Here is a 243,793-nt window from a genome sequence, read left to right on the forward strand (position 1 = left end):
GTTATACTCTCATTACCGTCAGGATTAGGAGAATATTCTTGGAATGCCTGCTGTTTGACAGCGTCCATCCTAACTTTCGTGTTCCCGAGAACAGCTGGACAGCACTGGCCCAACGCCGCCTGCTCTGTGCCTGTTTCAGAGCTGCTGCCATGTTCTCCTCTATCTCCCTGAGAATGGGGCAGAGCCTTTTGCCAGAATCTTCTTAGGCCTCCCAGGGGAGATCAATTCCAGAGTGAGACTAGCCTTTGTGCTTTTCCTTTTTTCTTTGAAACAAGGAAAGTGTTGCAAGGGATCAGCTGTTCTTCCCAACAGGTCGGGGAGCAGATTGTCCAGGAGGCGGCTATGACGCCCCCTGTGCTCAGTCAACAACATGGTGAACTGCCAAGGGAGGCCCCATGGTGCGATAAGGCAGGGACAGTGTTGAAGGAACAGTTCCAGGGAATTGTATGGCCCGAGGAAAGGGCCACGTGCGATGTTCATGTCCCCTGGGAGCAGCGCCTATCTTTCCCTAATGCTGCCACACCAGCCAACCAGCCCCGCCAACCAGCCCCTGACCCAGCAGCCCCCAGGGTTGGGCTGGACCCCTGGGCCACATACAAATATGCTCTCAGATCCCTTTTGGAGTAATTCATTTAGTAAATTTTTATTGAGCACCTACTATTGTGCTCCCATTCTAGGAGCTGGGGTGTCCTCAGTAAACAGAACCCCCTGCTGCTGCACAGCTCCCTCTAAAGGGCTGGAGCCCCATGTTGAAGCCACATTGGGATCCAGTGGCTTAGGCCCTACCGCTGGCCCAAAGCCCACAGCCGGCCACTTGCCCCTACCCAGGACGCCTGTTCCATCAGAGACTTCCCAAACCACAGCCTGGACTGCTGGTTTGCACTGGTGCCATTTCTTCAGCTCAGTCACTGGTGTGGAATATCATAGAAAGACTTTCTAGAATATTCTGGAATCCTAGCTTCTGTAGGAGGTGGCTCTTATTGAGAATTTCTTTTCTTTTTTTCTTCCACCCCAACATGATTTCATGAGTATTTTAATGGGAAACAGAAACTGGGCCTAGAGGGACGTCTCTAATATTTTTGCCCCCCTCCTTTGTCATCTACTTGGATGCCTCTCTCCCGTGCTCTTTTACACTCTCAGTGTTCAGTAAATTTAAGGTTGTCCCACTCAGCACCATGTGTCCTTTTAATGACATGTTTTGCTGGATTGTGTACGCAACCTTTTTTTTATATAAGAGGTGTTCCTTTGAGATGCTGCCAACCTGGTCTCATTGGAGGTTTATGAGAAAACCCAATATGCTCCGGTCCTACTGCCGGTGGCGCGAGCCAGCGAGCCAGATTTACCCACAGCTCCAGCGCAAACACGCCTGAGCATCTTCCAGCTCTGTCCTGTGCTGACTGGCTCCAGAGTGGTCTCTGGGGCTCCTCGTTCCTGCCAGAATGTTCATGACATCACTCATATTATTAATAATTACAGGTTATTCACAGATGGACGGGCAGATGGACACACGGCGACAGAGATTTGTTTAATCTCAGCAAGGCCATTTCCCTACATATTTCCCTTTGCCCACTCTTGCTGCCTCCCTGGAGGAAAAAATTAATGAAAAAACAAAATGTCTATGAAAGAAAAATGAAAATCCTGTCGGAGGTTTTGCTGCATTCTCCCCCTTCAGGAAGGAAGAAGGACCCGCCTCCCTTCCTTTTCTCGGCATGGTCTGTGCAACGTGCTCCTTTGTGAGTGTGTGAGCGGTAACCAGCCCGGAATGAAGACACATCCGTGTCCCTCATCCGATGTTCAGATCGCTGCAGGCTTGACCTCCAATCCAAAATTCACAGAGGTGGATGGGGTAAGAGCTGATTTTATACGTATCACTGCCTGGTCCCCAGTTACTTCCGGGTTTTCTGAAAGAAAATTGGAGTTTCGTCCTGCCTCTGGAGCTGGACCACTGGACACTTCTCCCTGGTGAACTTTAGAGGTGACCCCCCCGCCATGTGCTCGAGATTTGAGGTCCTTCAGCTAGACCAAGGCTGTCTTTGGCACAGACACAAAGGGGGCTTGGGTGGGGAGAGCTGCCAGCCAGCTGACCTGAAGACTGCTGAAGGGAAGAACTTTGTGGACCACGTGATGGTGTGGTCTGCGACATGGCACGTGGCTCACTTCATTACTAGCTGCTCTCGCTTTTTTTGTCGTTGTTTTTTTTTGGTATTTATTTATTTATTTATTTATTTATTTATTTTTGGCTGTGTTGGGTCTTCATTTCTGTGCGAGGGCTTTCTCTAGTTGTGGCAAGCGGGGGCCACTCTTCATCGCGGTGCACGGGCCTCTCACTGTCACGGCCTCTCTTGTTGTGGAGCACAGGCTCCAGATGCGCAGGCTCAGTAATTGTGGCTCACGGGCCCAGTTGCTCCGCGGCATGTGGGATCTTCCCAGACCAGGGCTCGAACCCATGTCCCCTGCATTGGCAGGCGGGTTCTTAACCACTGCACCACCAGGGAAGCCCTGCCCTCGGTTTTTAAATTGAACTTATGGTCCATATGCCACACTTACTCAGACGCTGTCTAAAGCAGTGTTGTCCTTTGTCCTTCCGTCTCCTCACTCTTCCCTGCTCCTACATCTCATCCCACAGCTCCAAAAAAGGGGCGTCACCCCCCAACACTGCCCAATAGTGAGCCACGATGTAGTAGAAATGTGATAAGCTCCTCTCCCTGTGCCAGAGAACACGATGTCTCTTCTGCTCAGTTCTGGTTCATCTCTTCACCTCAGTATGAAATGTCTACACAGTCTGTTCCAGGATCTGAGAACTTCGCATAATCTTTGAGCCAGGCCAACCCGATCCTTAGATGTCCCATTAATACCTATTACTCCTAAAGACGCTAGTCTACTCGTATACGTGGCTGCGGATTAAGAAACACGTCTGGTGTATTTGCAGCTAGAGCAAGCAAGACATAATCATAGCATTATTCAATTGAAAAAAATTTTTCAGAAAACAGTTCACCTTATAAGTATCTCTCCACACAAAATGTGTTAGGGCAAAAGAGTTACTGATCATTTCTTAAACACCCAGGTATTTGATTATGTCACCTGCCTTGCACTGTTTTCCTGCCAAGGCTCTCTGTGTGTGCAAACACCACCTGGCCATCAGAGACTTGGCCACTGGGCTTTGATACAACTCGTGTAAACCTGGGCTAAAACTGCCAAACAGCTCTCTATTGCCCAAACTCAGAAATATTGTGTCTTCCACGGGCTCATCACAAGCCCATGATTATCAACTGAACCTATATTTTTTTCTGATAAAACCCAATCCACATAAAACACTGGAAAAGTAGCCAAAGTAGCTATTCTTCAGAGTGTGGCAGTTCTCAACGGTGAGGTCTTCATTCACATCAAATGCCTGCTGCATAGTAACTGCTTAAAAAATATATTCGTCAATAAAAAGCTGCATAAATATAAAAATGTGGACTCCATTCCCCAAGTAAAATCTCCTGCACCCCAGTGCAAAGGGCTGGGTCATTTTGAAATAAGTTAATGGCAGAGAGAGAAAGCAATCAGGCTGTCCTGTTGATACACGCCGCACACAGCGTATTAAATATTGAAACTCTTTAGAAAGGTCTACTGACCACAGAATCCAAATCATCTCTGGTGACTGAAAATACCTGATTTCTACAAATCACATGTAACCACACCTACCTGACCAACTGAGGCGCCAGCCACCAGCATCGGGTCATTTTTCCGACAGCACAAACAGATTTATGCCAATGCCTTCCCACTATTCTCAACCAGCAGAAACTCACATACAGACCAGTCAGCCAGGCTGGGGCTCTCGTCTGAGACCAGCCACTGCCGCCCAGCTAACTGGCCCACCTGGGGCTCCTACCTTTGGCCTGAGCTTCATTAACACAGCTCTTTTACCCCCTGAGCCAACTAGACTACTGAAATATAAATCAACTGCCTTCTCCCAACTCCCCATTCCGCTAGCAGAGGTGCTAATGAACAGGGCAGTGGCCAAAGAGAGCAGTGGGAGAAGAAATAGATTTGGGAAAGCCACAAATGGGATAGTCTACCTCTGGACAACGGCGAAGTGGATCGTGACGCTGTCTATGCAAAACTCATCCACCTAACAGGCCCCTCTGATCCCGCTCCACCAGGGTATCCCAGCTTCTCCTTCTGCAGGGCCCTTCCTTCATCCCTCCGTGCTCACCCCCGTGCACACCCCCGGCCGTTACCCCTTGAAAACAAGATAGTGTTCCTCCAATTTCAGATACCCTGTATGTTTAAAAAAGAAAAAATAGAACTGAAAAGTGTGCTGAAATTAAAAAGCTTCCACGTTTCCTAACTCTAAAATGATGCATGAGCTCATCAGGGCTAGAGTTTGTCTGCTGTTGGGTCCCAGCTCTGCGGATACCCTGCACCTGGACAGGTCTGCCCGGGGGTCCCAGCACCACAACCCCTGTCCCTGCCCCACTGGAGAGCTTGCAGGGCCCATGCTGACCACCTGCTCCCATCCCCCCCGGTCACACTGTCCCCTTGGCCTGGTCTCTTCCAACCCCAGAGAAGTCTGGTTCCTCTTCATAAACCAACATTCCATTCTTTTCTGAAACCCGCAGGCATTTTGGACTTGTGACCTTGATCATCCTTCTTGGAGGGGATATTTTCCACATCATCACGCTGCCATTCTACTAGCCTCATCTACGTAGTGATGCCGAGGCTGGCATGGCAATTCCATTTTTCTTAGCAGTATTCAGCCATCATCATTTATCTTAAAAATTGGCACATTCCTCCAAACACATTCATGAGAAGTTTGGGTGTCTACTCCAATGAGAGTCCGAATCTTAAAGAAAGCATCTCCACCTCCTTTCCCACGTCCTAAAGCTCATACGCGCAAAAAAAAAAAAAAAATAGGGATGATGTGTTCCATAGAGGCAGAGATTTGGGGAAAATAGAAACTGAAATGCATGAGGTGAAATGTATCTGAAAATATAAGCTCAAAATTTCATTCCGTAATGAAACAAATACCAAGCAGAGGGAAAAATTCTAATCGCATACATAGAGATCAAGAACATATTGCATTTCTATGTAAAACAAACTGATTTCTCACAACTCAGAAAGAAATTAGAATTATTCATTCAGAACTTCATAGATGAGGTTTTGCCTCTAACATCTCACTAATCCCTATTTTCATCACAACTGGAGAGGAAGAAGTAGTCAAGCTTTTTACTTTGGGGACACCTGAACTCCTCAGAGGGAGGAAAGAGATGGCTTCAGCGTATTTTTTTTTAAGTGTGTCATCAATAATTCTGGGCCGAGGCCACGTGCCCTAGTCCCTCTCAGAGAAGCAGTGGAATGGAGACCCCTGCACTCCCATAGCCCACGGCACGGGGCACACTGGACCCCACTCAGGAGTGGAAAGACCAGCACCAGCCAGCGGTCAAGGGCGCAAACATCCAGACCTCAGAAGTTGACTTCTTGGCTCCAGCCAGTAGATGTTTTCTCCACGATGAGTAGAGCCAAACTATATTAGCTGATGGCTCCTGGCTTAGAGGAACACGGTCTCTTCTTCAAATGGTGAAGGTCTGTTTACCATCCCTGCCAAAATAAACCCCACCATCTTCAGGTAGCACTGGCTGTGAGAAGGCACTTCCCACTTGTGAGGCTATCAGAGGTCTCTATGTCTAGTGAAAACTATCAGGGAGCCCCTACCTGGAACGGCCAGTCCCCCTAAGTGGGCCAAGGAGACATCACTCCCCCGTGCCAAGAAAACACTGTCAACAGAGGCCGGATATCCTGGCACAATAGCAAACGTGGCTTGCCAAGACATTCTTACAGCTTCCCTTAGGCTCCTGATTCAAGTTTAGATCAGCAGAGACAGTGTGTGCGTGTCTGTGTGTGTGCGTGCGTGCATGCCTGCACATGTGCGCATACATGTGCCTTTGTGTGCACATATTCCAGCAGGGAGGAGGCGGTTGAAGACAGCTTTAACTGGCCCGGGATCTTTGTCTGGACTCCCACCGCCTGGAGTGAGGGAGGGGAAGCTGCAGTATTCTGAGAGCAGGTGGCTTGTTTCTGAGGTCTCTGCTTCTTTTTCAAATCTCCTCTAAAATCAACTAGCAAGGCAGGTTTCCACCATCCCTTGGACGAAATACACAAATGGCTGTAAGTCTAGGGCTGTGTGTTACTGGGTTACAGAGACCAGTTTCCTAGAACTTGAGGCCACACTGAAAGCAACCGCCCTGTGTCTGCTGCTCTTGGTAAAGACCCTGAAGACCTCCATGCCTCCTAGCTCAGTGGTCCTCACGATTCACGGCTGTGACCGGTTCTCACAGTCATTCACAAATCGCTCCAAATGGAGGGAGGGATGATCCCCACCTAACTCTTATTGGTGAAAAGTTTCAAATTGTTCCGATGAAGTCTGCTGGCTTAAAACTGAGTGTCATTTGTAGATACAAAATTTATTTTATAATACTAAGCACAAGAACTGACTTTTCAAAAAAATGCCAGGCTCCAACTAGACGGAAGTTCCTTCAGGTGTGTTATGGGTGAACTGCGTCCCTTGAAAGATGCTGAAGCCCTAACCCCCAGTCCCAGTTCCTCGTTTGGGAACAGGGTCTGTGAGGATGACCAAATGAAGATGAGGTCACACGGGGCCCCTAATCCAATGTGACTCATGTCCTTATGAAAAGGAGAAATTTGGACACAGAGGCAGACACGCAGAAGGAAGACGACGTGAAGACACAGGGAGAAGACGGCCATCTCCAGGCCAGGGAGCGCCTGAGCCACCAGAAGCCAGGGAGAGGCCTGGGGCAGGTTCTCCCTCACAGCCTCGGAAGGAACCCTCCCCGCCCACCCCTGGATCTCAGACTTCTGGCATCCAGACTGTGAGATGATACATTTCTGCTGTGTCTGTGGTATTTGTTACGGCAGCTGAGCTGACTCATAAAACGTGTTTGAATGGTCTACCCATTGTCACAGCTATGCCTTTGGCAGATTACGTTGGCTCTGTCCTGTGTGTAGGGACCCCTTTTCCTGGCTCCTCAAGTCCCCTGAACTTCTGTGGGGTAATGATTAGGTGACTGGTCTTGGGAGACTGAATATACAGACAATGGCCAGACGACAGATGACAGTGGAACTCTGATCCACGACGTCAGAAGTGACCAGCCCAGGAAGCCAAACCACAGCCTCTGCCATAATCAGCCCAGAACAGTCAGGATGGGTCAGCAACTGCCAACTTCTCTCATCTTTGCTCCCGCTTCCAATGCAGGACCAACCAGAGAAAATCAAATACGCTCCGCAAACACATCACACGCGATGCTCAACTTCCAGGGAGCTGCCTCTGGCTTCCCGGGGCCAACAGCCTCCAATCGGGGCACACCTGGAGCCCCCCTCCTTTTTCCACCATAAAGCTCTCCCGCTCCTCCGCCTCATTTGAGTCTCTGCCAAACACAAGTGATGGTGGCCGAGTCCCTTGCTAGAGCCACCTCTGAACAAATAGCCTCTATTTGTTCTCTTTTGGGTGGTCTTCATTTCTTTCTGCAGCCTGACTCGCGTATTATGTCACATGTTCTGAAAGGGGGGAAGAACATTATAGGTCTTAGAAAATAATTTTTGAATGGTAAAAATAAAAAATGAATGTACATTGTCATAACAACAAATAAATATTTGTTGAATGACTGAATGGGTTTGCCCAACTTGATATCTGGGAGAAAAAACAATTATTGAAGAATATGAAACACCACCAGGAAATGTATTACTGAGGTTTGATTGCATTCAGTAGCTCTAGGCTTTGGTCAAACTGGGGGAAATGGCCAGATTGTGAGTTTCCTGTTTCCAATATAACATGCATTATTCTTTCAGCCTTATTTATTGTGGTATTTTTCAAATTATAATAAATTTGCTTTCTTCTGAATATTCAGATGCTTCAAAAGGTACCCAAAGGATGCAATTAGCCCCTGGGGAAATATGCTATTATGTGCACATATCATGTTTTGCATAGGCTTTCCATCATCTACATAATTTATGTGCTTCTGCATAATTTTGCCCCTTTTTATGTTTTCTATGTGTTTGTGAGATAATCTAGAAGTCAGTTCCCTACCATCACACACACAGAAAGAACTCAAGTCAGTTCCTTCACCCAATCTGCTTTGCTTCCAATGAACCCCTTACAGAAACCTCAGGAGACAGCTGCCTTTCATAGACACCAAACATCAAGGCAGGAAAAAAAGTAGAAGGTTCAGGGAGTTTTCAGGAATGAAACGGAACCTTGTCCATTTTCATATTCTTCTGGGTATTCACTGGGGTCTCTGATGGATGGTGCTAGAATTTTAAAGCTCTTTAAAGTGTTTATAATCCTCACTTTGGTTTTGAAACAGAAAAATAATGCCAAAATTAATGGCTTTTTAAAGCTTCCGATGTGAGTTGGTTGCATACAAAATTCCCTAAAACTGAGAAAGTCCCTCATCTAGGGAACAGGTAAGTTGTGTACAACTCTGGTTGGACTTTAATTGATTCTCCCCTCTCAGCAGTCTTTTCTGTTTTCCACAGTTTTCATTTCTGTCTCTCGGGCTTTCTTTACTGCTCAAATCTCCTTACAGCGCGGTGGTTGTGCACAGACTACAGGTGCCTGCTGAGCGGTGACTCAAAGTGGAAAGCGGGCTTTGTCTACAGGTCGGCCCTACAACCAGCCTTGCCAAACAGACCAAAATTTTCCTAGGCCTCCTTTGTCATGAAGAAGCAGTGATATAAATTTAATACTGCTCCTGACTCCCTTCTGGGCCAAAACATGGAGGGAAGGCAAATCACATTTTCAGAAATTACCCTACCACTTGCTTTATTCTTATAGATGAAGAAATGGAGACCAGGGGAGGTATGGGAGGCCCTCCCCCAAGGCCGAGCAGTGGAGGAGGGTGTCAGGGTCTGCATGAGTTCCTGCACTTTCTGACTCTCTATCTAGACCTATTTGGGAGAAAAGCCTGGGGAGGGTGGGTTTCACTAATCCACACACATCGGGGGCCAGGCCAGAGCACACAATTCAAGAAAGCAGCCAGCCACAAAAGATGGCACTGCCCCCCTCCGGGACTAGAGCAAAACCCACTGACCACAGGGGTCCAGGGCTCTTCCAAGTGCCCATGAACATGATACATCTGCTCACTGCTCCCCAGTCTGGGTCATGAGACCCTGAGCAGTCAGACATGGCTGGAGAGACCACCAAGGCCATACACTGAACCACCGCACCCTCTCTATCTGGATAATCATTGCAAAACTACACCCAGTAGCCCCCAAAGACAGGTCAAACAGACGGTACAAGAAAAATATCAGATAGACTCTAGAACAAGTTTTTTTTTTTCCCAAACATTCTTAACAAACAAAAAGATTTCCTATTAGAGCACAATGAATAATTATCACACTGAACGTGGAGCTCATTAGGTTAAAAGGAAGGTTGGTTCAAAATTTATAATTTCTACAGAATAAATATCAACATCTGTGAGAGCCAGGACAAACGCTCATAGAACTGACAAGAGTGAGGCATCCAAATGAAAACTATACCTTCCTCATCCCAGCACAAAGCACTGCAAAAGAATTGAGCAAGGGAGGAAAAAACATTCACTTACATTGGCATTGTTAATATCATGGCATCTGGAAATCGTGCCAGAAACAAGAACCGAGGGTCCAAAGCAATCCATCTTTAGAACCGTAGACTTTGAAGTCTTTGCTCTATGTTCCATGTGGAACCAGCACAGATGTGTGAGCTGAAGGGCTGCTATTTCCTTTGGGAGCCCTTCTGTGTGGTGCTGACCCTGGACCACGGTTCACCGCTCTCTCCTTCCTGGCATTGCCTTTGGCTCCTGCTCTCCTTCGCTCTGTCTCCTCTCACGTTTCTGCCTTCTCTGATCTCTTTCTCTCTGGCTCTCCCAGCACAGCACCTTCATCCTGATAGAGGCTCATTCTCATGTAAGTTGCAGAATGTCCAAGACCCTTTCTCGCTTTAATACCCAGATCAACTCTCCTCGTTGTATGAATGAGAAAACTGAGACCCAGGGAGAAGGGAGAAGGGGCTGGTTGAGGAAAGGAAGGGGGAACCGCAGTCCAGAGAGATCTCCTCTATGCAATGCCTAGAAACCTTCCAAGTAAAGAGTCATTGTCCTTTAGTAAGAGTGGAGAAAGTGGCTGCATGCCCCCAAGTTTTAAAAAATTAACAAAGCTTTTGAGTCAAGTGCTGATCTCAGCACAGGTGTCCAACTACTCATCTCACCAAAACCCTGCCAAAAGTACAAAAGGAGACTAAAAATAATAAAGAAAACCCTGGGTGTGTGTGTTCCCCTTTCATACCACCTGCATTTTGGCCAGGAGCCCGGGGAGCTGTGAGTGACATGGCACACACAGGGAGCATCCCATCTGGGCGGCATCTCTCCCCTGCAGGTCAAAATTTAGAAAATGCCCTCCACTGAAAGGACCCACTGTTTATTCAACTACTTCACCAAGCAAAATTCAACAGAGGACACGACTTCTACCTGAAGCAACAGGTAAAATATAAGTGGCACCAAGATGTTACTGAAGGAATTCCGTTTCCATTAAGATTTCACACATTGTCTAGGAGCAGAAGCTGGCAGAGAGCAGAGATGCTGGTATTAAAGGCTACCCTGTGCTATAGTAGCTGTCATGAACTATTGAACTATAAAACTGAATGATGTAATTAGTTATTTTTTATTTGTTTCTTCTACTGTAGTATAAGCTCCACACAGGCAGGAGCTGTAACTGTCTTATTTCCAAGCTCAGCACCAGGTGGGGTGCACCATCCAGAGAAGGTGCAGGGTCAATGTTAGATGAGGGACCAATAAATGCATGAGTCGAGTGAAGAATCTGCAAGGAAGGAGCTGTCTGCTGGGACTGCCCAGGGTTCCCTCTCCACCCTGCAGGGTGGGGCTCCTGATCTCTTAGGACACGGTTGTGTCTGCTAACCTTCTGGCCCAGTAGATGAGGTGAGCATTATAGTAGCGCAGTGGAGGTGGAATCCACCCCATCTCTTTATGGCCATTCACCAGACCTGGAGAGACCCTTCTGCATTCAATAATCAGTGAAGAGTAAGACAAAACCTAGAGATTCCATGACATTCAAAAAGTAGCAAAACTCACCATATAGAAAAAGAGCACTTTTGAAAAATATGTAAAAAAATAAAAACTTACACAAATAAACTTCAGTAAAGTTGAATAGCATCTATTGGAGCTCTCAAAAATATCTTTAAAAAATAGAAGCATTTTCAGAAACAAGAGATGAAGGATGAACAAATAATCAACAGGATGAAAGGCAGTGAATAATTCAAAGGGAGTCAATAAAGAACAAATAAAAGAAAAGAAATGATGTTGACACTGAATAAAATAGGACCGGAGGCTCTAAATGAGGCAAGTGATCCTGCAATAAAACATCAGATCAAGAAAGGATTTATGACCTTCCAAGGAGTGAGAGAAGAAGAACAAAACAATTAACATCGTAAGAGAGAATATGACAGATGAGAAGGGCAAAGAATGGAGATGGGATATGTAGATGGTTACTCTTCATGAAGAAGAGCCCAGGATAAATGGAACAGAAGCAAAATAAATCTTCCTAAAGATGGAGGGAAAAAAAGCTTGAACCTAAAGTCTGAAATGGTTTCTCACTAGCAAAAACCGGATTTGCACTAAATAAAACCTCATAGACATACACTGATTAAAGCCTCGAGTTTTAAGGATAAATAAAAAATGTGACAAGTATCCATGCAGGAAACAAAAGCAAAAATGAAAAGAAGTTGCTTACAAAAAGGTGAGTCAGGTTGGCTTCAGATTCCTCCTGAACATCAACAGGGAAGATTCTGTTACCAGTAATGGTGGCTGGATTACTGGGATTAACTCTCATTGAAAAAATAAAAAATGCTTCACAAAACAGACATCCCCTTAAAAGCAGAAAAGAATTGAAATGGTAATAGGGAGCCCCAGGCCATATTCTGGAATTACTCGGAGAGGTCGGAATCACAAACTCTGAGGACCTTTGTAGAGCCCACGCTTTTGGGGGTGGGCTGCTTTGAGGGTGTGAGGTAAACACCAACATGCCCTTCCCTCCGCATCTTGGAGGACCATAGGAGAGACCTTATGGGGACAGGAAAAGCATCCTGTCCCTCAGAGGGTGTGATCCCAGAGCAGCCATGGTACGTAGCTGTGTCCCAGGCCTGGGTGGGACAAGGAAGCTCAGACAAGGACGCAGGCCCCAGCTGGTCCCTCTCCGAGGAGGGCACAGTCACACAAAGTGCAGACTAAATGTTCGCAGGGCCACACAAGGAAATAAGCAAGATGAGCAAGAAAGAACAGAAATCGCTGAGAGCAGGACCAACACTTACAAACTTCGGTGCTGGAATTTTTGGGCAGGCACCATAACTTTCCTGTGCTTCCTGTGGTTAAAGAAACAAAGGACAAGGGCTTCCCTGGTGGTGCAGTGGTTGGGAATCTGCCTGCAATGCAGGGGACACGGGTTCGAGCCCTGGTCCGGGAAGATCCCACATGCCGCAGAGCAACTAAGCCCATGTGCCACAGCTACTGAGCCTGTGCTCTAGAGCCCGCGAGCCACAACTACTGAAGCCCACGTGCCACAACTACTGAAGCCCGTGCACCTAGAGCCCATGCTCTGCAACAAGAGAAGCCACCGCAATGAGAAGCCCGCGCACCGCAAGGAAGAGTAGCCCCCGCTCGCCACAACTAGAGAAGGCCCACACTCAGCAACGAAGACCCAATGCAGCCAAAAATAAAATTAAAAAAAAAGAAATAAAGGGCAAGCTGGAAATCTGCAGGGAATCAAAAATAATAAAAGGTGACATGGCAGATGTGAAAAAGGACCAAAGAGCTTCTAGAAATGAAAGACACAGTGACTGAACATTTAACAAAACCAACAGATACACTTGACAGCAGAATGGATGATGGACAAAGAGAATTAGTGAGCAAGTGGAAAAACAAAAAAAATCCAGAATTCAGCACAGACCAAAAAATGGCACACACCTCAGGAGGGAGGGTCAGGAGCATGGGAAACATAGTTAGACAGGCACATGCATGTATGACCAGAGCCCCAGAAGGACAGGGGAAAATGCAGAGCAGGAAATACTTGACAAGATCATGAGTGAGAATTTTCCAAAACCAGTGGAATACCCTAATCCACAGATTCAAGAGGTCAAGATAATCCCAAACAGGAAAAATAAAAAGAAATATCTAGAAAAGCCAACTGAGACTGTAGAAAACAAAAGACAATGAAAATATTTTAAAAGAAACTAAAGAAAGATGACTTTCCCCTTTGAAAGGCCTTCAGTACAAGAATGAGTTTCTGGTCAAATACAAATGACATGGTAACAATAATTATATCTAGTGGGGTTAATAAAGGAAGAGAGAACGAAAATTCCAACCAGGAGCTAGTAAATAGTTAAAATATACTAGATTGTTTGTATTATCTGGGAGAAGGAAAAAGATTTCAGATAACTTTAAACTCAAATAAGTTAAGTCTGCATGTTGTGATTTCCAGAGTAACCCCTAAAAAATAGAATCTGAGAAAATTTCTACTTGAAAGATCAAAAACAATGAAATGATTTTTTTAAAAATCCAATCCAATCCAAGACAAGGCAAGCAAGAAGATAAAAAGAAAGATAGGATCGGTGGGAAAAAGGAAAAGCACAGAAGAAAGTGGTAGATTTAAACTCAAATACATCAGAGAACATGAACTTCGTTAAACTTGCCCTTCCTCCCTGGAATTCTAGGACTTGCAGGTTCTTAGACACAGCCTTACACTAAGCAAAATCTCAGCTGTTTCCAAGAGGACACATTTCTTTCTCTCAGGTCCTCCTTCCAAACTCCAGGAATCTTAAGCAAGTAGGGAAGCCACGAATCCAGTCTTGAGGCTGTGCTGGTGAAAGGGATGCTGGCGAGAGGAAGAGGCAGAGAAGAAACAAGGGAATCACTTGCAAAGGTTTAAAGATGGAGAAGAAGATGGGGTTTGGGTTGGGGCTATGGAGGCAGGTGTGTTAGGTTCTGCCCTGGAACCCTGAGCGTGGCAGGCAGGGGTGACCAGACAGAGCCTGGGAAACAGCCCACGTGGAGCCCAGAAGTGGGAGGTGTGCTGAGATGAGGCTGCAGAAGACCCCACGAGGCACTTGGGGCTAGGATGGCCCCCCAAGGTGGTGGGATCCAGGCCAGGGGTCAGGCCCTTGCAGCCCTGCAGTGACCAGCTGCCAGATATGCGCTGCCCTCACGAGGGGCCTGACCTTGGGCCAGGCAGCATCCCCTCTTCAAGGGCAATTTCTGGGGAGGGCTTCTGTCACGGGCCTTCACCAGGAGCCAACATTTCCCCCAGCTGAGGAATGAGAGCCTCCGTCCCGAAGGGGGACCTGGGCACCTGAGCGGCCACCAGTGTCCAGGTCAACACACCCTGGCCACCTCCAGAGAGTTTTGACTCTGACCCTGAGCCGTGAGCCTGCCTTCCTTCCCCACCTGTCCTCTTCTCTTTCCCTTCACCCGCGGCCAAAGCCCAGGTGGTGAATGGGTCCTGGTTCAGCTTCCATCTTCCTTCCTAGGCCCCTGCAGGGCGTCACAGTGCTCCCTTCCAGAAGGTACCGTGCACAGCGCTGTCTGCACCTGGGAGCCCCTGAGTTGTGCAGCACACAGGCCGGACCAGGTGACCCAAACACAGTCCATGGGGAGAGCTTCCTGTTCTCAGCTGGAGTTCCATGAACTTCCCCAGCTTGGTTTCCCAGAGGCTCCACAAGGTCTTCAAAGGCACCACACGGAGGCTTTCCCTCCAACAGGCCCTCAAAACGGGCTCTCCAGGAGGCTCTAAATGCAAACAAGTATTTAAGATGCTCTTTGCTTAGCCAACTCCCTCAGTTTTGTTTACATTGGTTCTTTTAAGTCTAAATGCAAAGTTTTTGGAAGGGAAGGGATCAGACGCTCTGAAGTCAGAGAATGTGGGATTGTTAGCGTGAGAAGGAAGGAAGTTTAGGGTCCTCCACCTCCACCGCAAGCGCCCGGTGGAGCAGAGGTGGTGCCCTGGGCGCAGGGACTTCAGCCCAGCCTCCTGCTGCCCCTCCGCCCTGGGCTGGACCGGCGGGGTAACTTGTCTCCTCCAGACAAGCAAACTCTCTTCCCAAATATGTCCCTTTCCCTCGAGCTCAAAGTTGCCTGGAAATTTGTCTGGGTACCAGCTGCCCACAGAGTAGCAGGGACACCCCCACCTCCCTAAACTTCCTGGGACAAATCACCACGTACTGGGGGGAATTTTTAGAGACAACACCCAGGAAGGTTCCGTGTGCAGATCCCAGTGACTGGCCCAGCAGGAACCAAAAAACTGGAACAAGTTAAAGAATTGAATTATTTGTGGATCATGGAAGGGAATACTTGCTGCTTCTCTTATCTTTTATTATATAAATATTATAATAATAATAATAAATATTATTATTTATTTATTATAATTAATATGTTTAACTCATGCATCTGTAAGATGCATGAAACAAATAACTGAGAAAATAATGAATATGTTTTATTAAAAAGTTCAGATGAAGTTGGAAAAAATTAGAAGGTCAATTAATTACCCTAGTATCTAGTTACATAAAAGCATATAGACAGATGCTTTAAATTCAGTTTTAAAACAACTAGCAAAATATCTAGTTACTATCTAAAATTCTTCCCATAGTCTTCTTGCAGTAACAGTTGTAGTATTTCGGATATATCATGTTCAACCTGGACCATGTTATAAGCCAAAAATCAACTTGTTCGTGATTCTTTTTACATATCCTAAAACATGAATGTTATGATCTCTATAAATCTGCCATTATTACAATTGTGTACAATGAGATTAATGGTTTGAAATAATATTTCTCATAATATTGTCCAAGGCCAGAGGTCCACAGATATATCTCAGGGAGTTTTGTAAGTTACTTGAGAATTTTTCATTTTTTTTCTCTTGTCATTGGGCTGAAAAGCTAAAAACAAAATTACTTTTTTAATATAAAAACCTCTCTTTTACCATAATTTCCCATCAAAAGCCATGTCTATAGAATAAAATTTCAGTTTCTGAAGTGACTGTTTCTCTTACTGAGGCCAGTGGAATCCCCAGCGGTGTCTCAAATATACTTTTGGGATTTTCCCATGGCTCTTTTTCTTAGAGAATCGTAATTGGATTCTGATGCCACAACTTAAGGAAATAATATACTTCAAATCAACAGGCCCTGCATGCAAGTGAATCCTTATTAGCCTCTTTTTTTTTTTTTTTTAAGAAAAAAGAGAGAACATTTACACACATACACATAAAAGATTATATTGGGTAATTATTTGATTTTTTAAAATGAAAACACTTGACATGTGTGTCTTGGGACCTGCAGTGGACAGACTCCAAGGGGGCCAGTGGTGCCCTTCCTGGTGTTATCACCCTTGTGTAGCACCCTTCCCCAGCCTTGGAATGTGGGGAAACCTGTGACTTACTTCTAGCCAACAGAATATGGTGAAATGACAGGATGCATGGATTACATACACACAATCACAGGATCACGCTGCACACCAGTGTAACATTGGCCTTGCTAGGACACACTCCCCTTTGCTGGCTTTGTGAGATGGCCTATGGAGCGGCCCACATGGCCAGGCTCTGAGAGTGGTCTCTAGCCAACAGCCAGCAAGAAACGTAGGCTCCAAGTCCCTCCACTGCAAGAGTATGGATTCTACCAACAAACACATAGTTTTAGAAGCAGAACCATCCCCATCTGAGCCTTCAGATGAGAACACAGTCCTGCCACAAACACCTTGATTAAAGCCCAGCTAAGCTGTGTCCTTACTCTTGATGGACAGAAACTGTGAGACTTAATCATCTGTCATTTTGAGCTTTCAAGACTGTGCTAATATGTCACCCAGCACTAGGGAACTAAAACAAAACCCATCCACTACTAACCTCTCTGCATTGACACGTGAAACAATTGACCCCTATAACCACTTCAAGCCCCTTCACTCTGTTCTTCTTACCACTGGCAGAGGCCGAGCCCCCATCTCTTGCTGCTCAAGCTCTGCAATGGCTCCCTTTGCTACAAGGCAGAGTGTGAACCCTGAGGCACAGCACCTGCTGCCCTTGATCAGGAGAGCCGGCCCCCTTCTTCCCTCTCCTGTCACACCTGCCCTGTTCCTGCACCACACCGCACACTGCCTCACGCCCCGCAGTTCTGCCTCTGCTTGGTCCTCTCAGCACTGCCCTCCATACTCCTCACATTTCTGATCTGCCCTGAGCCCCACAGAAAACTTGGGGAGTGATTTCCGTTTTACACATGAGAAAATAGGGGTCACGAGAATTGCCCAGGCTCACTGCTGGTGAGCGACCCTCCCGCGACTATAACCCCGACCCTCTTCTCGTTCAGCTCTCCCTTCCCTGAGGACAGTCCTGGCTCTGTCTTCCTGGTTTAGGGCCTGCAGGCGAGCCCTGCAGTGAGAACCCCTCTGTCCCGAGAGGTCAGAGGCCGCGGCTGTGCTGCACCCCTGCTCTGTGCCTTCACATCCACCCTCCCCCCGCTCTGTGCCGGGTGGCACACCAGCCCTGGACGCATCACGGGTTTCTTCAGCATTAACCCACAAGTGGTACCGCAGGAGACCCAGAGGGTGCAGGGGGAGTGAGGGCTCGCCAGATGCGGAGACGCCTCCCTCCACATTCAGCCACAGCTTCCGTCAGGCAGCCTTCTCCGTGCCACTCTCTCTCCAGTAGAGTTGACCACTCTCCCTGGCACCCCGGCCTAAGGCTGGCAATGCTCCTGGGGACCGGCTCAGGGACACCCCCCTTCTCTCTTAAGTTTCCCCCAATCCTGCCCAAAATGGGCAAACAGTCCCTTTATTAAACGCTGCTCAACTTCCCCAAATTGAATGTGTCCCCTCTTTCCACCAAGCCTACTACAGGGTCCCTGCTGGGCTGAGCCTGGGACCCCCCTCTTGTCTAGAAGGGTGGCCTGGGTTCCTCAGTGTCTGCCCAGAGGAGCAGCAGCCCCTCCTCCTGGAGCCCTTCCCTCCGCCGTGCTCTCCAGGAGCCACCCAGCCACGGAGCTGCATGACTTGGTGCCACCTGCCCCCAGGGCCACTGCATCTTCTCCAGAGCACCGCTGACTGCTTCCCAGTGTCACGGGACGGCTGTGAGCATGGCCGGGTGCCTGTGTGTGCGTGCAGGGCCAGAGGCCTCCTCCTCTTTACCCTACAAGCGCCGTGTACTCCTCCTGGATTATAAAAGAGTTGTTTCGTTCATTATTATCTGCCAAAGTATCTTTAACATAACTCCAACGGATCCCAGGAAATGTGATCTGGAAGAAGAGCTTGTACAGTAATTAAATGTAGTATTGAGAACATTGTTAAAGTCAATGACCCAGTCCATTAGCAGTTTAAACGCATTTTACCTTAACGTGATTATATTCGATGAAATTCCGATGATGTTAGACAAGTGAGAACGTAGATAAAATCAAGTCATGCTATCACATGTACCATCTCCCCCATAATCAGACGGCTGGGACGTGTCACACACGTGGCCATATGGCAGAACTCCAGTGGCAAGCCACAGCAACACAACCCCAAGCCCAGTTGCATTCCCATATATACAACAAGTACTTTTAAATAAACCCAAGTGAATTCAACAAATACAGTGGCTCCTGTTGCTCTGTAAAGACACCTCCTCACTGAATCCCTAGATAGAAAGTTGAGCGCTGACTCTCAGCTAGTGTGGTCAGGGATTTGTACTGGATGAAGTGGATTTATGGTCAAGCAGCTCCTCTGAGAGGCCGGATGCACTCTGGTGTGGACCACAGGGATGGCCATCGTTGGTTATGTGGTGCTGAGTCCCCACGGATCCCAGGAGCGCTGCACCAGCCCTGCACGCTCAATCGGCAGGGATGACCACAAAATCGAGGAAGCATGCCCCCCACTTGCCCAGATAGAGGTGAGTCACCCCAGATGGCAGGGACTTTCTAAGCCTCAAGGGGTGGATCTGTTCTCTGGAAGTGACGACCTCTCTCTGAGGAACCTGGCATTCAGGAGCCAGCACATGGTCTGGCTTTAAGGGGAACCACGCCCCTCCTAATGCAGGCAACAGTCTTGATGAGTCTATGGTCTACCCCTCTGCAGTAAATGGTCCAGCTCACTGTTTTCCTAGGCAAGCAGGGAAGAAAGAAATGGGTTCCAGAATAGCCTGTGACTTTGATTAAGCCCTTTCAATCCGAGTGTCCCTCTCTTCCAAAGGCTCCAAGTATTGCCCCTGCTTGGGGCACATTCTAGACGGCATTTCTCAGCCTCTCTTACGCCCAGGTGCAGCCATGTGACTACGTCTCTGCCGTGGAACATGAGCCCAGTGGGCGACACCTGGGCTTGGCACATAAACCCGTGTTCTTCTGAGCTTGGTTCCTTCTGGTGGGCTGTGACGTCCCTGCCTGGCCGTGGAGAAGCCTGGACACAGCCCTCGCCCAGAGACCACAGCCGGCTGACCCGGGCACTCTTTGGGTCTGTTCCACGGGCAAGAAATCAACTTCTGCCGTCATAACCTACTCAATTTTCGCTCTTGGTCACTCCAGACTAGTTCACTGGAACCAATGCAGCTTCTTTCACTCGAGGCTGAGATTCAGAAGCTCAAATAATTTAATTGACCCTGTCTTTGGGTGGGGGCAGGTCTTCACGGTCAGCCCTCTGTCCTGGCAGCCTGCCCTCTCACCCACAGAGCTCTGTGAGCGCACGCTAGCCTTGGGGTCTGCGAACCTCCCGAAAGTCTAACAGGACTGGGGACTCGAGCACACATAAGGCCAGCTCGGACCCTCGAGGACCCCCCCATTTGAAAGTGCGTTGTGATCGGGGGTTATTTTTCCTCCCCACTCATTATTTTCTTCTGTATCTGCTCTCAGTATCTGGTGCCCTGCAGGCACTCAGGCGAAGAGGTTCTGATAAGACATCATGTTACAAGCAAACACATCCACCATTCCTAAGTAACTGTTCTCTTGGATCCAACATACCTCAGCAGGGCAAGCCTCCTTCCGTTTTCCATCAGATGCACAAATAACCTTTACAGTCGAGCCTCTGAGGTTTGGGGTGGCTGTTTCTGCAGCACAACCCGGCCCATCCGAGCCTGGCTCCTCCCCTTCAGAGACCGTTTACCCCGACTCTGAACAGCCCTTCCAGAGTCAATTTGCTTCCCTGTCTATTTCCAGAGCATCTTTACATACATTTACAAATTGCACACTAAATATTTATTTGTTTGTCTCTCTTGCTTTTATGCATCTTTTTGTCCCCAGGCCCTGGTACTGAGGATGGGAGGTGATAGGCACTTGCTGAATCCATCTCTATTCCCAGACGTAGTGGGCCCTCCGGCGCAGCAGAGGCCACCTGTTAAAACACATCCGAACGGGCTGTCTCGCTCCCTGGCGTAAGCCTCGGGGACATTCTCATTCTGGAACAAAATGTCAAGGTGTTTGTGATTCAAGTTATGGGTCTTCCGTGCTTCTGTCTGTGCCATGAGCACAACGGAAAATGGAGACCCAGGGAAAATAACATCCTACCTGGAGGGAAGGGATGGGAAGGGTGAGAGCCGGGCTTTAACGCGCTCAGGGAGGAGCCTGAGCCATCACACGCCCTCCTCCCGCCACCGCAGCTGCGCGTGGGCTCCTCGGGTCCGTCTCGGCGCCAAGCACTTGCGCAGTGTGCTGTGGCGTGACATTATTGCCTGTGACAGGGACACTGAGGGAGGAGGAATGTCTCCCGCATGGATGCCTGTGTGAGTGGCAAAAGTTACGAGCAGCTGTGAGCATCGGGTAAAGGTGCCAGTGAGACTGCAGCCCTGTCCTCAGAAAACCGCAGCCTGAATGCAGAAGCCACGTGTGTGCAGGACCCTGGTCTCCTCCCAGCCCTGCGGGAACCACGCGCAGCCAGCGTGGACACTGCAACCACGCATCCGTGCCCCGGGAGGTCTAACAAGGTTTGGGGCCCAGACTCAGCCCCGTGCCTACCCCGGGCAGCCCCAGGCAAAATTGAGCTTGTGCCACTGCTCGCTTTGCTGAGCTCCACGGGGTCACGGCTGGTTCCGCAGGGCTCACGGCTTCAAGTCCCAGACCTCTGCAATGCCCAGGTGACAACTGCGAATTCACACTTTTTTTTTTCTTTTTGGTCAGGGGTGAAGTGTCACGGCTAATTCCTTGCTAATAGGAGTGTGCCAGGGTGAGATCTGTACGATCACGGGCACTGGGAGGTGTCGGTGAGTTCTTGTGGGAAAGGTGAGACCCCTCAGGGCAGGAGTTGGGGGCTCGGGGGAGGCTGGGTGGAGAGAGAGAGAGCAGAGATGAGGGGGAGAGAGGGTGCAGATGGGAGACAGCTGTGTGCAGGACCGTGGCACGGTCCAAACTGGAACGACTCAGGGAAAGCAGAAGAGAGAAGCGGGAGAGATGGCCAGCAGAGCCAGAGCTCCGAGCCCCAGCCTGGAATCCGCTGTCCTCCCGGAGGGTTCAGGCTTCCACCGGGCGTGGATGTGTGTTTGGGCCAGTAATGCTGATACCCCTTTGGGTTCCAGCGATTCTCCTGCTGATTCTAGATCCCAATAGTTAATGTTGGAAGACATTGTGTCACTTCTATCATTTAAATCAGGTAGAAATGGGTCCAGTTTCAGCTCACTCCTCAGTGGAGGAGTCTGGCTGATGAAATCCGGTGGAGGTGGTAGGTGTGTCTGGTGGGGGTGAGTTAACACACTACTGGCAGAAGTTAACCTTCCAGGTATGTGGATGGATTGCTCCCCCTGCGTGAGTGGTTTTGTGCCCAGAGCCTGGATCAGATCTCCAACAGGACGAAATATCAGTTTCTCTAAAATGTGAGGGCCCCTCAGACAGACTTGAGAAAAAAAGGCAAAGAGGCTGGGTACCTAACTGATACTTTTTTTTGGCCAGGAACATTAAAAGAAAAAAGTCATCACCATAAAAGAAAAAAAGGTCAAAAGCGAAAAAGATCTTAGTATCAGTTAAACGTCTGCCCTTTAGATGGAGCCCATTCGTTCTTTGTAAAAGACTCACAGAAAGTTCTTGTCTTCTGGGTTTTCTGGCTTTCTTCTATCGGAACCAGCACAGGTCTGAGGACAGGTGTCTGCTACCTCCCAGCTTACCTTTGGATTCACAGGTGGGTTTGTTGCATGTGGCCAGAGACACAGGGACATCTGACAGGGGCTTTCTAGAGAGAAACTTCAAACTAAGGGGATGAGGTCTCCACTCACTACTGATCAATGGGCACACAAAACACATTGGACACATTTTGTCAGTTTCTTTCTTTAGAAAAAAATACAAAGATGAGCCAGTGTCATCATTCTGAGGTTAGCAGGGCTGCCAACAAATTTCAGGGGCACTGCCCTCTGAGGGGCTCACCTTCGCAGCCTGGGTTCTGGGGCCACACACCCCTAAAAGGGATTTTCAGGATTGTGTGGCAGCCCACCAGGTCCCCCCACCCCAGACTCCACCTTCACTTCTTCACGACCGACTCAATGAGCTCTGATTCAGACATCATCCCAATAGGCTTGATGCAGGTTACACATCCTTATTGAAGTTGATTTCCTGCCACCTACAGAAAATCAATCACCATGACCACCAATTCCCCTTCTCAAAAAAAAGGGGGCTGTGGACACCCTCCCCAGGGTTGCAAGCCCTGCCATCAGCTCTCCCAAGTCACCTTCTCCAGTAGCATTTTTCAACCTGGAACGTACCCAGGACTCCCCTGGGGATCTTACTGACGGCAGCTTCGGTTGCAGTAGGTCAGGGTAGGACCTGATATTTAGCGTTTCTAAGAAGCTTCCAGGCAATGTTCAGCATCTAAGATGTACAGCACACCTCACCCTAAGTCAGAGATACCCTCAATCCCAAGTTTATCTTATGCCAAAGGCTTCTTTGAATAGCTTTGCTGCACCAATCTGACCGGCGCATGAAGGTGACCCCATGCTGTACCATTAAGATACCCAGCACAACTGGACAAGGTTTTGATCCTATTTCGTATTTGCCTTACATGTACCTAGGACTGAGTGTACACCACAAGGACCATCAGATATGGTGCCTACCTTCTGTCTAAGAAAGACTCTAAAGAAAAATCTAGCATCTGCTAATAAGGGTAGACCTGAAAACAATAGAGGACTTGGTATTTTTTTATACTGCCTAGGATAATAAGACCTTTTTGAAGAGTATTTTAATTTCTGCATGCATATTTTAAATGTTATGTTATTACACATACACACACAAACACAAACCTATATACTGTGTGTTCATTGTGGAAATTTTTAAAAATACAGAGTGGTATAAAAAACAAATTAAAAATCATCCTTCTCTTTTCCATGCATGTATATCTTGAGCTTATAGTATATATAGTTTTATATTATTCTCCTTTTTTAGCTTAACATTTTATCAGTATCATTGGAAAATCTGTAAACCCCGTTAAAAACTCAGTACACCTTATTTTTAATGGTTGCATAATATTCCATTATTACGTAATGATTTCCCTTTTGCTGAACATTTAGGTTACTTCCTTTGGCAGGGGTTAATGCTGATATATATATAGTGATATATATATAGTGTGTATATATGTATACACATACACACTATATTATATATATAATCATTATATTATATTATATATATATGTATATATATATAATATAATTCTTTACATTTTCATTCAGTTCACCAACTTTGAGCTTCTAGAAGATGTTAGGTGCTGATCATTTTCTTAGGATGCCTTTCTACAACAGGAAATACTGAGTTCAACAGTAAGGAGATGCATATACCAAATTGCTCTCCAGAAAGTCTGTGACAATTTAACAGAAGCTCAGAGAGATCCTGGCTCAAGCCCAAACCTTCAGAAGCATTGAGTTTTATGAGGTTTTACATTTTAAAACCATTTTCAACACAGATATGCACATACTTTTTCAATGGCTGTGTTCATCCTTAGCACAGCTAATAATGATTCACAAATCGTTCCCCTGTCCTCCGAAGCAGAAAGCTCTCGTGCTCTCACTCTGGCACTACTGGAAGCAAGGTCTTGAGCCAGTAATAAATGAGTGAGGGGAGAAAAACCCAGAATCTTGTAATTGATTATTTAGTGCAAAAGAGGAAGAAAATGATCACAGGTGGTGATGGCAGATGTGACAGCCCAGGATACTTGGCAATGTGTGTCGCACATTTGATTACCAGTACGATGGCTTCTAGGGTGTTGGATGTCCAAGTGAAAGTCTTTTGTCCCTCCGTAGCAATGAGGTACACATATTTTTATTTTCTCCACTTACTTTCCTTGCTCTTTTCTAAACACTTAAATCAGTGACATAAATCACAGATGCTGTGTGAAATTAGATGCCTAAGTGAGGCTATAAAATCTCCTCAATAAATGTCAACAATTAATGTTTCAAAACAGAGCACCACAGTCATATCTCAAAATGGATGTGTGACAACTTGAAAGACAGCAGCCATAGATACCAAGTTTGGCAAGGGGCCCAAATCAACTCTTGTTCTAGGCACCAATTCAAAATGGTATTATTATTATTCTTAATTAGTGCATACTAATTGCTTTCTAACTTTCTCTCTGCTTAAAAAACATTCTTTCTTTTCTGTCCTGGAGTTTCAAGGATACTCACTGACAGTCTAATTTGGTAATGAATGCGCCCTCATAGAAAAGGCATCCTGCTCACCAGCCAGGCTCCTGCATGATCCACACCACTGTTAACATCATCTCCCTGGTGCTGAGGTTTGGGAAGAACTTGGCTCCAGGAAAGAAAGTCAGAAATTGCTATTAGGCCTCTAATACATCAAAGACGACTTCATTTGCATTTCGCCACCACAATGAGGATTAATAGGCAAATGTTGCATTGTCTGCAGCCCAGCTGAGTTGAAAGTCAGATAAACATTCCACACTGAAGCAAGAAGATGAATTGGGCTCTTCTAGCTAGGCTGCCAGACCACCTACACCTGGGCAATGCTGATAGAATAGCAATAACGACTGTACACTGAAAGTCCCAGCCAGTCCCACCGTTACTCATATTGTTAAGACATTTCTAATGACAAAATTTCTGAAAAAGAAATAAACTGATTCCATTGGCAGAAGCATCAAAAACAATGAAATACTTAGGAATAAGTTTAAGTAAGAAGGTGAAAGTTCTCTCCACTGAAAACTACAAGACATTGATGAAAGAAATCAAAGAAGATACAAATAAATGCAAAGGTATCATGTGTTCATGAACTGGAAGAATTAATGTTGTTAAAATATCAATACCATCAAAAGCCATCTATAGATTTGATGCAATCCCTATCAAGATCCCAATGGCATTTTACAGAAATAGAAAAAACACCCCTATAATTTGTGTGGAACCACGAAAGACCCTGAATAGCCAAAGAAATCCTGAGAAAGAAAAACAAAGCAGAAGACATCACACTTCCTGATTTCAGACTATATTATAAAGCTACAGTCACCAAAACAGTATGGAATTGGCATAAAACAGACAAATAGACCAATGGAGAGCCCAAAAATAAAGCTAAGCATACATGGTCAACCAATATTAGACAAGGGAGCCAAGAATACTCAATGGAGAAAAGACAGTCTCTTCAATAAATGGTGCTGGACTAACTGGATATTCACATGTAAAATAATGAAACTGGACCCATATTGTACATCACTCACAAAAATTAACTTGAATTGGATTAAAGACTTAAATGTAAGACCCCAAACCATGAAACTCCTAGAAGAAAACATATGAGCAAAACTCCTTGACATAGGTTTTGGTAATGACTTTCTGGATATGACACCTGAAATACAAGCAACAAAATCAAAAATAAACAAGTGGGACTACATCAAACTAAAATGCTTCTGCACAGCAAAAGAAACCATCAACAAAGTGAAAAGACAACCTAGAGAATGGGAAAAAAATATTTTTAGACTATATATCTAATAAGGGGTTAATATCCACAACATTTAAAGAACTCATATAACTCAAAAGCAAAAAAATTAAAAATTAAAAATTGGACAAAGAACCTGAATAGACATTTCTCCACAGAGGATGTACCAAGGGCCAACATGTACATGAAAAGGTGCTCAGCATCACTAGTCATTAGGGAAATGGAAATCAAAACGAGATGCCACTTCACACATGTCAGAATGGCTACTATCAAAAAGGTAAGAGATAAGTGCTGTCAAGGGTGTGGAGTAAAGGGAACCCTTGGGTGCACTGTTGGTGGGAATGTAAATTGGTGCAGCCACTATGGAGAACAGTATGGAGGCTCCTCAAAAAATTAAAAGTAGAGCTACAATATGATCCAACATCTTCAGTTCTGGGAATATATCCAAATGTAACGAAAACACAAACTTGAAAAGATATCTGCATCCCTACGCTCACTGTAGCATTATTTACAAGAGCCAGGACATGGAAAAAACCTAAGTGTCCATCAGTGAGTGAATGGATAAAGAAGTTATGGTATCTATATACAATAGAACATCATTCAGCCATAAAAAAATGAGGAAATCCTACCATTTGCAACAACATGATGGACCTCGAAGGCATTATGCTAAGTGAAATAAGTCAGACAGAGAAAGACAAATACTTTATGATCCTACTTATAAGTGGAGTCTTAAAAAAAAACTCATAGAAAAAGAGATCATACTTGTGGTTACTAGAGGCAGGGCATGAGGGTGAGGGGGAATTGGAGGAAAGTGGTCCAAAGGTACAAATTTCTATTTAAAAGGTGAATAAGTAATAGGGATATAATAATGTGCAACAGGATGACTATAGTTAACGCTGCCATGTGATACATAGGAAAACTATTGAGAGTAAATCCTAAGTGTTCTCATTTCAAGGAGAAAATTTTTTCCTTTATTCTTTTCCTTTTTCTTTTTATTTTATCTGTGTGAGAAGATGGATGTGAGCTGAACCTATTGTGGTCATAATTTCCCAGTATATGTAAATCAAGCCATCATGCTGTACACCTTAAACTTATACAGTGATGGATGCCAGTAAATTCTCAATAAAACTGGAAAAAGCCTTTTCTCTCACCCAGAAAGCCTGTGCCTCCCCATGGAGATATCCTTATCCCCAGCAAATTCTTAAGGATATAAGAAGTGGTGGGGAGGGGGATGAAACTGTATTAGCCCCTCCAGCAAATAGGAGAGAGAGAGAAATTCAGAACAATAATAAAAATACAAACAAAATAAAACAGGCACACACAGCAGAGAGGTGGCACAAGAGGGTCCCCTTGGAAACTGTTCTGTGGGATGGGAGGAATTCCTTCTTTCCCTTTACCTGCTTTGTGCCCATGGCTTACATAGATCATATTTAACTTGAATTCTCACAATTCTCAAACCCTTAAGCGAAGGTCATTATTGTTCATTTTCTGTTGAAAGAAGTGAGTGAGGTCTGGGGAGCTCACAGGACTGGGAAGAATCCGAGCCTTTCACTTTCTGGTTTAAATACGTAGACTTGTTTAACTGGACCATACCCTGCCTCCTTGTATGTTTGACCTTCACCTCTCACATGCTGCTCTGGCTCTATCTGACCTCATGTTCAGTGTAAGTTGTATTATTCAAAGCCAGCCTCCATTATGAGAGTTTGGTGGTTCTGGGTGGTTAGGATGTCATGTGACTGAAGCCTTGGTTTCCCTTGAGTGGTCTTTATTCTCCTCTGTGACCACAGCCAAGCTCCTATGCGAGTGTGTCACCACTGACCTATGAGTCGAGGAGTGGGTACGGACAAAAAGTGCTATCCTCCATCACTAGGGCGACCCCACCCACTGGTAGGATGTGAGGAGTATAACTTTTGTACCCAGTGTTTAATTAAGGTCATGAAACATGAGAAATGGAAGATACAGTGATCAACCACAGACCATCCAGCTTCCAACTATATCTGTCTTAGTGACAACTCTTCTGATTGCGAACAATAGAACACAAAATTAGAATTGGTTTAAGCTAAACAGAGGAATAATTGTGTCATGTAACAGAGGGTGCAGAGGTCCATTTTGCTGGCCTAGGACTTAGCTGATGCCACCAGGATGCCTCACTCAGTCCTGCTTCCCTGGGTTGGCTTGATTCTCAGCTTCCCCACAGGCTCCCTGTCAGCTCCAGGACCACGTCCTCAGACCACAGGACACCCTGGTGTCTATCAATACCTCAACCCAGGTCCCAGGAGTAAGTCCTGCTGGTCCTCACCAACCTGATCGTGTCATAAGACTATTCCTAAACTAATGCCTGCATCCAGGGAGATGAGATGTGCTGCCTGGCTTAGCCTAAAGAAGACATTTCACTCAAATATATTGGCTGAGCATTTTGGTGGGTGTAGACACCCAGAGGAGAGTTTGAGGTATGGCAACTAGAGAGAGGATAAAGGTTTGCTGGGAGGCAAAAGTGACAGGACTAGCCAAGTGTGTTTGTGATTACCAGTCACACAGAGCTGGAGCGAAAGCAGGAATTCAAATTATAACAATAACAAATCATGACAAGCCATGGCCATGCCTTCACGCTTCACACACAGAGACAGTGGTGAGCATGTGTGTTGCACAAAACCAAGATCACCAGAAATTTGTGTTGTGGCTCACACGGCCAATTTAGGAGGCACTCTAGAGGCATCTGGCAGCCGTAAGGCTAGGGCTGCTGGCTTTGAAGAGCCATCATAAAATAAATAAACCACTGTCTGAGCAGTAATCATGCCAGCGGCCTTTCTCTGCTCCACAAAGGCATCAAAGCTAAACTTGCAAAGCCTTGCATGTTTCACAGATCATTTCTAATCGATTCATTTTATAAATTTCTGAAGAACTACGTGAACTATCTTGACATTTTTGTTACAGTTTGTCATCTCCAAAGGCACATTAGTCCTGCATGTATTTCCTGATTATGTGTTTATCGTTCAAGACCTGTGTCCTCCAGTCATCATTCTTCCATCTCCATTCAGCAGATATTCCCTTTGTACCTGCTACATGCCAGGCACTGTGCTAAGACCAGGGGATCCAGAAAGGAGGAAGAACCAGCACCAAATTTCAAGGAAGTCTTGCTGTGGTGCAGGAGTTCCTTGTCAGCTGCTAAATGATTTGAGACATGGGGGAACACCTGTTTGTCCTTTGCAATCCTAAATGACACTCTATGAGTGGGTAGAAATCAACTAATAATTTTTAGAAAAGCAAATAGAAACAAAAATACTCCATACTCCGTGCTATGATACAGGAACATGACTTACAGTGTTGGTTGGTCACAGTGTTTTACAACATGCTCTAATGAAAAATGGGTAACTGTGCAAACCCAGTGTGCTGAGAATCCTCCTTTTGCCTTTCCAGATGCTGTCCGCTCTCCAGCCTTCTCCACCCGAGCTCTGCCCGAGGAGACGGACTTAGATTGGCCTGCATAAATGGGCATCCTTACCCTTTGGCTTCTAGTGGGGTTCATTCATGAGGTCACTGGAAGGAGATCAGAGGAACTGCATAAAGAGAGTGAAGTTAGGACCTGTTTTGCCGCACCTCCCTCCTGCCAGGTCTGACGGGTTGGCTGACCTCCACTGAAGACCACACTTTCTGTTACGAGGTACTTGCCACACAATTGTCTGGGTGCTTTCAGACCCAGAGTGGTAATACATTAGCCTCTATGATTTCCCTCTACTTTCCTCACATCTCTGCAAATACTCACTTTATTATGTTTTCCTTAAATTACTCAATTTGAATGTGCAATCTATTTTCTACCAGGATCCTGACTGATAAATCCAGTTTAGCCAAAATTTCTTCAGATATCTTCTGGCATATTTGGTTATCTTCTGAAGGTTTCCAAAATGGTGCATGAAAATTCCTTGCTTCATTATCCTCTGGGATTGCCTCATACCCTTGGTCTTACTCTCCCAATGAGCTGTGAGCACTCAGCCAACTCTGCCTTCCAGACTGATCTCAGCCCTCAACTCTGATTGTTTTTCCTGAGACACAGGTCCAAAGAGTCAGGGCACCAAGTATAGTCTCAACACTTACTGTCTTATTCCCCCTGGTTGCCCTGGAAATACACACACACACACACACACACACACACACACACACACACACACATATATACCAGAATTAAATTAAATGTGAGATAAAGCCAAGTGTTGGCAAAGATGCAGAACAGCTGATATCAATACACCGCTCATGGGAGTGAAAATCAGTGCAGCCTCTTTTAGAAAAGGGTTTGGCAGGATCTACTCAAACTAAAACACATCTACCCTATGACATGGCAATTCTACTTCTAGGTATATCCAAGAAAAATGAGTGCATACGTCCAGAAGTGACATGTACAAGAATATCCAGAGCAGTTCTGCATGTAATATCCCTAAACTGAGAACAATCCCAGTGTCCATCAACAGGCCTATAAATAAACAAATAATGGGACTTAACAAAGAACAACTTGCAACAACAAGGCCAAATCTCAGTTACTATATTTAGAGGAAAAAAAGCCAAGCACAAAAAAGTACACATTGCATGATTCTATTTATATAAATGTCAAGAACAAGAAAGGCTAATTGATAGTGAAAGATTTCAGGGTGGTGATTCTTTTGAATTTCTACTCAATACATTCCTTTGAGGGATGTATTGAGTAGGAATGGGAATGAAGAAAGACTCTGTGAGCTGGAAATGTCTTATATCTTGATATGTGTAGACATGTGAAAATTCATCAGACTGTATTTTAAAGATTAGTAGTACATCTTAGTAGTATATCTTATACATTCTGTTGCATATATGTTATACCTCTATAAAAATTAAAATTCAAAATGAGATTTGAGGATTATAGTAATAGTAAATATAAATGTTTATTGAAATCAGATGTCTGAGTGATTCTAAATATGGTTGTTTATCAATGTGTTTATCCAAAACCAAAATAACAAATACGTAGTATTTCTTCACAGAAGAAGCATTGGCAGGTGGCAGGTAACAAAGGAAGGCTCAGTGAGATGGTTATAATAACTTGCAATTCATTTGCTGCATTTTTATTTCTAGCCTTGGCTCTTTCTCAGGGTAACTCCTAGAACTGTACAGGATTATAAATACAACTCATGGGGAAATGAGTCATTTTTGCAGACCCCTGGGCAGAAGTGATATGGCACAATTATCAGAAAGGTACAATGGCCTTCTTTAATTAAAGAAGTTTAGTTTAGATGTGGATACACAGATTTGAGTTAAAAAAACAGTAAGAGATCACATTAAGTGAGCTTTCCTGGGAGAAGGAATGTTTTTAAGTCTGGAGAAAGTTTCTCTAGGTGTCTTTGGTCTAACTACGTTATTTTGACAAAGAGGTGACCCAGGCAAAGTCATGTGACTTCTGTTTCTACAAAAGCACTCTAAATTGTTTTGCACTGTCACACCTAAAGCAAGAGATTGCTGGGGTCATTTGGGAGGCATTTTGAGTTTGCCTACAGCGTGGTGTGAAGGGTTTGAAGGTGACGGTGCCCTAGCAATGCAACCCCAGGATCCCAAGTGGAAAACCATCCTTGAGGTCTGGGGCCTCTGAGCTGCTCAAGTTCCTCCCCCAGAGGGCCACCCTTGCACCTCCCGAGTGGGTTGAGGGAACTCATTTTGGGTCAAGATATAAACCACACGAACCTGTGCTCTGGTGAGAATGGTGCTTTCCACCACACTCCCAGCACAACCCAACCTCACAGTCATGCTCTGGCCCCTGCCACCTGCTCCACCCTTGCCTGGTCTCTCTCCCCCTGCCCTCCACACTCCACAGGGCCCCTTCCCCACCTCCTGGCCCTCATGCCTCCCTCCCCCTCTGCAGGAAAGCACTTCCTCTCACGTCTTCAGGTGCCTCTTCACCATCAGGCCTCAGCCTAACCCTTCTTTCCTCAGAGGACCCGTCTCTGAAATCCCATCCAGAGCGCGTCCGCCTTGGTATTCCCTCATGTGACATGGATTTTTCTTTGTGGAGCCCATCATAACTCATGGTTGTGTAATTATTTACGCCCTTACCTTTCCACTCTCTGACTCTTCTTTCAGACTGGACCCAGGAAGGAAAGAAGCTCATCTGTTTTTCCCACCTAAGTACACCCAAAGCTGAGTACAGCACAGGTACTGAGCTAACAGAAACAGGTAGTTAGGGACTAGGGAGATTAAACAGGAGGGATTCCAAACATATGGGTTAGCCCTCCGGTCAGCTACCTAGCAAGGAAGTGCTCCTTGAAATGATAGGCATAAAAACCAAATAGAAAATAAGTTTTAATCCTAAAATCCAATGCTGGTGAGGCTGTAGGAAAAGAGAAGTTCATCTATCGCTATTGGCCGAAAGCAGCAGGAGAACACATCTCAGCCAGTAACAATTATTTGGCATCAGGAAATAAATCAAAATGTGCGAAACTACTTTTACAAAGATACACATTCCCCACATTTTCATAATAATTAAAGATTAGAAATAACCCAAAATATATTCCAAAGAGGGAACTGTTAAATATAGCATGTCAAATGGATTTTTGCAGAATATTTGCAGCTATCTGAAATTATATATGTATATTAGCATCATAACAATTATTTTATCATTGTCTCACGTTCAATAAGAAAATATAATAAACATTGTCTACAAAACATTTATGCTACCATGCAAAGAGATAAATAGAGAATAGAAGGAAACACCCCAAATTAACATCTTTGTATGAAAGAACAGAAAAATATGTTTTTTTAATTATCCCTGAGTGTTATTGTGAAAATAAATAAAGTTAAACTACAATGACCATTCTACCTGCATCTCAGTATCCAACGGTGTTTATCATTAATGGTTACAGACAACCACAGCCCCAAATTCAACCCCCTCCTCCTGCCCCTCAGGGTCTCCCTCCTTCGCTCAGCTCCTTCTCTCTTCCACGCCCACCATCCACCCTCCTGCTCCAGCAGACAGAAGCCCTGCTTCAGGAGGGAGGCGGCCATTGATGCGACCCTTTACATGCTTCATCCTAGGAAGTAGAGGAGGGCTTCTTTCCCCTGCTGTAAGGCCTGCCTGAGCCAATGGTCCCCCCATCAGAGACCCACATTAGACTCCACGCAGCTTGCACAGAGGGAGTTTTACAGAGGTCTTTTGAGAATGCCTGGAAAGAGAGCTCTTGCTCCATCCTCCGGCCAGACTCCCCAGGGCCCCAGCTGAGGTCGAGGTGTGCTGGCTATTCCCTCTGACGCAGAGACGCAGACCCTTGGCTTTGGCTCTGAGGCTGGCCCCATGTTTAACAACCAAGAACAGTTCTTTTTTTGCTCTCCACCTAACCTATCAATTGACCCCACAAAGTGGGCCAGGAGAAGACATGAAGTTTCATGTTTGACCTACATACCAAAGAGTTCAGTGGTTCTTCAAGCTGTTCACATGAAGAAGATTTTGGTGGTTAAGAGATGGACACAAAGGAAGTGAAGAAAACGTATCAACATACATGCAAGAGACGATAACCGGATTTTTTATGTGTTGTGTCACTGAGGATCTTTTTACAAAGAGCTAAGTAGGTTAACCAGGTAATTAGGAAGAGTCAAGGTTGTCATTTGTCTTTATTGTTAAGTCCTTAAAGTTTGATCAGGAACTTGATCAATCAGGTTTCCATGTGTATCCGTGGGCTACAGGAGTGGGACGGCTCTGTGTGGACAGGGCCTCCCCGAGCTGCACAATCCACGCCCTCCCAACACGCTGTTGTTCCTGGGGCCATGCATCACTCCTGCTGGGAGCCAACGCTCATCACTCTGAGGCTTCCTGAAGGCTCATTTAGGCCTTGGCAGGATGGCGGGTACAGAGCAGCTGTTCACTATGACTCTTTCCCATCATTTGACCGGTTTTCAATCTGCAACAGCACTTCCAAAATTGAATACGGAACCAGGATGGATCCCCGACCAGGGCTGACCAAGTGCAGGGCTGGCTGGGCACATCACGGCAGGTGCCAGAATGAAGATGAATCTCCATGACCGCCTGGATTCCTGGCAAGACAGAAGCTCGGTGGCCAGGCGCCCTCTGTGAGCAGGAGCGAGGCCACCAGCCAGCACAGAGCACCTTCCTGGGCAAGGCCCGGGACACATTGTCCTGACAAATCCAGACGTCCCATGACCCTCGCCAAGATCTCCTTGGTTTTCTCTCCATCATGAACAGACTCTCTGGGAGATTTCATTAATAACCGACATAGAAGACAAATTTTCATCCAGATGCAGCAACGGTCTGCCATTCTCAAATTCATCCTAATTCATATTCATTTAAAATATTTCTGGGCTTCCCTGGTGGCGCAGTGGTTGAGAATCTGCCTGTCAATGCAGGGGACACGGGTTCGAGCCCTGGTCTGGGAAGATCCCACATGCCGCGGAGCAACTGGGCCCGTGAGCCACAACTACTGAGCCTGCACGTGTGGAGCCTCTGCTCCGCAACAAGAGAGGCCGCGATAGTGAGAGGCCCGCGCACCGCGATGAAGAGTGGCCCCCGCTCGCCACAACTAGAGAAAGCCCTCGCACAGAAATGAAGACCCAACACAGCCAAAAATAAATAAATAAATAAATAAATAAATAAATAAATAAATAAACCCAAAGGTTTTTTTTAAAAAAAAGCAGAATTCGTAAAAAATAAAATAAAAATAAAATATTTCTTGTGAGGATTTCTTCCAGGCACTCAGGTGCCTTTTCTTTTTAATTGTGGCAAAATACAATAACATAAAGTTTTCCCTTAACCGTTTTTAAGTGCACAGTTCAGTGGCGTTGAGTCCATTATAGGGCGACCGTCTCCTCCTCCATCTCCAAAACGCTTTTCATTTGGCAAAACTGAAACTCTGTGACTGGTAAACAATAACTCCCTAGTCTACTCCTCCACAGCCCTCGGCAACTACCCTTCTCCTTTCCGTCTCTATGAATCTGATTACTCTAAGGGCCTCCTATCAGTGGGATCACACAGTATTCGTCCTTTTATAACTGGCTTACTTCACTTAGCATAATGTCCTCAAGTTTCATCCACATTGTAGCATTGGTAGAATTTCTTTCCTTTTTAAGTCTGAATAACATCCCATTGTACGTATAGACTACACTATCTTTATTCATTCATCCTCTGTTGGACACTTGGGTTGCTTCCATCTTCTGGCTAATGTGAACAATGCTATTGTGGAAATAGTTGTACAGATATCTATTCAAGTTCCTGCTTTCAGTTCTTTCGGGTACATACCCGGAAGTTCCACTGCTGGTTCAATATGGTAATTCTATTTTTAATTTCTTCAGGAGCTGCCACATAATTTTCCACGGCAGCTATACCATCTTACATTCCCATCAACAGTGCACAAGTGTTCCAGTTAACACTTACTATTTTCTTTTGTTGATAGCAGCCATCGTAATGTGAGGTGGTATATCATTATGGTCAAACTTGTTTTTAAGGATCCAAAAAGAGTGGTTTCATATTTATAAGATTCCCATAGGTGAGTTCCATTGGTCTAGTGAGAATGTAACCCACACAGCACCCTCAATAACACTATTACTCTCCCCACCACGTCTTTGGGTCAGGCACTAGAGTGAGCATTTTCTATGGATGACTTGGTGTCCAAAGAGTGAGTGACGACTTGGTGACAGATGGAAACCTCGGCCGTGATGCGGTTAGAAGGTGAGTGAGTTAGTGAACCAGGTGGGAAGAAAAGGCGATCTCTCAGTAAGGCACAGGAAAAGAAGAAATGAAAGAGGCCTTGGAAAGAGAAGCCGTCCTTTGGAGAGAAGCACTGAAACTTTGATGGCTCCCTGTGTGAACCTGTGGAGGTGTTCCTCACTAATTAGCATCCGTGTGCATATGGAAGTCGGGGAGGACCGCTCACCAGCCCAGCCAAGACTGCTAACTCAGCAAGTCATCTGGAACAGAAACCAGCACTGCAAAGGCTCACGCTGGGAGTGGGTCATGGATCATCTTCTGCTAAATAAGAACCGAAGAAAGCGTCCTATTAATGAGATGCCGCCCTGTGGCAGACATTGTGCAATTAAACCAGAAGAGGCCAAAACACGGTAATTAAAGAGAACAGAGGAAAATGGGAGACGGAGGGAGAGAGAGAACCAGAATACCAAATACCTGAAAGATTGAGAACATGCTTAGGATGGCTAAAAGGGTTAAAGGCCATGCCCACTCCAAATGATCTCTCTGCAATTTTCTTTGACTTGATTTTTTTCCTCTCCCAGGAGCCATGAATCCCCCCCCCCTGCCCCCTGCAGATGGGTTTGTACCACTTTCCCGTACTCCCTGCACTTTCCTATCCTTTCTTGCATCCCTGGTGTTTGGATTGCCAGGTGCACACAATACCTTGCTCTGTCTCCTTCCTTCCCCTAAGTGGGTGTGGCAGTGAGCACAGGCCCCCCTCCCGCCCCCCCGCCAGGAGCTGTGGCTCTGGCCCTGACAAGCCGTCCAGCCTTGACCAGCACAACCTCCACTTTGTTACCAGCCAGGAGGGGCCACTTCTCCATCAAGCAGCTTTCGGCTCCCTCCCTTCCCATAAGTCAGGATAATGAATAGAACCTATCCCACCATCGGTGGCAGTTCCTTACCAGGCACACTCTGACTCCCACGACACGCAGCATCCAGCTCTCACCCCTGCACTCTCAGCTAAAGGATGGATGCCCTTTGACCTCCAATCCCCTCACCAGAAATGAGGGTCGTCGTTCAGGATCCTGTCACTTAGAAAAGCCCCGACCTTAGTCTGATGCTCTCCTGTCGCTGTCTTGAAATTGTTAATAATTATTTAACAAGGACCCAGCAAATAATGTAGAGCTCTTGCCAAGATTTATGACATTTTCCAAAACTAACTGAGCTCTAGGAAAGTACAATTTCATCAGCTCTTGAACGTTACCTTTCCACTGGTCCTCATTGTTTTCTGTCTTCTTACACAGCCCCTGGGTCTCAAGGTGTAGACAACTAGACAATACAAAACTAGATGAAGTAGATATTCCCCCTCTCTTTATTTCTCAGTTATCTCTATTTTTGGACCAGAATTTCCATGTGGAAGGGAAGAGAAGATCCTGTTAGTTAAGTATACAGCAAAAAAATAAAATTTTGTCTCTAATAAAATGTCCACCCAAGGGGGCAGAAATAGCTTCCATATAAGACACATTTTGTAGCCCAAGCCCATGATAAGGTAGACTTGGGAGAATTACCTGGTTCTGAAGTCAGAAAGAGGCCACGCTCACATCCCTCTCCCACCGGCTCTCAGACTGACCCCATTCTTCAATCTATTTTTAAAAGCGACTTTCATTTTCTCATGTTCATTGTGAAAAATAAATAAAATATATACCCCAAAAATGAAAAGAACTTACACAATCTTTCTACCAAGACATAAGCACTGCTGGCACATTGCATTCACTGCATGAATCCTTCCTGAGACCGCTCTGGGTGCTGTCACCACACACGCTGCAGGGACACCATAAAGCAGCCATGCCGTGTCTCAGGCAGCTCACGTGCTAGGGTGGGAACTGGATGGTCACGGGCTCTGGGTCTAACCACAGTACCCTCCAAATTTGCTGCAGAGCTAGAGAGTCAAGAGAGAGATGAAGGCAGCACTCTTAGGCTGGGGCTTGGGGAAGGTGTCTCTGATAAGGTGACCCTGAGCAGAGAACTGAGGTGACAAGCAAGGTTCAGCCGAAGCAGCACGTGCAAAGGGCCTGAGGCGGGACACACCAGGATGTCGGAGGATAAGTCGGAGCCAGAGGGTCCAGAGCAGAGTGAGCAACGTAGGAAGGTGGCAAGAGGTGGGGTCTGAGAGGCAGGAGGGCCAGATCACAGAGCACCTCCGGGGCTGTGGGAGGGGCTGCCTTTATTCTGGGGGAGACGGGGAAGCACAGCAGGAGGCTGAGTAGAGGAAGGACAGAGTCTGACGTAAAAAAGTAAAGGAACAATAACAGTAATAGTTAACATACAGAGTGCTTGCTATGTGCCAGGTCCCGTAGCGCAGGATTAAGCGGATATATATTAAAAGAGCTCACGAAATCCTCCCCAGAGATAAGCACAGGTAGCACACTTTACTCGTTACACTGATCTGTATGTTCACAAACACACATATATACATACATACATAAATATATTTAATACATACATCAAACTATCCATGATTTTGTATGTATTTTATATATATCTAATCATAGATTTTTATGCAATATATAAAACTGTATCTGTATATTTACATGTAATTATTATTTATATATTTATAGGTATAAGCCTATCTACATACGATTAAATGAGTTTATATAAATATGTATATAATGAGCATTATAAATCTATAACAAATACACATGTGTGCTTAGAATGTATAGTAATGAGTATATACAAATAGATACACAAGTAATTAGCATTACACACATGCACACATACACACCGTTAATATCTATGGCCTTAGCTGAGTTTACTCTCATTTAATACTCACAGCTCCCTCATGAAATAGGAGCTATTATCAGCCTAATTTACAGATGAGGAAACTGAGGCACAGAGGAGCTTGCTGAGTTGCACACACAGTCAGTGGAGCTGGGTTCCAGCCTCAGGCTGCCTGGCTGGGAGCCGTGGCTGCGAGCCCCACACCGTGCGGCCGCCAGCGGCAGCACTAGGGGTGTGTGCTGGGGGTGGGGGTGTCAGAACGCGGCGGGGAGGCCTGTCCAGAGGGAGCATCCTGTGCTGGTCCTGGTCGGATAGCAGGAAGGTGTCAGCTTAAGGATCTGCACTGCAGCACTTACAGATGCTCTGACAATGGGTGGTGCAATGGTGCAATCTCACAAACAGTCGAAAGCATAACTGCATCTGGACAACGTTCCAGGCGACTAATCATCTCTCTACAACTGTGGATTTAAACCTTTCACATTAGTAAAAACAAATCAGGAAGATAGCCCCACAGCTGCTCTCCTGTGGTCCTTGAAGGGGTTCACCAGGGAACCCCCAAAAGTTGCCAGGAACACGAATTGAGAATCACTGATGGGGCAATAGGATACTTGCTTTAACATGAACATAACGATATTTATGTAACTAACGGTCTGTTTCTGGACAACTGAGTGGTTTCCAGTGCTTCACTATCAAACATTGAAATAAATACCTCTCTCCGTGTTTAATGATGATCTTCATGCAGTTCCCAGAGCAAATCCTTTGTCCATTATTACATTATTACACATGGAATTACAGACCAAGTGATGTCCATTTTAAGGTTTTTGTAACATATTGTCAAAATCATCCCCCAGAAATGTTATAATGTTATATGAATCAAAATTTTTACCAGCCCTTTCAAACTAGCAATTTCTTTGAACTAATGCCCTCCCCCAGAACACACAACCTTTATTCATTTTAAAGATGTAATATCTTGCTATAATGTAACATTTAATTGTAAGTAAAGTAAATTTTTTCCCATGTACTGGTCATCTGTGGTTTTTATTGTCTCTGTTCAATGAGCACCTATTTTTTTTAAGAGCATCTGTATACTTTTCTTTTTAATTTGCCAATTTTTAAAGATATTTGTTAAGTATATTAAATTTCCAGTGTTTCTATAGATGGCTTGTATTTTCCCAAGTTCTTATTTGTTCTGCAGCCTTGGTGTTTAAGATGGTGTAGGGTGGAGGAAGTTTAATATTTAGTCAAGTTTATGGGGTGTTTTAGGACATCTGCCTTTGCTGTATCGCATACAAATCTTTCCATCATTCCCAGATTGTATAAAACACTTTCCTGAGATAGCCTCATCCACCAGAGAGCAGAGAGCAGAAGCAAGAAGACCTATAATTCTGCAGACTGTGGAAGGAAAACCACATTCACAGAAACATAGACAAAATGAAAAGGCAGAGGACTTTGTACCAGATGAAGGAACAAGATAAAACCCCAGAAAACAACTAAATGAAGTGGAGATAGGCAACCTTCCAGAAAAAGAATTCAGAATAACGATAGCGAAGATGATCCAGGACCTCGGAAAAAGAATGGAGGCAAAGATCAAGAAGATGCAAGAAGTGTCTAACAAAGACCTAGAAGAATTAAAGAACAAACACCTAGAAGAATTAAAGAACAAACAAACACGGATGAACAACACAATAACTGAAATGAAAAATACACTAGAAGGAATCAATAGCAGAATAACTGAGGCAGAAGAATAGATAAGTGACCTGGAAGACAGAATGGTGAAATTCACTGCCACAGAGCAGAATAAAGAAAAAAGAATGAAAAAAAATGAAGACAGTCACTGTTTGCAGATGACATGATACTATACATAGAGAATCCTAAAAATGTTACCAAAAAACTACTCGAACTAATCAATGAATTTGGTAAAGTAGCAGGATACAAAATTAATGCACAGAAATATCTTGCATTCCTATACACTAATGATGAAAAATCTGAAAGAGAAATGAAGGAAACACTCCCATTTACCACTGCAACAAAAAGAATAAAATACCCAGGAATAAACCTACCTAAGGAGGTAAAAGACCTGTACTCAGAAAACTATAAGACACTGATGAAAGAAATCAAAGGTGACACAGATGGAGAGATATACCATGTTCTTGGATTGCAAGAATCAATATTGTGAAAATGACTATACTACCCAAAGCAATCTACAGATTCAATGCAATCCCTATCAAATTACCAGTGGCATTTTTTACAGAACTAGAACAAAAAATCTTAAAATTTGTATGGAGACACAAAAGACCCTGAATAGCTGAAGCAGTCTTGAGGGGAAAAAAACGGAGCTGGAAGAACAAGACTCCCTGACTTCAGACTATACTACAAAGCTACAGTAATCAAGACAATATGGTACTGGCACAAAAAAAGAAATATAGATCAATGGAACAGGATAGAAAGCCCAGAGATAAACCCACACACCTATGGTCAACTAATCTATGACAAAGGAGGCAAAGATATACAATGAAAAAAGACAGCCTCTTCAATAAGTGGTGCTGGGAAAACTGGACAGCCACATGTAAAAGAATGAAATTAGAACACTCCCTAATACTATACACAAAAATAAACTCAAAATGGATTAGAGACCTAAACGTAAGACCAGACACTATAAAACTCTTAGAGGAAAACATAGGAAGAACACTCTTTGACACAAATCACAGCAAGATCTTTTTTGGTCCACCTCCTAGAGTAATGGAAATAAAAACAAAAATAAACAAAGGGGACCTAATGAAACTTAAAAGCTTTTGCAAAGCAAAGGAAACTACAAACAAGATGAAAAGACAACCCTCAGAATGGGAGAAAATATTTGCAAACAAATCAATGGACAAAGGATTAATCTCCAAAATATATAAACAGCTCATGCAGCTCAATATTAAAAAAACAAGCAACCCAATCAAAAAAATGGGCAGAAGATCTAAATAGACATTTCTCCAAAGAAGACATACAGATGGCCAAGAAGCACATGAAAAGCTGCTCAACATCACTCAAGAAATTATTAGAGAAATGCAAATCAAAACTACAATGAGGTATCACCTCACACCAGTTAGAATGGGCATCAACAGAAAATCTACAAACAACAAATGCTGGAGAGGGTGTGGAGAAAAGGGAACCTTCTTGCACTGTTGGTGGGAATGTAAATTGATACAGCCACTATGGAGAACAGTATGGAGGTTCCTTAAAAAACTAAAAATAGAATTACCATATGACCCAGCAATCCCACTACTGGGCATATACCCAGAGAAAACCATAATTCAAAAAGACACATGCACCCCAGTGTTCATTGCAGCACTTTTTACAATAGCCAGGTTATGGAAGCAACCTAAATGCCCATCGACAGACAAATGGATAAAGAAGTTGTGGTACATATATACAATGGAATATTACTCAGCCATAAAAAGGAATGAAATTGGGTCATTTGTAGAGATGTGGATGGATCTAGAGACCGTCATACAGAGTGAAGTAAGTCAGAAAGAGAAAAACAAATATCGTATATTAATGCATATATGTGGAACCTAGAAAAATGATACAGATGAACCAGTTTGCAGGGCAGAAATAGAGATACAGAAGTAGAGAACAAATGTATGGACACCAAGGGGGGAAAGTGGCGGGGAGTGAGGGGGTGGGATGAATTGGGAGATTGGGATTGACATATATACACTAATATGTATAAAATAGATAACTAATAAGAACCTGCTGTAAAAAAAATAGATAAAATAAAACTCAAAAATGCAAAAAAAAAACTTTCCTTTTTTTCTTCTAGTGTCTTTTGGGGTTTAAGTTTTTACATGAAATCTTTAAACCTCATCTTTAGTTGATTTTCAAGTGTGCTTGGACATGGGGGCAGAGGGTCCCTGAGAGATTCCATGACTTCTCTGCATTTCTGATCTTTCACCATTGAGTATGACGTGTGCTGTGCAGTTTTCCTATATGGCTTTTATCATGTTGATGTAGTTTCCTTCTATTCCTATTTTGTAGAATGTTCAACATGAAAGTGTTGAATTTCATCAAATGCCTTTTCTGCATTGATTGAGATGATCATGTAGGGGTTTTTTTTCTTCATTCTGTTAATGTGGCATATCGCATTGATTGATTTCCATATGTTGAACCATCCTTGAATTCCAGAAATAAATATCATTTGGTCACTGTGTATAATCCTTTTATTATGCTGCTGAGTTCCATTTGCCAGTTCCATTTTGCCATTTTGTTGAGTGTTTTTGCATCAGTGTTCATAGGGATATTGGTCTGTAGTTTTCTTTTCTTGTAGAGTCTGTCTGGCTTTGGTAACAGAGCGATGCTGGCCTCAAAGAATGAGTTTGGAAATGTTCCCTTCTCTTCAATTTTTGGGAAAGTTTTAGAAGAACTGGTATTAGCTCTTCTTTAATGTTTGGTAAAATTCACCAACGAAGGCGCCAGGTCCAGGGCTTTTCTTTGTTGGAGATTTTCAATTACTGATTTAATCTCTTTACTAGTTATAGGTCTGTTCAAATTTTCTATTCCTTTATGATTTAGTCTTGGTAGGTTTTGTGATTCCAAGGATTTGTCCATTTCATCTATGTTATCCAATTTGTTAGTGCACTGTTTTTCATAGTACTGTCTTATAATCCTTTTTATCTCTGTAGAATCAGTAGTAATGCCTCCATTTTCATTTCTGATTTCAATATTTTGAGTATTCTCTCACTGTTTCTTAGTCCATCTAACTAAAGGTTTGTCAATTTTGATTATCTTTTCAAAGAATCAATGTTTCATTTTATTAATTTCTCTTTTTTTATTCTCTATTTTCTCTCTGCTCTAATCTTTACTATTTCCTTTCTTCTGCTAGCTATGATTTTACTACACTTTTTTAAATCATGTGAATTCTTCTGGCAGATACTTGTAAAGCTTTCTGCAAAACTGCCTTGCAAATATTTTATTTTACTGCCCTGGAGTAACACAAAGCCTCATTGTCAAATTCACCTCCCTCCTAAGCTGCAAATACATTCTCTTCTCTTATAAATGCAAACTTAAAAGACTCTGTTGTCTCCACTTTGCATCAAATTACTTCATTTGAAGAACATTTTCAAAGCAAACAAAGCACCTGGCTCATTTTGAGTTTTGTCCTTTCTTTCCCAGTCCCTTCATTTAAGTGAATAGACGCCAGCAAGCTTATTCTTAGGACCCTCACCTCCCCTTGACTCTCACCACAAGTGTCTATGGGTTTTGCCTCCACCAGTGGGATTTGGGGTACCATCTTCACTCTGCAGATTCAGTCCCACTTGACAGGCAAACATTTTGAGACAGAATGTGTGGGATTTGGGACCATTTTAGGCCACCAGGTATGGGCTTGCCTCCAGGGGTGCATGCCTTGATCAGAAGTGTTCAGGTGACAGGCTGTTGCAGCTCCCAATATCTGGACATTATACATAATTATCCTGGAGTGGAAACAGGGCTTTATCTGGCTCCATGTCAGCTTCATCCCCTTGGTGACAGAAAGGATAAAATGAGTCCAAAGGGCAGACTTCTCAGCCCCCAGCCTGCCCTACTTAGCCGCACACCTTCTACAAACCGGCGGCCCAAGATGCTGTAACTGACATTGCATGTCTGAGTGCGGTCCAGCGGCTGAAGCCCAGCAGCACTGCCTATTTTAGTGACTTGCCCTTTCACTGCTTCCAGCTTGTCCACCAGCTCCCCAGAGCACACACTTCTCAGCATGCCTGCTGCTCTACGGACCTATTTCAAACAGGCGACCAGGCCAGGTCAAACCCGTTTAGTAATAAGGTAAAAATCATTGCTCTCTATTAAGGCGCTATGCCTTCTTTCTGTCACCGACATCGGGTGGAGGGAGGAGAGTGGGAGCAAATAAGACAACTTGTTTATTTCTACAAGCCAGACTTACAAGCTGCTGTTTCTGCCCAAGCCTCTCTTCTGCAGGGTGAGCCCCTTGCCTGGGGAGTTTTGCGGGGAGGGCAGCAAGCCCTACACCCTGCCGATTGGCCGCTGAGCTCCCGCCCTATCCAGACACCTGTAAGAGGACATTGAAAGGCTGTGATGTGTTTGCACGGGGCCTGTGAGGGCTGCCACTTCCCAGCACAAATGTGTGTTTAATTTATTATGTGACCACTTCAAATGGATTGCAGATATCGCCTGAATGGCTGGCTGTATTTGCATACCTTATATTTACAACTGGCAGATAAAAAACAAAAAAAAACTCCTCTGAGGTAGGGACTGCAGGCACATCTATTAATAAATCACTAGCAGGAGAAGGAAAAATCAGAAAGAGTTTCAAGCCTCATATTAGAAATAATTATGGTCAGAGATATAAAAGCCTGGTTATACAGGGAGATAAGCGCACAGAAGGAGGTCCTAGTTCTCCTCTCTGTGTGAGGGTGAGGGGGCCTGCCCAGCCCTCCCTCCTCAAGGGAATGATGGTTGGGCAGAGTGTGCCCTGTGGGGTGCTGTGGGAAGGACACATTCAGAGGACAGCTCCGAAGACGTGCTTTGTCTCACCCAACAGGCTGCTGGGCACCCAGTGGGCGGTGTCCTGTAATGCCCATGGCACCCGCGGGCCTGGCCCTTCTCGGTGGCCCCAGAATGACTTCAAGGGGACGGGCAAGGGGAAGAAGTGCTTGTGGCTTAGAAGGTCACTCATAGCCCTGCAATAATGCCGTGAAATAGTCAGTCCGGTACCATAGTAAAGCCACTTTTTCCTGTGGTCTTCATCCCTCGACTTGAGGTCAGGAGGCAGCTGGCTGTGGAAATTACAGTCCAAGTGTCCTTTTGATGGCCTGGTGCACCCGTGCCCGTTCTCAGTCAGACAGCCCCCTTCCCTTTGAGAAGTTTGGGGAGAGGCATTGGCAACAGGTGGAACAATAAAGAGCCTCCATCCCTCACGTCCCCTGTCCTTCAGGATGAGTCTTTGTGGCCCCATGTGCCCTGAAGTTTTGGGACTAAAGGTCAGAGTTGGAAGTAGAGAGATGACCTCAGTGCCTGGCCTCAGTCACTGCCCCCAGGCTGGGGGGGACCAGCTCAGCAGTGCTTCCAGCCCTTCTTAGGTTTGTTGGGTTTTTTTTCCTCTATAGGTCCAGACTGTCTCTACTAAATTGTTTGGGTTGAATTGGATGAGGAAAAATGACCTGGGAAAATGATACCCAAACTACAAACATTCATTAAGAGCCCCGTGGAGTCCATTCCAACTCTTGGGGCCAAGGGTTTATCTGCTTCTTGTATGGACATTTGTATCTGTTAAGTAAGACATCCTCTAATCCAAGTATACAGAGTTGACTGATCCATCCAATAACATGACGGAACCTTGAAAACACTGCACTCAGTGAAAGAAGCCGGTTACAAAAAAACCACATATTATAGGATTCCATTCCTATGAAAGCTCAGAATAGAGAAATTTATAGAGAAAGAAAGTAGATTAGTGGTTGCTTAGGGCTGGGGTTGGGATGGGAGGGATGGGAGGAAGGTAGATGAGAGCTAAAGAGTATGGGTTCGCTTGGGTTTTCTTAGGTGAAGAAGATTTTCTGACATTGACTGTGGTGACGGTTGTGCCTGTCTGGAATGAACCAAAAGCCACTGAACTACACACTTGAAACGGGTGAATTGAACACCGTGTGGAATTATATCTCCGCGGAGCTGTTTGGGAAAAAAAGAGTGTGTCCCATGCAACATTTGGCATATACTTACACTAAAACTTTATTTTCCCTTCATCTGAAATTCACATTTCACTGGGTTTTCTGTGTTTTATCAGGTGACCCTACTTACAGCAGAAATCAGATCATGTGACTCTCTCGCTTAGATTATTTCCATGACCTGCCTTTGCAGTGGATAAGAATCCATACTCCTTGAAAACCTTCAAGCCCAGGAATTATCTGGTCCCACCCTCCCGCCAGCATCCTCTCCGACCAGCATCCTCCTCGCTCACTGTATTTCCAGCACTGCCCAGCTCAGCTCTGCCAGCATGACATGCTCTTCCCGCCTCTGGGTCTCCTTCGCAAGGCCGTTCCCTCCCTGCCAGGCTCCCCTCCCCCCAACCCCCCACGGCTGAAGACCCCAGTTACAAGTTAATGGTAATGGTTCTGGCGAACCGCTGGGCCAAAGGCACTTGAAGGAAATCAATGGAACGTCAAGGATGGATTATCCAGCCTAAAAAAAAAAAACCTGAAATGGTAATTGTTTAGTTCTAATATCAAGGGTTTTTTTTCCCCTCATATTGTTTTTATTAGGCATCTTCCAAATGGATTTGACATTAACCATGAATTCCTGTCTCCTCTTGTTGGGGGGAGGGGGAGGGGGACTCTTCTATAGCGGGTAGGTCACTGTCCCAGCCCCCTCCCGACCCTGCTGTCACATTTTCCATCCCAGCACCCTGCTCCGCACCTCAGGGCACCTCCCAGTGGTGCCTGTTCCCTTGGTCTTGCCTCCTGTGCGGGCCCGCAGGGCGTGTGCTTGCAGACCGCACCCTCGCCTTGGCCCTGTGCGTGGCAGGCAGGACACACCCGGTGAGCGTCTGCTATCAGGAGGAGGAACAAATGCTCGTGGGAAGCAGAGGGAATGTTGGGGTGGCTCCCGCTGCTGACGCTGGGAAGCAGAATAGGGGAATAGATGCGAGAGAGGGAGAAAGAGCCTCTGCCGGAGGACCTTCCTGGACCCACGCTCTGAAAGCAGGCAGTCAAGGGACTCTCCATCGCCAGCACTGTGGCACCAAGGCACTGGCTGGGTCCTAACAGCGTCTGCACCACACGCCACGTCTCCGGAGACTTGCCCCGCTCAGCCAAGGATGACGGGCCCCCTGCCCACTCTCGCCGCTTTCACCGCATACAGGAGTCAGAGGAGAGGAGACGGACCCAGCCTCTGAGCCCCTCTGGATGCACATGCTTACCTCCCCACAGCGGCATTTATTTTCTTCCAGACTGTTCTACTTCACACCGTGAACTGGTGGACCACTCCAGTTTGCATGTTCAATAAATCCAAGGTTACAAGGCCAAGTTAAAGCTTTCACATCATCAAAAGGCCCAAAAGAACGTTTATTCTCAGATTCCCTATATGAAAATTGCAAGGGTATCTCTTTACATCTCTGTTTAAAACATTCACATACTTGTGAGAGAGAGAGAGAGAACTTTTGCACAACGGAAAATCAATAGGATTTTTTTTCTTTAAAGGTGACAACATACAAAAAGGAAACCATCGGCAAGTAATTTGCAAGCAGGATGCACTCAGTGTTCCTGTGTACCAAACCCTCTCCCCAGGTTCATCACACCCGCTCATCTAACCCCACCAGGCTGCCACCAGCCCCGCAAGAAGGAGAGAAGACGGGAATTGACATCAAGTCTGTGTGGGAGCTAACTATTTTAAAATATACTTTAAAAAAACCCTCAACATTAGAAATAAACAGATTATTTCAAGTTTGTTTTTTTTTCCAGGCCAGAAATTCACCCTTGAGGTTCCATTTATTTTTCTCTCAAGCACTTTTGAGATGTTAGATCACTGGAATTATTAGACGTTAAAAAAAAAAAAAAAAAAAAAAAGCCTCCTATGTGCAAGAATGTCTCCTCTCAGAAAAGGTTTAAGATGTCCCTGCCATCATTGAAGCCCACAGAAACGGCCAGAAAGAAAACATGGCCCAGTGGGGAAAGCAGAGCCGCCCACAGTAGGGGAAGCTAACAGTCCTTCTATTTTCCACAAGGGATTGTTCAAATAGTATTTCCATTGCATGGCCTTCTTGGGTTGACAGGTGGAGCCGACATTCAGCATTTTATGGGGCCTATTAGAGAGAAGCAAAGCGTCCTTTGAAATCCATACATAAGTAAAAACTGTGAATCCTTGATCACAAACAGCAGCAAAAGATTTGAAGCAAGAGGTAAACATCGCAGGGCAAGTTCCTCGTATGAGACAGTCTCGGTGTGGTACCCAGGAAGGAGAATGCGGAAGAACCCCTGGACAGAGGAAACCTGAGCGGAAGGAATAACTCTCCCGGGGGCACCAGCTTCTGAGTGAGGAGGAACTGGAGATCAGCATCTTCTGCGCAGCTCTCGTAATTCATTGCTGATGAGAATTTAGAATAAACTGCTGTGGTTCTCCAAGAAAGCAAAACACTTCTTCCTCAAAGGTAGATAGAGGATAATAATCACTTTTTACTTTGCATTTTTGTTTCTTCCAAGCCAACTTTTTAACCACGAATGCCAAACTTCCTGAAGTAGCAGAGCGCCTGACCCAGGGGAGCAGGGGCGGCTGATGGGAGGATTTCCAAAGCTGTCTGCCCAAGGGGTCCTTGACCGGGAACTGCAAGCCAGAGGGCTCTGGCCACCACCCATCACCAGTGACCTGCAGAGAGAGGCCGCCGTGTGGGCACAGGCCGAGCACTGCGACATCGGGGCGACAGTGTCCTGATCACACGGTCCTGCGTCAAGCAGGATGTGCTCAGCAGGTATCCCTCCCGCCCCTGGTCTAAACAGAATACTTAATTTTCTTTTCTAATCATCAGTTTTGAGCTGGAGGTGGGCACGTTTCCGAGCACTCGGTTTTCAAAATGAAGTCTTTTCGTTTTCCTCCGTCATCCTTACCTGGGGTTTCCTGTCACTGTTGATCCACGGGAACCTGGGAAGTTGTTGGAGCAGATGAAACACCCCAAACGCCCATTCATTATCCTGAAAAACGTGCCGGAGCAGCATCGGCCAGCGAAGGGACTCCTGTAATCTTCGGAGTGGCCAGTGGTAGGAAATCTGGGGATAAATCCATTTTTTAAAGAAGTCTCTTCCTTTAACGAGTTGGAAATATCGAATCTGCAAGCTGAGGGAATATTGATCATAACGAAGCAGAGGATGGATGGTGACGCGGGCGTCCCTGCAAATAGCTGCCCTCACATCCGTTCTCTCTGCCCCTCCAGACCCATCCCCTACCTCCACACCGGGCCGGCCAGCACGCGGCTCTTCATTTGTTGCAACTTAAAAGTCCCCTTAATATTTTTTATCATTCCAAATCACAGGCACGTAAAAACACCCCCAGGAGCAGCCTGCCCACCTGGGTATGTTTTTAGCATTGCTGGCATCTTCTGCAATTTTGTGAAGCTTGAAATGAGCCTTCAAGGTGCTGGGGAGAAGTGACAAAGCACTGACTTCAGAGCCAGCTGGTTTCACGCCAGCGGGCCCCAGCGGGCCCGAGAGCTTGCCGTGGCTCGGCCTCTGCAATGGGGTCAGGCCCTACCTGAGGCCCTGGCTGGCACCTTCCCATCACAGGCACAGGGCTGAGCGCCAGCCTGGGGGTCTCTGTGGTCTACCTCCCTCCACCCATAAGTTTTCCAAGTAGGGGGTCTTCCAAAGAATTGCATCCTACCAAAATGGGCCATAGGCCACTCCTCCTGGGAAAATACTAAAATAAAACCCAGATTTCCAGTCATTTTCATAGATCCCCTGCAAAGGAGCTGTGTTGTCTCTTTTTTTTTAAGCCTATTTTGCTTAAGGTAATGAAAACGCTGTGCTCTCCTGGGATTTGGACGCCAAGTGACTTTGCAACGTTGCTGCAGACTCTCTGAGCATCTTGTCAGCCAGTGTGTCTGGGTCACGTAAAGTGAGTCGCAAATGATGCTCTTTGACACCTGTCACCTTGAGACGAGCCAGCGCCCGCTTATCTCCTGCTATAATTTTCCGTAAGCGCTGGACGCCGCCTGCTTCTCAGGCCACGGGACACGCAGCCTCCAGGTCACCAAAGCGGTTCTCCGCACTGGCGCTTCTCCGGTCCTCTGGTTCCCATGTGGGCAAAGAATTTCACCAGGGCTATGGCCCCTTACATCCGCAGATCAATCTTTCCACATCAAGGGCTCCTATCCCTGCTGACCCCTTCCCTGCCCTCCACCACCCCCGCCTGCCTGCTTGTCTGATGTGAGCGTCAGGTGCCGCCCACCCATGGCTTTGCTCCAGGGATACATACACCAAGGGTGGCCTCCAATTCAGCCGTTGGTGAAGAAGAGGACGGACCCATGCACTTTTCCTAGGAAAATCAGGAGAAAAGCGAATAGCACGCAGGAATGGGACAAATCAAGACTCCTGCGTCCTGAAGACAACAATTACTGAGCACAGAGAAAAAGAAATGACTCATTACTGCTACAGAAATGCTGCCCGGAGCCAGGTGTCAACCCGAAAGAAAATTACTAAATAGCAGGGTAAATAAAGGGGAAAAAAATAAAGAGAAAGAGAGAGAAAGAAAAGTGTCACAATCGACCAAACAGCTTAGGAACAGCTTGGTTTTCTTCCACCCTTTGCCATGCCCTCCCACTCAAGAACTTCCTGAACTTGCTATTGAAAAGGGGTGAAAAAGCAGGAAAAGAATGACAGAACCCAGATACGGAGAAACACATAAAGCATACAAGATCGCAAGCACATAAAACACATCCAGATAAATCTGTCATATTACTATATTTACTTCTTTGTCCCTCTTCTGCCGGCTGGCCGCATCATAAATCTCCCGCGGAGGAAGGGAAGGTGGCGGGCGCAGGTAACATATCCTGAGATTTCAAACATAAATATGGAGTTGGGGTGGATGGCAAGCTGCCTATAACGCGTCCACTCCTTTGATAAGTTAATACGTCCTCATAGCATAAGGCACAGGCGACTTTGACATTTGAATCATTTATGGCTGGGGGGGGAAGTGGCAGCAGCCTTATTTTTTTCTGGAAGAGAACCCACATGACTTTATAGGCAGTGAGAGTGTCATTGATGGCGCTCGGGAGCTTTTCCATTTCGGCCATAAACCATGTGTTTGGGACCCGGGCCATTTCTGTCCAGGAGTTATTATTCCACAGTTCCAACTGGAGAGTACCCACCCCCCACCCCCGGCATGGCCCACAGCCGTGGGCCTCTCCGCCCGTGGCCCTGAGCAGGTTTCAGCCCAGCACGGGCGTTGGAAGGCTCAGTGGCACATGTGCTATCAAAACACCTTTCCTTCTGTCAGCTGGGCGCAGTCTTGGCCAGGCAGGAAAATCACAGGGACGCCTGGGAGGTACATGCAATGGGAATAGCTTGTGATCGGAACAAAACTCACTCTGCACTGATTTCCTGCATGGTCTCCCAGTTCAGGTGGGTTAATTCCAGCCATAAAAGTTTGAAATGGGCCCCGGCTCTGGATCTAAACTGTGTATTTGAGATGTGGCCAACCTTCCCGTATTGCAGCGCAAACTACCTGAACACACGTGCCTGAGCTGTTCCCGCCTCACGCCCACAACCCCGACAGATTTACTCACCCCCTCCTGCCGACATTTATCAGACACTTGGTCTGAGCCCTGACTGAGGACCCTGCCCTCAGGAAGCCTGCCGTTTCTCTGCACAGCCCACGCCTGAAGTGTCTAAATGCAACAGCACGAACAGTGCGATTATTGTAGGCGTCGGGTTGGCGAGGGCACAGGAGATGGAGAGGAGGGGGGAGCAATGCATGAGGCTAGGGCCGGATCCTCTTGGCCCTGAATTGCTTCCCCAGGGTCAGAATTAGGCCTGGCCCCAGGTTGCCTGACCCCTGAGCCCAAGCCATCTGCTACTTTAGACACAAAAGGGTTGCAAGTGAGGAAAAGACCAGAGTGGGGCTCACCCCAACTCTCACCTGGGATCTTTTTCTGCTCCTGAATCTTTGACCCTGTGTCCACCTGCTTCTCCAGGAGCAGGGGGAGCCCATCATTTTCCTCTGTGTCCTCCTAAGACTTCACCTCGTTGGTCACCCCATGTGTGTCCCCAAGTCTCCAGGTCCCTCCTCCCCAGCGTACGCAGGTGCGGTCACCCAGTCTACGGAGCTGCGCTTCCAGCCGTCTTGGGAAGCCATCTCCCCTCCTCCTTGGCTCTTCGCCCTGAGCTTCACCAAATGCCTCGGTGTCGATTGTGTTCCTCCATCTAAGGTGTCCTGGACCTGTGGCCACATGGCTTTTTCACTCCGGCTTCTCTGGCTGTTTCTAGGCTGCACAACATGCCTCTCCGGCCTTCTCAGCCAAGCTTCTTTCAGAGCGAGAGAGCCCAGGCAACCTGTGAAGTCTGGCCCGTCTCTCGTCCCCTGAGCGCTGACAACCTGCCTGCCACGCTCAGGGACACTGCCGAGCCCTCGCTCTCCCGCTCCCTCCACATTCTTGCTGTGCCTTCTCCTTTGGCTTCAAGACAGGGCTGTCCTGGTGGGACTTCTCTGGCTTCTCCAGCTTGGTCTCTTCGTAACTGGACCAGCCCTTTGAGGCCTTGCTTCTCCGAGCCTGTCCAGGCACCAGCTGGGAGGTGTAGGAAATGCAGAATCTCAGGCCCCACCCGGGACACACCAAGCTTGTGTCTGCGTTTCAGCAGGATCCCCAGGTGACCTGCACACACATTAGATTGTATGAAGGGCTATCCTAGAGCAGCACCTCCACTCTTAGTTAATTGCAGAAATCACCTGGCCCTGCGAGAAGTTTCCCCTCTGCAGAGGGAAGTGGTGGTCCCTCTGGCAGGTGCCATCAGGGTTTCTTACCCTGTTCTCCCCACACAGCCCCCAAGGTCTCACCAGCACCTCTGCTGATGACTCTCAGACCTGTATCTCCACCTCAGATTTCTCTCCCCAGTTCCTTGTATCCACCGGTATTAGCGTCCTGGAGCTGCTGTAACAAAGGACCACAGACTGGATGGCTGAAAACAATGAAACTTGTCTCACAGTCCTGAAGGCTTCAAGTAAGAAATCAGGGTGTTGGTAAGCTTGGTTCCTTCTCTCGCAGCTTCTGGCTGCTGCTGACAACACTTGACATCTCTCCAATCTCTGCCTCTGGGATCACCTGGTATCCCCCCTTGTCTCTGGGTCTCTGTGTCCAGGTGCCCCTCTCTTTTCTCTTGTAAAGACACCCGTCACTAGATTACCCCACCCCCAACCCAGTAGGATCTCATTTTAACTTGCTTGCATCTGCAAAGACCCGATTTGCAAATAGGATCATAGAGGCACCAGGGATTAGGATTTGAACATATCATCTGGGGGGAAACAATTCAACACACAACACCATCCACCTCCCTGTGTTGAGTGGTTCCATGAACCCCTTAAATTCAGCATGTCCAGAGCTGAAATCATCACTCCTTCCCTGGTAGCTGCTCCGGTTTCTGTCTTCCCATCCCAGCAACAGGACCCGCCGTCCACCAAGACCTGGGCGTCATTTCCGATCCCCACGTCCCTCACCGCACAGCAGCTGCCAGGGCATTTTATGCCTCTTGCTCTCTCGGTTTTGCTGCCCCACCTTGGGTTAGATCCCCATCACCTCCGGCCTGAGCCACTGTGTCAACTTCCCCTCTGGTCTCTTCACCTCCAGGCCAGCTCCCTCCTCTCCACTGCAGACAGAGTTCTCTTGCTAGACATAAGTTTGACCTGGTCACTTCCCTGAAAACTGTCTCCTGTGACTCTGACAGAAGATCAAACTCCTCTGTGGGGTCATCAGAGCCCAGGGTGCCCTGCCCAGCCGCCATCTGCCCCAGACTTCTCTCTCACCGCTTCACCTCCTCATATTCTATTCCTTCCCCAGCTGTATACGGTGTCAGCTCCCCAGACAGGCACTGCCTTCTCAGGGGCGGCAGGGCCTTAGCTGCGAGGTTTCCGCTTAAATAACTCCTCCTCTGGGAATCACTCTCTGAGACTCCAGAGCAGCCTGGGAATCTTTGCTTCCAAAGAGCCAAGTGTTCACTCCCAACACAAGACCTAACCCGCCATATTGGAGTTGCCTGCTCACTGTCTGAGTATCTCATCACCTTGCAAGCCACATAACCATGCTCACTGACCACAGGACACGCTGTGCCTGGACAATGCCTGACATGAGAGGTGCTCAGGAGGTGCTTGTAAACTGAATCAAAAAGAAGGGAACAGGGGCTTCCCTGGTGGCGCGGTGGTTAAGAATCCACCTACCAATGCAAGGGGCACAGGTTCAAGCCCTGGTCCGGGAAGATCCCACATGCCAAGGAACAACTAAGCCCGTGCGCCACAACTACTGAGCCTGCGCTCTGGAGCCCATGAGCCACAATTACTGAAGCCCGTGTGCCTAGAGCCCATGCTCCCCAACAAGAGAAGCCACTGGAGCTTCCCTGGTGGTGCAGTGGTTGAGAATCTGCCTGCCAATGCAGGGGATGCGGGTTCGAGCCCTGGTCTGGGAAGATCCCACATGCCGTGGAGCAACTGGGCCCGTGAGCCACAGCTACTGAGCCTGCACGTCTGGAGGCTGTGCTCCCAACAAGAGAGGCCGCGACAGTGAGAGGCCCACGCACCGCGATGAAGAGTGGCCCCCGCTTGCCGCAGCTAGAGAAAGCCCTCGCACAGAAACGAAGACCCAACACAGCCAAAAATAAATTAATTAATTAATTAAGAAAAAAAAAAAAAAGAGCTAGGAAGGGGAGGTGGTGGTGGAAATTTAAAAAAAAAAAAAAAAAGAGAAGCCACTGCGATGAGAAGCTCGCACACCACAAAGAAGAGTAGCCCTCGCTTGCCATAACTAGAGAAAGCCTGTGCGCAGCAATGAAGACCCAATGCAGCCAAAAATAAATAAATTAAATAAAATTTTAAAAAATAATTTAAAAAAAGAAAAAAAAAAGGAAACAAAGAACGTCTCTCCCCTCATTCACAGTCAAGTCTCAGACTCAACAGACTTTCCAGGACAATGAGCCTTCTCAGGGAATATGGACTTTCTGGCTGAAATCAGTGGCTCCAGAGTTAATTGCCTTGTAAACTGTTTTCTGAAGTTTGTAGCTTGGGAAATGGGCTTAACTACCCTGTTCATCATTAACCCATCAATCCCAGTGGAAAGGTGATAAAGGACTGCCACAGTAAACAGCCCTGGAAAACTGGATGGTCCTGAAATGTGTTTTTTTATTTTTTCACAAAGCAAACTATTTTATCTAGTCTTTGGCCTTACAATTTGAAGAGATAAACCAGCCAGTCTGTCATATGTTCTTCTTCGAATTATTTAAGAGAAAGCAAAGAACATGTTTTTGCTTTGGCTCTACCCCTAAGGAGCCCTTTACCTAATTAATTCCCATAAAACCACTGTGAGTTAGGTGAAATGAGTTAAAAGTCAGACCTAATTCCCTGGAAGCCAGGAGACCACATCTCAAAAATCACCCTCCCAAATGGAATCAAATCAGGGTCTCCATAGAGAGCTTCATTGCTGAATGGGCCATGGAGGCGTAATTACTCCCCATCCTCCCCTGGCCCTCCATGGCACCACCATCACAGTTGCTGTTCTGGTTTGTCTTCATGTCTGTCTCCCCCTGGCCCACCATCTTGGTATCCCCATAGCTTAGTGCATGGACTGGAGTAGGGGCCCAGGAGAAAAATCTCTGCTTGGGTCGGCGTAGTATTACAAGTAGTATTCATTAACTGATGGAACCCGTAGACTCCTCCATATTAAAAGTTGGCTTGAAGCTGACACCTATATTCCACCTCTTTATAATGTTCTGGACACATTCACCAGGACTTTTACCCTTGGTATTGGGAGAAAGGAAAACCAGTACCTTCCCGACATCACAGCACCTCCTAAGCTCATGATGCTCTGGCCCTTCGTATTCAGAACCCCAGTCAGGTCACATTTACTAATCAAACAGGCCACAAGCAGATAAATCGCAGAACATGCAACTCACAGCTTGAAGAGGTCAGCCTCACACACCCTCACAAAGACATCTGTACAGAAGTGGTGGTGTGTTTGCTGCATACAGCTCTTTGGTCAAATAACCTTTTATTCACATCTCTGTGTGGAAACCAGTGGAAACCAGTGTGCAAATGTGAACTAGAGAAATGTTATTAATTCTTCTAATAACAATTGAAGTTGTTAACAGCCAAACAATTCTGTTCCAATTGTACGTGGAAATGCTTTTCCCTTTTAATTTAACTTTTGCCTTCTACAGTGAATTTAGGAGCTTATAAGTAGAAGGTGAGATTAATGTATGTATGCATATGTTATTTTTAAGAAAGTCTGTTTTTGTTTTATGAAAGTCACAAGGCCATGTAGGCAGAGTGATCTCCCAGTTTTCTCATGCTTTCCTTCCTAAGGTCTAAATGCAGGGGAGGCATTCAAAGTCCCTTCCAGTGTTTCTCAGAAAACTTCCATTTTAAGGTTATGGAAATTCTACAGACAATAGGGCACCGCATAATCTACAAAACCCACAACTCCAAATTTCAAAAAAAAAAAATTAGCAAAAAAGAAAGAATTATTTTCTTAATCCATAGCAACTTTTGTTACAACTCACCAATCAAAATACTTTGGGAAGTATAGAAGGAATATGGAAAGTGCTTTTTTATATATTTGCAAATAACAAAAACAAAAGAAAAATCTCCAGATTTCATTGGGTTGAATTGACTTCCATTGCTCTCACTGGATGATTTTTATGACATCACATATATCTTTATGTGCTGGTGGCAGAGTCCCTAGGAGTCAATGGAATCTTGACCAGCACTCTGGGCTCAGTCCACATATAATAAGAGCAATTTCCATCTCCATTGCTCACAGCCATCTTAATTAGGTCAAATAACCTACATGGAAACAACCAGCTGAGTTCCCGCCAACATGCCAGTTAGCAGTTACTATACACTTGCTTTCAAAATAGCTGATAATTAAAGTCAATTCTACCCTGCATTTTCAGTAAATTTGATGTCCACAGAGAACTGACATGAACAAATGCACTTTTTTTTTTTAACTTTTCTAAATAGGATAGTGAAATGGCCTACTAGAGAAAACAAAGAGACTATTCTTCCATTTTTTTCTTGACTTGCATAAAAAGTTAAAATAGCCAACAAGCTGTTTGAATTAGTTATTTTTTTTACTTAGGAAATCTCAAATAATAAACATACCATAAAGAAATCATAACTTCCTATTTCAAACTTAAAGGAAGCAAAATCATTTAGATTGAGAAGATGTATAATAGCAAGTATATGATATATAAGAATCTAATGCTAAAGCAAAGACAAGTGAACAATAACCACTTATTTTACACTTTTCCTACCTTATTTTCAGGATATTAGAAGAGAAATTAAAAAGCAAATTTTTTTAAATTATGAATCAGTAGCATACTTATAACCACAAATGCTAATAATGTTTTTTAAAAACACTAGGGAATAAAATTCACTAATAGATTAAAGGAATAGAATATTATGATTTAGGCAGTTTTGTTCAAGAAAGTAAGGGGGAGAGTTCATAGAGTTCATCACAAATAATCAGTTTAATATACCCTAAAATATTATCTATGAAAAATTCTGATTTATAAAAACATCACACATTACAAAAACATTCTTGCTTAATATGATAGAAAATGGTAACCTGAAACCACCATTAAACATTACGCTTATTTGTGAAATGCTAGGGTTCTTCTCATTAACGCTAGGAACCAAGTTCTAATGCTTATTATCAACCTTATTAATTATCATTGCTCTGGAGTTCCAGGCCATGCAAATGCAATAAAAGGGAAGAATTAGATGTATATTTATCAGAAAGGGGTGGTGAAATAAAGTCATTATGTAGATGAAAATCCCTTACAAAATTTTTAAAAGCCATTAGAAAATATACTGTGATTAACAAAACAGTTTAATCAATTAGCTGGAGTCTAGATAAATATGAAAAATAAAATTATACCTGAATACTCCCCCCAAAATCAGTTATCCATAAAATTTTTTAAAGATATGACTTCCACTTCCAGCCAAGATGGAATAACAAGGACCTGACTTGCCTTCATGCAGAAACAACAGAAAATCAAACAAAATGTATGAAAAATAGTTTTCAAGACTAGACGTCAGGCCATAAAGGACAGTGTTCCATGAGGGATAGGAGACAAATGATGTGAACCATGCAGTTGCTGCGGCTCTTTATCTTGAGACAATCTCCAGGAAGGGAAACTCAGGTGGAGGCCTGGTAGGTTTGCTGCACTAAGAAGACGAAGCTGAGAGTCCAGGGACACGAAGACGGTAAACTTCTTAGCACATGGTGTCAGAGAGGAGAAAACTGTGCAGAGAGAGAGTCCAGTAGAGTACTGAGTATTGTGTGCATGTGAGGAGGCTGTTTGAGGCTGAAGGAAAGAAAAAGACACTACAAGAATTAGAGGGAAAGATGCCCTGCAATCATACAGGGCCAGGAGTAATACCTGCTCCTTTAATCAGACTAGAAAACCTTATAATTCACAAGTCATTGGGTAGATTCATCAGAAAGTTTTGCCTCAGGGGTAAGGAACAATTAGATCTTCATGAAACACTGCTCTGGTTTATTTTTTAAAGTTTAATAGCAAGACATGAAAGGATCAAAATGTTTTCAAGTAACTTACCTGCATCTTCGAACAAAGCTCAATAATATTTATAGAAATACAAAAATATCCAGCCCCTAACTAGGTAAAAATGCACAATGTCTGGCATACACTTAAAAATAACCATGCATGCAAAGAAGCAGAACAATACAAGCCATGATGGGGAGGAAAATCAATCTATACTGACCCAAAACTGACACAGATGTTAAAATTAACAGACTAAGTTATTAAACACATATTGTAACTGTATTCCATATGTTCAAAAAGTTGAGACATAAAAGATTTTTCAAAATATTCAAATCAAGATGCAAATTACAATGTGTGAGATGAACTGGATGGGATTAATGGCAGATTAAACAATGCAGAAGAAAACATTAGTGAACCTGACATAGCAATAGAAATTATCCAAAATTAAATACAGAGTGGGGATGGAAAGGGAAGAATGTTAAAAATAAATGGAACCTCAGTGAGCTCTGAAACAACTTCAGGTGGTATAACACGTATAATTGGAGTCTCCAAAGGAAAGGAGAGAAGAGGTTACACAGAAAAATATTTGAAAAAAGTATTCAAATTTGATGAAAGCTATAAACCTATAGACCCAAGTAGCTCAATGAACTCCAAGCACAAGAAATGTGAGGAAAACTACACTGAGGCACACTATAATCAAACTGGTGGAAAAAAATTTCTAAAGAGAATAGATTTTTCAAAAGCACATTAGATGCAGATAATCAAATATAACGATGACAATGGAGATCTCATTGGAAACCATGCAAGTGAAAATACAGTGGAACAACTACTTTAAAGCACTTCTTAAAAAAAAGTTAACCTAAAATTCCACACTAAGCAAAAATATTTTTTAATGAAGGTAAAAATAAGACTTTTTTTCAGAAAATAGACCTGACTAAAATGTTAAACAAAGTCTTTCAGGCAGGAGGAAAATGATGCTGGATGGAAATAATCTTCCGAAAGTAATCAACAACATCAGAAATAGTAACTACATAGGTAAATACACAAGATTTTTTCTCATTATATAAAGTTATTTAAAAGATAATTGACTGCATCAACAAAAATAATGACAATGTCTTGTGGAGTTTATAACACATGTGAAACTAAATTGTGTGACAGTGGCACAAAGGATAAGAAAGGAGAAATGTGAGAATACTGTTGTAAGGTTTTTGTATTATATGTGAAGTGATGTATCATTTGAAGGTAAATCAAGGTAAATTAAATATGTACACTAAAGCAACTAGTAAAATAACAAAGCAAACAATTATAACTAATACATCAACATATATATATGTTGAGAGAGAGAGAGAGACAGAGAGATTTAATAAACCCAAAAGAAAAAGGGAAAAGAGAACAGACAGGACAAAAAAGAAACAAAAGGCAAGATGATCTATTTAAACCTAATCATACAGTAACAACATTAAATATAAATCTTCTAAAAACTCCATGTAAAAGACAGAGGTGTAAGATAATGTTTTCTTTAAAAAAAGGCTTAACCATATTCTGCCTTCAAAAAACCGAAGTTAAATATGACACAAATTTGTTAAAAGTAAAAGGATGGAAAAACAGATATTATGCTAACACTAATATAATGAAAGCGGGAATATCCATATGAAAATCAGACCAAATGGACTTCAGAAAAAGCAATAGTACCATAGATAAAGATGATCATAAAGGATAAAGAGCCAGTTCATCAGGAGGAAATAAGAACCCTAAACATTTATGCACCTAACAACAGAGCTTCAAAATGCATAAAGGAAACACTGACAGAAATTCAAGGAGAAATAAACAAAATCCAAGTAACAGTGAGGGATTTCCATATCCCTCTCTAAATAATTGATAGAACAAACAGAAGATTAGTAGAGATCTAGAAGATTTGAGCCACCAAATCAACCTACTTGACCTATTGACATGTATAAAACACTCCACCCAGGAACAGCTGTTTACACATTTGTTCTAGTGGACAGGAACACTTAACATGATAGTCCATATACTGTGACACCAAACAAGACTCAATAAACTTAAAAGTATTAAAGTCATAACCATAGGATTTTCTTAGAGCACAATAGAATTAAATTAGAAATCAATAACAGAAATAAATCTGTAAAATCACAAACTATTTGGAAACTAAATAACACACCTGTAAATGCTCCACGTATCAAACAACAAATCGAAATGGAATTTAAAAATTCCTTTGAATTGAGTAAAAATAAAGAGCTAACATATTAAATTTTGTGGGATGCTACTAAAGCAGTACTTAGGGAGAAATTTATAGCATTAAATGCCTATATTAGGAATGAAGAAATCTCTAACTTAATGACCTCAACTTCCACCTTAAGAAAATATAAAAAGGAGAACGAATTTAAACCAAAATAATCAGAAGAAAAGAAATAACAAAGATCAGGACAGAAATCAGTGAGATGGGAAAAGGGAGGAAAATTCATTAAACCAAAAGCAGATCCTTTGAGAACATCAATAAAATTGATTGATCTTCAGCCAGATTGATCAGAAAAAAAGAGACAGACAGAAGAAACAGGAATGAGAGGTTACATCATTACATACTATAAAGATATTAAAAGAATAATAAAAGAATAATATAAAACTTTATGTCAATAAATTTGTCAACTTAAGATGAAATGGACAAATTCCTTGAAAGACACAAACTTCCAATGTTCACTCAAGAAAGAATAGATAGATTTTTAGTAAAAAACCTTTTGATAAAATTACAGACCTAAATCTCTTCACTGGTGAATTCTATCAGATATTTAAGCAAGGAATAATACCAGTTCCATACATACTCTTCTGAAAATAGAAAAGCAGTAGCAATTGTAATGAGGTCAACATTATCCTAATAGCAAAACAAATGAATAGGCTAATTCTCCCCAGGTTGATCTATAGACATAACACAAATCCAATCAAAATCTTAGTAGAATAGTTTGCAGAAATTAACAAACAGATGCTCAAAGTTAAATGGAAATGTAAAGAGCAGAGAATAGCCAAAACAAATTAGAAAAGAATCAAATGTAAAAAAACTCACACTTCTGATTTCAAGACTTAATACCCAGCAACAGTAAACAAGACAGTGTGGTATTGGTGTAGGAATAGACATAGATCAGTCAAAAAGATTACAGAGTTTAGAAATTGTCCTAAACATACTTGATCAATGAATATTTGACAAAGGTCATCAAGGCAATTTAATGGCTATCCACATGAGAGAAATGAACCTCCATCCTTACATTACATTGTATAGAAAAATTAACTCAAAATTGATTATAGACCTATACGTAAAACTAAAACTATAAAGTTTCTATTAAAAAATAGGAGAGGGACTTCCCTGGTGGTACAGTGGTTAAGAATCCACCTGCCAATGCAGGGGACATGGGTTCAAGCCCTGGTCCGGGAAGATCCCACATGCCGCAGAGCAACTAAGCCCATGCACCACAACTACTGAGCCTGCACTCTAGAGCCCACGAGCCACAACTACTGAGCCCGCGTGCCACAACTACTGAAGCCCGCGCACCCTAGAGCCCGTGCTCTGCAACAAGAGAAGCCACCACAATGAGAAGCCCGTACACCACAACGAAGAGTAGCCCCTGCTCGCCACAACTAGAGAAAGCCCGCGTGCAGCAATGAAGACCCAATGCAGCCAAAAAAATAAATAAATAAAATAATAAAGAAATAATAAAGAAAAGAAATAGTTTTTAAAAAATAGGAGAAAGTCTTTGTGACTTTGGGGTAGGCAAATATTTAATAAATAGGAAAAATCCTGAATAATAAGCAAAGTATGATGAATTGGACTTCATCAAAATTAAAACTTTTCTTTCAATAGTTTTATAGTTTTCAGAATATAAGGTTTGCACTTCTCCAGTTAAATTTATTCCAAATTATTTCTGATGCTGTTGTAAATGGAATTGTTTTCTTAATTTCATTTTTGGATTGTTCATTGTAAGTGTATAGAAATGCAATTGATTTTTATATATAAATCTTTTATCCTAAAACCTTGCTGAATTTATTAGTTCTAACAGTTTTTTAGTGGATTCCTTAGGACTGTATATGCAAGATCACATCACCAGTGAGTAGAGATAATTTTACTTACTCTTTTCCAATCTGGAGGCCTTTTATTTCTTTTTCTTGCCTAATTGTCATGGCCAGAATCTCTAGTACAATATTAAATAGAAGTGGCAAGAGTGGATATTCTTGCCTTATTTCTGATCTTAGAGGGGAAAGCATTCAGACTTTCACCTTTAAAAATGATGTTAGTTGTGAGTGTATAGTAGGTGATATTTATGAGGTTGACGGAGTTCTTCTCTATCCTAAATAAATGGAATACATCCCTTCTTCATAAATCAGAAAACTTAATATTGTTATAATGGCAATATTTCCCAGGTTGATCTAGAAGTTCAAGTTAATCCCTATTGAAAGAAAGCCAGCTGGCTTCTTTGTAGAAATTGACAAGCTACTGAGGCAACATGATAAATAGCCTACTCAAAATCTTACATCTGGTAGGTAGGCAGAGCATCTGACTTGAGTCTGCATGCTTACTGCCTCTCACCCCAAATAAGGGATAAGAGGATATGACACCCGTGGTTGCTTCTGTATTTCAAAGAACATTTATATATGCAAATTTTATTTACATACAGGTGGTGTAAATTAAAGCTGTATTTGCTTTGTTAAACTGGTCCGTTGTTTCAAGGCACAAGAAAAGGACTCCTACCCAATTTTATTTTTAATAATTAACTTAGGATACCCATCTTATTATGATATAGTTTTCTAGTTGTAGGAAGAAACAGAGAGTACATGAGTTTAGACAACACTAACACAGATATTTTTAGAAGTTTCTGTCAAATCATCATCTTTTTTTCTTGCAAGTCATTTGGGAAGAAGTCATCTAATCCCAACTTTATTTCAGTTTAATCAATCCAATTCAGTTTTTCAAGTCAGCATCAAGAATACCTGGAACATATTAGAATCTCAACAAATGTTAACTGAATTAATGCATGAGCAAATAATTCCCCAAATAATTTAACACATGGAGACATATAACCAAACTATCCTCTTTTAATACATATGTTTAAGTGCAAATAAAATAATTCTATATGAAAACTCCATAGTTTGCAAGTATAAGCTTTTGGTAAACCTTCCCACAAAAGTGTCTTTCTACAAATATTTTCTACTCTTTCAGATGTATAATGTTGAAATTATTTGGTATTAATATGAAGTTAGTTGTTGTAAATTAAAATGTTAGCTTTAACCCCTAGGACAACCATTAAGAAAATAACTCAGAAAATATGGTAAAAGAAACAATAAAGGAATTTAAATGGCACACTAGAAAATATCTATTTAATACAGAAGAAAGCAATAATGGAGGAATAGAGGAACAATAAAAACATAAAACATAGGAAACAAATACCAAAATGGCAGACATAAATCATACTTTATCAGTAGTTGTATTACATGTGAATGGATTAAAATCTCCAATTAAAAGGCAGATATTGGCAGAAAGGATTAAAAAAATGATCAAATTACGTGCTATCCACAAGAGACATACTTTAGATTCAAAGACACAAATAAGCTGAAAGTAAAGGATGAAAACCATGTACCACAAAAATAGTAAACAAAAGAGTTGAAGTGTCTGTACTAATACCATACAAATAGACTTTAAGACAAAAGAAAACGTTACTAGAGACAAAGAATAACATTTTATAATGATTAAAGTGTCAATATATCAAGAATATATAATGATAAACATATATACACCTAAACAGAGACCAAAAGCATGTGAAGCAAAAAGTGACAGACTCCAAGAAAGAAATAGACAAATCAACAATAAAGTTGGAGTCTTTGGTATACCTCTTTCAATAATGAATAAGGCAACTAGATAGAAAACAAACACAGAAGTAAATAAAACACTTGAACAACAGTGTGAAACAACTAGGCCTAGGAGACATCTACAGAACACGCCACACGACAGCAAAATACATATTCTTCTTGAGTGCACATATAACACTCTTCAGGGCAGACTATATGTTAGACCATGTAGAAAGTCTCAATAAATTTTAAATTATTAAAATTATATAATGGAATGAAATGCATGATAACAGAAGAGAATTGGAGAATTTCACAAATATATAGAAATTAAACAATACATTCCTAAATGACTAATGCATCAAAGAAGAAATGACTAAAGAGATTTAAAAATACTTTGAAGTAATAAAAATAAAAACACAACATACTAAAACTTTTGAGGTACAACTAAAGCATTGCTTGAAGGGAAATTTATAGCTATGAATACCTATATTCAAAAAGAAGAAAACTCTCAAATCAATAACCTAGCTTTCCAACCTAAGAAACTAGAAAAAGAAGAGCAAATTAAAGCCAGAGCAAACATAAGGAATAAAATAATAAACATTAGAGCAGAAATAAACAAAATAGAGAGTAGAAAAACAATAGACAAATTCAAAGAAAAAGAAAAAAGAAAGAAAAGACCATAAGAAAGTCTCAATAAATTTTAAAGAAGAAAATAGATAGAAAAGTAAGACTGTATTTGCAGATGATATAATCTTGTATACAGAAAATCCTCAGGAATTTTTTAAAAACCTATTAGATCTAATAAGCAAATTCAGCCAGAATACAGCAACAATATTCAAGTCAGTTATATTTCTATGCACTAGCAATGAAGAAGTCAAAAATGAAATGAAGTCAAAAATGAAATTAAGAAAACAATTCTATTTACAATAGTATCAGAAAAGAATTTTAAAAGTACAAAAGAATAAACTACTTACGAATAAACTTAACAAAAGTAGTGCTAGACTTGTACACTGAAGCCATAAAACATCATTGAAAGAAATTAAATAAGCTATAAATAAATGAAAGACATCCCATGTTCATGGATTGAGACACTATTGTTAAGATGGCAATACTCCCCAAATTGATGTACAGACTCAATGCAATTCCTATCAAAATTCTAGCTGGGATTTTTTGCAAAAATTGATCATCTGATACTCAAATTCATATAGGACCCAGATTAGCCAAAATATCTTGAAATAGAAGAACAAAAGTTGGAGGACTCACATTTCCTGATTTCAAAACTTACTACAAAACAGTAATCAAAACAGTATGGTACTGTCATAACGACAGACCATGAATTGAGAGTCCATAATAAAACCCATACATTTATGGTTAATTGATTTTTGACAAGGGTGCTGAGACAATTCAATGGGAAAAGAATAGTCTTTTCGGCAAATGGTGCTGGGACAACTAGATATCAACAGGCAAAGAATCAAGTTGGAATCAACTTCATACTATATACAAAATTTAATTCAAAATGGACACAAGACCTAAATGTAAGAGCTAAAACTATAAAACTCCTAGAGAAAAGCATAGCTGTAAATCTGCATGACCTTGCACTATGCAATGGTCTCTTAGATATGACACTCAAAGCATGGGTAACAAAAGAAAAAAATAGATATATTGAATTTTATCAAATATTAAAAACATTGTTTCTCCAAAAGACACTATCAAGAAAGTGAAAACATAAACCACAGAATGGTGCATTTATTTGGTGGCAGTAAATGCTGGCCATGGGCCAGCAGCTCACCTGGGGCTGTTGAACAGAGCACACACATGGCCTGTCCATGTAGCTTGAACTTCATAACATGATGGCTGGGTTCCCAGAGGTGCATGTCCTAAGAGCATCCAAGAAGCCCAGCTGGCAGCTGGAAGGTTTCAGTTTGGAGGTCATGCAACATCTCCTCCACTGCATCCTGTTGGTCAAAAGCAAGTGGCAGAGTAGGTTCAGATTCAAAGGGAGGAAGACCAGGAGCCATGGTTAATTGTGAGGGAGGGTGGAAACACCACACTTTGAGAAAACACTGGAATTTTATGTTTCACTTTGTTCAGGCTTTGAAATGAACAGATGGTTCTAAGCAAGTGGGTTTTCTAACTTAATAGTTCAGTTTTTTTTTTTAAACAACTTCATTGAGATACATACCACATAATTCACCCACTTAAAGTGTAAAATTCAGTGGTTTTTAGTATAGTCACAAATATGTGCAACCACTAGCACAGTCCATTCTAGAATATTTTCATCACTTCAAAAAGAAACCCTGTACCTTTAGCTATCACCCCCGTTTTCTCCAAATAAAATATTGAAATTCTTACACATAACATGGATGGTGGAGTGGCCGTGACTGAGGCGCACGCAGGTGGGGCCCCCCAGGTTGTGTGCATACTTCCTCCCCCCCCCCACCCACCCCAATACCGGCCATCTCAAGCCCTTCACAGAGTCTTATAGTTCACAGAAGGCAATCTGAAAATCGCTGGTGGTGTGGAAGCTCATTCTCCTTCTCTACAGGTCTATTCTTTCAACAGCATAATAACCACAGAGGGAATTTCAGTTTAGGACATAGGTGATCAAAGAGATTTTTGAGTTTTCTTGCATTTGTCATTCTCAGGAGTTTGACATAAACAGATGTAGGAAAGGTAAGAAGGACTTTACAAAGCACAGTCCATTACGTCAAGATGATCCTTCTCTGAGAAGCTAAGGCCGATGTTGCATCCGAGCCTCTGACACTATAAAATCTCAAACAAAAGAATACACTTTCGGAAATCTAGAGGGTGTGGTTTTAGGATCCCCAGGCATGAAGCGGGGGTGGGAATCCCAAAGTCCAAAATAACAAAAAAATTTTTAAAAGAAAAAAAAAAAAAACAGGAAGGCATCCAGGGCAGAGAAAAAGTTCCATTGTCAAGACAAAGCTTCAAGACTTCATACTGATTCAAAGTAAAAGTCAACTACTGGGAACACTAAAATCTCGGGAGCACTGAGGGCCAGGCTCAGACCAGACGCCTCCTTCTTCTCTCTCCCCAAACATTCTCTCCTCCATTTACGGAGAGATGGTTTTCTCAAAGCAAGCAGCATTCAGTCCTACCAGAGACGTCAATGCAATGATGTAACATACTTTACATCCTCCATCTCAGCAAGGAAGAGAGACCAGTATTATCCTATTAGACAGCATTTTCTATTAGTAACACCCGGAATTTGTGACCAACAGCAGTGGTCAACGTATTCTTTGTTCTAACTTAAGATTAGAAAGGGACTTCAGAGTGATCCCAGGAATCCATGAATTATTCATGATAAATTCCATGTACACGTGTGTTCCTTTCAGTACTTACGATACAGACAAAATATTTAATTGCACTGGCTTTTCATTTTTGGAATACGTATGTCTCAAAAGTTTGGAGCGATTATCACTCTCACTACCCCTTTACTAACATATTATACTCATTCGTTGTGAATCTTTTGATGAGATTCCCTTGCCCTGAAGAAACTAAAATAATGGGAAAATCACGTTGTATTCATAAAAATCAACTCATATAAGAAACAGACAAAAAAGGGTGAGGTTCATGGGACAGAGTCAAAGGGAGGGGCATGACTGGTGTCTTGCTTCCCCTGCGCCGGGGAGCTGAATGCGCTTCCAGAAGGCGGGGCAGAGGAAGAGAGCGGAGGCCTCCTGACCCAGACTCCTGGCTTTCTTCCCTCCTCGTGCGGTCTGAAGCTCAGGACCTGACAATTTGATTGGAGCCTCCATGTTCGTTGCTCAGATTCTAGACGCTCATTCCCTCGCAGTGGCCTTTGTGAAGCTGTCAGTGTCTACCTTTCATAAGAAGTGGTGGCAATTCTTGAGACAGGATGCTTCCTCATTATTTGCAGCTCTGATTCAAGCCACGCATTGCCTCCAAGTCTGCTCCCATCTTATTCCTCCTCTGGCTGTTACCTGCTGAGGCTCAGTCACACCTAATTGCTCCTCTGTTTCGTGCCTGTTGAAAGGTGTGTCCTGTCCCACCGCCTGCTTCCCAGACACACATCTGATGAGATGTGCTGCCCGGTTAGGCTGAGGGGAAAGGACCACCAATTTCCACCCAGGTTTGACAAAATCTTCAAATCATTTCTTTCCTGGGACTTGAAATCTACTCCCTTTTAATTGAAATGTTTCCCATAAAAGTAGTAAACTTTCATCCTTTGGTTCTTGGAAACAAATTAAGTCATCCTGGCACATCAGGGAGGGTGACTATTGCACCAAGTACATTCCACGCCAATCACGAGGGGGCCGAGTCTCAGACTGCACAGATCTCAAGACTCTTCCTGATGGTGGTGGAAAAAGAGAATGTCATCTCTTAAGACAACATATGCTTGTTTCTTCACTGATAACTAGTTTTCTGGGGCAACGTTCCAGGTGGAATCCATGGGCTTTTGATCTATAAACTCAGAAGACATGTTTCAGAATTCCAGTTTCTGGAGAAGTCTGAACACTGAGGAAGGGTATGTGATTACACGTCCTTCCCTCCACCTGCCTGTCGGGGGCGTTTTATAAACCTGAATCCGCTTACATGCTGCCCAAATCCTTTACTGTCGCAGGCTCAGCCAGTCTTCCCCATGCTGGTCGTGGCCCAGATCCTGGGCAGCTCTGCCTCTTTTGTGCCTTCGGGGCTGGGAGAATGCATGGTTCAGTAATTCTTCAGGGTATTTATCTCTGCCCCTTAATTCCAGCTTCCCATTACTACCTGGGATTAAGCTTTCATTGGAAGTAACTCGTTTGGCAGCCTTATTTTCATCTTCAGTTCAGTTTCCCCACACGTCTGATGTACATTAACTGATATCACACACGGCATTCATCCATTTTGGAACAATGATTCAAATTGAAAGCTCTCACCTCAGACAGAAACAACTGTAGAATATGTTTCCATGCAAGTCTTCTGAGAAATTATCTGATTTTCCAGCAGCAGCCATTGATTTAAAATAACACTGGTGCAAAACAGAACCAATCAGCAGACTCTCCTGACATAAGTTAAACATCTTTACTCCCTAAAATAGAATTGTGGGTGCTGCGGAAACGTACTGGAGCAAAATTATTCCTGAATGTAACAATGACAATGCAATTTCCTGGATTTATGATGGGCACTTTGGGAAATGTGTAAGTGGCCTAAAAGAGTTAATGTCCCTCCCACAGTGCTATATTTTAATGTTGGGGAAGTTTATAATCTAGTATACTACACTGCCTTATGGAAAGATCTCATCAGTACAAGCCTCCATCCATATGAAAATATTTGCTTTCATGGATGAAGACATTCTCTTGACAAAAATGTTAAATGTAGCAAGCTTGGTACTTCCTATATCCAATCACTTAGAAAAACTTGCAGTTCTCACACTAGCGCAATAATAAAAACATATGTAGGTTTCCACCACCATTCTGGCCAAAGGGCCATTTCAACGGTTGATTGGACAAGGAGAGGTCCCATTTCTCTTTCAGCCAAGCTGCCTTCGCTGCCATTTGCTGCCTTTTTCTGTACAGTGTCAATGTCAATCTACCATCAGCAAAATGCAGGGAAACGAGGAAAATAAGAAAGATTTTGGCCATCCAGTCCAAAAGTCAGAATTGGAACCGTCAGGAGGAAAAAATATCATCACAATAATTTGGGAGAAACAGCTTGAGAGCACAGCGATGACTTAAATTGGATACGCTAAACAGGACTCCTGCTACCATTTTCTGCATGAAAAGATGCTACTTTTCCAGAAGAAAGAACAAATCTGTGTCTAAATGATGTTCTTCATCTCTTCCCTAACCAGGCTCCCATAAATCATCCCCCACAAGTGCGACACACCCGTTGAAGCCAATGAAGGTGTTATGGGAGCTGCACGCTTCTGTTCCTACCCTCGGGCATGTGAAATACGGTCCATTATCAGCCAGCAACAGCGGCTCCAAACCTGAGGCCCCAGAAGTTGGAGCCCGGACTAAGTGCAGAATGGGATCCAAGCTCAGACATTCCTTGGAAAGTTTGACTCCGGCTCTCCTGACTTCTTAACGCTGCCAGCTTGAAATGGAAACCTCTCGAGAACATGTTTTCTTACAAAATGTACAAAGAGATTTGCTGCGGAGCCCACAGCTGGAAACACCGTGCAAGCAGCCACTCTCCATGATCTGATTTCTTACAGCATTTTGGCACTTCTGGTTCAGCTCCTGGCGGGCAACCAGAAGCCGGAGAGGTAATAAAACACTGTCCGCTCCCAGGCCAGCTCTGGGCCAGGGTCCTTCCCAGAGAAGGGATGACTAATGCCTGGAGAAAGCCTGGACCACGTGCTTTTGCTGCTCTCAGTAGACGGGACACAGGGACATCTCCCGAGGAGTTCCTGGCTCCGTGCCTTTCCCAGGGGTCAGCACCAGAGTGGCAAGGCACCCTGGGTTTCTGGATTGCCCTAACCCCAACCAAGTTTAGGAGCACAAGTCACGTTAGAGGCAGCTGCTGTAAATCAAAGCTTAATTTGCCAGATTCAATCCTAAAGCAAGTTGTAGCATCCAATCCCTAATCATTTTTTAGATAACTGGAAAAAACGATGCCGGCTGGATTTTGATACCTATGGTTCTTCCTACACTTCTATTTCCCTTATTCTTAGCTACTTTATTCTCTTCTTTTTTCATCATTTCCACTCAGGAGAAGAAAGAGTGTCAGCAGTGCTGACATTGCTGGCACAGGCTATTTTTGCCCCTCCAGGGCGTGTGCAGAAGGGAGAGTATTTGAATGTCCTTCCAGAAGGAGTCAGAGTGAATACCATTCACAGCAGAGGAATAGTACCGAGTGATGGGGCCAGCATTCCGTCCTCCTTCACAAAACAAGCACAGCATTGCCTCTGATTCATCAACTTCTTAATTACTCTCTCTGCTTATGAAAATTAGTGGCTGTTAAACTGTAGATCACAGAGAAGAATGGCCAAGCTCTAATTTTCTGACAGCCAGTTTACGACCATGCACCAGCCAGCCCCAGACAGATCAGCAGGGGTTGACTGCGTTTGCTTAAACACCACGGTCCTGGCTGGACCATCCATTTGGCGGTGGGGCATGAAGACTTCACTGTAGACAAAGTAACTTAGGCCAATGTAAGGCATGAGGCCATGTGGGCACTTGGCCACTGAAAGCATTAGGGCTAGGGTGGCCAGGTACAATATAGGTGGCCCCGTTAAATTTAAATTTCAGACAAACAATGAATAGTTTTTAGTATCCGTATATTCCATGCAATGTTTGGGATATACTTATACTAAAAAAATTACTTATTCATCCAAGATCAAATTTAACTAGGCATTTTGTGTTTTTATTTGCTGAATCTGCCAATCCTAGCTTGAGGTTTCTGTTGATAAAAAGGCAGCCAAGTTCATTCATGCCCCGAACAATCACACTAAATCAGGAGCCAAGGCAGGCCCCTCTAGGACTGAGCAGAGCACAGGCAGCGGTAGCAAAAATTCCACATCCAACACCTTCCTCACTCACATTGACTTCAAGGACCTAAGTGAGATACTCTGTGACTTGAAAACAGCTTTCTCAGGAAATTAAGCCTGGATGCCAGAAGCCTGGAAAGAAAAATATATCCAATTCAAAAAGATCACATCACACATTAAATAAGGAAATAACTAAAAGCAGAGAAACTGGAATCCATCTCCTTTTCAGAGGGAAATAAGTGTCTGGAAACAGAGAGACAGATGCAGAGAGAGACAGACAGAGACAGAGAGACACAGTGAGACAGACAGAGAAAGAGAGAGACACAAAGAGAGACAGAGGCAGAGAGAGTTGTAGAGACTGAACATTAAGCCCTTCTCTTTGATCCTGGGGCTTCACTGGGCAGAGGAAGACTGTTCAGATGGGCCAGTGCTGTTTCCCTTATGGAGCTTTTAAAATTCTTTTATTATAATTCTTATTATGATTTGTATCTAAGTAACACAGCGGCATTGCATAAATTTTGAGAACTTCAGAAAAAGATAAAGAAGAAAATAAAAAGTGTTCATAGTCCCAGGATTAGAAGATAACCACTGTATTTCCTTCCATCATTTATCTAGGCATGTATACTGATTTTACGACACTGGAATTATAAAGCATATAACATTTTGTAACCTACTTTTATCATTTAATATATTGTGAATATTATTGCACATGCTTAGTTTCTGAGAATATGGTTTTTAATGACTACTTAGTATTCCATTACTTTTAAGGGACCACAATTTATTTAACCTGTTTCCTCTCACTGGGTATTTATGCTGTTTACCATTTTTCACTCTTCTAGAGAGCCCCACCCAACCTCCTTGTACATACAGCTCTTTGTTATTCTCTGTTTACATGGGACAAATACCTAGAAGTAAATCCAGGTATTAGATCACAAGGTGTGAATAAAGCTTTAGCTTTAATTCATATTACTAATTTGTCCTCCAGAAAATCTCATATACGATATATAATAATTACTGTTTTTTCTTAACCTTGCCAATACTGGGCATTACCCCTTTCAAAAATCTTTACTAATTTGATCAGACGAAAATATATCTTTTACTTAAAATTGCATTTCCTTCACTCCTAATGTGATGAACATTTCTTCAAATGTTTACTGAGCGCTTGGATTTGCTATTTAATGAATGCTTTTTCAAGTTTTTAGGCATTTTTCCCAAAATTTTTACTGAATTATAAGGGTTCTTTATGTATTAAAGGTAATAATCCTTTATTTAACTATATGGTACAGTATGTTCCTATTTGTGTGGTACGGGTGTAATTTGATGTTGGGAATTTACCAATTTTATTAGACAAAACTTTATCGGTTTCCTGTGTGTTTTTTCCCTTGGTCTTCCTCCCCCACCTGGAAGCCAGACAAATGTGCAGCCCTCATTCTTCAGGTTCACCTGGGTTTCTTATACTTAACCTCTGTGATCCACTGAAACGAATTTTCATCTAAGGGTGATAAAGGGATTCTTTTACAAGTAATTAACCTGCTCTTCCAACATCACTGACTGAATAATCCAAACTTACCCCCTTGTACTGGAAATGTCATATTTATCATATACTAAATGAGTGGTCTCTCATCTGTTTGTCTAATCCTGCAGCCACGCCCTACTGTAGAACCATTAAAGCTGTAGAATATACTATTTAATTGCTCTCTAGTGTTCAATATTTTGACTATTCTTCTAGAATGATTTAGTCAACCTTACATTTGAATTTCAATAGGAATTACCCTAAAAGCCTAAGTCAAATTGGAGAAATTTGGCCTCTTTGCACTATTCAGAATCAAGGTCTCTATCTCTGTTTATTGAAGATTTCTTTGACACCTCTCAAAACCTCTTGTCCTTTTATTCACCTGGGCCCCTTGTATATCTCACTAGGTTTATTCCTAGGATTTAGAATATTACACTGATCTTGGGGATTGGAAATCTTCTATCGTTTTGCTTTATAGCTAATCATTAATGTAATCTAGGAAAGTTATTGATTTGTGCATGCTACCACCAAAAGAAACTCTGTCAGCTTACTTTCTTTAAAATATTCTCTTAGAGTTTCTAGAGATAGAATCATACCACATGCAGATTTAGGTCTGTTCCTTGCTAAAAGTTAATCTTCCTTTTTCTGTTTCCTGTTTTATGACATGTATTAGAACGTTGAGAGAACAGGGCCAGGCTGCCAGAGGACGCTGTCAGCAGAAAAGGGTCTAACTGCATTTAACAGAAAATATCAACTGAAGAGGTCTGGGCAAGATGGCGGAAGAGTAAGATGCAGAGATCACCTTCCTTCCCACAGATACAGTAGAAATACATCTACACGTGGAACTTCTCCTACAGAACACCCACTGAACGCTGGCAGAAGACGTCAGACCTCCCAAAAGGCAAGAAAATCCCCATGTACCTGGGTAGGGCAAAAGAAAAAAGAAAAAACAGAGACAAAAGAATAGGGACGGCACCTGCACCAGTGGGAGGGAGCCGTGAAGGAGGAAAGGTGTCCACACACTAGGAGCCCCTTCGCGGGCGGAGACTGCGGGGGGCGGAGGGGGGAGCTTCGGAGCCACGGAGGAGAGCGCAGCCACAGGGGTGCGGAGGGCAGAGCGGAGAGATTCCCGCACGGAGGCTCGGCGCCGAGCAGCACTCACCAGCCCGAGAGGCTTGTCTGCTCCCCCGCCGGGGCGGGCGGGGCTGGGAGCTGAGGCTCGGGCTGCGGTCGGATCGCAGGGAGAGGACTGGGGTTGGCGGCGTGAACACAGCCTGAAGGGGTTAGTGCGCCACGGCTAGCCGGGAGGGAGTCCGGAAAAAAGTCTGCAGCTGCCGAAGAGATGAGAGACTTTTTCCTGCCTCTTTGTTTCCTGGTGCGCGAGGAGAGGGGATTCAGAGCGCCGCTTAAAGGAGCTCCAGACACGGGCGCGAGCCGCGGCCATCAGCGCGGACCCCAGAGACGTGCGTGAGACGCTGGGGCTGCTGCTGCCGCCACCAGGAAGCCTGTGTGCGAGCACAGGTCACTCTCCACACCGCCCCTCCCGGGAGCCGGTGCAGCCCGCCACGGCCAGGCTCCCGTGATCCGGGGACAGCTTCCCCGGGAGAACGCACGGCGCGCCTCGGGCTGCTGCAACGTCACGACGCCTCTGACGCCGCAGGCTCGCCCCGCCTCCTCCGTACCGCTCCCTCCCCCCGCCTGAGTGAGCCAGAGCCCCCGAAGCAGCTGCTCCTTTAACCCCGTCCTGTCTGAGCGAAGAACAGACACCCTCAGGCGACCTACACGCAGAGGCGGGTCCACATCCAAAGCTGAACCCCGGGAGCTGTGCGAACAAAGAAGAGAAAGGGAAATCTCTCCCAGCAGCCTCAGGAGCAGCGGATTAAATCTCCACAACAACTTGAGGTGCCTGCATCTGTTGAATACCTGAATAGACAACGAATCATCCCAAATTCAGGAGGTGGACTTTGGGAGCAGGATATATTAATTTTTCCCCTGTTCCTTTTTTTGTGAGTGTATATGTGTATGCTTCTGGGTGAGATTTTGTCTGTAGAGCTTTGCTTTCACCATTAGTCCTAGGGTTAGGTCTGTCCGTTTTTTGGGGGGTTTTTTTTTTTTTGCTTTTTTTTTGTTTTGTTTTTTTACTTAAAAATTTTTTTTTCCTAATAAATGTTTTCTTAATAATTTTTTCCTTATTTTCTATTTTTAGAAATTAAAAAAAAGTTTTAATAAGTTTTTTCATATTTTTTATTTTAAAAAATTAAAATTTTTTTCTTAATAAATTTTTTCTTAATAATTTTTTCTTATAAAAAATTAATAAATCTATTTTTAAAAATTAAAAAAAATTTTCTTAATAATTTTTTTCTTATTTTTTATTATAATAGCTTTATTTTATTTTATTTTATCCTCTTTCTTTCTTTCTTTCTATTTTTTTCTCCCTTTTATTCTGAGCCGTGTGGAAGAAAGGCTCTTGGTGCGCCAGGCAGGCATCAGGGCTGTGCCTCTGAGGTGGGAGAGACAACTTCAGGACACTGGTCCACAAGAGACCTCCCAGCTCCACGTAATACCAAACGGCGAAAATCTCTCAGAGATCTCCATCTCAACATCAAGACCCAGCTTCACTCAACGACCAGCAAGCTACAGTGCTGGACACCCTATGCCAAACAACTAGCAAGACAGGAACACAGCCCCATCCATTAGCGGAGTGGCTGCCTAAAATCATAATAAGGCCACAGACACCCCAAAACACACCACCAGACGTGGACGTGCCCACCAGAAAGACAAGATCCAACCTCATCCACCAGAACACAGGCACTAGTTCCCTCCACCAGGAAGCCTACACAACCCACTGAACGAACCTTAGCCACTGGGAACAGATACCAAAAACAACGGGAACTACGAACCTGCAGGCTGTGAAAAAGAGACCACAAACACAGTAAGATAAGCAAAATGAGAAGACAAAAAAACACACAGCAGGTGAAGGAGCAGGGTCAAAACACACCAGACCTAACAAATGAAGAGGAAATAGGCAGTCTACCTGAAAAAGAATTCAGAATAATGATAGTAAAGATGATCCAAAATCTTGGAAATAGAATAGACAAAATGCAAGAAACATTTAACAAGGACGTAGAAGAACTAAAGAGGAACCAAGCAACGATGAAAAACACAATAAATGAAATTAAAAATACTCTAGATGGGATCAGTAGCAGAATAACTGAGGCAGAAGAACGGATAAGTGACCTGGAAGATAAAATAGTGGAAATAACTACTGCAGAGCAGAATAAAGAAAAAAGAATGAAAAGAACTGAGGACAGTCTCAGAGACCTCTGGGACAACATTAAATGCACCAACATTCGAATTATAGGGGTCCCAGAAGAAGAAGAGAAAAAGAAAGGGACTGAGAAAATATTTGAAGAGATTATAGTTGAAAACTTCCCTAATATGGGAAAGGAAATAGTTAATCAAGTCCTGGAAGCACAGAGAGTCCCATACAGGATAAATCCAAGGAGAAACATGCCAAGACACATATTAATCAAACTATCAAAAATTAAATATAAAGAAAACATATTAAAAGCAGCAAGGGAAAAACAACAAATAACACACAAGGGAATCCCCATAAGGTTAACAGCTGATCTTTCAGCAGAAACTCTGCAAGCCAGAAGGGAGTGGCAGGATATACTTAAAGTGATGAAGGAGAAAAACCTACAACCAAGGTTACTCTACCCAACAAGGATCTCATTCAGATTTGATGGAGAAATTAAAACCTTTACAGACAAGCCAAAGCTGAGAGAGTTCAGCACCACCAAACCAGTTTTACAACAAATGCTAAAGGAACTTCTCTAGGCAAGAAGCACAAGAGAAGGAAAACACCTACAACAACAAACCCAAAATATTTAAGAAAATGGGAATAGGAACATACATATCGATAATTACCTTGAATGTAAATGGATTAAATGCTCCCACCAAAAGACACAGACTGGCTGAATGGATACAAAAACAAGACCCGTATATATGCTGTCTACAAGAGACCCACTTCAGACCTAGAGACACATACAGACTGAAAGGGAGGGGATGGAAAAAGATATTCCATGCAAATGGAAATCAAAAGAAAGCTGGAGTAGCAATTCTCATATCAGACAAAATAGACTTTAAAATAAAGACTATTACAAGAGACAAAGAAGGACACTATATAATGATCAAGGGATCGATCCAAGAGGAAGGTATAACAATTGTAAATATTTATGCACCCAACATAGGAGCACCTCAATACATAAGGCAAATACTAACAGCCATAAAAGGGGAAATCGACAGTAACACAATCATAGTAGGGGACTTTAACACCCCACTTTCACCAATGGACAGAGCATCCAAAATGAAAATAAATAAGGAAACACAAGCTTTAAATGATACATTAAAGAAGATGGACTTAATTGATATTTATAGGACATTCCACCCAAAAACAACAGAATACACATTTTTCTCAAGTGCTCATGGAACGTTCTCCAGGATAGATCATATCTTGGGTCACAAATCAAGCCTTGGTAAATTTAAGAAAATTGAAATCGTATCAAGTATCTTTTCTGACCACAATGCTATGAGACTAGATATCAATTACAGGAAAAGATCTGTAAAAAATACAAACACATGGAGGCTACACAATACACTACTTAATAACGAAGTGATCACTGAAGAAATCAAAGGGGAAATCAAAAAATACCTAGAAACAAATGACAATGGAGACATGACGAACCAAAACCTATGGGATGCAGCAAAAGCAGTTCTAAGAGGGAAGTTTATAGCAATACAAGCCTACATCAAGAAACAGGAAACATCTCGAGTAAACAACCTAAACTTGCACCTAAAGCAATTAGAGAAAGAAGAGCAAAAAAACCCCAAAGCTAGCAGAAGGAAAGAAATCATAAAGATCAGATCAGAAATAAATGAAAAAGAAATGAAGGAAACAATAGCAAAAATCAATGAAACTAAAAGCTGGTTCTTCGAGAAGATAAACAAAATTGATAAACCATTAGCCAGACTCATCAAGAGAAAAAGGGAGAAGACTCAAATCAATAGAATTAGAAATGAAAAAGGAGAAGTAACCACTTACACTGCAGAAATACAAACGATCATGAGAGATTACTACAAGCAACTCTATGCCAATAAAATGGACAACCTGGAAGAAATGGACAGATTCTTAGAAATGCACAACCTGCTGAGACTGAACCAGGAAGAAATAGAAAATATGAACAGACCAATCACAAGCACTGAAATTGAAACTGTGATTAAATACCTTCCACCAAACAAAAGCCCAGGACCAGATGGCTTCACAGGCGAATTCTATCAAACATTTAGAGAAGAGCTAACACCTATCCTTCTCAAACTCTTCCAAAATATTGCAGAGGGAGGAACACTCCCCAACTCATTCTACGAGGCCACCATCACCCTGATACCAAAACCAGACAAAGATGTCACAAAGAAAGAAAACTACAGGCCAATATCACTGATGAACATAGATGCAAAAATCCTCAACAAAATACTTGCAAACAGAATCCAACAGCACATTAAAAGGATCATACACCATGATCAAGTGGGGTTTATTCCAGGAATGCAAGGATTCTTCAATATACGCAAATCAATCAACGTGATACATCATATTAACAAATTGAAGGAGAAAAACCATATGATCATCTCAATAGATGCAGAGAAAGCTTTCGACAAAATTCAACACCCATTTATGATAAAAGCCATGCAGAAAGTCGGCATAGAGGGAACTTTCCTCAACATAATAAAGGCCATATATGACAAACCCACAGCCAACATTGTCCTCAAAGGTGAAAAACTGAAACCATTTCCACTAAGATCAGGAACAAGACAAGGTTGCCCACTCTCACCACTATTATTCAACATAGTTTTGGAAGTCTTACCCACAGCAATCAGAGAAGAAAAAGAAATAAAAGGAAACCAAATCGGAAAAGAAGAAGTAAAGCTGTCACTGTTTGCAGATGACATGATACTATACATAGAGAATCCTAAAGATGCTACCAGAAAACTCCTAGAGCTAATCAATGAATTTGGTAAAGTAGCAGGATACAAAATTAATGCACAGAAATCTCTTGCATTCCTATATACTAATGATGAAAAATCTGAAAGTGAAATTAAGAAAACACTCCCGTTTACCATTGAAACAAAAAGAATAAAATATCTAGGAATAAACCTACCTAAGGAGACAACAGACCTGTATGCAGAAAATTATAGGACGCTGATGAAAGAAATTAAAGATGATACAAATAGATGGAGAGATATACCATGTTCTTGGATTGGAAGAATCAACATTGTGAAAATGACTCTACTCCCCAAAGCAATCTACAGATTCAATGCAATCCCTATCAAACTACCACTGGCATTTTTCACAGAACTAGAACAAAAAATTTCACAATTTGTATGGAAACACAAAAGACCGCGAATAGCCAAAGCAATCTTGAGAACGAAAAATGGAGCTGGAGGAATCAGGCTCCCTGACTTCAGACTATATTACAAAGCTACAGTAATCAAGACAGTTTGGTACTGGCACAAAAACAGAAATATAGATCAATGGAACAGGATAGAAAGCCCAGAGATAAACCCACGCACCTATGGTCACCTTATCTTCAATAAAGGAGGCAAGCATATACAGTGGAGAAAAGACAGCCTCTTCAATAAGTGGTGCTGGGAAAATTGGACAGGTACATGTAAAAGTATGAAATTAGAACACTCCCTGACACCATACACAAAAATAAACTCAAAATGGATTAAAGACCTAAGTGTAAGGCCAGACACTATCAAACTCTTAGAGGAAAACATAGGCAGAACACTCTATGACATAAATCACAGCAAGATCCTTTTTGACCCAGCCCCTAGAGAAATGGAAATAAAAACACAAATAAACAAATGGGACCTAATGAAACTTAAAAGCTTTTGCACAGCAAAGGAAACCATAAACAAGACCAAAAGACAACCCTCAGAATGGGAGAAAATATTTGCAAATGAAGCAACTGACAAAGGATTAATCTCCAAGATTTACAAGCAGCTCATGCAGCTCAATAACAAAAAAACAAACAACCCAATCCAAAAATGGGCAGAAGACCTAAATAGACATTTCTCCAAAGAAGATATACAGATGGCCAACAGACACATGAAAGAATGCTCAACATCATTAATCATTAGAGATATGCAAATCAAAACTACAATGAGGTATCATCTCACACCAGTCAGAAGGGCCATCATCAAAAAATCTAGAAACAATAAATGCTGGAGAGGGTGTGGAGAAAAGGGAACACTCTTGCACTGTTGGTGGGAATGTAAATTGATACAGCCACTATGGAGAACAGTATGGAGGTTCCTTAAAAAACTAAAAATAGAACTACCATACGACCCAGCAATCCCACTACTGGGCATATACCCTGAGAAAACCAGAGTTCAAAAAGAGTCATGTACCAAAATGTTCATTGCAGCTCTATTTACAATAGCCAGGACATGGAAGCAACCTAAGTGTCCATCATTGGATGAATGGATAAAGAAGATGTGGCACATATATACAATGGAATATTACTCAGCCATAAAAAGAAATGAAATGGAGGTATTTGTAATGAGGTGGATGGAGTTAGAGTCTGTCATACAGAGTGAAGTAAGTCAGAAAGAGAAAAACAAATACAGTATGCTAACACATATATATGGAATCTAAGGAAAAAAAAAAAAAAAGTCATGAAGAACCTAGTGGCAAGACGGGAATAAAGACACAGACCTACTAGAGAATGGACTTGAAGATATGGGGAGTGGGAGGGGTGCGATGTGACAGGGTGAGAGAGTGTCATGGACATATATACACTACCAAATGTAAAATAGATAGCTAGTGGGAAGCAGCCGCATAGCACAGGGAGATCAGCTCGGTGATTTGTGACCACCTAGAGGGGTGGGATGGGGAGGGTGGGAGGGAGGGAGATGCAAGAGGGAAGAGATATGGGAACATATGTATATGTATAACTGATTCACTTTGTTATAAAGCAGAAACTAACACACCATTGTAAAACAATTATACTTCAATAAAGATGTTTAAAAAAAAAAAAAAAAAGAACTTTGAAAACGATGCTCATAATGGTAGGATTGCAACCTCCTTGTCCTGTCCCAGACTTTGAAGGACCTGTCGAGGATCCTCATTAAAGGTGATGTCGCTGCTGATTTCACATTGTTTTTCCATGTCAAGGAAGCATTTTCCTATTCTCAGCTTATTAAGTTTTTATTAGAAATTGATGTTGAATTTTATCAAATGTCCTCTGGGAATTTTTGGAAGTTTTTCCTCTTTTAATCTACCAATGGGATATACTTTATTAATAGATTTCTGAATATTAAAACATTATGACATTCCTGGAATAGACCTATGTGAGATATGAAACTGTTGTTTTCAACTTGCTATATATTATTTTGGCCTTTTGTTCTTTGATTCAATGACTACGCTCTGCATCTCGCCAGGTTTCAGCCCCAGCCCCCTGTTCTAGCTTCGCCTTTCCAGGGAGATGAGTCTGGAATTTTCTTAACCGTTTCAGGTCTTATATTCAAGCCTCAGCGCTCTCTGTAAAATGCACCGGGAGACACTTTCTCCCAATGCTTTGCAATCTATCCTATAGCAGGGGAATTATGTGTCCTAACAAGATTGAACACCCCAAACTCTAAAGAATTCTAAAATTATTCAGGAAGCAATGGCCAAATACTGAATAATAACAAGGAGGAAATGACAAAGAGAGTCATTTAAAAATATGACAAAGCTATAATAACTAAACCACAACCAACATTTGAAATTTCTCTCCAAGGTTACTAGCCTATTGAAGTGCTCTTTTTCAGTCAGACATGAAGATTTCTATTTTCCTCAGAAAAATCTTCCATCCATTGAGTGGTAAACTGGGTTATATCCAGTATTTCTTTAGAGTTTCTTATTGCCATTGAGTTCCTCATACTTTGTTTCCTCAATCATATTCACTAATTCTTCATTATAAATAATATATTCTTCTTTTTTTCTGAAACCAGATTTACCAGCAGTTAATTTATTTTAATGTGTACCTGTTTATTTTTAAAGTTCTTGAATTTCTTAACTTTACTGTTTTTCTATGTTCTACTACATAAATTTATATATTTATTATTTTCTTTTTTTGGCGTTTCTTGAACTTAATATCCTGGATTTTTTTAGAAATATTAAATTAAATGCTTATCAGTTCTTTATTGTTGTTTAGTCTTGTTTCATAACAAACATACTTAATGCATTTGACCTTAACTTTAGGCTTCAACTCCTAAGTTCTTTATTGTCCTTGTTTTTTTAAGTATTCTAGAATTAGAGACTTAGTTTCTCTTTTATCTAATAGTCACCAGGAGAGTATCGTTTTAATAGTTTAAGTGTATTGCAGTTTGTGTTACATTTTTGTTATTAAAATATATACGTATTTTAATATTTTAAGTGTATTGCAGTTTGTGTTACATTTTTGTTATTAAAATGTATACGTATTTTGTTGTAGCTATGGGATGTAGTCCGTACAGTTTGTTCCTTAAGAGAATTCATTAAATTCTTCTGTGTGATTAAGATTTTTCAGTCATCAACCTATGCAAATATATCATGGGCCTTATCCTCTTTCTTTGCATGGTATAAGTTTCATTATAGCTTACTAAATATTGAATAAGCTCTATTTATTATATATGTCCAATTCTTTATCTCTTTGTTTATTTTTGTCAACTTGTCTGATACTGATTGTTGCATATTAAAGTCACTCACTATTGTCTTTGTCAATTTCCTCTTGTAATTTTAATTTAGTTTATGAATTCTAATAATTATATTTTACACATAAGGGTTTGTTATTCGTTATATCTTTATGGTGAATTTACCTTTTATCACTATAAAAATATCCCACTTGAAACTTTTAAAAATCTAATTTGATACCACTTCTCAGTTTTTATTTGTATTTATCTGATACATCTTTACCCAGCCATTATTTTTCAATATTTCCATACTTTTAAAAAATTTTAGATGTGTCTCTTGTCAATAGATTTTAATTTGATTCTGTTTCTCAATCAAGTCTGAGGGTCTCTCATTTGGGAAATTTGTCCTATTCATGTTTATCTCTGGACTTATTTCTGATATGTCTTACATTTTTTAATATTTCCTTCTTGCTTTCTTTTATTCATGTTTTGCTAAAAAGATATTTTTCATAGCTCTATTTTTTTTCTTTAGTAACTTGGAAAGTGTGAGTCTTGTTTTTATTCCACGTGTGGTTCTTTACACATTTCTTTTTAAGAAGTCACATATTTTTCTCTGGTTTCCATTAACACTGAGATATTATCCAAGTTCTCTTACCAAGTAAAACAGAAATTTAACACACATTTATTTTTTCTGCTCTGTCTGATTTCCCAATTTTTGCTATTATCTAAAATTTTAAACCAGATAATTAATCTTAAATTATTTGTCTAACTTATGCATTTTTGCTTTCAATGATTATTTTTTGTATACGAGTTGTTTTTAATCGTACAACCAGAGTTATTTAAACTTTACATGTTTTGCTGAATCTGTTGTTTACCTCTTTTACTCTGTGATTTTGTCACCCGCAAAGCCCATTAACAACTCCTGGGAAGTAAAACTAGAATCTGGGTAATAAAATAAAGTCTCACCTTTTTCTTCCCCTTTGTGCTTCGTCTGGTGTCACCTGCTCACAGGGGGCTGAATGCAGAGGCCTTGCACACGGCCCATTGGACCAGAGTTCCTGATGCAAACGGCTGCAGCCACCCCTCAGCCCAGGGCCGTGTGCAGAAGTGCTGCCCACGACACTCGATTCAAGATGGCGGCAGCAGGCCGTGTGCAGAGATGCTGCACCTAGTGCTACGATCTGGAGTGTGAGCAGCTGCAGCTGTGCCTGCACAGCCAGGACCCCTCCACCCCGCCCCGTACAGCAGCCCTACCCACGGCCCACCCAGGAGAGCCTGTACCCTAGAGCGGGCTCCAACCTCTGCATTCTTCCATCAAAGAATAAATCTTTCCTTCGCTTCTGAACTGAACTTGGTCTTGGTCCTGGTCTATTGGCTCCAGTGGCACCAGGCAGGAGGACCCTTTGCTGGGGCCCAACTCAAGAGGGTTGGAATGAATATCCAATTTCCATAGTTAGCTTCAGTGTGGCTTCAAGTACATTTTTCTGGAAGAGCACAGGAGTAGTATATTTTACAGGTTCTTTCCATATCTGACAACATCTTTCACTGTTGACAACTCCAGTCACCATACATGCCATGATCACCTAGCTAGGTCTGGGGGAGAGAGAAGTTAAGGAGACAGCACACGTCTTTGCAGTCTGTGCCTTATAGAGCTTCCAGGCTCACCAGTTGCACCCAAATGTGGCACATTTGATAGAGAAGATTGGGTCATGATATTTTTCTACAAAAATTCTTTAAACAGTGATGCATTGTTGTCTCTATTATTGCAGAAGAGTCTACCAACTTATCCAGCTTATCCCAAGGAACAAATTATAGCGGGAGATGGGGGAGTATTGGAATTGATATTTTTTTTCAGGTAAATTGTTCAGGTAAATAACAAACTAAACAAAACCACTGGAAATCTTAAGCAGAGTTGCATAAGAGCCATGTGTTCAAATAAAAGTGAAATTGATTTGGACTTCTTGTAGGCAAAAGAGGCTAATTGCAGTGAGATTCTTACTTCTTTGGAGATAAATTGTTTTCAGCCTGGGTGTATATTTCCTCTTACCTTGCAATGCAGGTTCCATTCATTGTGCCTGGTGCTCAAGGAGCTCCTTGGATTCCTCAGTGACTATTTTAGCTTCTCTGCTCTCTCCTTCAGGAATTCCCATTATACGTATCTTGGTTCTCTTACCTTTCCAGGTCTCCTACTTTCTCCTTTATGACTTTATTTATTTATACCTTCTCTCTGAGCTTCCCTAAGTTCTCAAGTTCACCTTCAACTCACTGAATCAATTTTCCATAATTAGTCTCAAAACTACCATTTAAAGTTCAACAATTATTTATTTGTATATAGCCTTTAACGGTCTTGTTTTTTGTCACCTTCAAAAATGCCTGTTCTGGGGGCTTCCCTGGTGGCGCAGTGGTTGAGAGTCTGCCTGCCAATGCAGGGGACACGGGTTCGAGCCCTGGTCTGGGAAGATCCCACATGCCGCAGAGCAGCTAGGCCCGTGCGCCACAACTACTGAGCCTGCGCTCTAGAGCCTGTGCTCCGCAACAAGAGAAGCCACGATAGTGAGAGGCCCGCGCACCGTGATGAAGAGTGGCCCCCACTTGCCGCAACTAGAGAAAGCCCTCGCACAGAAACGAAGACCCAACACAGCCATAAATAAATAAATAAATGATTTTTTTAAAAAAATGCCTGTTCTGATTTCATAGTTGCAATGTCACCCAACATCTTGTTAAAAACTGAAACTTGCAGATTTCTGGAATTTTCTATTCCTTGCTGTTACTTCATTTCATGGAACGATATTTGCTCAGGACTTCTGGGGAGGTTTTTTTTTTGTCATGAGTCACTGTTCTCTGATTATCCTTATGGAGGAAGATTTCTTTTTTGCCCATTGTTTAGTTGTTATGGCTTCTGTCAGTAAACAAACATTTCAGGCACAGACTAAAGGACACAGGGAAAGTTGAGGGTGACCTACCCAGCAGTGAGGCTGATGAGCAACCAGAGAGGGGCGCCTTTCCCTGCGGGAACTCGCCTCTGTCCCAATTTTGTTTGGGGACTCCACACTCTCAGAGTTCCCATTCTCTGCCTGGCGCAGTTGCTGGCAGTGTCCAGATGTGCTCTCCTGACACCAAGACTCCTCCATCCCCAGCCCAGCCCTTCCCCTGTAGGGAACAATCGTACAGTTTGGTTGGGGTCTTCTCCAGATAGTTCTCAAAGGAGCACTGCTTCCTTAGGAAAAAAACATGATTCAAGTCAGCCCTTCATTCCCTATGACCCCATGTACAGCAGATATAGGCAAAATATTTTGAATTTTCTGGTCTGTGGATGCTATGGTCATCTCTGGTTCCACCTTGGATTTCCCCTACTTTCACACTTCTCTAGTCCTTTCCATGGGTAGAGATGTGCAACCATGAGGTTACCAAAGGCACCAGTGCCCAACCCACCTGAGAATGAGGAGGAGGGGCCTGGCTGCCCACTGCCACCCCCAGTTGTGAGCAAGGACCCGGCTGCTCCTCACCCCGTGAGGGTCCGGATCCCTCCCAGCCCGCCACAGGGGAAGAATGGTCCAGTGGGCAGCCTGACCCAGCTCTTTAGACAGGATGCTGATCTGCAGAAGTCTGAGAGGCGGAGCAGCCTGGGCCACCCTGCGACCTCTCCTGCCTCTAACACCCACTGGGGCCAGAGTCCTGGCCTCAGAAAGGAGAGCGGGAGTTCCCAGGCTCTCTGGCAACACCTCCTGGCGAGAAGCAGGACTCCAGCCGCCGCTCTGGCCGCTGGCCCAGACCTCCGTGTTCTGGAGAGATCCACTCGGCAGTGTCCAGAGTCAACACCGCTGCCCATGGCTCTTTGAGCAGAGCCCGTCCTTCTTTCGTGAGGAAACATTTTTCTTTGGGCCTGCCTGATACCAGGAGCATTGGGAGGTGAAGCTGTGCAATTTTCGCATCACAGTGAAAATAAGATTTCCTCTGGACCTCCAAAAGCATCCTGAGACCGAGAAGGTAAATATGTACTTTCCCGGAATCCTTTTTCATTTCTTTCCCTTCTTTTCAAGAAAGACCCCCCTGTTTTCCGTAGCTGACAGGGAGGCCTTGCGTGGGAAGGCCTGTAAATCTGCGGTGACTGGAGATGGGGAGGGGCAGTGTGCTTTATCTGCTTGGTATCGATCGCCTCTAATGAGCACCAGTGCAGCTGCGGCTAATGGTGGTCCGCCTGGTGTTAAGGGCAAATGTGGGAGAAGATTATCAACCCAAGGGGCTTAACAGTTGCTGGACGGCCCGGAGCCCTCGGGGCGGTGATGCACTTGAGAGGTCACTGAATCAAATGAGGGGAAAGATTCAGTGGCTGCTGCCCGAAGAAATGCAGCAGGAGTGGATTTTTTTTCCAGCAGAGAGTACCGGCATCAACAAAACCCTTTCCCTCTGCTAGTCATTAGTCACCGACCCTTTGCCCGGTAAGACGACTCCTCCTGGAGCTGCCTCGTCCTAATTATGACTCATCAGATGGCACCAATCCCACCCAATTAGAGGGGCTTAAGTGAGGGCCACTCGATGTAACAAGGGTCCGCGCCTTGCATGAACCAGGGAAGGACAGCGATGGCTCAGACGAGACTCCGACGAGACTCCCCACCCCCTCAGCCAGCTCCTTACCTGGGGGGCCAGGCTGCCATTTGATCTGATTTGCTTGATATTTAATTCACTGTGCTGCCTGCCGCCCGGCTCGGAGATCTGAGAGGGCCCCGATGAGTGGCCGTAAGAGGTGCCGGGGCCAGTGGCCTTCAAGGGGCAGCTCACCGGCAGGTCGCATAGAAGGCTCGCGGTCAAATGTTAGCCCAGAAAGGGAGCTACAGGTATTAGGAAAGATAAAAAAGAAAGACTGGCAAATGCCTTCAGGGGTCGGGCATGTTGCACATTCTGAACTTTAATAGCATAATGGAGTAATTGCAGCTGGGGAGAGAGCCCAGAGCTGGCAGGAAGGACGGGTGTGCTGAAGCTGGGAGCAGGGGAAGGGAACCACCACGTGTGTCCCCTGCTTTGCCAAAATGCCCAAACCACTATTTATTTTAATGCTGTAAATAAGCAATTTAAATATTATCTTAGTTCCATAAGTAACATGGTAACGTGATACCCTGCGGTTATAACAAATTATTTATTAGGTTTTTTAAAATTCTAAGGCAGCCTCTTTGTAACCAGGAGATTTCCGTTGGGTCAGATCATTAAAAAACATGGGTGTGGGTCTGCCCCTGCGCGTCAGGGAACATTGATCTATGAAACACAACCAATAACCACTTTTTTTTGGTCACCTTTTTTCTGTGGCCCAAGGAAGGTCTTTAAAAGTGGTTACCCCACAGAAAGTTTACATGCCCCCCAAATCCATTCTGTATGCTTCCAGCCCCTCGTCTCACATCTGCCAGAGGGAGAGAAAGGAGAGAAGGCTGAGACTGATTGCCCGAGAAACCCCTTGGGCTGTGAGCCCTCTCTGCGCCTGTTAAAAAAAGAACGGTTCCACATAGCAAGTGGGTTGGAAATGTCTGTTTCCAGTCCTCCTAAAACACCTCCTGAGATCAACAAGTTTGGTAAAGTCTATGGTCAACTTTCCTGGGAATAAAAATCATGGAGTGTATTCACTTCTACCAAAAGAGCGTAAAACATAGTAGTGGCTGAGATTGCAATTATTAATGAAGAGGCACTTTCTTATGAATATATTCATTAATTTTTTTTTATTTCTCAATAACATCCTCATCTATCTTGTTAAAGAATCCTTCAGCGTTAGATGCTATTGGATGTTCAAAGAAATAGAAGCGTGCAGTCCTGACCGTGAAGGTTTGGAAAAAGTCAGAGAACAATACAAGCCATTGTGTCTGTGGTTAGGAACCTGACGCAAGGCCCAGACGGGGCTCTGGTTCTCAGAGGAGGAGCCCTGAGTGCTGGATGATCAGGGGAGAAAGTCTGCGAGGAGCACAGGGACCGGAGCAGAGCAGCCTTGGAGAAAGCGCTCGGGACGGGAAAACACCCTAAGTGGAGACACAGAAGGTCCAAGGTACGGGGCAGGAGCATTTCAGGAGCACACTAGCCAGTGTGTAAGGGAAGCTCCCAGATATATTAACAAGAACTGCCGACCCACAGAGTTAGAGGGATCAACACATGGAAAGACAAATGCATGGGTTACTTCTTTAGTATGTGTGCTTTTCTTTGTTTTCAAGTGTTTGATAATGAGCAGACCTTATTCTTAGAATCAGAAATATTAATTCATACCGAAAAGCTGCACCATCTGTGAATGGTCAGGTCCAGCTGGGCCAAAGCTGCACTTGAAGGACAAGTGTGGGGAAAAAAGAGGCTGGCTGAGACCAGAGGCCCAGAGAGTCAGACTCTCAGAAGCAGGGAAATGTGCGTTCTCCGTGTCCCTTCTGGTGCAAGGAGCCGGGTGTGTTCACAGCTGTGACACCAAAACCCAGTGGGCCATTAGATTTTCATCTGCTAGAGCTCAAAGTCACCCAGGGCTCCGTCCACCTGTTAGCTCCCAGGGGAGGACAGGCTACACTAACCCCCTCCACGCAGAGGAATCTTCATCTCAGATGAGACGCTGGGAGGCTCCCGGGTCCCTGGAGGGCACATCGGCGGATCCGCAATGGATTCGCAGCTTGCGATCACTTTCTGAACATTACAAGGGTGATGAGAGGGCGTGATCTAGGCAAAACCATCCCTGCAAAGTGAGAGACACTTGGAGGTGCAATGGTGAAGGCAGACACTCTGGGTCTCGCAGAGCGAGCAGCCCTGATCACAGCCTGGCCGGATATCCCAGGGCTCCTCCCCGACTGCGATCTGCACATGCCCACCACACGCCAGGCTGGCAAGACAGAGTGGACACACCTCCTGCAGGTGCTGGCTGGCCTCCGCTGGGGTGCTGGCTCCCAGCTCCTACATATGCATTGCTGGCCCGGGACATTGCTCAGTTGACTATGGGCAGCTGTCAAAACACAAGCTTGGTCTTACAGCCTTAGGTTCTGAAGGAGTGGCAGGTAGGTAAACAGACGTGGTCACGGAATGGGAATCTGAGAAGGTCACAGCAAGACAGTGACAGAAGAGAATCAGAGAATCATGCGTCCTACTTCCCAAGTCTGGCCAAGGAAGCCCCATCCTGGACCTGCCAGACACCAGTCCACAGGACAGGCTGCTGCAGTGCCACCAAGCACACCCAGGCCAAGTCCAGACAGAGCTCTTCCAAAGGGCTGTCCTGGGAGGGGCCCAAAACGGACAGAGAGGACACCCCAAGGGAGAGTCCCCCAGTACGCGCACAGTGTGAATTCACATCATAACCAAAGACTGTCCCTTTTCTTTTTTAAAAAATTTCACTGAAGTATAGTTGATTTACAATATTGTGTTAATTTCTTCTGTACAGCAAAGTGATTCAGTTATACATATATATATACATTCTTTTTCATAGTCTTTTCCATTATGGTTTATCACAGGGTATTGAATAGAGTTCCCTGTGCTATACAGTAGAACTCATTGTTTATCCGTCCTATATATAGTAGTTTGCCTCTGCTAAAACTGCCATTTGCAGCAACATGGATGGACCTAGAGATGATCATACTAAGCGAAGTAAGTCAGACAGAGAAAGACAAATACCACATGATATCACTTAAATGTGGAATCTAAAATACGATACAAATCAACATACCTACGAAACAAAAACAGATTCACAGATAAAGACTGTCCCTTTTCAACTGGGAAGAAATGGATCTAGTAACACAGGGGCCAGGAATTCCCAAACATGCCCCACCCCCCATCTCCTGTGGAGAATGGTAAGCTTCGCTTCAGATTTCCCATTTATATGAGTCCCCAACCCCACCTCTGTGACAAATTAATTAGGAACTGACTTCATCTAAGAAGCTATTGGGTTGGCCAAAAAGTTCCTTCGGGTTTTTCATAACATCTTCTGGAAAAACCCAAACGAACTTTTTGGCCAACCCAATGTAATCAAATAGGATTTGTCTTGGCGTAGAAGATAGCTCAATTTCAGGACCCTTGGTGGATTCCATTGTGAGTGGGGGTCTCTGGCATGGGATAAAATGTTCACAGCAACAGAACACACCTGCGATCATATTATTCTTGATCTTTCACTCTGTGTTAGTGTAAAAACCATTGAGAACCGAAGAATCCTAGCTCTGAAGGAGTGTTAGAAGCTAGCAGACCCAGTCTCTATAGTTTATAGAATGACTCACCCAAGGATCCAGTGCTGGTTGGAGGCCCAGTGGGCCTGGAGTCAGTCCCCTGGTGTCTGGGGCTGGGTCCTCCCGACACAGGCAGGAGGGCTTCAGAGCTACCCAGGGCCTTACAACTTAAGGAGACATGTGCGGCCTTGGCATCAAGCCCAATCAGCTTGAATGCCAAATCTTGGCTCTGCAGGCGGACCCTCTGCCACCCAGAACTCAGCCCATGGGGGACAATGTGGCTTTAGAAGGTGGCCGTGGGGCTCTGGTCCCTGCCTAGCTCTCCGTTCATCCCTCTCCACTCTGCTGTTCCTACACTCAACTCTCTCCTGTTTCTAGACCTTGCTTACACACCCCTCTCTGCTTCAAACGGCTTTCCCTCTCTTCAGAGCCTGGGTCCTTCAAAATCTGTTCCAAGAGGCAAACAAGTCAAGGACCACCTACTCAGGAAAGACTTTCCCCTGCTTCCAGCAAACACGGACTCCCTGTAGAGGAATGACTATCATAGCACTGAACACGCTCTCTTATAATTGTTGGAACCGACCAGACAGTGATTCTCTTGAAAGTAGGGATAGCTTTTATTTTTCCCTCTACCGTTACCACCCAACAAATGCCTGGCCCATGGAAGGTGTTAGATAATTGACAAATGACTAAAAAGAACTAGCATTCATTAAGAGCCTGTTTTACGCACATTAACTCATTTCATCTTTATAATCATAAGATATGCATTATTTTACATGAAAAGAACCAGGACTCGGGAAGCTGAGGCACTTTGTGTGGGTGGGCAGAGCTGGTCCATGGGGAGCTAAGATTCAGATGGACCAGGTGACTGCAGAGTACAAAGAAGGAGGCTTTAAGACAGGGGCCCAGAAAGGTCTGTCACAAAACCAGGTGGCTCTTCCTTATTACAGATGCACTGACCTATAGAATCCCTAACTAAATCCACCATCTTTTCTAATGATACATTATACTGAAAATATGGCCAGAGAATGGCACAGACTGAAAGTAACTACATTCTGTGGAGCATTTGGGTGTACGCAGAAGAAAATCAATAGTTTGCAAAGAATTTTCATTATATTCCATTATTCCTGTACATCAAGTTAAGTAAATGTGAAAACGCTGCAGCCAAATGAACTGACAGGCAAGGAACAAGGCTGAGGGGAGAGGTACTGGCATTTGAACATGAAGAGCCCATGGTCTCCTTGCAGAGTAATGACCAGTGAAGAGGAAGATCCATGGAGAGAAGTCGAAGGGGTGGCTCCTCTCAGACATGGCACCCTTCCGCATCCATCTCCAGGAGCCTAATGTGGAAGCCATGGGCCAGTTTCCTGCAGTGCATGGCCCACGTGGACCTCAGGAGGAGCCGAACAAAAGCTGGCACCCCGAATCCTATTTTCCCATGATCTTTCATAAAAAAGTTGGGCTTCAAACAGTAAAAAATCACACTTACGACCACAACAAAAATACTTAGAGATTTAAATTTTTAGATGTGGAATCCTCAAGTGGTAGAGCTGTTCCATATCTTGACTGTGGTGTGCTCACGCAAACCTATAAAATTGCATAGAATTAAATACACACACAGACACACACACAGGCACACAGACACACATATAAAGGCGCACGTAAGACTGGTGAAATCTTAATAAGTTCAATGGCCTGTGTCAACATCAATGTCCTGATTATGACGTTGTACTATAGTTAGGCAAGATGGTACCACTGGGGGAAACAAAGTGAAGGGTACGTAGCTCTCTGCATCTTTACTTACAACTGATGCAAATCTACAATAATCTCACAATAAAATCTAGTTTCCTGAAAAACGAGCCATCATGCCAGGTTAAGATTTTGGACATCACTGAAGCCATGGTAAGAAGTGACCAGCTGGCTGTTTGAAATTTCATAGCCAAAGAATTGTTTTGCTGTCTTCTCTGCTTTGGGTCCTGTTTGCACTTTTCCAGACCTTTCCTCCCATGATGCTGCTCAGTTTTTAGATTTGGCTACTCTGCAGAGCCAGCCAGGTGGGCAAGCCAAAGCCAAAATGGCCAAGTCGGTCACAGTGGAAATGAACAGATTCTTATACCAGTGTTTTCACATTTAAAAATCAAGAACCATAGGAGCGGAAGAAAGTTGTTGTTTTCTAATCTCAGAAATATAACGAGCTCAGGTGTGTCTTTTTGGATCACCACCCTTCTTTCTCTTCCATCCACGTTCTTTTTCTTCCACAATAAGGTCCTTCTCTGGGCAGGCGTTTTTCTCCCCAGCCTGTGACAGACAAGAGCAAGTCTAGAAGTTGGGATAAAACAGATGTAAGAATGTGAAAATGCTTTGAAACACTGCCGAAGTTTAGAATTCCTGTCATTTGCAGGTGGTGTGGGTCACCTAAACCCCCAGCTTCACAAACCCGGAAAGTAGGAGATACCACATCACCAGAACTCAAGGAAACTGATATATAAGCCAAATGACAAATCTGGCCCAACCCAAGACTGTGATTTCCAGTTGTACAGTAGCTTTTTATAACTTAAGAATTTCACCCACTAAATGTCTGCTTTAGTTAACCTGACTCCAATTCTCCGTCCATTTATCATTTCCACTGAAAGTTTTAAATGGTTTGTTTATCTTACACTCTTCAGGGTCTCCAAACACTACTGATGCTTCTGGAACAAAACTAACCCTCTTGTTTGAGTCTGCCACTTACTTATGGGCAATAAAAAAAACAATAAAGGCATGTAGTGCATCCTATACCCAACAAGAAATGAGTGACTCAGCCCCATGATTCAGACAAGCAGGTACAGTTTCCTAGACCAGCACAGACACATAAATAACATGCCTAGGAAATCTGGCAAAAGTTAAATAAAAACTAAAGTGGTTCCTAATATCCACCCCATCACATTGTAGTTGCCAATTTGTTTGGGTCAAAACTAACAGAGGGCTTCCCAGGTGGCGCAGTGGTTGAGAATCTGCCTGCCAATGCAGGGGACACGGGTTCAAGCCCTGGTCTGGGAAGATCCCACATGCCACGGAGCAACTGGGCCCGTGAGCCACAATTACTGAGCCTGCGTGTCTGGAGCCTGTGCTCCGCAACAAGAGAGGCCGCGATGGTGAGAGGCCCGCGCACCGCGATGAAGAGTGGCCCCCGCTTGCCGCAACTAGAGAAAGCCCTCGCACAGAAACGAAGACTCAACACAGTCATAAATAAATAAATAAATAAATAAAAGAACGTGAATTTCTAGAAAAAAACAAACAAACAAACAAAAAAAACTAACAGAAACACAGCTCAAACTAGCTTAAACACAAAAGATAAACCTCAGATAACTTGGCAAGTCCAGGGGCAGAGTCAAGATCCACTTCCTTCACGAGTGGAGCCCAAGGTTCAACCAAGCCAGGTGGACAGCTCCAGCCTCCACCCCTGCTTCCCTCTGCTTGGTTGTAGCCTCAGGCTCATTCTCTCTGCAGCTCCAGACTTTGGTCCTTAAAGTTCCTGATCCCAAAGAAAGTGAGCTTTCTTCTTGAAAGCTCCAGCACAAGCCCAGAGAAGGACTCTCTGTGGCCCAAAGTGGGTTCTGAGCCACTTGTCCAGACAGCCACTAGTGCTGCAGACATGAGGTTCTCTGACTGGGCATCAGGGATCAGGGGTCCCCTCTAGGGCTGCTCAGGCTGGAAGGCAGAAGGAGTGCCCAGCTTAACCTCAGAGTCTGGGCAAGACTATTTGAGAATGTAAAAGGACTCATTCTTCAGAGAAAAGGATTTTGAACAGACAAAAAATATAGGTCTACTAAGCATATTTACAACTACTATGGTTGGTCAGGAAATGGAATTTTGTAGCAATTTCAGATCAGGTTCTATTCTTAAACTTAAAATCATTCACTTTTGCAGCTTAGATTCAGATTACATAGAAAAAATACAGAGAATTTAATTGCAAAACAGTTTCAAAAGAAAAGAAACTGTAGGTGAGACCCCAAACTACCTGCTTTGAGCTTCAGATTGATAATTCTGAACATGATGGCACCTTTATTATTTTTATAACTCCACCTCATTGTCTGTTGTAATGAAAAAGTACTGTGGGATCCAACTGCCATGAAAACAAAGATTTCAGTGCTGCAGTTATTGGGAGGGGGTGACTATTTTTGCTTCCAACCCCCTTCATGTTATTCATAAAATAGGAAGCCGCACTAAAACACAGGTGTGACTCCTCTCTAAAGTTTAAGAATCTCCGTGTTTATCTGGAAATAAAGGATTTCAGGGGAATTTGCTTAAATATCACTGATTAATGCAAATTGTTTCTCGTTTGCCAAGAACCACATATACATTGGAAAATGAATAATTCAAAGGAACAATTGTTTAAATGTTTTGAAAAACAGTCCTATTCAAATTGCTTAGACAGACCACATGGCATCTATAGAAATGCCTTATCTTACGGACCATGAAGTCCCCTTTTTTAGGAATAATACTCTAAGAAGTAAGGGCTCACTTAAAAATTCAGACTTTCAAAACTCCTGTGGAATTTTGAGATTTCGCATTCATCAAGGTTCTTTTGGTAGCAATGACAGAAACATAACTGCAACAAGCTGGGGAGAAAAGAGGATGCTTGATGCCCACAACTGGAAGCATACAGGTGGGTGGGGATGGCTGGATCTAAGACCTGGATGGATCCAGGTCCCTCTCATGCTCTCTTCTACTCAAGTTGGTTTTATTCTCCCAGCTGAGCTTTTCTTGAGGCCAAAACCAGGGTTTCTGGAAGCTGCTAGGCTCAGATTGTCCCAGTTCCACAATCAGAAAGAAAAGATTTTTTTTTTAACTTTCTCAGCTTTGATTAGACTTAGATTAGACTCTGCTACATGACCATGTCCAGACCAATCACATGATCATAAAACAGGGCACTAGGATTGCCTCAGCCACTGTCCGGTCCCCACCCACCATCATGGGGGAAATGGGATGGGGGTGGTTTGCAGCACCACCTTTAAATCCAGGCCAGCAAACAGGGCTCACCGTTAAACCAGTGTCACTCAAAGTCTGGTCCAAGGAGCAGTCACGTCTACACGCTGTGTGATACAGGTCCCTGCCAAGATACATCTCAGCAGTGCAAGCTACAGGACGTTGCTTCCTTTCTTAAGAAAGTCTTTCTGTCAAACAAAAAAAGTCAGTTGGACTAAACAGTGTCTTCGGTGACATACTTGGCTTCACATGTTTGAGTGATGCCTCTGCAAGGTCCCCTGACAGATACTGAAGATGCAAAGATGAACAAAAAACCCATAAGCTATTTCTTGCCGTCTGGGAAGGGAGATGGGCATAAACACAAGCAATTAGAGCACAGTGATGACTGATGAGCTTTAGGTCAAAGTAATAATGGCAAACCTCTGAATGAAGGATCTATGTTCTCCTTCAAAAAGGAAATCAGTTTGACAGAGCTCTCTAGATGGCAAATACCTTATAAAGCTGCTGGGCTTCCAGATCCCATGAGCCCACCCTGACCAGGGCCCCAGGAGAGACATGAGGAGGAACCCAGTAAGGACATTTGCCCTGAGGCCTGAGCAACCACTGTAATCCAGCCTGTGTCCCAGCATCGCCATCCTAGATCCAGATTCGAACTGGTCTTCGTTACTGAAGCTCAGGATCTCACCTTGAGTTCTCCTCTGCTTTCAAATATGAAAACCCCTCATGGACCATTCCGGAGCCATGCCAGAAAATTACCCTTGCTAATTACAATGAAATAAAGAGTACGTCTGCACCGTGCAGCAGCCTATACTATCTCTGCAGCCACTGTCAGGGAGAAAGAAATCCAGCGTCGCATTAAAAGAGAGAACTGAAAGTATTGTGCTCTCTCAGGAAATTGAAAGGAAATTCACATCTTTACTTTTGTCTGCCAACAGATCTCTTTACTGTGGAGGATGCCCTTTCTGCCTGCAGATGGGTCAGGTATCGGAGGGCGGGCTCTAGCCAACAAACCCACTTGAATTTTCTGATTCTTCCATCCCTCTGAAGAATACTTAATCTTAATGATATTTCTTGCAGATATACATTAATTCTACATTGTTGCAGTCACAGAAAATGTCATCTTCTTGGGCCATGTATTAAACATTCATATCCCATCTCTCTGTTTCCAACACTGAGTCTTTCCTCTGTCGAGACACAGCCGTGTGGCTTTTGCACCAGACCTTCTCTGTCTCTGGTCTCTTCCGGGTCCCTGAGTTTTCTCCTGCAGTTACCTGACGCATCCAAAGGCTTTGCATCACTCCTGCCTTGCCCATGGAGTTACAGGGGCCTTGGTAATGCCTCGACATGCCAACAGCTGGCCCCAAAGAGCTTTGGTGCCCCCCAGACTGAGCCACAACTGCCTCGTTCTTCCTAAGGTGCCTTTGCAATAGTGAGCACCAATTTCAACTTTTTTGTGCCTTTCTGATGAGAAGCAGACAGACAGAGAGAGAGAGAGAGAGAAATATCAAAACAAACTGAACAAATTCTAAGACCTTCCAGGAGATACTCCAAACCTTCATTAATCAATTCTCAGTTCTCCCTTTCCCACTATCTTAACTGCTTCAGGGTTTTCTCTTGGTCAGGGAGCTGTTTGATGCAAAACAAAAATCACAAGAAAAGCATCAGTAACAACAAAATACAAAATAGCAGTCAGTGAACACAATTTGTACAAAGTTCTCTCTGATTAAGGAAACAATACTGCATTCGCTTAATTTCACAAAATCACTAGGAGTAGAAGTATGCATGGAGCAGAAAATCAAGTGCTGAATCATGAAAGGCCGTGGATCAAGGTCTTTTATCTAGGAAATCTTTAGCTTAAAAAAAAAAAAAGAGAGAGGGAGAACATCAATCAGATATTATTTCCAATTATTTTTCAAATTGGAACAGAGAAAGAAAACACACACACACACACATAAGCTTGACATGGTATTACTCAAGTTTGTGGCTGGAAGGAAAGCCCTTGTTTATATTGAAGTAAAGTTCTGAAAATAAGCAAAGAACAGATTCATTGATTTTGGGGGAGTCTGGGTGTAAAAAAGAGAAAGAATAAAGAAGTGCTCTCTGCCCGCTCTGTCCAAATGACATCCCAAGAGGCCTCCCTAATGGTGGGGGAGGAGAGGGGGCAGGTGCCTACCCGGGCACATGGACAGAACTGCCCTAAGGCTAGGGCTAATGGTATTGGCTGAGTCTGCTGTAAGCCTCTCTTTTCTAATAGCCAACTTTCTATGTGTAAGAAGACAGACAGATATTGATTGGTCCAAATGCCCTTGAGTTGACAACATCTGAAATGAAAATCCACAAGGCTAGCACAAACTTTCTGCAAGTTCAATTTCTGGAACCTGATTATGACACTGGACTGTGAAACCATTCACACATGTAAAAGGCCTCTCTCTTTGGTACCCCCATTTGGCACCTGTAATTGGAGGGAGTTAAGTGGCTTCATCAAGCTTGCTATTCAAATGTTGAATAGAAAGAGCCAACTGCAGGCTAATCTTGGGGTGATTAAAGAGAGAGATGCTCTCTTACTGGTACAGCCCTAATGTCAGAAATAAAGTGCATGGAGTCTTCACAACACTCCCCAACTGAAACAGTGATTACACTCGGCTTAAATACACGGTTCTCTAAAGAGCTAATGCACCAGGCTGCTCTTTTCAAGTTATTCTGGAACACCTATGGAGACTCTCCTTGATTTCACGTCTTGGGTGTTCGGTGCATCGGCGAGCTCCCATTTTGCTATATCCGTTACTCAACTACAATTAATTTTCTTTTCCTTTTCCTTCGTCTCCCAAATAAGATGCTGAAGTTGCAATACACAATAGTAAAAAGTCCTGGGAATAGCAGGTCTGCGGTGCTCTGTCCAGCTCTTATTAAACGCGCCTGTGCATTCTACAAATTCCTCTTGATCGATACATCGATTGCAGTATAAACCTTAAATAAAGCACTATTACACTGGAAGTACACACTGTTCTTGTCTTAGTAGGTTATTTAGAAGCATAAAAAGGCGAAACCTTTCGGAATCAGACACTTGTGCCAAAGAAACTGCAGATGGAATACACATTAAATTTATTCAGTCATTGATTGGAAATGCTGATCCTTTATGGCTTCATGTTTCTTTCCTCATTCATCTTAGTTAACCCTCTCAAAACAATGCCAGCTTTGTGGCTCCGAGTATCAAAAACCCACCATGCGGAGAAGGCAGCTTTTTAAGACAGGTTTGATTCCTGGCATCAGTAGATCAGTCAACAACCCCTATCTTAGAAGACGCTGCTGCTTTCTTATTAAAAATATTAAGACAAGAAAGAAACGGCCTCTGCAAGACAGGGTGGGGGGAGACGGGAGGCAGGAGAGGAGGGGGAGGGGCTGTAAGCCGAGTCCGGTGATGGGTCAGTTTCAGACTCAAGAGAGACCTTGGGGCAGGACACCTTGGGCACTTGCTGCCTGGGCACCAGCCATGGTGAGCTGCCATCAGCACAAGCCCAATGTCTTGCTGTTACCTGGTGCCTCCAAAGGCTTTGCCTCACTCCTGCCTTGCCCATGGGATTATAGGGGCCTTGGTAACGCCTTGTCATGCCAACAGTTGGCCTCAAACAGCTTTGTAACCCCTTGAAATGGGACACAACTGCCCTGTTCTTCCTACGATGACTTCGCAACAGTGAGCATCAATTCCATCTGCTCTGTCTTTTCTTCATTAGTTCCTTCTAATGAGAGACTGAGAAAGAGAGTGAGAGAGACGGAGACAGAGAAAGAAGGAAGAGGAGGAGGAGGAAAAGTGTCCCAAAAACCTAAACCCCGAATTCTAAAATTTTCTAATTCTAAAGGAAGTAGAAAACTAGAATGAAATATTAACAATCAAGACCCTCTGCAGCCCAAATTACAAAAACTTCATAAAGGGTCCCAGACCCTCTCTGCTGCCATGAGCCACTGCATCGAGTACATCAAAACCTCATGAATGAGGTCTGGAAGGTAAAAGCCTTTTCTGAATTCATGAAAAGATCAACATCTGAATATATATTAAAGATAAAGTCCAAATATTTCATAAGGGGCAGAAAAACACCAGCCTAACTTCTGAGTGGGTGTGGTGCCGCCATTCCCCGACGGGGGAGCAGACCCCTGGGGAAGCGTGTGCGAATGCACTCTGCTCTGATTGCATCCAAACAGGCACGGTTTTAAATGGCAGGCTGTTTTATTGGAAGAAGCACATAAATCTCTCAACCCAGGAAAATAAGTGATCGCAGCACAAAATGAGGAGAGTAGCCCATGGCTGACACCAAAACTTTCAGATAAGACGTGGAATGTTCATCCTTCGTCACATAATGTATCTTCCTGAACATCAGCCGGCATCATTCCAGAGTGCGGTGATTCGGAAACACCCCAAAGGCCCAGAACCAGCTGTGGGCACAAGACAGGAGCATCGTTCACGGTGGGATTTTGCTAGAACGCAACACCGGGTCCTTGCAAGTCATCACCAGCACGAGGCCATCTTATCCAATCGGCCCCCACTTCACTCCAGCCAGAGCCAGACTTCAGGGCAGTGAGTGTCAGGGTTCAGGCGTTCTCTGCCCACATAAACGTGGATACACCTCTGTCCCCTCAGCTACAAGACGCAGAGGATCTTTCCTGCCCAGTGTGCTCTAATAGGGCAGAGCCACCCTTCAGCCCGTGGATTCCTCATCACTCTCAGCTCCAATGACTTTTTTTCTATTTCGAAAGAGAAAATCTGCCTTCTTCTAAGAATAAGATTGGCCATTTTAAGAGTAACTGGATGAACGACCATCAAGCTTTGCAGGCTGTTCCAAACGTCGAGTTTAAATGTATTTTTTCAGCAATGCTCCACTTTGACAGGGTCACGTGGCCTCCCAAAGTGACCCTGGGGAGGGCTGCAGGTTAGGAGAGCCCCGGCTGGCTGTCGGCAGTCAGCCCTCTGCCTTGACCTGAGAGTCAGACCTTGCCAGAAACACACAAACATCTAAAGAATTCTTTTTTTTTTTTTTTTTTTTTTTCCAATCGCAGGTCAACTCACCACCAAATGAGTGTGCCGAGAGAGAGTGAGATCCAGTTAAAACCGTTTAACTGTCCCCTCGCACGGTCCCAGCTCTGTGGCCCAGTGTCTGCCTGGCTGATGAAGACCGTTTATGGAGAGGCTCTGCCCCATCCTGGGTCCTAATGGCACGCGCCCTTCGCCACACTCCTGTGGATTCCGGCTGACACCTAACTGAGCGGGCATTTCAGCTTGTCGCGGTGGCTGGGAGGGCCCGGGGCTCTGCGGACCACCCGCACACAACATCTCCTGAGCCAGGCGTGGGTCCGAGCTGCCTTCTCGGCTGGTGCACGGGAGTGGCGGTGTCACTGCTGCTCGCAGAGGCGCGGTCCCACCGGGCCCGCCACACGAGGCCAGCTCTATACCGAGGACCAGACGGAGGCTGCGCTTTGCTTTTTGCGAAGGAGGAAAATGCTTTTTTGATTGAGGACCAAGGATTCACTAGAAACAGCCTTCCCACAGTTTCACATCCAGAGAACATCTCACACGGTGAGCTTCGGGGAGACGGAACCAAATCCCAGGGCAGAATCTCTCTGCCTCCCCGCCCCCCATGGCACCTTGCCCTCTGGCTTGTCCTTTACCAAAGAAACGATTTTTTTCCCAATTTCACAGCAAAACATGTTTTTGCGGAAAATTCATAAAAATGCAAGGAAAAAAGGAAAATTTTAAAACATCTCTAATTCTAATTCTACTTCTTAGAGTAACCACGATTTTTGGTATATTACCCTAATTGTTTTCAATGAACATATATACCTTTTCAAAACAAAAATGTGCTTATACTCTACCTGTTATTTTACAACCTGCTTTTTTTCACTTATTGACATAATATGAGCAATTTTCAAGTCCTTAAACATTTTCTTTCCATCTTTGAAAGAATGCAGAGCCCTATCACCCTCTTATTTCCCGATGTACCATTGTCTCACGTTTGGATAAACAACACTGTGGGGAACATCCTCCAGGCTAAAGCTTTGGCCACGTACATGACTATTTCTTTAGGATAAATAAAGCAGGATAAATGCAGACAGAATGGCTTTAGTTCAAACGACAAGCCTTTTTCATGTACAGCAGGAAATGCTTTTGAAAAATAAGTGTGTAAAATAAATAGCAACTTCCTGAGTTAGTGAATTGCCACGCCACAGAGATACGGAATATCACCGGCAAGTTCTATTGACGGTGCTGCTCTAAGCCCAGAGAACATCATTCATTTATCCGAAGCACCAAAGAACCATGATCTCTCTCCACGTGGCTTCTCTCCCACATCTGAGGAATCTGGGAAGATGAAAATGAATCAGTTCTCAGAATCAAACCCCGCAGTAAATTTGTAAGCATCAATCCATTTATTGGGTTGATTTTGATCCTGAATCCTTTTGCCGGCTCTTGGATGATCAAGACTCCTAGTGCAATAAGCTGATTGCCCCTCAGCTTGCCTGATGGCAAATTCTCATTTCCTAGCATGTGTGTTTCTAACGGGAGGTTCCTTCCACCTACTTAATGCTCAAAAGAGTCTGTCCTTGTAGTGTTCCCGTCAGCTGGGGTGCCTAGCTGCATACGGGGGTGCTTCATCCTTCATTACCCCACAGAGCCCCGTAACATCCAGATACCCTCCCCTCTTACGCTCTACAGCTGGGACTGGAGAGGTCACCGCCACCCCTCCCCCGCCTCCATCAACATCTCCATCAAACAGTCCTGAGAGTCTCGTGGAAGCCAGTCCCAGGGCCAGGCACGGCCCAGTGTGGCACACATGGGCACCCAGCCTGTGTAGTTTGGGAGGGGAGCCAAAAGTCCTGAACTCGCCCACCCAGCACGCCTGAAATCTCATACAAGTTGGCCCCCCTTGTTAAGACATGAAAGGCTCTAACTAATACAAAAGGGAAGAAAAAGTTATCCAGGAGAGGAAACAAGCCAACACGCACGAGGCATTAATGCCTAATCACCAATTAGTGCACGAGCCTTCGGTGTGGGCGTGTGGCAGAGCGGCTGGAGCTGGGGGGGCCGGGAGAGGATGACCCAGAAGAAAGACAGGCCAGGATAAAAGGTGAAGGCAGCAGAATCGGAATCCCACCCTGCTCCAAGTCTGCCCAAGGCCCACCCTGTTCCTCCAAACACACTGGCCGCCTTTGCAAACAACTTGCATGCCCAGTGTTTCCGACATCAAAATATTCATGACGAGGCACCTTCGCAAGGTTCTCCTGGGAGAGCTGCCTTTGGTTAAAGAACTCCCAGCCCAGGAAAGCAGTGGGAAATCCTGCAGTAAGTGGGCTTGTTAAGATCAGTTGGCAGTGTCCCAGCAGGCTTCTCAACACTCGATGAGAATTACTAAACATCATTGCAAAGAGTGCAGAGTAATTCAAGGAACCGGAAAGAAAAGGAACAGGTAGTTACTCGGCATCGTGCAGTTAAGGACGGAACCCGGCACTTAGCCTGGAGCATCGCTGACCAGAAGGGCTCAGCAGAAATCTGAGAGATACGTACTGATTGCCATTATCGGGTCAGCGCAGTCTCAGGGGCCCCTGGGCAACCTTGGTGATCACAGTGAGAGGGCGGCTCCTGTCCGCGGCTCTTTGAAAGCTCAGCTCCGTGGGCGTCTGGATGGCCTTCAGAGACCAAAGCAAATGCATGGTTGGAGAGGACAGCACAGGGAGGGGGGCATGATGAGGACACTCGCAGCTGTGCTCCGCATGCTTCCCAGGGTAGAACGAGGTGCTCCTGGAACCCCAGGCGTGCTCTGCGGGGAACAGCTACCACCGGGCAGAGCAGCCGACGGGGAGGTAGCGTGGGAGGAACCTTTGGGAACCTCTAATCCACTCGTGCTTTTGCACCTGGACTTGCCTTCCTGGGGAGGACAGACCGGCTGAGCGGAGGTGTCACGGTTATAAGAGAAGAGCCAGCAGCAGCAATCTCCTAATTCCTCTCCGAAGACATGTGCCCCCTGCCACGGAGGCATCGATCTCTTTCCCTCACCAGATGCAGGACCTCGCCATCTCTAGAGCTCCTTAGCGCTGTACCGGGGCGGTCATTCTGGACTCTCCTTCCCAAGGGTTGGGAAGTGGAGTCCCAGCCCAACCCTGCATCCCTGCTGTGCCCACCGAGGAGAGGGCTCTGCCCGGTGACCCAGGAGTACGTTTGAATTGCACGGGATCTCCTCCTTCACGGCTCAGGCGGCAGCTCCTAGAGAATACGACTGATTGGGACCTAAGCGCGCTTTGTCACTCGCTCTCAGCCCCTGGAGTTGAAGTGCACACCGCCTCGTGTGTTTACCGGCTTCCCTCCTTGAGGTGACGTGAAGCAGCCTTTGGTTCTGATTCACCGCGGAAAATCCTCACATCATTGCTAGAGGCGGAGAGTGTTCACTGTTGAAAACAGAACAAAACCCCACATGGGAATGTTCTTCGGGGTATATACTTGGCCACAAAGGGATTCATTTTCATTTCTTCGGACCACATATGATACAAGTAGGGCTGGCTTAGGAGAGGCTGCCTTATTCACTTGTGCTCCCTCAAATAGCTAGGAACGCCATTTCCCTTCTATTCCACTGACTCGCGGATAGAAAATAATCACCTGGAAAAATACCGACCCTGACACCCTTGCACTGCACATTGGCCGCTGCCCAGCTGTAGGGCCCAACACCTACATGTCATTGATTTCTTCCCCAAATGCCAAGCCAGGCAGACTTAAGTGGGCTCTGGGATGCTAACATGGCTTGTTCTTCCATTGCCAGCAAGGTGACCTCCTCCGTGAAGCACAGCTGGCCTTGGGCCCGAGTAGCCAAAGGCTGTCCTTGCCCGGTGACTGCTGAGGCTGCTGGCCGCTCACTGCTCCTCACTGCTGATCAGCTGGCCCCCAAGGCCATGGCTTAACAAGCCCCAGTAGAAGTGGATGGGAGGGAATTTTCTCTTCCCTCTGCAAAGAACGTGAAACTGATGGAAACAATCCCGAGAAATCAATCACCCCCATCCCGTATCCAGCATCACACAGGAATAAGTTGGCAAAAGATCATAATGCACATAAACGATTATAGTCAGACCCCCACCACCACCCAAGTCCCCCGCCAGAAGGTGATACCATTTCACTCGAACACCACGTGGTTCTAAAACCATCTTTACCCTCACGCTTTTAGCTCTAAGTCCTTAAAATTGCAATCAACCAAAGAGGAACCTACTGGCAGTCTAAGTATTTACTATTGTATTACATATGAAGAGAAACTGAAATTATTGTCTAAAATAAAAATACTCCAGGAAGAAAAGTTTGTATGACATCTTTTAGACTTTAGGGTTAGAGCTAGAATTATAGTTTAAGTTAGAGGTACATGTAATCTCTAAAAAGAGGGCTTTCTTTAAATCCTTAATCTGGGATGAATTGATAAATGAAAATTTTCTGGAGGTGAGGATTATTTTCTTTATCCTAAGGGGAAGGAAGACCAAGGAGGGGAGGCAGCCTTGATGCAGGCAGAGCTGGACCACGGAGACTGTGCTCTCTCCCCTTCATTCAACCATCGATCCTGAGGTACCAGGTCCTCAGGATCGATGTCCCAGGTACTGGGAATGCAGACACGAGCAGACGGACAGACCCCAGCTCTCACAGGGCTTACAGTCGCCCTGGGGAAACAGAAAACAAGCAGATAAGTAAGAAAGATACATACATCTGACGGTAAAGAGTGTAGGGGAGAAACAGACAGCAGTGAAGAGAGGAGCTCCCTGGGGCAAGAGAGCACAATTTTAATTGTAGTGATCAATGGCAGAAAGGTCCTTAATATGGCAGATGCTTTATACACGGTTTGAGACTTCTTTTTTTTTTTTAATTGGGGTATAGTTGTTTTACAATGTTGTGTTAGTTTCTACCGTACAGCAAAGTGGAGTTCCCTGTGCTACACAGCAGGTTCTAATTAGTTATCTATTTTATACATATTAGTGTCGGTTTGAGACTTCCATCAGGTTGGTCTCCACGTGCGGGGGCCACGGGCAGGGGATGGAGGAGGGTGCCATCGTGGATGGAGCAACGGGGACCGTGGGTGTCACCGGCACCCAGATCGGGAGAGAACTTCAGTAGGGCAACGCCTATGACATTCAGATCTACAGAACAATCCAGAATGTGTCTCAACATTTGGAAGCCCCCCACCTTCGCCCCATCCCACCCGACCTACACACCCAACTCCCTGGAGATCAAGGAGCCTTAAGAGTCCCATGATATAATGTCACAGCTGGAGGTTCTGGCTTCTATATATTGAAGTGGCCAGCCAGTTATTCAAGCAGGTAATTGGCTATTTGTTCTAGAGATGTACGTTAAACACCACAGGTGTTGGTTAGGGCACAGCAAATCCAAATCCCTGTTCATACTCTGTTGGAGGTACTGGGAGACACAGACTAAAATAACAACGTGAATGTCAGTGAACACAGGAAAGCACAGTGGGCCAAATAAAGTCCACATTCTTTCTGTCTAGGGAGTCCATGGAAAGTTTCAAACAGAGTTGATATTGGACCTGGGTTTTAAAGAATGAATAAAAGTTTTTCAGGGGCTTCCCTGGTGGCGCAGTGGTTGAGAATCCGCCTGCCAATGCAGGGGACACGGGTTCGAGCCCTGGTCTGGGAAGATCCCACATGCCGCGGAGCAACTGGGCCCGTGAGCCACAACTACTGAGCCTGCGCGTCTGGAGCCTGTGCTCCGCAACAAGAGAGGCCACGACAGTGAGAGGTCCGCGCACCGCGATGAAGAGTGGCCCCCACTCACCGCAACTAGAGAAAGCCCTCGCATAGAAACGAAGACCCAACACAGCCAAAAATCATAAATAAATAAATAAATAAAAATTTAAAAAAAAAAGTTTTTCAGGCTAAGAAGAGATGGAAAAGCATTCCAGGCGGGGAGATCAGCAGATGTAAAATCACAGAGGTGGAACTACCTAAGGATATCTAATTAACGGCCAGAATATCTAATATCTAAGAATATATAAGAACGGCCAAGTTGTTCAGTGTGGCCAGAAGAGAGTTTGAGAAGGATGTGGGAACTGGATTATGCTGATGAGATTCTGTAGTACCCCACGGGGGCCCGCCAGGGCCAGTCCTGCTTCGCACAAAGACCCTCCGGCTGGGAGATGAGTGGGAGACCATTGCGATCGTCCAGAGGCAAGATGTGAAGCCTGAAGTGAGGCAGGGTGGTGGGGTTGGAGGAGAAGATTGGGGGAGGGGGGGCTGGAGCATCAGGAAGGATAACTCTGAGACGGCTGCCTTACGGGGGGGAGAGGCATTAGTTTTCTACGGCTCCAATACCACATCACCATAAAATTAGCAACTTAAAAATACACACATTTATGATCTCACAGTTTCAGTGGGTCAGGAGTCCAGACATAGCTTCACTGGGTCCTCTGCTTGGGTCTCACAAGGCTGCAGGCACGGCATCAACTAGACCAGGGTTGTCATCTGGTGGTTTGACTGAGGAGGGATCCACTTTCTCGCTTGTGTGGTTGCTGGCAGAATTCAGCTCCTTGTGGCTGTAAAACTGAGAGCTTTAGGTTTGAGGAGGCTGCCCTCAGCTTCTGGAAATGCCCATGGTCCTTGCCATGTAAGGATCCCCAACATGGCCACCTGCTGCCTCACAACCAACGGGGTGAGAGAAATTCCAGCAAGACTGATGCTACCATCCTAGGTCACAGAACCATGGAAGCACACACTTCCCATCACCTCGTCTGTCGTCTAGGGTCAGAAGCAAGCCACAACCCACCCACACTGCAGGGGCTGGGGCCGGGGACCAAGGGGCCCCGTTAGAGCCTGTCCACCAAGGGAAGGTCACAGGATTCACTAATAGCATGGGGCAGGGCAGGGAGTTCCGGTTCAGAGCCTGAGATCACCAAACAGGAGAACCGCGCTTGTTCTCAGCAGTGAGATGGAGCCTAGAGAAACACGTGGGCATGGAGGACCCACAGGCATCCGATGGGAGAAGGGGGTTGGAGGAAGGGGCTGGGGAGGCGCACGTGTGGCTACAGGCGTCATGGGCAAGAGCAGCTCTCTCCCGACCCCCAGGTACTTCCCAGCCACAAATATGATACAAATTGTTTCCTGCCAGGAGCCAGGAGGGAAAGTAATCAATACGGCTGCTGAAAAAGACTGCATATCGCATGATTCCACTGGTGGGAAATGACCAGAAAAGGCAAATCTATGGAGACAGAAGGTAGGCGAGTGTTTGCCTGGGCTGGGGCGGGTGGGGAGGGATGGCAAAGGGGCATGAGAGATCTTTGGGGTGGACGGGACAGAAAAGTCCTAAATTTGATTGCAGTGGTGGTTACACAACTCTATACATTTACTAAAAATCATTGACGTGTAGGCTGAAAATGTGTGCGTTTTATGGTGTGTAATTTGTACCTCAATAGAGCTGTTTAAAACACACAGCTGCTAGAAAACACTGCGTGCAGTCGGGGTAGGTGACACACGGCGGCTGTCCAAACAGGTGGGTGACACTCTGTTCACAGTGACACAGGCCCACGATCCTCCCAGGAGACTCTGAGAGAATGGGGCTGATGCAGCCATGTTGGGGGGAAGCCTCTGGGACCCCCATTTTCAGGAAGAGACACACTGGATGAAGTGCCCTGCAGAGCAGCTGTGTCCCCCGCTCTCACTCAACAATCAGCACCTGAGAACCAGCACAGGCGCCAGCACAGTCCCTGCCCCCGGGAGCCACACGCACACAGCGTCGCTTAGGAGGACACGGCCGCCCCAGTGGAGACGTATCCACAGGCCTCGAGGACCTGCAGAAGCATCAGCCCTGGCCTGGACCACCCCACCCGAAGGGCAAGTCTGTCCTGTTCTGGGCGCTGTTGGAGCTCATGAACATCCGGCGTTAAAATCGTGCTGACTTGGGCTTCCCTGGTGGCGCAGTGGTTGGGAATCTGCCTGCCAATGCAGGGGACACGGGTTCGATCCCTGGTCTGGGAAGATCCCACATGCCGCGGAGCAACTGGGCCCGTGAGCCACAACTACTGAGCCTGCGCGTCTGGAGCCCGTGCTCCGCAACAAGAGAGGCCGCGATAGTGAGAGGCCCGCGCACCGCGATGAAGAGTGGCCCCCGCTCGCCACAACTAGAGAAAGCCCTCGCACAGAAACGAAGACCCAACACAGCCAAAAATAAATAAATAAATTAATTAATTTTAAAAAAAAATCCTGCTGACTTAATGCCAAACAAATGAGGAGCCCAGCTTGTCCCCAGATTAAAGGCCCAGGAGGTGAGGCCACATGTCCCCCCTCCCTGCTGCCCCCTCACGGCTTCTCGCCCTGTAAGGAGCCTTTGCCCTCCATGGACCAGCATCCCATCTCCGTGATCAAGTTACCCAGGAGCACCAGGTCACCGGGGCCTCGAAATCAGAAACTTGACTTTCCTCCCAATACAAGGAAAGGGTTGTGACCAGAGGGAAGCTGCTGAAGGGACTTAGCCAGCATACATCATGGGTGACTTGTGATAATAATAATATCTAACGCTCACGCAGCCTTAATAAAGGCCAGCACCATTCAAAGTGTTTTGCGTGTATTTGCAGCGTATATTACTGCGTGGGCTACTCCTCACAAGCAGGATGGGAACCACTATCCCCCATTTTACAGATGAGAAAATCCAGGCTCCGAGCCCAGCCCCTCCTGACACGGGCCCACAAAGCAACCTGCAGCCTATGCCTCCCCGGGGCCCTGGGCATCCGTGTCCGGGGCCCATCTCTGCAGCATGCACGCGTGGGAAACTCCCCCGCCGTTGCTGGGTAACACCTTCGGGTCCTACCGAGATGCCAGATAAGTCTCTGCAATCCGAACAGAAAGCTTGTCAACCTGCGACCTGATAAACATTTCTCATGAGCTCAACTCACCTGTTTCTAAGCTTAGAAACAAGTCAAAGCCAGTCGCAAAGCAAACTAAAGGCGGTTTTACAGGCACCCACACTCCCGCTAAGCGTTTTAAGTGTGGCCCGGCCTTACGAATACCAGTTGCAGAGGATGGCAACTTGGGACTGACGGAGGCGGATAGAATTACACACTCTCCGACCCGGAAGGAGCCTGGCCCAGCTCATCCGAGACCCTAATTATCGAGATGAGACGGCTGCAGCCCCCGGAAGCGGCGTGACCTGCCCAAGGCGAGCCTGGGAGCCGCCGAAGGCGCAGAGGGTCCCGTGCCCGCGTCCATCCGCCGCTCTATGTCTGATTAACCTGCAGCTGAAGGCGGACCTGTTTCTCAGACATCTGACAAAAGTCGTTTCCACCTATGGGTTTCTGTTTAGTCCTCACACATGACCTGTGCATTTTCTCTCCTGGAATTTGATATCTTGGGAAACCTGCCAGGGACTATTCACCGGGGAGAGTGAGTATGTAAAACGGGGAAAAGAAAATCAGAGAGGGAATGTGCCAGCACTGACTGCAGGCTGTGCGAATGTCACCCCGCACTGGGGACAGGCCTCACGATGTCCCTCGGTGTCCGCGCACGGCCCAGGGCGGCACTCCACAGTATCTGCACAGCCCAGCCGGCCCGGGAGGCAGCGGGGCCCTGAGCGTGCATCGCACTGGCTTCACTGGGGGGTTCCTGTACAGCCCCACAGATGCCATTTCTGGCCCTGCCGACGCCTCTGCGAGCATGGCCATGCCACCCGCTGGTGCAACCCTGGGCTGTTCCTCATGTTGTTTCAGAAACAAACTTGCTAAATGCATCAGTCAGTAAACCTATGTCCAGAGTGGTATTAACAGCAACTATCATTGCCAAGATTCTTTCATTTTTTTTTCTGAAGGATGGCTTAATCTAGAACATCATAATGGATCAGGATGAGGTCACTTACCGTTTCTGAAAACGACAGGACACACGTAAAATAACAGTAAGATGTGAGACCTAAAGGTTGCAGCATGCCTTTCTTCCTTTCTCATTTATTCCCTCACTTGTTCCACACACCCTCTTGCGGACCTCGTAAGGGCTGGACCCCAAGAGGTGGTACCTGCTGGAGATGCAGCTTCCTGGGCTGGTCCCCAGGGATTCGGATTCAGGAATCGGTGTTTGTCACTCAGCAGGCCTGGTGATCCACAGACCCTCCCAGGAGAAATCCTGGACGCTGCCAGGAAGACAGAATGGGCTCGGGCAAGGCCCTCTCTGAGGGCAGCGCCGGGCGGAGGCTCCAGCAGGAGGTCGCAAGGGACCCAGCTGGAGGAAAGGGGAGATTCTGCTGAGCAGAAGATGGTGGGGTCTCGCAAGACAAAGGGGAGCCCCCTGCAGAGAGGAGGGGAGGAACCGGCCCAGAGTGAGGTGGGAAGACGCTCCAGCATCTGAATCCACAGAGGCCAGCGTGGGCCCCTAAGGCCAGACCAGGAGGAAGAGCTGCCCTCCGCCGGGGCTGGCAGGCAGCGAGACCGGGCTGCCCGCGGAGCCCAGGGAGTCAGCCGAGCGTCCTGGTTTGGCGTCTGCTGGCCTGAAGGGAAGGATGGCCAGGGAGGTCCTGCACGGCTCAGAGGGAGAACAAGGTGGCACTGCTGACAGGGGCCTGTCCGCGTGCTGACCTGCCCACACTTTCATTTTCCTCTCAGGCCCTCTGTGTCTTGCTTTCTTTTTTTTTTTTTAATAAGATATGTGAGGTACATCCTTAACTTTTTTTTTTAAATTTTATTTATTTATTTATTTATGGCTGCGTTGGGTCTTCGTTTCTGTGCGAGGGCTTTCTCTAGTTGCGGCGAGCGGCAGCCACTCTTCATCGCAGTGTGCGGGCCTCTCACTATCGCGGCCTCTCTTGTTGCGGAGCACGGGCTCCAGACGCGCAGGCTCAGTAGTTGTGGCTCACGGGCCTAGTTGCTCCGCGGCATGTGGGATTCTCCCAGACCAGGGCTCGAACTTGTGTCCCTGCATTAGCAGGCAGATTCTCAACCACTGCGCCACCAGGGAAGCCCCTGTCTTGCTTTCTTGCGTAAACATTCCCATCAGAAAATAGAAGCATCATCTTCACTATGGAGTTTATTTAACGCGGTCCAGCCCAAACTGAACACCCAAGGAGACTGTTCATTGAGCCTCAGCTCAGATTCAGAGCGTGGGCAAGATCACCGACCCGCTCCTCCCCGACTTCCCTGAATTAACTTATTCCACATACAATCTTCTCCCAGTCTAGAGGGAATCCAGTTTCATGGAGGTCCTCTTAGCAGAGGATTTATCAAACCAGAGTATATGCATATGGTATGATCCATTATCTAAGCTGTTGGTTTGAGTCGAAATGTCAAGAAATGATTTAGTATAAAATCCGCCACAAAAGCATTTATTAAAAAATCTTTTGCTGCTCTTCATTCACAAACATTTACTACCCTGCAAACAAATGTCAGCGGTTCAGCCTAATATACTTCTTCATTTATTTACTGTTCATTCCTGCTGGATAAAAGCCCAAAAATGACGTCCTCCAGCAGACTGCAGTACATCGCAGGCTAGAGAGTACTTCTCACCACCCTGATGTCAACTAATCAGTCTTATTGGGGTGCTGTTTGAGATGAAAGTCGTGCCTTCTTTGGGGAGTGGTGTCCTCTTCACACAGAGGTTTTATTTAAAGATGGAAGTTTATCAATGTCTTACCAGGACTTTCCAGAGGAAGTAAAAAAATTAAATGCAGACTTGGCAGCTAAGTCAACGGAAGGATGCCGGGTGTGCTTTCCCGCAAATATAGAACGTGTAAAAAAATGAACCCACTTGTTGCCTGCCTCGGTTCACAGGCTCTGGATGGTCCTCCCATGATCTCATTTTGTGTTAACCAAATTCTCTAAGGAAAGCGAGTTCCCATGGAACCACAGAATCCTGCAGTCAGGAATGAATCCCTCCCCTGAAGACCAGAAAGCAGGGATCTTGCCAGAGGACTGAGTAGCCTGTCGAGGTCACACAGCTGGTTGGTGACAGCAGTGGCGCTAGAACCTTGGATTCATGGTTTTAGATTAAACGTGTGTCACTTGGCCCTGCAGCAGGGGACGGAGAGGGGATTCCAACAGCAGAGAGAGCAGCCAAAATAAGCAAACAAATATAGGCCATTGAAACTCAGGGGGAGCTTGGATTTCAGAGCCTCAATTGCAAGCATCGAAAACCACATTTCACCTCCAAGTAACCCTCATCTGCTTTCTATCTTCCAAATCTGCGCCCGTCACGTCATCCTTACAAAGGGTTATCGATGCCTTTATTACAGGACCCGTGTATTCTTAATCGGCAAGGCAAACATCCAGCTGTTTAAAACACTCCAAAGAAGAATGGGTTCCTAGCAAGGAAGGCCAGGAGAGCTGTCCAGATGCCTTGGTCACGGGGGTGCTGGCTTCAGTGTAAATGCACCCCAAGGGCCAGCTTCGAAATCCAGTGATAAACATGCACACTTGTGCTCCCTGCATTTGGGGTGCCTCCTGCTCCTCGCTTGATCGGACTGGACCAGCCCTCACTCCCCGCTGGTCCCTCGCCAGCAGGGAGATGCTCACGCCAGGGTCTGGCCTGCTCCCACTTGTAAATGCTCTGCAGATAAAGCAGGGGAACGGAGGAACTTCTAGAGCCAGCGGGGTCCAAGCCATGTCCCTGGCCCCAAGGAGCTTCCTTGTCACCTCCTGGGAAGAGCTGGGCTGGGGGCTGGGGGCTGGGCTCGAGGCAGCAAACGTGTGCCTGCCTCTTGGTGGGTACAATCCCAGAACCCCCTTCTCCCTGCGCTAACCCTGGGTTTCTACTTAATTCCCTTCTCCTAAATTCCTATTTTCCTCTCTCTCTCCTCCCCCGCCTATGTGATGAAGACAATGCTGACGGTAATACCAATAAGAGTAGCCATCATATTAGAAGGGCCACAGTAGTAAAAGCTAGCGTTCACTGAGCAGCTCTGCGCAGTTTGCTGTATTAATTTATTCAATCTCCCCCCCACCCACGGACCCAAGGAAGCAGATACGCTTGTTAAAATGTGCGTGTTCTTCCTTTCCAGCACTTCGCCAAAGCAAATGCTTCTGCAAACCTGTTGGCTCTGTGCCGCGTGCCTCTACCACGAGACTCACAAGCTCAGAGAGGCAAGGCTCTGTCCACCATGTTCACTGTTGTATCCCAGTGCCCAGGACAGTCAAAAAATACAATTGAAGGAGCAAATGAAGTCCCATTTTACAAATGGAAAACTGAGGCTCTGAGAGGTTGTGGCTCCCAGGTCAACCCAGGCAGGAGATGGGAGTCAGGACCGAACCGCAGCAAGGTCAGGAGCAGTGACCGTCATCTTTTTCTGCTCCTCTGCAGGACCAAGGGGTCCCCAGGCTGTGTCTTTGGCCTCTCAAATGCCACACTCGAGGGGCAAGCCCCTGACTCTCCTTGATGTCAATGCAGGTAATTTCAAGAGTCTCCAGCTCTGATCACGGATTTGGTCCCTGCCTCTCCCCGTTTATTCTGGATAGAAAGATGCCTGGGATTCAGTGCCACCCTGGCCCTACCCCTCTCAAGCTGCTCCTGGCCCATTTCTGAAGGGCCTGGGTGCCCCGGCACCCTTTGGAGTTGCCCGACTCACATGAGTTATTTCTAGCGTGAAATACATTTGTAGCACTTAAAGAGAGCCAGCTCAATTATTTAACTCTACCTAGATTTAGTTCAAATATAAGAGTTCCAGTGCACATCTGAGACTTCTGGGAAATTGATTTTTCTGCTTAAGATCATTTCATAGGGTTTAGCATTTAAACCAGATCGGGTGCAAACTGATCTCCTAGTAGATACTGAGCTTGTTTTCTTTTTCTAAAGACCAGCCGAAGCGAGGGCCTTGCTCCCTGCCCCGACGCTGACGCTTGCCATACGTATTTTATGATTTTAACAGACCACGGCAGCCCACAAAAAGTCATCTTTAAGGCAGCCAACTCCATCTTGTCTCATCGCTGGGCCATCGGAGCCGCTGTACCAAGGGAGGACCTGAGAGCCAGGAACAGCGTTTAGCACTCAGCTGACCTCCCATCCACCTTTCCAGGACGCCTGCTGGAGCCAAGAGGGTTGGGGTTTTTTTTTTTCTATTTCTCAGCTATTTTCAAGTGATCTCTTTAATTTCCTCCTGAGAGTAAAGTACTGATTGGCCAGGGATTTTCAACTGAAACCTCTCACCAGAAAATACCACTGACAGCTCCAGTGATGGAAAAACATCCTTGAAGCTTATCTTGAAGTCTACAATTAAATTAGCCAGTGGTAGTCAAGATGCTCTAATATTTAACGTAAACTCTTTTCAAGTTCTTCGGAGGAGAAAGCAACTGTGTGATCATGTGAGGACAAAAGGTCTCAAATAACTTTCCAAAAGATGACAGCTTATAATGGAAACGATGAGATTTAAAATTAAGAGAATCTGCAAGTCTGTTTTAAAAAAGAAAGGAAAAAAGCAAGAACACACAACATTGTAAATCAACTACATTTTAATTAAAAAAAAAAAAAAAAAACAAGAACAAATGGCAGGGGGCTTGGAGGGGTCAACACCCAGTCACCGAGTCCCCGTCCCATTTTACCGCAAATGGTCCCCGGGTGAGTTTAAATAGGGGGAAAAAGTATATATGTTAAGGTCAGGCTAAAAAGTTATAATTATTCCAATAAAAGAGGAAACATGAGACTGGGGTGAATGCTTGGGAGATGGATTTAAAGACAGAATTCAAGCAGAATCAGTCCCACGGTTACGGACGGGACAAGCTGGGGCTGGGGCTGTTCCAGCCAGAGGTGTCTCAGTGTGTGAACGAGGCTGGTGCTGACACCCACTCCCGGTGGGAAGTGAAGCTTAGCGAGGACAGGCATGGGATCTGGCACACAGGGGCTTAAGCCCTCCCACTCATAAGCACCCAGTACACGATAGTTACTATTATTTACTGTCGGTAGCATGTGTGAAGTGTGCAGTACCATGACTGGTGTATTTAAAAGAAAAAAAAGCACGAAGACAGTTCCCTGTCCCCCTGCCCCTCCCCCATCTCCTCCCATAGGTCAGATGGAATCTAAACCCCTGAACTTGCCTATAAAGTCCTCCAATGACCCAGGGACCAGTGAAAGCCTTCCCCTCGTGGGTGGCTGTATAGATGGGCTCTATACAGAACAAAGCAGGGCCGGGGGACCCTGAAGTCTCGACAGCATCCTTCCTCTGACCCAGGCCATGGAGTCGTGCTCAGACACCTGCCCTTTAGGGCAATGGTGTCCAACAGAGCTTTCTGTGATGACAAAAATATTCTTCATCTGTGCCACCAGAGCTGGTGGCCACCGGCCACATGTGACTATTGAGCGCTTAAAATGTGGTGACTGCAACTGAGGATCTGAATATTTACATTTCATTTTAATTAATTTGTTTAATTGATCGATAACTAATCAGCTAATTGATTATGTTTAAACAGCTACCTGTGGCTGATGGATGCTGTATTGGGACAGGCCTGGACTGCTCCTTGTCAGGCAGGCGGGCGGGTCTGGAGCCCAGGGCTGTTCTGAGATGCATCGCAGGCACCGGGCACGCGGCTGCTTCCCCCTCCCCCTCTCTGGCTCTCCTCCCCCAGCCTGAGCGCCCGCACGCAGGGCTCTGCAGACCCCAGGTTTCCAGCCCCTCCTGCCAGGGGACACAGAGGCAGTCGAGCTTGCACAGCACTGATGCTGCCAATTAAAGGGCCTGGCTGGCTCACACAGGCAACTGGGGGAGACCTGAGTATGGCTCCCACACTCCCCAAGGCTGGTGGACAAAGCCAGGGTCAGCCCCGCTGCGGGCCTGCCCACATTTCACTCCCTGTGGTCCTGATGTGCTCTCAGAGACGACGTGCTCTGCTGTTCCTTGAGGACTCACAACACACACCTGCACACACACATACACACAGGCCCACATGTGCACACACACACACACACACACACACACACACACGCATAAACCTGCACCAACATATATGTGGGCAGGCAGGCACACACAGGCACACACATGTGCACACACACACACACATTCACACAAGCACACACGCTCACACACACTGATCCTGGGAGAAGGTGCCCCTACAGCAGAGGCAAAGTGAGACCAGTACTTCTCCTAGCTAAGCCTCAACCTCCTCATCTGAATAACAGGGATAAACTAGTTTTTTTAAATAATAATACTATTTACTTGCCGGGTTGTTGTGAGCCTTAAATAAGATCACAGGGCATGAAATGCACAGTGATGATGGTGGTGGGTGGTGGTGGTGGTGGAGGTGATGTTGGTGGTGATAGTGGTGATCGTGGTGGTGATGGTGATGGTGGAGATGGTGGTGGTGGTGGTGGTGATGATGGTGGTGATGGTGGTGATGGTGGTGGTGGTGGTGGTGGAGGTGATGTTGGTGGTTGTGATGGTGGTAGTGATGGTGGTGATCGTGGTGGTGATGGTGATGGTAGGGATAGTGATGGTGGTGGTGGTGATGGTGGTAGAAGTGGTGGTGGTGATTGTGGTGGTGGTAGAGGTGGTCATGGTGGTCATGGTGGTAGAGGTGGTGGTGGTGATGGTGATGGTGGTGATGGTGATGGTGATGATGGTGGTGATTGTGGTGGTGATGGTGGTGGTGGTGACGATTGTCATGGTGACGGTGAATGTGTTGATGAATGTGGTAGTCGTAATGAAAAAGAGCAAAGGTGACTCCTGGCTGAGCCCCTTTCAGAAGCCACCCTGTGGTTCTTTCAGCTTGGCTGTGGACCTGTTTGCCCTCTGTATGTTTCCAGCACCTGAACTCACAGGGTCTAACTTAGGGGCGGCGGTTCAGGAAACAGTATGAGTCCAAAATTCTGAGACTGGTTGCATGGATGGGGGTCAAAGGTCAAATAAAGTGAAATTTCGAAGGGCAACACATCTAGTGCAATTTAGGGTTGAGGACGGGGCACAGAACACGGGAGGGGTTAGAAATTCCCCGGGGGATGGAATCACCTCCTCTCATTGGCACTTGGCCAGAGTCCCAGGCTGGAACTGAGAAGTTCTTACCCCCCAGACCCTGAGGCCTAATGTTTAGGGACGGTCCCGCCCCCGGCCTGTGGCTGAGGCCCAGCGTCCGGGGTGACACGGCAGCTCCGAGCCGCCCAGCGCCGCTCCTCCCCGGAGACCAGTCCGAGGCCGCAGGAGGACCGCGCCTCCTCTGAAGCACCTCACCGCGCAGGTGCGCTCTGCAGACACCCTTCCCCTCCACCTCACCTGGCTGTCATCTCCGGGGCCTTCTGTCCATCCCTCAGGCAGCTTCTCTGGTCTCCACACCTGAGCTGGACGCTCTTCCTGTGTTTGCTCCCTGTCAAGGGGGCTGGAAAGGGGCTGGGGATCATTTCACTCACCAAATTCCTCTCGGGGACAACACTATACCCACAGAGGCTCACCTCGGAGATATTGCGGGTTTGGTTCCAGACCATTGCGATAAAGCAAGCATTGCAATACAGAGAGTCACACAAAATTTTTTTGGTTTCCCAGTGCATATAAAAGTTCTGTTTGGGCTTCCCTGGTGGCGCAGTGGTTGAGACTCTGCCTGCCAATGCAGGGGACACGGGTTCGAGCGCTGGTCTGGGAATATCCCACATGCCGCGGAGCAACTAGGCCCGTGAGCCACAACTGCTGAGCCTGCGCGTCTGGAGCCTGTGCTCCGCAACGAGAGAGGCCGCGATAGTGAGAGGCCCGCGCACCGCGATGAAGAGTGGCCCCCGCTCGCCACAACTGGAGAAAGCCCTCGCACAGAAACGAAGACCCAACACAGCCATAAATAAATAAATAAAATTAAAAAAAAAAAAAAAAAAAGTTCTGTTTATCCTGGTACTGTCCTCTGTTAAGTGTGCAATAGCATTATGTCTAAAAAACAATGTACATACCTTAATTTAAAAATCCTTTATTGCTAAAAAATGCTAAACATCCTCTAAGCCTTCAGCGAGTCAAAATCTTTTTGCTGGTGGAGGGTTTGACATATTGTAAGAATTATGAAAATGTGACCCCGACGTGAAGTGAGCAAATGCTATTGGAAAAAATGGCACCAATAGGTGTGCTCAACACAGGGTTGCCACAAACCTTCAATTTGCCAAAATCTCAATATCTGTGAAGCGCAATAAAGTGAAACACAGTAAAACGAGGTGCGCCTGTGCAGAAGAAATATGCTGGCGAGTGTCTTGGGGCGGAGCTGTGAGACCCCAAGAGAGCAAGCTTACCTAACGAAGGGATGCAAAGCCGTGCGTGAGGACGGGGTCCAGGCGCTGGAGGACCCTTCCTTACGCTGAATGCTGGGTGGCGTCTGCAAGCTGTGGGGACAGGAATCAGGGCCGAGCTGATTAAGGATGGCGGAATCCTAATTCCCAAGAGAAATCCCAAAGAGGAGCAGCTACACGGAGGAGGGTCCAGAAAAGAGCCCCGTGGATAGTGTGGCAGGAAGGGCCTTGGGGCCTGTGAAGTTGTTCCCCGAGTGAGCAAGGCAAACCCCCAAAGAAACCTTCAGTAGCCTGTGCATGATTTCACTCGGGATTGTGTGGGGACAGATCCTTCTGGAGACCCTGCAGCAGCGGTAAATGCCACAACTGGGTTTTGCTGCAAGGAAAAATCAGGGACAATCCTAGGCCACCGAAGCCACACGGTGAAGGAACAGCCAGCACCTGAGTCCCAATTCTAACATCTATTTACTCAGCTTTCTGTCTCGTGTGGGTTGAACTGTGTCACCCAAAAAGATGTTCAAGTCACCTGGTACCTGTGAATGTGACCTCTTTTGGAAATAAAGTCTTTGCAGATGTCATGAGATTAAGATGAGGTCATACAGAAGTAGGCTGGGCCCTGATCCAATGACTGATTTCCTGATAAGAAGAAGAGAATTCGGACACAGAGACACATGCAGGGAGAGTACCATGTAAAGACGGAGGCAGAGATTGGAGCGATGCAGCTGCAAGCCAAGGAATGCCAGCAACACCAGACACTGAGAGAGAGACGTGGAACAGGTCATCTGAGTTTCTGCCGATCTGTGATGGCAGCCACGGGGAGCTGCCCCACCAGGCTGTCTGGCACTGACCTGGCGCATAGTAGGTGCTCAGTACAGGTCTGTGGAATGGATAAGTATGAGCGTGCGATTTTGTAGAAAAACTTGGGGTTAAGAGATGCTTCCGAAGGGCTGACAGCACGCAGTCTGTTCCTTAACTCCCAGGCCTGGACAGAGTCCTCAGGAGGACCCTCCCCGCTTCCCCTCTGCTGCTACTTCCCTTTCACCTCTCCTCTGCCTCACCCTCCCATCCCACGCCCCCACACCCCGTCTAATCACAGTCTTTGTCAGCAGCTGCGCAGAGAGGTTGGTCCAAATCACTTTCATTCCTTAGTTTAGATCCAGAATTCATTTAACCATCTGACTTTTTAGAGTTTTCCCGCTAGCTGAAACCATATAAATTAAACCTCTACATGGAATCATGCTAACAGATGACCTTATATAATTCCCTCCCTTTGAGTGAGAGAATACATGGTAAAAGTTCTCACCACAAGAAAAAAAAGCTTGTAACTCTGGGCAGTGAAGTATGGTAGCTAGACTTACTGTGGTGATCGATTTGCAATATATACGGAATCCTGTCATTATCTCAAATTTATACCATATTAAATGTCAATTACAGTATAGCTCAATAAAACTGGGAGAGGGGTTAATAGAGAGCCTAATATTATGTAAGCAGATACAAATGGGTAAAAAAGGCATTCTTACAATGAACGCCTACCAGAGCAGCAAGGGAGTTAGAGCAGCTGGAAAGATCTACGTTACACTCCAAAGCAGAGAGGCCAAGCTACAGCCTGTGGACCACATCTGGGCACTGTCTGCTTTTGTACAGCCCACAAACTAAGAATGGTTATTATATTTGTAAACGGTTGGAAAAAAATCAAAAGAAGAATAATATTTCATGACACATGAAAATGATCTGAAATTCAAATTTCAGTGCCCATAAATAAAGTTTTATTGGAACACGGCCACGCTTGTTGACTTACATAGTCTACAGCTGCTTTAGAGCCACAACGGCAGAAACAGGATGGCCTGCAGGCCTAAAACACAAATCCTCTGGCCCTTTACTGAAAAGGTTTGCCGATCCCTGCTCTAGACACGTTAAAGAATTCTGCAGAGTACCACTGTGGTCCCAGCCACACTCACCACCCACTGATGAGGACAAGGAAAGCACAGCACACTTTTTCAGGAGAGTTCCAACATTTTTTTGTATCACATACTGTGAAGATGGTTAAATAATTTGCACACACACACAATAACTCTTCTATAGAAGAGAAAATAAAAACTGTTTTATGTCTTCCAAAATATAAATAATAATTAGAAATTATTTTAGAAAAAAAACACAGCACCCAACATTTGGTGCCCTATAAATAGTTATCTCTGTGACAGAGAGATTTCACTCTCCATTCAGAGAATTTGGGGGTTTGTTTGTTTTCTTGATATCATGTGATGACAGCCCCAAAATCACTCTGGGCAAAAGACCCAGGAGGCCATGTGGGAAAAGACAACGGCCAGTGGGGTGAAGGGACCCCTTCACCTTCACATCTGGCACAACATGGACTCCTGCAAAAGAAGCATTAGGCAGGAAACAAGCATTTTGAAAAAAGAAGATGACGCCATTTGCAGCAACATGGATGGACCTAGAGATTGTCATACTGAGTGAAGTACGTCAGACAGAAAAAAACAAATATCATATGATATCACTTATATGTGGATTCTAAGAAAATGGTACACATGGACTTATTTACAAAACAGAAATAGAGTCACAGATGTAGAAAACAAGCTTATGGTTACCAAGGAGGAAAGGGGGGGAGGGATAAATTGGGAGATTGGGATTGACATGTACACACTACTATATATAAAATAGATAACCAACAAGGACCTACTGTATAGCACAGGGAACTCTACCCAATACTCTGTAATGACCTATATGGGAAAGAGTCTAAAAGAGAGTGGATAGATGTATATGTATAACTGATTCACTTTGCTGTACAGCAGAAACTAACACAACATTGTAAATCAACTAGACTCCAATAAAAATTAATTAATTTGCCATGAAAAAAGAAGCTAAAAAACTTTTTAAAATAAAAGAAAAAGAAAAGATGAGACTGACCAAAGAGCAGTCTTAGGATGGCCCAGTCAGTGTTTCTTTGAAATCTTTGTGTTCTGAGCACTGTCATTTGACCATTAATACGGGAATGTCAAAATAGAAAAACCCGGAGTCAAATCAGGCAGAAAGTAGATCAGGTATAATTTTCTTTTGGAATCTGAACAAAAGACATTGTCTAACCAAGCCAAATAAGGGGTAAAAGAGTTCTATAGATAGATAGAGAAATGCACACATAAATGTGCTTCATGCAAAATTTCAAATGGTTTACTGACAGCTCTGAGAACCTGTCTGGGGAGAATTTTGTGGAAAGGCGGTCAGAATGAAATCAATTAGAAAAGCAAGAAGGATGTATGTTCTGTCATTTTTAGTGGGAAAATGGCTGCTTGATTTTCCTTGGCGTGCTCCCTCATAACCACTTTGAAGACCTCTCAACTGAGAAGGGAAATCCACAGCCTGAAGGTTCCCACATGTTCCTCCCATCAGCTACAAGTTCATCTTTCATCCTTCTAAGTGGAGCGCTTCGAGCTTGCGCATAGAGCGCGGAAAGGCTGGCAGTCCCGCCTCCACCGCAGCTCTCAGGGTATCTTTGAGCAAATCACATCATCCCCTCCCTCCCTTGTGCCTCTGTGTTCTCATCTATGCAATGGGAACGAAGCCGAGCCTTGCCTTCTCCATCTCCGGCTGTCAAGAGTGTCTATTGAGGGACTTCCCTGGTGGCGCAGTGGTTGGGAATCCGCCTGCCAATGCAGGGGACACGGGTTCGAGCCCTGGTCCCGGAAGATCCCACATGCCGCGGAGCAACTAAGCCCGTGCCCCACAACTACTGAGCCCACGTGCCACAACTACTGAAGCCCATGCGCCTAGAGCCCGTGCTCTGCAACAAAGAGAAGCCACCGCAATGAGAAGCCCGCGCACCACAACGAAGAGTAGCCCCCACTCGCCGCAACTAGAGGAAGCCCGCGCACAGCAACGAAGACCCAACGCAGACAAAAGTAAATAAATTAACTTATATACAAAAAAAAAAGAGTATTGAGACTGAAGAAGTGAAGATTGCTCCACAAAGAGAATATTCTCATATTTCTCTCTGAGCTGTAACAAAAGAAAGACCAGAGTAGGTTGGAAAGCACTTCTGAGTGTTTATACGCAACAGCTTCTAGTCTTTTGCCTCAGTCTGGATGGAAAGTGCATTCAGCCAAGCAAGAGGGCCGACTGCTAAGCATATAGATGAAGTGCATCTTCTAGCCACTCTCTACCCTCCAGGAAAGTGTGAAGGGCCTAGAATCTGTCAGATTCTGGTTTTCAGTTGCCTCCAACCATAAAATGCTCACAAAACAACAAGAAAACTACATTGACACAATCCCCCAGACAGATGAGAACAGGAGAGAGATTTTGATGGGTAGACAAGAGCAGAAAGCTGAATCTTCCTAATGGTGAGGATTTATATCAGCCCAGAGTATCTTAAACATCTCGGCTCTAGAAAATGCCAGATAAAAAGGCAGGCCAAGGCCTCGGATTTGTGAGGGTATCAGAGGGCTCGGCCAGGCCGAGTTCAGCTGAAAAGAGCAACACGGATGTCTCATTGCAAAGTGCCATTGTGTGCTTGCATGAGCTAATGTCCTATGAATAGAGATGTTTCAAATGTATTAAACATTGGTCCCTTTTTTTTAGAAATTACACTGACAGAGGCTTCCTTAAACATTATTTGAATAAAGCCTCATTACGCACAGTCCAAAGAAGTTCATTAGGAGGAGATCGCTTTGGAAAGGAATCAAGAAGCTGGCTTTTCTTCTCAGCAGTGAATTACATTAGCTACTTCCTAGTTATTTAAATCTTGAAATAAAAGATGTAAACGCTACAGTGACATCTTAAGATCATTGCAAAGGCAGGTCTTGCATGCACAAAAATGCCCAGCTGGTCTGCAGATAAAACAGATTGATAATTAGTTGCAAAATGTAACATTTCATCAAGAATATTTTGAATAATCCAATTTATCTTTGTCAGATATGCAGCACATATTTTTCCGGGGAGCAGCTTTGTTCTTTAACATAATATTATAATTTCAGGCCGCTAATGAAGGCGCCCGCCGGCCGGCCGGGCCTTGATGTGCGGCTTGGCGGGGAGCTCGCCGCGGCCCGGGGACCCAAGCGCTGGGGCGCGCTGCGCCCGGCTGCCGCCACCTGCCCGCCGCCGCGTGGGCTGCGGGCCGCGGGCGATCAAAGGGCCGGCGGGCTGCGGGGAGGGCGCCCCTGGCAGGCGGAGCGCGGGCCGGCGGCGGGCGGGGGCTCCACCGACTCCGGCTTCTAATTAATCGATGGAAGCGCGCGCTCCCTGCCCCCGACGGCGACGGCGACGACGATGGCAAAGGCGGGCTGGCGCGCGTTGCAGGCTCCGGGTGGGGTGTTGGGGGGTAGGGGTGGCTGCTAGGCCGCCGGGCATCCCCAGGGGCGCGCCCGGGGTGCACCCTGCGTGGCCTTAGCGGGAGCGGGACGGGGGCAAGGAGAGCTGAGGGTCCCCGGATGGTCCGCAGGAGCCGCAAACTCATCTTCAAGGGCTTCTACGGACCCCTGGTGCCAGGAGACAATTAAGGCCCACGTGCTGGTCGAGCCTTTCTAGGGGCAATTTATCACTTTACATAGAGCCTGTCGGAAACGCCAGGACGCCCGTGTTTACACGGATGAGTGGGAGCTACTTAGCATAAGTCTGGAGAGCCCAGCGCCGGCCCAGGAGGCAACCTCCTCTTAAGACCAAGAGAGGCCGGAGCGCTCTCAAGAGGCCTTGACTGAGATGCGCTCCAACTGTAATTTCCTCCGCTGACCCCGGGGCGCTGTGGCCACGGCATCCCCAGGTCACCCACATTCCAGGAAACACTGTCAGGGGAGAGGAGGTGGCTGGATGGCGGGAAAGTGTGGGCAGAGCTTGGAAATTAACTCGCCCTTCCCAGAAGGGGCGCAGAGTTTGGCAAAGCAGTGAAAACACCAATGCAGAAAGAATATCGTTCCTTTTTTTCTGCGCAAATAGCCACCCGGCACACGCCCTAAGGGCCAAACGTTTCTTTCATTTAAAGTGTATCATTTCAGCGGCATGTTTGCAAACCGCACACCGCCGTTATACCCACGCTGGAGTTGTTTGGTAATATTTGGTATTTTCAAAACCAATTCAATCCTTACACCAAGATTAGAGCTCTGTATCCCTTAATTCAGACATCATGATCAATAAGAGATGGATGCTACTTTCCTCATTGCCCACGTTTGGACGGACAATGCTACCTGTGTCCTAAAATCCTGCAGAACAGATTTGATGACCCCCAAGTGTCCAGGAGGTAGACATTCGTTATGATGCTACCTGATAATAAATAATAGTAAACTTGAGTGGATTCAGCAAATTCAGAATACTTTGAAAAATTGACTTGCTCACAAGACCAAACCACGGGGTTGTTCACTTGGAAGTCTGTCCCATAAGGTCTTCTCCTTATTCGCTTTTTTTCCGCTCTTGTAGTTGGGGAATATTTCACATACTTCCCAGTCTTGGGGACCACAGTCAGCACAGTAGGCTGAGTCTATTGATTTAACCTCTCCCAGTACGTATCGCTCTTAAAATACACTGTGAATGTCATTCAGCCTGGGGAGGGCACGCTCTTGAGAAGGATCCTGACCAATCAAGCTGTCCCTTCTTGCTTTTATTTCTTCCAGGCTGATTTTGTTGCAAGCCTTCCTAGGTAACTATTTATCTTGTCCAGACTCAAAGGTCAGTCCAATGGCATCTCTTTTCCTGGGTAAATTCTGACTGTTTTGATGTCTCTGAGGTTTCTGACCACCTACTGCTCCCCATGGCTTCACGTTTTCTTCTCTGTTGTCTCTTCTCCAAAAACGCTGGAACAGGAGACAGCCCAGAAACTCTAGAGGATGGCCAGGAGGCTGGTGTCCCTCAGGCTTCCCCGCCTGTCCCCGGTGGCCCTGCACAGCCACCATTCTGTCCCCTGCCCTGGCAGGGGCTCCTCTGAGTACTACGGAAGAGGACGGGACACATGCTTGTCTTGGTCACTGTTGGTCCCTAGAGGTGCACTGGTGCTCGCTCCTCCATGGGAGTCTGTTCCTGGCCCAGAGGCATTGGGTGACCTGCCCGGGCTACACGAGCAGCTATCTGTGCCCCTCAGGAGTCACCTGCCTGGAGCTCCTTTCAGGAAGCCCATCAGCAAGATTGGGGAAACCCATGCACTCGATCTCATGGTTGTTCAGGTCTGCCAACCCTTGTCTAGGTGCCAAGGGCTGCTTTAGCAAACCCACGAGAGGGTGGCCCTGGGGCCCAGCCCTCATCTTCAGGACAAAGCAGGGACACTGAGGTGCCCCCCGCCCCAGCCAAGCACTGTGGTGCAGCATCCCCACTCCCACGGTCCTGGTTGCCTCTGCTCAGCTCTGTGTCCTGTCAGGTTGGGAGGCCCTGCGTCCCAGGCAGGTCGCCTTGCTGCTGACTCCCCAGTGCCTGCACGGGCTCAGCCAAGAGCAAATGCCCAGGAAATGACGAGTGACCCAAACCAGACCGGGCCCCTCTGGGGCCAGCAGACCCGGGAGACAGCCAGCTCCCCTTCGGGCCACCCCCGCACACACCAGAATGGCACAAACGAGCCTCCTGCTCCGTGAGCTCCTGAGAGGAGAAGCCCACCCCCGCCTGCCCAGGCCACCGGGCAGAAAAGCCAAGCGCCATCAGCAGGTCCCGTCATCAAAGGGCAAAATCCCAAAGCAGGACACGACTGTTCCCAAGGGGTTCTGTCCCCCCAGCCCAGGATGGGAGCCGCCCACAGGCAGAGAGGCTTCTGGGCCCCATGTCTTCCCATGTCTCCTTTCCCCAGACCCCTGTGCTGCTCAGATGCCTGTGGTGACTTCCCAGCCAGAGACTAGCGCTGGTTTTCAAGGCCCCACACGTGGCTACCCCCACAAACCTGTCTTTATTGTCTCCCCCATATGAACCCTTATTTGAGAAAAGCACAGTCTGAGGCTCCCCCGCCCTAAAGGGCCTCCTGTCCTCTCTCGGCCAATCCATGTCCTGCCTCTTTCTCGAAAGCCAGGCCCAAACCCGTATCTTGCACACACCTGTGCATCTCACCATCACGGTGCTGCCCTGGCACCTGGCCCACAGGCCCTTGAACTACCCACCACCGTGGACCTCCTTCACTGGCCTACAAGCTCCTGCTGCAGCAAGTGGACCTTGCATCTCTGAGACCGCTGTATCTGCGCACAGTAGGTAGTCTACAACCATCTAGGGAGGAGTGGTTAGATGGCTGCCTGCCTTCAGCGTAAGCACCAGGCAGCGATGAGCAGAGCTGCGAACAGTGCAGGTCCTGGTTTGGAAGCCTAGCTCACGGACCTTTCACTTCTCTGAATGTGTGCGTGCGTAAAGAGACTCCTTGGCCCATTTTTGTCCCTTTTCTCTTTTCATGTCAATCGTGTCCCTAAACCAAAGATCTCCCCTGTAACCCTTTTCTCAGAGCCCTGATGGCTCCCTGTTTCCTACCTCTTACTTTTCTTCTCCAGTCCTGGGGACATATAAAGTACGGTTACATAAATAGGGCCATGTCCCCAGCATGACACTGGGGCCCCCCCAACCGGGCCAAAGCCATCTTTTGAGCCTTATCTGGAGATCAGCCTCCTAGTCTGACCTTGGCCGTGCTAGATTCAGTCCAGCTCTGCACCTTTCCCTGCCTCTGCCCCATGGCCTCTGCCAGAAATGCCATTTTTCCTCCTTTCTCTGCCTCTTGATGCTGTATACATTCCATAAGCATCACTCTTAGAGCCCCCTGCCCCAAGCTCCCAGCAGGAACTATCTCCGGCTCAACCATTCTCGTTAGTTATATGGCTCTCAGAACCCGCATCATGCCTCACTGCAGTGATGTGTGGGACCTTCTCACTCTCCCCCTAGACTGTCAGCTCCGTGAACACAGGGACTAGGTGCCCTGTTTGCTTAGCACATCCTAAGCCTCAATGAAAAATTTCTGGATAAAGAAATAAATGCTTCCAACAAATAAGAGCCTTCAGATGGGCACCAGGGATAGGTCTCCAGTATATTAGGTTTGCATCCAAGAATGACTCTCTATACATTAAGGAAGAAAGAAGAATGAAAAACATTTCAATTTATCAAAGAAATAGGAATTCACATGAGTTTGGGCATAAAGGTGAACTAAGGTGAAAATAATTTTTTCTCGGATGTCAAGCAAATTCTTTCGCAGTTCTCCTTGAAAAGCCCAAGCTAAATACACTGAATAATAAAAAGCAGAGCAAACATTAGCGAAGGGTTCAGTGTTTTCTCTTTTAGGCACAAATTTGCTCAAGACGACAGGATGATCACGCCTTCCTGACTGTCATACGAGGCCCCGCAGACCTCTGCTGAGTGAGTGACCGAGTTCCCACAGTGACTCTCTACCGGGCACGGGCCTGACTCAGGTGCACCCGGTCCAGGGACACCCACCCTTACCTGGCGGTGACAGGTCCCACCAGGGTCGCTTGCCCCAAGGCACCCATGCCTTCTCCTAGGATCGTGGTCACTTTGTGAGCAAGACCCTGAAGTGCTCTGGCATTTACTTCTAGAGTTTTCATCAAGACAACAGAAGAAGCAGGCCCCTCGGAATGGGACAAAGGACTGCTAAGTGTTGAAGGTTCTGGAAAGGTTCCAGAAAGGTTCAACAATATGGGCTGCTCAGCAGGTCACCCTGGGAGTCCCAGGCAGATGGTTTTCCATTCCCACTTGTCCCCGGCACGGTCCTTCCTTTGCATACATCCATAGCGCTGCCTTTGCCGTTGAGTGCCCTTCTCCCCAGGGCTCCTTCTAGAAAAATCCCACTCAGTCTTCAAGGCCTAGATCAGATACTAACCCTGCTGGGGAGGCTTCCCAGATGTTTCCAGTCGCCCTTTCCTCTGCTCTCAAAGAAAGTTTCACCAGTGGCTCACCTGTGCACAGGTATGTGCCAGCGAGGTTTCTCCCAGAGGCTGATGTGTGCATAGCTGTCTCATGAGCCAGGCTGTGCTTCATGAAGACAGAGGGACCACATCTCCTTCCTCTCAGCATCAGCAGGACCTGGCAGCGTCTCAGCAGGATCAGGGAGGTACTCAACAGATGCTTGGTGAGAAGGAGGGGAGGAAAGGAGGCGGGGAGGGAGGGGTAAGGACTTAAGACTCACTCATGATAGGTTCTCCTTATTCTAAGGTATTTGTAATTCTTGTATGTCTGTTTGTCTCTTGAGTTCATCGTAATTTTCTATTTCTTAATTTTATCAGAAGCAACAGAAAAATGTCATAAAACTCAAGGGGGTTGTTTTTTGTTTACTGAGATGTAATTGACATGTAACATTATATTAGTTTCAGGTGTACAACATACTGACTGCATATCTGTATATACTGCGAAATGATCACCACAGCAAGTCTAGTTAACATCCGTTACCGCACACAGGTATACATTGTTTTCAGTTATTTTTATTCAGTTATCTTTTCAACGCAAATGAATATACAGCGAGTGTTTTCTCCAGGAGAAAGCCATGAAAAAGATGAAAATGTTTTAGACTTCTGCGTCCCCATTCTCAACTACCCACAAAAAGGTCAGACCCAAACATCTATGGAAAAGTGAAAAATCAGATCTGGGATTCAGGGGCTAGAGTGCTAGGTCTTCCTTTGTTTAGAGCGGAGCTGGGTCATGGGTGGGCGCTCAGGCAGGTGCACACAGACAGGAAGAGGACAGTCCTGACCCCAAGTGTACAAATCAGAGAGAAGAGACAACATTGTGCTGTGGTGACCCTGGGGGCAGGGACAGTCCAGCACAAAGCCTGGGGCCCCCTAAACAGTACACAGCTGGAGGTGACCAGTCCCCTCCAAGGACATCACTGACACACAGTGGCCTGGGACGGGGAATGGACTTCAGGGTTGGGCTGAACCCCGTGAGCCTTGTGCCGTGACCAGACTGTAATCTGTCCCCCTGTCCATAGTGCCTCCCCACGATTCTTTCTGCTGTTGAGAAGCAAGGGATGCCCCTGGGAACGTAGCAGAGAGGGCCAGGGGCTGAATATCTCTGCTTCCCAGTCACCCCTTCCCAGAGCCCGCCTACAGCAGGAGACCCCATATTCTCTCTCATGACGCCTTGTATTTTTTCTTTCAGTGTGCCTACACAACTGGTATTTATTTATTTATGCAAGCATCCCTTTGCTTGTTCTATTTTCTATGTCTCAATCGATTGTAAATCCCAAGGGGGTGCAGTGGTGTCTGTCTCATGCACCCCAGTCTCCAGGACCTGACACACTGCTCTACACATAGTAGGTGCTCAGGAAATGTTCACTGAATGAAGTCATAGGTCTCTCCAGTAACAGGTGTCTGGCTGTGATCCCTCTGGAGATGGGGGGAGGCCCCAGCAAAGCCAGGACAATGTCAGGCTTGGGGCAATGCCTCTGTCTTTCCAAGAAAACATCTTAAACGGAGCAAATTTCATCACTCTCACAATGCAAATGATTTCAGCAGCTCCTCAAAATATAATTTTCAAAACACAAATTAGTATTGCTGTACACAGTGATGTGTACGTGATGTCTACGTGATCTTTCTCACATAGATCACTTGACTCTTCAAGGAATTTCCCAACTGCCAAGGAAGGGGCTGATGTGGGCTGCAAATCCCAGCATGGCGACCGTGTGCAGAGATTCTCAGCAGTGCAGACCCTCTGGGCTGGAGGGAAATTACCCTGATTGCCCGGAAAAGTTAGGCCACCGAAAATCTCTGCTCATGTACACAAAGGGAATATGCATAAACAGTCTACAGACAGCCCCAAACACCAAAATTAAAGAACTGGTTCTTTCCAACAATTTGGTCTGCAGCTCCGACTATTATCTGGAGATAAATCAATTTGCAGCAGCTGTAGACAGCCATTTCCGAGAGAACCCTGCGCAGCTTAACTAGAGAAACGTGTTAAAAGTTAAAGGACCTTCATCACATTAAGAACATGAATTTTTCTAACCATAAATTTATTTCACTGAATTCCTGAGCTATAGAGTCACCCTGCACTCTTCCTTGTAAATCAGAGGGGGTGTACCCACTTCCTGATGTTTGCCAATTTGCTATTTTTCCTGTAATTAGGAAAAAATGCAATTCACTAGAGTTACAAGCCCAGAGGAGATTGCAGGGTTGGGTTGAGTTGTTTAATATCTGCCTGGACCCAATGCTTTGTAAAGAAAGGGGGTAAAAGGGCAAAAAGGAATTATTATCTAAACACAGGGTGATAAGACCTAACATCAGATGTGGTCGTCAGGCCCCTCAGAGTGGCTTTGCTTGCGCCACATAAATGCACGGGGCCATTGATTTATGGCACTTAGTAGAGGAAGGACGAAGGGTTGGGAAAATTAAAGCTAACAGAAATAAAAATTTAAAGTACTGGGGAGATCTGTCTACTTCTAGGTATGTGGAAAGACCCCAGACTAGGACGGCCAGCCGAGATGCATGCCCAGAGCATCAAACCCATCTCTTTTCAGAAATGCGGTCTGTTAAACCTTCACATCCTCGTTTTGTAGGAATTATGACACAAACAGAATGGACAATAGGCCCATGGCAGCAGGTTCCTGAATCTCTAATGTCAACTAGAAAAACGATCCCTTTACTCTTATGTTTATCTTTAAAACGAAAATGGTTTTCATACATCAGATTTTCTTTTGTATCTTTCAGGACACATTCTAAATTCTGGTTTGTGGCAAAGACTTGTGTCCGTCTTGGGAAATATACCTTCGCCAAAATCAGCTGTCTACAGAGGGTGTCATTACAAATCACATAAACGCAAGCAGGTCATTTCATACTTTGGTTACCCCTACAGATGCTCTTTTATAGGAATTACTTTCATTGTTTTTGAAAAACACATCGGTATCCATAATTAAGATAAATATTAATGAAAAGGTTAAAAACAGTAAGTGCTTATGTGTCCAAAAGAGCCCTTTGGCAGGGTCTGGTACATGGCAGGTACTCAATAAATATTTGAAAAATTAACTTTAAATGAATTGAACCTCAGACTTCTTTAAAAAGCGGTATCATTTTATCCCTACAAATGGAGAACACCTCCATTTCCATTCCTCCCTAAAAAATAAAAACAAAAACAAAAGGGCCCAATAATCCCCCTTAATTTTCATCAGGAGATAGCAAAAAATAAATAAAAGCAAATAACAACGGTAACAAAAAAGAGCCATTTTGTGGAAAATGGAACACAGAAAGCATTTCCCGTGATAAGACGTGTTTTCCTTTCTTCACTTCCCACCCCGGTTTCAGTCACCCAGTAATTCTAGAGGTGAGCAAAACGGACCTTGTATCTAATCGTCCTAATGACCCTGGCCTTCATATTTAAAATGTCATTCAGAGAGAGTTTCGGGTTAGCAGCTGCTGACGGAAAAGAGCAATAAATAATACTCCTTCCGTTTGCACACAAGCTCTGCACGCAGAAGCCTCTCGAAACGCATTTCCAGCGGAACACCTTGGGACCCACTATTGGAATGCCACCCCGTTCGGTGCCAGGCACCCCGCATATCAGCTTTTAGGAGGGGAGTGGAGAGCAGCTTGCCCAATTGGAGTTACAAGGGAATTTAGGAAGACAGAATGTAATTACCTGAACTGGAATCCAGCCAAGGCACTGGGGCTGCTACAAAAAAAAAAAAAGTCAAGGAAAAAAATAACCTTAATTCTCTTAGCTGATAAAAGCCAAACACAGGCTTCTTTCTGCTTATGCTTTGGCAGCATAAGGTGTTTAAATCATCACCAAACAATAAATAAAAATAAAACTTTGCAATTTCCAGCAGGCCCCTCTGACACACACACACACACACACACACACACAACTGCTCACTGCAAATTCCTTTGTCCTTGGAGGTGGGTAACACAGCCACAGAATCTCCGGGTTCATTTCCTTTCCCTTTCCGGCTCTGCGTTCATTTTGCACCGGAGACGGACAGCAGGTTCTGCCCACGGGCCAGCCGTGTCACACTCTCCGAAAAGCAGAACCCTTATCAAAGGTCACCAAAGGGAGGAGGTTAGGCATTGCTCTCCCTGTTTGCAGAGCTGATTTTTCTCTTTTCAATCTGGGCTTAATTCTGATGAAGTCAAGTGAATAAAATAATAATATCGCACCAGGGATGTAAAATTTTAGAGAGATCTTTAGTTGTGAAGTCTCTCTCTCTTTTTTTTTTTTTTTTCCAAGAAGGAAAGACATGGACAAAGAAAGATGGCGAGAGAGGAATTGGCCTCAGAAGGCCTAGAGGTCCTCTACATGTTTAAAATATTAATCAGTTGGCTACAGAACCCGCTCCAGAGAACGTGTTCCAAAACATCCGCGGCGCGAGGAGGGTTTCCTTGGGAAAAGATGTCCCCTCTTCACTTCATAGAAAGCAGAGGCATTTTCGTTGCTGCTCCAAAGACTCACACGGCTAGCTGTTCCCTGTCCCCACTGCTAAGGCACAGTCAACTGCTAACGATCAGCTCCCATCATAATAGCAGGAAGTTGTCAACACGAAAATTCCACTTGACCTCATGGTTGGTGGTTCTCCCTGTAGGGTTAAACAAAGGAGTCCAATATGACACCTCAAACTTTCGTGGGAGGCGGGGAATACACATATGTATGGCCCAGTAGACCGGAGTTACCCCTGTAAAACGTACTGAACAAAGAAGTCCAGTCGACTAATTCATTTTGAAACTGCAAGGGCCATGTCTTTTATATCCTGAGACCAGAGAACACTAATAAAATTAAAGTGGAAAATTCACCATTTCATCTGATTGTCTAACATGGCCATCAGGTCAAAAATCTCCATGATTTACAGACGTAGTGTTGGACTGTTTTCCAGCAAGCGAAGATATCTGCACATATTTTTGTAAAGAAAAAAGATATGGAATCCAAAAATGTGAAGTGTGAAATGGGCGGGGGGCGGGCAGGGGGGAACAAAAGCAGACAAACTAGGGACCGTCTAAGGCATTCCTGTGAACGCATGCTCTGGCTTCCTTCCAAGGTAAGGAATGTTCAGGATAACTAGATTAACCCCCCCGCCGTCCGCATTGTTCAGTTTTGCAGAACTATAAGTATTTCTATGATCCTTGATTGAATTAGTTTAAAATTTTAAAACAAAATGCCCCTACTAATATGTTTCTATTTCTCCAAATCTATGCTTCTGAGAACAGGAAGAAAGTAGGCTTCACTCTCAGCTTGGAATCCGATTGCTAACCTGTTTAGGGGACGTTGTATTTTGGTGAGCTTCCGTGAACTCTTGAGGTTGCTCGGTAAACACAGTTAAGGTCCATTGAGAAGGGAATGGTGGTTCCTCCCACCAGTGATATAGGCCAAGTGGGGGTCAGAGGACTACAGAAGGAAGCCCCCGGATTCTCTCTGATTCTGAGAAGCTGCTCCTTTCTGAGCCTTGAATCTTTCGGAAACCTTAAACTCACCCCCAAAAGTCATACCCATTGGGTTTCCAATTGGACTATAAAGCACCAAAACCAAAACTGCCATGTATAGCACTGCATTTCTCCTGCATGGTGTGTTCTTGGTGTTTGGGGTATGTCTTCTTTTCCAGACACGTGGGCCCCCAACATGGGCCACCCCAATCTTCCCACTTGCATGAAATGAGCAGTAAAGGAATAGAACAGACACCGACACCCACACCCACAAAATCAGGGTGGGAAGGAAGCACAGGATAGAGAGGGATTCTGATTAATAATTCATCCCAAGCAACCCCCTGGAGCAGCTTCACTATGAAATGCTATGCAGAATGCTTCAACACGCTAATTAATATTTTCAAAGTGTTCCGTGGGCCCCTTTTAAAAGCACTTTTGCCATCCATTCAATGCTCTGCATTATAAGTAAAAGATCAATCCTGTCCCCCAATCTTATTGATGAGATGTCTAAACGAACGTAGGATATTGAGTCCACAGAATTTTTTTTCTCCCTGTAATATCACTCCCCAAGAACTGGGCTGGAAACTGGCTTCTCTTCTGAGACAGCCGTTCCTCCCAATAGTTACAGAAAGGCTCAGGCAGGCAGGGAGTCACGGGTGTGCACCGCTCCGAGCGTGGTGCACTGTCCCTGCCTCACAGCCCCCAGCCTGATGCCCAAAACACAGACCCAAAGGCGAGGTTTGCCATCCCCTCCAAGGTGAGCGTCACCCGGGGCGGTGGCAGGAAAGTCCCTCAGAAAGTGACCTCAGCAGACAGCTCCTGTCGCAGGGGTGTTTCTGGGGGACGAAGCCCAGCAGGTCTGGGCCAGCGGCTGGGCTCCAGGGAGACAGCTGCTGCCCAGGGACTCCTCCCCAGCACCAGACCATCGGGTGAAGGGCACGGCCTCCACCCTCCAGGGCAGTTTTAGGGCACAACCCTCTTGACTGACTCCACACCATCCCACTGGAAGCATCCAGGGCCTGTCCACAGGACCACGTGGAGACGTGCATCTCTGGCCTCGCTTACTCTGAGCGTAGGCCCAGCTGCACTGGCTAGAACCCCAAAGGCGGTCCCCGTGGAGAGCAGCAGAGGGTCATTCGCGATGTGCCCATCTCAGTGATTCTTCCTAAATGTTACCTGGAGACTATTTCTCAATTCAAATCAATTGTGCCTATCGATCCAGGCAATTAAAAGAATAGGAAGGGAGTAACTTTTGCCCTTTGCTATCCCTCATTCAAGAAAGTGATTTACAGAGCCAAGTGGGTCCACTTGGAAATAACTGCTTTACATGGTGAAGAATCCTTTCCTCCCGGGAGACCCGGGGAACGGTCTCTGAGGTGAGAAGGGGAACCGGGCCTCTTGGGGATGCGGGAACCCATGGGGCCCACCCGGAGGCTGTTGGCCATGCTGCCCCCTTTTCCAGCTGATAAACAGTGCCCACCCCAGAATGGCATTGACCGGGATTTTTTTTTTTTTTTTTTTGCTGCGAAATTCGCGTAACATAAAATTAAGCACTTTAAAGTATGCATAACTCAATGGCATTGATTACATTCACAGTGATGTACAACAATCACCTCCATCCAATTCCCCAGCAAGCTCATCACCCCAAACAAAACTGTACCATGGGCAGCCTCTCCCCATTCCCCCCACCTCCAGCCCCCGGCAGCTACCAATCTACTTTCCCTCTCCCTGGATTTACCTATGCTGGATCTTTGATGCAAATATGATCACACAGCATGTGGTCTTTTGTTGTCTGGGATGTTTTCAAGGTTCATCCATGTGGTACCATGTGCCAGTGCTTCATTCCTTTTTAAGGCCAAATAATATTCCATTGCATGAATATATTACATGCTATTTATCCATTCATCTGTGGATGGACATTGGGTTGTTTCTACCTTTTGGGTCTTGTGAATAGTGCTGCTTTAAGAATCTGTGTAAAGATACTTGTTTTGGTTTCTGTTTTCAATTCTTTGGGGCATAGACTCAGGAGTGGAATTGCGTATGGAATTTCTATCTTTAACTTTGGAGGAATTGATGGGGATTTTGAGATAGCTCTGCTCAATGAAGAAGCGCCATGTGTCCACAGATGGTGGAGTTTGCTGTGGGCCATGAGGAGGGGCAGGAGCTCTTGTGCTTCTTTTATACCATGTAAAGTTTCACAAGTGGTTCTCTCATGGAGTAAATAATGGTTTGCTCCATGCTTCCACCACCAAATGAACAAATCACCTCCCTCCGCATAACCTATGTCACTTTGTTTTAGTAAATTTGGGGAGAAGAGGAGAGAAATTCACGTTAACTCTTCTGGCTTAACTTCTGTTATTTTATACAAAGTCCTCCCCCCGACATACAAGGGTGACCACGCCCAAGCATCCCACCCAATAGACTTAACCCCTCACAGATCCCTAATCCCCTTTTCTCTGACCTGTGACCTTTGCACATGTTGTTCCCAGGTTCCAAAAACGTTTTTCTCTTCTCTGCTCCAAACTCATACCTTGAAAACTCCTACTCATCCTTCAAAATCCAACTCAGATGTTTCCTTATCCCTAAAGCCCTCCTTGGCTCTCCAGGCAGAGTTAACTTCTCCCTCCTCTGTGGCCCAGGACCTTCACTCCCATGTCTATCATGACCCTGGTGCCTGAGAGAACAAGCACCATAGAATCACACAGACCAAGGTCTTCACCCTGCTTATCGCTCAGTTTCTGCATCTGTAAAATACACAACAATATAAACCACAGACTAACTATACCAGCTCACAAAGGATTGTTGTGAGCATTTAATGAAAGAAGAAAGTTAAAAATGCAAAGCACCTAGCTCAGTACTTGGAACACGAGCACAATACATGGGGGCTAAGTTCAGTATGACGTCAGTTGCATGGTATTTTAATTTATTTGTTTGTCATGGTTGTTTATCTTGGGTGTTTTTCTTCCTTGATCACAAGCACCCCCAAAACAAAGATTCTGACTTTGCCTTTTCTCTTTGTATCCCGAGTGCACAGCACATGAATGATGCTCAAATAAATGTATTTGTGGAACAAATTAATGAGTTAATTAATTTACAGAATTGTTCAACGTGAATACCTACATCCTGAAGATGACAGTTGTCACCGATTCTTTCTTTATACTGAGGTGGCTTCGACAGCTCCAAGGCAACGTGACGGAGGAGCGACCGTTAACATCGGTTCCCGAAGCCACCTGCAGACATCCGTGCTCTACTGTCCCCACGCAGGCACCTCAGAACAAAGCAGGGGAGGAGACAAGACAAGCTTACACACCAGGAGTCATGCTGGGGCTGCCTTATGTCCTTCAAACCTCTCACTCATGAGAGCAAAGGGGAAATACCAGGATCACACTACACACACCCGTCGAATAGGAGTTACTTTTGTTTTGGAAAAGTACAAACAAGTCAACTCAGGTGGGAGGGAGTAGCCTGAGCAGGGAGGATGGGCAGACAGGAAGAAGCCAGGACCAGGCAGAGGAAGCCTACTTAGGTAAAACTGAACGGCCACTTGCATAGTAGGGGAGAAATGTCCCCACCCCTCCCTTATGAAATGAGGTCAGATGCACAGCTCCAGTCTCTACTGGAGGGACCCCCTCCAGTAGAGGGGGTCCCTCCAGTAGACCCCCTGGGGGTCTCTACTCAAGGCTCTTCCCTTGTGGTCCCCATCTATCCAAACACAGCCTTGTTGTAACATCCACCTAGGTCCAACCTGACCCTTTTAACTCCCCTGACCAGACCAGACCACCGTTCTTCTCTCTCTGGACTTCTTACCTATCATGTAGTTTCACATAGGTGACCTTGAATTACCAGGAAATCTTTGGCACTTCCTGTTTTCCCAAGGTGAATTTAGCCTTTTTTGAGGGCAGAGGCCATTTCTGATACACTTGGTATTCCCACAGGACATGGGTATAAGCTACATGAGATAAGAAATATAATCCATCAGTATCTTATATATTGTAAAAGCCCAAGAAATTCCTCTCAATTGATTGTTTAGGAGGAAGAGAGAATCAGAACCAAAATTAAGGAATAGAAGAACTTGAAAAGGACCTCACAGATGATGTCCTTCAACCCCTTGTTGCAACAGTGACTGTAGACCCACAAACTCCTAGCAGGGAAGAGGTAGACTTGGCAGAGCCCGGCCTCTGAACTCCCCCTCACCCAATACTCTTTGAATAGATAAGGCTCTGAGAAGGTCTGCACTAATGACATCAGTTCACATACATTTGACTTGTGCCTCCTAAATATATTGGATTATGGAACACTCCTCCCACTTCCCTGCAAAAGTCTTTCCAATATATTGTAGAAATAACGTTCTGCAAACACAATTAAGGCAATGCTAGTTAAAATACTACCTATAATAACATAGGACAAAGTAATAGAACCAGGAGGTAAAATTATACAGTTTGACAAGAATGCATTTGGGCTGAATATCAATTCTTAGTTGGTCCAGTGAAGTTGATTATAAAACTAATAGGAAAACTCCTGGGAGATAATTGCAAGACATTCCTGAACGTTAGAAATTTCCCACTGGATCGGAAACAGGGCAATGGGAGTCCAAGCCAGGATGCTAGTCAGCAAACCAAAGCTTTTATGAATTAAATTGTTAGGAATTAGGGTCTGACTCAAGGTAAAGCTGGGAACCATGGAACTTGGATCTGGGGGAGGGTCATTCAGACCCAAGTCCAAGGAATGCGAAAACGGATGAGTAACCTCTGCTCCAGCCAGACTCAAGGGGCCTACAGATGATTCCACATGGCCTCTTTGCTTTTCAGTTGAGGAAACTGAGACACGAGGCACAGATCTGCCCAAGGCGCTCCAGGTAGAAAGACCAGAGCTGGACTACGGATCTCCACATCCTCAGTGTGGGTCTCTCTGTCACAGTGACCCAGGCGGGGAGCAAAGGCTGGTAATCTCAGGAGATGGCCCGAGCTCAGGGATGCCAGAGGTGAGGTTGCAGCCAACGGATAAGCGCACAGGGGCTCAGCTGCCCGGTCAGACGGGCAAGTAGGTGCCACCTCCACTCACAGCTCTGCCTGAGCAGGCTCCGCCCTTCTTCTCAGCCTGGTCCTAAGACACCAGGTTATGAAACACAAGACAACATCTACACCTCTATCCAAACCGTTGCACAGACTTTTGCAAAAGACGATCAGTGAGTGATGACAGAAAGGGTCGATTGCGCCTTTCAGATCCGGGTGCAACCGACATTCAGAGCAGAAAGGAACACGACCAGTCCTGCCTCGCATCCATCCATGGCTTCTCCTCTTTGGCCAACTCGCTGGCCTGCTGACACCCCGGGACTCTTCACTGTTACCCCCTGTCCTTCTGGATCCTTCCATCCGGCAGACCCCTCCCTCTGTGCACCCCACCGGGACCCACCAGCATGTCTCTAACCAAGTTAAAATTGTTCCAACCTAGGAAGCCGTGTGTGCAGGTGGACTTGACTTCAAGAGCACCAAGTAAAACAGGGCTCTGCATAGCGACAGATTTCAGCCCAGCGAGGCTCAGAGAGGGAAGCGGCCACGTGAGCAGAGTCACGTGCCTCATATGTGGCAGAACCACTTTGGAACCCAGGTGCATGGGACTGGAAAGCCCTGGCTTGTTCCAGGTACCCTGTACCGTGCTATCCTCCAGAGCACGGGGCTGGTGATTCTCAAACTTTAACTTCATGGTCTGATCTACACACATCTATGTATATGCACACATTCGTGTGTGTGTGTGTGTGTGTGTCTGTGTGTGCACACAGATATGCTAAAATAAAAGTTTCAATATTATGTAACAACCTAAATGGGAAAAGAATTTGAAAAAGAATAGATACATGTATACGTATAACTGAATCACTTTGCTGCACACCTGAAACTAACACAGCATTGTTAATCAACGATATGTAATAATATAAAATAATATAAAATAAAAAGTCAAAAAAATAAAATAAAAATCAATAAAAATTTAAAAATTAAAAATATATAAATCAAAAGTTTCAAGAAATAGTACTTATCTTTATCACATGCTGTGAATTCTGATACTTCCTCATCAGTTCTAGTTCACGTTTATTGTGCGACCCAAATTTGAGACATTTATTGTTTATCATGCAACCCAAATTTCAGACATGATTTGATTCCCAGGCTCCTTTTAAGACGGTTGAACTGAGGTCCAGAGAGTTTGCGTGGATTGCCATTGGCTAGCAGCCGACTGGTACGAAGGCGTGGCACCCTGACCTTTCACCCTAACCCTAACCCCCAACCGCAACACCACTTGCCATGGCCCTAGCCCAGCCCTCCTGGCTCCTCCCGTCGCTTTGGTTGCTGAGACACACAGTTGTCACAGGATCTGACCCCACTGTCTGCTCACTGCACCCAGCTCTTGTACATCACTCATCCCCACGTGGCCCCGGCTGGGCCCAGCTTCAGGGACCCACAGGCAACCAGGTGGCGAATCATGGCCCGGGAGCCTCTGCGTACAGCAGGGCACCCTCCCCCCGGGCACAGGGCCCCGGGCACGCCTTCCAGATGGAAGGGGTCCTCACGCACTGGAGGGGAGGCAAGGTTTCCCAGACACGCAGAGGCGTCCCTAGGAGGGATCATTCTCCAGCACAGCGCTGAACCGGCACCAGGCGGGCACATGCAGAACCTCCCATCAGATCCCGGAACGAAGCCCCTTAGTCCTGGATGGTCTGGGGGTGTTTTGGGGGTCAGAGCCAGCTCTTTTGATCGCTTCTGCCCCTTTCAGGAAACAAAGCCTGAGAGCCCACGGTGAGGACCACACTGGCAATTCCTGGGTTTGACAGCAGCGGCTTTGTGGGTCTCTGGGAGCCCTTGTGGCCCAAGGGGACAGCGGGGGGGCCCCCCACACTGGGGGCCCCAGGAAATGTCCAGGAGGCCTCCAACTCTCCTCCCTTCTCCCTGCCTCGCCGGGAGCCTCTCCGGCAGGAGGCGCTGGGGAAGGTTGGGATGTCGCATTTATGCTCCGCGCGCCCGGCTCCTTGTAAAGCTCAAGAGTGCCATCTAGTGCACGCGAGATGCAACTGCGAGGGGTCGGTTCCAGCGGCTCTGGCAGAAGGAGCAGCCTGCCTTTCTTCCCTTCGTTCTGCCTCTGGCCCTGCCCTCCTTCTTGGCCTCTGCAGGATGCGTCACAGCCAGAAGGTGCTCTGGCTTGAAGCGAGGGCACAGGGACGCCCCTCTGCACCTGCACCCCATGCACCCCACCTCGGTCCCTCGTCACAGAGCCTGCGCTCCCAGGCACCCCTGCAATGGCTCTGTGCGCGGCTCAGGGCTGGGAAGGTCTGCACTCTGAACTTCAGGTGAAACTAAACTGATCAGAACATTAGCTTAAAAGGAAGAGAAAAAGTGAGAGAAAAAGAAAGGAAAGAAGGAAGGAAGAGCAGAAGGAAAGGAAGAAAGGAGGGAGGGGTAAGAACAAAGCCAGGGACGGGACCAAATAGTCTGCACTTGGCTTTCAGCTGGTTTCAGCCATAACTTCAAATTCCAGAAACTCGGTTCCATATTCAGAGTGTCTGAATCATGGGTACAGAAAACATGGGCACTTTAGGGACTGACGCAAATGAAGGAAAACAGGAACAAATGCCCAAGCTCTCCACCTGGCTTCCCCTTGGGGGCCTCAGTCTCTCCATCTGTAAAATGAGACACTTGGTGGCTCCTTGAATTCTAGCCCGGTGCCCTCCGGACACTGCTCTCAACTCTCTGCTCACCAAGCCTTAGATGTAGCCAGCGGGCTCAGAATAATACCTCCCGTGAATTTCATCTCTTTTCCCGAGTTTTAGATTTAAATGTTTTCAAGTTACAGAACGAAACAAAATAAGAACCCAAAAATGGCAGAAAAGAAGAAACTAAAGGAGTGGCAGTGAGGGTCCAAATGGTTGCCACCTACAGCCAGACTGGACCTTCATCTCTCTTTTTGAAATAAAGTACAAGGAGAACATCAGGTGCAGTAGAAGGAAGCCAAGTATGGAGAGAGAGAGGTGCAGGGGAAACTGTCTCCACGTGGCTTCCTTGGTCACGTGACTGACACACAGAACCATCCAAGCCCACGAACCCACCCCTGAGTTGGGAGACGAGTAAGACCATCATTGTCAGTTTGCAGGCATCGTATGGGAGCGGGCACGCCCCACCGAAGCTTACAATTAGTAATAACATCGCTTACATTATACATGCGTATATACTGTGAAGGCCTTGGAGAGTGAAGAGATTAAACTATTTTGCTAATTTTCTTGTTCTGATGAAAAACAACCCAGGACATGAAGATCAGGGATTTTGTCTAGGGTCATGCTGAGAGAACAGAGCCTGGAATCCTGGCTCTGACCTTTGCCCTCATCTCCTGGCTTTTAAAGTTGCTCCACATAAAAAGGACAATTCATGAGAAATGAGGCCAATTTGCCGTGAAATGCAATATCCTAATTTTGCGCAGGTAGTTTAAAACAAGACTAATCCCGGGCCTACGCAGAGATTTACTCACTGCCCTGGACTACTTCCACGATTTAAACTAAATTTATGTTTGGAGGGAAAAAAAAGACTTGTGGTGAGGTCTTAGGAAACAGTGTACAATAAGTCGCCCTTTTCAGCAGATTGGTTAAATGGGTGTTTTTAATGCAAATTAGTGCAAATTGCTATCAAGAGTAATTATTGCAAAAGACAGGCAGTGTTTCCATCATCCGTCCCTCATTTGGTTCTTCTATAGTCTCTTTTAAATAACTTAGCCATAAAATTTCAATTGACCACTAGGAAAAAAAAGTGCCCTCAGCAGTGGGGAGAGAGAAGGAGGAGGAGGGCACGAGTCCGGCGGGGTGAGGGTCCCCGCCGGCCCAGATGGAGCCCCCCCAGACCCACTCTACTTCTAGTGCCCCCTATGCCCTTCGGACTTGCAGCTAAGGCTGCTCTGTGGGGTGGCTTCCCCCCAGGGGGCTCTGGGGTGCAGGAGTCCTGGGGGGTGGGAAAGGGGCCAATTCTCCTCAAGGAGCCCCCCACCTGCCGCTGAGGTGTGTGCCTCAGTCCTAGGGACGCAGGTCCCCCATTGGAGCCAATATATTATAATAACATTAGGTAAATCCAGGCGAGCCTATGAGGTAGAAAATTGCATCTCATTTGTTCTAAATTTGCCAAATTCTCAATCTTCAGGGAGGTGTTTTTACTTTACGTATTTGTTAATGGTCTGTTCCTTATTGCCCCAAAATGCTGAATATACAATAGGCATCAGATTCTCTTTCTGGTCTTAATTCATCATAACAAACAGAAATAGAAACCTGATTTCAGATTTCGCTCTGCTTCTCCAATTCATATTCACGGCATCTCCATCATTAATAGCATCTGGAGGAGCCCTTTTATTTACCTATTATGGCATCATCTGTAACATAAAACTGTTGTGTTCTCTTTTCATTAACAGATTCAGTTGCAAATGCTGGGGAAAAAAATTACAAAGAGCCCCTTTTTAAAATGTGCACATTTATTGGGATTATTAAATCACAGCAGCTAATAGTGGTTGTCACCAACTTAATTTAAAAAGCTGATTATTACTCAAGCCCTATGTATTCCAGGCCTGATACTGTATAATTAGCAGTTGTGATTATTTAGTTAATTTGCAGATTAGGAGCAAGTGCCTGTTTTGAAAAATGTGGCCACTCGACCTCCAGCTACAGAGTGGAGTGAGCCAGCCCCTGTTACGGGAGAACAAAAGTTTCCTGTCAAATAAATGCATTTTGATGTAGGTCAACAGGAGTAAAGGGACGGTTTTCAGATCACCCGCCCACATCCTTCCAGCCAAAAGTCCAGCGTGAAAGCCACTCCAGACATGTTTAAATTAGCTCCTTCCCTGGTGGAGCCAAATCAAATCAAATTGCACACTTGGAGCCTAAACAAGTTAAAAGATGGTCCTCGTGGGTACCAGCCACTAAAGCGATAGTAACTAGACGAAAACGTCCGAGTAACCCACCGCTCAGTAACGACTGAGCCATCAAGACCGGTCCGAAGTGGAGAGCCATTCGGAGTTGGGGACGGGCCCCTCATAGGCATTATTTCTAATGCTGCATTTGTCACCAGTCATATGATGGTAATAAAATTTCTAACTGTTTCCCTTATACTCCGGTGTGATTTACTTCATCTAATACACAATGCAAATGCTAAAAGGCACAAATACATCTTCATTATATAAGCCAGTGTCTGAGCCATTCTCCTCCAGAGACAGTTTTATTCACTTTTATACAATTTGCCTACTACTGTACGGTACAGATGGTTTCTATTAAGTAAAATATCTGTTTTCTTCCAAATTTTTAGTTTTCGTGATTAAATTACTTTAAAATGATGGTACATTGTATTATCTTCTTTCATGACTTAATTTAGCTCAAATACTCCCGGCATAAGCTAGAAACCCAGTTTCATCCACTCAGAAAATCGACCACATACTGTGATTTTCTGAGGGTTATTTCACCCTGGCTGTGATTTCTATTCTTTATCTATGGATTATTTTCTAGAGATAAATTTGAATATGAATATACACGGAAACTCTGGACTAATATTCAAGCAGGATTTCTCGCCTAAGCTGTTTAAAATTCGAGATGTCCTTTATTAATAGGCAAGTTACGTCTGCCAGCGTCTCAGCTACAGAGAGTGGCTTGCAGTGTGGACTATTCAGAGCTGCTGCCCCCACGTGGCGGGCCCTTGCAGCCAGTTTGTCTTCCCGGCCTGCCTCCCGGAATGAACTCGGTCTGTTCATTTTGAAGGGGCTGCGCGCAGCGGACGCCTGCTTCAGCTGGAAGGAGAGAGCTTGGCGATGGCGTTCCGTGGTCCATCTTCCCACTGTCGAGGATCGCCCTCTGGATCTCAACTGCCCCGGATGTTGAGGGCTCGTTTCTGATGCTTGGAACCCGTCCTTCCACTTGTCTCCCTCTATTAGCGTGATCCTAAGCAAGGGCGGCCCCCGGGAATTTCTCCGGTGTTGCATTTTGCATTCATATTTTACTTTTGCATTCCTTCTCTCCAATCCTTCCCCCTGGAACACGGCCCGCGGCCCGGACCAGTGGTACCTCCTCCACCCTTGCACCAGCTCTTCTCAAACTTGCTCGCCACGCCCACACCCCACTCCCGCCAGCTCAGCAGCCTCAGATCTTGGCCACAAGCCCTCCTGCCCTGGAGCAGAAACGCGGGAAGGAGACCCTGTGCCCTTTGTGGGAGGGAAGCCACGTGTGCTCAGAAGAGGGTGGGCGTGGTACATGACACAGGGGAAGGGGGCGGGCAGCGCAGGAGCCCACAGGCCTCTTCTCCTCACCTTCTGAGCCTTGAGCATCCACCCCGGGAGCCGCTGCCATTCACTCTGCAGAAACCTTCCTGCGATCTGCAGGTGGCCCTCCAGAAACGATGGAAGGGTGACGGTGGCGCTCCACGGGAGCAGTGCGGGCCGCCTGCCAGGGCGCCGTCTTCCTGGCTCTCGCTTACACCGGGCGCAGTGGCAGTGGCAACCACACAGTGTCACAGTGAGTCCCCAGATGAGCATGGCCATGACCCCGTCCTTCCAGAGGTGAGCGCGGGGCTGGCAATGGGGAGACCCCCATTCTAGCCCCATCTCCCACCTGTGAGCCCAGACAGGTGAGTTCACCTCTCTGGGGCTCAGAGCCTGGGGATGTTATGGAGAACAAATAAAATAACGGGCCTGGAAAGGCTTTGAAACTATTCACAGTGCCTGGAGACACAGGCATGATCCCACCACAGAGTTCACTCCAGACACGGCACCGGAGAAATACACGGATCCTGCCCTAAACCCAGAGCATGTGAGGTCTGCCCAGGCAACTCCTCTCATGGGTACACTTCTCACCAAAATGCAGTTTCTCAAGGTAAAATATCTGATAGACTTTATAAATAAATCCTCACACAGGCAGGCGTTTCTTTCTAAATTAGCTGACACTCTCGGTGCCCCTGCCATGCCCACGTTTGGGGGCAGCCTGTGTGGTGTGATCCCACTTTCAGTCAGCACCGAGTTTGGCTAATGTGGCATAAATTGACTTGAGGTCATGAGACAGAGGATGAGGGAATAAATTATCTTTTCAGTCAATAATTTGTTTCATAGAAAATGGAACATGAGAGAAATCGCTAACAAAAACAACCCCCAGAGGTTTGCCCCTGCCTGCCATGCTCAGGGTCCAACAAATTGCCAAGTTTGCTCCAAAATGACCATTAGGACCCACTAGGCACGACTACACCAATGGAGAGAGAGGGAGATGCCCACAAACATCTGGTTAATTCTACCAACAAGACATTTTTGGCTCCACCTTGGAAACGAGAAGGTTAAGATGACCTGCACACCTGTCTGCATTCTCCACTACCCCGTGCTTCCTGAGCCCCAGCCAATGCCTCACTCAGCAACTCCACCTCCTGCACCCAAAGGCCTCTGATACTCTCCCGCCCAGTCCCACTGAGGGTCCCCCAGCCAGACACAACACTGAGACACAGTGTAGTCCAAATGGAGACAGACCCGAGGATGGTCAAGTTGTGAAGGATGGAGGCTTGGACTAAGCCCCCCAAGAGACCCACGTAAGAATTAGAGCCTGGAGAGGACATGGCCCCTCAGCCTAGCCAGCGGACCTTCCTCCTCCTGCCCCGAGCCTCCAGAAATGCCTACATTAACCTGGGAAGATCATGCCATCTCACCCCTCAGGCAGATTTGGACGCGGTCACCCAGCTCTCAAGGAAATCCAAACGTTCAAAGGCAGCTGCAACACCTCCGTTCTGGGAAAGGGGCCACAACCCAGGGGGAGGGTTCGAAAAATGTGGTGGTCCACGTTGCCTGATGTCACTAGTGAAAATGATCGGGAAACTTCCCAAGAGCTTGGAGAGTTCCCTCCATGCCTGTGCGGGATGGGGAGATCTTGCCAACATGGGAGCATCCTATTATTCAGCTCAAAGGAAAGATTTAACTGTTCCAAAATCAATTTCAGAATGTAATAATGACAGGAGGTAATACAATAAAGTCATTCAAAGATCAGGGAGCAGCTAAACAATATACTGGGAGACTGCATTATGCAGTCACAATGCACTTTAGAAGAGTGAATTCTTCCTTGCTCAAGAAAGGGCATTAGATTGATGAGCTAAAGATATGTATTGTGTACTCACCTGATCACAGGTCTATTCCTGGGAGAGAAGCACAGTCCGACCCTGGGGTCCTGACACACGTGAGTTCCGGCTCCAGCGTTATGGCCCAGGGACTAACTTTGTGGCCCAGAGAAGCTATTTAAGTTCACACTAAACTACTTAAATTCTGTTTCCTCTCAGGCAAAATGGGGGAAATAGAAGGAGCCGTCTCATAAAGTTGCGGGGAGGATCCATGAGTTTCCTGAGGGAATGGGCGATGTCTGGTGCCCAGAAGATGCTCAAGAAATGATGCCCTTCATTGGCTGCTGGGCACGGACACAACTTCACCAGTTTCTGTCACTATCTTGCAAGCTAGGTATGCGGAGGTGGAAAGGGGAGCCGGGGCAGAAGTCACTTACACCTAGAGAAACTTGGAGAACCCAGCAAAGAAAGTTGTGATTCCCAAGAAACGAGCAAGTCAGATCTTAGATCTACAGGGATTTGAAGAGGGCGAGATTATATGCAAATAGGGCAGTTGAGGAAGTTCACAGGAAGCGGGTTTGAAAGAAGCTAAATCTCCAAAAGCATGAAGATGAAGCTAGTCTGCCCTAGAGTCAAGTATCCAGCGCATGAAGACTGTACCCATGTCTTTAGAGAATGTAAGTTGAGAAAAAGATGCACAAGGCCAGGGGGAAATAATGCAGGATGCTCAAATATGGTGGCTGGTGCTGCGTTGTTTGTATCTGTCAGGATGAGATTGACATAGATCCCCGCACGGAGTGCTGCTGGCGAGGTGTCCATAAGCTGATGAAGAAATACTAATACACGCATGGGGGCTTCCCTGGTGGCGCAGTGGTTGAGAGTCTGCCTGCCGATGCGGGGGACACGGGTTCGAGCCCTGGTCTGGGAGGATCCCACATGCCGCGGAGCGGCTGGGCCCGTGAGCCACAATTTACTGAGCCTGCGCGTCTGGAGCCTGTGCTCCGCAACAAGAGAGGCCACGACAGTGAGAGGCCCGCACACCGCGATGAAGAGTGGCCCCCGCTTGCCGCAACTAGAGAAAGCCCTCGCACAGAAACAAAGACCCAACACAGCCACAAATAAATAAATAAACCCAAAAAGTTAAAAAATAATAATAATAATAATAACAATAATACACGCATGACCGTAAAAAAGCACAGGTGACTTGGTGAGAAAAGGATCTGACAAGTCAGTTATCATGTCACAAAGGCAAAATAATTGATTATGGACCTCTTGTTCACTTTGTAATTTTGTTCCATGAGTTTATGAAGCCAAATGTAGACACAGTGTAAATGTGACTATATAGCATCAAGCAGCAAGGTCGGGCTCCCCCAACTGTAGAGGATATCACAGTTGGTGCCTACGGACCCAAAAATCAATTCCAAGAGTGACTCTATCTCAAGATACCATCAAACAGAATTACATTCTGATATCTCTTCCACGTCTTGTACTCAGAAACTTACAAGATCAAGCAATTAATTTCCCAATTGGATTACTTAGACAATCATATATGAGAGTCTATGGATATTAAAAACGATTACGAGCATTTTAAAGGCAGCACATGCTAATCTTCTCACAGAAAGGATAAAAATACAAATCCACTTGCCTCCTAACCTTTCAGCCCCTAAACAAGGAGGAATATGGAAATTTCCAAATTTGCATGAAAAGAAAAAATATTTTAACTTGTGCGGGTTTATACATATTCCCTTCCAAGGTGCTCTCTGAGGAATATTTTTCACCAAGTTATATTTTGAAGCTACGATCTGGCTTGTGGCCCAGACTGCCTTTAAATTTTGTCCAAGTTTTAGCAGCTTCACAGATATTGCGTAAAAGCTGGGAACTTTATTAAAGAGACATTATCTGATATGAATTCTATATTCAGTGACAGGAATGACATTTTGGTGTCTAGAAGGCCACAAGATGAACATGATAGGTGACTGAAAGCTGTGTGCTAAAAACAGAATGGAAAACAGAAACAACTATCTCACACACAAAATTAAACATGACTTAGTCTAAATGCAGTGTGGGATCCTGGATTGGACCCTAGAACAGAAAAAGGACATTTGTGGGAAACAAAACAAAACAAAAGGCAAACAACAAAAAACACTGGGGAAATGAATAGAGTTTGTAGCTTAGTTACAAATGTCCCAATGTCTCAGTTTTGACAAATGTGCACAGTTATGTAAGATGTCACTAGGAGGGGAACAGGTGAAGGGCAGACAAGAACTCTCTCTACTATCTTTGCAATTTTTCTGTAAATCTGAAATTATTCCCCACCAAAAAAAGGTTATTTTTTTAAAATGTGACTCAGGAAAGGAAACTCAGTTGCAGTGTTGAAAATTTTCATCAAGGAAAAAACCCTAAGTCATTTGGGGGAGAACTTATACCATGAACTATAGTAAATATAATATGAGACATTGAAGAATTAGGGAAGTATAGCTATTGATATTCTATCCCAACTGCTCACCCATCAGAGAACTCCAGAGGGTAACATCTTAAAATGTTGAACTAGTACATCTCAAAATATGCCTTGTTCTGAATGATCTTCATACAAAAAGAAAGGTCTGTAAAGGCACTGTCCTTGGCTCCTTGGTGCTCTAAGTAGTAGGAAGTCCCTAATGGTGCATTGCTTGGGAGTCCTTTGCAGAAGGAAGGCAAAGGTTGGCAACCCTCACAAGAGGTGACGCATCTACTCAGATCCTAGGTTGTCTTTGGCCAGTGCTCCTTGCCATCATCTCCATTTAAGCATGTTCTGGGGAGAATTCAGCTTTCCGGCCAGACAAATGTGGGGCAAGGAGTGCGGCAAGATGCACAGCGTGGTGGAGTAGGAATAGATCGTGCACCACAGACTCAGGATTTCCCTAGAATCAAGTTAAACCCAACTCCAAGCATCCCTCCCACTAGGTCGGCAGGAATTCTATCTCAGCCATCTCCTGGGAGCTCCCATTCTTCCTTCAGTCCACATTAGAGTACAGGGCTTCTGAGGTGTCCAGAAAATCGGCAAAGTCCTTGCATCCCCAGCCCATCAGAGGCTTCATGGGTAGCCTCATCATTTGAGCCCAAGGGTTCCACTGGAGGCAGGCTTGGGCCGGGAAACCTGCAACTCTTGGGAGTCCCCTACCAGGGACAAGCCTTCCTCGTACACCGTGGAGACCTGCATCTCTGAGCAATCATGACTTATGTCAGGAATTCCTGGCAACTCTTCCCTCCCCTGACCCCCAGGGTGTGAACTCTTTAGGAGCTCAGGTTTTGGAAAACAAAAGCCAGGATGGGTAGACTCTGCTGCCAACTTTTCCTTTAGGCAGAACAAAACCTCAAGGGCATGGGAGAGTAAAAGTGCCCATGTACCATTCCGGATACTTTGGCCAAAAAAAGAAAAACTGATGCAATTAATAATAGCATTAATTATCTCACCTAACAAGATCTCCAGAGACAGGAACTTCCAAGGATCCTCTGATGACTCAATAGTGTATGAAGGCTCCTTCAATACTTCCTCATTCATCTTCAGAGAGTTGACCATGTCTTCCCTCTTGGTGGCAAAATGGCTGCTGTGGTGCTGAATATCACACCTTATACCATGCTGTCCCAAGCAGAAAGGAATCTCTCCTCATTTGCCTCTATCTTATTAAAAAGTGGAAACTTTCCCAAAAGTTCCTCAAAGACTTCCTATAGCTCTTATTGGCCAGAGCTGGATCACGTGACAACCTAAACACCAATCACTAGCAAAGGAGAACAAAATTGCCAGGAATGGCTGACACAGATCATGTTTACCCTCTGGAACTGGGCCCCCCATATTCAGGGATCTCTTAGCAAGGAAGGAGCGAAGTTATTGTACTAGGTCCCCAACAAAGTCTGGCACACCCTGGCTTATTTAGTGGGTGGGAGGGTTTAAGGGGAAAATTAGAAGCCAAACACAAATGAGTATCCCCACAAACTATCCTGCCACCATGGGTAGAATGAGGGATGCTCAAAGAGAAACAGTGAGGATTGTGAAAATATAGGGAGAACAATGGTGTCAAGCAGAGCTGATACTAATGTGACAGAATCTTGAGCAAAGAGGCAGGACTCCAGACCTACTCCTTATCCCTGGCGTTCACTCTCCAGGGCACACAGATGCCGGGGTCTTCTCCCGGGAAGGCTCGACCTGGTCTAGCTCCCAGCAGCCCCTTGAGCCCACAGAACGCAAGCACATGTCCCCTGTGGGGCCCGCCTTGCCCGGCTCCAGGCTGCCCCTCACTAGAAAGCGCCTTACAGGCTGGCCCCTGGGGCTCCACAGGCAGCAAGCCCATCTCTTTGAGAGCCACAGTTGCATTCCTCAGAGCTCAGTTCCTTGCACACCAGCCTGTTCCCTCCCACGCTCCACTTTCCTTCACTGTAAAATGAGGGCTGCTTAGAGTAGATGGGTGGTCTGTCCCCTTCACAGTTGTCAATGTGCCCACTTAATGTTACTTACTAAATATTTCCCCCTAAGCTGGCTTTTTTAACCAAAAAAATTAATCAAAAACCTGTGCCAGCCTCATTCTCACTATTTGATCCTCATCTATGAAATCCTGGATGTGACGAGCTAGTTTTACTTATAAGCAACAAAACAAATTCCTAATTACTAGTGTTTTGAATATACATCTGCCAAAAAGCATACAGTAGGCACCAAAGGAACAAGGGCCACATTCGGGGAACGACCCTCAGAGGCTAGTATTTAGGGACTGTATGGTGTAAAATACGCCTCGAGGTTCCTGTTTGCAGTGAAGAGTGGGGGACAGTGGTGAGTGTGACAGAGCAGAAATCAATCAAGCCCACGAAATCAGCACCTACAGAAGGTCCGCCTAAAAACGCAGGTAGGGATAAAGGTGGCAAAGAGGCAAACAGAAGAGGTGAGATGGGGCCAGGGGATGTGGCCGGGAAGTGAGCCCAGCACTCAGGGGGAGCCTGGAGAAGACAGGACCCCCGAGACAGGAGAGCAAGACCAAAGCAAAGGTGATCCATCAGCCAGGAGGGGAAACTACCGTGTCAACAGATCGAAGAGACAGAGGAGCTTCTGGGGAAGCCGACAGGCAAGAGGAACGCCTCGACATCTTGGGGAAACTGAGATTTGAATCCCAGAAAAAAAAAATCACCAGCATAGCTTCAGGTTACGAGATTTGAAAAAAGAAGAAAGAACGCTTTAAGCTATCTTCCTAAAAAGTGCTGCAGAACAGTGTGAGGAGAGGGAGGCTGTGAAGCATTGAAAAGCCGAATTATTTTTGCTGAGGTCCCTCTAGCTATGACACTATTTAATAGACCATTTAATAGACAATTACAAACCCGGTTGTCTTCATTATAGTAAACAGACAAATGCCCGCACGATGGGTAATTTTGTGGATCAAACGGTTGAGGACAGAAAGGTGAAATCCTGGAAGCCGGGAACATCATCTTCATTTGCAGCACATTGGAGAGAAAATTCTAGGGGGGCCAACAACTCACCCACCCACCCATCCAGCACAGGAGACCTTATAACCTTGTCGGACGTGATAAATTCCTCCTAATCCAATCACGGTTAAGATACACCAACAAAAGCCTGGGTGAGCATCACAAAATTTACTCTCCAAGGGTCCCAGCCTTCCTTGGCTTTGAGATCTCACACATTCCAGCTCCGCCTTTCCCTGTCCCAACAACGGAGAGTCTGGAAGGCGGCCAGGTGGTCACAGACCTTAATGGCAGGGTTCATTTATATCCCCACAATCAGAGGTCAAGTGGAGGCCCCACCATCTTGGGCCATCCTTGGCCAATACAAATATCCTGAAATAGAAAGATGATTATAAATGTCTGAGATGCAGAAATGATTTATAAAGCAAAAAAAAAAAAGAAGAAGAAGAAAGAAAAAAAGAATCTCGTATCTTTAAGCCCACATGCATATCACAAGAGGCCATCTGATTTGTAAAACTGCTCTGGATTAAAAGATAAAGTGAAATAAAGGTAAAATTGTTCAGCAGTCCAAAATAGGCATCAGGCAGGCAGCCCGGAAAGGAGCCAGATGGAACAGCCTCTGTGACGACCAGTCACATGTGTTGATGGACACCCGGAATCCGGCCTCATTCCTAAAACCGAGTTTTAAATAGCATGCTTTGCACGGCAGCACCCGTTCTGAGGCCGCATGGGGAAGGGGCTCAGCAAAAGTTGCATATGATCAGTTCTGGCCTCAGCACCTACAAGCCGGAATTCCACGTCCTCGATTTGGAAACATTTTTCCTCTGTGCCAGGGATTGTCCTCATGATGTTAAATGTTAGTGAAGGGACAACAGGACGGGACTCAAGCCGTGACCAAGGTGAAGCTAAAACAGTACTTACTGGACAGCAGCCAAAGGGAATTAAACCCACACCCAACCTCTAGGACCAACCAGATCAATAGCAAATGAACAGTAATTGATCTGATTTTGATCGGGAGTCTAATCAATCATAGTCTTCCATTCATAACAGAGCTGCAATCCTATTAATTCACAGCTGTGAATAAATAAGTAAATAATAAATAAGTGAGTCCCATTTGGTAATTATTTACGCTATGAGGAGCCCCATGGTCTGAGGCATGACTCCAGAATCATGAGGTTTTCATTTTTTTAATATGGACAAATGCTGGCACATCTAAAGAAGGGTTATCCCTTTGGAAAGCTCCTTCCTCGCCAGCCTTTGCTGCAAAGGGGCCCCCTCTGCTCAAGCCGGGTTGAGACTCTTTGTCTGGAACTGGGTTAGAATCCATTTACAAGTCCCAAGACATTCAGGTCACATGTCATTTTTCTTTTCCTTTTTTTTTTTAAATTTATTTATTTATTTTTGGCTGCTTTGGATCTTCACTGCTGCACATTAGTTTTCTCTAGTTGCGGCGAGCGGGGGCTACTCTTCCTTGCGGTGCGCGGGCTTCTCATTGCGGTGGCTTCTCTTGTGGTGGAGCACGGGCTCTAGGCATGCGGGCTTCAGTAGTTGTGGCTCGCGGGCGCAGTAGTTGTGGCGCACGGGCTCAGTTGCTCCGCAGCATGCGGGATCTTCCCGGACCAGGGCTCAAACTCGTGTCCCCTGCATTGGCAGGCAGATTCTTAACCACTGCGCCACCAGGGAAGCCCCTACACCTCGTTTTTTTAATTCATAAACAATATTATTCAAGGCAGCCCCCGACTTCAGTGGGGCAGCTATTTGGCTGTTTAACAGAAACAGCAGTGCCCCCCTAGCTCCACGTTTGTGAGAAGGAAGGGTAATGATACCAACCACTCTGAAAATGCAGCGTGATTTATAAGCGCTAGCAGCCCCAACCACAATGTACTTACAAATACACAGACGACTTACTTAAATTCACCCATGCCGTCATCACTCGTCTCCTTAAAGCCCCAGTTCAAACGCCAGCTCTGGAATTTTACAGGTCAAAAGCCTTACGCCAGCAGTCAAAGCATATCCCTGACTCCAGAGCCTTCTGATAAAAAACGCTTTGAGTTCAGTCCCCTTGGGTTTAAATGGGAGATTTTTAGCAGGAAACCTCCTGACCTCAAATAATGATCTCGAGTGTCTTAGTTTCTCTGCGGTTCCAATATTCATCCACTCCATTCAGGGGACAGGAGGTTGTTTCTCTGTTTGAAATCTCAGCCACATGCCAGAGCAGAGGCTGGCTTTTTGCTGCTCTGTCTTGAGGTACAGGACTCACACAGATTCATCGTAAAACAAAAGTGAGTTCTCCGATGCAGTGACAAAATAGCCTCTGAATGCCCACGAGCACTGAACGCCTGTCTAGTAGGCAAATGTTTCCTTAACACTGTCGCCTGACTTTTAGTCCAAAGGGGGCACTTGCTTTGAAAATCAACAACCAGATACATCCACACCCCGACCCCCTGACACGTACACATCGCATGTGCTGCTGTGTTCCCAACCGCAAGAAATTTTCCCCAAAAAATGCAATATATTTTTTTTCTACTGAAAATTAAAGACATAGACATGTTTTTAATACCTATGAAATCCAATGATCTGCTGATATTGCCTGTGAAAAGGAAAAATATCTTTGAATATTTACTTTTCAAGGGACATTCTTTTGGCTTTTAGCAAAAAGCAAGCCTTTTTATCATGATGGGGAAAAAAAAATCCAGAGGGAGGTTTTTATGAGCAAATATTTCTGAAAATTGAAATATCAATGGATCAAACTTCTAGTTACATCCTTCTGTATGTTGGATATAAAGCCATGCATAGATTACATGTTCAAGAAACGTTCAAAAAAAAAAAAAGAGTGGATATATGTATATATATAACTGATTCATTTTGCTGTACACCTGAAACTAGCACAACATTGTGAATACTCCCACAAAAATTTTAAACGAACAAACAAACAAACAAGAAACGTTCAAGAGGAAGAGAGGGGGTCAAATGCAAGGGAAGAGAGGAGGCGGGGATCCTGCTTTTCAGAGACTCAAGCTTATATTTAATCCCTTTCAATGACAGTTTATCTTTACTTGTTGCCATTAGAAGCTAGCCCATGTTTGAACTTCAATTTTCTTCCAACCTTTATTTCATTACAAATAAAGGTGCAAATATAGAACTGTATGTAATATAGGTCTTCATAACACCAAGAGAGAAAATTAAAACAATTATGAAAGTCGTGTTTCATAGTGGTCAATGATGTACAGCTCCAATTTAACTGCTGTCCTATTAAGAGGTGGCGTTTATAACTTACCCCTTATTTTCATTTTGTTGTATATAAAAACTTTTACAGTTTATGTAAGTAAGAAGACAGAAACAAAAACCAGAAAGATCTGTCTTGAGATAGCCTTTCCTTATGGGTGATCACAAGAAAGGGCAGCGTAAGCCACGCCGTGGACCTGCCACCGTGCACAGGAGCCCGAGCTGGCCGCCGTCATTCCCTGGAATTACGGTCCTGGGAGATGACTCACCCACAGAGATTCCAGGTGGCTTTCCCAGCCCCCAAAAAAGGCCAAGGGTTCTTGAACTTTGGCGGGAGTAAGAAGCATCCAGGGGTGGTTGTCGAAATGCAGACACCAGAAATGAAGGAAGTCAGACCCCACATCTTCTATGCAAGAGGACCTCAGACTTCAGTTGGACAAGGACTGCACAATGAGATTCGGGCCATAGTGGAGGGGCCTATGAGATCAGACAGCGCATGAGACGATAAAGGAGATCTCTTACAAGGCGGGGACGTTTGAGCTGAGGCTAGAAGGGCTAGTGGGAACGGGTCAGAAGAGCCAGGCTCTGAAGGACCAGCCACTGAGTGAGAGGCTTTCCTTAAGGAGCACGTGCGTCGGTGACAGAGAGCCTGCACGGAAGCCTGGACGGGCCTGACCTTTCCCACAGATCTCCCAGGGAAGGACATCCACAAGCCAGGGCTGGCCTGCCTCTGCCACCTGGGCCCAAAGGCACCTAAACCCCACCTTCTCCAGGGCTCTGCTTCACCCTCTGCTGACAACAAGACTCAAATAACTTCCCCTGGCCTCATGCAGCCACAGTGAACATGCCTCTGATGAACCTGCTGACAAGATGTGTCCAGAAACAGAAAGTACGGATCTGCTCTCGAAATACTTGTCCTGGGAACCAACATGTAGCCTGAGCTTGAGTTTTTTCAATGAAGCCCTGACCGAAATACATCTGAACAAGGACTAGAGAGATTCCCAATACAGTGTATCAGGTTAGAGGCCCACGTCCTTCCTCACCTAGACAAAGGGAAAGTATATTCCATTCTACCCCTATTAGTTGGGTGCCTGCTCTGTGCTAGTTCCAGGGGCCTGGGCTATGTCAATGAAGAAAACAAACAAAAAAGACAAACGTCTCTGTCTTTACGAGCTTAAATTTTAGTAGATGTGTCTGTCAAATCCGTAAAGGTTTAATGGGGATCAGTTTATTGTCTGGTTGAATTTTAATTACAGCACCCATTTTTAATTACAGCACCCTTCTGCCATGATAGAGCCCTGATACAGAAGAGCCCTGATAGGACCAGCCATGATATTCCCCTATAGAGAAAAATCTCATCATCAGATGTTACCGAATTAGACATGAGGCCCCCTCTTGGGGCCCTAATGAACTGAAACCCACCCACCCCACCGTCCCCGCTCAGTCAAGAAATTCCTTCCCTATGAGGTCCAAGCCGCCAATAATGAAACTGAGTTCGGTACAAGCAAGACAGGCTTTTATTCTATTCGATGGCCAGAGAATGGAGAAAGGGGGCTCATGCTCTACAGGCACCTTCTCCCCAAACAAGAAAGTTTTTATAGTAAAGTGTCAAAGGGGAGGGATGGTGTGGAGTCTGACATCATCTCATTTCTCGGAAAAGGCAGAGAGTTTCAGGAAATAGGGTCCACACCTTCTTTCTGTTCTTACAGGGTCATGGCACCCGCGGGAGGAGGTCTTAGCCTGATAATGTATTACAATCAGTGTGTAAGGAGAAAAGGTGTGAACTTTAGCCCGCTTTGCTAGCCTTCTCGGAACTAGCCAGTTCAGTCTGGTTTTGCCTGTGTTGCATCCAGTCGATAAAGCACAACTATCCTGTTTGGTGGATGTACGGAGTTAAAGACAGTTTCTGCACCTGCGGACTCGGCTGCAGTGCTTGGGTGACAAAAAGAGAGCGAGACCGAATCTTCTTAAACATTTCCATTCTTCCAGGCCTCGAGAATACGACAATGATGATCACTGAGGCTTTAAACAACTTCATTTTTTTTTTAATTTTTTTATTTGAAGTATAGTTGATTTACAACATTGTGTTAATTTCTGCTGTACAGCAAAGTGATTCAGTTATACATATATATATACACATTCTTTTTCATATTCTTTTCCATTATGGTTTATCACAGGATACTGAATATATTTGCCTGTGCTATACAGTAGGACCTTGTTAAATAACTCCTTTTAATTTCTTAATCCTCAGGTTCAAGGACCATCTTTCATAGTTTCCTCTCTCCTCACCACCAAGCCACCTCCCAAATCTGAGTCTCCGGCTCCATCTCCATCTTTCTGACCTGATGCCTCTGTCTCCACCCCGAGAGATGAATCACACCCTGCCCAGTGTTACCTACAGCCTCCTGTGGTCCTCAGTCATCACACGCTAGGGAAAGTGATTCCTTAAGCGCCTGTGTCACCGATAGGCTGTGAGCCCTGGGAGGACAGGGAGCACATCTCGCTCATCAAAGAAAAGTTGCTGAAGAAACGAATGGGTACATTTTAAAAAATCAATGACTGATTCTCTTTCCTGAGCTTCAAATCTTGGTTGCTAGTCACTTGCTGGTCCTTCTTGAATGTTTCAATTCACAAGTATTGAACAAATCAATGAATGAGACTTACAATTGAGTAAAATGAACTTTGCAAGATGATACTAGTGTGCCTTCTCCAGTCAACAAAGTAAGCATCAAGCTGAACATCCCTCCAAGATTTATTTACCTGGAGTAGCGGAGAGTAGATCTCAAATGAAACTGACATCGGTACTATTATTTCTGTAGGTTGCCATCTTGAGAGATTTCCTTTTAATAAAACCTTAATCTAAAAAAAGTGTGTGAACACGGATAACATCTTCAGGTATCATGGTCAAATGAACTGGACATCTTTGTTGGTCAGGGAAGAGAGGAATCACCAACACAAAGTTCATTTTTATTCAGAAAATCCAAAATGAAATTTTGTGGTCCTTTTCCCAAAGTAGAGCACACTCTCTGGACATCTTGGTTTAGTCAATGTCACAATTACTGGCTTGGTCTGCTTTACATTAACTAGATCCTTAATCCATTCATGAGAGAAAGACCATGTCTCTTCTTAACATTCGTCGTTGTTTTGGAAATGGCTTCAGCAGATGAATCCTCGCAAGACCCAAATCGTGAAACATCTCAATGTGCAATAAATCATGTCATTGATCACAGTGTGATTACAGGGGTTATTTTGAATAAACTTCTGATGCGAACATTTAATTAAATTTTGCAGAAACATTTCTTCTTTTTTCAGAACCCTAGGTGGATATAATGTATCACCAATTTTCCCATTAATTTCCTCCAAGCCATTGACTATAGGTACCACTCAAAGGGCAATATCCTTTGCAATTAGGCTATATTGAAACAAAAGATTAAAAAAAAAAAAAAAAAAGCACTTGCTTTTCAGTATTTTATTGAAATGCACATGTTTAAGTCCAGATCCTGCTCTCAGATCACCAAGCTTGGGGTTTGATGCACGGGTCACTGGAGATGACGGAGCAAGAGGGACTAAATCCTGCAGCCGTCCTAACAGCGCCCCTTTTATGAGCCTGAGCTAATACATCACTTAACACAGGTTTCTTAATTCTCCCAGACCTCTGAGAATGGGAGTATCTATTATCCCCTTTTAGAGGCAGGAGAACTGAAGCCTTGGGGTGTTAAATAACCTCCCTCTGACTCTAGAGCTCACGCTGTACGGCACACGGCAAGGCCAGGAACACATCAAGCCCAGCCTTGCAGAGGCCGGAAATTACATTTGTAGCATCAGAAGAGGCTGTAGAATGAGAATAAATCATCCCCCTTCAAGTGAAGTTGAAATAGTTCCAACTCCCTTCCTTCAAGAAGTGAGCACTCATCCTCGAGATGTTTGAGATAAAAGCACTTTCCCCTTCTCCCACTGCCACCTCCCCTCAAATGTCACCAGCCTTTCCTTTCATAAGGGCACCGACTTGCCAAACTTCTGGTACCCGATAGACTTGTACACGTTCCGTGTTTATTTGTCCCAGTGGCGGTCCGTGAAGCGCTGCCGTGTTCCTGAACATCTGGACTCATCACATCTTTGCTAGTGACTCAGTGGTCTGCAGAAACTCATGCCGAGTGCAGATGTGTCTGTCCCCGGGCTTAATGGGATGCAGAGGAGCCGAGTCAAAGGTGCCAGCCTCCACCCCGGGGACCAAGGGCCAGAGCCGGCAGGCGCCAGGTCGGGGAGTGATGGGGGCTCTGGGCTCTGGAGAAGACCCGGGCTGGTCCCCTTGGCAGGCGGGAGTGAGGAGAGTCCAAACCACAGAGACCTGCTTCAAAAGCCCCCTTCCCCCTGGGCTGCTGCTGACCCACCCCATGACGGGGGTGGGAGTGGGGGACAGAGATAAGAGACCTTCCCCTCAGGGACCGTGGCTGAGACGTGGTGTGGTCACAGCCCAACTCAGAGGGGGCAGTAGGAATGGCCCAGCAGGAAGGGGCTTCTCATGTCCCAGCCTCCTTCTCCCACCCGAGGGGTCTCTTCCTACCCCCAGAGCCCAAACGCGTGCTTTTCCCCCATGTCGCCACCTGCCCACCACCCCTGGCATTTCCCCGACTCCCATAGTGAGTGACGGGAAAGTCAGCTTGCTCACAGATGCCCCCTGTACCCCTGGACATGAAATCTTAACATCTTCCGTAATATTGTTTATATTACTTACAAGATTTATTAAATTATTAATACATTAATGTTATTTAATATGATTACTCTGGAACATAGGTTAAAACACCTTTATCCCCCCAGGTGGTAGAAAGTGGGGGGGGGGGGACTTAAAAAAAACCCAGGCATTTCCTCTGCTAAAATGGGATTCACTTCTAATGAAGCGTGTGCAGCATGACAGCCCTGAAAGGCGACAGGAGGGGGACCCAGCATCTGCCTGGGACTCTGAATCACCGCTCAGGGTCAAGCACCCTCAGCGTGAGGTCCAGGCACCACCTGCGTCACCACCTCCTGGGAAGCTGCTTCAAGTGCAGGTTCCCCGCCCCACAGAGGCTCCCGGGACCATAATAAGCTACAGGAGACTTGGGGGGATGGGGGCGGCAGGGGAGGGGGAGGGGGGCCGGAATCTGCATTTTGCGTGAGCTCCCGGGCGATTCTACTATACACGGCAGTTTGTGACTCCTACATCCTTAACCGTCACCCAGGACTGACCCCGCGCACAGGACCAGTGGGCTCAGGGGCTACTCACGGCCAGGGGAGGTGAAACTGCTCTGAGCCCCCCAGGATGTGCTAACCAGGCAAGGACGGGGAAGAGGCCCGATGACACCAGAGAATGGAGTCCAATGCGTGGTCTGCAGGGCTGCAGACAGGAGAGTCGGGAAGGAGAGAGCTGGCCGGGGTCGCTCAGAGGCCACTTTATGTCGTCTGTATGCTATCTGAGGACGCTGGACACCACCGAAATGCTGCGGGGGCCGGAATGGGGGTGGAAAGCAGGGAGGCTGGTGGGGTTGGTGGCAGAGGGGAAGGAAGTACAGGTGAACTGCTGAGGCTTCTGACTGCGGAGGAGGAAAATGAAGGAGTCCAGGAGGGCAGCCGAGCTCACAGCAGCACTTACTAGGAGCCAAGAGAGTGGCAGGCAGGGCCCTCATGTCCTTGCACCCTCCTCGTCCCCATCCCCGCTTCCTCTGGGGCCGGGTGTTACGGACCGGAGGCTTGTGTACCCCACCCCCTCAAGTTCACACGCAGAGGCCCTAATAACCCCCAGGGTGATGGTGTTAGGAGGTGCGGGATTTGAGGTGGAGCCCTTGTGACTGGGATTGGTGTCCTCATAAACGAGACCCCAGAGAGTTTGCTCGCCCTTCCTCCACTGAGGGCACAGCGAGAACTCAGCCGTCTATGAACCAAGAAGGGGCCCTCACCGGACACCAGATGGGCTGGTGCCCTGATCTTGGACGTTCCAGCCTCCAGAACTGTGAGAATTAAACGTCCGTCGTCTCAGCCACGCCGTGTGTGATATTTGGTTACAGCAGCCTCACCTCCCCAGGGTCCTGCAAGGATCCACAAAGCCCGACTTCCCCTGTGGCACCGCTTTGTCCCAACCCATAGGTCACCGGCCTGGTCCGGGTACCAGCGCCCGGGTTCCCTTCCCCCGGACGGGCTTATGCAAAGCTCAGGGTGCCAGGGGCTCTCTGCAGCCCTAACTAACAGTACCTTTCTAATCAGCCGTTTCTCAGGGACTGAAATTCCCTCATTTCCTTAACCCATCTGGTCAAAACATCAGAGGCTTTCTGTTTAGCCGCAACAAACCACAAATAAAGTAACAGAGAAAGGGGCTGTCACGAATAGTTTGAATAAGTTTATCAGCACCTGGTACCAGGCAGACAGAAGGGATGGACGAGGGCCAAGGAGAGGCATGGAAGGAGCTTGGGGTATCCTGGTGCCCCTCCAAACTGGGGACAACCCAGTGCGGCTGCCTAAAGCGGGGAGGCCAAAGCCACACACCTTGTGCTCTCCAGTTTTACCCCGTCCGGCTCTCCCACAGACAGCAGTGGGCACTCAGTCCTGACGGCTTATGACTCCCTCCCTGGGATGTGAACGAGGCTCGTCGGCAGCTGCACAGGACACAGTCCATTAGAGAAAGGCACTCCCGGGCCGGCTGCCACCAGCCCCAACAGACACCATCCTCTCCGAGTGCTGTTCCTCTGATGTGCACAGCACAGCCAAACAATCGCTTCCTGAAATGTCCCTCAGCGTCTCTTTATGGTCGAAAATGGTCGATATTTTTTGTTCCTGAGCTAACCTTTTGGCCTAAACAGGGAGATTAAAAAATTTAGGCGTAACAATTTGGAGGATTTTTCTGGCTTAGAAAGTAGAACCTACATCTGTAAGCCTGATTTCAACATCATAATCTTCTTATGTCAGGGTATTGACAGCATATAAAATACATACAGCCGGATAACCAAGCTATTGGCCCCAGCTAACTATTTTTTTTTTTTTCCTTTTAGATTGCCACAAAGATGAAATCCTGAAGTGTGGGCACACAGACTTTTCCCATTTGAATTTTAAATTATTCAAACAAAAGCTACCACCCTGCGCATAAAATGCAGACATTTAACGTGCCACTTTTGCATAGCACAACCATCAGGTAACCGAACTATTGCCGCAGAGACATACAGGCAGAGTCTGTGTTTTAACTTTCCCATTCTAATGTGTACACTATATGTGTGTGTACATCATACACAATACACATAGTTATATATGTAAATACACCATGCACAGTAATATAGGCACAAGATATTCACTAGAGATAAGTATAGCTAAGACATAGACTTACACACAACTTTAACAAAGTAACTGGCAAAGTAATTGCCAAATGATTGAGTATGACCCATTCAGAAGCATAACTGCCGTCTTATTTTAGCCTTTTCCACCTATTTTAACGCTCACATTTGCAGAGCCATGCAAATAAGCCAATCCATCTTTTATTACCCATCGCCACAAATTCTTAATTCCTAATTCCCTCTTAAACGCCCCCGGTGACTTGGCAGTGACAGCAGTTTGTTTAAGAGAGATATTTACTGCCGGGTCCCGTGGCCAGGCCCACATGTCAGGAGGCAGAAAGCAAAGAATCATACTCCCTTAGATTGTTTGTGAAGGAGGGCGGACTTGATGCATGACGCATGCGTGTGTGCAAGGCACCGGCCCGGCCCAGGCTGAGGCCGTTGATGAATGGTAAACCCAGCGTCCAGGGGCCCGTCCCTGCGGTTCTCCCGCAGACCGCTGTGGTCGCACCTAATGCCTGGCCACCGTGGCAGGGTGGCCTGTACCCTAGATGGTGATGCAGAGATGATGCCTCCTACTTTCTCTCACCGAACCCAAATGGCCATGATTGATTCCGGCAGGCTGGCCAGAGGATGTAGTCTCCTGGGTGTCCCCCTAACCCATTCAATCCTAGCACGTTTCTTAAAGACCTGACTTAACAATCCTTGCAGGGAGGCATTTGCCAAAGTGTATCTGGCTTAAAGGCCCCTTCTCCGTCTCCTGTATCCTCCAGAGTAGAAGAGCAGGGTTCTGGGTCCTCTGGAAGTAAAGGCCAAACTCATTTTATATTCCTGCATCCCTAGGTTCAATCAAGTGTTCAGGCTGCCCCAGGCTCCACCCAGCCTGTAGGGACCCCCAGCTGCCCAGCCAGGAGTCCTCAAGTCAGCAGATAACGATGCCAAACTGAACCTTCTTGTAGAAACCCAAAGCCATAATAGTCCAAGGAGGCCATCATGATTTTAAACTAGAGATCTATAAACCAACTTTCATGGAGGGTGTATCTTTTGAGTACTTTTTTTTTTAAAGCAAAACACAGGGCATTTTATGGGCAGAGCCCCACGAGGCAGAAGTTCCCGGACAAAGACGTGCATCTAAAATTGTTACTACCTGTTACCATCATTTTGCTGCTTCTTCCTAAAACCACACGACCTCCTCACTAACACAAAATAAGATGGTAGGACGGTAGTATAAATATCAATATCACAGGACTAGGAAATTTTTTGACATATTAGTAATTTTTAACAGGACGCCCTGTACAGATAGAAATGAGTCCATAATGAAGGAAGCCGGGGGAAATGAGCAGGATTTTCATGTTTACCTGTAACCTTATCAGTGGGTACCCCTCCCCTGGAAGCTCTGCCCCACAAGCCTCGAAATGAAAGGTGATCAGCTCCTAAAGCTGTGTCTTCCCACCGCTCCAGGCCCTCCTGCCCTCCGAGAGGGACCATCACCTGCCCCCCGCCTGTCTCCTGTCTTCTTTTCTTCATTACCCAACAGATGACCTATCTGATAGGCGTCCCCCTCCTGCAGACTCCTGCTGCCAGCCTTCAGCGAGAATAAAGCCAGCAACTCTTTTTATCTTCATTCTGCCGCCGTTCCCATCCTCTGTTTTTTTTCTAAAGATCGTTTGCCAGCATCGCTTGCTTGGTTGTACCCAGTGGAAAAAGCAGTGTCTTCTGAACTGACAATTCTGACTTTTTGCTGCTTGTGATTTTTCTAAAGCATGACAACCACTTGCACGAAGACAGGGTAAACCTTTTCAGATAAGGAAGTCGGTAAAAAGAAAGGCCTTTCAAGAAACAGAAGTAGTTACTGCAGGAGCTGAACACAACAAGTCTCTTATGTATTAATTTAATTTAGCCATGACTTTTGGGTGGCAAGAGAAATTAGGATCACAGCCTCCGAGAGGGTGTGTGTGGCGTGTATACGTTTTAAAAGAGCATTTCATTTGGACAGACATTAAGAAAAGCCATCATCTTAACAACTTAAAAGCAGAAGGTTTTATCTATTCCATATGTATACGCATGCCATATTGTAATTTTTTTAATATTCACTGAAAATTGGCCTGATTAGAAAGCCAAATGAGAGTTTCTTTTCAATATAGTTCTCAATACTATAAACAGATCAAATCTGATCAAATCTGAATGTTCCTTTCATAAAAGTACTAAGAAAGGAGATCAGCTGTTGAGTCTGGAATTTAACACGGTGATATATCTAAGTTAAATAAGATTTTTTCAACTGGGATATTCTATTAATTAAGTGCAATATTATTTCAGAGAAATAGCAGAATACATAATGATATTTCCGAGTTATATCAGTACAGCATTATGCCAGAGTACTATCGGAATTTTCCTGATATTATTAGAGGAATAGTTCGTTGTCTACAAGAGTTCATCACAGCAGACTCCCCGCATTTCCCAAAATTTGAAATCAGAGCAACTTGTGAACACCCAGTATCTGTTTTTCTCTGCATCTCAGGAAAAAATTCTGAAGAGTTACTTGGGCTTACTGAAAACATATTCTGTAAGACAGTGAAAACACTTAAGACGTTTTTTATTCCTCATTACTTAAAAGCTCACATATTTTCTGCCCATTCTACTACAGATTTACATATGAATAGTTATTTTAGCCAAATTCTAATAATAGTAATAATGACCCTTTCTTGAGCATTTACAACACATCAGGTGTCGGCTTTTGATACCTGCCATGTGTTATTTTACCGAAATCTCACAACGAACTGATGAAGTAGGTACCATTATCCACAACTGGCAGAGAAGAAACCCAGGGCTCAGAGGGCTTGTGAATTTGCCCAATGTCACACAGCTAGAAAGTGACAGAGTAGCCTGGCACCCAGATGCATCTACTCCAAAGCCAGGGCTCTTGACTTCTCTGCCAGCACATCTCCCACAAGAGAAAATGCAAATGGTTACCAAGGAAGGGAAAAAAATCTGCTCCACTCCACAAATGTCACCTCTTCCAAGAAGCCCTCCAGGTACCTCCAAAACAGAATTGGTTTGTAGCTGCAGTAGACTGCTGATCATGTGGTGCTGGGCCAAGAAACTGTGTGTGTGCCTCTTATCTCCCCTAACTGCCTGGGGGCAGGAAACATGTCTCACCATCCCTTACATCTAGTGTCTAACAGTCAAATCGTGTTCGACTGCTTTAATTAAGTCAATCTGCATGTATCCGACAATGTTCCCTTAATCTCTAGTCTTCCTAAATGACCTATGTTCATTAAAAAAAAAAAAAAAAAAAAAAAAAAATCAACACCAAAAGATGTTCAGGGTATATTGTTAAAGCAAAAACACAGGTTACAAGATACTATATATAATAGGATAGTCTCATTTTATTTTGCTTACACACACACACACACACAACTAAATACACATACCCAGGAGAAAAGTCCAGAATGATATATATTGTATATAAATATACGCCAAAAAATAGTCATAGAGATCAAATTAGGGTTGGTTTTATTTCTTTCTCTTTTGCATAATCTATATTGTCTTACTTTTCTACAATGAACATGTATTATTTCTCTTATGATTTAAAAAAAAAAAAAGTGTGGAGGATTTATACAGTCAGAGGTATTTCCTAAAATCTAGAGACATTCCAGCTGGGCGGGCCCGAGCCCGGAGCTGAAATGCTCGGGTGGGAAATGAAGGAGCAGCAGAGACAGAACGTGCTCCAAGGTCGCCTCCGTCCACGTGGACTGAAAGTGACCCTCGTCTCTCCCCACCCAGAGCCCAAGTGCTCTATACACTCCCCCTTCCTCCCAGCCAGGGGGACCCCTTGGTGCATCGAACAGGTTGTGGAGACCGGGACCCTCCTGACCCTCCAAGAAGAACCATCTTCAAGGCTTCCGGCCCTGCCAGCCTCCCTGGAGCCAGGAGACGTTCCTCTCAGCTGCAGAAGCCGGGTCTGGGGGGCAGAGGGACCGGCCTGGGATCAAGGTGAACTGCTGGGAAGGCACTGTTTGGGGAGGGGTGTAGGGATCCTGTGAGGGCATCACTGCACCCAGCAACGATGGAGGTGATGCCCAAGGAGGGGGCCAAGGAGGACACAGAGATCACAACACACACCCCTGATGCTGGAAATCCAGGGGGACCCAAGTCAGCAAAGACAGGGGCCAAGTGACTGTCCAGAAATGCCTGGGAGTGATGGGTGGCTACAATTCCAGACCTTCTTAAATCATCGGTCATTGTTTTGCAGCCAGTTTGAGCCCTAGAGCAGAGTTACGTGTGCGTTCCGGCCTGCGGGGATGCCTTTCCTGGATTCAGTTCCAGCCTGTCCGCCCGTCCGCTGGCGAAGCTTGGAGCCGAATCCCAGCCAGAGCGGCACAGCCGGCTGAGCCTGGTGTCCGAAGAAGACACGACTGGCCACCGAGACAGCATTCCCATCCTCAGCCCAGGGAAATACGAAATGGCCTTGTGCTGCCCTACAGGGACGTGAAGGATGCCAGACTCAAAGGGACCAGGGTGAGCGCTGCAGTGGGATCCTAACCATTTCCCAGAGACACAATCTAACCAGTTTGTCATCTCTGGTCAGCACCAGTTGCAGCCATTCACATGAACAATCACAACACCGATTACAGCTTAAAATGCACAGCAAGAAAGAGCTCATCTCCTGGGCAGGGTGTATGGGAACTCTCTGTATTTGCCACTCAAATTTGCTATGGACCTAAAACCTAAAAATAAAATCTATTTTAAAAAAGCTCATTCATGGGCTTCCCAGGTGGCGCAGTGGTTAAGAATCCGCCTGCCAATGCAGGGGACACGGGTTCGAGCCCTGGTCCGGGAAGATCCCACATGCCGCAGAGCAACTAAGCCCGTGTGCTACAACTGAGCCTGCACTCTAGAGCCCTCGAGCCACAACTACTAAAGCCCTCGAGCCTAGAGCCCGTGCTCCACAAGAGAAGCCACTGCAAGGAGAAGCCCGCGCAACCCAACAAAGACCCAATGCAGCCAAAAGTAAATAAATAAATTAATTTAAAAAAAAAAAAAAAAAGCTCATTCAAGCCTCACCCCCCTCCTCAATTCCTACCTGACCATCTCATGCCCCTTTCAGATGCCCTTTTCGCTTCTCTGCACCCAAGTCCCCGTCTCCAACTCCCCTTCCCCGTGCACGAGTGTGTGAGTGCCTGGGCACATGCGTGTGCGTGGTCGCGCAGCCCCGGCGTGTGTGTGCACACGTGCCTCCGTGTGCCTCTTCTCTGTGTCACTGTCCTCCTGCTCTTTCCAGGGTCCCCTCTCTACCAAGGACTCAGCTGTTAAACCCTGACTCGGAACTCCCACCACACTCTCCCCATCTGAGCGCACATGTACCCACCCTGACAGCTGCTGTCTCACCTGCTGGACCACAGCTAGGGATGCTCGGGAGGTGGCCAGAACAGTCCAGGGCGCTGAACTCTCCTTGTAAAACAAAACTTGGCTTCCCGGTCTCGGGATGGTCAGCGGACCCTCTGCCCACTCTCTGGGGGCCACCTGTCTGCTCCTCAGGGTCAGGCAGAGACACAGAGGAGAAAGAGGTAGCACCTTAAAATCCTGTACAACTGTGGAGTCCAAAATGTCGCCGAACAATTTAGGTCTCTAGGGAAAACAATACCCTGGATTTGAATAAATAAATGCATGAATAAATGAATGAATGAATAAGGCAAAGTTCTCCTAAACCAGAAAACAAGAGAATTTTGGAGAAGGATTTTCCCTCAAGCACTTCCTAGGGCCCTGCCTCTGCCCTGGGCAGGTTGAGGCCATGGCTATCTGCTGTGGCTGGAAGGCCCCCCCCGGCTGCCTTATCCTCAGATGTGCGACTGGCAGAGTGGGGTTCCAGGAGCACTTTGTGATTTTACTTCCTCAAAGGATGCCATTTTTCCACTTTAACTTTTTAGTAGCAGAAACCAAACCAGCCATGGTGTTAGGTGGGGTGGGAAGAAAGCAGGGGAGGGGAGAGGACCTCTGGGACATAACCCGAGCTTTGTATTCAGATCTCCCGTGTGGATGCTCACTCCCTCCTCACTGTATCACCTTGGGTACTCACCTAACCTCTCGGTGCAACCTTTCCTCATCTGTAAAATGAGGTCAACGATGTCACCTCCCCGCAGGGGTGTGGGACGGACCAATGAGCTTTCTCAGGTAAAGTCCTTAGAACAATACCTAGCATGGAGGCTCTTAATAACTCTTAACTATTAAAGGTAAAATTTTATTTCATGTTGCCTAATTTTAGGGTTAACAGATTTAACTCTAATTTTTTGGATCATACGTGAGAGTTTCCCAAGCACAGAAAACATGGCCCTAATCATAGCACTAGGAGTAACTTAATCCTGGAAACAAGTGATCAAATGACAAGTTGGTGTTTCTAGCAAATCGACTGATCAGGACTGCGCTGAGTCCAGGATCTCCTGGGCAAGAAGGTGCCGGGTCACTCCTGAGAGCCCCACCCGGGATGTGAGGAGGGCTGCATCATCCCCATGGCAACCGGGCTAGGCAAGTCCGCTCATTACCTCGCTGCCAAAAGCTTTTCTTCTTTTAACATTCTTTTTTGTGTGTGTCTAGTTCAACCCTCAGATCGATTTAAAGGTTGTTGCAAATGCCTCCGCCCCAAAATTTATTTTCCAAGCCTGTAAACCAACCTCCATCGTATGCGAGAAGGCCCGGGTCACATCTCACCCATAAACCACTCCCGGGCCCTGGACCTCGACGCTGCTGTTTGAAACAAGCAATGGCTTCACCAACAATAACACAACTTTACAGAGAATGTGTGAGCCCCGTTTGGCTGGCAGGAGTGACAAGCAGGCCTTCCATCGCTTTCCCAAGACCCTTCCCAGCAACTCAGGGAATGAAAGTAATTAGAGCCCCGGCCCCCTGACCCCTGCTGATCTTGGCAGCCCTGTCTTCTTAGGAGACAGGAGAACAAAGGGTGAAATCAGAGGCTCCCTAAGGCACTGGGTCTGAAATCAGAAACTCCCTGCAGCCTCAGCAGTGAGCATGTTGAGGAATTAAAAGACGCCTCCAAATCCCCCCACAGCCTCCTCATCTCCAGCCCTGTCCCCCCTGGCAGCTCCAGGGACCGAGCCTCACATTCCCCGGCCACCCTCGGCCCCAGGGACCCTCCCAGGCAGACCCCTTACGTGTGCTCCTTCAGTGCTGCATTGCTTGTTTCTGTGGCTCCCCTACCAGGGAGAAGCAGGAACAAGGCTGCTCTCCATCACCCCTGTAACACCTGATGGTCCCCAGGATCTGACAATTCTTATACTGGGTATGTTTTTTTTTAAATTTTTCTTGGAGTATAGTTGATTTACAATGTTGTGTTAGTTTCAGCTGTACAGTAAAATGAATCTGTTATACATATAAATATATCCACTCTTTTTTAGATTCTGTTCCCATATAGGTCATTACAGAGTACTGAGTAGAGTTCCCTGTGCTATACGGTAGGTCCTTATTAATTACCTATTTTATATATAGTAGTGTGTATATGTCAATCCCAATCTCCCAATATATCCCTCCTCCCCCCTTACCCCCTGGTAACCAGAAGTTTACTTTCTACATCTGTAACTCTGTTTCTGCTTTGTAGATAAGTTCATTTGTACCCTATTTTTTAGATTCCACATATAAGCGATATCATATGATATTTGTCTTTCTCTGTCTGACTGACTTCACTCAGTATGACAAGTTTCCATTTTGTCTCTTCCTACATCTAGAATTTCAGAGTTCTTACTAAATCTTTACTAAGCTTTCCTATTTTCAGTATCCGGGAATGCTTCCTCCTTTTCAAAATCTGCATAACTTCTGCCCAAAGTGTTTGTGTCTGATAAGAAAAAATCTTGACCTCATCAAGGTGCAGTGCCCACCCAGCGAGCAGAGTCATGTTCCCCAGGCCTAGAGCCAGAGAAGGACACTCCTGGAGGGGGTCGCCTCCTTTCCCGAACCCCTCCAGCCCATCAGTTGCATGCTGCACAGGTTCCTTCTCTAAAACTGTCCCTGCACTACCCACTCTGCTCCCTCCCCGTAACTGCCTCACCCCAGCCACTTGTCATGTCTCTCCCAGATCACTGCCATCTTTACCAGATCATCTCACTGGTCTCCAGAAGTCTCCCGCCACCCACGTCCACCTGAGCTAACCTAAACCACACACCTGGGCTACATGCCCCTGCCCGGAGACCTCCAGTGCTTTCCCGCCATCAGTCTATAGGCTAACATCCAAATTCCTCTCCAGGGTGTTGAAAGGTCTTCTCAGTCTGGTTGGGACCACCTTTCCAGCCTCATCTTTAGCCACTCCCCATGACCATAAACTAGAACCACACAGAGCAATTGTGGGATGCTCTCTCCCCTCACTGCCTGGAAGGCCTTACCTTCCCTGATGCTGGTGGACTGTTCCATTGGTGGCCCCCAGTGAACTATGCCTCTGATATTCCTGCCATTTTGGAGTCTCCTCCCACATGGGCTCTGAGCTTGGTCATGCGAGTTGCTTTAGCTGATGGGAAGTTAACAACAGCAATAGAAGCAGAGGCTTGCTAAGCACCTGCACGATGGGACCTTCCTGCCACCTTTCTTGGAGCCCTGAGCTGCCGTGCAGAGAGGTCCAGCTTCTCTGCTGGCGAGACTGCAGAGAAAGACCACATGAAGAGCCACATGGAGAGAAGATGCTCAACCTTACATGAAGATCAAGGGGGGGTCCAGCCATGCCAGTGTTCCAGTGGGGCCTCCAGATGATCCCATTTCCTGCTATGATCTGACTGCATCTGCATGAAAGACCCAAAGTGAGACCAGCTGAAGAACCAGCCAGCAGAACTCAGCCAACCAAGAGAAGGTGAGGGATAATGAAAGAATTGTAAGCCACTAAGTTCTGGAGCCATGTGTTACACAACGATAGGTAACTAAAATAGGCCATTATCACTCAATTCAGTTCACAAGTCAAGGAGCACTTGAAACCTTAATATGTGTATTCTATGCTTCCTGGTGTGATAAAGGATTAGGCAAAAGAGGGCACAGACCTTTCCTTCAAGGAGATTGCAGCCTAGCTGGACCCTCTCACTCACACATCCTTCTAACTTTATCTTGAGCACCTGTGATGTATGACTGCAAAGGTCTCTTGCCTACATTCACCTTGGCTTCCACTTGACTAGCTGTTTTCCATTCACACAACCTCCAGGGCTGGAATCAGCTGCTGCTCTCAGAATGCATGCATCCCAAATGCTCCCCAAAGACCCAGAGCTGGAAACTCTCAGGGAAGATGGTGGGAGCTTAGGGAGCATCAACTCACTTAGGAGAAATGGCTCCATCTGCCGCAGGTGGTAGAGACAAATCTCCCCCAAATCTTCTAGGTCAGAAAGGGAAGCCTTCCTGCTTCATATTCAGAGATCCATCAATTCTTTCAGGTTACTGAGATGTGGAGCCCAGGAAGGCGATCCCACTGCAGAGGCTAAGTGGTGATGGGCTTTGCTAGCAGGGTGCAGTGCTAGGCACAGACTCATGGTTTCCAGAAATCCCTTCAGTGTCTAAGGACACAGCTAATGGGTTCCCTTATGTCTGCAAAAATGGCAGGCCCTTTGCCAAGTTCTTCTCTACTTCTGGGGAGAATCTGTTTTCCCTAAGCCAATGAATATAACTACTCTGACCGAGACTAAGGCTCCCACTCTACACCATGAGCACAACCTCCAAAACCACTTCACCCTTCTAGGTATCCATGTGCTTCATTATAAAATTAAAGAATCATAGAAGATTGTCTCTGGGACTTTCATGGTTCTCATCATTGGATGCTATAAATGAGGAAGATTCACACTAGGGGTAGCATGGGATGAGTGGAGTTACAACAACCAGGGGTTCATTTCCAGGCACACTGAGCTCCGGCCTAGGATTCAGGACACATGGGTTCCAGCCCTGGCCCTGCTCCAACTAGCTGCGTGAAACCAGACAAGTCTGTTGGTCTTGATAGGCCCATCTATAAAACAGAGCCCACGATTCTCAAAGCAGTTCCACCGAGCACAGAGCTGGAAGATGGTAGGGAGGGGCCTCCCCAATGAAAGAAGCTTCTGGGCCTCCACCTCCCTCCAACCAAAGAATGCCCTTATGGTTTCACTGAGTGAATAGCTAGCTCTAAGGCTTTTTTTTTTTAATTGACAAAAAACGAAAAAACAAACTGGTCTTGTCTCACAATCTTTCCTCTGAATCTTCCTAGAGGAAGAATTAAAGTATGTAATCTGGTTTCAGTAGTAATCACTTAAGTGTCTTTGTATTAGTTCATTACAGAGCTGGGTGTCTACTCTTTGCAAGGACAATGCCAATGCTGCAAGACAGGCAGACATGTAGGCAGCAAAGCCTCTGCCCAAAGGAACCAGCAGAGGAAGCAAGACACAGACAAAGAGTCAGACAGGGCAGTCAAGGTAATGCACAATAACTGAGCTACAGAGAGCTATGGAGTCAGAGAGGACACAGCACACTTGGAAGATGGATCAGGAAGACCGCTTGGAGGAGGCAGTGTATCAGTGAGGAGGTTTCTTGTTAAACGTAACAGAAAACAAAGTCAATGAATCCTCAGCAATAGACACCTGCTGGCTCACACAGCTAGATGCCGAGAGGTAGGGTGGGTCCCAGGGCTGATGTGATCCAGGGCCTCCAACATTCTTCCTTCAGTCCTAGCTTCTGCCCTCCTTATCTTTTGGTGGTAAAGTGGCACAAACCCTTGTACAAAAGCCAAAGAAAGCACATCTATTCATTATGAAAACTCTTAACAAACTGAGAATAGAAAAAAACTTCCTCAACCTGATAAAGTACATCTATGAAAAACCTACAGCAATCATCACACCTAATGATAAAAGATGGGATGCTTTCCCCTTAAATTTGGGGAAAAGACAAAGCTGTCTCCCCTCACCACTTCTATTTAACATTGTTCTAGAGTTCTAGACAGTGCAATCAGGCAAGAAAAAGAAATAGAAGGCATCCAGATTGGAAAGGACGAAGTAAAACTGTCTTCATTCACAGACACCATAATTTATAGATAAAAAACACTATGGAATCCATGGGAAAAACTGCAAAACTAACAAGCAAATACAAAAATTAACTTATTTATACCAACAATGAAAAATCCAAAATAAAATTAATAAAATGACTCTATTCACAAAAGCATCAAAAAAAAAAAAATACCTAGCAGTAAATTTAACAAAATGGTGCAAGACTTGTACACTGAAAACTTCAAAACATTGCTGAAAGAAATGAAAGATGGTCTAAATAAATGGAGTGAAATTCCATTGCTCATTGATTGTTAGACTCAATATTGTTAAGATGGCAGTATTTCCCAAATTTATCTACAGATTTATTGCAAAACTAGATGCTTTCCCCAAGACCAGGAACAAGGCAAGGATGGCCCCTCTCACCATTCCTTTTCAAGATAGTACTGGAAGCCTCAGCTAATGAAATGAAACAAGAAAGGGAAATAAAAATATATAGATTGGGAAAGAAGAAATTAAACTGTCTCTGTTCACAGATGACCTGATTGTCTATGCAGAAAATCCCAAAAAATTGACAAAACAAAACAAACAAAAAAATAACAACAACAACAAAACACCCTCCTGGAATTAAGACATGATTATAGTAAAGTTGCATGATATAAGACTAATATATGAAAATCAGTTGCTTTCCTATATACCTCCAATGAACAACAGGAATTTGACATTTAAAATACAACACCATTGGGCTTCCCTGGTGGCGCAGTGGTTGAGAATCTGCCTGCCAATGCAGGGGACACGGGTTCGAGCCCTGGTCTCGGAAGATCCCACATGCCACAGAGCAACTGGGCCCGTGAGCCACAACTACTGAGCCTGCGTGTCTGGAGCCTGTGCTCCGCAACAAGAGAGGCCGCGATAGTGAGAGGCCCGCGCGCCGCGATGAAGAGTGGCCCCCACTCGCTGCAACTAGAGAAAGCCCTCACACAGAAACGAAGACCCAACACAGCCAAAAATAAATAAATAAATAAAATAAAATAAAATAAAATAAAGTCCACTCTTTAAAAAAAAAAATACAACACCATTTACATAAGCATCAAAACAAAATTAAATACTTAGCTATAAATCTACCAAAATATGAATAAGATTTATATGAGGAAAATTAGAAAATGCTAATGAAAGAAATCAAAGAGCTAAATAAATGAAGATATATTCCATGTTCATGTGTAGAATCAATGTTCTTAAGAAGTCCATTCATCCCAATTTGATCTACAGATTCAGTGCAATCCCTATCAAAACCCCAGCAAGTTATCTTGTGAATATTGACAAACTAATTCTAAAGTTTGTATGGGAAGATAGAATAGCAACACAATACTGAAGAAGAACAAAGTCGGAGGACTGATATTACTCAATTCAAGACTTAGAATAAAGATACAGTAATCAAAACAGTGTGACATTGATGAAAGAATACAAAAAAGATCAATATAACAGAATACAGAGCCCAGAAACGTACCCATGCAGATATAATCAACTGATCTTCCACAAAGGAGCAAAGGAAATTCAATGGAAAGGGATAGTCTTTTCAACAAACACTGCTGAAAAAACTGGACAGCCACACACAATTAAAAAAAAATTAATCTAGACACAGACTTTTACCTTTCACAAAAATTAACTCAAAAGGGATTATATACCTAAATGTCAAACACAAAACTATAAGACTTCTAGAAAATAATACAGGAGACAATCTAGGTCACTGTGGGTTTGTAATGATTTTTTAAATAAAACAAAAAAAGCACAATCTATGAAAGAAAAATTATAAGTTTGATTTCATTAAAATTAACATTTCGACTCAGCAAAAGATATGATTGAGAGAATGTAAAGACAAGACAGAGAAAATATTTGCAAAACACATATAACATGTATTATATTATAACACATATTTGTGTCCTGTACAAAGAACTCTTAAAACTCAACAATTACAAAACAAACAACCCAATTAAAAAAGAACCAAAGGTCTGACCAGACACCTCCCAAAGAAGATATACAGGTGGCAAATAAGTATACTTAAAAATGCTCAATATCATATATCATTAGGGAGGTGCAAATTAAAACAAAAATGAGATATCACTAAGCACCTATGAGAATGGCTAAGACCCAAAACACTGACAACACCAAGTGCTGGTGAAAATGTGGAGCCACAGGAACTCTCATTCTTGGCTGGTGAGAATGCAACATGGTACAGCTACTTTGAAAGACTGGCAATTTATTACAAAGCTAAACACAGGCTTACCACAGAATCCAGCAATTGTGCTCCTTGGTATTGACCCAAAAAAGTTGAAAACTTAGGTCCACGCAAAAACCCACCCATGAATGTTTATAGCAGCTTTATTCATAATTACCAAAAATTGGAAGCAACCAATTGGCCTCCCATAGGTGAGTGGATAAACTGTGGTGCATCCAGACAATGAATCTTATTCAATAACATGAAGAAATGAGTTATCAAGCCAGGAAAAGACACAGTGGAACCATAAAAGCATAATGCTAAGTGAAAAAAACCTAGTTTGAAAAGGCTGTATACTGTTTGATTACAACTATTTGACATTCTGGAAAAGGCAAATCTATAGAGATAGTAAAAAAGATCAGTGGTTTCCAGGGCCTGGAGGAGGGAGGGATGAATGAATAGGTGGAGTACAGGGGATTTTTAGGGTGGTGAAATTGCTCTCTGATACTATAATGGTGGACACATGATGTCATACATTTGTCAAAACCCATAGAACTATGCAACACAAAAAGTGAATCTTAATGTAAACAGTAGACTTCAGTTAATAAAAATGTATCAATTTTGGTTCATCAGTGTACCACACTAATGCAAGATGTTAAAAATGGGGGAAACTATGGGGGGGGTAGGGGGTGGTACATGGGACCTCCAAATTTCCGCACAATTTTTCTGTAAACTAAAAGTTCTCTTTAAAAATAGTCTATTAATTTTAAAAATATGCAAAACATATCTGAAAGAAATTTTACAAGATATAAATAAATTGAGAGAAATATCCACATTCCTAGGTTGGAAGACAATATTGTTAAGTCTTGGTTACTGCAACTTGTCCTAAGTTTCGAAGTCGAGAAGTGTGAGTCCTCAACTTTGTTCTTCTTTTTCAGGATTGTTTTGGCTTTCTCAACCCTTCACATAAACATATGAATTTTAGAAACAGCTTGTCATTTTCTTAAAAAAAAAAAAAGGCAGCCAGGATTTTGGTACATTTTGTGTTAAATCTATAGATCAGTGTTGAGAGTAACTGCACTTATATCAAATAGCTTATTTGTTCTTATTACTAAACTGGTAACTGACCCTCCATTTTCGTCGCTCCAAGAATTAGGATTCTTGGATTAGTAAACATCTGAGAACGTAGTTGTAGTCTATTGCCTGTGAACTTAGCAAATGTTCTTTCATGTTCTTTCCCTGCAGGACCTCTCCATCCTCCCAACACTCCTGGTCCCATCAGGATCCTCCCCGCCTGCCTCTGGTTGGCTGGGAGTTCCCCTCCTGCTCACAGACATAACACAGAGGAAACAAGGAGACCGCCTTCCCCGACGGTTCCTGCATCTTTCCCTGAATCACCACTGTCACCACGGCACTTCATTGCTGTCTTTAATAGCTCACAAGCGGCTCCTTCTGGAACCGAGGGCGGAACAGCCCATGCGCCAGCCAGTGGGATGCTGGGGCAGCAGCGCTGGCATGAGCTGCTGCAAACGGGCGGCACGCTTGCTTCCGAGCCTTGCTAAGTGCCCACTGGCCTGGGATCCAAGATCTGCGCTTGGGCTGCCTTTGATCTGGTCTGTCTGCTGCCAAGTCTCAATTAGACAGCCTGTAATACAGTTGGTTCTGGCACAAGTGCTGAGAAAAATAAATCAAAGGATGGTCTCAAATAGGAATGAGTCCCTGACCACGATATTTGGAGAGGCCATGAGGAACCACTGCCCTTAGCCTGGGGCCGTCAGCACAAAAGCCCATTGTAATGCCATTCCCTGGAATGAAGTCTCCAAAGTGGGTTTGGGGTCTGATTCAATGCATTTAGACACTGTCTAACAAATACAAAGTGCCCAAACAAAAGGGAGGTGTCCGGCTTTCCAAGGGCATCATCAGAACAAATACTTGCCACTGTGCCTCCAATATTCCAGGAAGGAAGGAGAGTCTTTCCTGCAGAAGCCTTGGGCAGCGCTCTCTCCGAAGCTCTCGCTCATGCCAACTCCTGCTCTCAGTGCTGTTCAGTCAGAGAACTTGCGCGATTACATTTATTAGGAATGTGATTCATTTTTAATTCAGCAGTCAGACGGAGGCTGGGGCAGAGCGCGCTGCTTTCTTGCCTGTAGCTCGGATGGTTGATATCAGTGCCAGCTTAACCTCTGGGCACCATCCTAAAGCCTTTCATTCAAGTGGTTCATCGCAAAGAGGATGTGATGTAAGATGCTCCAGGGTAGAGGTAACTATGCAAAAATTCCATTGCTTCTGCTGAAAAAAAAAAAAAAAAATAGGAAGGCTGTTTAAAACTACTTAGCCTATTTTATTTTATTTTTTTAATTAATTAATTTATTTATTCCTTTTGGCCGTGTTGGGTCTTCGTTTCTGTGCGAGAGCTTTCTCTAGTTGCGGCGAGCGGGGGCCACTCTTCGTCGCGGTGCGTGGGCCTCTCACTGTTGCGGCCTCTCTTGTTGCGGAGCACAGGCTCCAGACGCGCAGGCTCAGTAGCTGTGGCTCACGGGCCTAGTTGCTCCGCGGCATGTGGGATCTTCCCAGACCAGGGCTCGAACCCGTGTCCCCTGCATTGGCAGGCAGACTCTCAACCACTGCGCCACCAGGGAAGCCCCTATTTTATTTTTTAAATAAATTTATTTATTTATTTTATTTTTGGCTGTGTTGGGTCTTCCTTGCTGTGCACAGGCTTTTCTCTAGTTGCGGCGCGCGGGCTTCTCATTGTGGTGGCTTCTCTTGCTGCGGAGCACAGGCTCTAGGCGCGTAGGCTTCAGTAGTTGTGGCACATAGGCTCAGTAGTTTTGGCTTGCAGGCTCTAGAGCTCAGGCTCAGTAGTTGTGGCACACAGGTTCAGTAGTTGTGGCGCACGGGCTTAGTTGCTCCACGGCATGTGGGATCTTCCCGGACCAGGGCTCGAACCCGTGTCCCCTGCATTGGCAGGCGGATTCTTAACCACTGTGCCACCAGGGAAGCCCTAAACCTACTTAGCCTATTTTAAAGGGATGTTAGTCTAGCTACATTTTCTCTGTTTCTGTGGCTGTGTGATACCTGCTTCACATGCATTTCTAAGAAATACAAGGCAAAGGAGGGGCCAGGGGACCAGGAGCCAGAGGCTGGATTTGAAGGTAATCGGGCTTATGAGGAAATCAGCACTGGGGACATTTTGGAGTGATCCTATCTCTAGGGTAACCCCTGAGGATGTGGCAAGAAACAGGACCACAAAGAAGCGAGGGCTCTCATGTGGGGTGTGGAGATGTCCAGCGATGTCTTGGGGACACATCCCAGCCACACAGTGCAATGGGCAGGTTCCCTGAGTCTGTCTGTAAAGACAGTCACCTTCGTGGGAAATCATGAGCCACTGGCTGAAGGTGAGGTTCGGGGCGCAGGGTCAGAAGACCTGATTCAAGGCCCACCCCACCTCCCACCCCCGCGTCCCAGCCTTTGACGTGGACCCCTTCCCAGCTGTATTGCCAGTGAAAAATGAAGAGGAGGTGGCTCACAGCATCATCGGGAGGGAAATGGGTGAGAAATGCAGAGGGAATGGCTTTCTAATATGTAGGGCTATGGCCACATCTCAGAAAATATCGATTCACTCTACGGTGGTGTCATCAACGTCATCGATGTAAGAGACCCAGACTATACAAAATACCAGCTCCAGTTCCTTAAGATCTCATATTCCTGTGTAATTAGATAGCCTTTCTTTACGTCTTTAATGATTCAGTTCAGGCCTGTGGTAGGTTATCACTCTCATGCACCACTAGTGAAATTATAAATTGGCACTATCTTTCTGAAACTAAAATAACAACAAATGTTTGGACTAGGATATTGTACAACCATTAACATCATATTCCAAAACAAATTTGATTAACCAAAGGAAACGTTCCCAACATAACATTAAATGAATCAAACATACATGATATCTTATACACGTAAACATCTACATCAAGGGTTAGCGCTGGGCAGCCTGCAGCCAAATCCGTCCTGCTGCCTGTTTCTGTAAAGTTTTACCTGACACAGCCAGGTTCACTCACCCAGCTGTCGTCTGTGGCTGCTTTCGTGCTGCAACAGCAGAGCTGAGTAGCTGTCACAGAGATCTGAGAAGCCTAAAATATGTGATATCTGGTCCACTATCAAAAAACAGTTTACAGACACCTAATCTACATAAATACAAAGAAAAAAGACGGGGAAATATTCCAGGCTGTTGACTATGGCTTGGGTATGTAGCACCCTGATAACACACACAGGTTTTAAATTATGTGAGGTGGGCAGTGTGTGTACAGGTACTTGTACGGTACACAGGAAATTCAAATATTTGAAGCCAGGAAGGAGAGGGCGGCGTCTATGAGGTCAAGTTCTGAGTGGAGATCCTGCATGAGGTCTGAGAAAAGGCCTTTGCCCGGGGTTGGTCATTGGAGATTTCCATGAATGTCCACAGGATGGGCTGTGGTCAGTGTATAGGCAGTAAAGCAGATTTTGTCCTTCAGAAGGGAGATTTTAAAAGACAAAAGCTCTAGGTTAAGGGCAGTGGGCAGGGGCGGGAGCGGGGGAGGCGTCTCGGGGCCAGGGGCGATCTGGGCACCATGAGGGGCAGGCGTGAGAAGGCCAAGTGGAAATGTTGGGCTGGAGGTGCCTGGCACAGGTTTGAGGGTTCCTTCTAGCCCACCATGTGCTGCCCATCTCTTGTCAGGATGAGAAGGTGGGGAGGAAGTGGAAGCCATAAATATGGGCCACTGGATACATGAAATTTGTCTGTGAAAAATTAAAAATTTAATCCCAAGAAGTAGATGTGTCAAACTGATGTTTGTCTCAGGAGAGAGGAAGCCAGGCACTGGTTGAAGGATTTAAGAGCTCTGGGGTGGTTCAAGCTACGTGCCCCTACCGTGAAACCTGCAGAAATGATCATGTGGGGTGAAATTCCCTTTAAAATTAAAAATCAGTTTTCCACATAAATCCACTTGTGTTCTGTCATATCTCAGATTTCTGGCAATGTCTCCTGTCTCTTTCACTCCCTTTAACACATCATTTTGTAAGCCTGTATTTCTTGGTAAATAAACCAAATATCATTTAGTTTGCTTGCCAAAACTGAGCCCTTCTCAGATATTAAAGATGAAACTACCCCAAACAACCGGGCTGTTCAGAAAAGGAAGCTATTATATGAGGACATGGTGTGAATTTTTTCAGGATGTGAAAATATATACTTTAATTTCACAAGTTAGTAATTAGTATAGGAGGATAAAGTCATAATCCAAAACAATAATCTTTATTACCAAAATAGAGATGAAACACAATTAAAATGAACAATATTACTAGCCATAATTGCTAATCAATTAGCTAAGAAGCTATATTACTGTAATTTTCCTAGTCCCCAATTTGCCCTTCCTATATTTTTTCACTTTTTATAACATAAGATGGAGACGGGTTGAAAGGATGCATCTGCAAAGCCCTTTCTGAACTAATCTCAGTGTCCAACTACCTCATCCTCTGCCGTGAGTGTTTCCACCCACTAGGTGCCTGGGAACCACCCCTCTGGTTGTGTAGGTCAAGGCCAGTTCTAGCTGGCATTTCCCAGCTGCACCTGGGGAATCGTGCTCACTAGCAAACCTGTAGGGTAGCATGCACTTCCCCAGCTGCCCTTGCATTTTCCTGCTCAAAACAACCCCAAGGGACTTCCCTGATGGTGCAGTGGTTAAGAATCCACCTGCCAATACAGGGGACACAGATTCGATCCCAGGTCTGGGAAGATCCCACATGCCTTGGAACAACTAAGCCTGTGCACCACAACTCCTGAACCCACGCATCACAACTACTGAAGCCCATGTGCCTAGAACCCATGCTCTGCAACAAGAGAAGCCACTGCAATGAGAAGCCCCATGCACCACAATGAAGAGTAGCCCCCGCTCGCCGCAACTAGAGAAAGCCCGTGTGTAGCAACAAAGACCCAACGCAGCCAAAAAGAAAACTAATTAATTAATTAATTTTTTAAAAAAAAGCAGATACTCTCTCTTAAAAAAAAAAAACAAAAAACAACCCCAAGGTGAAAGAACCCCAACCAGTGGACACGTGCTCAGCCCCACAAAACCGGACCACATGATAAGCTGGAGCTGGAGCGTACAGATTCGGCCATCATCCCTGAAGGATAATCCACCCGGTGCCCAACTGCCCGAGAATCCAGTTACACATCAAGCTTGTTTTGAGCATTACATTCCTCTGAATCTCAAAATAACTTCAGCCACTCACAGGAAGAATGTTTTGAAGATCAAACTTCATGGTTTTCCTGATTTTCTTAAAAGTGTGGCTAGAGATGATTTCTGCCCGCCATGCCCTGTCTCTGCGCATCGCAGGGATGGAGCTCTGGGCAGGTAGAGGCAGCGTCTCCCGCCCACGGGGGCCTGATTGTCCTGGAGTCTGGCCCCCCTTGGAGAAGAAAGGTCCCAGCCACAGAACCAACCTTGGGGGCGGGGAGGAGGGCACGGCTGATGCTGGCCTCAGGGAGCCCTGGCTACCGGTCTGTGAAAGTCAGAAGGTCAGGCTTCTGGGGCGGAGGGAACAAAAGCAGGCAGAGAGAGCCGACCGGGCCTCTGACCCCTCTGCTCTCTCCTCCTCCGGCTCCGGCGGAAATGCTCTCAGGTGTGGGGTGCTTGGCTTCCCTTAGGTCTGAGGCTTCCGGCACCAGGCCTGGGTCCTCCGTCCTGGCGGAGGTGGGTGGCCCTGAGGGTCAAGACAGCAGCCCCGGGCTTGGAGAGGCCGAGCAGGGCACCGATGCTGCCATGCCCTGGGCTGTGGGTGAACAGCCCTCCACCCTGGCTTCGCCGGCTCGCTCACCGCACTTGCCAACAGGCTTTGGACAAGGTTCCCACGCAGGGAAGCTGCACCCCAGGCCCCCACTGTGCCCGTCTCCTCCCCGCACCCACCCCTCCACTGGCTACTCAGACCCAGGGGCTCCCGTGCTCCTGGGGCTGCAGCGGCCACAGGTCCCACCCCCCAGCCTGCTGCCTCCGTCCTGCATGCTGGGAGGACGTCTTGCGATAACCTCTACCCCGACCCAGACCCATGCAGGAAGACAAGGGCAGGAAAGGCTTGTGAGGGTGGATGGCGAAGAAGAGGTGAAGGGGCTGGACAAAGCTCCTATTGAGCAAATCTCGACCACTGGCAATTCTTTTCGGTTGAAGGAAAAAAGCAAAAACCAAAACTGGTCATCTGATCTCAGTTTAACCGGAAAACATGTATTGCGGAGTCTTCCTCACTCTAAGGCTGTAGGAATGCTGTACCAACCGGCCCTGGGATGCCGGGACTATGGCCAATGCCGTGGGCTCGCCAGCTCAGGGCGATGGCTTTGCAAAAGCAGCTAATTGGAAGCACGGGACTTTGTTTTGCCAGGGATGTTGCATGGGTATAACACTGGCTGCTTACCAATCCCCGCTAGGAGAAGGAAGCAGACCAGCTCTTTTTAAGGACAAAGAGCTACCTGAGGACTCCGAAGGCTGGCTGGGGGAAGGCTGGCTGGAGCAAGGTGGATGGAAGGCAGAATGACTGTGTCTTTTCAACCCACCGCCAAGTCTCCCAGGATTCTCAGTATCTGAGATCAAGGTCTCTTCGGCTGGACTTGGGGGAAGAAGCAAAAATGAGAAGGGTGGGACCCACAGAACAAAGGGCATGACCCTGACCTTGGAAATCTTAAGGCAACCTTGGCCTTGATAACTCCCAAGACCATGACCTCACTGCCCAGGCTCCCTTAGACCAGAGGCTCCCGGTCACGTTCTCTTGGGAGTCCCAGGAAATGTCCTGCAGAACCAGGTGAGGGAACAAGCAAGGAGAGGAGGCGAGAAAAGGAGGGTTTCAGACTTTGCTCATAGATATCCCTGCAGCGGTGTTTAATAGGGCTCCTTTGTTTGTTCCCGACAATGGATCTTATCTTGGGCGAGGGCTGTGCTCAGGTCTATTATTACCCGATATAGAAGGCTCACGGGCTTTCTTCCCCCTTGTTCAGCGGCATCGGAGTAGCAGAGCAAATTTAATCCAAGAACCAGCTCCAGGGAGAATCTTCGGAGACGCTCCCCTTTCTCCTAATGCTGTTATCTCCCCTTCCTTGTGTTGGGGAGGCATAAAAATCACAAAAAAGTCATCCTGAGTACATTCTTCCTGATAATTATTGTCAGACTTGGAGATAAGTCCTCTGCGTGATGCAACGTGTGTTTGCCGGGCGCCTGAATGAAAATCCTGCAGCAGCCTCACCAGACAATGGTCGCCCGACATCGCTGGGGCCTCCGCATTGTGCCACAGACAAGAGAGCACTTTGATATTTTTGTGTTTCGATAAGGCCCAATCTGGGGGCCTTTATCTCCACTGTTATATTTAAAGATGACATTCTAGCCCTGCCGGCTTGCCTATTGTTTTGACCCTGATTATCCCAAATGTTGTTGTTTAGTCAAACTCTCCAGCTTAATGAAGGACCTGCTCCCAATTTAAGGAAAATTATTTAAATGCAGAGTATCCTATACACTGTGGTTTCAAAAAAAACTAGGTGGCTAATCAAAAGTTAATTGTATAATTCTCATGCAGATTAGGGCCTCTTGCAAATGAATCCCAGGTTGTGATTATTAAAAAAAAGGAGAGTGCAGAGCAATGCACAGGGGCCTACAGTCTGGTAAACAATCAGCCCCGGTTTAATTTGTGGTAAACAAAGTGATGATACACTAGGGGTCTCCGAAGGAGAAAAAAAGGTGAAAATAAATTAAAGCACGACATACAGATATGATCTTTTTGTGTGAGGCCATCTTTCAAAAACACAAGCTAAATGAATAAAAAGCAAGCCATTAATATTTACCGGAAGCCGAGAACTCTACAAAGAGCGGCAGGTCCATAATTACACTGAGGTTTCAGGAGGGGCCTGGGAGGCAGATGGACACTCTTCACCGCCACCGTGATGTCGTCACCACTGCTCCCTCCTCGCAGGAAGTGAGACAATGTTGCTCCCCTGCGGCCTGGAGGCTCACACCTGACTACCTGGCTTTGTCTTCCAAGAGAATGTCCATCGCCCGCCCTGCCTGGTGGATGGTTCGCCCACTGGAAAGGAGCAGCGAGACCCAGCCTGGGCTCCCAAGAGAGGCAGGGGTGTTTGCAAGTGGGCTAAAATCCCCCAAGAACATGGTTTCTGATCCAGAAATAGAAGACCAGGGACGTGGTCACCTTCCCTTCACCCCCGACAACCAGATTTTCCCAACTCAGGTGTGGTGCAGCCCCGGCCCTGGCCTCCCTGGAATGACCGCTGGCCTGGCCTGGCCTCTTCCGGAGGAGAACATGGTCCAGGGAGAAGCCAGGGGCTCCCACGCCTCTCCTGTGTTTTCAGAGGAATGAGCACGTTTCAAAGACTGCCTCCCTGGGGGGGCAGCGAGGTCCTGCCATCCCTGTTCAGTTATCGCCTCAGCGGGAAGAGTGCCAGAGCCACCCTGGGGTCCTGTGGGGTCGGGTGGGACCACCTCCCGCCGGGCGATGCTGAGTGCTCTGGACGCGCCATCCTTTTCCTTCCCTCTGTTGCTCTGATACAGCAGGATGTGAGGACAGAATCCCGGAGCCCCTTGGAGGCATTATTTGCCAAGATAAGTTGTAGGAATCAGCTGTGCATCTGTACACTCCGGCAGTGCTCTCAACATGCTGCATTCATTCAGAAGTTTCCCTGTGCCCGAGTCCTGGGCTGAATTTTAAACACTAATATAAGTCTTCCTGCTCTCCCACCGTCCAACTATATCCCTCCTCGGAGGAAGTAACTCTGAAAACCAGAAAAGAGAGAAGGCCCCGGCAGAGGCAAGGGTCTGGAAGGAAGGAAACAGCTCCCGTCCACCCCCTGCACCTGCCCGGCTGAGCCAACCACAGCCCCATCGCTTCCGGTGCAGGAATCTGGGATTTCCTCCTATTTCCACAACTGGCGCAGGATGTAGGCCAAGACTTGACCAATTACTGAGAAATCTCGTGTCTCAGCAGCAAAACACAGAACGTTTCTTGGCAGTGGGCTCCTCTTGCCTTTACGTTTTCAGCACTTGTGTTAGTTTCCCGGGGCTGCCGTAACAAACACCATGCTGTAGTTGGCTTAAAACAACAGATTCTTAAGGTCTCACGGTTCTGGAGGCCAGAAGGCCGAAATCAAGGTGTCCACAGGGCCATACTCTCTCTGAAGGCTCTAGGGGAGGGTCCTTCCTACCTCTTCCAACTTCTGAAGGCTCCAGGCTTGTGGCTGCATCCCTCAATCTCTGCCATCTCCCTGCATCTCTGTGTCTTCTTATAAGGACACCAGTCATTGGATTAGGGGCTTGCCCACCCCTAACGACCTCATCAGAACTGATTAAACTGGCAATGACCCTATTTCCAAACAAGGCCACATTCTGAGGTTACTGGAGGTTAGTACTGCAATATATCTTTAGGGGGATAAGAGACAAAGTCTAACCCACAGTAGAGCTCCAGCTTGAAGGCACCCTCCTTCATTCCTTACCTGGTTACTGTCCGGCACCCCCTCTAATTACGTGCTCCATCTCTGCCTGCAAACGGCAGCCCCAAAAGAATGCCCTCCGAGGCTCGACCGAGCCCCACTGTAATGGAGGAGGCTGGGGCAGGAGTACTAGATGGGGGGATACGAAACAACGCGGCCAAGATGTGGGTCTTCAGGGGGCAGCCTCGTTACCCTGTTTGAAATTTCTTCCAGACCAAACCAGGCCTCCGACACCTGTGGGATGAAGCCCTCCCCTTCCCTGGCTAGGGGTCCACCCGCCCTCCCCCTAAGGAGCCTCTGGCCCTCCCGGCGGCCTCTAGTGCACCATCTAGTGGTCTGTTCCGGAACCGCACCTCGTTACTTGCTGAGGTGTCTGAATTCACTCCCATTGGTCCCCGCCCAGGAGAAACAAGGGCCACCTCTTGTGATGCAAAAATATAACCTTCGAGCTGACTTTTCAAAGTAGCCACTCTGTTCCTCTCAGGCAATACTACGCAGCTGTTACCTCATGCAGAGCCAATCACTACGTCTTAATAACAGAGAAGAGTCCTGACTCATCAGTGGGATTCTGAAAGCAAAAGTCACTGGCAGAGCCCCAGTTTTACCCCCGAGGACTTTCACATAGACTCAATCCCACCTCTGCAGCAACCTCACAAACCTTAATAAATCTCACCTTAGAGAGAAACCTTTGAAACTAAATTGTCCAGTAATACACATTTTCTATCAGAACACATGGGAGTCTCTAAATATTTACCACACATAAATATGTCACCTGTCTGAGGCTTTTTATCACCCATACACACCACATATGTATTGACACCGGATGTTGATACTGATGTGTAAATAATTGTATTAAGCACAGAAATATGCACCTTCCTGGGAGATCTAATCACACCAGCTTCGGTCCCGGGGAAAGAAACATTTCTCGGGGCCGTTTTGCAGATGGGATACTTGTCTCCTTGTCATCCCTCTTGTCCCGGCCAGGTGTCACCTGCCTCCGTGACCGTGAGGGATGCCTGGGAACAGGGCGAAGGGGCCACGCGCACCTGGAGGGGCCCACTGCCCCCGGGGCCTCAGCGAGGCAGAGGCGGGTGGAGGTGGGCAGATTCCCACGTCCTGCAAGCGCAGCAGAGCCTGGGCCACACCCACGCCTCCTCCCCAAGCCCGTCCTGGCCACACCAAGCCAGACAGGGGTCGTCTGGGGTGAGCGGAGCCGGGAGAAGGAAGTGGGAGGAATTCGCTGTTGTCCTGAGGTCACGTGCCGCGGAGCTCCAGTCCGAGGCGGCCTGGAGCTGCTTCCTCCAGGCCCGGGGCTCTGGGCTCCGAGAGCGATGGCAAGGATGCGAGTGGCACAGCCGAGCAGGTGGGACTTCTCAGGAGGAGCGGCGCCTCACGAGCTGCGGTCCAGGGAGTCGCGGGGTCACTGAATGGCCCCCCGGCGGACCCAAAGGGTGAGCCAAGGAGAAGGCCTCAGGGTGACACAGGCTGAGGGGCGGGGGTGAAGGGGACTTAATTCACCACAGTTGTAAACAGTGGGGTGGTTTCCCTACTGTCCTGGAACAGAACCGGGACCCGGGTACAGGAGGGTCATGGGACAAAATATTTAACTTTAGCAAATCTCAAGATATAAGGTCACTGTAAATGTGCCAGATACTGCTCCTTTGGGAAAAGTGTAGAAATTACCTGTGAAAGTGCCTTGTGGAAGGGCAGGCCAGAGGACCCTCAGCCCCTCGGTGAGGGTCGGGGAGACAGAAGGCACCCATCCCCGGCAGGGAGGTCTCAGAAGGCGAGGCCGGCCAGGGGTCACCGACAGCCACCCCAGGGGGCTCCCAGAAGAGCCCGGTGGGAGACGGGGGAAACCAGAGGAAAACACTCTCTCTTCTCGGCCATTTAGCCAACAGAAAAGTGACACAGTGCCCCCCTTACCAGTGAGGAAACAGGCACAGAAGGCCCGCACCCCCCAGAAGTGGCAGGACTGGGGCTCACTCCCAGAGCTCCAGCTGCGGTCCCACCTTCACTCCACGAGGCGCTAAGACGTCCGGAAGGGACACAAGGGCACGGGAGGTGCCCTGCCATCCTCTGAACCAGCTGGCCAGCTGGCGGCCCAGCCCCAGCTCGTGCTGGGCATTCTCACTGTGTGCCTGGGAAACGGAACTCGGAAAAAGTGATTTTTCTCCAGAAGAAGGAGAACACAGACTCATCTGGATCTTGTGGGTCCATGCCCCGCAGACCCCAAGTCCAGTGGAAAGCACCTGCTGGCCGCTGCCCCAGCCTGGCTGCAGGGGAGGCTTCAGCGCGCCCTCTGGTGGCCAACTCTGGAGCCGCATGGGCGCGTCGCCCGGACCAGACTTTACATCCGTCAGTCAAAGGGAACAAGGGCAGGCGGAATTGATGTGTAAATGCCTCTGGCAACTGGAGAAATTGTTAAACCCAAAGTGCGATCAAGCTTCTCATTGTTGCACATTAACTCAGGAAGGAAAACAACTTCATTTCTGCTTTTTCGCACTCCAGCTTCCTGGTACATGTATTTTCAGTGTTTCAAGAAGCAGTTGATCTTTTCTCCAACCGAAGTCCCAGGAGGTTTCTGTGGGAGCACGGAGACCAGAACAGCCAGTTCCAGGCAGCTCTGGATGTGATAAACTGTCCTGAAGAAACGAGCCTGCCTCCTCACTGCTCGCTCCCCCAAGTATTTGTGGAGCAATTATGTTTGAGGGAAGGTTCTGGAACCTGGCTGCCCTGCTTCAGTCCTGCTTGGTCATCCAGTCGCCTTGGAGCCTCGGGCAAGACACATCAGCCCTCTCTGATCAAACCTTCCATCTGCAGAGGAGTGACGTGCCACAGGACTACCGGGATAGCGAAATGAGAGAGTAGGTGAAAGGAACTTTAAAAAATATTTTTAGGTATTTTAGAATTTGAGAATTTTTATTTGACGTAGTTTTAGTTTTGTGGGAAAGTCACACAGACAGAACAGGATACCCGTCACTCCATTTCCCCCACTGTTAATATCTAACACCCGTATGGTACGTTGGCCCAAATAACGAACCAGTATTGACACAATGATGGTAACTGAAATCCATACTCTCTTCAGGCCTGCTTGGTTTTCCCCTAATGTCCTCTGTCTGTCCCAGGACCCCACCCAGGACACCACATTACACTCATTCACCCCATCTCCCTGGCTTCTCTAGACTGTGACAGTTGCTCAGACCGTCCTTGTTTGGGTGACAGTTTGGAGAAGTACTGGGCATGTATCTTGTGGAATGTCTCTCAATGTGAGTTTGATGGTTTTCTGATTATTAGATTGGGGTTTTGAGTTTTAGAGAAAACCCCAGAGGTAAACTACCATTCCCATCACACTACCTCAAGGGTTCATACTATTCACATGATTTACGACTGTTGAGGTTGCCGGTGACCACCTGGCTGAGGCTGTGTTTCTCAGGTTTCCCCATGGAAAAGCTACTCCCCCCCCACCCCCTTTCCAGACTGCATGGTTCGAAGGAAGCCCACACTTAAGAAGCGGGGTGCTCTGCTCCACCTCCTGGAAGGCAGAGCATCTACATAAATTGGAATTCTGCACGGGACATTTGTCTCTTCTCCATTTGTGTATTTACTTGATCACTTATTTACATCAGTATAGACTCATGGATATTTATTTTATATTTTGAGTTATAATCCAGTACATTATTCTTTTGCTCAAATTGTTCCATCTTTGACCACAGGGGCTCTTTCAGTTGGCTCCTGTGTCCCTTTAACACACCCTGATCTTTATGCTTTTTGAGCAGTTCCTTACTTTCTGACCTTTCCAGGTGCTCCAGGTTCATCTTGTGTGTTTCTGCTTCAGTCCCAGAATCATCTGTTGCTCCAAGGACCCCTGGTTCCTCTCATTGAAAAAGGGCATTAAAAACCAAGGATATATGGTCAAACACATATCCATAATTTCTAGTTTTACTGAATCCTAACTAGAGAATGTGGCCTGGTCCTTTTCTACTTCTGAGACCTTTCTGAGATTTTCTCTGAGTACATACAATACACAATGACTGTGGGGTTTTTTTAATGAATACTTGAAAACAACTTATCTCTATAGGTTTCATCAACACCTTTATCATTGCATCCTTATGAATTACATCATTTGAATCCTCAACATCTTAATTTGTCTCTTGCCTACTTGTTCTACTAGAGACCAGAAAGGAAGGTTAAATTCTCCCATAAATGTAGGGTTCTGTTCACTTCTCACGTCCTACTGTCCTCACTTGGAACACCCCAAACCTGCTTCATCGAGATCGTAGTCTTTACAGCTTCCTGAGGACGATAAGCATTGGACTTATAACTTTCACCAGCTTCTTACTTGAAATACTTGTAAGTGGAAGGCTCTTCCTTTAAGATTTCCAGACCCTCGTGCTGCAGCCATGTCCGAACGGCCTAAGCACTTTTGCTTTTGTTTCCTTCTTCCTGGGGGGAGGAATGTCCATCCCTGGCGCACAAGCCCACCCAGCCGCCCCACCTTACCATCTGTCCCTCTGGCTGCAGCTCTGTGGGTCCGTGTCTACTAGGAAGGGCAGGTAGTTGAGCACAAAGCAGCCCTCCAGCCCCGCTGGCCAGCCAAGCCTGGTCCCCTGCGCTGAGCTCCCGCTGGGAGAGCTGCGCACTGTCTGAGGGACCCCCCCCGAGCAGGCCCTTGGTGGGAGCAACCTGCCTTCCTCCCCAGACTACAGAACCTGGGAGAAGCCCCCCGCCCCCCGCCAGTAGATGCTTCCAGCTCTCTGCCCATCTCTGCCACGGCAGACAGGCAGACAAAGGTTCTCCACGGGTGACGGCGCCACCCAGAGTGCAATGGACCCCCCCTCACACGCCTGTGCCTGGAGGAGCCTTTTGTTGGAAGGAGGGACCCTGCAGCCAGGGAGAAGCTTCCAAATCAGAAACTCCGGGCGTTACTGGGGAGGCTCCTGTGCTTCTGGCATCAGCAAAGGCTCTGCACCCTGAAGTTAGGTGCTGACAGCACAGGGTTGGGGGGTGCTTTCTTCCCTTTCCTGGGGAGCAGGGCACATGAAATCCAGGGACCTGTTTCTTAGCCCATCCACACCCTCAGTAGATGATGCAACTGGAGAAATTCTTATCCATCAGGTAAAGATTAGTAAATACGATGACACGTTCTGTTGGTGAAATTGTAGGAAAACAGGCACCCTTGTACATTGATGGTAGGAATGCCAATTGGTAAAACCCTTTTGGAGGGAGAATATGGCAATAGCTAAAACAGCTTCATATGTGTTTACTTTTTGCTTCAGGAATCCAGCTTCTGGAATCTAACCTAAAGATACACCTCCAAAAATATGAAATAGAGAGACACAAGGCTATTGATGGCAGCATTACATTGCAAAATATTGGAAACAACTTAATGGCCACACACAAGAGGGAGGCTGAGTAAAATACGGCAGGTCCACTCAGAAGATGTAAAAGTAAGGAGGAAGATCTTCATGAACCATTAGTGATATTCAGGACATTTAGTCAAGTGAAAAGAGGAAAGTGTAAAAAAAAAGGTATATATACCGTTGTAGAAAAGGAGGGAAATAAAAAAATACTTGTATATTTCTCATTTGTGCAAACAGAAACACAGGAAGGATAAGTCAAAACCCAACAATACTGGTACCCAAAGGGAAAAGGTAGAAAAAGTCAGGGGGTGGGAACAGGGGGGAAGGGAAGGGACAAGGGACAGTCCTCTGAGGATAATATTTGTACGGTTCTGGCTTTTAGAGCCATGCTAATTCAGATACTCAAAAATTTTAATTAAGAAAGAAGAAAAAATCCCAAATGGAATGCAAACAGAAACAGATGAACCTAAATGTATTTTGGACACAAGCACACTGAAGAGAGAAGAGCCAACGTGAGGAACTTTTGAACACGACACTGCGTCCACGCCTAGCACTTCAGGCTACAAACAAAACAAAAAGCTGTTAAAAAAAAAAAAAAAACAAGGATTAAATGCCAGTTATCTGATTTGTTTTTCACAGTGGCCTGAGTTAACAATTCTAAAACTATTTTATGGATATTGTAGGATTGAGTAAAAAGTAAACATATTGTGAATAATGAAAGCCAGGTTTTTCACTGTTGGAAAAGAGATTTATAAAAGTGCAAGGGGGAGCTTCCCCGGTGGCGCACTGGTTGAGAATCTGCCTGCCAATGCAGGGGACACGGGTTCGAGCCCTGGTCTGGGAAGATCCCACATGCCGCGGAGCAACTAGGCCCGTGAGCCACAAGTGCTGAGCCTGCGCATCTGGAGCCTCTGCTCTGCAACAAGAGAGGCCGCGACAGTGAGAGGCCCGCGCACCGCGATGAAGAGTGGCCCCCACTCGCCGCAAGTCGGGAAAGCCCTCGCACAGAAACGAAGACGCAACACACCCAAAAATAAATAAATAAATAAATAAATTTATTTATTAAAAAAAAAAAAGTGCAAGGGAGGGAGGTTAGAATGAACCCCATGGTGTTGGATTGGAATTGGAGGTGTCAGGATGGATGGATGGGTAGATGATAGATAGATAGATAGGTAGGTAGATAGATGTTAGATAGATAGATAGATATGCACATGCATACACACATTTTCTACCTCTGTCTGCTCATGAGAGGGTCTCAAAGAAAATAGTTGCCATAGGCACACCCAGAGCCCAGATCTTGGCTTCTAAATACCATTCTCCAATAAAAGGAAGCAGGGCCACTTGGAGAAATGACTGGTTTCCAGGCTGGTGCAGGGGAAAGACAAGATGAGCCTGGGCTACCATACTGTGCCAAAATTAAGGACAAATGGGGGCACGTCCAGAGGACTTAGGAGCCACCTCCCAACGGCCAGATCTATGACAATTTGAGCATCAGAATAAATAATGATAGTGATGGGCTATAGGCCATGGAACAAAGAAGAAGCCATGAGTCCATGGATATAGATAAATTTAAAAACAGTAAAGAGGGAGAAGGAAAAGGTCTTCCTAACGGTAGAATTCTAACTAAATGCAGAAGGAAGGATGAGGTTTCTAAACAATCACCACGGGCAACCATTATCATAATAGTTGTTTCAAGCAAGAAGCATCAGTGGGTTCTAAACCTCGTGAAAATATCATGAGGACAAGATAATTATGGAGCTTCAAAGAACCACCCCCAAGATACCTAATAATTACAGAGGGGAAGTAGTAATTTCACAGGAGAGAAACCCAACCAGGGGAGAGTTCATGTGGCCAGAAACAGGCACAGAGACATCGGTTTCCTCCTGGTCTGACTGATGCCCTGAGGGGCTGCATCACTTCACATCTCTAGTATCCTCGTTAAAAATGCACAACCTGGATTTAGTCACAAGGAAACATCAGACAACCCAGAAAGAGGGACATTCAATAAAACAACTGTCCTGTACTCTTCAAAACTGTCAAGGTCATAAAGGACAGAGAAAACCAAGATGCTGCTGCAGGTTAAATAGTGTAAGGAGACCGGACAACTCAGAGATGTGTGACCCCCGACTGAACCGCAGGGGAAACTGGAGGGAGAATTTGCTAGAAAGGACGTTAGCAGGACAACCTTCGAGACCTGTGGGCTAGCTAATACTGCGTGGGTGCTGATTACCTTATGTCGGTCATTGTGCTGTAGTTTCATAAAGAATGTTTTTGTTTTTATAAAGCACACACTGAGATATGTAGAGATAAAGGGGCGTCAGGCCTGCCATGTCCTCTTAGATGGTAAAAATCATAACATGTCTATAAAGTGGAGAGAACAATAAGGAAATGTGGTAAAATGTTAACATTTGGGGATTCTGGGTACAGGGAGTCCTTGTATTATTTTTGCAACTTTCCTATGAGTGTAAAATATTTCTTTTTTATTCCAAGAAGAAAGCTTTTTAAAATGCAAGTATCTCTGAAAATGGCAGTAACAGCTCCCTTGGAACGCACACCATGTAGGGTGCCAGGCGAACCCCCTGAAAATAAGCTGGTCCTTCTGAGTGGCGATGTCTCCGGTACAGAAGTTGTAAGAGCCTCCGCTCATTGGAAAGGCTTTTTTGCCACAGTTCCTCGGTAGAATCTTCTAGAACATCCAAAGAAGGCCCAGCTTTCCTATTCTGTAACCTCCCCAGACCCTGCTCACGATGAAGCTACTTGGACCTTAGTCACCCAGCGAGCTTCCTGCATCAGTGTCGAAAGAGAAAGAAGGCCCTGTACAAGTCAAGCTGTCTAGATACTGAAGAGGGATGATACCATCCTCGCATTTCTAGTGCAGAGCCTTTCCTTCCCTCCCCTCCCCCCATCAGTTTCTCGCCCTCAGCACTGCTGGCGTGTGGGTGGGATGATTCTTTGCAGTGGGGCCGTGCTGTGCAGTATACGATGTTCAGCAACATCCCTGCCTCTACCCACCAGATGCCGGTAACTCGTGACCAGCGCCCCCCCCCCCCATCATGACCACCCAGAATGCCTCTAGATGTTGCCGAGTGACCCCCGAGGGGCAAAATCTGCCCCGGATGAGAATGGCTGCTGTACAGCCATCAATTCAGCAATTTTATAGTAAAATCCAAGTGCATTTTCCCTTTGAAAATGTTTCCTAAGTACACAAATTTCATCTGATGCTCTAAGTAACATCAGTGACGATCCAGGGCATGCCAGTGTAAATGAACCCTCCACCCAAGTCTAGGAGGCAAATACTGTATAACAGCCCGGTCCACACAGCAGCTCAGGGAAGCTTCAAGGCCACGCTGAGTGTCAGCGATCTGCTGTGCTTCTGACTCCTGAGTATGTGGCCTCGCATTTGTTCAATAAATAATGGAATAAAGTTATTTTTAGCCAACTGTCACAGGGTACAGTCATCCTTGAATGACTCAGAATACCAGTTCACATTCTCGCTAGGTTACGTCCCCATAAGATGACCTACTTCTTCCGATTTGAGCCCTGAAAGTCCTTGGTTTCAGGCAAACCAGGAGGGCTGGTCACTGCACTTTCCCGTGACCCAGTGAATGACAAACCCACCCCATCAACACAGCCAGGGATGGGAGCCGAGACGGGTGGTACAGGGGGGGGTGACAAGCAAACATCGCCGTCTTTGTCACTGTTTTTGTTTAATTGAAGTATAGTTGATGTACAATATTATATGAGTTACAGGTGTACAATATAGTGCTTCATAATTTTTAAAGGTTATATACTCCATTTACAGTTATTATAAAATAATGGCTTGTATTTTCCCTGTTGTACAATATATCCTTGTAGCTTATTTGATACCTAACAGTTTGTACCTCTTACTCTCCTACCCCTATCTTGCTTCCCCCCTTCCCTCTCCCCACTGATAACCACTAGTTTGTTCTCTAGATCTGTGAGTCTGCTTCTTTTTTGCTATATTCACTAGTTTGTTGTATTTTTTAGATTTCATACGTAAGTAATATCATACAGTGTTTGTCTTTCTCTGTCTTATTTCACTTAGCATAATGCCCTCCAAGTCCATCTATGTTGCTGCAAATGGCAAAACTTCATTCTTTTTTACGGCTGAGTAGTATTCCGTCGTATATTATCTATACCACCTTTTTAAAGGGCGGGGTCCTTTAGGACAGAGAGGTAATCTCACGGAGACAAGCCCAGTCCTGCAACCACTGGCCTTGCAGGCGGGCGAGGAGGGCCCGGTGGTCATCTAGGGAGGGCATCTGCAGCCCTGTCCCCACGGCAGGGCCTCGAGGCAGCGTCTGAGGCCTGGGCTCGGGGGGAGCAGTGTGCTTGCTGCCAGGGGTTCGTGCAGTGGGACGCGGGCCAGCTTCGTTTCTCCCTCCCATCTCAAGCTTAACTCTTGGCAGCTCCCAGGCTGGCTTCCCAGCCCAGAGACCCCCTTCCCTGGAGATGAGTCAGGCTGTGAGTTCCTGCAGCTGTAATCCCCGCCACGGGCCGAATTGTGACCCTGGAGGTGAGACAGCTTGGTGGGCTGGGCCTTGGAGGTCCCAAACCCCGCGGGCACCACCCTTGCTTCCGTGAGGCAATCTGTTGCCTCAGGCCGGCTTTAGAGGAGGGTGGCCTGCTCCTGGCACCCCTCCCACTGCTGTTCTGTCGGCTTGTTCTTTTTTTTTCTTTAGTTGAAGTATAGTTCATTTCAATGTTGTGTTAGTTTCAGGTGCACAGCAAAGTGATTCAGTTATACAAATATATAAATATATATACATACATATATATTCTTTTCCCATATAGGTTACTACGGAGTATTGAGTAGAGTTCCCTGTGCTATACAGTAGGTCCTTGTTGATTAGCTATTTTACATATAGTGGTGTATATCTGCTAATCCCAAACTCCTAATTTATCCCTCCCCCCCTTCCCCCTTTGGTAACCATAAGTTTGTTTTCTATGTCTGTGAGTCAATTTCTTTTTTTTTTTTTTAAATAAATTTATTTATTTTATTTATTATTTTTGGCTGTGTTGGGTCTCCGTTGCAGTGCACGGGCTTCTCATTGTGGTGGCTTCTCTTGTTGCGGAGCACGGGCTCTAGGCACGTGGGCTTCAGTAGTTGTGGCACGCAGGCTCAGTAGTTGTGGCTCACGGGCTCTAGAGCGCAGGCTCAGTAGTTGTGGTGCACAGGCTTAGTTGCTCCGTGGCATGTGGGATCTTCCCAGACCAGGGCTCGAACCCGTGTCCCCTGCATTGGCAGGCGGATTCTTAACCACTGCACCACCAAGGAAGCCCTGTGAGTCAATTTCTGTTTTGTAAATAAGTTCATTCGTATCATTTTTTTAGATTCCACATATAAGTGATATCATATGGTATTTGTCTTTCTCTTTCTGCCTTATTTCACTTAGTATAATAACCTCTAGGTCCGTCCACGTTGCTGCAAATGGCATTATTTCGTTCTTTTTTATGGCTGAGTAATATTCCATTGCATATGGGCCTGCTCTTCACTGAGATGATCAACACGTGTTCTCAGCCTTGCAAGAGAACAATCAAACCAGTAATGTACACAACTAGTAATTCTACCTGCACGACCTACGAAGGAGCAGCCCTTGCAACAGTCCCAGAAGCATGACCAGCCCTGAGAGGCCTGAGCTTGTGAAGCCCAAGGTGGGGAGGCTGAGAACACGCTCCCAGATGAAATCAACCAAGAAGACCACCAAATGCCGAAGATGCGTGTGTGCGCGTGAAACTAAACAATTACAGACAGGTGACACCCTGTTCCTGGCAGTAAACACAGTCGTTGGTGAGTTGATCCACTGTGATTCCCAACAGGGTCAGGCACCTTTTTTTAAACTCCCTTCTGAAAACAAAAAGGACAGAAAGGTAGGTGGTGACTGTCATTTGGAAAGATGAAACTATATTTGCAAAGAATCGTTGTTGGTTAAAAAAAGCAGAGGTCGGCAAACTTTCTCTGTCGAGGGCTAAATAGCAAATATTTTCAGCCTTGTGAGCCACTGGATCTCCACTCCCACAACTCGACTCTGCCTTCATACGTGAAAGCTGTCACAGATGGTGTGGGCATGGGTAACTGTCACACAAAGAAGTGTCACATGTCAAAAAGTACTATTCTTCTGATTTACTTTTTTTTCCCAATAATTTAAACTCTTCTTACCTCGCAGTTTATATAAAAACAGGAAGCAGGCTGGATCTGGTCCTCAGGCCATAGTTTGTAGAACCCTGGCTTAAGGAAAGGAACGTCTTAATCCTGACGGAGCTGGAAGGATCTTGGGTATCATTTCAAGTTAAGGATGAAGAAGCAGAGGTTGGACCCAAGAAAGAAAGAAGCAGATATATCTCTTCCCATCACATCACAGGCTTCCTGTGTTTGGAAGGTGAAAATGAGAAGCACTGGAGGCCATCGTGCCTCTTGACACGATGTAACTGCTGTTCACACAAATGCTTTTCCTCTAAGCTCGGGGTGATTCGAACAAGCCACACTCCTTATTTCTAAGTGCAGTCATCACGAGGGCTGCTCTCTGATCACACGAAATAGCTTTACCAGTGAAAGCACGGATGAGCATCTTTCCATATGAGTGCTGGGCTGGACTGCGTAGGAGAATCTCACATCCAGCCCCTGCCATCCAGGGGGCGAGGGGGTGTCACAGATCACAGCAGATGGAGCTCCGGTAGACAACACACATAGCAAGAGAACGAAGGCGCCAGACCACCACCAGAAACCATACCGGATGCCACTCTGCACTTCAGCCAGCATTCCACGCAGAGTGCCACTTTCCACTTAAAGAAGCAGTGGTCAGAATCTTCCAAAAGTGCCAAGAAGGAAAAGGGGGAAAGTAAAATTCAATCCTGTTGTGGCATCAAAGCTACCTTGAAAAGCGAGGTGAAAGTTATACAACAGTGTTTCATTGTGGATTTCATGATGCCCAGATCTTCTTGACAATGAAATAAATCCAAAGGAAGATTTGGCCATCAAGAAATATGAATTTACATACATTTACCTAATACTAAGGGTCTTTGATTCTATTATGATGTACACCGAAAGATCAGTGGAACTGAAAATGAACAACTACAAAAATTACAACCTTCCTTTGTTTTTCTTCTCTCTTAACAACAGCTAACCACACCGTTACAGTTTCCATTTTATCTTTCTTTGCTCATCAAGGACTTCTGATTCACTTTTACTCTTTATACATTTAATTGACAATGATGCTGTTATAAATATCAAATTACTCTTCATGAAACTGTCTGCTTTATAACGACTAAATGTCACCATTAAATTCTAAATCCACTTCGCTTATTTAAAAAAAAATTTATACAAGAGGGAATTCCAAAAAACAATTCAACTTGCCTTTGTCCAGAATGGAGACAACGAGAAAATGGAAATAATCACGTTTTCCTTCTGTATCTGTGGTGCCGTGTGAGGTGTTTCCACAAGCACTCTAATGATGCTGATATATTAGTAATATTAGTAGTACTAACCCATACTAATAAACTCTAACGTGCTGTAGGCCTTCCCTGGCCCTGGAGTGCAAAATACTTGCCCTGCATTCTCTCTCTCAGTCCTCACGGCCCTAGGACACTGATGCTGTGTAAGCCCATTTTACAGACAAAGAGCCTCAACTAACTTGCTGGAGATCACACAGGTAGAGGGGGAGCCAGAATTCACGTGCAGGCTGCCAGCCTCAGAGCCCCTTCATCCCTGCCCTGCCCAGCCAACCGCAGCCCTCCTGACATCCATCTCGTGTGTCAGAGATTGAGTCTGATTTAGGATATTGTTGACATTAGCGACCTTTCCTTTCCTTTTAATATCTAGAAAATGGTAGTCATTATTTATGGTGACTCTCAATTAACCAGGGTATTCCATTGGCCACAGCTGCCCGTGTCTCAAAACCCTGCCCATTCACGGGGCAACGTTGATTCAAACCCATTTCCAGTGGTTGGAAAAGAGAAAGTTGATCCTCTAAGACATCTCACCCAGAAGAGAAGAAGATAGGAAAACAATTCTAACAGAGTATGTTTCCATGGGGGTAAAGAAAGAAACGGTATGAGGAGAGAAAAATAAATGCAACCCAAGTAAGTGTCACGGAAAGCAAAACAGAAGTCATACTCCAGTGATTATTGAAGAATATGTAATAATTTGCTAGAAAAAGATGAGGCAGAGGGGACATCTGTGAAAAGCATGGACACCTGGGAAGAGTCGGCCACTCAGAAACCCCCAGAGTGTGGCTGGAACACAGGGTGTCTGCAGCATCACCAGAGATGTGGGCGAGATGTAGGGATGCACATGCTATAGTTGGGTACCAGCCATCAGGGATGGGGCCATGTTGAAAACCCTGTCTGGACATGTCAGGAGTTCAGATTTTCTCCAGAATGGTGTCAGGAGCCACTGGAAGACTTTTGTTTTTTTTTTTTTTTAAAAAAGGATGGGTCTTAGCCAGCTTTGCATTTTGGGTAGACACTTCTGCTGACAGGGTAGACAGAATAGGATGGGAGGGGGTGTAACTAGACGCAAGGAGACCAGTAAGAAGCAGTAACCCGGGTGAGAAGAAACGAAAAAAAACTGAATTATGGCTATTTCATCAGTGGAGAGGAAAAGACCACATTCAAGAAATAATAGTTGAGAAACTAACTGCTAGAAAAAATACATATATCCTAAGTGGAAACTGTGTACAACTTGTCTGACAAACAAAAATCTGACGTTTTTATTATTTATGCTCCACTGCCTGCCCTGTCCCTGGTCCCATCCGGAGAACCTGCCCCATCTGTAGACCCAGAAGGGACTGATGGAGCCAAGAATGGGTGTGTGACACGGAAAAAGTCCAGCCATTGGCTGGCCCCTTTAGTGGCCTGTGGCCTGGATCAAGGAAGAGCTGGGCTAGTCAAATCCTGTCTTTAAAGACACAGAGACTTTTGAGGGCACTGTAGCTGAAAGGTCACAGAGTGGGGACATGCTAGGCTGGTCACCATGTTGGGTCACCAGCAAGATGGGAAGGCAGAGAAAGCCACTTGGGGCAGGAGGATGGGGCAGCATCAGGAGAGCAGCATGGAGGGGAGGCCAGGGGCCTTTAAGACTGAGAAGAGAAACAAGTCCCTGGGTTTCAGACCCTCAACTCCCAGCTCCAGGTCAGATGAAGCCCGAGTGTCCCTCTTCCTCTTCTCCTTGGTAGCACTGCCTTCCTCTGAGAAAACTCCATGCTCACCTGTCCTAACTCAAGCCTGTTTCTGTCGCTTGCAGCCCAGAAGTCTTAATCAGAACAAATCCTTTACAAAAGTCAAAAATGGAAAACACCACAATAGAAAAGTGGACAGAAGACACGAACAAGCAATTCACAAAAGAATACAACCAGCCAATGAGCACATGAAACCATGTCTGTCCTCACTCCAGGAAATGTGGCAGATTTGGAAACTTGTAATAACTGGGAAGACATCATTCATTTGTGGTGGAAATACAATCGACTATGCCTTTCTAAAGGGCAATGAACAACCACCAACATCTTCAAATTCTTCATACCCTTTGACTCACCAAATCGCCTTCTGGGAATTTATCCTAAGGAAACAATAAATCAGCTCAAAATTGATTCTATTTATAAGCTGATCCTGAGTCAAGAAAACAGAAAGATTTAAATATTGAATGAGGATGGTTATTGCACGATTGTTTACGGGAGCAAAGATTCAGAAACAATGTATATGTTCAGCAACAGGGAATTAGTAAAATTAATTACGGGAAGGTTAGATAGACAGATGGGGCGGGAGGGGCGTTTTATGCAGCCATTAAAATAGCACTCAACAAAAACATAAAATGAACTGGACATCGATGTTATTTTTTAGGCTAAAGATATATATATCATTTACCAAAATACAAAATTCCCAAGGGAAAACAGGCTTGAGGCGTTCAGTCTTGGACTTGCCAAGGCAGCTGGGTGGATGGGACTGGAGCTGAGGATATACAGCTCAGAGACCATCGAGCGTCACCAACTCTCAGTGCTTGTAGAAGCCATGGGGCAGGGGAGATTATCCAGGGGGATCAGAGAGCAGAGAGAACTGCAACATTCAAAGACTCAGGTGACAGAGAGGAACTCCAGAAAGAGTTAAGACGAAATGGACAGAGAGGGGAAAAGGCAAGAGGGTAGTGTTTTGGGAGGCAAGACCAAGGGGAGATTCCAGGAGCAAAGAGTGCTGGGTGAAGAACCAGGGCTTGGGAACCAACAGGGCACCGTGTAGGGATGCACATGCTATAGTTGGGTACCAGCCATCAGACCTCACACTTCTCAGCTTGATAATCCTCACTGACTAGGGATAAGTCCACCAATCTCAGCATTTTGCCTGTCACATGGGGGGGATTTTTAATTGTTCTATTCGATTTTCTTGCTTAATCTTCCCTGTCCAATAAGGCGTATCCCAACTGTCCTTCTAAATACACAAGCCCTGCTCCCTCCATCCTGGTGCTCTTGACCTTGCTGGATTCAACCTTTTCCTTCTTTCTTTAACACCATCATCTTCTAACGTGCCCTCCAGTTGACTTACGATGGTCCTCGTTATCTTCTGAGCACCGTGCTGGCTACAGGAGGAGAGGGTCCTCTGACCATTTTGTTCACAGCCATATCCTAAGCACTTAGCACAAGGCTGGTACCTAGTGGACATACAATAAATATTTGTTGCAAAAATAATTACGTTAACGACTAACGGGCACAGAGTCGGGACCCTAAGGAGCTGATTGGGAAGACGGCTCGTTACCTCTAAACTTCCCATTTAGAAAAACTCTTTGCAAAAGCCATAAGAACAGCTTCTATATCCCCCTTAGCAGATACTGATGAGAGCAAATGGCTGTTCCTTTCCATCGTGCTTCTCCTGCCTCACATCTGTCACCGAAGACACTTGGCTTTGAGGTGTGAAGCCTGTGAAGCCCTCGTGGGGACGCGGTGGAGGCTCCCCCCAACAGCACCGCCATGCCGCCTCTGTAAGGAGGGACCAGGGCTGAGAGCTCGACTCAGCTCAGCTCACCAGCCCTGACACCGGGGCGCGGTGTAGACAGATCATCCATCGCCCTCCACTGCACCCCCATCATCTCTCAAGATTGAAAACAGTTCTCTGATTTTTTTTAATGGAACACAAAAACTGTTCTTTATCAAGATATATCCGGGCAGCCATGTGCTTTTTATAAAACTGATTACAGAGACCAGATGAAAGAAGTTGATGAGGTCAAAATGCATTTCAAATTCCCTCCGTTTTCCAAGGATGGGAAAATGTTTTCTATTATATTCATTAAAAGTTCACCACCACCTGATAAAAATCTTGAGAAAGGGCATGCGTGTTGCTAAATTAGCTCTAAAAGTGGACAACTTGAAGTAAAATAAATCTGAGTTAAACACGAGCTCGGGTTACCTGCCCCAGACTTCCAGGAAGGGGCATTTCCAAGGGAAAGTCTGAAAGGGGCTCCTCTAAGCCAGCCAGAGGGGTACCCTAAGGACTAGAATGAGCCTGGAGATCTTTTCACAATTACAATAATTGCAACACGTTTGTTTTTGTATACAATTTTACAAGCTATAAAGGTCTTTCACATTGTCTTAATAATTGTAAACCCCCTTAGAGATTTTTAAACCTTGGCTAGTCTATTTTCACCATTCACTGACTTGTGCATTCAACAAACACCAACTCAGAGCCAGACCTCTGTTCCACAACAGACAGAGAAAAACATAGTCATGAAACACAGTCTATTGTGGGGCAGGGAGGAGGGTACAAATCATTTAGCAAAACCCCAAAATACAGAGTAAAATTATCCAGAACTTCGTCAGAGGTAGCAACTATTAACAATTTGGTAAAGATGCCTTCCAACATTTTCTGTACATGAATACAGAAGGTAAATGGATGGTTACAAAATTAAATATTCTGCATCATATGCTAGTCTATTTTTCCATGGATACTGTTTGTTTCGTTTCATCAAACATTCATCTGCAACAGCCTTTTCAATGGCTGTACGTCTGAAATATTTCTCCAGTGCTTTTGTCCATCAGTCAGTTAAGAATTGTTTCTTTTCAAACTATAATGGTGTCAGATGTTTTGATAGGATCTGGAGAATCCAGGAGAAAAAAGCGCCAGGACCTCACAAACTTTTCAGGAAGGACAGGAATTACCCATCCCAGCTGACAAGAAAGAGAGAAAAAGATCCATTCCTGTGCAAAGTTGTGTGTGATATCCCAGAGGTATGACAAAGTATTGGAGAAAAACTTTGCTTGGGGCTTTGGGGAGGACTTTCTGACCTTCAGCTGAGTGTAGGTAGGTGGAGGTAGACATTCAAGCCAGAAAAAAATAAGAAATTCTAGAGGATAGAGTATTTTTTCTCTCCTCTGCTACTTCTCCCTCTTTCTGGCAACCCTAAACAGTCCCATACCTCCATACTTCCGAGGCTTTGCTAATTCTGTCCCCCCAAATTGAAATGCCCACCACCCCTATCTATAGTTGTCAAAATCCTGCTTCTCCCACCCCTGCAACAAGATGAGATATCTCTGACCTTTTTTCCTGTAGCACCCAATCACGATTCAAAATAACTCACATAATTTCCACTCTGTTTCTGAAGAAACAGGCCAATCCAAACAGAACCACACGAGGGAAAGTTTGTAGAGTGCACTAAAAATAACGTATTAAGAAAACCAGTGAAGCCCCAGAGAGTGAATATAGAAATTTAAAGAATAACAAGCTTGAATACTTCCAGCCAAGATAAAAACTCTTTTATCATAACTCCAAGGGTTAATGCGAGGAACCACTTGCAGAAACGTCTCTGAGTCTACAATGTTGGTTCTCAAAAAAAAAATTTCACCCAACATAACTAAGACTTATGACCCATTTATTCTCCTTATTTTCCCACAGGAAAGCAGCTTGGAAGAAAGAGGAAGAAGTAACACTTGAAAAACTTCCCAGGATTTTCCAGTATGGCCCCTGCCATCCCATATAGAGAACTACAACTCTGTATCATAGGTATAACGAGGTGTAAAAGCACGATTCGTAATCCAGTAAGTCGGAGCCAAGATCTTCTAATAGCTTAAGGGCTACAGAGGCACTTTCCTGCTACACTCATCAGCCAAAAGGAAGCTCAGAATGTTTTGCTACCAAATGAGCTAGAAGGGAAACAGCCCAAATGTCCATTAGCAGATGAAAGAACAAACACAATGCAGCCTATGCAAACAATGGAATACTAGTAGGTCATAAAAAAGGAAAGCAATTCTGACACAGGCTACAGCATGGATGAACCTTGAAAACATTATGCTAAGTGAAATAAGCTAACACAAAGGGACAAATACTGTCTGATTCCACTCATATGAAGTACTTAGAGGAGACAGGTTCATACAGACAGAAAGCAGAATGATGGGTGCCATGGGCTGGGGGAGGGGAATGGGGAGTTAGTGTTTAATGGGTGTAGAGTTTCAGTTGGGAAGATGAAAAAGCTCTGGAGATGAAGGGGTGGTGATGTTTGCACAACATTGTGAATGTGCTTGATGCCACTGATGCCACTTTAAAATGGTTAAAATGGTAATGTTTATGTTATGTCTGTTTTGCCATAATGAAAAAATTCACCCACCCAAAAAAATTATCGGCTACTGCCAAGTCTCTGGGGAACAAAGAAGCTCAGTGTCTGAAGCACCAAGGTTGGACAGAGCTCATAAGAATCGATGTGGAGCTCAAGAGAAGCCTGGGCTCATCCGAGGAGGACGCAAAAAGAAAATCATCAGGGAGAGTGTAAGGTAAGAGCCCCAGTGACTAATTCCTGCACCATTTCTTCTTAAATGCATTATTGAAATAGAATTTTATGTATAGTTTGGATTTCTTTCAGAACAATTCTCACAAACATGAGTCCTCTTGGGAGCTCTAATGGGTCTGAAATGTCTTCTGACTGAAGCACGGTAATACACCAGTCACTTAGCAATGAGGGGTGTTGAATAATGAACTCAGTCAGTCAAATTGATGACGCTCTATGGACCAGACGGAGCTCATTCTAAAATGTATTAAGCATTTATTCCATGACATAGCAAACAGAAACTATAGGTTATTATTTAACCTTTTCTTCAAAACTCAAGGTTACCATTGTGCCATAGAAACACAGATACATAGTAGGGGACATCTGACAGACTCTGGACCCTTCTCCAGCCTAATCCTGTAGGTACACAATGTGAGGGTTTTTTTTTTTTTTAATTGTATTGGCTAGGAAAAAAAACAGCTCGAAATTTGATTTCTTGGAAATGACTTGACATCTTAGCATTTACCCTCTTTTTATAGCACTAAAGGAGTGGATCAGAGGGAAATTTATAGCATTAAATGCTTATATTAGAAAATGTAAAAGGCCTCAGATCAATAACTTATGCTTTGACTTTAAAAAACTAGAAAAAAAGAAGAGTAAAATAAATCCAAAGCAAGTAGAGGAAGGAAATAATAAAAATAAGGATAGAAATAAGTGAAATTGTAAAGAAGAAAATAATAGGAAAAAAAAATCAATGAAGCAAAAAGATGGGTTTTCTTAAAAGATCAATAAAATTGGGAGGAAGGAAGGAAGGAAGGGAAAGAAAGGAAGAAAGAGATGTTGTGGACTGAATGCTTGTGTTCCCCTAAAATTCTTATGTTGAAGCCTTAACTCCCAGGGTAGCTGTATTTGGAGATAGGGCCTCTAATGAAGTAAATAAGTTAAATGCGGTCATAAGGGTGAGGTCCCAACCCAATAGGATTAATATCCTTATGAAAAGAGACACCAAAGACCTCTCTCTCTCTCTTTTGGACATTGAAGAAGCGCCATGTGAGCACACATAAGGAGGCCCTCTACAACCCAAGGGAAAAGCTCTCACTAGACACTCACCCTGCTGACACCTTGCTCTTAGACTTCCAGCCCCCAGAACTGTGAGAAATAACTTTTTGTTAAGTCACCCAGTCTGTGGTGTTTTGTTATAGCAGCCTGAGTAGACTAACACAGAAGATACACAGATTGGAAAGGAAGAAATAAAACTGTACCTACTCACAGGCAATATGATTTTCTACATAGACTACCCAAAGGATTACACACACATACACACACACACACCCCAAAACTCCTAAAACCAGTAAGTGAAGTTAGAAAATTCTCAAAATACAAGGTCAATGCACATACACACACAAAAAATCAATTGTATTTCTACGTGAAATACAATTGGAAATCAAATCATGAAAAATTGGAGATCAAAATTAAATGTGAAAAACATTTACAATAGCTCCTTTCAAAATAAAATACTTATGTATAAATCTAACAAAACATATACTGAATCTACACATGAATCTGTACAGAATCTAAAAATTACAAAATGCTGATGGAATAATGCAAAGAATACCTAAATAAACAGAGAGACATAACATGTAATGAATTGGAAGAGTCATCATAGAGAAGATGTCAATTCTCTCCAAAATGATCTCTAAATTTAATATAATTCCAAACAAAATCTTGACTGAATCTTTTTTTTAAGACATAAACAAGCTAATTCTAAAATGTCTGTGGAAACGCAAAGAAACTGCAATAGAAAAAATAATTTTGAAAAAGAAAAAAAATCAGAGGAAACACATGACCCAATTTTAAGATTTACTATAAAACTATAGTAATCAAGACAGTGTGGTATTGATAAGAGATAAGACAAATAGATCAATGGAACAATATTAAACCCAAAATAGACCCACACAAATATGGCCAAATTATTTTTGACAAAGGTAGAAAGACAAATTATATTGGACGCATTCATAGGCAAAACAAAACAAAACAAAAAAGAACATTGACCTAAATCTCACAACTTATACCATCAATCATTCAAAATGGAACACAGATCTGAAAGTAAAACATAAAACTGAAACTTGTCGGAAAAAACATAAGAGAAAATTTGGGGGTTAGGCAAAGACTTCTTAAGACGTGACACCAATAGCTCAATCCATAAATGAAAAAACCCTGACAAATTGGGCTTCATCAAAATTTAAAATGTTTGCTCTGTGCATGACACTTTTAAGGGAATGAAAAAAAATACTGACTGGGAGGAAATATTTATAAATCACAAATCCAGCAATGACTTGGATCCAGGGTACATACAAATTCCCAAGACTTGAGAGTAAAAAAGTACAATCCAGTTAGAAAATGGGCAAAGGCTTGAACAGATACTTTACTAAAGACCGTATGTAAATGACAATAAACACTATTCCCCTATTAGAATGGCAAAAATAAAATTTAAATAAAGTAAAAATTCCTAATACTACTGAGCAGCTGGACACCTCCTGCATTGCTGCTGGGAATGCGAAATGGCACAACCATGCTGGAAACCAGTTTGGAAGTTTCTTATAAACTCACACATACACTTAATGTCCACTCCTAAATATTTTCTCCTGAGAAATGAAAATTTATATTCACACAAAAATCTGTATGTGGGGACTTCCCTGGTGGCGCAGTGGTTAAGAATCCTCCTGCCAATGCAGGGAACAATAGTTCGAGCCCTGGCCCTGGAAGATCCCACATGCCACGGAGCAACTAAGCCCGTGCGCCACAACTACTGAGCCCATGCGCCACAACTACTGAGCCCATGTGCCACAACTACTGAGCCCGCGCCTAGAGTCCCGTGTTCCACAACAAGAGAAGCCACCGCAATGAGAAGTCCACGTGCTGCAACAAAGAGTAGCCCCCGCTCGCCGCAACTAGAGAAGCCCGCACGCAGCAACGAAGACCCAATGCAGCCAAAAATAATTAATTAATTTTAAAAATCTGTATGTGAATGTCTATAGCAGTTCTATTCATAACCACCAAAAACGAGAAACAACACCAAAGTCCTTCAACTAATGCATGAATAACAAACCATGCAATATTCACAATCAATTACTAACCAAACATAAAAAAGAAAAAATTATAAGTGTACACAACATCCTGGATGACTCTTAAAGGCACTTTGCTGAGTGAAAGAAGTCAATCTTGGAAAGTTACATATTGCTTGACTCCATTCATTTGCCTTTTAGAGAAAGACAAAACTGTAGGGATGGAGAACAGATCCGTGGCTTTCCAGGGTTGAGCGAGGAAGAGGGTGAGACTTTTCTGGAAGAGCAGGAAGCAGCTTTGGCGGGTAACAGAGCTGTTCTGATTCCTGATTGTGGTGGTGGTTACCAGAATCTATACAATGTGTTAAAATTCATAGATGTACGCACTCAAAAAATCAATTTTATTGTATGCTAATTTGGAAAAAAAGTGTTTTTAACTGAAGCATAACAAGGATTTCTTTCTACAAAATGAATGATTGACTCAGCTGTTGAAACCATCTCTAGTTCAACTGCCTCCTGGCTCAAGCCATTCTTCCTTTTCACTCTCATTTTCCACATCCTTGGATATTTATTAGAATTCTAATATTACTTTATGTTAGTTCCCATAACTACCCATGGCCAACACCATTACCATTTAATAGCCTAGTTAGAACAGTAAACTCACTTAATATCTTCTGTCAAAATCTGCACACTGACCAGCCTTCTAAATTAACTTGTTTTTATAGTTTACCCAAATGAAAATGTTTGCATTTACTTATCCCACTATAGACAGGATATCTACTTGGGGCCGCTGAGGGTATAAATGGACCTCACATATCTGGCTGTTCAAATTCCCAACCTGCATTGTTCTGGATACTTGGTTTCAAAATCTAACGTGTTATATAATTGAGGTCTTGCTGCATGCAGTGACTTTTAAGCCCAGACATAATTCTCAGAACTTTATAAAACACGTGTAATAAATATCCTTTCTTATGAAACCATTACTATCAAATAGTATATTTTAAAGACCTTTCTTACATCCATAATTCAAAAAGGCAGTGGACTAACAGATACTCAGATAATGATACTCAGAGTACCTGTTTATCCATACACTAGATACTAACTAGCCTTTAACAAAGAGCGAGAACCCTAGTAGGTGCCTGAAATGGAGTGACAGTTGTGAAACTCCTGCTAAAACTTCCATTAACAGCCATATCTTCTTTTATTCCTTCTTTAAAACTTCAGTACCGATGTAACCCAAGAGGCCATTTTTTCTAATTTCACTGTCTGTTGGCAGCCTTCTCCATGAACACTCCGCACAAGTGTGCATTGTATATTCAAGGGCAATTAACTTGCTAATAGTCAGCTATTTCCAAAGTCGCCTGCTGCAGACGATGCTATAATATAGAGCATCCGATGCCAGAAATGTAACTGGAAAAAGAAAGCTATGTTCTTCCTTAACTCTTGTTAATAAAAGATCCCAGCGCACCTGAAATGAAAAGCCCAAGTTCTGTATCAAGGGCTTCACGTTGAACTTTACTGTACAGAAAGGCATTGCCATGTGAACTCGCTTATTATGCACACGGGAAAAGAGAAGAGGCCAACTTTTTTTTTTTTTTTTCCACTTAGTCGTACCAAATATTCTGCCTCTTGCCTTGCAAATTCCTTCTAAAACACTTAAGCAAGATAAGATGCTCTCCCTATCCCAGATAGAAATGTTTTAGCTCATTAAGCCCTTTCTTCCAGAATACTAATTTTGGGCTTGACTGGTGCTTTATTACAGATAAGAGAATAATTCAAAATTAAAAGACGTGAAATGGAGCTCTTCTAAGCAATCACTTAGACCATTTAAGGGGAAAAATAGTCTTATCAAATACAATTTTTAATAATAAAATGGACACAAACATTTGCTCAAAGTTCTGATAGCCTGATTTTACCTCATTTCTGAACAGTGTTGAATATGTAATGTAAATAGCTGTGCAGATTCCTAAAGCTGCCTTTTTTTCAGCAGATAAATTTTTCCTGAGTTCCTAGTCTCTGTGCTGTGCTGAAAGCTGCCAGCCTATCTGGCTCTCCTCCTGACTCTGGGGCTCCCCCTGCTGGCCTGCGAGTACATTGCCTGGCCATCTGACCTGAGACCCGGTGGTGAGGCCTGGGCAGGTAGGTCCCTGTGGGACTTAACTCAGATGCTTGAAGTCAATACTGTTCAAGTGGAACTTTCCATTCGTCCTTAAGATTAATCTGCTGTGAACATTTACCCTTAGAAGCTTATAAGGCACTCCAGTGAGGACAGCTAGATAGACCAACAGAAGCAGCAAATGTCACCCATGGCTGGTGAGGATGTGAAAGGAGGCAACTTGCCTCCAGTGCCCCCTCTGCATCCCCACTCCCTCTCCCCCTCAAGCTCCTTCCCTAAAGCCCCTGACATTGCATTCCATTTATACTGCAGGCACAACATAGGTGAAAGGGGTCCACTTTCAGAGAGTCTGGCATTTCAAACCAGCAATTGATATGTGGGACAAAAGCTTTTTTCCTACAAAGACATTTCCGGAAACTTCTCACTTATGGAGCAGCCCTCCCCCCGACCCCACCCCCAGAAGCTGAACTGCACTGGAAGGAGGGAGCCCTCTGTCTCCCCCAAGGCCAGCCCCGATTATGGGGCAGATCACAAGGGGGCAGCCCTTGGCCTGCAGCAGAAATGCAGGCTGTGGAGCAGATTTCTTTTGTCCTCCAATATTATGCAAATAAGCAAATCAAATTAAGTACCTGAGATTTTTTTTTTAATTAAGGGTTTTGATTAGATGCGGATCTGTTGTCGGCAGAAGAAGAAATTTTATTCCAAAACCCCAGATACCCCGGCTCTTCTGCAAGTCTTCAATCAGAGCAGATCTCCCAGAATTGCAGGGAGCTCATCTTTTGATTTTCAGGTGGGTGGGCTCCTGGGACAAGAGGGAGCACTGAGCCTGGGGATGGCAGAGGGAGAAAGAGAAGCACCATAACTTATTTAAAAGTCAAACTCAGCTGCTCAGCTACTCTCGAATTTTAGTGTGCAGCCCGGAAGAAAACAGCAAGCCATAGTTCCGATTTCTCCAGAAGAGATTTGCTGAGTCTCTTGAACCAGAACTTGAACTTGGAAGCCCCTATCACCCCAACTTAGACCAGAGACCAGATTTCATAGGACTGAAGAATGCTATAGCTGGAGGGTCTTGGAGACCACTGTGTGTGGCCCCTTCATCAGGACCCCACGGGAAGGGGTTCATTCCTGCAGGAGAAGGCAGATAGAGGCAGCCCGCCCTCAAGGAGACTTGCAGAGAGATCACTGTATTCCCCCATGAGGTAGCCAAGGTCATTCTTCTCAAAAACAAAAGCTGGCTTTCATCAGGCATGTGCCGGGCGCCTCCCCTCATCATGGCATTTGATTTTCACAAAACTCTATGAGGTACACACGGTGCTCTTAAATTCACTCCCACTCTAGAGATGAAGAGACTGAGGTCTAAGGGTAAGTATCTTGAACAGGATCAGGAAGTAAGAAGCTTGGATTCAAACCCAGTGCTAGAACATGGCCTGGCACAGGTGCAGTAAGTATTTGTTGAGTGAGCGAGTGAATGAATGCAACATGGGAAAGACTGAGGTTAAGAACACAGACTTTGAGATAACCATTAGGCAGTGAAAATTGGCAGTTCCAAGGTGCGATACCATAATCTAAGAGAAAGAGAATGAAAACCTGGGTTCTAGGCATGGGTTTTGTCACACCAGACACATGATCTTAGACAAGTCACTGTTGCCCAGTTCGCTTTTCTTGCAGTAATTGGAGCTGTGCTTTGGGCAATCTTAGCTGAAACCTGGCATCCTAGATTTTGGCCAAGCAGTCCCATGAATCTACTCTCAGATGGCCAGATGGAGCTAAGCAAATGTTACTAAAAATGGCATCTCCAGAAAGCACCAAATCAGAGCCAAGAAGACAATCCAGGGTCAAATCGTCGTTTGGAAGAAGGCTTGGCCAATCAGATGCAGAGCTCAGCTAAGCTCCTGACAAGCTCCAGAGTGGGTTCCTCATCTTGTCTTCCGCACCTCTGCCCACAGTAGTGGGATCTTGGATGTAAAAGTGTCATTCAGAAGGGACATCCGCTGACACCATTTCATTCTTCACCTGGGTGAAAAATACAAATTCAGGGGGCTTCCCTGGTGGTGCGGTGGTTGGGAGCCCGCCTGCCAATGCAGGGGACACGGGTTTGAGCCCTGGTCTGGGAAGATCCCACATGTCATGGAGCAACTAAGCCCATGCGCTGCAACTACTGAGCCTGCGCTCTGGAGCCCGTGAGCCACAACTACTGAGCCGGCGTGCCACAACTACTGAAGCCCATGCGCCTAGAGCCTGTGCTCCGCAACAAGAGAAGCCACCTCAATGAGAAGCCCGCGCACTACAACAAAGAGTAGACCCTGATCGTCACAACTAGAGAAAGCCCGCGCAACTATGAAGACCCAACGCAGCCAAAAATAGATAAATTAAAAAAAAAAAAATACAAATTCAGGGACTTCCCTGGTGGTCCAGCGGTTAAGGCTCAGCACTCCCAACGCAGGGGTCCCTGGTCAGGGAACTAGATCCCGCATGCTGCAACTAAAGATCCCGCATGCTGCAAAGAAGATCCCGCACGTGGCAATGAAGATCCCCCGTGCCATGACTAAGAGTTGGCGCAGCCAAATAAATAAATAAATATTTTTTTTAATAAAAGAAAAATACAGGGGCTTCCCTGGTGGCGCAGTGGTTGAGAATCTGCCTGCCAATGCAGGGGACACGGGTTCGAGCCCTGGTCCGGGAAGATCCCACATGCCGCGGAGCAACTAGGCCCGTGAGCCACAATTACTGAGCCTGCGCATCTGGAGCCTGTGCTCCACAACAAGAGAGGCCACAATAATGAGAGGCCCGCGCACCGCGATGAAGAGTGGCCCCCACTTGCCACAACTAGAGAAAGCCCTCGCACAGAAACGAAGACCCACCCAACACAGTCATAAATAAATAAATAAATACTTTAAAAAAAAAAAAAAAAAAAAAAAAAGAAAAATACAAATTCAAAAGGTAAAGAAATATTCATGGATAATACAAAAAGATGTTCAACCTAATAAATAACTAAAGATAAAATAATGAGATACCATTTTTAACCACCAACCTGACAAAGATCAAAAAGACCAATAAAGCTCATGTTGATTAGGGTGTAGGGCAAATGAGACACTTTTATATTGCTGGTGGAAATACAAAAGAGCACAGTCTCTTGAGATGGTAATTTGGCAACATAGGACAGAAGCCATTCCAATATATCAACATCTTTGACCAAACAACTGAAAACACACAGTAAAGAAATAATGGAACCAGGATGTCCATTGCAGTATTGTTTATAATAGTAAGAGGTGGAAACAAACTCAATATTCAACAATAGGAGTACAGATAAATTAATACAATAGAATATTATGTCATTCTTAAGGATGGAGATGTAGTTTAACTTACATGCATGGAAAGACATCCTGGATATTTAATACAGAAACAAAACACACTACCGAACAACGTGAATGGAGAGTTACTTAGACATCCTGTCTATAAATTATACCACAAACTGCTAATAGTAGTCCTCTCCAGGTGATATGATGATGGGTGACCTTCACTTCTTTACATTTTCAGACAGTTTCTGATAATTTTAATAGTCATGTATCATTTTCATAACCACCAAATAATCAAACCAGTGATGCTATTTTAAATTTTTTAAAAATAGAGTGAGCAGGGCTTCCCTGGTGGCGCAGTGGTTGAGAATCTGCCTGCCAATGCAGGGGACACGGGTTCGAGCCCTGGTCTGGGAAGATCCCACAACTAGGCCCGTGAGCCACAGTTTACTGAGCCTGCGCGTCTGGAGCCTGTGCTCCGCAACAAGAGAGGCCGCGATAGTGAGAGGCCCGCGCACCGCGATGAAGAGTGGCCCCCACCTGCCGCAACTAGAGAAAGCCCTCGCACAGAAACGAAGACCCAACACAGCCATAAATAAATAAATAAATAAACCCAAAAGTTTAAAAAAAAAAAAAAAATAGAGTGAGCATAGCTGCTATCTGCCTAGATAATGAATATGTACAGCTTCTACATTACCAGAAGAATTCTTTTTTTAAAATGAACAAAAAAAATTTTTGATTGTTATGGCAAAAAACAAAAATAGGAAGAGAAAATATAAGACAAAATATATATTAAAATGAAACCACAAAGCACAATACAAAGAGACATAGGTGTAAGCTATTCATAAATTGGAAATGTAAAATAAGACAATAGGAACAGCACATCTGATGCCCCCCAACCTTGACCCTGGCCTTTCATATATTGGAGGATCTCATCAAGTGACCGGGTTAAGGCTATGTGTCCTGGTGCAGGAAAGACAGAGCAATGGATCACAGTACAGACACTAGAGACACAGATCCAGGAACTTATGGAAATTCAGAAAAGAGAAAGGAATAATTAATTTAGACCCTTAGCACCAAAATAAATTCCACAGGAGTCAAAGATTTAAATATAAAGAATAAATCCTTCGGTTACTGAAAGAAAACACGGATATTTATACAATCTTGGAGTGGAAAATGTCTTTTTAAATTATAATGCCAAAATACAAACCATTAAAAGAAGATGGACAGATTTTACCATAAAAAATTAAGAAATTTTAAAAAAACTTTGATATAAGAAAATACACTTTAAACAAAGATAAACAACAAAAATATAAAAAATATATTATGAGTATATAAATATATTATGAGTATATTATGAGTATATAAAAATATATACTCATAATTTGCCTGACAGACAATGGTTTTATGCTGAAAATCTGTAAAGCTCCTACAAATCAATAGGAATGGGTATGAGTAGAAAATTAACCAAATGGCCAATAAACATGAAAAGATAACGTTGAAGAAATGCAAATTTGAATGATGAGATGACATTTTTAGCCGCTCAGACTGGTAGCAGGAAACAGCCTAAAGTCTATTTGATAATCGTTTTCAGAAAAACACACCTGGGCCCCAGTTGCAGCTTTGCCTCTTGTTAGATGTGCTGCAAATTACAAAGAATCTTATTGTTTTCTTTTAGGCCCATTACTTAACTGCAGTAAGCAAACCTCAGTTTGCTCTCTAAAATGGGGATCAGAGCAGAATTTTCACCAGGGCATCACGTATGACAGTATTAGTTTCCTACTGCTGCCGTAACAAGTTACCACAAACTCAGTGGCTTACAGCAACACCGACTTGTTATCTTGCAGTTCTGGAGGTCCGAAGTCCCAGAGAGTCTCACTGGGTTCAAATCAAGGCGTCAGCAAGGCGGCGTTCCTTCCAGAGCCTCTAGGGGAGGATCTGTTTCCTTGTCTTTTCCAGCCTCCAGAGGGTCCTTCATTGCTTGGCACTCCCTCCATCTTCAAAGGCAGCAGTGGAGCTTCTTCCAGTCTCTCTCCAACTCTGACTTTCTGCTTCCCTCTTCCACCTTTTAAGGGCCCTTGTGATTACACTGGGCTCAGGATAATCTTTCTGTCTCAGAATCATGAACATAAGCACATCTGCAAAGTCCCGTTTGTTTGTTTTTTTAAGATTTTTTTTTTTTGATGTGGACCATTTTTAAAGTCTTTATTGAATTTGTTACAATATTGCTTGTGTTTCATGGTTTTTGGTTTTTTGGCTGTGAGGTATGTGGGATCTTAGCTCCCCGACCAGGGATCGAACCTGCAGCCCCTGCTCTGGCAGGTGAAGTCTTAACCACTGGACCGCCAGGGAAGTCCCTGCAAACTGTTATGATGAAAGGTAACATATTCACAGGTTTCGAGGGTTAGGATATGGACATTCTGGGAGGGCATTATTCTGCCACCCACAGGGAACCAAACGGTCAATGCATGAAAAGCATCAAACTCAGGGCTTGGCAAACAACACTGAGCGCATTCAAAAGCCGTAGTATTACGAGTTATTAATAATCAAAGAATGTGTGATATCTGGAACTGATAAGGATGGGGACAGAGCACCCTTACACCCAACTGGAGGAGGAGGATAAACTAGAGGATCAATTCATGTGGACGCAGCTCTGAGTCCATGCACTGAGCCTACGGGAATTGCTGGACACATCAGCCCACCTTAACATACATGGCTATTCATCGCAACCTTGTTTATAATAGCAAAAATTATGTATAAATACATCCCGGGATATCCATGTCCTGGAATACAGTACACCCATCTGAAATTATTATGATTTATTATTAGATGTCTAATTATTGACATAGACATTGTTCACGTATACTAATGAAAAGATAGGTTTCAAAAGAATAGCCATCTCCTTGGATTCTATTTTTATAAAACACATTTATGTGTTACCATGTGTGTCTGTAGAAAAAGTGCAGAAGACTGCACACAGAGCATTACCAGTGGGTGGTAGGATTCCTGATGGGTTTGACTCCGGTCTACTGAGTGCTCTGAATGGTTTTGCACAGTACGCAGGTATCCCCAGTTTTGCAGAAGATGGTTTTCCCTCCTTGGGCACCATCGGTAGTATCACAGAGGGAGAAACGCCAGGGGTCTAAGAGCCCAGAGCCCCACTGGCTTTGTGCTCCTTCAACTTTTCTGCAGCTCATTCTCTACACACATAGAATATTTTCCCTCCCAACACTCATGGGCTTGTCATTGGGCAAAATGAGACAATCAGAAGATAATATGAACATTAAAAGATCAAGACACATCCTAGAGATTCTTCCTCTAGGAATCTGACCACAGTTGACCTCTGGCTTCATGAGAGCAGGGGTCTCAGTACCCCCTCACCTGGCACAGTGTCAAGCAAGGTGGGTGGTCAGACCCCCCGGCTTCTTTCCACCTACTTAGGGTCCTCCCACACTCACATGCACACCCCTGGCGCCCTCCTGGGCTAGATCCCACTTCTTCTGCCAGCACTCAGTTTAAATGTTGCTTCCCCGATCCAACAGGCTAATCACAAGCTGTCACATGTCTGTCTGTTTTCAAGCCAGTGACCAGTGTAGGGGATGAGAGATTAATCCCGTGGAGGAAACTCTAAGAAATGGTGTAAAACAGAAGCATTTCCCCACTCAGGGGGCAAGGGAGCTGGGGTATCTATACACCTGCTCCTAAAGTCCTTGGGTGAGATCGAATGAGGTATCGATTCCTCAGCACTTCAGGTGTGCACACCTGCTGCAGCCCGCAGGGCTTCCCATGGGTGGGGGAGAAGGCATGGGGGGAAGAGCCAGCAGACAGACAGGCTGACACCGGTAGCTGGAAGGTGCAAGGGATACAGGTGAGGCACTGCTACAATAACAGTGACACATTCATGACATGGGTATCTGTGCAGGTATTGCTAAATGTCAGTCGGCCTCCCTAGCCTGTAAACTCCAGGACAGAGGGGCTTTGCCTAACCTTCTTACAGCTGCATCTCCAAGGGCCTCACATTGTGTCTGATACACAAGGAGACATTCGACTCTTTTGTCAATGAATGAGTACGTAAATCACTGAATGAATGAATATCCACATAAGCTCTTGTCTAAACAGTGCATCATACCAAGCAGACAAAATGCCAGAATTCACTACCACATATAAACTAGACAGCCAACAAGGACCCCCTGTATAGCACAGGAAACTATACTCACTGCCTTGTAATAATCTATAATGGAAAAAATCTAAAGAAGAATATATGTATCTGTATATATATCTGTAGATATATATCTATGGATATATCTGAATCACTTTGCTGTACACCTGAGACTAACACAACATTGTAAATCAACTATATTTCAATAAAAAAAGTTTTTTAAATGCCAGAATTCAAAAGAGACTTGAATTATTATTCAACTTAAATTATCACCTGGGACCCACTAAGACTTCTTCTCAGTTCTTGCCTTCTCATTCATGCTGTGGTTTTGTTCAACTAATACAGAAAGTTCCATTTCTAGAGTTTAAAATACATGAAACTGATCCAGGAGGAGATTTGCCAGTGAAGATTCTAAGACAGTCTCACACAGCCAGTGCTGCCAAACTACAGTCTGCGGGCCTGATCCGGGCCACGAGCTAAGAATAGATTTTACATTTTAAAATGATGGAAGAAGAAGAAGCAGCTATTTCATCACAAGCAAACATTGTATGCAATTCAAACTTGAGTGCCTGTGAACGCAGTTTGACTGGAACACGGCCACGCGGTTTGTGGATGAACCGTGTTCGGCTGCTCTGGAGCTAGCTCAGCAGAGCCGAGCAGTTGGGACAGAAGGTAATAGTCCTGGAAAAACGGAAACTATTTGCTCTCTGGACCTTTACAGAAGTTTCCCAGGAAGCCAGGGCACCCGATAGGACAGACGATGCACCTCTGAGGTGCCGGGTACCCACCGGCTGGAGAAACACCCCCCTAATGTGAGCACAGGGGCCCACAGACGCTTCTTGGCACACAATCCAACCCACCCACCAATTAGCCCAGCCAAGATCTTCAGCAGGACCCCCAGCCAAATTCCAGCGCGAGACCCCTCTCTCATGAGGCCACAAGAGTATCAAAGCTGTACGGTCCTTTCCTCCTACTCCTCCCCGCATCGTTCCTGAGTCTCTGAATCCTTCTCTGACCAGGAAGACATACCTTGCTTTCTGACCAACGCAGTTCATCAAATTCTCTTTTAGTTTAGTGCATTTCCTCCTACCGAAAAACATAACGTAGAAATACCACCAAACAGGCGGGACCACACACAGAGTTCTTATGAGATACATTTCCCATGAATATTGCTTAATCTAATAATTTTCCCTGTCTCAATACCATCAATTTCCCTCCTGATCAGTGCTACCCATCAGGAAGTATCTTCAGGTAATTAACATTTTTACATTTTTAATTATGAAATCTTTCCTGAGCTGGCGGGGTGTCAGAGATTAGACGCGTCAGGCATCGGTAGTGCTGGGATCTGAGGGTTCCTTCAATCCTGGAAAACCAACGTGGGCCTGAATTTGGGCCGCGGGCTGTGCCAATACGTCCCTCTAAAACGGGACTGGACATCAGCCCTGATAGTGGAGAGAGCTCCGTAGAGGACTTAGTGCTTGGTGGCCAGCCTTGCTCTAAAACTTTCATCCAAAAGCAAACGTGGCCTCTGTCAGCGTGCACCGGCGTTGGGACTTTGAGGTGACTGAGCGAACCAGGGCCTTCCAGCTCCCCTCCAGCAGGGCCGGACATGGGCAGACTCCCTTCTGGTTGCCAGGTCAAGGTTACCATCCAGACCCCGATCCTGCCATTGAAGTCACACCTCAAATGTGTTCCTCCCTTAGTTCTGCTTCTTCTTCCCATCACAGCCCTCTTTGTCCCGCATTTTATTTAAAACTTCTATTTAATAATAACCCTTGCACGTATCAAAAAGTTCTGGTTGGTCTCTAGCTCATATACTTCTACAGAAGACGCGGGCACACGTTGAAACATCAAAGACAGCCAGGAAATTAGGAGCCCAGTGGAAAGAAAAGCAGGACGGCAATCTGCACACACAGCCCCGTCTCCCGGACCCCCGTGTTTCCAGGACAACGCGCCTGGACTTAACTTTATCTCAGGCCGCCTTGGCTTAGGCCAGTGTGGTTTTCTAAGCCATTTCCTCTACATCCTTAGGCTGGACATAACCACTCTGCGGAGAGGGGAAGCAGGGGATGCTCTGAGGCCACACAGGTCTGTCCAAGACCAGATCCTATGGAGGCGGGGCCGGGGTCACCCCACACACACTGCTGCCTTCTCTCCCTCCCGAGAGACATAATCCATCCCCCCCACAGGAAGCCTTCAGTCAGCGTTTCCTCCGTCCGTCTTTTCTGCCACCAGCCAAATTACTCTGTCCAAGACACACACACGCCTTCCAATTTTCTCCGCCTTTGCTCCCACTGTTCCGTTGGTCTCTCCAGGAGTGATGGAGATGTCCACTCTCTCTGACCTCACTTTCCAGGGACAAGGAGGCTGCTAAGGGCAGCCATAGGGACCAGTCCTTAAAGACGCCTGTTTAAGACCAGTGGACAGTGAAACGAGACATACAGGCCTGTCAGAGGGAAAAAAGCTTCTTCTTAAGTTCTCTTGAAACGGGATGTTTCCTCCTAGTTTCGAAGATATTCAGATTGATCTGCTAGTGATATAAACCTGTTAAATAAAGCTAACAGGTAGGTAAGCTGACTTGATAATCTAAAGAGAAAAAAATTTAACTTGACTTTGTCCTGCCCTAAATAATCTCATCTGCTGAAGAGTGGAACTTGCCATCCCGGGCTTCATACAACCACCAGACAAGAATTGCGTTGTGTAGCCACTTATTGAATCCACAGCACAGAGAGTTTCAGGATCTCCATGAAATAAAAGCACAGCGCTGGGTGTCCAAAAGGTTCTACATAAATATACTGACTGGATGAAAGGAATATAAGATGATCCATCATAAATACTTTATAAAAATGTTCTCCTGGGACTTCCCTGGTGGCACAGTGGTTAAGAATCTGCCTGCCAATGCAGGGGACACGGGTTTGAGCCCTGGTCTGGGAAGATCCCACATGCCGCGGAGCAACTAAGCCCATGCGCCACAACTACTGAGCCTGTGCGCCACAACTACTGAGCCCATGTACCACAACTACTGAAGCCTGTGCGCCTAGAGCCCGTGCTCTGCAATGAGAAGCCACCGCAGTGAGAAGCCCCACAATGATGAGTAGCCCCCGCTCACCAGAACTAGAGAAAGCCCACGCGCAGCAACAAAGACCCAACGCAGCCAAAAATTAATTAATTAATTAATTAATTATTTTTAAAAAGTTCTCCTAAGGTCCTCATTTTTATGTCAATGGTTGAGTTTCCTGGTTTGGGTATCAAGAAATACAACTGGTCCCCAAAATGTAGGACTCTCCAGAAACCGATTCACCAGTAAGAGCTGAATGTCTGGCAAGATAGTGGTTTTGACCCACAACTCCCCAGAGTTAGAATTATTGAGCCACATTTCAGGCAGTGACTTGGGGTTGCCTGGGACTGAGAAAGTGGGGAGATGCTCCTCGCAGAAGAAGGGGCAACGCACCTTTCAGGGTACGGCTTTTCAAGTAAGCAGCAAAGCTCCACACCCGGGACAGCCACTGGTATTTTCATTCACAATTTTTCAAAAAGTCTGAAAATCACGTACAACTGATGAAAGTCATGTGACTACCTTCTTCCAAAAAGTGTGCACCAATTTATCTTTGAGCCCCTCGGGTTGAAAGAGGGAAGAAAATAATCATGCACTATCTCGCTCTGAACATAGGCTGTGACTTTGGTTTTAACTTGGACTAAACTGCTAGACAAATGGATGGATGTGTCACAGCCAAGGGACCAAACCCTGCAAATCACAGCCCCTCTGTTTCATCCCCAGGGTCTAACCAGCTGGCCTCCTCACCTCTTCCCCTCACCAGGTTACCACCTTTTCTAAGGAGAAGCAGCGCTAGAAAATCACGGCACTTTCACAAAGATGCTGGAATCCCTAACGTGTGCAGGCAGATGACTTTGCCAGAACTAGCAGGCCGCAGCGGCTCGTTCACACAGTGCCCACCCTCAGGTTCAGAAAAAAAAACAAGAAACAAGTCCGAACGCCATCAACTTGATTCTGTCCCTATCAACCTTTTCTACTCAAGGCCCAAATTTCAAGGAGAGAAAAATATATGCAGTTAAAGTAAACAAAGCTATTTGAACAATACCTGCCTTCCTAAGAAGTAACATTTAATCTGGTGTTTTAAAAGATGATACTTGCAAATATGGCTAAGCCATGGATTCAATTCTGTTCAACTACTGGTGTGAAATTTTAATCAAAAAACTAGAGAGCTCATTCAAAAAAGAAATTAGTGAAAAAACTTTGGTCGTCTCTCATCAGTGAAAACTGATTTAGTTATGCAAATTACTGCTATGAATATTAAACCACTGATGAAAGGTTTTTAATGAAGGGATCTTTTGTTTTGGAAATGCAAGGGTATATGCTTTAATTTCTTGCTAATTTACTGTTCTTTGATAATGTTCACATTTTCCCCAAAGTGGCTTTGCTGATGGGTTTAATACTGTGAATAGAACTACAGACCAACAATACTGGTTTTGACAAGGCTTCCCTTGTGTAACTATACATCGTGATTTGCGGCCCCTAATGCACAATTCTATTAGGGTGAATTTTGTCTACAGGGCTTTCCCTGAAATGAATTCTCATTTTAATGTTAGCCTCCTGCAGTTTTTAATTTTTAATCTGTAATATGAAATTGCAAATTTTACAAACATCATTTGAAAAAGCCACTAGGACAGAACCAAGTGCCAAAGTTTACATATTGCCTAATTAGACCGTTATGAGCGGCAGCTTATCAATGTCACGCCAAAGATCATCAAAAAATCCAATTACTAATTTGAAAAACACATATATTTATAGGTTCATTTTGTTTAATTTGCATCCAGTTAGCCCAATAATTGTTTTAAAATTGTATTAAGGCTAATAATTTTGGTTTAGCTGGTAACGTACCTGAACGGCAAAGGTGGTGCCCTGTTGCCCACCGTTGAGTGGCAGTGGCTCGCATGGCACAGCCATGGGGGACGAGGAGGGCTCCCATCTCGGAAAGCTGTGGTCCTCAGGTACTCAACAGAGAAATCTTTTCAGAATGGAAAGACTCGAAGCACCTTGCCAAGGTTCCAGCGAGCCCAGCCCCAGAATTCTCCAGAGAATTAAGAGTAAGTGGAAAAGGAGAGGAAGCAGCAAAGGAGGGGAACGGGAGGGTCCCCCAGAGAAAGGTGGGCAGAAATCTCTAGTCCAGGGAGCCGGTCTGAGTCATTCGAGAAAACCAAGAGCAGCTTCTTCAGACTTCTCTATTAAGGAAAATGTCAACGGGCACAAAAGTGAAGAGGGCAGTGATGTGAACCCCGGGTCCCACCATCCAGCTTCAATATTCAGCAACTCATGGTCGGTCCTGTTGCCTGGGGGACCCCCACCTGCCCCCCTCCTCCCCTTATTACTGGGGAGCAGATCCTGGACAGCCTGGCCATCCAACTGGAGATATTTGGGGTCCATCTTGAAAGAGTCGGTCTTTTTGTACCTACAACATTAACAAGAATTCCCTAAACCTACAACATTAACAAGAATTCCCTAATAGCATTACATAGCCAGAGTCCCACCTTCCCATTGTCCCGTAAACCTCCTGGATGATAACTTTTTACAGTTTGAGTCAAAATGCAAATAAGTTTCACATGCTGTTAACTGGCTGGTGCATTTCTTAAGCCTCTTTTAATTTCTAAATTCTCTCCTCTCCCTTCCTCCTGTCTCCATCTTTATCTCTCATCAATTTCTTTATCTATTACAGAAGCCAGTCGCTTAACCCATCGCGTTCCCCTCAGTCTGTATTGGGCTGATTGCTTTCCTGTGGGTCCCCTTTACACAGTCCTCCATCCCCTGTATTTCTTGGGAGTTGGTAGTTGAATCTACAGCATCTATGGAGTTTGATTAGTTTTGCAAGACTGCTTCATAGGTGGAGCATGTATTTCTCCCAAAAGTTACATAAAGGTAGGACTTTTTTTGTTTGTTTCTTATTACCAAAGGAATACTCAACCTAAGCACTAAAAATAATTCAAAAGAAGAAAAAATGCAGTAGGATATGTCTTTCCAGACAGCTTGCTGTCTATATATGTTATATTTTTCTTGTATTGTTTTCCATAAAATGGGATCATCCGACACATTCTTGTTTTAGAAAGTGTGTTTTCTTCACTTAACAAAATACCATGTACATCGCTTGTCAAATCACTGAACTCTCCTTAAGCTGTTACGGGTGGTCTTTCTAATTCTTCATTTTATTAGATCAGCTTCTCAAAATAATCTGGAGTTTGGGGTAGAATTTCTGTGTCAGACTCAAAATGTTGTACACATTTTAAAGAAAAATCCCCTAATTTATTTATTCCACATGCCAGCTTTTAAATTAATACACGTGATCATTCCTTTTGAGTGTGAATAATGTTATCTTACAAATTATAAGCAAATAGTGATCTAAGACTCGTGTTTTCCCCTCACATAAAATCCAGATCCTGCCTTAACTGTTGGCAGCCAGAAGTTCCCTGAATCATGGAGCCGTGGCCCATGACCACGCCTCCCGTGTGGGATTCCCTACAGCCCAAGCTGCACAGAGAGACCCTCATTAGCTTTAATTCCTGCTTTTCCCTTGGACTTTCTTGCTCTACCTTCTCTCTCCCTGAGGCCGGCCCTCCGCGTCCAGGCTCAGAGCCTGGAAATTTGTGGGTCCCAAAGAACAGTACAGGGGGGATTCCAGGCAGAGACCCAGAGGGAGCTTTGCTTTAAGGACAACAGAAAGTGAAATCATCATGGACTGTAAGGTCCACCTAAGTTGACTAATTTCGTTCTCACAGCTTCCCTGAGAAGCAGGCTTTATTTACCCTTTCACAGGTGAGGAAAATGAGGTTCAGAGAGGTTCAGCAATTCACAAGAGGCCACACAGCTCACGGCAGAGGCAGAACTGCAACCTGGTCAGCCTCATTCCAAAGCCCATTCCCTTCCAATGAGCAGGTGTATTTACCCACATGCCTTACATCATATTCTAATCTATACAGGACAGACCAAGAATCACTGAGATATACTTTGAGATTTTTAATGAATTATGATTAAATACCTGTCAGCTCATTTAATCACTACAATTCTGCCATTATTCTAAGGCATTTTTTCTTTCCTTTCTTTCCTTTCTTTCTTTCTTTCTTCCTTTCTTTCTTTCCTTCCTTCCTTCTTCCTTCCTTCCTCCGTTTCTTTTTTCTTTCTTTCTTTTCTTTCTTTTCTTCCTTCCTTCTTCCTTCCTCCCTCCCTTCATTTCTTTCTTTCTTTCTCTCTCCCTTCCTTCCTTTCTTTCTTTCCTTCCTTCCTTCTCCCTCCCTCCCTCCCTCTCTCTCTCTCTTTCTTCCTTCCTTCCTTCCTTCTCTCTACCTCCGGTAGAAGGAGTGAGTGGCGGGGTGGGACGTCTCTGTCCTCCAGCAGGGAGGGTGGGGCTGGGAGAGCCGGCCAGAGACAAGGGAGGAGCAGAAATTCCATCTCGTCTCCTTCCTGTTTTTACACGTGTATCTTTCTTTCTTCCTGTTTCCCTTCTCCTCACGGTTTGCAAGGGAGCCCGCAAGCCAGCCCGGCGCAGGTGAGGGTGGCGGCCGAGCACCCTGGGAAGATTGCTGGTAACCAGAGTTGGCTCAGCCCGAAATGCTGTGCCGAGAAGAGAGGCTTTATCTCCCGGTTACTGGGGCGCCGTGCGGCATCTAGACTTTCTGAGGAGGAAAGTGATGGGCAAAAGTTGCGCTTTAAAAGGCTTAGCCTGGCAGCTCTGATCATGCCTCATGCAATGGAAGAAAGACAAGGGGTTGGAAGGAGAGAAAAGAGAGGGTTGGAAGGAGGCCTGTGGCACTGTCCAGACCCGCAGCTGTGAGGGCGGGTGACAGCTGGCAGGGTGACAGCGGGATGAGAGGGAGAGACTGGAAATGCAGAGAGGCCCCTCCCAAAGGGTCTCCAAGGTGGAACGGGGGCTCCAAGGCTGGGGTCTGCTTCCTGTCCCCTCACTCACCTCACCCCCCTGCAAAACACAACCTTGCTTTTATTGGTTTGAATAAAGGGCTTTATAGATAAAGCAAAAAAATTTTTAACCACATCAAAGTTTGAAGATGGGAACCTGGGGTCCAGAGAGAACAAAAACTGCCATCCCCTCTGAGACAGCTGGTGTGGAACATTCTAGAACACCAGGCCGGAGAGGCCAAGGTCGTCCAGAGATTCGGGCACCAATGTTCTTGCTCATTTCTTTAACCATCATGGTTTGTGGACCTACCAGGCACCCACCTGTGCTCAGGGCTGACAGGAAAGAGGTACGCTGTGCAAACCCTAAAACGGCAATCATCAGTACAAACCAAGGACTGCAGAAGCTAAGGAAGATCACGCAGGAGAAAAGGAACCTAAGAATTAGGAGTAGGTTCTGCAAGAGGATAAAGGAGAAAGCGGGGGGTGGAATGGGGGTCTGAGCATGGTTTTAACTAACTTGTTCTAGCCTCATTTCACTTTTCTCTGTTTCTTCTATTTTCTATTTTTCTATCTGTGAATTTGCAGGACCTGAAGGGGGAACACTGTCCGTAAGCCTGATGGCTCCAATCGAGGAAGCCCACTCAGTGGTCCTCCTACTTTACCTGGAGATGCAACAGTTGCACACATGGCAGGAGGGGGCTCACCCGGCAGGCCCACCCCAGTGGTCCCCACTGTAAGGTCAGCTGTGTTTCTCCTGGACCCAGGAGACAGAGACCTTCCTTCAGGGAGCCAGCAAGGGGTTCACACTGATTTACTGTTTGGCGTTGAAACTAATAACTTTTGTTTTTAATAATGACGTTTGAGGAGCTCTGAAAAATTCTGGCTGTGATTTAGCTGCTGTAAAAAGGCAGAAGGTAAAGAGTCCCCAAACTCTCAGTTGCCTGAGAGCAAATTATAAAATCATTGTCTTAGGACTTCCCTGGTGGCACAGTGGTTAAGAATCCACCTGCCAATGCAGGGGACGCGCGTTCGAGCCCTGGTCCGGGAAGATCCCACGTGCTGCGGACCAACTAAGCCCGTGCACCACAACTACTGAGCCTGCGCTCTAGAGCCCACGAGCCACAACTACTGAGCCCACGTGCCACAACTACTGAAGCCTGAGTGCCTAGAGCCCGTGCTCCGCAACAAGAGAAGCCACCGCAATGAGAAGCCCACGCACTGCAACAAAGAGTAGCCCCCGCTCGCCACAACTAGAGAAAGCCTGAGCACAGCTATGAAGACCTAACGCAGCCAAAAATAAAATTAATTAATTAATTATTTTAAAAAGTCACCGTCTGTGTTTACACAGGAGATGGCCTCGGTAGCAGTGGCATAATGATGAAGAGATAACTGCTGAAGTCATTCAACCTCAGCTGCACCTCACCCGAGAGCTCCCAGTCTAAAATGAATGCTGCCTTCAGCTTACCAGAGGTTTCCTGTTGCAAAACAAAGGGGTTTCTACTCTGGAAGGGGAGACACTGCTCCCTCCGTTACACAGCCCTCACCTAGACAGGCAACCATTCAGGTAATGGCCTCGTCCTTCATCATCTCCTGCTTTGGTATTACACCCATCACCCAAGCAATGAGGAGCAAGTCGGAGCCAATCATGGAGCGCGAGAAATGTAGACTTTTATGAACAAGGAGGAGGCCGCATGGCTTCTGAAATGGAAGGTCATTTCCATAACAAATGATGATTCTGCCTGCCTCTGGCCCCAGGGGTGATCTGTAGGATCAACTCCTGACCTGTGAAATCCAGAGTCAGGCCAAAGTGGGGCCTTGAATGGGCCAGAGTCTGGGACGGGGACAAGGAAGTGGGCCTGGCAGAGAGACAGCTGACAGCAGCACCCCAGGGTTATTTGCCCTCGTCTGGTTTTGAAGAAAAGGGAAAGGCCATGATGGGATAGCAAGACAAGAGATGTGTGGGGAATAAAGAAAATGACACAAAGTCTGGCTCTGGAGGAAGTTCAAAGTCAAGCTTTTGCATATTTTAAGGCTCAAAAACAAAACAAAAATTCTAGGTGTTAAAATAAGATCCTTGAAAAAATTGATAAGTTGGACTTCATTAAAATTAAAAACTTCTGCTCTGCAAAAGACACTGTCAAGGGAACCAGAAGACGAAACACAGACAGGGAGAAAATACTTGCAAAAACATATCTGATAAAGGACTGGTATCCAAGCATACAAAAAAACCTCTTAAATCTCAACAATAAGAAAATGAACAACTTTATTTAAATATAGGCAAAAAACATGAACAGAAAGAAGATATTCAAATGGTAAAGAAGTATATGAAAAGATGTTCAACATCATATGTCACTTGGGAACTGCAAATTAAAACAACAAGATGTGGGCTTCCCTGGTGGTGCAGTGGTTAAGAATCCACCTGCCAATGCAGGGGACATGGGTTCGAGCCCTGGTCCAGGAAGATCCCACATGCCAGGGAGCAACTAAGCCCGTGCGCCACAACTACTGAGCCGGCACTCTAGAGCCCGTGAGCCACAACTACTGAGCACACATGCCACAACTACTGAAGCCCGTGCGCCTAGAGCCTGTGCTCCTCAACAAGAGAAGCCATCACAATGAGAAGCCCACGCACCGCAACAAAGAGTAGCCCCCGCTCGCCGCAACTAGAGAAAGCCCGCGCGCAGCAACGAAGACCCAACACAGCCAAAAAAGAAATAAATAAAATAAAAATCTTTAAAAAAAAACCAACAAGATGCCATATATACCTAATGGATGGCTAAAATTCCAAACAATGACAACTCCAAGTACTGACAAGAATATGAAACTACAGGAACAAACTCTCATTCATTGCCGGTGGGAATGCAAAGCAGTTGAGCTACTTTTAGAAGACAGTTTAGCAGCTTCTTACAAAACTAAACATACTCTTATCGTCTGATCCAGCAACCATGCTCCTTGGTATTTCCTCAAATGAGTTGAAAACTTATGCCCACACAAAAACCTGCACATGAAAGTTTATAGCAGCTTTGTTTATAATTGCCAGCACGTGGACGCAACCAAGATGTCCTTCCATAGGTGAATGGATAAACAAACTGTGACATCCATGCAATGGAATACTGGTGACAAAAAGACACGAGCCATCAAGCCATGAAAAGACATGGAGGAAACTTAAAATGCATGTTGCTAAGAGAAAAGAATCTGTATGAATCCAACTACATGACATTCTGGAAAAGGAAAAACTAGGAAGACAGTAAAAAGACAACGGTTTCCAGTGATTCCGGAGTTTGAGGGAAGGATGAATGGATGGAGCACGTGGGAATTTTAGGGCAGTGAAACCATTCTATATGATACTGATGGCCACACCTTTGTCAAAACACATAAAATGTGCAACATGAAGAGTGAACCTTAATGTAAACTATAAACTTTAGTTAATAATAATGTATCAAGATTCGCTATCCGTTGTATCAAATGTATTGCATCAATGCAAGACGTTAATAATAGGGGATACTGGGCTGGGGGGAGGGGTGTTGAGGGGGTATATGGGAAACTATACTTTCCACTCAATTTTTTCTGTAGACCCCAAAATATTCATAAAATATAAAGTCTATTAATATTTTAAAGAGGCTAGGTGTGAGAACAAAATTGGAATTCAAAGTATGGAGATGTGAACTTGAATTTTTTTTTCACTGTAAGCTCGTCATAATGGAAGGGGCAAGTGGTACTAAGGAAAGTCAAAATCCACCAGGAGGCACTGGTGTTAAAAATTCAGAGACGTCTACAGGGACACAAAATTAGAAAAGTTTACTGGGTTTGTTAACAAGGAAGGAGAGCCATCTCTGAGAATGGGTTTCTGTTAGTCAAAGGCTGACATGGGGGCTGGAAGGTTAAAAAAGGAGTGACTGTGGGCAGTGAGTGAAGTGTGTGAGCAGACCTTCAAAAAACTTTCCAACTAACTCAATACTATTGAGAGGACTAATGATAAATGAAGGGAGATTCCAAGATTCTGTACTGACGACTGAAAACTGCTAAGATGTCAATCCTCTCAAAATTATTATAAACTCAATGCAGAATAACCAAGACAGCCTTGAAGAAGAATAAACCTGGAGGACATACATTACCAGAAATAGACAGATCCAAAACAAAAACAAAACAAACAAATATATATATATATATATATATATATATATATATATATATATATATATTTAGGGCAAAGTGATGCATCAATGCAGAGGAGAAAGGATAGTGCTAGGTCAACTGGATGTCCATTGGGGAAAAATGGAAAAATATATTTATTTATATATATTATTTATATTATATATTTATATATAATACATATTACATATTATATTTCATATTTATATATAGTATATATATCTTTATATAAATATTATATATATATATATATATATATATATATATATATAGAACACACACATACTTCTATCTCAAACCATTCACAAAAACCAATGCTAGATGGATTGCAGACTAAGGTAAAATAAAACTTTTAGGGGAAAACTTAGGAGAACATTTTTGCGAACTTACAGGAGGCAAGGATTTCTTAAACAAGACCCCCAAAATACTACAAAGAAAAATCATTAAACAGGACTGTGTTACAATTAAAATTAAAATAAGAAACACCATTAAGAGAATGAAAAGCCAACACACACAGTAGAAGATTACACATGTGTGTATATACATATGTGTGTATACATGTATGTCTGCCTTTATCTATATCACAAAGTACTGACATTTTGAATATATTTTTAAACACAAATTCATCAGAAAAAGACAATCCAATGGAAAACTGGGCTAAAGACTTGAACAGAGACTTCACAAAAGAGAACAGCCAAAGGCCTTCAAAAATATGACAGTGTGCTGAATGTCATCATTCGACAGGGAAATATGTTGAAAACACAGTGAGGTCACGGTGACACCCATCAGAAGGGCTCAGATACAGGTGAGGGTGTGGAGCCATCCAGGTGCTGCTGGTGGCTGTGAAAATTGGTACAAACACTTCGGAAAATGTTGCGTCAGCCAGCGTCTGCTAAAGGAAGCATAGACTTTTATGCCTGCTAGCAATTTCCCTCTTAAATACATACCCAACAGAAATGAGGAAATGTGCCCCAAAAGGCACGCACGAGAATGTTCGCAGCCTGCAGCAAGCTCACAGGAGCCACCATCAGAAATGACCCACTGTCATCAACAAGGGGTTTGACAAAGACAATGTGATCTCATCATACAAAGGAGTATCACTCTGCAACGAGAATTACAGACCTACAGCTGCAGATGGAGAGAGAGGGGTTTCGTTTTACACGAGGACAAAAGTTAAAAAATAAAAGCCTCTCACAAAGGTGTGAAGAAAAGGAAAGACGACTGCAAGAACATTTTGGAAAAGCTGGAGGCAGGTGGACACGTGGTAACTGACTGAGCAGGCCCTGAAAGTTGAACTTGGGCCAAGAAGGCCAAAAGCTACCCTGGTTTACCCAGAGAACACAAGAGGCTGGGGCACTGGTGGCACAAGGGCCTCTGGGAGCAGAGGGAGGGGTTTCAAGGGTGGGAGTGGTATTGAACGCAGATCACAAGGCAGCGAGAGTCCCCGTCCCACTCTGCTTACCAGGACACTGTCCCTCCCCCTCCAGGGGAGGCCAGAGGTCCATAACAGTGGTCCCTGGGCCAGCGGTCACTGGACACAGATGAGGACGGGAGTTCCTGTAGGAACAGAGGGGTTAAGTGCACACAGCCCACGGATGCCGAGATGCCAGCCTTTCTCCCACTGGGCAGCAAGGCCTGTCGCCTCCAGGCAGGGGACACAGGGAATATCCTCTGGGGGGTCCGACTGTAACCGAAAGTGGGATCCAGCCGCTCGCCCCTCAAAAACGAATAAAGAGGCCAGGTTGGTGGAAAGGAAAGTTTGCTTTATTTTGGAGGCCAGCAACCATGGGGGAGGGCTGAGTCGCCCCCGCTGACAATCTGGGCAGAGCTTTCATAGCCTGAGGAAGGGGGCTCCACGCAGAAACAGCACAGGCAGCTCAGACAGTCATGTTGAAATTGGTCATCAGTTTCATCTTGATCGGCATAATCTTGATTGTTTTAAGTATCAATATAATTAATCTTCAGTTCCAGGGTCGGTTTGTTCCCATTTTCTTGAGGCCAGTTCTCGGAACTGTGGCAGCTTCTGTCGTGGCTACAGCCTGGTCATCATGGAGTTAACTTCTTCCACCTGGTGAGGGTTTCAGTATCTATAAGACAGCTCGCAGGATACGGCTCAGAATATGATCTATAGCCCTTGAGGAGGAACTAAAGGTCCTTGACTTTGCTTAATGACTAAACTATTATTGTTCTGTCATGTATGACTGCTTTTCTTTGCTTCTGCATTTTCTCACTTCTCTGATTAAACTTATTCTTCGGCTACAGTTTTTCCACAGACAAAAGGCAGGTGGAGGACATGGGGGGCAAGGACCATAGGGTCCTGCTCTGTTTCACGACCACCTGTGAGGAAAGACCTACAGACCTTGACATGGGGTGGGAGCTACAACCCACCACCCGGGTGACCCAGCCCACCGCCCAGCTCCCAGCCCACAGCCCCAGGAACTCAGAGATGCCATGGGCATTTTGTCATGTGTGTATAAAGGTGAGCAGACAGGAACCAGCAGAGGAAAGCAGATCACCCAGGAAAGAGTGACCAAAACAAATGGACAGAACGAAGCCTGTTGAGGGAGACTGAGACTGTGTGTGAAGAAGGGAAAAGCTTTCCTTAATGTCCCCGGAGAGAGGAGACCAGAGCTCACAACCGTATAACATAGACAGAGATCATGAAAAGGAATGTTTGGAGAACAGAAGAGAGTTATTGGCAACTCAGAATATTATAAGAAAGATGGAAAAAAGTCAACGAAAAGATTGGGGCGCAAAATCAAAGAAATCTCAAGAGCAAAAAAAATTGGTTAACAGGAGAGAAAGAATAAGAAAATTAAAGAATCATCCCAGGAGGTCAAATATCCAAATAATGGGAGTTTCCAGACAGAAAGAACTGTGAAGGCCAAGGGGAAGAAATTAGCTAACAAATCATCCTCGAAAATGTCCCAGGTCACAAAATTCTGGATGAAAGGGGCTTACGAGAAGCCCAAATACAACTGATGAAGCTGGACCCATAGGAACATACATTATGGTGAAAATTCAGAGCTCTGAGGACAAACAAAGGATCCTTCAAACTTCCAGAGAGGAAGAGGCAAAAGGAAAAAGAGGCCCGTCTAAGGATCCAGAACCTGGGCGGCTTCAGGATTCTGGGCAACAACCCAGGAGCCAAAGACGGTGGACAGAAGCCACCAAAGTTCTCAATGGAAATTATTTCCTACCTAGAAATGCAGTAAGTGTAAGGTGAAATAATGATGTTTTTCAGACCCAGGCTTCCCATGAGCCTTTCTTAGGAGATGACCAGCAGGTGTGCTTGAGAGTTAGAAAGAAAGAAAAAAGCGTTTCTGGAACACAGGTTTCAGGAGCAAACGGTGCAGACTGGATGGCCCAGGACGGGAGCTCTGGGAGAGGTTTTCCTCAAGAAGGAAACTTGAGAGAAGGGAAGGCACCCAGAGGTCTCGAGGGTTAACACAAACGACCTCGTGATGAATGCACCACACTGAGCGACTGGGAGAGAAAATTAAAGAAAACTGACTCCTGGAAAAACAAAACAAAAAATGTGCAATAAACAGTGACCATAATTTACTACGTGGTTGAGCTTCAAACAGCATTTATGTAGTTGTGATGGCGGACACGGCTCTAATCAGAATTGCAGGGTAAGTATAGGAAGTGGACGGGTGGACATAAGGGTATGAGTGTGTATGGTAGGCGTAGAGGTAGGAAAAGGTGTGCATTCTCGTCTTCACAGAGAAAAGACCATGCTTAAAACTGAGACGCCCAGGAGGAGTCGTGCCAGCACGAAATACATCGGTACAATGCACAAGGGATGACCTCGGGGGGAGGTGTCATGGGAGGGAGGTGACATAGACAGGGGAGCTCTGAGTTGGGGATGTGTGCCTTTCAACAAACCTTGTAAAACTATTTTGTTTTTTTTAAATCAGGTGCGTGTAAAACTTTGATATCTTTTTAAAAAATTTAAATTGTTTCACGAGCTGCGTAACCACTGCAACGTAGTACACTTATGATTATAATCCTCTACAATAGAACCTTCCTCATGGAGTTTTTGTAAAGATAAAATGAGATGATCCCAGTAAAGGCTTTAGCAGATGCCTGACACAGACTTCGCACTCAATAAATGCCGGTCTTCTCTTTCTTTCTTTCTTTTTTCTTAACTTCCAGGAGGACAGGGTGCTAGCCAGGCCAGCTCCAGGGCTAGTCCAGGGACTGCTGGGGAAAGGGTGAAGGCGCCTCAGCACATGAAAAACACCCCCTGGCCCCCTTAAGTTGAGCCAAGGCCACCAATCATAGGTTCTCCAGTGTTTCAGCAACCAAAGACCCAGAGACTTCTCCCTATGCGGCCACAGCTCTACAGGCAGCGAGTGCTAGCAGGAATATGAATTGCCTCTAAAGTAAAAGAATGTAAAGCTGGAGAGTGTGAGGTAGTTACTGGCTTTCCCTAATTTAAAAAAAAAAAAAAAACGTGTAGATTAATTAGAACATACACAACGTTAATTAGCATAAAGCAACACACGGCTGTGAGCACAGTTTTCTGACAGTGATAACCGGACCAATCTACGGCCCATTTAGAAGGGAAACTGCAATCAAGCCTTGCTGAATTCCAAGTCAACTTAGACAATGTTGGACCACGGTAGATAACACACAGGAGCAATGCAAGTAAATCACTCCTAGAAAGCTAAAGGCAGTAGAGTTGTGAAGCTGTGCCTGTAGGGTTTCCCCACCATAAACAGCAAGACATCACCAGCAAGACATCATCGGGTCATGGCGATCCAAAATTCAACTAGGAAACAAACTCCTCAAACAAACAATGGGTTACTTTGCTCTATGTAAATCAAATCATCTTGGTTTGTGAACCTTGTGATATTTTATGAAATAAATGTACGTGATGGCTTCATAACATCTGGAGCCCATGTTACGTCCTTGCATCTGTAAGAAACACACATTGCCCAGGTTATAAATAAGGTCGTGAGTAGGTATTGAGAAAATACCTGCAAACCAGGGTTAAAAAGCTATTAGGAAAATTTTCCATCAAGTTGCAAGTTTCATCAACTGAAGCGAATCTTCGGATTCCTTAGATGACTGCAATCATTATTTCACAAGTGGATCTCAGTCGCACGTGTGATTGCCAAGTGTCGAGTTAGTCACCACAGGCTCCCCCCTGCAACAAGGAGTCACAGACCCACAAGAAAGGCCTCTGCTCTCCTGTCGGTGGGCTCCTGGGGACCACAGACGTAGCCCCCTCCCCGCTGAATCCCATGTCCCCTCCCCAAGCCGGATCACAGTGTTTCCCAAAGTCATCTGACCAGGGGACCCTTTTTCAAATGCAGTCTTTTGGGACTCTGTGCCACAGAACACACTTTGAGAAACAGCATCCGGATTCACTCATGCTGTAAACCTTGAGTGTGTTAGACATTGCCAAAGCCAAAATGAGCACGACACAATTCCCGACCTCAAGAAAGTGAATTAATAAAATCAGGTGCTTCCCCATGAAAAGATGTTCAACATCACTAGTTATTAGAGAAATGCAAATCAAAACTACAACAAGGTACCACCTCACACGGGTCAGAATGGCCATCATTAAAAAGTCTACAAATAACAAATGCTGGAGGGGATGTAGAGAAAAGGGAACCCACCTACACTGTTGGTGGCAATGTAAATTGGTGCAGCCACTATGGAGAACAGTACGGAGGTTCCTCAGAAAACTAAAAATAGAACTACCATATGATCCAGCAATCCCACTCCTGGGCATATGTCCAGACAATACTATAATTCAAAAAGATACATGCACCCCTATGTTCACAGCAGCACTATTCACAATAGCCAAGACATGGAAACAACCTAAATGTCCATTGACAGATGAATGGATAAAGAAGATGTGATACACACACACACACACACACACACACACACACACAATGGAATATTATTCAGCCATAAAAAAGAATGCAATAACGCCATATGCAGCAACACAGATGCAACTACTGATTATCATACGAAGTGAAGTAAGTCAGAAAGAGAAACAGAATCACGAACACAGAGACCTGACTGGTGGTTGCCAAGGATTGGGTGGGGATTGGGGGAGGGATGGAGTGGGAAGTTGGGATTAGCAGATGTCAGCTTTTATATATAGAATGGATAAACAGCAAGGTCCTACTGTATAGCACAGAGAACTATATTCAATATCTTATAATAAACCATAAAGGAAAAGAATATTTTTTTAAAAGAATGTATATATATGTATAACTGAATCACTTTGCTGTAAGCAGAAATTAACACAACATTGTAAATCAACTATACTTCAATTAAAATATATTGACAAAAAACAAAAAAAGAAAAAAAACTGTTGCTATTAAGGTGACCATTATTAAAAAGTAATAATAATAATCAGGTGCCTCCCAAAAGAAGACAATAAAGAGGAAAAAGAAATCAGGACTTACAGGGGGCCTAATATATACTAGGCCTGGGAGAGCAGGTGTGGGAGTCTGCTGGGGCTGCCATCACGAAGTACCACAGACTGGGCAAACAACAGAAATGGATTTTCTTACAGTTCTGGAGGCTGGAAGGCCAAGATCAAGGTGTTGTCAGGGCCAGCTTCTTCTGAAGTCTCTCTCTCCTCGGCTCGTAGAAGGCCGTCTTCTCCCTGTGTCCTCGCTTGGTCCTCCCTCTGTGTGTGTCTGTGTCCGAATCTCCTCTTCCTATAAGGACACCAGGCATATTGGATTAGGACCCACCCTAGTAACCTCATTTTAACATAAATTATCTCTTTAAAGACCTTATCTTCAAATACAATCACATTCTGAGGTACTGGGAGTTAGAACTCCATCAGCGTATGAATCTGGGGGGGGACACAATTCAGCCCATAACAGCCATTTCACACATCTTATCTCATGTCATTCTCAAAATAAACCCCCAAAGTCAGTATTATTATTGCTCTCCTGTGAAAGTTGTCACCACAGTGATAAGGGGTGAGGAAGGATGGTGCACCCAGGTCCACATCTCTCCAAAGCAGCTGCTGACCCATGAAGATGCATTTTCATGCCAAAAGAAGACTTACGGATGTTATGCAGAATGTGAGAAAAAAAACTGAACGTGTATCACTTTTGTAACATTTTACAAGTGAACCTGGTCGTTATTTCTCATTGGAATAAATATCCAATTACAAGCAGACATTGCTAATGAAAAAATACTTCCAAAATTTTAAGAACGCGGTTATTCTTAAAACAAGTACCAAGCGAGCCGTTCTGAGTTTCTAGGTGCCCACATCCTGCCAATGAAAGAGCGGGTTTCCCTGAGTCGGCTCGGAGGCAGGCGGACCCCAGGACAGACAGCACAGCCCTGGTGCCCGAGGCTCTGCTTCTCCTTGGTCCTAATCTCTCTCACCGGCAGCATGGTTATCTCAGCACTTCCTCTGGGTCTTTCCACACCATTAAGCACCTGGTCCACACTCTTTGAACAGGCCTTAGTGGAGCGTCATCCCCACCACAAAAAACAGATGCGGCAGCGGCCACCCGCTTCCCTTAGCAGTGCACGAGGAGAGAGTCCTTTACACACAGAGAGGCTGCAGAGAGGGCGTCTGGAGCAGTGGAATCACACAAAGACCTGAGTGTCACCTGCTCTGACACAGACCACTTGTGTGCCACGGACCAAGTCACTTCACCCTCTGAGCCTCAGATCCCCATCTGTCAAATAGGGATGATTCTTTTCTTGAATTCTTTTCCACTGTGGTTTATCACAGGATATTGAATATAGGCTGCTGTGCTATACAGCAGGACCTAGTGGTTTATCCATTCTCTATATAATAGTTTGCACCTGCTAATCCCAAACTCCCAATCCATCCCTCCTCCATCCCAGCCCGGACAACCACAAGTCCGTTCTCTATGTCTGTGAGTCTATTTCTGTTTCATAGATAAGTTCATTTGTGTCATTTTATATTCCACATATAAGCCATGTAATATACCATATAATATCATATGGTATTTGTCTTTCTCTGCCTGACTTACTTCACTCAGTATGATAATCTCTGGGTCCATCCATGTTGCTGCAGATGGCATTATTTCATTCTTTTTTCTGGCTGACTAATATTCCATTGTATACATGTACCACATCTTCTTTATCCCAAATGGGGATGATTCTTCTCCCACGAGATTGTCACGAAGCATAACGAGATAGCACAGGAAACAGGGGACTGTCCTGGCCGGCTCACAACAGATGGGAGACACTGCTACGACTTCCAACATGATCAGCATTAGTGTTTGTATTAAGTGACAATGCTAAATAGAGCTTCAGTCTGTGACAAGTGCCAAGAGGCACGTATGGTCTCGGTGGGGTGGTGAGAAAAGAGTGAGGGCTGGTTCCCCAAAGGGAGGGCTTGCTGTACACAACCAGGCCCGTCCATGGCAGCTGCAGAAGCCTTTGTAACCACGCAGGACCCTGTGAGGTCTTTCCAGAACAGATCCCCACTCCTGTCCTCCGCCTGCCTTTTGTCCGTAAGAAAACCTTTAGTTAAAGAATGAATGTAATCAGAGGAGTGAGAAAATACAGAAAGAAAGGAAAACAGTCAAGCAAGACAAAATAATAATACCTTAGCCATTAAACAAAGTCAAGGACCTGTAGTTCTTCCTCAAGGACTATAGATACTACTCTGAGCCATGTCCTTTGAGCTGTTTTGCAGAGACTGAAGCCCCCTCCAGGTGGAAGAAGTTAACTGGATGCTTGCCCACAAGCACGCAGACCCCAGACCGCTTGGAACCAGAAGGTGGATGATGGTGACTCTCGATGACCTCACCACCAGCCAATCAGAAGAATGTGCCCAAGCTGATCACGCCCTGCTCCTTGAACACTATAAGACTCCTCACTGCCCCCCTCCAGCGTGGGACACACAGCCGTAAAGGCATTAGCCTGCCGTGGCCCCCTTTGCCCGGCAAAGCAATAAAGCTACTTCCTTCTACTTCACCCAAAACTCTGTGTCTGAGATTTAATCCGGCACTGGTGTACAGAGGCCAAATTTCAGCAACATCTTCACCTGTCAGGTTGTACACTCAGCCCTAAGGTGGCCATTTGGCTATGGCACCTAAGTCCCAACCCACCGTTCCCATCTAAGCAGGGACTCACAGCTCAGGCCCCCGAGGCTTCCCACTGAGGTGAACCCCAGAGCCCTTCTCCACTGCTTTGTAATCAAGTAAAGCTGCTAACAGTGGAGATATCTTTTTTAAAAATGGCCAGGGATTCCTAGAGCCACAGGAAGAAACCACATAACCTAGGTGTTAAGTGTAAGGACGCCAGAGTCACACAAAGCCATAGGATTCATGTTCCACCTCAGAAACCTCCAAGCTGTGTGATCGCAGAAGCATTATCAACCTCTCTGTTTCCTCATTCAGAAAATGGGAACCAGGGCCAGATGAGAGAGGCACACATGTGGCTGCAGGGGGTTGGGGGGGGGCACTGAATTTAAGGAGGGGCTCTCAGGGTCATGCAAGTGGAGGGTCAGCCTCTGAGAGCAAGTGCAGTAGGGAAGAATGACTCTGACTCCATGTTGGATCTGTTCCTTTTACTTTAAACTTTGTGCTCTGTTGCCTGTGCTTAGCCATGCTGGCTCTGCACCTTTTGTACAAGAATGTTGTCTATAGCCTGAAATATACAGGATAACCTATTCTCAGGGCTCTGACCTTTAAAAGTCCATTCATATAGAGATAAAATGTTGCAAAACAGAGGATAGCATTTGTCTTGTTGCAGGTTTACAGGAACATCGTGACCTGACCTGGTGAACAGCTGTAAGAACAAAGGATTCCCACACCAAGAAATCTGCAACAACCAACCACACCCCCTCCCTCCCTCACCTTGCCTTTAAAAGTGCTTTGCTGAAACCCTTCAAGGATCTTGGGGCTTTTGGGGCACGAGCCACCTGTTTCCTTGCATGGCCCTGCAATAAACCTTTCTCTACTCCAAACCCCGATGTTTCGGTTTGTTTGGCCTCACTGGGCATCCGGCACAGGAACTTGCGTTGGGTAACACAAGCACTTCCTTAAATTTTGCATCCCAGGACCTCACACGGTCCTACCGCTGGAGGGAATAACCAGAGTATCTAGGGCAGAGGAGAAACCTGCAGTGCTTAGCAGAGCACCTGACATAGGGCGGACCCTCGGTAAAAATTATAATCATATTAACTAACTCAACAGTCCACGCAGTAAGCTCAGGAAGATAGATTCTAACCTCCCGCACACCTCTCTCACTTCAATCTCTCTCCAAAGTTTACCTGAAGAACATTCCCAACAGCATAGAAGTGGAACTGAACCAGCATGGGGTTCATTCCTATCCATATTCCAATGTGACATCTTCCGGGTGGTTACTGCTAAGTCTGACTACTGAGATCTTCCTCTAGATGGCGCACTATTCTAATCCTATGAATACTCAGGATCCTCTATAGCCAAGTGTCACACCCATCATACCCTATCAGTAAGTCTCTCGGGTATTTTTCCCCTGCAGGCTGGGTGCCTATTGACAACATGGAATGTCATATTCATCCTTTTAACACACTGCCTGACATTCACTGGACACAATAAATGCCTAAAACACATAATGGCTAATTGGGCCAATATGTCTAAAGTTTCCAAGTTAGTAAATTTATATCAAAAGGTTAAAGTTTTCAGACAGTAAGTTATTATTACAGCAGTAGTAAATGATTCAAAAGAATTAGCTCCGGGCTTCCCTGGTGGCGCAGTGGTTGAGAGTCTGCCTGCCAGTGAGGGGGACACGGGTTCGAGCCCTGGTCTGGGAGGATCCCACATGCTGCGGAGCAGCTGGGCCCGTGAGCCGCAATTACTGAGCCTGCGCGTCTGGAGCCTGTGCTCCGCAACAAGAGAGGCCGCGGCAGTGAGAGGCCCGCGCATCGCGATGAAGAGTGGCCCCTGCTTGCCACAACTAGAGAAAGCCCTCGCACAGAAACGAAGACCCAGCACAGCCATAAATAAATAAATAAACCCAAAGTTAAAAAAAAAAAAAAAAAAAAGAATTAGCTCCATGTTGCAATATTGATCCAAAGTCTTCATGAGACAGTTAAAGCCATTTCTCCCATCGTATTTTGGAACAGACTTGCCCTTAACTGAATTCAGAGCTTTTCAGCTGATAACGGTTTATATCCCCATCAGTCCTATTCCGGCAGCACTTACTTTGGGTTTGTTTTGAGAAGGATCCGTGATTCCAGGAAACCGAGCAGACTGGACCCTCTGGGTCTCCGGGGCCCACCCTGCCGGGCGATACGGCACAACCCACGCGTTGGCACAGGCTACGGGGTCTACTCCCCCTGGGTCAGCACAACTCTGAGAAGTGCAATGACCTCAGCACAAACGCTAGACGGAAGCATGGAACTGTCTTACCTCCAAAGTCTCGTAACAGCGGCCTAACGGGTGGTTAGCGCCAGTCCCAGCGCCGCGGTTCTGCGCCTGCGCTGACCTCGCCGCGCTCGCGCACCTGAGCCTGCGTTTCTACCCGAAGGGCGCAGTGGCCCCGCTGCGTCGCCAGATGGCGCTGCGGCCCCAGCCTTCGCGCTCCGGAGGCCGCGTTGGCTCGGGCCGGCGGGTCCCCTCCGCTTCCGGGTGGGACAAACAGAAGCGCCTCGGAGCAGTGGCGCTCCGGTCACTCGGCTCCAGCAGATGGCGGAAGGCGACTGGGCCTGATGCAGGTGGACTGCTTTTTTTTTTTTTTTTGCTTTCAAGAAAAGTCCCAAAGCTGGATTTTTGTTTGAAACGCTAGCATTTACTGTACTTTAAACATTTTAACAGAAACTTCTTTAAGGGATGGGCGCGGGGCGGGGCTGCGCGAGAGGCCGGCTGGGGACGCAGCAGGACTGAGGCTGCGAGGTCCCAGGAGTCAAGTCCAGGCCCCGGCCTCACATACAGAGAGGCAGTAAGAGTAACGTAACGAACCCCCTGTACCTATCACCCAGCTTCAACAATTGTTGTACATGGGCATCTGGTGTCATCCCTACCCCCAGGACACTTCCACCTCTCACCTCCACTGATTTATTTTGAAGTAAATCCCAGATATCCTATTTCTTCCTCCATAAATAGGTAGTGTGTATCTCTAAAAGTCAGCACTCTTCTAACATAACAATACCTTTGTCACAATAATAATACTATTATCACACCAAAAATATTTCCTTAATATCATCAAATACTCATTCAGTGCCCCAGTTTCTCCACTGCCTCATGGATGTGTCCTTAACAGTGGATTTTTCCAAATCAATTCCAAAAAGGCCCGTGAATTGCTTTCGTTTGATTTTAAAATGCTTCTTGAATTCAGGTAAAATTTTTCACATACCAAAAACCATACAGATCTCAAGTGTATAGTTCTCAGAGTTTGGTCAAATATAAACACTGCGTGATCAACATATCAATCCAAATGTAAAAGCTTTCCATCACCCCTGAAAGTCCCCTCCTGCCCCCTTGCAATCCATCCTGCCACCACCCAGCCCACCAGAAACCACTGATCGTACTTCTGTTATCATAGAGGAGTTTTGCCGTTCTAGAAAATCACATAAGT

General features: G+C 45.5%; 2 long non-coding RNA genes across 2 annotated transcripts; one reads left to right on the forward strand and one right to left on the reverse strand.

The window, feature by feature from the left end:
- Window positions 1-58,113: 58,113 nt before the first annotated feature.
- On the reverse strand, window positions 58,114-242,686 carry LOC132350887 (uncharacterized). Its single transcript, XR_009498036.1, has 4 exons — window positions 242,629-242,686; window positions 237,694-237,951; window positions 66,189-66,354; window positions 58,114-58,290 (listed from the first exon to the last, which is right to left on the reverse strand). It is a non-coding gene; the product is annotated as an uncharacterized LOC132350887 (long non-coding RNA).
- Window positions 206,384-219,346, forward strand: LOC132350384 (uncharacterized). Its single transcript, XR_009497907.1, has 3 exons — window positions 206,384-206,557; window positions 211,603-211,754; window positions 216,875-219,346. It is a non-coding gene; the product is annotated as an uncharacterized LOC132350384 (long non-coding RNA).
- Window positions 242,687-243,793: the final 1,107 nt, after the last annotated feature.

This window comes from Balaenoptera ricei, chromosome 16 (assembly GCF_028023285.1).
Source record: "Balaenoptera ricei isolate mBalRic1 chromosome 16, mBalRic1.hap2, whole genome shotgun sequence".
Lineage (NCBI taxonomy): Eukaryota > Metazoa > Chordata > Mammalia > Artiodactyla > Balaenopteridae > Balaenoptera > Balaenoptera ricei.